General features: G+C 48.1%; 14 protein-coding genes and 1 pseudogene across 35 annotated transcripts in view; 10 read left to right on the plus strand and 5 right to left on the minus strand.

Moving 5' to 3' along the window:
• Window positions 1-987: 987 nt before the first annotated feature.
• LOC138818479 (kelch domain-containing protein 8B) lies at window positions 988-7,349 on the minus strand. 6 transcript variants are annotated; one of them, XM_070009381.1, is made up of 8 exons: window positions 7,190-7,349; window positions 6,848-6,926; window positions 6,238-6,310; window positions 5,086-5,600; window positions 3,755-3,919; window positions 2,956-3,180; window positions 2,688-2,789; window positions 988-1,850 (listed from the first exon to the last, which is right to left on the minus strand). In XM_070009381.1, exons 4-8 carry the CDS (start codon window positions 5,468-5,470, stop codon window positions 1,654-1,656), a joined length of 1,074 nt encoding a protein of 357 aa, XP_069865482.1. In that variant the 5' UTR covers window positions 5,471-5,600; window positions 6,238-6,310; window positions 6,848-6,926; window positions 7,190-7,349; the 3' UTR covers window positions 988-1,653. The 6 variants fall into 6 exon arrangements, with proteins under 6 accessions (XP_069865482.1, XP_069865485.1, XP_069865486.1 ...); XM_070009384.1 differs by having other exon boundaries at window positions 6,848-6,944; XM_070009385.1 differs by lacking the exon at window positions 6,848-6,926.
• A 5,919-nt stretch (window positions 7,350-13,268) lies between these two features.
• LOC138818502 (coiled-coil domain-containing protein 71-like) lies at window positions 13,269-19,900 on the plus strand. 2 transcript variants are annotated; one of them, XM_070009427.1, is made up of 2 exons: window positions 13,269-13,332; window positions 17,241-19,900. In XM_070009427.1, exon 2 carries the CDS (start codon window positions 17,293-17,295, stop codon window positions 18,898-18,900), a length of 1,608 nt encoding a protein of 535 aa, XP_069865528.1. In that variant the 5' UTR covers window positions 13,269-13,332; window positions 17,241-17,292; the 3' UTR covers window positions 18,901-19,900. The 2 variants fall into 2 exon arrangements, with proteins under 2 accessions (XP_069865528.1, XP_069865529.1); XM_070009428.1 differs by having other exon boundaries at window positions 13,286-13,332; window positions 17,248-19,900.
• Window positions 19,901-23,489: 3,589 nt separating this feature from the next.
• Window positions 23,490-36,096, plus strand: LOC138818489 (laminin subunit beta-2-like). Its single transcript, XM_070009409.1, has 33 exons — window positions 23,490-23,590; window positions 23,669-23,754; window positions 23,907-24,079; window positions 24,166-24,301; window positions 24,387-24,460; window positions 24,835-25,023; window positions 25,140-25,203; window positions 25,418-25,620; window positions 25,711-25,831; window positions 26,599-26,787; window positions 26,984-27,163; window positions 27,282-27,394; window positions 27,692-27,771; window positions 27,854-27,986; window positions 28,158-28,316; window positions 28,394-28,521; window positions 29,934-30,063; window positions 30,941-31,133; window positions 31,211-31,354; window positions 31,734-31,965; window positions 32,051-32,214; window positions 32,315-32,539; window positions 32,630-32,847; window positions 32,943-33,039; window positions 33,133-33,505; window positions 33,602-33,786; window positions 33,867-34,108; window positions 34,189-34,537; window positions 34,823-35,030; window positions 35,114-35,255; window positions 35,338-35,514; window positions 35,600-35,759; window positions 35,848-36,096. Exons 2-33 carry the CDS (start codon window positions 23,670-23,672, stop codon window positions 35,982-35,984), a joined length of 5,403 nt encoding a protein of 1,800 aa, XP_069865510.1. The 5' UTR covers window positions 23,490-23,590; window position 23,669; the 3' UTR covers window positions 35,985-36,096.
• A 346-nt stretch (window positions 36,097-36,442) lies between these two features.
• LOC138818486 (ubiquitin carboxyl-terminal hydrolase 19) lies at window positions 36,443-48,992 on the plus strand. 8 transcript variants are annotated; one of them, XM_070009402.1, is made up of 27 exons: window positions 36,443-36,533; window positions 38,557-38,816; window positions 39,089-39,127; window positions 39,246-39,374; window positions 39,462-39,595; window positions 39,677-39,979; window positions 40,096-40,312; window positions 40,442-40,598; window positions 40,702-40,773; window positions 40,895-41,010; window positions 41,113-41,333; window positions 41,412-41,607; window positions 41,700-41,833; window positions 41,981-42,139; window positions 42,230-42,340; window positions 42,960-43,070; window positions 43,154-43,255; window positions 44,295-44,435; window positions 44,524-44,642; window positions 44,870-45,007; window positions 45,102-45,415; window positions 45,569-45,679; window positions 45,775-45,991; window positions 46,076-46,228; window positions 46,314-46,474; window positions 46,558-46,736; window positions 48,507-48,992. In XM_070009402.1, the coding sequence occupies exons 2-27, from the start codon at window positions 38,693-38,695 to the stop codon at window positions 48,621-48,623; spliced, it is 3,975 nt and encodes a 1,324-aa protein (XP_069865503.1). In that variant the 5' UTR covers window positions 36,443-36,533; window positions 38,557-38,692; the 3' UTR covers window positions 48,624-48,992. The 8 variants fall into 8 exon arrangements, with proteins under 8 accessions (XP_069865503.1, XP_069865505.1, XP_069865504.1 ...); XM_070009404.1 differs by having other exon boundaries at window positions 41,119-41,333; XM_070009403.1 differs by having other exon boundaries at window positions 39,680-39,979.
• Window positions 48,993-52,483: 3,491 nt separating this feature from the next.
• LOC138818482 (glutamine--tRNA ligase) lies at window positions 52,484-61,924 on the plus strand. Its single transcript, XM_070009395.1, has 24 exons — window positions 52,484-52,633; window positions 52,742-52,889; window positions 53,222-53,331; window positions 53,485-53,560; window positions 53,760-53,824; window positions 54,338-54,391; window positions 54,515-54,572; window positions 55,453-55,524; window positions 55,653-55,738; window positions 55,892-55,978; window positions 57,583-57,682; window positions 57,802-57,880; window positions 57,969-58,077; window positions 58,175-58,305; window positions 58,416-58,508; window positions 58,628-58,765; window positions 59,416-59,503; window positions 59,594-59,737; window positions 59,957-60,061; window positions 60,254-60,346; window positions 60,461-60,588; window positions 60,692-60,758; window positions 60,874-60,999; window positions 61,777-61,924. The coding sequence occupies exons 1-24, from the start codon at window positions 52,517-52,519 to the stop codon at window positions 61,825-61,827; spliced, it is 2,325 nt and encodes a 774-aa protein (XP_069865496.1). The 5' UTR covers window positions 52,484-52,516; the 3' UTR covers window positions 61,828-61,924.
• Window positions 61,925-63,063: 1,139 nt separating this feature from the next.
• On the plus strand, window positions 63,064-96,310 carry LOC138818481 (transcriptional regulator QRICH1). 4 transcript variants are annotated; one of them, XM_070009392.1, is made up of 11 exons: window positions 63,064-63,230; window positions 65,032-65,092; window positions 75,298-75,627; window positions 80,977-82,011; window positions 88,335-88,512; window positions 89,047-89,201; window positions 90,013-90,127; window positions 91,925-92,033; window positions 92,621-92,772; window positions 93,061-93,151; window positions 95,350-96,310. In XM_070009392.1, the coding sequence occupies exons 3-11, from the start codon at window positions 75,319-75,321 to the stop codon at window positions 95,540-95,542; spliced, it is 2,337 nt and encodes a 778-aa protein (XP_069865493.1). In that variant the 5' UTR covers window positions 63,064-63,230; window positions 65,032-65,092; window positions 75,298-75,318; the 3' UTR covers window positions 95,543-96,310. The 4 variants fall into 4 exon arrangements, with proteins under 4 accessions (XP_069865493.1, XP_069865491.1, XP_069865494.1 ...); XM_070009393.1 differs by lacking the exon at window positions 63,064-63,230 and adding an exon at window positions 63,982-64,152; XM_070009391.1 differs by lacking the exon at window positions 63,064-63,230 and adding an exon at window positions 63,982-64,144.
• A 288-nt stretch (window positions 96,311-96,598) lies between these two features.
• Window positions 96,599-101,736, plus strand: LOC138818500 (inosine-5'-monophosphate dehydrogenase 2). Of its 2 annotated transcripts, XM_070009423.1 has the most exons (15): window positions 96,599-96,776; window positions 97,185-97,233; window positions 97,453-97,554; window positions 97,687-97,761; window positions 98,078-98,284; window positions 98,666-98,753; window positions 99,025-99,224; window positions 99,532-99,622; window positions 99,714-99,809; window positions 100,031-100,102; window positions 100,770-100,913; window positions 100,997-101,141; window positions 101,252-101,395; window positions 101,486-101,569; window positions 101,660-101,736. In XM_070009423.1, the coding sequence occupies exons 1-15, from the start codon at window positions 96,679-96,681 to the stop codon at window positions 101,679-101,681; spliced, it is 1,617 nt and encodes a 538-aa protein (XP_069865524.1). In that variant the 5' UTR covers window positions 96,599-96,678; the 3' UTR covers window positions 101,682-101,736. The 2 variants fall into 2 exon arrangements, with proteins under 2 accessions (XP_069865524.1, XP_069865525.1); XM_070009424.1 differs by lacking the exon at window positions 100,031-100,102.
• A 1,033-nt stretch (window positions 101,737-102,769) lies between these two features.
• Window positions 102,770-103,840, minus strand: LOC138818495 (NADH dehydrogenase [ubiquinone] 1 alpha subcomplex assembly factor 3-like). The gene is made up of 5 exons (XM_070009418.1): window positions 103,724-103,840; window positions 103,442-103,634; window positions 103,265-103,331; window positions 103,073-103,173; window positions 102,770-102,994 (listed from the first exon to the last, which is right to left on the minus strand). Exons 1-5 carry the CDS (start codon window positions 103,810-103,812, stop codon window positions 102,878-102,880), a joined length of 567 nt encoding a protein of 188 aa, XP_069865519.1. The 5' UTR covers window positions 103,813-103,840; the 3' UTR covers window positions 102,770-102,877.
• Window positions 103,841-106,889: 3,049 nt separating this feature from the next.
• LOC138818493 (DALR anticodon-binding domain-containing protein 3-like) lies at window positions 106,890-110,171 on the plus strand. Of its 2 annotated transcripts, none has more exons than XM_070009415.1 (12): window positions 106,890-107,055; window positions 107,132-107,421; window positions 107,503-107,762; window positions 107,863-107,942; window positions 108,022-108,156; window positions 108,366-108,439; window positions 108,760-108,821; window positions 108,938-109,020; window positions 109,311-109,487; window positions 109,567-109,680; window positions 109,783-109,851; window positions 109,940-110,171. In XM_070009415.1, exons 1-12 carry the CDS (start codon window positions 106,891-106,893, stop codon window positions 110,057-110,059), a joined length of 1,629 nt encoding a protein of 542 aa, XP_069865516.1. In that variant the 5' UTR covers window position 106,890; the 3' UTR covers window positions 110,060-110,171. The 2 variants fall into 2 exon arrangements, with proteins under 2 accessions (XP_069865516.1, XP_069865517.1); XM_070009416.1 differs by having other exon boundaries at window positions 108,025-108,156.
• LOC138818492 (tRNA (34-2'-O)-methyltransferase regulator WDR6-like) lies at window positions 109,701-119,227 on the minus strand. Its single transcript, XM_070009413.1, has 6 exons — window positions 118,957-119,227; window positions 111,764-114,224; window positions 111,570-111,653; window positions 111,375-111,491; window positions 111,163-111,260; window positions 109,701-110,847 (listed from the first exon to the last, which is right to left on the minus strand). Exons 1-6 carry the CDS (start codon window positions 119,054-119,056, stop codon window positions 110,378-110,380), a joined length of 3,330 nt encoding a protein of 1,109 aa, XP_069865514.1. The 5' UTR covers window positions 119,057-119,227; the 3' UTR covers window positions 109,701-110,377.
• A 167-nt stretch (window positions 119,228-119,394) lies between these two features.
• On the minus strand, window positions 119,395-138,799 carry LOC138818478 (transmembrane prolyl 4-hydroxylase). The gene is made up of 9 exons (XM_070009380.1): window positions 138,407-138,799; window positions 138,082-138,163; window positions 124,295-124,485; window positions 123,430-123,526; window positions 122,237-122,399; window positions 121,348-121,533; window positions 120,558-120,648; window positions 120,249-120,372; window positions 119,395-119,780 (listed from the first exon to the last, which is right to left on the minus strand). The coding sequence occupies exons 1-9, from the start codon at window positions 138,782-138,784 to the stop codon at window positions 119,560-119,562; spliced, it is 1,533 nt and encodes a 510-aa protein (XP_069865481.1). The 5' UTR covers window positions 138,785-138,799; the 3' UTR covers window positions 119,395-119,559.
• Window positions 129,941-130,425, plus strand: LOC138818483 (large ribosomal subunit protein eL21-like; annotated as a pseudogene). The gene has a single exon (XR_011369150.1). The product of XR_011369150.1 is annotated as a large ribosomal subunit protein eL21-like (transcript).
• Window positions 138,800-141,588: 2,789 nt separating the features above from the next.
• Window positions 141,589-193,027, minus strand: LOC138818491 (E3 ubiquitin-protein ligase ARIH2). Of its 3 annotated transcripts, none has more exons than XM_070009410.1 (16): window positions 192,824-193,027; window positions 187,905-187,969; window positions 186,057-186,438; window positions 161,635-161,702; window positions 157,254-157,317; window positions 155,082-155,232; window positions 153,157-153,278; window positions 152,481-152,590; window positions 150,921-151,038; window positions 149,807-149,857; window positions 149,692-149,713; window positions 147,827-147,978; window positions 147,326-147,469; window positions 145,633-145,701; window positions 144,069-144,152; window positions 141,589-143,868 (listed from the first exon to the last, which is right to left on the minus strand). In XM_070009410.1, exons 3-16 carry the CDS (start codon window positions 186,309-186,311, stop codon window positions 143,797-143,799), a joined length of 1,482 nt encoding a protein of 493 aa, XP_069865511.1. In that variant the 5' UTR covers window positions 186,312-186,438; window positions 187,905-187,969; window positions 192,824-193,027; the 3' UTR covers window positions 141,589-143,796. The 3 variants fall into 3 exon arrangements, with proteins under 3 accessions (XP_069865511.1, XP_069865512.1, XP_069865513.1); XM_070009411.1 differs by lacking the exon at window positions 192,824-193,027 and adding an exon at window positions 192,530-192,624; XM_070009412.1 differs by lacking the exons at window positions 187,905-187,969; window positions 192,824-193,027 and adding an exon at window positions 172,748-172,793 and having other exon boundaries at window positions 186,057-186,145.
• Window positions 193,028-196,160: 3,133 nt separating this feature from the next.
• Window positions 196,161-221,739, plus strand: LOC138818501 (mitochondrial carnitine/acylcarnitine carrier protein). Its single transcript, XM_070009425.1, has 9 exons — window positions 196,161-196,388; window positions 202,290-202,382; window positions 203,782-203,909; window positions 207,118-207,208; window positions 215,192-215,309; window positions 217,600-217,672; window positions 218,019-218,128; window positions 219,704-219,828; window positions 220,904-221,739. The coding sequence occupies exons 1-9, from the start codon at window positions 196,284-196,286 to the stop codon at window positions 220,964-220,966; spliced, it is 906 nt and encodes a 301-aa protein (XP_069865526.1). The 5' UTR covers window positions 196,161-196,283; the 3' UTR covers window positions 220,967-221,739.
• A 9,721-nt stretch (window positions 221,740-231,460) lies between these two features.
• LOC138818487 (cAMP-dependent protein kinase type II-alpha regulatory subunit) overlaps window positions 231,461-276,058 on the plus strand; it is a 46,638-nt gene continuing 2,040 nt past the window's right edge. The window contains exons 1-11 of the mRNA XM_070009406.1: window positions 231,461-232,101; window positions 247,335-247,370; window positions 254,915-254,967; window positions 258,786-258,869; window positions 262,964-263,070; window positions 266,531-266,684; window positions 268,779-268,880; window positions 268,992-269,066; window positions 271,571-271,636; window positions 273,335-273,476; window positions 274,024-276,058. The exon at window positions 274,024-276,058 is cut by the window's right edge and continues 2,040 nt beyond it. Coding sequence (XP_069865507.1) covers window positions 231,849-232,101; window positions 247,335-247,370; window positions 254,915-254,967; window positions 258,786-258,869; window positions 262,964-263,070; window positions 266,531-266,684; window positions 268,779-268,880; window positions 268,992-269,066; window positions 271,571-271,636; window positions 273,335-273,476; window positions 274,024-274,157 — 1,206 coding nt within the window. The 5' untranslated portion in view covers window positions 231,461-231,848 and the 3' untranslated portion in view covers window positions 274,158-276,058. The remainder of the gene's footprint in view (window positions 232,102-247,334; window positions 247,371-254,914; window positions 254,968-258,785; window positions 258,870-262,963; window positions 263,071-266,530; window positions 266,685-268,778; window positions 268,881-268,991; window positions 269,067-271,570; window positions 271,637-273,334; window positions 273,477-274,023) is intronic.

Below are 276,058 nucleotides of genomic sequence, written 5' to 3' on the forward strand. Positions count from 1 at the left end.
CAGGACTGGCAAAAAAAAAATTCTATGGATGGCATTCAGGAGGCTGATTTCCAGTAAGCTAGGTGCCAGTGGAGCACACCTGTAATTCCAGAGTATGATTTCACATCTGTAATCTTAGCATGTAATCACAGGAGGCTAAGATCTGAGGATCATGGTTCAAAGCCAGCCCAAGCAGTAAAGTCCATGAGACTCGTATCTCTAATTAACTACCAAGTTGGAAATGAGGCTGTGGCTCAAAGTAATACAGTGCTAGCCTTGAGCACAAAAGCTCATGGACAGTGCCCAGGTTCTGAGTTCAAGACCCCAGCAAAACAAAACAAAAAATTAAGGCTGAAGCCAGGCCCTGGTGGCTCATGTCTATAATGGTCCAGAGGCTGAGATCTGAGGATTGTGGTTTAAAGGTCAGCCTGGGAAGGGAAGTCTATAAGACACTTTATTTCCAAGGAACCACCAAAAAAAAAGCCAGAAGTAGTGCTGGGGTAGAGTACTAGCATTGAGCAAAAAATCTCAGGGACTGTGCCTAAGACCTGAGTTCAAGCCCCAGGACAGGCATACACCACACACACACACACACACACACACACACACACACACACACACACACACACACACACACACACACACACACACACACACACACACACACACACACACACACACACACACACACACACACACACACAATGGGACCGAGACACCAAGTCAGCAGAAGGTAGATCCAAGAGAGTCCTTTGAGACTCTAAAGGAAAGCAGGGTTTTTTTGGTTGGCGTGGGGCCTGAACTCTGGGCCTGGGCACTATCCCTCAGCTCTTTAGCTCAAGGCTAGCGCTCTGCCACTTAAGCCACAGCCACTTCCTGCTTTTTCTGCTTCTGTGGTGCTGAGGAATCGAACCTAGGGCCTCATGCATGCAAGGCAAGCACTCTACCACTGAGCCACCTTCCCAGCCCCAAGTAGGGGTTTTTGAGAGCAACATAGAGGAGTCCACATCAGATTTTAGCAGTATTTTTACTTCTACATCCAAACTCCCTGGTTCCTCACAACAGCCCCGTGAGGTAGGTAGGGCAGGAAGGTTTCAGAGATCCCCATTTATAAAGATGAGGACACTGAGGCACAGAATGACTTGCCCCAAAGTCATACAAAGCATCAGTGTGGAAGGTCTCAAAGCCAGCATTCCCCTGGCCCTCTGGTAGTTTCCCACATTCTGTCTTCCATTCACCTCTGTCCCCCACTACTCTGAACACTCGTTGGATCTACTAAGACCCTCGAGGCGGGTCAACAGTTGAAAATTTTTCAGGAATGGCCACTGGGGTAGGCCTCATCAACTGTATGATTAAGGTGTTGGGGGAGGGGGGAATAGGGTTTAAGGCCAGCTTTCCTCTCACTTCCCAGTTGGATAGAGGGTCTAAGAAGTTTCTAGGACAACAGCTGAGCTAGGTATGGTTCATGACTAGACGGTGGTAAAGGGAGTGTGAGTAGACAGTATGCTAATGACAAAGGCTCTCCAGCCCCAATCACGGAAGGCTGTGTGCCTCAGTGCCTACCTCTAGTGCTTCCTGCACCCCCACACAGCCACAGAGCGCTCCCTCTGCTACAAAAGGAGTCAGACACCTGCTTCCCCTGAGCTGCTCCAATGAACCAGTCCCACCAGTCCTTCAGACTCCATCTCGCAGACATAGTGCTTCTACAGCTTGGCTGGGACCCTGGGCCACACCGCCAATCACAAACAGCCTGGACCCAGCCTGGAGGCTAGAACAGGAGCAGCGGGCTGTGGGCATAGCAGGCAGTGCCTCCCAGCGCCTTCGGGCAAGACTGAAGCTCTCTGCAGAGCCCAGAGGGCATGGCTGATTCCCTGCAGGAAGAGAGAGGGATGATTGTAAGGTGCCCCAGGCCTTTTTGCTCCCTGAAAGCCAGTGCATGATCCAATAGTTATCATTGCAAGATAGGCTAAGTGCTTTGCTCCTCATTGGCTCATGCATGCATTCATTCATACTCTGATCTGTCCACTAGGTCACACATTCAGTGATCATTTATTCTCTGTGTCCTTGGCCTCTATACTGTCCCCCCCCCCTCACACACACACACACACACACACACGTCCCTATTTAAGTACTAGGGGACACCCTAAGAATTGGGCCAGACAGAGTACACCCTGACTGTTTTATGAACAGGGAAAGTCCTGATCCTTGGAGACACAGAAAATAGAAGGGAGGGAGAGTCCTGATCCCTAGAGACCACAGAAATGGGGAGGGGAGGGGTTCAATTGGTAGGAGCTACTCTTTCCTGTTTTGTTTTGTTTTTCCTTTTGCCAGTCCTGGGGCTTGAACTCTGGGCCTGAGCACTATCCCTGAGCCACTGTTGTTCAAGGATAGCATTCGACCACTTGAGCCACAGTGCCACTTCCAGCTTTTTCTGTGATTAATTGGAGATAAGAGCCTCAGGAACTTTCCTGCCAGGGCTGGCTTCAAACCATGATCCTCAGATCTTAGCCTCCAGAGTAGCTAGGATTCCTTGAGCTGAAGAGCTCAGGGACAGCGCCCAGGCCCAGAGTTCAAGCCCCATGACCGACCGAAATAAATAAAATAAACAGGACATCAGAGTAGCTAGGATGACAGTAGCTGGTGAGCCACCAGCACCCAAATCTTTCCTGTCTTATGTTCCTTTCTTCTCCCTTGTCCCAGAGACTTACCAAGGCCCCCAATAGCCACGATGTGGCCCCCAAGGGAGCCAACCACAAAATCAGCTCTCTTATCCCTCATGCGTAGACTACGGGGAAGTTTGGTCCAGGATCCTGCAGGAGAGAAGATATCAAACCTAAATACACATAAACACAGACACAGACACACAGACACACACAGACACAGACACAGACACACACACACACACACACACACACACACACACAATGCCCCTCCCTCCCACAGAGAATAAGACCATCCAACATAGCCACTGCTTACCATGCTCCAGATCAAACATCTCCACAGTGTTGACAAAATGTGGGCGAGAGTAGAAATTGTGGGGCCCGGGCTGCTGCAGACCCCCCAAGCTGAACACATTGTCTTCAGCCATGGCACAGCCAGCGAAGGCCCGGCGGCTGGGCAGGCTTGGATGTCGGGTCCAGGTACGGGCCTCCAAATCAAAAGCTTCAAAAGCAGTCACTGGGAGCTTGCCCTGGCGGCCTCCTGGCAAAGGAAATGGAGCAGTTGGGTGGGAGCTGAGTGGGTTTGGTGAGATATTCATTTATTGGGTAACTGATCTGTCTCCCCTGAGCTTCCCATACCCAGTGGTATTGCACAGTGACCCCCACAAGACCCCTAGGCATTGGGTTTGATTTTTGTTGTTGTTGTTGGTTTTGGGGCTTGAACTCTGGGCCTGAGCACAGTCCCTGAGCATTTCAGCTCAAGGTGAGCGCTCTACCACTTGAGCCACTGCACCACTTCTGATTTTCTGAATGGTTTATTGGAGATAAGAGTCTCACAGACTTTCCTGCCTGGGCTGGCTTTGAACTGTGATCCTCAGATCTCAGCCTCTTGAGGAGCTAGGATGGCAGGCGTGAGCCACCAGCACCTGGCTGGGTTTGATTTTTCCAACCCCAGCAGGTCAAGAGAGGTTAGAACTTTACAGTAGGCCTGGATTATCCTCTTCCCCACCTCCTTCGAAGTTTTTCCACACTCATCCTCATCCTGATCCCTACTCCAGCCAGAAGTCTCCAGGATGGAGACTTTGAAATGTCTTCACACATCCCCTAGCCCTTACCCAGGACATAGATCTTGTTCCCATGCAGGAAGGTAGAGGCCCCGTAGCAGGGAGTGGGCATGGAGGGGAGCGAAAGCCAGCAGTCTCGGCGGGGTTCATAGACTCGTACCTGGGCCTGGGGAGCTGTGTCAGGGCCCATTCCCCCTAGAGCATACACCAAACCATCTGTGTAGAAAAGAACACATTAGGCTGTACCCCAACCTGGCTAGGGCATCCCACACTGACAAGTTTGCCCTGGTCAGGCCCCTGGGGCTGATGGGAGTGGATAGAGACCCAGATATTTATTTGAAACCTTTCTGGAGTGGTAACTTAAAAAGAGCTGGGATCCCTCCTCTGGCCAGGGGACCCTCCAAGTGACGAGCAGGAGGCAGCTGATCTAATTATAATCCAGCTCCGTCTCCCTGGAGACGCTATGGCAACTAAGTCTGGCATCTAAGCAGGCTGGCCTGGACCTGATGGTCAGACCAGAGGCCACAAGGTAGAGACTCCCCTGGGGGCAGGAGAGGGGGTGGCATATGGGGGAAAGGAGAAGGAGGATCAGCCCAGCTTAATCTCGAAATCAGACTCTGGGGATCCATTGGGAGCTGAGGTATAGGCTAGAAGAGAGGTTTGGACTACAAGCTTTTAACCCCAATCATCCAGCCAGCACCACTACATCACAGCCTTACCTTACCCTAGAGAAGATTCTTGCCTTATTTTAGGCCTTAGTAAAGGTTAGTTCATAGTGTGTTTTTGCGGCCTTGGAATGATGGACAAGTCAGCTGGGGGCTTCCATGGCAACCATCCCCAGGTCGGCTCCAGCCTCTGCCTATGTCAAAATCGTGTGTGTGTGTGTGTGTGTGTGTGTGTGTGTGTGTGTGTGTGTGTGTGTGTGTGTGTGTGTGTGTGTGTTGGGAGGGGGATAGTCTAAGCACTTAAGCACTTGCTGGGCTCTAAGCCAAGGCCTTGCTCCCCTCCTCCACCCTGACTATTTATAACCAGGAGAGTCATTAGGCCACACCCCCTAATGTCTCTGAGAAATGAAGAATGGGGCAAGATGGTGGCTGGAGGTGGGGGGATGGGGGACGGAGGGAGGGGGGAGGGTCTCCCATCCTTCTGGAGGCCAGCTTGGGCTATATGTTCCCCATCTCATAGCCAGAAAAGACAGCTCAACTGCAGGCTACTGTGACTCTAGGTAGGACTAGATTTGAAGGGGCTCAGCCATATCCTGGGCATCTCTTGTCCTGTCTTGGAGAGTAAAGGACCAAGACAGGAAAGAACAGAATGGAGGATGTCTGAGTACCTAATGGATCTTTTTTTTTTTTTTTTTCATTTTAGGGGGGGTCACTCACCTCTCTCCACAGTGGCCACTCCCATGGCTGCTTGAGGCAGAGTAGCCCGACGCTCCCAGCGGCCTTCATCAGCCAGGTAGGCTTCTACCGCAGCTACTGGGCTCTGGAGCTCATCCACCCCGCCCACCATGAGCACCTGCTTCCCCAGAACCACAGCGGCTGCACCAGCCCGGGCAGTGGGCAGGGGTGCCAACGCCAGCCACGTGTGTGAGGCCATGTCCAAAGTCTCGGCAGTGTCCAGAGGTAATCCAGCCCGGCCACAGCCCCCCAACACCAACAGGTGTCCATCTTGGTGGGCCACTGTACCATAGACACGGCAAGTAGGCATGGGAGGGAATACCTGCCAAGCAAAGGCCCGGCCACCACCCGCAGCCATGTTGCTCATGGCCAGTGGCAAGCCATGCTCTCTTCTCAGGCGACGAACCTCACTAGGAGAATGTGATGGGGCCACATTTTGATTCTACTAGGGCTGCAGGGAGTATGTAACCGTTAGTCCACGACTGTGGCTTCTTCACCTGCAGGAAAGAGGGGAAAGGGTCAGGACTAATGCTTAGTTCTTCAGGAAACAGATGAGCAACTCAGAGTGGAGGACAGGGGAAGCCCCAAATCCCTGATGAGAAAAGACCTCCCCTCTTTGCCTAGCATACCACTGGGGAGACCCCACTGGAGTGGGAAGACAAACTCAACACGCAGGTAGATTCCTCTCTGGCTATAGGATTAAGAGGGCTTTTCTTCAACCCCTGCTCTAACAACCAGGACCTACTGGATCAAACCCGATCTAAGGGGGAAGTAAGGTGACTAGATGAGGATTCTTCATCCTAGTATCCTTCCCCCCCCCATACAAGTGAGGGGACCCTTCCCCCAAGTGCTATCAAGAACTAAACTCCATGCCCGGTGCTGGTGTCATATCCCTGTCATCCTAGCTACTCAGGAGGCTGAGATCTGAGGATCCTGGTTCAAAGCCAGCCTGGGCAGGAGAAGTCTGTGAGACTCCTATCTCCAAAGAACCACCAGAAAACTGGAAGTGGCACTTGAGCTGAAGCGCTCAGGGACAGTGCCCAGGCCCAGAGTTCAAGCCCCAAGACGAACAAAAAAAAAAAAGAACTAAACTCCTCCTCTGGGGACCATTTCACAGGGTTCATCCACACTCACCAGCAAAAGACCAAGGCCAGCGGGGCCCCTGGTGGCTCACGCCTGTAATCCTAGCTGCTCAGGAGGCTCAGATCTGAGGACCGTAGTTCAAAATCAGTTAACTACTGGGAAAAGGTCAGAAGTGGCCCTGTGGCTCAAGAGCTAGAGAGCTAGCTTTGAGCCAAAGAAGCTCAAGGAGATTGCCCTGGCTCTGAGTTCAAGCCCCAGGACTGACACACACACACACACACACACACACACACACACACACACACACACACACACACACACACACACACACACACACACACACACACACACACACACACACACACACACACACACACACACACTGACCAAGATCTAAGGCCTAGCCCTCAGGATTCCAATCTTTTTTTTTTTTTTTTCCAGTCACGGGGCCTGAACTCTGCACCTAGGCGCTGTACCTCAGCTCTTCAGCTCAAGGCAAGTGTTCTACCCCTTGAGCCACAGGGCCACTTCCAGTTTTTTCTGCTTCTATGGTGCTGAGGAATCGAACCCAGGGCCTCATGCATGCAAGGCAAACCACTTCCACTAAGCCACTAACCACCTTCCCAGCCCCTCCACTCTACTCTTGACATTTCAGGCTCACGGGTTTGCCCAGGCCAGCAGGTTGGATCCAGAGGGGAAACTGATTTAATGAAGGGTCCCAAGAGGGTCCAGGGCATTTTCTGTAAGACAAAAAGCAGCTGGGATTTCTGAGCACGTTAGGATCAATCAGTTTCTTCAAGTGTTTCCCCCCCCTCCAAGCCTCCCCTTTTTCAATGGAGACTCCACTACTAAGCACCCCTGGACCTGACAAAAGAGGGCCCCAAACTTGGCAGCTGGAAGAAGGGGTGGGGGCGGGGTCTGGCTAGAGTAGACTTGGGGCGCTATGCCTCACACCCCCCAAACTCTTCCCCTGAGCGCGGGTTCCCACGGGGGACTCACTCACCCTACGGGGTGGGGGGTGGTCTCTGTTGTCACCAAGGCACTGGGTGGATGGGGAGACAGTGGGGGGGTGGGGGGCGGTCCAGCCCGTTCCACCTCCGCTGACGCCCCGGCTCCGGTTAGGGATTGAAGCTGGGATCTGGCGGGGGCTCCGCACCGGCTCCGGCGTGGGGCGGGGCTGCACCGGGTCCGCCCCTTGCTTCTTCCCCCTCCCCCCCCCTCTCCCCTCCGATTCAGGGTGGGGGGGCGGGAGTGGGGGGGGAGAGGAACCCTCCTCCCGCCTTAACTCTGCACACGCCACAGCTGGAGCAGGGCGCGCGGCCACACACGGACCTACAGGCTTCTTGGATAGACACTTGGGCCTGCAAGGATTTAGGGTGCGATCGAGGGGGGCGCCTTGGTAAGCTGTTATGCTGGGAGGGTGTCTGGGGTTGGGGAGGATCGTTCTGAGCTGGAACCAAGAGGCCGGAGCACCCCTCACCCCCACCCCACCCCCGCCCCATCTCAGCTGAGCTCTGAGATCTCCAACCACGGGCTCGACGACGGCGCCCTCTGGAGGCCACTTGCGGCCTAGCCTGGGCCGCCTTGTCTGATGGGAAGCATTGAGTTGGATTGCACCAACCCAGGCAACAAAGAAGGGCACAATATTAGACTCTGTACATCTCCTGGGGACCAATGGGGAGGGAAGAAATGGACCCTGGTGGGAGCAGGGCTTGACAGGCCCTTTTTGACAGGCCTAGATGGGGGAAATTCTTGGGTTAACTGGGCAGAGGAATGGACTAGAAAAGTCAAGAGACAAGTCAGAAGTCTAGGGCCTCTGGTCACTCTGGTCTCTTACTCTAAGATCTGAGACTAGAGCTGGGAAGGTGGCTTAGTGGTAGAGTGTTTGCCTAGTATGCATGAAGCCCTGAGTTCGATTCCTCAGTATCACATACACAGAAATAGCTAGAAGTGGCACTGGGGTTCAGGTGGCAGAGTGCTAGCTTTGAGCCAAAGAAGCTCAGGGACAGTGCCTAGGCAGCCTTGAGTTCAAGCCCCAGGACTGGCAAAAAGGAAAAAAGAAAAAAGATCTAGGACTGGTACTACTCTGTGTTCCAAAGTGACTGTCTGTGGTCCTGATATAGAGCCTGCCTCTAGCCAACTATGGGATCAAATAAGAACAAATTGGTGCGGAGAGGACTCACTTACTTCAGAGTCAAACGCCAGCCCAGTTTATGCTTTTTGAGTATTCAGACTATAGCTGACTTTTTGTTGTTGATGGTGACTGTAGAATTTGAACTCAGGGCCTGGGCGCTGTCCCTGAGCTCTTCAGCTCAAGGCTAGCACTCTTACCACTTTGAGCCATAACACCACTTCCAGTGGTTCATTGGAGATAAGAGTCTCACTGACTTTCCTGCACAGGCTGGCTTTGAACCATGATCCTCAGATCTCAGCCTCCTGAGTAGCTAGGATGAGAGGCATGAGCCACCAGCGCCCAGCTTATTAGCTGATTTTCCTAGCTGGGGACCCACTTGTACAGGGCAGCAGTCATTTGTCTTTGTCTTTGTCTTTTTTTTTTTTTTTTTTGTCGGTCGTGGGGCTTGAACTCTGGGCCTGAGTGCTGTCTCTCAGCTCTTCAGCTCAAGGCGAGCACTCTACCACTTGAGCTACAGCGCCACTTCCGGTTTTCTGGTGGTTTATTGGAGATAGGAGTCTCATGGTCTTTCCTGCCCGGGCTGGCTTTGAACCGTGATCCTCAGATCTCAGCCTCCTGAGTAGCTAGGATTACAGGCGTGAGCCACCAGCACCCGGCTTGTCTTTGTCTGCTTACTGCTTTGTCCCTCTTTCATGTGTAGTGATTGTTTTAGTGTTGCCCAAAGCAGACATGGAGACAAAGATAAAAGTGCAGAAGTTAGTGTGGGAGGTGAAGCCAGAAAGAACCAGCAGAGGAGTAGCAAGTAGGCAGCCAATTAGAGAGGTGTCATCAAGCATGTTATCACTATGGGAAAATGGAATCAGATCCTGCAGAGGATTCTGGGAACCAGTGTAGAACTGAGCCTTACATTATGACTGCCCCCGAAGAGCAAGGGGGAACTAAGGAAAATTAAGTTTGATAACTAAACTCATTGTCAAATTCCTATCCATTGGCTGGGAAGGTGGCTCAGTGGTAGAGTGCATGCCTAGCGTGCATGAAGCCCTGGGTTCCATTCCTCAGTACCACATACACAGAAAAGGCAGAATGATGCTGTGGCTCAAATGGTAAAGTGCTAGCTTGAGCACAAAGAGGCTCAGGGAGAGTGTCCAGGCCCTGAGTTCAAGCCCCAGGACTGGCAAAAAACAAAGAGCAGGAGAATCCTCATGCCTGTGGCTCATGCCTGTAATCCTATCTATTAACGAGGCTGAGATCTGAGGATGGTGGTTCAAAGCCAGTTGGGGCAGAAAAGTGGGTGAGATTCTTATCTCTTGTAAATCACTAGAGTCTTGTCAATTAAGGCCCACCCCTGTGTCCCTGTTTACAACAATCTGTTAAGTTGGGCTGGGAATGTGGCTTAGTGGTAGAGTGCTTGCCTAGCATGCATGAAGCCCTGGGTTTGATTCCTCAGTACCAGAAAAAAGCCAGAAGTGGCGTTTTGGCTCAAGTGGTAGAGCACAAGACTTCAGCAAAAGAAGCTCAGGGACAGTGCCCAGGACCAGAATTCAAACCCCACAACTGACAAAAAAAAAAAGACTTTAGCCCATATTAGTTGCTTGCCTCTCATTTCTTACATGCGTGCGCATGCGTGCGTATACACACACACACACACACACACACACACACACACACACACACACACAGAGAGAAGTGGTTCTGTGACTCAGACTGCTAAAGCACTAGTCTTGAGCAAAAATATTCAGGGACAATGCCCAGGTCCTGAGTTCAAGCCTCACAACAGAGAGAGAGACAGAGACAGAGACAGAGAGAGACACAGAGACAGAGAGAGAGACAGAGACACAGAGAGACAGAGAGAAGACAGATTTTGTGGTTTCTGCTAGACACCTTGGCTATGCTTGAAGGCATTAAGGACCATCAGTTCTGAGTCCTCAAGAAGCTAAAGGACAGACTGCAATGTAGCTCAGTGGAAAAGCTTAACTAGTTAAGGCAAGCTTAACTAGTGCAACATCATGGTAAGGCTGGGAAGGTGGCTCAGTGGTAGAGTGCTTGCCTTGCATGCATGAGGCCCTGGGTTCGATTCCTCAGCACCACATTAGCAGAAAAAGCCGGATGTGTGCTGTGGCTCAAGTGGTAGGGTGCTAGCCTTGAACTGAAGAGCTGAGGGACAGCGCCCAGACCCAGAGTTCAGGCTCTACGACGGACAAAAAAAAAAAAAAAAAAAAAATCATGGGTTTGACCCCCAGTATCAAGAAAGAAAAGACAAAAAAGAAGAAGAAGAGGCAGAAGGGGAGGAAGAAGAAGAAGCTGCTAAGCCACATCAGTTAAGGCCTAGGGCATGGCCAAGTGGAACAGTCATTTGTCTTTAGGGGTGCCTGGGCCTCGCTGTATAAGCAAAGAAATTGAGGACTCTGGGCTCATAGAGAAGAAAGACTCTAAATGAAGCAAGCAACCATCTTTTATTACCCATCACCAACTACTAAACACGCCACCATGTTGAGGACTAGAGTATAAGAATTGTACTCTAGGCAGTTTTCTGCTTTCTGGTTTATGATCTGACGTTTTACTTCATACCAGGATCCCATACTGGTTTGCAACTTGTATTGGGATCTCCTGACCTGTGGGATCTTTGGTTAAAGCTTTGGAGACCATCTAGATTTCCTTTGCCCCCCCCCCATGTTAATTTTGACTATGCCATCTAATTTGGTGCTGCTCTAGTAGAAGAACCTATAACCCCTTTGCAGGCTAAAGAGCATAGGTGGAAAGATTGAGGTCCTAGACTTATAGGTCAAAAGACAGGTACCTTGGGAGGTATAGGCTGGGAAAGTGGCTCAGTGGTAGAGTGCTTGCCTTGCATGCATGAGGCCCTGGGTTCAATTCCTCAGCACCACATAAGCAGAAAAAGCCAGACATGATGCTGTGGCTCAAGTGGAGGTAGGACTGTGTGTCATTGAGAGGCTGAGGGTGAGCCAGGATCTTACCATCACATGTGTGCACCCATGCCTGGGCAAGTGTGCAAGTGTGCAAGGCCCACTCTGGTATAATGTGGCTCACAGATTACATATATGCACAGCTCGACCCAGAGCCTGGGGTTCTGTGTAGCACAGAATCTAAGGTGTATGCTCACAGGTGCACACCAGCTTTTCATTTGGTGTGTTGTGGGACACCTTCTAAGGAAGAGAGGAGGAGTTCTTGCCCGAAGAGGTACCTTAGCAGCAAAACAAAGAAAAGATGTCTTGAGATACTTCCTGTTAGAAGAGAATCAGTCAGTCTCCATACATGTATGATGGAGAATGGCCTGGAGTTTTCCAGGAACCAGTTTCAGCTGTCACTGTAAAATAGGGAGTTAGGGTCTGGACCCCCCCTCCCACCCCCTACTTCCCTAACCCTCCCCTCCATCTTGGTCATGTGTTGGATGGTAGAATGTGAAGCCCCTCCCCTTCAGGTAATAGGTGTGCCTGAATCCCTGAAGGCAGGGGCAGGGACTTGGCTGATAGGTTACTAAACCTGTCAGTCCAGTGCCAGGGACTGGGAGTTTCTTGTGATTCTGCCCACTGACCTGACCCTATTTAGGCCCAAACCAGCTCAAACTCCACTAGGCCAGGCCACCTGTCTCTGTGTTCCTGTCCTGTCTTCTGTCTCCTGTCTTTTTTCTCATCACCATAGCATCCTAATTCAGTTCTCCATTTGAGAGCTGAATTTGTTTGATGATTGTTTTCTTTTTTTCTTCTCTAGCCTTCATGGCTCGGTTTCCTAACAGTGTTAAGTGTATTTGTGGGCTGCTGGTTTGCAAGACAGGAGTCCATCATGAAGCCTATTTTTCCCCCCAGTCCTAAGGCTTGAACTCAAGGCCTGGGCACTGTCCCTGAACTTCTTTTGTTCAAGGCTAGCAATCTGCCACTTTATGTGGTACTGAGGAATCGAATTCAGGGTTTCATGCATACTAGGCAAGCACTCTACCACTAAGCCACCTTCCCTGCCCCTGTCACTGGCCTTTTAATAAAGACTCCAAGATTCGACCTCTCAAAATGTGGCTTCCTGTTTTCTCACCTAACAACTGCACTATCTGATTCTCCTTGGAAAGGGTGTGTTAGCGAAATGAGCTCCCCTCCCATAGTTCAGTACACTCTTTCCCCTCTCCACAGCTTAGCCTGCTCCCTTCCTAGGCAACACGAGGTTCATGTAGTAAAGGCAGTCAGTAATCAGCCTCCAGCCCCCCTTTATCTTGGGATGGTACTTCTCTGGGGCAGCTACCGCCTTATAAGGCAGCAAGAGCCCCACAGAGTGACCTTCAGGTCTGGGACCCCTTATCTACTATCTGAGCAGCAGCCATAAATCCTAGTCTGCCATGATGAAGCCCCTGGCTCACATGCCCACACCAGGATCTCCTCCTCCTAGTCCCTTCTAAACCTCCTAGGTTATATAGATCTCCTTCTCCTAGCCCCTTCTAGCCCCTCCTAAACCACCTAGGTTATATAGGTCACCTCAGACAATAGCCGGGCCTCCTCCTCACTTCTCCCTTGTGAGAAGGGGTCTTGCTGGACCCTCTCCCAGCAACAGACCTTCCTTTGTTCTCTGTACTCGGATATCTGCCTGTATTCCTGGCAAAAGTCTAATTTACCCTATCAGGGTGTCAGATACCGCCCCCCGGCCTCCCCCCCCCAATCCTAGCTGAGTCCTAGTTGAGTCTAACCTGAGGATGAGTTCAGGAAACATCTGCTCAGATTCCCACACTGGACCAGATGGGTCAGAGCAACTTTCCTTCCATAACCACTCTCTCCAGGTAACCCTCCTTAGTACATCCCCAGATTTGGAATCTGGGGGTGTCTGTGTGTGTGTGTGTGGGGGGGTGATGGTGGAAATGGGGTCTTGAAGGCAGGGAGAAGTCAAGGGCCAGCAGGGCGGGCCAGAATCCCGGAAACGGAAGTCCCGCGCGCACTTCCGGTGGCAGTGGGCGGCCATGTTGGAGCGGCGGAGGCGGCGCAGCAGCGCATCCTGGGGTCCCCGCGGCGGCGCCGGTAGGTTGGAGCCGCAGGCCTGACCGTGCTGCGGAGGGGCGGTCAGTGAGGCGGCGGGGCAGAGAGTCTGGGTGGTGGCCCGCTCTTCTCGGACCCGCATTCTCCGCCGGCCGGGCCGTGCCCCCCCCCCGCTCCCCGCCCACCCGGCGACCCCACCCGGGGGGGGTGGGGGGGGAGCGTCGCCGGACCCGAGCCCGGCGGGCACCGCCCCGCGGCTGGCAGCTCCTTACCGCCCTGACCCCCCCCACACCCCTCCTTCCTTCTGCCGTTGGGGAGAGAGGGGTGGGGGCCGACGGATCCGCCTTCCCTCCCCCTCCCTCCCTCCCCAATCCCGCCCCCACCCCGAACCCACTGCGCCCCTGAAATCTTACTTTTTCCTCTGTCCCCACCCCCCCACCCAAATCTTTGGTCAACTTTCTTTGCTGGCCCCTTTCAAAGTAAGGTGTGAATCGATGGATCCGGCTGGTGTCTCCCAAAGCTTTTTTTTTTTCTTCCCCCCCCTCCTTTTTTTTGGGGGGGGCGGGCGGGCATCAAAATGACCCCAGCCCAAGACAGCCTGGGTCAAAGAATTCCCCGGATCACACCGGCCTGCCCCCCCACCCAATTATCTCTGGCAAAGGTTTGAGGGTGGGAAGTATTATTAGGCCCCCTCCTTTCTTTTTTTTCCTCTCTTTTTTATTTATTTTTTATTTTTTTTATTTTGCCAGTCCTAGGCTGAACTTGGGGCCCAGGTACCGTCCCCTCAGTTTCTTTTCCTCAAAGCCAACACATTACCACTTGAGCCACAGCGGCACTTCCAGCCTTTTCTGTGGATGAGGTACTGAGGGATCGAAGCCCGGGCTTCATGCATGCTAGGCAAGTAACCATATATCACTGAGGCCACAGACCTTTCCAACCCAGGGCCCTCCTTCATTCTACAATTCACACACTATATCCACCTCAGCCATGTTGTCCCCCTCCCCTCCCCCCAAAAAGAAAATAAATTTTAAAAAACCCTGAAGTCTTGTGCAAGGATTATGCCTGGAAAGCATCCTCTGGGGGTTGAAAAATGCCTTTTGACACCTGAGGATCCAAGAATGTTTTCAAACAAAGAGCCCCAAGGGAATTTTTTTTTTCCTCTGGGGATTCTCAAGACTACAACCAGAATCCTACATCGGCTCCATTAGGGCTTTGGAAAGAAGCTATGTACACAAGGGCCTCCAAACCCCAGGGATTTACCTGATTCTCAATTGATCTTTTAATGCTCTGCCTTTTCCTGGGTTGGGTGCTGGGTGAGAGTTGTCATTGGTGGCTATAACTTTGTAAACAAATCTGGGTGTTTCCAAACTCTCTTATCTGGGCTGTACTGAAGTCTGTATCTCTCTAAACTCTTGCTTAGGAAAGCTTAGACCACTAATAGAGACTTGGTTGACCATTTCACTTCCAGTGGTTCATTGTCTCTCTGATATGCCTAGCCCCCAGCTGTCTACATGCTCCTTATCAGTTGTTTTCGTTTCTGTCTAGAAAGCTTTCTCTTCTAGCACTTGGGAGGCTGAGTTAGGCAAATCTGTAGTTCCAGGCCAGGTTGAGTTAAATAGGAGTGTACGCACTTGCACGCGCGTGCGCACGCGCGCACACACACACACACACACACTCTCACATGTGTGCAGACTTCTGGATCCTTATCTGAGGTAATTGGTCTCCATAACTTTAGAGCCAGGAATTGACCACTTGGGTGGTATATCTAGGGTCTCTGAAAGCAGAACATCCCACCCAATCCCCTCCATTTAAAAACTACAAGCTGGAAAGCCAGGCGCTTGTGGTTCATGCCTGTAATCCTAGCTACTCAGGAGGCTGAGATCTGAGGATCACAGTTCAAAGCTAGCCCAGGCAGGAAAAGCTGTGAAACTATCTTCAATAAACTACCAGAAAACCGGAAGTGGCGCTGTGGCTCAGGTGGTAGAGCACTAGCGTTGAGTTGAAGAGCTCAGGGACAGTGCTCAGGCCCAGAGTTCAAGCCCAATGACTGACAAAAACAAAAACAAAACGTTTCATGGACTTTTCCTGTCTGGGATGGCTTTGAACTGGGATCCTCAGATCTCAGGCTCCTGAGTAGCTAGGATTACAGGCGTGAGCTTCCAGCCCCAAGCAAGCTTGAACTCTGAACCACCTTTGGATCGTCAGATCTCAGCCTCTTGAGTACCTAAGATGGGCATCAGCCATCAGTGCCTGGCAAGATAATCTTGTCAGTTTGTGTGTGTGTGTGCGTGTGTGCATGTGTGCATGTGTGTGCATGTGTGCCAGTACTGGGGCATGAACTCAGGACCTTGAGCTCTTGGATTTTTTTGCTGAAGGCTGGAGTTCTACCACTTGAGCCAGACTTATACTCAAGAATGTTAATGATGGATTTGCCTTGCCTTAGAACTGGACTCCTGGGCTGGGAATTTGGCTCAGTGGTAGAGTGCTTGCCTACCATGCATGAGGCCCTGGGTTCGATTCCTCAGCACCACATACACAGAAAAAAAACAAAAGTGGCACTATGGCTCAAAAACTCAGGGACAGTGCCTATGCTCTGAGTTCAAACATCAGGACTGGGGAAAAAAAAAAAAAAAAAACTAGGCTCTTTTAGAACAGGGATGTTTGCCTGTGTTCCTAGGACAGAATCTAGGTTTTGGGCATCAGAAAATAGTTGCAGTAGAGCTGGGAAGATGTCTTAGTGGTAGTGTTTGCCTAGCATGCATGAAGCCCTGGGTTCAATTCCTCAGCACCACATACACAGAAAAGGCCAGAAGTGGCACTGTGGTTCAAGTGGTAGAGCACTAGCCTTAAGTAAAAAGAAGCTTAGGGACAATGTCCAGGCCGTGAGTTCAAGGCTCAGCATTGGCACACACAAAAAAAAGAACGGCCAGATGCCAGTGGCTCACAGCTGTAATCCTAGCTACTCAGGAGGCTGAGATCTGAGGATCAAGGTTCAAAGCCAGCCCGGACAGGAAAGTCCTTGAGACTCTTATCTCAAATAAACCTCCAGAAAACCTGAAGTGGCGCTGTGGCTCAAGTGGTAGACCACTCACCTTTAGCTAAAGAGCTGAGGAACAGTGCCCCAGGCCCATTGTTCAAGCTCTGCAACTGACAGAAAGAAAGAAAGACAGAAAGAGAAAAGGAAAATAGTCACAGCATGGGACTTGGCAGACAGGAGTGGGAGGATTGCTTGAGCCTATGAATTCAAGACCTGCTTGAACAACATAGTGAAATTTTAGCTAAAACAAAACACAGGATTTAACTAGACATAATAGCATATGCTAATATCAGAAGTGGAGATCCTGAGACAGGAGGATTATGTAGGTGGGTGCCAGTGGCTCACACCTGTAATCCTCGCTACTCAGGAGGCTGAGAAATCTGAGGATCACGGTTCAAAACCAGCCCAGGCAGGAAAGTCTGTGAGACTCTTATGTCCAATGAACCACCAGAAAACCCAAAGTGGCGCCGTGGCTCAAAGTGATAGAGCGCTAGCCTTGAGCTGAAGAGCTCAGGGACAGTGCCCGGGTCCAGAATTCAAGCCCCATGACTCACGAAAGTTGAAGGGATCTGGTTCAGTGATGGAATATTTATCTAGCATGCCTAAGACCCAAGGTTTGATCCCTTTGGCATTGCCAAAAAGAAATGAGTAGAACTGAATTCAAATGAGCTAGGCTTAAACCTTTCTAGAAAGCCCAGGAACAAGTTGCTTGGCTCTGGGGTGCTTGCTAAGTGTATCCAGAAGAAAATGCCAGATCTAATCTTAGCCCAATATGGTAGAGATCAGAAAAAGAGGGTTTTACCCCCAGCATTCTATCCAGGCTGTGCCATTGGGGTGGGGAGAGGAGATTGGCCTGTCTAGCTCCATATATTTCGGTGTCATTCTTACTGATTGTTTTCTTCTTGCCTTGGAGGTGCCAGGCGCTAGTTTGTGGATACCCAGAGAGATCTGCAGTGCCTAATGCCATGAGCGTGGTGGCGCAGCATGTGGAAGAAAAAGCTGTCCACTCCTGGTCACGCATCTCCACAGCAGGGAAGAAGGTGCTGGAAGAGGCATTGCTTGTCTTTAATCCCATGAGCCAGGATCTCTGTGCCACCGAAGCCCAACTTGTGGCTTTTCTGCAGGGCCTGCGAGATGATGGCTTCCAGCCAACCATTCTGCGCAGCGGTGATGTCTATGGCTATAGTTCGTGCACAGCCTCTCCCCCAAGCCAGACGAAACCACAAGCTTGTGCCAACTCAACTTCCACATCCCCTCCTGCAGCCAGTGCTCCCCAAACGGCCATGCCGTTATCCACAAGCCCAACCACACTATTCCCTATGTCACTGTCTGGCAGGCTGGCCAAAGAATCCACACCAGCTCTTGCCAAGCATACTACCACCAACCTGCTGCTGAGCTCCCTGAAGCAGTCAAGTGCCAGCCACACCAGTGGCAAAACTGTGGGCTTCCCTGCCCACCTTTATCCAGGTGTTTACCCTGCCATGCAGCTCTCTGTTGTCCTTGAGGCCCTGGTTCCATTCAAGACTCACCTGCCTTGCTTGGATGCTAAGCACAAGGCCCGATCACTGCAGCTGTCACTTGCAGACTGTCCTCTAAAGCTGCGGAAAGGTTTGGGAAAAGGTCCAGGGAACGCTGTACCCAAAGCCCCCAGAAAAAACACAACAAGCAAGGGCCTCAAATGTCTGACTCACAAAGGCCAGGGGACTGGACCCCGACAAGGCACTGGGCCCCAGAACAAGACCTCTAGAGCCACTGGGTCCCACAATAGCATGCAAATGAAAAAGAGCTCTGCCCTAGGTACCAAGATGAAGGCAGCTGGAACTCTGATCAAAGCTGCCCAGGCTCTTGTCAGTGTAGCTCAAACACAAGCCAAGGCAGCACTGGCCAGGGGCAAAACAGCCCTGGTCAGAGGCAAGAAGGTACTGGCCAGAGGCAAAACAGCACTGGTCAGGGGCAAAACAGCACTGGTCAGGGGCAAAACAGCACTGGCCAGGGGCAAAACAGCACTGGTCAGGGGCAAAACAGTACTGGCCAGGGGCAAAACAGCACTGGTCAGGGGGAAAACAGCACTGGTCAGGGGCAAAAGAGCACAGGTCAAGGCTCAGAAAGCACTGCCTAAGGGAAAATCAGCACTTCCCAGAGGTAAGACAGCACTCGCCAAGAGCAAAACAGCACAGGCCAAGGCAAAAGTCGTGGTCACACAAGCCAAGGCTAAAGCAAAGGCAATAGATGCCAAAGCCAAGGTGGCTCAGACCAAACCCAGAGGCAGGCCAAAAGGAACTGTTCAGATCAGGACTGCAAGGAAGACCCAGAGAAACCAGTCTGAGACTGTGGGACAGAAGAGGAAAAAGGCTGAGGAGGCAAAGGATCTTCTTCCCAAGAAGAGGACACGGCTTGGACTCCAATCTAAGGCTTGGCTGGGGCCTGCTACAGCCAAACTTAAGGCCCGTGCTATAAAGGTAGATAAGCAGTCCTCTGATGATGAAGTTCTGAAGTGGGCCCAGCGAATCTTCCGGGTGAATCTATCTCCTATAATACGGCTTCAGCCATTGCTGCCATACTCAACATCCTGATTCATAAGAATGTTTAGAAGAGCTCTGCAACAGTGAGGACGCTTGAGTACCTCTCTAGGGCCCTGGTGGGCCAGTCAGCCTCCTCTCAAAAACTGGAGGATTTGGGGTAGGGTGGGAAGTGGGAGGGGTGTTATGGCACAATGCACTGTGACTTGTTCTTTGAGTTGTATGTTCCCTGTTAGCTTCTATCACATTTTATACCTTTCCACCTTTTAGTCTCCCTGCTCATCGTGTGTGTGTGTGTGTGTGTGTGTGTGTGTGTGTGTGTGTGTCTGCGTGTCTGCGTGTCTGCGTGTCTGCTGGCAGGCCAGCTTGAACCTGGAGAAATTAGATAAAAGAAAGAAAGAAACCTGGGGAAATTAGATAAAAGAAAGAGGATCTTGGTAGCCTGGGTGTAGATAGTTAATTTGAGTAACAAGAGTGGGCAAGGCTTCAAGCCTCTTAGAAAAAGTGAGGCGTAGTTCAGGTGTTTAGCTACTTTTGAGTATGTGAGAGGGACCTCCCCCCCCTTTTTTTTTTTGTTGATTGTGGATTTGAACTCTGGGCCTGGGTGCTGTCCCTCAGTTCTTCACTCAAGGCTAGCACTCTACTACTTGAGCCACAGTATCACTTCCAGTTTTTCTAGTGGTTAATTGGAGATAAGAGTCTCACGGACTTTCCTGCCCGGGCTGGCTTTGAACCGTGATCCTCAGATCTCAGCCTCTTGAGTAGCTAGGATTATAGGTGTGCGTCACTGGTGCCTGGCTTTTAACAAAGGTTTTTCTTTTTTTTTGCCAGTCCTGTGGTTTGAACTCAGGGCCTGTCCCTGAACTTCTTTTGCTAAAGGCTAGCATTCTGCCACTTGAGCCACAGTACTACTTCCAGCTTTTTCTGTGTATGTAGTACTGAGGAATCAAACCCAGGGCTTCATGCATGCTAGGCAAGCACTCTACCACTAAGCCACATTTCCAACCCCAACGTTTCTAATAGGCAATAAAGGACTGGTTCTACTCTGTTCTCAGCACTGTCTCCCAAGCAGGATGTGCCAACTCTCAAACATACAACCCCATGTTAAAGAGGACAAAATGTGGTCAGACCTGGGAGTAGAGAAAGTGATCAGAATGCACTCTGATTGCACCTGTGGCTCCCTCCTGTAATCCTAGCTACTGAAAAGGCTGAGATCTGATGATCATGGTTCAAAGCTATCTGGGGCACGAAAGTCTGTGAAAAACCACCAGAAAACCAGAAGTGGTGCTGTGGCTCAAGTGATAGAGCACTAGCCTTGAGCTGAAGAGCTGAGGGACAGCGCCCAGGCTCAGAGTTCAAGCCCCATGACCAACCAAAAGTGGAGCTGTGGCTCAAGTGTTAGAGCACTAGCTTTGTGTTTAAAACAAAACAAAACTCAGGGACAGCACCCAAGTCCTGAGTTCAAGCCCCAAGGCCAGTACACACACCAAGTCCTGAGTTCAAGCCCCAGGGCCAGTACACACACACACACACACACACACACACACACACACACACACGGTGCTAATAAGGTAACACACACACACACACATGGTGCTAATAAGGTAAAATAGGAGCCCTTCCGGTTCTACTATCACCTTATCCAACCAAGGAAAAAATTGGCAGTTGTGCTGTTCAGAATTAACCTGTAGCCACCATAGCCAGAAGCCTGTCTGTCAGCTGCAAGTGGGGAAGAGGTTGAGGACTCTTGAAAGGCTGTTTTTGGTTTGTGGAGATGATATGGGTTGTCCTGGACAGGATGAATCCTATAGAGTTCTGAGTCTACCAGAGGCTCAAGTGTGTTAGGAAATTTTGGAGTGAAAAGGTAACATATATCTACTGTCTGTCTTGGGCCTTTTCCCAAGATTGCTTCAGTGAATCTTTTTTTTTTTTTTTTTTTTTTTTTTTGTCGGTCGTGGGGCTTGAACTCTGGGCCTGGGCGCTGTCCCTCAGCTCTTCAGCTCAAGGCTAGCGCTCTACCACTTGAGCTACAGCGCCACTTCCGGTTTTCTGGTGGTTTATTGGAGATAGGAGTCTCATGGTCTCTCCTGCCCGGGCTGGCTTTGAACCGTGATCCTCAGATCTCAGCCTCCTGAGTAGCTAGGATTACAGGCGTGAGCCACCAGCGCCCGGCTGCTTCGGTGAATCTTGGGACTAGCAAGGCCATGGCATTGAACATTGTTCTCCCAGATTAATCATGGCAGTCACAAGACATGCTGGCAGGCAGAGAACGGTAAGAATGTCAACTTGCCTATGTGTAAGAATCTCAGATCATGGCCTGGTTACGGACTAGCCTTTAGAGCTACAGATGAGAAGGTCACAATCTGGGCCTTGCCCACTTCATTGAATCTTTCACCGTGATCCAGTCCCCCAGACTGCAGGTTTGCTCTATAAGTGCTATTCCTACCAGTTAGTCTTTCCCCTGATGCTAGAACTCACTCTTGGGCCCCAGACATTCCAGTTCTGCTTCCTGAAAACTCAATAGACCACATCCATTCCTTGTATATGTACTAGTACTTCGCCTGCAACTGCTCAGGCTGCTTCCTCCTGCCCCTCACCACGGATCAGTGATCTCATCTGTGACCACTCTTATAAGAAGCAAGACCCTATCTCAAAAATAACCCAGAGGAGCTGGGCTCCGATGGCTCATGCCTGTCATCCTAGCTACTCAGGAGGCTGAGATCTGAGGATCATGGTTCAAAGCCAGCCCAGGCAGAAAAGTCTGTGAGACACTTATCTCCCATAAACCACTAGAAAACCGGAAGTGGTGCTGTGGTTCAAGTGGTAGAGCGCTGGCTTTGAGCTGAAGAGCTGAGGGACAGAGCCCAAGCCCAGAGTTTAAGCCCCACAACTGACAAAAAAAAAAAAAAAAAAAACCTACGGGATAACAAGTCTGAGTTCAGTGGCCCTGAGTTCAAGCCCCATACTGACAAAAAGAAAATAGGCCAGGCTGGGAAGGTGGCCCAGTGGTGGTAGAGTGCTTGCCTTGCATGCATGAGGCCCTGGGTTCAATTCCTCACCACCATATAAGCAGAAAAAAAAGCCAGAAGTGGTGCTGTGGCTCAAGTAAAGTGCTAGCCTTGAACTGAAGGGCTGAAGGACAGTGGCCAGACCCAGAGTTCAAGCCCCACAACTGGCAAAAAAACAGGCACCCCAGCTGGGCACTAGTGGCAGAGATCGAGAGAATTATTGTTGGAAGCCAGTCCAGGCAAAAAATTCATGAGAACCCATCTCAAAAGAAAAAGCTGGTAGACATAAGAGTTTAGGGGCAGGGGCAGAGTCTGGCTCAGATGAACTGATCTCCTGATCATCTCAGATGAACAGGCCCTGGAGCAGTAGACAGCAGAACTGTATGAGCATATGACTTGGCACACCCAATCCTCTGATGTGTGTGTGTGTGTGTTTGTGTGTGTTGTGCAACGGTCCTGAATTCAGGGGTTTGGGCACTGTCTCTGAGCATTTGTGTTCAAGGCTAGTGCTCTACCACTTGGAGCCACAGCTCTACTTCTGGCTTTCTGGGCATTTATTAGAGATTAAAAAAAAAAAATCTCCTGGACTTTTCGGCCTGGGCTGGTTTTGAACCACAATCTTCAGATCTCTGCCTACTAAGCAGGTAAGATTATAGACATGAGCCACCCAGTTGATCTAACATTTTAACCCCAGAGGACCGCCCCCCCCCCTCAGATGACCCTGGAACCCTCCCCCTCCCCCAGACACCTATTCCAATGAAGGGACAGTCCACAGGACTGAACTGCCCATCCCCATGTTCCTTTGTAAAGCAGGGTGTGTTCCCCTTCAGGAACTCCCAGCATACTTCTGCCATCCTGCAGCTCCCAGTATTCTGCCTGGCCCCAAACAAAGCCTTTCTATCTGTAGCAGCCCAGAGCAAGCTTGATCCACTGAAGACCAGCGACTCTTCCCGCTGGAGTCCCAGGGGTTTGGGCGGGGCAGGAGCATTCCAACCCTGGGCACCAGGGCTCCCAGAGATCTGGAAGGTCCGGAGTGGATAGAACACAAGATTGGGATTCTCTTGCCACTGATCTGCTCCAGTCCATTTTCCTGTGTGGGAACAAGGCATCTCTGCCCCCAGCCTGCTTTGCTGTAGGGTCTAGGAGAGAGGTCCCTGGAACTGTGCTTCAGGCACAGTGGGGGCTTTCCCATCCTTCCTGTCTTTTGAGCTGGGTTAAAGTTCCCCGGAGTTCTGAATAGAGGAACTTACCTGCTCTATTTGCATCCTCCCACTTCCCTGAGATATTGGAGCCGGAGGATCACAGCTGTGTGTGCAGTGATTTCCTCAGGGGTGACAGGGACTATGTTTGGCCCTGTATGGAAGATCGCAAAGATTAGAAACCTTTCATTTACTTCTGACATGTTTCCAACTTTGTGAGCTCTGCTCCTAGGGTGGCCTAAACACATCAGATTCCTTATTTTCCCCTGCTCTTGACTTGGGGGCCCAAATGAAGATAAGTGGGTGAAATGATCAGTGTCTGGTTTCTGGGATGAGGGCGGGAGCGGAGTGGCTTCTGTTCTGTGGAATGTTCCTGTCTCTGATCCGCTCCAGAGTTTCTTTTTTGCCTTGCTTCCCAACTTTGCTCAAACTCTCCTAACTCTGAGCTTCAGTGGAGGGATTGCTGCCCTGCTGAACAAACCCTGGGACCTTCTGAAGGCTGGGAGAGAAACCAGCCCAGGACCCCACACCATCAGGGTCAGCTTGAGACCCTAAGGGGAGGGGGATGGGATCGAGCCCCAAACCCTTCATCTCCCTTCTTTCCTTTTTCTTCAGGATGCAGTGGGCCTCGGGGGAACGAGGGAGGGGCTGGCGATCTTATTCTGTGCCTTGGGAGCTTGGACTGGGCCTGCTTCTAAGTGGTAAGGGAGGGCAGGAGGGGGGGGGGACAGCTAGGATTGTGGAATGTGATGTGGTGGTATGTCGTGGGGGTAGCCACCACTGGGGAACATGGGATAGGACCATCTGATGGAAACAACTGGAGAACTGGCTGACCCACTATCTTCCTACCCAGTGTTGGCTGCCATACTGGCCCAGGCCCAGGCCTTGGATGTGCCTGGTTGTTCACGAGGAAGCTGTTACCCAGCCACGGGAGACCTGTTGGTGGGCCGTGCAGACAGACTGACTGCCTCATCTACCTGTGGCCTGCACGGCCCCCAGCCCTACTGCATCGTTAGTCACCTACAGGTACTGATGGGGCCTGGATGGAAGGCAGCATCAGAATGGGGCTAGATCTGGTGAAGGCCTTTGATCGTAACCTTGACCCAATCCAGGATGAGAAGAAGTGCTTCTTGTGTGACTCCCGACGCCCCTTCTCTGCCCGAGATAACCCGCACAGCCATCGCATCCAGAATGTAGTTACTAGCTTTGCACCGCAGCGCCGGACAGCCTGGTGGCAATCAGAGAATGGTGAGGCTGTTGGCGTGGGTTCTGGAATGAGCAAGGCTGCGCACCTGTAGCCTCGTGGCCTTGACCTCTTTAACTTCTGCTCCAGGTATCTCCAAGGTCACCATCCAGCTGGACTTGGAGGCTGAGTTCCATTTCACACACCTCATTATGACCTTCAAGGTGCCTGCATGTTTGGGAGCCTAGCTAAATTACCCCCTTAGCTCCCCATTACCTACCCGTCTCCTGCTGATCCTCCCCACACCCCCTATTTTTCAACCCCAATCTCTCTGAGTTCATAATGTGAATGGTACATGCCTTCCCATAAACCATTCATCTCCAGATCTTTGCACACACAGTTTTTCTGCCCCAATCCTGAATCACAGCCCACCCAATAGAGATGTCTTCCTTCCTGGGACATTGTTTGGTTTCTATGATCACCCTTACCTCTCTGTGAGAAATCTGAAGGGTCATCTCAGGCTGAACATGGATCTCAATAGCCTGGTACTTTCTGATGAGCCATGTCCCCGCCCCCCTCCCCTTCCTCCGTCACTTAGACTTTTCGCCCTGCTGCCATGCTAGTGGAACGTTCTGCAGACTTCGGCCGTACCTGGCATGTGTACAGATATTTTTCCTATGACTGTGGGGCTGATTTCCCAGGAATCCCACTGGCACCCCCACGGCACTGGGATGATGTTGTGTGTGAGTCCCGCTACTCAGAAATTGAACCATCTACGGAAGGCGAGGTGAGGACTAGAATCTGCCCTGAGTCCAGAAAGCAGGCCGGGGAGGGCTGTGTGAGGTAGAGAGGGGGAAATAATGTACTTAAGGCAAGGTTTCTGTGGACTTCCTCCCTCCCTAGGTCATCTATCGGGTGTTGGACCCAGCCATTCCTATCCCAGATCCCTACAGCTCACGGATTCAGAGTGAGTATATCATCCTTTGCATCTGGCACCATCCCCAGTGTCCCCACTGGGGCCCCAGTGACTATTTTAGGTGCTTGCTAGGGCGGGTGCCAAGCTCAGTTTAGCAGGAGACAGGAGGCCTCTCAAGGTCACCTTGGCAGCTGCAGCCCCTGTGTGGGTATCAACCAGGGCTTGCCTGGTTAACTGAACTCACCCCTCACCCTTCTCCCCTCAGATCTGTTGAAGATCACCAACCTCCGGGTGAACCTGACTCGGCTTCATACACTCGGGGACAATCTACTAGACCCAAGAAGGGAGATCCGAGAGAAATACTATTATGCTCTCTATGAGCTGGTTGTACGTGGCAACTGCTTCTGCTATGGGCATGCTTCACAGTGTGCTCCTGCCCCAGGGGCACCGACCCACGCCGAGGGCATGGTGAGAGGGGTTCAGATGGGTGGGATAGGGATCAGGGCAGGGACAGGCGTGGCTGGGTAGTGCTGACCTCCTGCCCGCTCATTTCCTTAGGTGCACGGGGCCTGCATCTGCAAACATAACACGCGTGGCCTCAACTGTGAGCAGTGCCAAGATTTCTATCATGACCTGCCCTGGCGGCCAGCTGAGGATGGCTACAGTCATGCCTGCAGAAGTAAGATTCTGGCTTCCATCGCATCCAACTTTTAGCGCCTGTCAGGTTTTGGGCAGCCCTTAGAGCTATTTGGTTAATCCCTTAACACTACTTCAGGCTGGGTCCAATGGGTATCCAGGGAGTTGGAGGTGTGACTCACTTGGTAGAGTGCTAGCCAATGAGAGAAAGCATCAGGTACTGAATTTGCATCTCAGCCTCAGACCAAAAAAAGAAAAGGAACAAAGAGGGGCTGGGAAGGTGGCTTAGTGGTAGAGTGCTTGCCTACCATGCATGAAGTCCTGGGTTCGATTCCCCAGGATCATATAAACAGGAAAAAGCTGGAGCCGGGCACTGGTGGCTACTCAGGAGGCTGAGATTTGAGGATCAAGGGTCAAAGCCAGCCAGGCCAGGAAAGGCTGTGAGACTCTTGTCTCCAATTAACTATCAGAAAACCAAAGTGGCACTGTGGTTCAAGTGGTAGAGCACTCGCCTTGAGCAAAAGCAGCTCAGGGACAGTGCCCAGGCCCTGAGTTCAAGATCTATGACCAGCAAAAAGAAAAGAAAGAAAGAAAAGAAAAAGCCTGAAGTGGCACCACTCGGTGGTTCAACTGGTAGAGTGCTAGCCTTGAAACTCAGAGTCAGTGCCTAGGCCCGCGGACTGGCAGGGAAAAAAAAGTCACACACAAATTCTGGTCAGTGGGAAGACTCTAAAGCAACACTAGGCCTCCCCACACCCCTTACCCTCAAGACCTGGTCTGTGCCTCAAATACCCTCTGCTTACCCCATAGAATGTGAGTGCCATGGGCACAGCCACAGCTGTCACTTCGACATGGCCATGTACCTGGCATCTGGCAATGTAAGTGGAGGTGTGTGTGATGAATGTCAACATCACACGGCTGGACACCATTGTGAAGTCTGCCGGCCCTTCTTCTACCGGGACCCAACCAAGGACCTACGCGATCCAGCTGTGTGCCGCCGTAAGGCTGGGGCTAGGGGGTTGTTAAGGAGGGCAGAACAGCTGGACTGGAGCCAGAAATTGGGAAGTCATGGTGCTATTCAGGTTGCCTAGAACTGATGTGGTGGGAGTTTGGGAATTAGACTGGGAATGGAGAAGATTGATGCTTATTAGAGGGACTTTATGCCTCTTATTTGTTTTTCCCCTGTGTCTTTTAGCCTGTGATTGTGACCCTATGGGTTCCCAAGATGGTGGTCGCTGCGATTCCCATGACGATCCCACCCTAGGACTGGTATCAGGCCAATGTCGCTGCAAAGAACACGTGATGGGTACTCGTTGCCAGCAGTGCCGTGATGGCTTCTTCGGGCTCAGTGCCAGTGACCCTCAAGGCTGCCAGCGTATGTGCCTCTTGGGCTGACCTTTAACCCCTGACCTTTTCACTACTGTTAACTACACCTGAATCTGAACATTGCCTTAGCTACCCAAAGTGTTCAAGGGTCTTTTTTTTTCATGCAGGTTGTCAATGTAATGCACGGGGCACGGTGTCTGGGACTACCCCTTGTGACCCCCATAGTGGAACCTGTTTCTGCAAACGTCTAGTGACTGGACATGGCTGTGACCATTGCCTGGTATGACTGGAGGGAACTGGGGTCTAGGATCCTGAAAATGTTCTCTGATCTGAACCCATGGGGTTTTTTTTTCAGAGGGTGGGGAGGGGCGGTGGAGCAATGCCCATACTCCAATGTGAAGGGGTGCTGAAAATTAAAAAGCCCAGCCTTGGCTGATTAACAAGGGTTGAAGACCAGTGGTTTGGGAGACAGAAGCAGGGAATATGGTTGGATTCCCCGTTGGGAAGAAGAGGGGGCGGGGACAGGGGTGGGGGTGGGGAGGTCTATTTCTGACCCTTAGCAATCCCTTTCCTTTAGCCTGGCCACTGGGGCTTGAGCCATGATCTGCTGGGCTGCCGCCCTTGTGACTGCGATGTGGGTGGTGCCTTGGATCCTCAGTAAGTACTCTATAGGGGTGCTGGGGAGCCAGGCAGGGGACAGAAGAGGGGGTTCTTCTTGAGTAATCACAGTGTCCTTCAGATGTGATGAAGCCACCGGTCAGTGCCGCTGCCGCCAGCACATGATTGGGCGACGCTGTGAACAAGTACAGCCTGGGTACTTCCGGCCCTTTCTGGACCACTTAACTTGGGAGGCTGAAGATGCCCGAGGGCAGGTAAATGTGCCCGAGAGAAATGAGATAGGGATGTCTGAGAGGCTGGATGATGGGTAGGGCCTGGAGTGAGCTATACAGCGTTGGGTGAGATCTTGGCAGAACTGGGCTGGTTATGGCAGAAGAGATGGTGTCTTACCTGAACCTCTATCCCTGGTCGCATGATCTTCCCAGGGGCTTGATGTGGTGGAGCGCCTGATGACCAGCCAGGGGACTCCATCTTGGACTGGCCCAGGTTTTGTGCGGCTGCGGGAAGGTCAAGTGTTAGAGTTCCTGGTGACCTCTTTGCCGAAGGCCATGGACTATGACATTCTGCTACGCTTGGAGCCTCAGGTCAGCCCCTAGGAATTGTGACCTGGAGTGAAATCTCTGGCTGTGGAAGCAGCTCCTGGTTCATCTTCTTTTCTCAGGTCCCTGAGCAATGGGCAGAGATTGAGTTGATGGTGCAGCGGCCAGGGCCTGTGTCTGCCCATAGCCCATGTGGGCATGTGCTGCCTAAGGATGATCGTATCCAAGGGACTCTGCAACCAAACACCAGGTAAAGGCACTGATGGTTGTCATGATGAAGGGTTGCAGGGCCTAGTCTAGCCAGGCACCTGTAAGATCCCACTGCTTATTAATCTATTCTTTCCTTCAAGTACCTCTTCCTGGATCAGGATCCTAGCTCAAGTTGTACAGCATTAGCCCTGGCTTAGATCCTTAGTACTTGGGGGGGGGGCGCGGTGCAGGGGACAAGGAAAAGGAGGAAGCCAGATACTAATGGCTCACACCTGCCATCCTAGCTACAAAGGAGACTGAGATCTGAGGCTCCCAGTTCAAAACCAGCCCTGGCAGGAAATCCTGTGGAGACTCTTTATCTCCAGTTAACCACTAAAAAGCTAGAAGTAGAGCTGTGGCTAAATGGGTTAAACATAAGCTTGGAGCATAAAAGCTCAGGAACCATACCCAGTTCCTGAGTTCAAGACCTAGGACTGACAAAAACAAACAGAAACATCCTTGGTAAGCCTTTTTTGCTAAGCTGTGTTCAATATGGTTTATGGTCACAGGAAGGAAGGAAGCAAAACAAAGCCTGCTCTCTCAGGGGTCTAAGGTTAAGAGGCCAAAGCAAGAATTAATGGAAAGCAGACATTGTCACTACAGGAAGCAGGGTGGGGGAGGGAGGTGTGGGTAACATCAGAAGATTCTGAACAGGGATTTGACTGGTTAGGTTAATCTTTTGAACACAAGGGACAAGGGAACACTTTAGAGGATCTATAGTGGAGCTGACCCTCCCCCCCAAAAGGCTAAGGGTATGGCTCAAGGGGTAGCCTAGCAAGCACAAGGCATTGATATCGAACCCTAATGTTTTCAAAAAAGAAAGAAAGAACTGGGCTTACACCTGGAATCCAAGCTACTCAGGAGGCTGAGATATGAGGGTCACAGTTCAAAGCCAGCCCAGACTGGCTAACTCTTATCTCCAGTGAACCACCAGAAAACCAAAAGTGGCCCTGTGGATCCAAGTGGTAGAGTGCTAGCCTTGAGTGAAAGAACTCAGGAACAGAGTGCCCAGACCCTGAGCTTAAGCCCCACAGCTGCCAAAATTAAAAGAGAAAAAGAGACAGAGACAGAGAGACAGAGACTAAAAAAAAGAAAAAAGGAAAAGAAAGGAAAGGAAAAGAAAAATGAAAGAACTGGAAAGTTCCCATGTCAGTCTGTATGCTTCTAGTGATACTGGTCTTCACAGGGCGTATGATTCCAGAAACACATTATGCTAATATTCTGAGACAGATTCTCTGTAAGATACCCAGCAGCTTCTCTGTTGGCCTAGTGCCACTCCGCCCAGCCTGAATCAAGCAATAGTCTCTGCCTTGGCTAATTGGTTGCTCTGAGTAGGGTATAATAGACCCAGGATGATGGGCATAGGGACTCTGTATAACACCCACCTGCCCCTTACCCCCCACCCCATGCCAGGTACATGATGCTTCCCAGACCTGTCTGCCTTGAGCCTGGCATCTCCTATAAGCTGCATCTAAAGCTGGTGCGAACAGGAGGAAGTACCCAGCCTGCGATCTACTCTGGACCTGACCTGCTTGTTGATTCGGTGAACAATACCCTCCAATAAAAAATGGCAGAGACTAGGATCCTGGCAGGAAGGGGTCAATGGAAAAGGGGGCATGCCACGTGCTGGTGGCTCATGTTTGTCATCCTAGCTACCTCAGGAAGCTGAGATCTGAGGATCATAGCTCAAAGCCAGCTTGGGCAGGAAAGTCTATGAGACTCCTAACTCCAATGAGACACCAGAAAACCAGAAGTGAGGCTGTGGCTAAAGTGGTAGAACACTAGCCTTGAGTGAAAGAGCTTAGGGAGCTGGGCACTAGTTGCTCACGCCTATGATCCTAGCTACTCAGGAGACAGAGATCTGAGGATTTTAGTTCAAAGCCAGCCCAGGCAGGAAAGTCTGTGAGACTCTTATCCCCTATAAATCACTCAGAAAACAGGAAGTGGTGCTGTGGCTCAAGTGGTAGAGTGCTAGTCTTAAGCAGAAGAGCTGAGGGACAGTGCCCAGGCCCAGAATTCAAGCCCCACAATCGACAAAAAGAAAAATGTAAAAAAAAGAAAGAGGGCTGGGAATGTGGCTTTTAGTGGCAGAGTGTTTGCCTAGCATGCAGGAAAGCCCTGGCTTCAATTCCACAGTACCATATACACAGAAGAAGCCAGAAGTGGTGCTGTGGCTCAAGTGGTAGAGCGCTAGCCTGGAGCAAAAGAAGCTCAAGGACAGTGCCCAGGCCCTGAGTTCAAGCTCTAGGACTGGCAAAAAAAAAAAAAAAAAAAAAAAAAAAAAGGAAAGAAAGAGAAAAGGAAGGAAGGAAGGAAGGAAGGCAGGCAGGCAGACCCATGATAGGGCCAAGACCAAGTACTCTGGCAGTATCAATGTATTTCCCTCTTTGAGCTGCACTGTTCCTTGTTCATCCATCTAGTTGGTGCTACTGCCCCGCGTCCTGGTGCTAGAGATGTTTAGTGCAGGGGATGCTGTTGCTCTGGAGCGCCGTGCCACCTTTGAACACTATCGCTGCCATGAGGAAGGTCTGCTGCCCAGCAAGAATCCACCCTCGGAGGCCTGTGGCCCTCTTCTCATCAGCCTGTCCACTCTCATCTACAATGGCGCATTGCGTGAGTACTTCTGATGTGGATTGGCTGGGCAGAGAGGTGGAGGCTCAGGCTGATTTGGTTTCCTTTCATTCCTACAGCGTGTCAGTGTGACCCTCAAGGCTCACTGAGTTCTGAGTGCAACCCTCATGGTGGCCAATGCCTGTGTAAACCTGGAGTGGTTGGGCGCCGCTGTGATCTCTGTGCCACTGGCTACTATGGCTTTGGCCCTACAGGATGTCAAGGTATTTGCTTCTTCCTGACTTCTGGCCTCTTCCTTCCTTCCTTCCTTCCTTCCTTCCTTCCTTCCTTCCTTCCTTCCTTCCTTCCTTCCGTCCTTTCTCTCTCTCTCTCTCTTTCTTTCTTTTCTTTCATCGGTCATGGGGCTTGAACTCTGGGCTTGGGCACTGCCCCTGAGCTCTTCAGCTTAAGGCGAGCACTCTACCACTTGAGCCACAGTGCCACTTCCGATTTTCTGGTGGTTCATTGGAGATAAGAGTCTTACAGACTTTCCAGCCCTGGGCTGGCTTTGAACCACGATTCTCAGATCTCAGCCTCCTAAATAGCTAGAATGACAGGCGTGAGCCACTGGCACTGGCTCTAAATTTCTTCTTCTACCCCTAGCCTGTCAGTGCAGCCCTGAGGGGGCACTCAGTGGTTTATGTGAAGGAACTAGTGGACAATGTCCCTGCCGAACGGGTGCCTTTGGACTTCGCTGTGATCGCTGCCAACGTGGCCAGTGGGGATTTCCTAGTTGCCGGCCCTGTGTCTGCAATGGGCATGCGGACGAATGCGATTCTCACACGGGCATTTGCCTGAGCTGTCGTGATCACACCGGGGGTGAACACTGTGAAAGGTGAGCTTAGAGCAGCTTTGAGTGGGTTGATGGTTGGCCAGGCTGCCCGGGGATGCTTAGAACTCTTCCCTTTCTTCCCCTATAGGTGCCTTGCTGGTTTCCATGGAGACCCACGGCTGCCGTATGGCAATCAGTGTCGACCCTGTCCTTGTCCTGAAGGCCCTGGGAGCCAACGACACTTTGCCACATCTTGTCACCGGGATGGGTACTCTCAGCAGATCATGTGCCATTGCCGGGCAGGCTACACGGGTGAGTGGTTTATGGGGAGTGGGGGGCAGGGAGGCAGGCACTGAGATCAAGCTGAGCTGGCTGAGGTGAATACTTATGGCTTTCTCTTGATCATGGGCAGGGCCACGGTGTGAAACTTGCGCCCCTGGGCACTTTGGGGACCCCTCAAAGCCAGGTGGTAGGTGCCAACTGTGTGAATGCAGTGGGAATATTGATCCCAAGGACCCTGAGGCCTGTGACCCCCGCACGGGGCAATGCTTACGTTGCTTATACCACACGGAAGGCCCTGGCTGTGCTATCTGCAAGCCTGGCTTCCATGGGCAAGCTGCTCAACAGAGCTGCCATCGTGAGTATGGATACAGGATGGGATGGCTGGGGGGTGGGGGGGCTCCACCGACTGGGCTCTTGACTGTTGTCCTCATCTTTGTTGGCATAGGTTGCACCTGCAATCTGCTGGGCACAAGTTCCCAGCACTGCCCATCGGTTGACCGGTGCCACTGTGATCCAAACAGTGGGCAGTGCCCGTGTCTCCCCAATGTCCAGGGCCTTAGCTGTGACCGTTGTGCCCCCAACTTTTGGAATCTCACCAGTGGCCGTGGCTGCCAACCTTGTGCTTGCCACCCAACCCGGGCTAGAGGCCCCAGCTGTAATGAGGTATGGAATCCTGTAGCTCTCTGGATAGATGGTTGCCTAGCTGTCTGCTTCATTTTGAGAACTCAGTCTGAACCTTGGCTCTGTTCTCACTCTAGTTCACAGGGCAGTGCCACTGTCGTGCTGGCTTTGGTGGGCGGACTTGTTCTGAGTGCCAAGAGCTCCACTGGGGAGACCCTGGCTTGCAGTGCCGCGGTGAGGCAGCTGGGGAGACCGGGGTGGATGGAGGAGATTTGTTAGGAGGTCCCCAAGAGGCCCAAACTCTACAGTGTATGTCCTTTCCTGCAGCTTGTGATTGTGACCCTCGTGGAATAGACACTCCTCAGTGCCACCGAGCCACAGGCCACTGTAGCTGCCGCCCGGGTGTGTCTGGTGTGCGTTGTGATCAGTGTGCCCGAGGATTCTCCGGTGTCTTTCCTGCCTGCTACCCTTGCCATACGTGCTTTGGGGATTGGGACCGTGTGGTGCAAGACTTGTCTGCTCGTACCCGGCGCTTGGAGCAATGGGCCCAGGAGTTGCAACAGACGGGTGTGCTTGGTGCCTTTGAGAGCAACTTTCTGAAACTGCAAGAGAAGTTGGGCATGGTGCAGACCATCGTGGGTGCCCGCAATACCTCAGCTGCCTCCACGATGAAGTTGGTGGAGGCCACAGAGGAGCTGCGGTATGGAGGGGCCAGAAGAAACCTGATGGGATGGGGAACGGGCCCAATGGATGGAGGCTGCAGTCTCTCTAAACCTGCTCTCCCCTACTGATACAGGCGTGAAATCGGAAAGGCCACGGAGCACCTGACTCAGCTAGAGGCAGGACTGACAGACATACAGGATGAGAACTTCAATGCTAACCACGCACTCAGTGGTCTGGAGCGAGATGGGCTTGCACTAAATCTCACACTGAAGCAGCTTGATCAGCATCTGGACCTGCTCAAGCATTCAAATTTCCTTGGTAAGTGGTTGGCTACATAGGCAGGCAGATGGGCCCATGTTGATCTTCGGCTGACCATAGACCTCTGCCCCAACATTTAGGTGCCTTTGATAGCATCCGCCATGCCCACAGCCAGTCGGCAGAGGCAGAACGTCGTGCCAATACCTCTGCCCTGGCGGTACCCAGTCCTGTGAGCAACTCAGCAGATCTCCGGCGTCGCACTGAAAGGCTGATGGAAACTCAGAGGAAAGACTTTAATCGCAAACATCTGGCGAACCAGCAGGCACTGGGCAAGCTTTCAACCCATACTCAAGGCCTGAGTCTGACAGGCATAAATGAATTGGTGAGCTACAAGAGTGGGGTGGGATGGGGAGATGTGGGATGGTATTCTCACAGAGCTCTGACTTGTTCTGGGCCTGGCAGGTGTGTGGGGCCCCAGGGGATGCCCCGTGTGCTTCCAGCCCTTGTGGTGGTGCCGGCTGTCGGGATGAAGATGGGCAGCCCCGCTGTGGAGGCCTTGGCTGTAGTGGAGCAGCAGCCACAGCAGATCTAGCCCTAAGCCGGGCCCGGCATACACAAGCAGAGCTACAGCGGGCATTGGTAGACGGTGGAGGCATCCTCAGCCAAGTGGCTGAGACTCGTCGGCAGGCAGGCGAGGCCCAGCAGCGGGCCCAGGCAGCCTTGGACAAGGCTAATGCTACCAGAGGACAAGTGGAGCAGGCCAATCAGCAGCTTCGAGAACTCATCCAGAGTGTGAAGGACTTCCTCAGCCGTGAGCCTCCCACGTGGCCCCGGGGCCATGTGATTATTTCTCCTGTGTCTGTGTGTCTCTCCATTTCAGGACCTACAGTGGCTGAGCCCTGAGTCCTTGCTCCTATGTGACTCCTCTAACTTGTGTCTCTCACTTTGTGTCCCTTGTTATAATTTCCATCCCTATAGTGTATCCATATACCTATTAACAAACGCCTATCCCATGTCCTCCACCCCTCATGATGATTGTCCCCATACTCATGCTGGAGAATCTATCCTTAAGTTCTTTAACCTGTGTCCCCGATAGAGGAGGGGGCTGATCCTGATAGCATTGAGATGGTGGCCACACGGGTGCTGGAGCTGTCCATCCCAGCCTCACCTGAGCAGATCCAGAACCTGGCGAGTGCAATTGCAGAGCGAGTCCGAAGCTTGGCAGATGTGGACACCATCCTAGCACGGACGATGGGGGATGTGCGTCGGGCTGAGCAGCTACTTCAGGATGCACAGCGGGCAAGGTATGACCCAATCCAACCCTTACCCCTATCCTTGACAGCTGCCTGATCCTGATCTACAGGCTCTGATTCTCTCTTTTCTTCAGGAGCCGGGCTGAGAGTGAGAAACAGAAGGCAGAGATGGTACAGGTGGCACTGGAGGAGGCCCAGCGGGCACAGGGTGCTGCACAGGGGGCTATCCGAGCAGCAATGGTTGACACACAGGACACAGAGCAGACCCTGAACCAGGTGTGGTCTCTGTAGGACATCAGTGGGACAAGGTTATGGGCATGCCCATAGATCTGTTTAACCCTGGACTCATCCATGGCAGGTACAAGAGAAGATGGCTGGTGCTGAGCAGGCCCTTGGCTCTGCAGGTGAGCGGGCCCGGCAATTGGATGCTCTTTTGGAGGCTCTGAAACTGAAACGGGCAGCAAATAGCCTGGCAGCTTCTACTGCTGAAGAAACAGCAGATAGTGCCCAGAGCCGTGCCCGCGAGGCTGAGCAGGTAAGCTTGAGAGACAGCTGAAGGAGGTAATCATGGTTGAGTCTCTGCTGGGCTAGCATACTGACCCTGATCTCCACTTGCATAGCTATTGCAGGGAACAGTTGGCGACCAATACCAAACGGTAAGAACGCTGGCTGAACGCAAGGCCCAGGGTGTGCTGGCTGCGCAGAAGAGGGCAGAACGTCTGCGGGATGAGGCTCGCAACCTGTTACAGGAGGCTCAAGACAAGCTACGGAAGCTACAGGGTGAGAGGACTGTTTGGAGCAGAGGCCAGGAGGGGTGGGGATTATGGGAGAAGGACCCCCCCTGAAACTGATACTTGGCTCCTCCTAGAACTGGAGGGTGCCTATGAGGAAAACGAACGCGCACTGGAGGGGAAAGCAGCTCAGCTGGATGGTCTGGAAACCAAGATGCGCAGCGTGCTTCAAGCCATCAACCTGCAGGTGCAGATCTACAACACCTGCCAGTAACCCCTGCTCCAGGGCCTTCCCCCAAAGTCCCCAGCACTGCTGCGCACGCGCGTTGCCTACCCACATAGGAATGAGCCTGGCAGGGCTGGCAATAAACCAGTGTGAACCTCCACTATGTTGTCGGTCCTCTTTAATTTGGAACGTGTGCGTGTGCGTGTGCGTGTGTGTGTGATGAATGTCTCCGCTTCCAGACCTGGCCGGCCATCCTTGCCACCCACAGTACTAATAGCTCCAGCTAAGGCTCCAGCACCGGAAGTGCTCTTCTTCAGGGCTTGGGCCCGCCCAGGAGCTGTCCATCAACGCCAGCCCGCTCCCACCGGAAGTGCGTCACCAGCCCAGCGCTCGGCCTCCCCTCCGCCGTAACTAGAAGTGGAAACAAAACAAGCGGCTGTGGCGGCGGCGACGGCGGCGGCGGCAGCGGCGGCGGCGGTGCCGGGACGGGTGGGGGGGGAGGGGCGCGCCGGAACCGGAACCGACCTGACGCCGGAACCGGAATCGTGAGCGGGGTTGCCAGGGCCCGGAGAGGGCTGGCGGCGGCGGTCTCGCTCGGTGAGTGCGGCAGGCCGCAGTTCGCCGGTTCGGCCTCCGCGGGCAGGCCGCCGGGGGTGTGCTGGCTCCAGGGCGGCCTGTTTCAAGGTCACGGGCGGTACCAACCCCGACCCTTCCAAGTACCGCGTCGGGCCGGGCCTCACGGATGCCGAACGGAGCCGTTATTGCTCCCGACGCCCGTGGCCGGCCTTCCTCCAGAGAGGACTGGAGCGGCGTGCGAGATGGGGGGCGGCTTCCTGGAGGTGGTGGCTGGGCCCCGGGGGTTCGCCGGCCGGAGCTGTGCTCGGTCCGGGGTAACTGCGCAGCCTCTCTTCTGGCCAGCTCCAGTTTCTAATCACCCCCCCCCCCCTCAATGCTTCGACGTCCCTGGAGCAGATGAAGGGGGCCGGAGGGGAGGGAGGAGGGGAGGAGGAACACGACCTGTGACTGGAGGAGGGGGGGTCTGGATGTGTGAGGACAAGGCGGATGTGCTTCTCCCCTCCCCCCCCCCCCCGCCTCAATTCTGAACTGGCAACCCCCCCTCCCCATCCCCACCAGTATACCACCTCTGACCCACAGAAGGATATCTTATCTCCCTTCTAGAAGGAGAAACAAAACCAGCCCCTTAGGCGACTCCCTCCCGTCTCTCTCTTCCCGCCCCCCCCACCCCCCCATGAGAACCTGTAAGACTAGTCATTATCCGATTTAGCTGTACAAACCAGACTTGAGGCAGCCAAAGGGTTCCCTACCTAGATAGATCCAGGGGTTCATCTCTCACCCTTATCGTCAAGCTTTTGTTATGACAACTTTCGTTTTGGGATGGAGACACAGCTCGGAATCCACTAGCCCAGGCCCCGTGGAAACCCAAGAAGGTTCTCTGTGGCTCAGAGCTGGTCAGGGATTTGGGAAGGAAGGTAGTGCTTGTCTGTTCCAGTCTCAAGCTGAATGCCCACCGTCCTACCTTGACAGTGCCCCTCCTGTATCTTGGAACAGAGAAAGAAGGATCCCGAGAGGTAGTTGGTACATAGGAACATGTTGGTGTAATTGTAGCCTTATGGGACCAGCTCCAGTAGGAGCTGGCAAGGAAGCAGATGGATATCTTAGATCCAGGACCTTTTCCGGACAGTTACAACACCTGAGTTAGGCCTTGGTTTTTGGCCACAGAGCCTGGTTCTTGCTGTTTGATAGTCTCCACCTTTGCTGCCTTTCTCCTCCTTCCACTTGTCTGGTGGTGACTAAGCAGCCAGTGAGAGTGGAAGAAAAGGGAGCTCCCTGCTCAGCGCGTCAGCCCTGTGGGCTGGAGCTATGGCTTCTATCCAGAGGAGGATCCTGGTCCCAGGCCATGACTGATTTGACCTGGCACCTTCTCAAGGAGGCTTCCAGTATTGTGGCAGGTTTCTAGGAGGCTTGGCCTGAAGTGATTAATGCTACTTGCAGTACTTAGTCCCTCTGTAGAATAGCCTGATTAGGTGACTGGCACCTGTAGTACTAGGTACTGAGGATGAGCTCTGCAAATCAAGGTTCAAAGCCAGCCCCAAATCAGTCACGTTTGAAATAAGAGACTTTTTTTTTTTTTTTTCTAGTATGGGGCTTGAACTTAGGGCTTGGGTGCTGTCCCTTAGTATTTTTTCACTGAAGTTTGACACTAATTTGAGGCACAGCTCCACTTCTAGCTGTGGGGTGGTTAATCAGAGAAAAGAGGCTAATAGGTTTTCCTGCCTGGAAATGTCTTCAATCTGGCTAGGATCATATGAGCCACCAGTGCCTGGCCTGAGAGAGACTTATCTTCAAGGAACTAGCAAAAAGCTGGAAATGGAAGTGTGGCTCAAGTGGTAGATCACCAGCCTTAAGCAAAAAAGCTAAATAAGAGCTTGAAGCTGTGTGTTTAAACTCCAGTATTGGCACAATAAAAAAGTAACCTAACTTTCTGGGGCTTAGGTACTACCCTGCAGGGTTAGGAATGTTCTGGATTGTTAAGCCCTAACTGTAGTTAAGGAGCAAGTTGTTGGGCCTTGACAGTGATTACTGGTTATTTTTTCATTAGGCTGTTGGTTCCTTGCTAAAGAATTTGGCCACAAAGAATTGCCAAGATAGCTGGGCCAGGAAGAAAGCGCCGCAGCCCTGACCCAGACACTGTTGCCGACTCTGGGGCACTCTGGCTGTCAACCAAGCGGCTCAAGATGTCTGGCGGGGCCAGTGCCACAGGCTCAAGGAGAGGGCCACCAGGACTAGAGGAGGCCACGAGTAAGAAGAAGCAGAAGGATCGAGCAAACCAGGAGAGCAAGGAAGGAGATCCTCGGAGAGGTGCGGGTGATATTCCCAGGATACTCATGCCCTTTTCTCCTTTCCGTGTGCATGCAAATGGAGGATTTGAAGATGATTATTTCATTGTCCCTTTTGTCTTGGTTTGCGATTGGGAAGGAGACATGACAGCCTGGATAGAGTCTCAGCTTTGAGCCTGGGGTACTTGGCTGAAATACTGAGATGATGGTATTTTTGGAATGGTGGTGTTTTGGGAGACTGCTCCCCCCCCTTCCCTCTCCTCATCGCCTCCTCATTCTTTGCTTTGTTGTCAGGATCAATGCCCACTCCTCGAGAGGAGCAGACCAAAGAGGGTGAGTAATGGATGGGGAAGGGAAGGAGCAGTAGAGGGCAGTAGGGCTGGGTTTCTTGGACATATCCCTACCGATCGCTTGTAGAGACCCTTCTGATCTCTTTGCCCCTCCTTTACAGAGTTGTTGCTTGACTGGAGGCAGAGTGCAGATGAGGTGATTGTTAAGCTCCGAGTGGGAGCAAGTCCCGTGAGGCTAGAGGAGGTAGATGCTGCTTTCACTGACACCGACTGTGTGGTGAAGCTCCCAGGTGCGTCCATCTGCCCTGAGCCCAGCAGGACCTTTTAATTCTTTGATAACCGCCACTGAAGCTCACTGCTTCCACTCTCTCTCCCAGATGGTCGTCAGTGGGGTGGTGTTTTCTTTGCCGAAATAGAAAGTTCTTGCGCCAAAGTGCAAGCCCGCAAGGGTGGCTTTCTACAGCTAGCACTACCCAAAAAGGTTCCTCTTCTCACGTGGCCCTCTCTCCTGGTAAGTTTGAAGTGCAGGGTCGGGCGGTGTGATACCCTACCAGGACCCTAGGCAGTCCCCAACTGTTGTTGTCTTTGGCAGAAGAAGCCTCGAGGGACCCAGGAGCTGGCACTGGGGTTGCGGTGTCAGGAGAATGGGCAGGAATTGTCTCCCATTGCCCTGGAGCCAGGCCTTGAGCCCCGCCGGGCTAAGCAAGAGGCCCGCAATCAGAAGCGGGCTCAGGGCCGTGGTGAGGTAGGCTCAGGGGCTGGCCCTGGGGCCCAAGCAGGGCCTAGCGCCAAGAGGGCTGTGCATCTCCGCAGAGGGCCAGAGGGAGAAGGGTCCAGGGATGGCCCTGGACCCCGGGGTGATGCCCCATCCTTCCTGGCTGATCCAGTCACTCAGGTGAGAGTCAGTTGCCTGTTCGGGGTATTAGGATGTAGAGGGGAGGGACATGGACTAAAGTTGGGGCCCCCTGTCCTACGCAATACTGATTATGCCCACAATTTCACCACGACCAGGTTGAGGCTGAGGAACAGCTCCGTGTACCACCACTGAATCCCCAACCTTGTCTTCTTGGCTCAGAGAAGAATTTAGCCCTTTTGGCAGGCGAGAAAGCAGTGTCTCCCAGGAATGACCCAGTCTCTCCAGCCATGGCCCGGAGTAGAGACCCTGGGAAAGCTGACCATATCAAAGAGGAGATGGCAGTAGCAGCAGATGCTGCAACCTTGGTGGATGGTAAAAGTGGGGTTGGGCGTGGCCTGGCAGAGCCTAGGTTGGGTTACAGGGTTGGTGGGTAAGTAGGAAGTAGTAGAGCGGCCAATCAGAAGCCTGTCATGGGAGGTACTAAGCCATGTCTCAATGCAGACCCTGAGTCCATGGTGAACCTGGCATTTGTCAAGAATGACTCCTATGAGAAAGGGCCAGATTCTGTGGTGGTGCATGTGTACGTGAAAGAGATCCGCAGGGATACTTCTCGAGTCCTTTTCCGTGAACAGGACTTCACACTCATCTTCCAGACCAGGTGGGTGGAGAGGGGCTGAAGGGTACATGGTATGCCTCCAGTGGAATTGCATATGTGACATTCTTCCTTTTGTCCTTCCTCCTTCCCTGCTCTGCTTCTGCAGGGATGGGAACTTCCTGAAGCTGCATCAGGGCTGCGGGCCCCATACCATCTTCCGTTGGCAGGTGAAGCTCAGGTGGGTGGTGCCCAGCCCCATCACTGTGCCTGTCCCAGCTGGGGCTCCAGCTCTTCTCTCTGGGTCTGTGTCGCTTGACACCTGTTCGCCCTAAGTCTCTGACCTCAGCCTTTACCCACAGGAACCTGATTGAGCCCGAGCAATGCACTTTCTGCTACACGGCGTCTCGCATTGACATCTGCCTCCGGAAGCGGCAGAGTCAGCGCTGGGGGGGCCTGGAGGCCCCAGCTGCACGAGGTCTGCATACGAGCTCCCTTCATTGCCTGACCCTGCATGCTCAGGAGCCCCAGCCCTGCCACATGCTGCTAACCACCAGCCCCCTCATTCCCCCTTTTTAAGGTGCAGTGGGTGGTGCAAAGGTTGCCGTGCCGACAGGTCCAACCCCTCTGGATACAACCCCTCCAGGAGGTGCCCCCCACCCCCTGACAAGCCAAGAAGAAGCCCGGGCTGTGGAGAAGGATAAGCCTAAGGCTCGATCTGAGGACACAGGCCTGGATGGTGTGGCGGCCCGTACCCCCTTGGAACATGTAGCTCCAAAGCCAGAGCCACATCTGGCTTCGGTGAGGAACCTGGGCGAGGAGCAGATAGTGGATAGGAAACCTCAGGGCTACTCTCATACTGCCTCTGTTCCCATACAGCCCAAGCCCACATGTATGGTGCCTCCAATGCCCCATAGTCCCGTGAGTGGAGACAGCGTGGAGGAAGAGGAGGAGGAAGAGAAGAAGGTGTGTCTTCCTGGCTTCACTGGCCTTGTTAATTTAGGCAACACCTGCTTCATGAACAGCGTAATTCAGTCTCTGTCCAACACTCGGGAACTTCGCGACTTCTTCCATGGTGAGGGTCAGGGCCAGGGCCAAAAAAAATCTAGGGCCTGGGCAGAAGGGATATGTTTGCCCCTCACACCTTTGCTTGGCTGCTGTTTTTAGACCGATCCTTTGAGGCCGAGATCAACTACAACAACCCCTTGGGGACTGGTGGACGTCTGGCCATTGGCTTTGCAGTGCTGCTCCGGGCCCTGTGGAAGGGCACTCACCATGCCTTTCAGCCTTCCAAGTTAAAGGTGACCTGTGGCTGCTCCTAGCCTTGGCTAGAGGAGATGGGGGCGGAGGGTGGGGTGGGGGAGGTGGTAGTGGTGGGGCTTAGCTAATGGAGTGCCCGGCAAATGGATGCTAAGGTTTCTCTTTCACATTTTGATCCCTGAATCCAGGCTATTGTGGCGAGCAAGGCCAGCCAGTTCACAGGCTATGCACAGCATGATGCCCAAGAGTTCATGGCTTTTCTATTGGATGGGTTGCATGAGGATCTAAATCGAATCCAGAACAAGCCCTACACAGAGACTGTGGACTCAGATGGGCGGCCTGATGAGGTCAGGGTGGGGGTCACAGGGAGAGATGTCTCTTTTTTTTTTTTCCCCCTGGCCCTAGGCCTCCTTGCTTCTTATCACTCTCCTTCTCAGGTGGTGGCTGAGGAAGCATGGCAGAGGCACAAGATGAGGAACGACTCCTTCATCGTGGACCTGTTTCAGGGCCAGTATAAGTCGAAGCTAGTGTGCCCTGTGTGTGCCAAGGTATAGTGGGCTTCCCCTAGAAAGAGACCCCCTAGTTTGGCTCAGCTAGCCTGGGCAGATTAGGTTCAGAAGCAGCATTTTCAGGTGCTGTGGGACAAAATTGGAGCAACAAAGTTGGCTGCTCCTCTGTGGGCTGAAGTGGTCAGGCAGGGTAGGCTTTTCTGACCGATATCAAAGTGATGGCTTGGGCTGAGCGCTGGTGGCTGAGATCTGAGCTATGCTTCAAGTGGAAGAGCACTAGCTTTGGGCAAAAATGCTCATTTTCAGCACCTACCCCAGGACTGGCACCAGAAAAAAAAAAAAAAAAGTGAGCTCAAGTATAAAGGTATGATATATAGGGAAGGTTGGGGTAGCATTGTGGCTAAGATTGGAAAGGCATATCAGAAGTGAGAGAAATGGAACTGGGAAAGCAACTAAATTGCCAGAACATAAGATCTGTCTCAGAATGGGGGATTGCTCTCTCCTGGTAGGCCCTTGTGCTCCATCTGGTGTTCTTAGCCTAAGAGTTTAGTGATTGGTTTGGGCATTCTGAGAGCCATCAGAGCGTCTGGATTAGGCTTTCTGAGCCCAAGCATCTTGTTCCTGTGTGACCATACTAGTGGTGCTTCTGCCTCCACAGGTCTCCATCACTTTTGACCCATTTCTTTATCTGCCGGTGCCCTTGCCGCAAAAGCAAAAGGTTCTCCCCGTCTTTTATTTTGCTCGAGAGCCCCACAGCAAGCCCATCAAGGTGAGGAGCAAGTCCCTATGCTTTGGGCTATCCCAGAGAACCTGGTTCTGCCATCATATTAACTATACCTTGTATCACCTCAGTTCCTCGTAAGCGTAAGCAAGGAGAACTCCAGTGCAAGTGAAGTTTTGGATTCTCTATCTCAGAGTGTTCACGTGAAGCCTGAGAACTTGCGTCTGGCTGAGGTTTGTGTCTTTCCCCAGACTCTGACAAGGGTGGACCTGTCTCTCTGTGTGTGTGTGTACTTACACAAGTGTGGGAAACAAAAAGGTTGTATAGGGCCTATGAAATCATTTAGTATATGAAAGTACAGATGTGTATGCCCCTTGGCTGCTTTGTAGCCTGGCTGCCTGTATTCATATGACCCTTGAATGGTGTTATAAATATCCAAATTGGTCCCGGGCAGAAAAAAAGCCTCCCTAGATAGTCATTGGCATCTGTACAAAGATATATGTGACTGTCCATGGACAGCAAAAATGCAGGCAGTATGCTCTTTTTTTGAGGCACTGTTGAAGCCAGGCACTGGGCTGTGCAAAAGAGATGCCTTAGTCTCCAGCTGTCGTCATTGGTGGTAGGCCCTGACTGCCTTGCCTTTTTGGGATGAGGAACTTAGGACTGTCCATCACTTGCTATAGTGATTCTTCCCTCTTGCTGTTTCTCTCATGTCTGCATGCTGGCTCTCCCTGAGAGCTTGAGTTCATTTGTCTCAGAGAATTAGGGAAGAGGGTACTGGTGACTCACGCTTGTCATCCTAGCTACTTAGGAGGCTGAGATCTTGAGGATCGTGGTTCAAAGCCAGCTTGGGCAGGAAAGGCTGTGAGACTTTTATCTCCAATTAACCACCGGAAAACCAGAAGTGGTGCTGTGGCTCAAAGTGGTAGAGTGCTAACCTTGAGCAAAAGAATAGTTCAGGGTCAGCACCCAGGCTGTGTTCAAACCCCATGGCTGCCCCCCTCCCCCCCAAAAAATTAGGAAGAGGCTCTTCAAATGTGACCTTTCTCTGATAATATGTTGTAGTCCTATACATTAGGGCTCTACCCAGTCTTTATCATTCAGACAGCCTTATGTATCTTGTGCAATTGGGTGTTGAGACTGGTGCCTATGCAAGCATGTTCCTCTTTTGGTCCACAAATTCTATCCCTGACCCCACAGACCCCAAGGCAAGGTCCAGCTTTCCTTGTGTTTTGTGATCAGGTGGCTTATTCTTGTGTTCTTTGTTCCCAGGTAATTAAGAATCGCTTCCACCGTATGTTTCTGCCCTCCCACTCGCTGGACACTGTGTCCCCATCTGATATGCTCCTCTGCTTTGAGCTGCTATCCCCAGAGCTGGCCAAGGAGCGGGTAGTGGTGCTCGAGGTGCAGCAGGTGAGCGGGAGCCAACCTGATGCTGAGACATCCTGGTTGGGAGGGTTCACTCCTACCTGGCCTTGCTGAGCCAGACGACCCACCCTAGCGCCCCCAGGTACTCAGCGTTCCTATCTCCAAGTGTGCAGCCTGCCAGAGGAAGCAGCAGTCGGAGGATGAAAAACTGAAGCGCTGTACCCGGTGCTACCGTGTGGGCTACTGCAACCAGTGAGGACCCCTATGGTTTCCCTCTCCCGTCTTCACCTTCCACTTGCTACTACCCCTTCCTCACAAAAGCCCATATGCTTTACACCCTTTAGCTCTACTACCAGGCTCTGGGGGAGGCAGGGCTGATATACCTAGTTCCCAGGGTCTCAGCCTCGACCACACCCCCTCCACCCAGTATGTAGTCAAAGGAAATGAGGCTAAGGCTCTCTTCTTTCCCTTCCCTCCAGAATCTGCCAAAAAACCCACTGGCCTGACCATAAGGGTCTCTGCCGCCCTGAAAATATTGGCTACCCCTTCCTGGTCAGTGTACCCGCCTCACGCCTCACTTACGCCCGTCTTGCTCAGCTGCTAGAAGGTTACGCCCGGTAAGTGCCCAGCAGCGGGGCTAGGGTGTGATAGATGGAGAGCAGAGGTGATGAATGGGTTGGTCACAGCTTATTACTTTGTTTTCTTTTCCAGATACTCTGTGAGTGTATTCCAGCCACCTTTTCAGCCTGGCCGCATGTCCTTGGAGTCCCAGAACTCTGGCTGCACCACATTGCTCTCTACTAGCTCCCTGGAGGCTGGGGACAGTGAGAGGGACCCCATTCAACCTCCCGAGCTCCAGTTAGTGACCCCTGTGGATGAAGGGGACACAGGGCTTCCCCGGATGTGGGTGGCCCCCGATCGAGGCCCTTTGCCTAGCACCAGTGGAATGGCTTCCGAGATGCTGGCCAGTGGGCCTAATGAGGGTGACACCTTACCTGCTAGTGAGAGGGTGTCCCGGCCTGAAGGTAAGATCTGGTGAAAGGCTCTGGGAGCTGGGGGCCGGGGGGGGGGGGATGGGGGGGGAAAGGGCGGATAGAAGGGGGGAGGTAGGAAAGATTGAGGGGAAGTCCTTTAGACCCTGGTTTGACAGGAGTTCTGATCATCATGTTTTCTCATAGCTGCTGTGCCTGGGTACCAACACCCTAGCGAAGCCATGAATGCCCACACCCCCCAGTTTTATATCTATAAAATTGATGCATCCAATCGGGAGCAGCGGCTTGAGGACAAAGGTGTCTGAGGCCGTGGGAGGATGGGAGCCAGGAGGTGGGTTGGGCTTGGCTGCTTTCCCACAAGTATGTCACAACGGGCCCCTGCTCATTTCCAGGGGAAACCCCACTGGAGCTGGGTGATGACTGTAGCCTGGCTCTGGTATGGCGGAATAACGAACGCCTCCAGGAGTTCGTCTTGGTAGCCTCCAAAGAACTGGAATGTGCTGAGGATCCAGGCTCTGCTGGTGAGGCCGCCCGTGCTGGTCACTTCACCCTGGACCAGTGCCTCAACCTCTTCACTCGGCCTGAGGTGCTGGCACCTGAGGAAGCCTGGTGAGGAGGACACGGCAGTAGGGCAAGCAGTAGGGCAGGGTGAAGCGGACACTCTCTGGTCCTGACCCTTCTGTCCTGTGCCAGGTACTGTCCCCAGTGCAAACAGCACCGTGAGGCCTCCAAACAGCTGTTGCTATGGCGCCTGCCGAATGTGCTCATTGTGCAGCTCAAGCGCTTCTCCTTCCGTAGTTTCATCTGGCGCGACAAGATCAATGACCTGGTGGAGTTCCCTGTTCGGTAAGAAGTGGACCCTGGTGACTGTGTGGGCAGTGCATTGGGCCCCAAGGCTCCGGCTGACTGTCTCACCCGTCCCCAATTCTAGGAACCTGGATCTGAGCAAGTTCTGCATTGGCCAGAAAGAGGAGCAACTGCCTAGCTACGACCTGTATGCTGTCATCAACCACTATGGAGGCATGATTGGTGGCCACTATACTGCCTGTGCACGCCTGCCCAATGACCGCAGCAGCCAGCGCAGTGACGTGGGTGAGGGCACACACAGCCAGCAGGATAGTTGGTAGGGGTGGTGGTGTAAGCTATGTTCACACTCTTCCCACCCTGCTATATAGGCTGGCGCTTGTTTGATGACAGCACGGTGACGACAGTAGACGAGAGCCAGGTCGTGACGCGTTATGCCTATGTACTCTTCTACCGCCGGCGGAACTCTCCTGTGGAGAGGCCCCCTATGGCAGGTCATTCTGAGCATCACCCAGACCTAGGCCCTGCAGCTGAGGCTGCTGCCAGCCAGGTGAGGCATGGGGAGGCTTTATAGACTAGTGGGGACCAACTCAGATTGGGGGACAAGGTTGGGGACACATGGTTCCCTAACACTAAAGCTCACTGGGCGCCATCTTGGTGCCTTCAGACTACTCAGAAAGAGGTGTGTGTACACCAAAACACTACCACTAATGTGCACAAAGGCTTGGGTCAGGCAGCTTCTCCATAAGATGAACATCCTATACTTGACGTCTCAACTTTTCCCTATGCGTTCCCCATGTGCTAGCTATAGACCCTCACTCGTGTTCCTGTGTGTACTTAGGATAGGGCCTGTCAGGAGTAGCCACAGCCTTCTCTGGCTGTCACATGCAGAGGTAAGTGACTTTCCACACTGAGTCTTTAGGGACCTCTCTATCTCCTTTATTGACATGATGTGCCAAAGGCCCATTTAGTGGGCCCCGTGCCACCTCTTTGTATTACTGTCAGTCCTGGGGCTTGACCTGGGCCTGGGCGCTGTCCCTCAGCTCTTCAGCTCAAGGCAAGCGCTCTACCGCTTGAGCCACAGCACCACTTCCAATTTTCTGGTGGTTTATTGGAGATAGGAGTCTCACGGCTTTGAAAAACCATTGATCCTCAGATCTCCTCGAGGATTAAAGGCATGAGCCACTGGCGCCTGGCCCCATCACTTTTCTTGACTGCTTCCTTTACTTCCCCTCTGGTTCCTTGAGCCCTCCAAGTCAGGCTCAGAGAGATTCCTCAGGAGACAGTGATCAGGATCTGGCTATGGGAGAGCCCATGTGGTTTGTCATGGGGTTGGCAGGCCTATCTTCCATGGCCAGTCCCCTGTATGGAATGTCTAGACTAAAAATTTATCCAGATGAAATACCCCCCCCCCCCATCTTTCCCCAGGGGAAGGTACACGTGGATTGGAACAATAGCTTGAGGCCAAAATCTGCACGGATTCTCACACACTGATGATCTTAGTCTAGGCAACCCTGAAATTAGCCACCTGTCCACCTCCCTGCTGTCTGACCTGTCATGCAAGGGCTTAGCTCTCGTCACCCAGGGCAGGAGTCATGTCTAGGGGTCTCTGGGACACTGGGACCTCCCCAACCCTCTGGGTGCTGATGGCCATTTCCACATGCTATAGGCTTCGCGGATTTGGCAGGAACTCGAGGCTGAGGAGGAGCTGGTGCCTGAGGGCCCTGGGACCCTGGGTCCCTGGGGGCCCCAAGACTGGGTGGGCCCTCCACCGCGTGGCCCTACCACAACAGATGAGGGCTGCCTCCGGTACTTTGTCCTGGGCACCGTGGCAGCCTTGGTAGCCCTTGTGCTCAACGTGTTCTATCCTCTGGTGTCCCAGAGTCGCTGGAGATGAGCTTACCTGCAGGCAGCTGCTATGAGCTGATCCGCCTGCCTGCCTGCCTGCCAGGCCATGCCTGCCTTTGTGCTGGGGAAGGAACTACTCTGGGCTTGGGGCCTCGGTGTATGCATCTGGTGGGAGAGTGTCGGGGACTGTGGCCTCTGCAGGGGCAGAGCATCCGAGGGTGGATACCCATCCAGCTGTCTGTTCATTCCTCCTGCTGCTCTGACCCTTGGCCTAGGGCTGAGCCCAGCTGGAGCTACTTCCTGTATTTAAAGTGTTAATAAAGTGAGACTATTCAGGCCCAATCTTGTCTCTCTGTCTCAATGCTGCTATCTGCGCCTGCCTTGGGGCCCTCCCTTGGGTGCCAGGGCTCTGAACCAGCACCCCCGGGAAGCCAGGCAGCATGCTGACCCCTGTCCTCATATTCTGTTGCAGGGACTAGGCCCTGGCCAGGCCCCCGAGGTGGCCCCCACGCGGACAGCCCCTGAGCGCTTCGCCCCCCCTGTGGACCGCCCAGCCCCCACCTACAGCAACATGGAGGAGGTCGATTAGCAGGTCCCTGGCTGATGGAGGGACTGGGTTCGGGGTTTCCCTGAAGAGGGCCATTTCTTTGTTACTTCTTCTCTAACCCAGGAGACATTGGCTCCATCAGTGGGAAGTTGGGAGGGGGGGGAACGATTTGGGACTGGGGACCTCACAAGTTGTGATCCTTTAGCTTGGTCCCCTGACCAGTGGGTCTTGTCTTCTCCAGCTGCCTCCAGAGCTGCGTCATTTGATTCTCAGTTGTATCTTCAATTCTTTCTGACTCGCATTATAAACGTTATAATTTTATTCTAAAAATTGTAATTTTTTTTGCATTTTGGAAGTGATTGCTGCTGTTTAAATATATTTTAAAAAATAAATAATAAATAAGCAGACTTAGTGACTGATCCACCACATCCTACCTTCCCTCCCTCTCCATCATCTAGTGTTTGTGTATCTCTGTGTTAAAGGCCTCAAGAGTGCTTGAGTCTGAGAGAAAATGGCAGTCACAGTTCATCCCCTGGAGTCAGGATGCCCCTGGTGTCATCAGCTCTCCCGAGCCTGCCTACTGCCCTATTATCTCAATGATTTTGGGTACCACATGAAGGTAGTAGTTGGAGGTTGGTATCACTATGAAGATCTTAGGCTATCCCAGGGATGTCTCACTACCTTCACTTTTCCTCCCTTCCTCTCTGCAACTGTAGGCATGGGGTGAAAGGTTCAGGCTACTGGAGTAGTCTGGGGCTGACAGCAGATCAGGGAGGACTTGATGGGGGATAAGAAGGTGCTCATATAGGAAGCCTCCCTTTGGATAGGCTGTTCCCTCTCCTTTTCAATTGTTTGCTAGTAATGTGGGCATCTTTAACTGGTCAGAGCTAAGAGAACACTGATCAGTGTTGACTTGCTCTAGTAAGGACAACAACATTGAAGCCAGGTGGAGTTGTTGGCTGAGGAAATGGGCTTGGAGAACTGGGGTGGTGGGATCTTGCATAAATGGACATACCTATGTGCTGATGCTGGTGGCCGTGACTGATGTACTGCCTGCTAGGGATGGGCTGTAACAGGACTGTGCTGGGTCTTTTGTGTATGCAGCCCCCTCCTTGGGTGTATGTGGGGGGGAGAGTTTAGTGGAGATAAGAGTCTCATGAATCTGCCTGCCTGGGCTGGCTTTGAACTGCAATCCTCAAATCTCAGCCTCCTGAGTAGGATTTACAGGTGTGACCCACCAGTACCCGATTTATGCAGTCCTCTTAATGCTAAGCCCATAACCTTATACCTTTCTGGGGCATCTGCATAAAGTTGCTGTGGCCTCTAGTACCATGGCCCTCTGCTGTCCCAGGGATTTGTCCATAGGTCTGACTATGGAATCCCACCCCATGCCAGAATGGGTCTTAGGGAGTTGGGTATCTATCAGTGGTTCACACCTACCCAGAGGGCTTAGATCTGAAGATCTCAGTTCAAAGCCAGCCTGGGCAGGAAAGTCCATGAGACTCTTAACCATCAAAAAGCTGGAAGTGTAAGCCGGGCGCCGGTGGCTCACGCCTGTAATCCTAGCTACTCAGGAGGCTGAGATCTGAGGATCGCGGTTCAAAGCCAGCCCGGGCAGGAGAGACCATGAGACTCCTATCTCCAATAAACCACCAGAAAACCGGAAGTGGCGCTGTAGCTCAAGTGGTAGAGCGCTCGCCTTGAGCTGAAGAGCTGAGGGACAGCACCCAGGCCCAGAGTTCAAGCCCCACAACCGCCAAAAAAAAAAAAAAAAAAAAAAAGCTGGAAGTGGGGCTGTGGCTCAGGTGATATAGCACCTGTCTTGGGCAAAAAGCTAAGGGACAGCCAGAGCCTGAGTTCAAGTCACAGTCTCAAAACACACAGGGGTGTGGGTCTTAATTGGCTTCTTTCCTTGGTCATTTTTTTTTGGGTGGGGGGGGTGTCTGGTCGTGGGGCCTGAACTCTGGGCCTGGGCGCTGTCCCTCAGCTCTTCAGCTCAAGGCTAGCGCTCTACCACCTGAGACACAGTGCCACTTTCGGCTTTTTTCTTTTTGCTTATGTGGTGCTGAGGAATTGAACCTAGGGCCTCAGGCATGCAAGGCAAGCACTCTACCACTGAGCCACCTTCCCAGCCCTCCTTGGTCATTTTCAAATAGGCTGAGTCTATAGAACTTCACACTTCTGCTCTGTGCAAGTCATATGGTTCCAGGGACTTCCTAGTCATCTACTGTTAATCTGCTACCACCACTAACGACTTGCTTGATGGCCCCAGTGGACGTACTGCAACTTCCTGTTACATGGAGCTCTAGGACCCACATGAGGGAACCAAGGAAGGGAGCACAGGCTCTGACCCCAGTGATAGAACCGTTGCCAGACTTGCAGGATTTAATGATGGTGGTGATCATGTTTCAATGAATCCTTGAAAGTGGCACCAGGTACTGAGGGATCAGTGGCAGTAGCAGGCACTTTGTATTGCTCCCTCTGCTCTTCATAGGCACATTGTGTTGGGCGAGGCCTCTGCAGCCACAATCGGCACAGGACTAGAACTGTGGCTCTGCTTCTTGGTACTGATACTACCATTACTCTGCATTTCCTACTCCTACACATAGCCTTTATAATCCAGTCCATTCTAGGACTGAGCATCAGGCTGGGACTATGGGCCAAAGAACACAGGATTGGATCTGGATACTTAATGTAGCATTTGGCTCTGGACAGAACCTAGCATGTATTCATAAGTGAGACCAGGTGTAAACCCATTTGAAACTTTGGTTGTTGTTGGAATGTGAGCACACAGAAGGATATAGGATATGGTTTAATGGCCTAATCAAACTCCTGTCCAATCCTTAAAGATCAAGAAGTATGGAGGATACAAAACTTTCTAGAAGGCTGGGTACTGGTGGCTCAAACTTGAAAGCCTGTAACCCTAGCTACTCAGGAGGCTGAGATCTGAAGATCTGAGGTTCAAACCAACCCAGGACAGGAAAGTCCCCATGAGACTCATCTCCAATTATCCATTCCAAAACAGGAGGTGGCACTGTGGCTCAAAGTGGTACATGGCTAGCCGTGAGGAAAAAAGATAAGGGACAACAAGTGTCTTAAGCCCTGAATTCAAGCCCCACAAACACACACACAAAAAAACAAAAAACCTACTTCCAGAGCCTGAGATCCAGTCCTGCATTTGACATTTGCTCACTGTCTCTCACCTTTGATTGAAAGAACAATGTTCCCTGTTAGCATGCATATTCTAGAAGTTCAGAAAAATTTAGGGGAGACATTTCTATCCCAACCTCCCAGTCTTCCTTCTAATTTGCCTTTTCTTTTTGGTGAGATCTGAATGCTTTGGCAATAATGGCAAACGTGGCACAAGATTTTATTTTTTTTTAATCACAAGGTATCACTAATGTTACCCAGGCTGGTTTCCAATCCACCACCCTCTGGCTTCAGCTTCTGGAATAGCTGCGATTAACAGGCACAACGGAGATCTCCCCGGGACTCAGTTCGCTTCCCCGTTTCCATGACAATTCAGAAGCTGTGACGTAAAAAAGGCGCGACTAGAATTTTAAATCTGCTGCTCCCCAACAGCCTCGGGTCAACGACACAACTCCAGGAGCCAAAGGCCACCTGCCACGTCTTCACCTGCCTCCTTACTGTTATTATTTTCTCTTTAGGTCCAAGACAAATCTATATTCCCAAAGAACCTATCCCTTTCATTACCCGAGACGGCGACCACGAAGACGGAAGAACACCACCTGGAAGGACTGGTTCTTCTGCTCTGTCCCTTAAATGGCGTCGACCAGCTGAGGGTCCCGCCCCCTTTCAGCAGAGGACGGTTACTATTGGCTCGCCCTGAAGGCTTCGTGTTCTGATTGGTCAGAGGGGCGAATCTCCTGGCGCAGCTTCAGTCAGGGCTTCTTTTGGTTTCCGGTGTTCCTGCCATGGCGGTCCCTGACTCTCTGACGCTTTTCACGGGCCTCGGCCTGAGCGAACACAAGGCTCGAGAGACACTCAAGAACACGGCTCTGAGCACGCAGCTGCGTGAGGCGGCGACCCAGGTGGGTGCGCCCCTGCCCTGGCCCTGGATGTTGGTTCTCTCCCCAAAGTAGCGTGGGGGGCCGGGTCCAGATGGCGACCTGCTCCCCTTCCGATCCCTTGGACTCCAGGCGCAGCAGACTTTGGGCTCTACCATCGACAAAGCTACCGGGACCCTACTGTACGGTTTGGCTTCCCGTCTCAAGGATACGCAGCGCCTTTCTTTTCTCGTGAACTACATAGCCAGTAAGAAGATCCACACAGAACTGCAGCTGAGCGGTAAGACCCCTGTCTAGAGGGCCAGTTCTACTTCCAGTCCATCCCTTCAGCCAAGACTTCCGTCTGCCTCCCCCCCACCCCCGCCCCAAGTCCTCCAGTTTCTTTCTGAACACCTAGTTCTGGATAAGCACGAAGACATGGTGGGGGGGGGGTGGCCTCTGTGAATATTCACGTTGAGCAGCCTCCCCTGGAAGCATTCGGACTTCTATCTAGTGGGCTTAATCTCCCTGGAGGCCAAACTGAATTTGAAGTTTGACTGGATTAGGACAACTAGTCTACCCCACCTCTTGGAGCTGAGATGCCCTAAAGTCCTTGCCTCTCTCCTTTCTTAGCTGCTCTGGAGTATGTACGAAGTCATCCTCTGGACCCCATCGACACTGTGGACTTCGAGCAGGAATGTGGTGTGGGTGTCATAGTGACCCCAGAGCAGATTGAAGAGGCTGTAAGTTTTTCCAGGCATCAGGTGTCCCTCTAAATTCTGGCCCTCGAAAGGAGTGGTTCAGCTTCTTTGTCCAGGAGGATTCCGGGTGAGGGTGTGGGTCCCTAGAATTTGTCTGAAAGGACTTCCTGAACCATGTGTTTTGGCTTTCCACAGGTGGAGGTCACCATAAATAGGCACCGGCCCCAGCTCCTAGCAGAGCGTTATCGGTTCAACATGGGGTTGCTGATGGGTGAGCAAATCTGGGGAAGGAAGATGTGTTCTCCTTGGTCATGAGTGAGAGTGAATAGGAGAATGAGCAGAAGCGCCTTAAAAGTATACTACCTGGGTATAGGCATGGATTCCTGTGGTCAGCTAGGACTTTTCCTTGGGGAGGAGGGGAAGGAGTGTCCTTTTTTGCCTTTTGCAGCTTCTTGTGCCCATGCTCCTAGGAGAGGCCCGGGCTGCGCTCAAGTGGGCAGATGGCAAAATGATCAAGAATGAAGTAGACATGCAGGTGGGCACCTCCCTGAGCGGAATCAGCTGGCAAAGACTTGGCATGGACAGAGCCTGGAATCTACTGCGGGATAAAGGGGGGAGGAAAGTCTGTTCTAATGGTCAAGGGGTCAACACCTGATTTGCACTGTAGGTTGATCCTAATTTGTGATGAATCACTTAACTGAGTCTCAATAGAATCATCCCCCAAACAGGGATGATATATATGGCCTTTATCTCAGGATAATAGACTTACTGGAGGATAATGGCTGAGGTAGATGCTTATCTTGATGTTAGGACCACAGTTCTCTGTAAATGACAGTTCTTGTTACTTGGGCACAATGTGGATCCTCAGAAAGGAGAAGCATTTGAGGCAGCAGCATGAGGAGTTGAGATAGGATGAGCTAGGTGGGTTATTCTGGATGCTGATAGGCCACAAAGTACTTGAGTGAGTGAGTGAGTGAGTAGAGGACCAATCAGGGAAATCCTCGGAGGAGGATAGTTCTATTCCTCCCTGACTCTTGTCTCTATGTAGGTCCTCCACCTTTTAGGTCCCAAGGTAGAGGCTGATTTGGAGAAGAAACCCAAGGTGAGGCTGGATATCACCCGAGTTGCTGGTGGTGAGGTGGGGCAGGATGAGACTTCAAACTGGGGAATGGAATGTCTGACCTTGTCCAGAGTGATACTGGTGTGATTTCACTGTTTCCTTTAGGTGGCAAAAACAAAGCCAGAAGAAACAGACAGGAGGAAAGCAAAAGATACGGAGAATGGTGAGAAGCCTAAGGCTTCTGTTGCATTCAGCTCTTGACTAATGGGGGTTCCCTTTGAAGGGGCCTTATAGCATAGTTTCCTAAAGTTCTTAGCTTATTCAACACCTTGCCTTCTGTCCCAAGATTGAGATTTTTTTCTTTGTGTTTTTACGGGGGGGGGGGCTTGAACTCAGGGACTGGCCCTGTCCCTGAGCTCTTTTCCTCAAGGCTAGCACTCCTACTACTTGAGCCACAGCTCTACTTCAGGTTTTCTGGTGGTTAATTGGAGACAAGAATCTTTACTTTCTTGGTTTGCTCGCTCAGTTGGCTTTACTACTTGAGCCATGTCTCTAGCCTTGCTTTTTTGGCTATTTTTGTTGTTGTTGGTCGTGGGACTTGAACTCTGGGCCTGGGCACTGTCCCTCAGCTCTTCAGCTCAAGGCTAGTGCTTTGCCACTTGAGCTACAGCGCCACTTCCTGTTTTCTGGTGGTTTATTGGAGATAAGAGTCTCATGGACTTTCCTGCCCAGGCTAACTTTGAACTATGACCCTCAGATCTCAGCCTCCTGAGTAGCTAGGATGACAGGCATGAGCCTGTCTGGTCTGGCATCAACCTACCATCCTCCTAATTTTAGCCTCTTGAGGTATGAGCCATTGGCATCAAGCACTAGAGTTTGTTTCATAATCTTTGGGCAAAAACCAGTCTAAGAGACCTGATAAATCCCATTCTATATTTCGTCTCTCTGGAATATAGAGAAAAGGAGCCTGTTTATATCTGTTCTGGATAGTTGAAGGAAACAAAAGGAAAGGATTGATGGATAGTAGCAATCGGTGCCTTTTTGAGCTGAATATGGGGTAGCTAAACCCAGAGCATAAATTTTTCTTGGTTTCTTCCCAAAAGGAGATGCTGTTGGCCAGACCCTGTCTCTGATGGAACAGCTCCGAGGGGAGGCCCTTAAGTTCCACAAGCCTGGTAAGTAGATACGTTGGATCCCTGTGGAGGACTGATTCATGGCAATGATTCCTGTAGCCAGGACCCTTGGGGTCAAGGACTTGGGCCACCACCTAGCCTCACTTCAGATTTTGTCCTGATGTTGGTAGGCGAGAACTACAAGACTCCAGGTTATGTGACCACCCCACATACCATGGATCTACTGAAGCAGCACCTGGAGATCACTGGAGGGCAGGTTTGTGGGAATATGGGCTGGCAAGCTAGTATTTGGGCCAGCTCCATACTGACATCTTATTCATGATTGTGGTCTCTCTGGGAGGGGGCATCTGTTTCTTTAAGATGATCTGAGCTCTGACATTATTTCTCTCTGCCCATGTCATGATCGCAGGTACGGACCCGGTTTCCCCCAGAACCCAATGGAATCCTGCACATTGGACATGCCAAAGCTATCAATTTCAACTTTGGTTATGCTAAGGTGAGTTTTCCAGGATGCTGGTAAGCAAGGTGACTTGGCTACTGCCATGACTGGCACTAGAAAGGAATCTTTACCTCTGATAATGTTCCTGATGGGTGGGCACAAGCCATAGGGGGAACCACACAGGTATGATTAATACCTACAAATACAATGGACTAGCTGAGAAAAACCTCTGGAAACCCTGGAAAGACTATGTTGTCTGTTCCAAGTTAGCTCTGTGTGTGTGTGTGTGTGTGTGTGTGTCTTTGTGTGTATGTGTGTGTGTGTGTGTCTTTGTGTGTATGTCTGTCTGTCTGCCTACCTGCCTACTGGTCCTGTGGTTTGAACTCTGGGCCTGAGTATTGTCCCCTGACCTTATTTGCTGTATTACTTTCTGACCTTTCTGGAGGTTAATTGGAGATAAGAGTCTCCCAGGCTGGTATCAAATCACAATCCTCAGATCTCAGCCTCCTGAGTAGCTAGGATACAGGCATGAGCTACCAGTTCCCAGCTTTGTTTTTGCATTTGAGACAGAGTCTTGCTGTTTCAGACTGGCCTCTTAACTTGCTACCTTCCAGCCTGAGCCTCCCAAATGCTGGGATTACAGGGGTGAACCACTTCTCCTGGCTCACCTGAGGAATTTAGATACAAGAAAATAGGAGATGTTTTTAGGCTGGGAAGGTGGCTTAGTGGTAGAGTGCTTGCCTAGCATGCATGAAGTCCTGTGTTTGATTCCTCAGTGCCACATAAACAGAAAAGGCCAGAAGTGGTGCTGTGGCTCAAGTGGTAGAGTGCTAGCTTTGAGCAAAAGAAGCTCAGGGACAGTGCTCAGGCCCTTTAAGCCCCAGGACTGGCCAAAAAAATAGGAGAGATGTTCTTGAAGGCATTTCAAGTACAACTTGTAAGTGGAACAGGAAGGAAAAACAGAGAGTGAGGAAAGGGTGACATTGTCCAAAAAGAAATGCACTCATTTACCTAACTTACGTAACTGCAACCCCTCTGTACATCACCTTTTTTTGGTCATTCATGGGGCATGAACTCTGGACCTGGGTGCTGTCCCTCAGCTCTTCAGCTCAAGGCGAGTGCTCTACCACTTGAGCCACAGTGCCACTTCCAGTTTTCTGGTGGTTTATTGGTGATAAGAGTCTCATGGACTTTCCTGCCCGGGCTGGCTTTGAACTGGATCCTCAGATCTCAGCCTCCTGAATAGCTAGGATTACAGGCCACTGGCCCCTGGCTATATCACCTTTATAATAATAATAAAAAAAGTTAAAAAACAACAACAACTGGGGGGCTGGGAAGGTGGCTCAGTGGTAGAATGCTTGCCTCACATGCATGAAGCCCTGTGTTGGATTCCTCAGCACCACATAAACAGAAAAGGCTGGAAGTGGCGTCATAATTCAAGTGGTGGAGTGCTAGTCTTGAGCTGAAGAGCTGAGGGACAGCGCCCAGGCTCAGAGTTCAAGCCCTACGACCAACAAAAAACTATTTGGTGCTGGGGATCAAAAAAATAAATAAATGAAAGCATGTTTAATTCTGACACAAGAGAGCTCCGATGAGCTAGACTGTAGGGGCTGATGGCTATGTAGGAACTCACAGACCCACAGATATTCCAACTCTCCTAGGCTAACAATGGTATCTGTTTTCTGCGCTTTGATGACACCAACCCTGAGAAGGAAGAAGCAAAGTTCTTCACTGCTATCTCTGACATGGTAGCCTGGCTGGGTAAGAACAAGATGATGCCTGGGCAGGGTCTGGTGATCAGTGCCTCTCCTTGGCTGATAGCTTTGCCATTGAGTGCTTTGTTGCTGATTGTTTACACTGTGTGTGTCATACGGTCCCAGGGTACACCCCTTACAAAGTGACGTATGCTTCTGACTATTTTGATCAGCTGTATGCCTGGGCTGTGGAGCTCATTCACAGGTAAGATCAGAGTCATAATAATGTTGATTCAAACAAGCTGCAGGTCAGGGACAGCCTGAGCACTGATAGACAACTCTTTTCTCCACAGGGGTCAGGCTTATGTGTGTCATCAGCGAGGAGAGGAACTCAAAGGTCATAACCCTCCTCCTTCCCCCTGGAGGGACAGACCCACTGAGGAATCACTGCTGCTCTTTGAGGTGGGATCCTGGAAGGGTCAGCTGGGTTTGGGTGGGCTTTACTAGGCATGAGGTTCCCCTTGTGGTTAGAGGCAGCCTGAGCCCTTGCTACCCTCAGGCCATGCGCAAGGGCAAGTTTTCCGAGGGGGAGGCCACACTTCGGATGAAGCTGGTGATGGAGGATGGCAAGATGGATCCTGTAGCCTATCGAGTCAAATATACCCCCCATCACCGCACAGGGGACAAATGGTGGGTATGGGCAAAGGCGTGGGATCAATGGAGCAGTGGAGCTGGTGGTGGTGGGCCATGAGTTAGGGCAGAGGAGTTAGATTGTAGGGCCCACCGCCTGTACCCCACAGGTGCATCTACCCCACTTACGACTACACACACTGCCTCTGTGACTCCATTGAACACATCACCCACTCACTCTGCACCAAGGAATTCCAGGCCCGGTGAGTTTGCTGGGACCATGGGATGTGGGTAGGGCCAATGCAATTCCAGCAGCCCTTCCTAGTCTCTTCTCTGGTCTCAGAGGTGGTTAGTTCTAGCTCTCCTCTTCCAACCACCCTAGACGATCTTCCTACTTCTGGCTATGTAATGCACTGGACGTCTATTGCCCTGTTCAGTGGGAGTATGGCCGCCTCAACCTCCACTATGCTGTTGTTTCTAAGAGGAAGATTCTCCAGCTCGTAGCAACTGGTGCTGTGCGGTAAGTGTAACTGGCAGGTTACACTAGCTGAGTGGCTCATGTCTGTAATCCTAGCTACTTAAGTGGCTGAGATCTGATGATCATAGTTTGAAGTTAGATCTAGTTAACTACCATAAAGCTAGTAGTAGTGGAGCCTCTAGCTCACTGGTAGAGTACTGGCCTTGAGCATAAAAAGCTGAAAGACAGCTGGGTGCTAATGGCTCATGCCTGTAATCCTAGCTACTCAGGAGGCTGAGATCTGATGATGGTAGCTTGAAGCTAGTCCTGGCAGAAAAGTCTCACAGAGACTCTTATCTCCTATTAACCCCTCAAAGACCGGACATAGTGCTGTGGCTCAAAATAGTACAGTGCTAGCCTTAAGTAAAAGTCTAGAAGGGTCTTGTCCAAGCCTTTCACATTTCACATCAATCTCCCCCCCCCCCCTTCACCCCCCCCTCCCCAATCTTGGGCTTGGACTCAGGGCCTAGGTGCTGTCCCTGAGCTACTTTTGTTTAAAGTGAGCACTCTACCACTTGAGCCACAGCACCACTTCTGGCTTTTTCTGGGTATGTAGTGCTGAGAAATCAAACCTAGGTCTTCATGCATGCTAGGCCAGCAATCTACCACTAAGCCACCTTCCCAGGCCTCCCATCACCTCTTTTTATCCACAGGGACTGGGATGATCCCCGGCTCTTCACACTCACAGCGCTGCGACGGCGTGGCTTTCCACCCGAGGCCATCAACAACTTCTGTGCCCGAGTACATAGCCCATGGGGCTGGGTGGGTAGATTAAACAAGTTCCTGTTACAGTTGTGATTGTAGTTGTGCATGCGGAACTTTTCTTGCCAGGTGGGGGTGACAGTGGCTCAGACCACAATGGAGCCACATCTTTTGGAAGCCTGTGTGCGTGACGTGCTCAATGACACAGCCCCACGAGCCATGGCTGTGCTGGAGTCCCTAAAGGTTGTCATCACCAACTTCCCTGCTGTCAAGGTGGGCCTGCCTCCACGTGTGTGTGTGTGTGTGTGTGTGTGTGTGTGTGTGTGTGTGTGTGTGTGTGTGTGTGTGTGTGTGTGTGTGTGTGTGTCTGTCTGTCTGTCTGTCTGTCTGTCTGTCTGTCTTTCTGTCTGTCTATCTGTCTCTGTCTGTCTGTCTGGGCATGGGGCTCCAAATGCCTGGTACAACTCAAGATATGTGTCTCCTGTTATATAGCCCTTGACCGTCCAGGTGCCCAACTTCCCAGCTGATGAGACCAAAGGCTTCCACCAGGTTCCTTTTGCATCCACTGTCTTCATTGAGAGGACTGACTTCAAGGAGGTGAATAGCAGTCCGAAGGTCCTGTTTTGCTGCTCTGTCTGGTCCCAGATTTTCTTTCATTTCCTCAGCCCTTCTGTCAGTCCACCTCCTCCCTGCTTCACGTGAACTGATCCTCCATCCACCATAGGAGAATGCCTCCCTGCTTGTCTACCCCTTCTAGCCTCCTGTGTTCCTTTCACTTCCTACCTCTAGGAGCCAGAACCAGGCTATAAGCGCCTAACCTGGGGCCAGCCCGTGGGCCTGAGACACACAGGCTATGTCGTTGAGCTGCAGCATGTTGTCAAGGTGAGAGGCAGCTACTGCCTTCCTGCCGCAGTGCCTGCTGGGGTTGTGATGCATCATTGCCCACCTTATTGGTGGGTGGCTCCCCAGTCTGATTGCAAGCTTCCCCACTCTCAGGGTCCCAATGGCTGTGTGGAGTGCCTAGAGGTCACCTGCAGACGGGCTGATACTGGAGAGAAGCCCAAGGCCTTTATTCACTGGGTGTCAGAGCCTCTGATGTGCGAGATTCGCCTCTATGAGCGATTGTGAGTGACCAGCCCTGGAGTAGTGGAAGGGCAGCCAGGAGATGGGCGTTGCCTGCTATGGCTGCCCAGCTGGGGAATTTGATTTTTCTCACTCTGACTGTAGATTCCAACACAAGAATCCGGAAGATCCTGCCGAGGTGCCTGGTGGATTCTTAAGTGATGTGAACCCGGTAGGCTCACTGTGTGTGTGCGTGTGCGTGCATGCGCGTGCACATGCGATCGGACTGGTGGGTGAGGGGAGGGGCCTTCCCTAGCTGGATAGTTGCCTGAATTCTCTGCCTACAGGCATCACTACAAGTGGTGAAGGCAGCGTTAGTGGACTGCTCTGTGGCCCTGGCAAAGCCTTTCGACAAGTTCCAGTTTGAGCGCCTTGGGTACTTCTCCGTGGATCCAGATAGCTGCCAAGGACAGGTACTGGATTTAGTACTCCCAATCCCTTCCCCCCTATTGCAACTGTAATGGTGGATGCTGTTTACTGTGCTAAGCATTCAGCTTACATCCATTTAATCATTACCAACCTCAGTGGGGAGGGGGCATTCACATTCTATTGATAAGGAAGTTTATTAAGAAGTTAAATCTATGCACAAAGCTTGCTTTTGGTTTTGGTGTTTTGTTAGTCATGGGGCTTGAATCTGAACTGGGGCCCTGTCCCTCAGCTCTTCAGCTCAAGGCTAGTGATCTACCACTTGAGCCACAGTGGGCCACTTCTGGTTTTCTGATAGTTAATTGGAGATAAGAGTCTCATGGACTTTTCTGCCATGGCTGGCTTTGAACTATGATCCTCAGATCTCAGCCTCCTGAGGATTACAGGTGTGAGCCACTAGTGCCCAGCTTGTGTGTTTTTTGTTTTTTGGTTTTTTTTTGCCAGTCCTGGGGCCTGGGCACTGTTCCTAAGCTGCTTTTGCTCAAGGCTAGCACTCTACCATTTGAGTCACAGTGCCACTTCTGGCTTTTTCTGGTTGTATGGTGCTGAGGAATCGAACCCAGGGCCTCATACATGCAAGGCAAGCACTACCACTGAACCACCTTCCCAACCTCACTTCTGGATTTTTCTGTTTATGTGGTACTAAGGAATTTACAACAACAACAAAAAAACCTCTATTAGCACTATATTAGTTGTACTGGAGGAGTTTCATTGTAACATTTCTATACATTTATACCATCAACCTTTCTTCTTTTGCCCTCCAGCTTGTCTTCAATCGAACTGTCACACTAAAGGAGGACCCAGGAAAGGTGTGAACTTGGAAGCGTTATGGATCTACCTCATCCTGGAGATTGGGGGTGCCATCATCACCCTCTCCTCCATGTCAATAAAGAATAGCTGAATGCCCCTGTGGTCTGTGTGTTGTCTGCCACTCTAGCATCTGTGGGCCCTGAACTCATGCTGGGGGAGAAATGGGGCTGCTTGTGAATCTATTGACTGAATGTGCTTAGAACAGATGGGCACTGACCCCTTTGAAATCACTGATGTATTTCTTGGTTCTCTAGAACAAGGGGCCTGGGTGGTGTTCCTGTTTTCTGTACCTTATCTGGAGGACCTGGGGGCCCTGGAGGTGTTGATTCCCCTTTGGCATCGAAAGATATAGGATGTTTGTGCCCATCTCCATGTCTGTGGTCCTCCAGCAGCACTGTCTAGTACGTGCCAGGCACCGAGAGATGAGGTATAAATAGAGTGTCTGAGGTGGTCCTTCAAAGTTCATGCAGAAACTGGGAGAGGTCTCCTTGGAAGAGGATCCTAACTCCGCATGGGCCTTAGCCTGGATTTGCTCTCAGGAAATGACTTGTGACACAATGGACAGTTTTGCCCAGACAAGAGGATCAAGTGGAAAGGCTCTAAGGGTCTCCAATAAGCTGCTGGTGGTTCTCTTAGGTAGTGTGTGGGCTGCAGGTGAGTGCCTGCAGCTTTAATGACTTCCACATTTTCCCTGTGTACAAACATCAGGCTGCCTGAGGCCCGCTTTAAGGTGGATCTGACTCTCCACAGCAGAGCTCAGGAGGCAGCAGATGGCGAACATCCCAGAGGTTGGGTTCTTGCAGGAGGTGAACGATCCAGGAGATTCCCAGGTGGGGGGGTACAGCTGGGACGGCTGGGACCAGGCTCAGGGGTTGTGGGGGGCCACCTTAAGCCTGAGATCGAACCGAGCCGGGCTCCGCCCCTCGTGAAGCAGTGCGACCAAAGGAGGCTCTAGCGGGCAGTGGAAGGTGGGTCTTGAAAGCTCAAGCCCTGCCAGGGGTTCCCCCCCCTTCGTCCCCCCACCCCTGCTAGGCTAAACTCCAGCTCTGGCTCCGCCCCGCCGGGGGGGGGGCGCCGGTGGGCGGGGCGTCCGGGCCGACACCGCCGGGGATCCGTCCTGCGCCCCAGCATCTCGAGGCGCGGCCTCCCCTCCCGGTCTCAAAGCGTTCCCTTTAAGCTTGGCCGGCAGGAAAGCCTCAGCTCTCGCGGGATCGGGTGCTGCTATTCTCGCGAGAGAAGTATCCGGCACTCATTGGCTGTGAGGGTTGAATGTAAGATGGCGCCTAGGGAGCTGTGAGGAGAAAATCCTGTCGGTCTTGGAGCGGCGGACGGCAGAACCGGGGCCCCCGGGGCGGTGCGGCGGGGCCGGCGGGTATAGCGGAGGCGGCGGCGGCGGTGACGTCGCCGGGTGAGGGCTCCGGTGGGGGACGGAGAAGGTGGTGAGGCTGCGGGGCCTGGGACAGCGGCCCACCCTACACAACGGCGGGCGGGCGGGCGGGCGGGGGCGGGCGGGCCGCGGCCGCTGGGCCCTGGAGACCTCGGGGCGGCTCCGCGGCGGAGAACGTCCCCGGGCCCGCGAGCGCCCGCCCCCGGGGTGGGGGAGGGGCGGGCCCGGGATTTGGGTGGGCGCGGCGCGCGCGTGCGCGTGCTCGTGCGCGCCCCCGAGCCGCGGCCGTGCGTGTATTTATATGTGTGTGTGTGTGTGTGTGCGCGTCTCGGTGGTGTTGGCTGGCGCGCGTGCGCGCGGGCAGGGGAGGGGCGCGCCGTACGGTCCTCAGGGTGCGCGTGCCCGCCGACGTGCGCGTGCCCGCGGCACGGGCACCGTAGTTCGGTTCTTTGGGGGGGAGGCTGGTGTGTGTGTGTGTGTGTGGCGCCCCCCCTCCCCCCCCCGCGTGGACGACTGACGGGAGCGGCGTCCGGGGCGCGTGCCCGCCTGCTCGCGCGCGCGCGATCTCTTCTCCCTCCCTCCCCACCTTTTTCCTCCTGTGTTTTGGGGGCGCGCGCGCGCCCCGCTGTTGGTTGGTGGTGCCGCCTCGAGAGCGCGCCGGACGCTTCTGAGACGAGGGGGGTGGCCGGCCGGCCGGCAGGCCGCTCGGGGCTGCGGGGCGGGGTGGGGGAGGGCGGGGGGGAGGGTGGGGAGGGAGGTGGAGGAGGGTTGGGCCCTTCCTGCTCTTGGTGACGTCCCCGGACAGCCGTGGCCTAGGCCTGCGGGAGAAACCCAGCGGCCTTGTGCTGTCTTGACCTGGCGGGCCAGGATTTGCACATTCTTCTTCTGGAGGAAAGGAAAAAACAAAAACAAAATGCGGTTACCCCGAGGCTCAAGTACGGGGGTGGGTGCTCGGGGAGGGTTCTCCTGGGTTTCAGAAACCCAGTCCTTATGGGCCCGATTGGCCACTGGGGGGGGCCCCCACCCCTACCCCCACCCCACATCGGGTGTCCTCACCTTGCATTGGTGCTTTGTGCCGGGTAGGGAAGGCTAACTTAAGGGGCTTTCACTCTAGTACTTGGCTTTCCTTCCATCAGAAACCAGTTCTTCCATAAGCGCAATTCATACACGTCACCTCTGTGCGCTCCGGAAGGAGATCCTCAGATGCGGATGATAGGAAAAACTCTGGGCTTTCAAATGCTACTTTAAATTCTTTTTTTTAAAAGAAAACGCGGCTTCTTCCTTTTTTTTTTTTTTTTTTTTTTTGATTGAGTGGATGGGAGTGGCCTTGTCAGTACCACTCAGGGCCTCATTGTTATCTCCGCCCAAAAGTTACCTAGAAACATTTGCTCAGCCTGAAAAATCAGCGTTTTGTCTTTTCTATCTATGTGTAGATACATAATTTGAAAAGTGTCTAGTGGAAGTTACAGAAATTCGCCTGTGTGGTCACTGTAAAAGCCCAAATGACTTAGATAATTTCCAGCTTTTTTTTTTTCTTCCTCTATGATTCCTGGGCCCACCGCTGTGATTTGGTGCCTGTGGAGTTCTAGGGTCTTCCTAGAGAAATAAGCACTTTTTTTTTCTTTTAAAGACAAAACATCCAATTTGTTTTACTTGCTTCATTAAGGTTGAGGAAGAGAAAGCTTTTAAAAAGGGTAAAATTAGCAATCCAATTTGATCACGATGGGGGTAATTTTTTATCGATTGTATTTTTTAAAAAACAAAGTTAAGTTTACTTAAGAGGCTGAGGATGGAAGGAACTTCTTTGTTCTATCTTCTTCAGAATGTTAGAAGTCTTGAGAACTCAGGACAAGCAAGCAGAAATACATGCAACATGGTGACTGGTGAGTCAATATCGTTCATATGCTGGAAGTATGTGTGCAGTTTTTTTTTTCCTGGTAATATTGAAACATTACAAATCCTGTCAGTCATTCTGGATGTAGTCTGCCAGAAAATGTTAGGTTAGCTTGTTGGAAAACTGAAGATGTGAGAGACTGCATTTTTTTTTTTTTTTGGTCGGTTGTGGGTCTTGAACTCTGGGCTTGGGCGCTGTCTCTGTGCTCTTCAGGCTCAAGGTGAGCGCTCTACCGCTTGAGCTACAGCACCACTTCGGGTTTTATAGAGGGGAGGTTATTGGAGATAAGAGTCTCACGAACTTTCCCGCCAGGCTTTGAACCGCGATCCTCCTCCTGAGTAGCTAGGATTACAGGCGTGAGCCACCAGCGCCTGGCTGAGACTGCATTTTTGAGTCCAGCCAAAGTTTATTGCTTGGACAGTGTTTTCTATAGAGTACGGTCAATGTAATAAGCAGATTTCTGTGTAGCAGAGCATCAACTAAGGACCTAACTGGTTCTCCCAAAAAGCATTTAGGTTTTTCTAGGACATATTTGTGCTGTTAGTCCTACTTGTTTTGATTGAGATCTTTTAATTTTTATTTAATTTTAATTTAATTTTGTGGTAGTACAGGGCTTGGACTCAGGGTCTGAGCACTTTCCCTGACCTTTTTCGATCAAGGCTGGTGCTCTACCATTTGATCCACAGCTCCAGTTCTAACTTTTTGGTGGGCTCATTGGATTTTTCACCCTGGGCTAGTTTTGAACCTTGATCCTCAGATGTCAGCCTCCCAATTAGCTAGGATTGCAAGTGTGCCCCGTCACCAGCAGTGCCCAGCTTAAATTGGCTTTTGTCAATTGCATTTTCATAAGCTCACCAAGATTTACCTTTTAGCTATCTTCTTGTCCTTTATGATGAATGTGTATACTTTGCCAAGAACGAATACAGTTCCATATCTCCTTACAAGCTTATGCTGCTATTTGAAACAAAAGATCAAATAGTAACTGACTTGTAAATTTGAATGTCTCTAGAAAGATAACCACAGTCAGAGTGAGATAGTCCTCCTTTCTGGGAGTTTAATAACCAGGGATGTCTTCCTTTAAACTTGCATGCTTTCTCTTCATTTAGTCAGTTGTGGTTTGTGCCCTGCTTGCTTGTCTGCTGTTAAATGGCTACCCTTTATCTGTGAGGGTCTTTTCATTTCAACCTTTGGCTTCAGAATGAGGTGTTACATAAACACCTGTTCTTCTCTTTTACTTTGTTGCCATGCATTATGTTCCAGATACTTTTCAGTCCTTTCCTTTAGGGTTCACACAAATGTTTTCCTTTGTTTGTTGGGTTGTTGTTTTTTCCTCCATAATGGTGGGCTGTGATTTCTCTGTGTGTGTGTGTTTATTTTCTGGTGTTGAGGACTAAACTTAAGGCCTAGTGTGCATGCTCAGCATGTGCTCTACCCCTGAGTTACTACCCAGCCCGGGATTGTGATTTCCCTTGTTAAGCCCAAGTGACTCCGTGAGAAAAGGATCTTTTTTTTTTTTCCTTTGCTGAAATGTTTGATCAAATGTTCCTTTGGTCTCACTGTTTAGGCCAGGGCAAAACAGGGCTTTTCTTTTTTTCTTTTTTGGCCAGTGCTGGGGCTTGAATTCAGGTCGTAGGCACTGTTCCTGAGCTTAATTTGCTCAAGGCTAGCATTCTACCTCTTGAGCCACAGTGCCACTTCCAGCTTTTTCTGTGTATGTGGTACTGAGGAATTGAACCCAGGGCTTCACACATGCTAGGCAAGCACTCTACCACTAAGCCACATTCCCAGCCCCTAATATTTATGTACATTATATTTGCAGCAATGATCTGTGTACAATTTAATGAAAAATTTAGAAGAAACTCAGTCTAACTACTTCTTTAAGAAATGGAATAACAAACCTATGCCATGAGTCTTTTATGAGTCCTTTTCTGGTCATAGCATGTCAGTCTCTAGAGGCAAATGCAACTTTTTTTTTGCCATTGCTGGGATTTGACTTTCGAGCATCATGCTTGCTTGTCTTCACTTGCTTTTGGTACTCTCACCACTTGAGCCATGCCTCCAGCTTTGCTTTTTGCTGGTTATTTTGGAGATAGAGTCTCTTGGACTTTTCTTCCCCTGGTTTTAAACCGAGATCCTTTGGATCTTAGCTTCCTGAGCAGCTAGGATTACAGGTGGGAGTTGTATGATAATCCCATCTCTCTCTGTTTATATGTACAGCCTTTGTGTCTTTAGAGGTACAGTTTTTATTTTTGTGTTTTATATAAGTAGAATCATGCTTTATTCCTTATAGCATGTTTTTGAAATTTGTGTGCAACTATAGTCAATTCCCACTTCTATGTCATATTGTTACATGAGACTATCATAATTTGTTTATTACTCAACAAGTGTTCTTCCATTGAGCTAAATACTGCTTTTCCACTGAGTTTGAACTCAGGGCCTAGGCACTGTCCCTGAGCTTTTTGCTCAAGGCTAGCTCTCTACCACTTGTGCCATAATGCCACTCCTGACTTTTTCTGTTTACTGACTTTTTCTGTTTACTGACTTTTTCTGTTTATGTGGTACCGAGGAATCGAACCCAGGGCTTCACAAATGCTAGGCAAGCACTCTACCACTAACCCACATTCCCAGCCCTGTTGTTTGTTTTTTATAAATTTGAAAATGTATTTTTCAAACCAGATTTAGTAAGCTATGAGGGACCATTGCTAAATAGATGCAAATCCTGTGCCTGAGGCCCAAAGAAGGACTCTGAAGCAGCTTGGGCTGCCTTCTCTTAGTCCATTACAAATCTACAACCTGTTTAGCAGGGCTGTAAAGGGAGTCTGGAAAAGAGGTATCAGAGATAAGTGACCCAAGAAAGTGATTCTGATGAGTACTTAGATCATTTTCCTTTAGAATGATCTCAATGAAAAAAAAAAAGAAAGAAAGGATTTGGCAAACATCTTTGGAAATAATTATTGTTTTAGAATGATTTTCCATGTTACCATCTTGTTCTAGTGATAAAATTATAGCTTAGATGGATTGCTTTGTCAGGCATTATGCCAGTAATAAAAGCTCTAATATAAAACCAAATACAGGACACACACCGGTGATCAGTTTGGGAATAGGAAAAAGTCCTCAGAAGCTGCTGATAGGTTAGTGATTTGTCTTTATTGTACTGCAAAAAGTAGCCTTACTCAATTTTTAGGAGAAAATACTTATTTACAGATGCCTACCCTCTATGAACGCTAGTGTTTTCCCCCCCAACCACTATTCTGTCTGACTCCCAGAAATTGGAAGTACCCAGTTATCCCCTCCCCCCTTTATATTTTCTAAAAGTAGCTTAATTTGTTTACTACACCTTGCCAAGTTTTTAAAAATCTTTTTGTCCCTTTGGAGGTTTTGGAAATCAATGTCATAAAGTTTCTTCTCTCCCCCTTATCAATTACCAAAGATGAGCCTTAGTGTCTTCTGAGCAGCATCATGAAGAAATTAACAATTTCATTATTATGTAAGTTTTTGGTGCTTAATGGTTTTGTTTATCTTAAAACTATTTCAGATTTTGTGGGGAAAAATCTAAGATCAACAAGGATTTGTTGTATGTCTTCTGTTATTGCAAAATAAACCTGTAGAAAAAAAAAGATGATGTTTTAGTTACAATTTGGGTTAATACAACTGTGGAAAATATAGGACAATATTAAACAGGGAAAAAAACCCCAATCCTCTGTGGTTTTAACTTTGCTAATTAATGTTAGCTTTGATACATTTGTTACCATTTTTTCCTTCCTAATACATAAACAGTTCAGAGTCATATAATAAAATTGTGTTGGTGTTGTTGCCCCCCCTTCTTTTATTATGTAGAATGTGTTTCTGTGTCATTAACTTTTTTTTTTTTTTCAAATCTCAAACTTTGTGTGTGGAATTGAAGTGAGAAATCTCTCCAAAAAGTCTAATAGGCATGTTAACATGCTTTTTAAAAGATGTGATGATAGAAGAATCATTAGAGTCACACTGGAAGAGCTTTCAAGCAGTCCTTATTTATAGTAATTTGGTGTATGATAGCAATGGCATTTAAATTTATAGCAAACAGTTTCAGTAACTCTTTTCTAAGGTACACTGAAAGCTGGGCATATTGGTACATTGTTATAATGCCAGCAATTAGGGAGGCTGAATCAGGAGTGAATGAAAATAAGAACCTTCTGGGCTGTGTAGTGAGTTCTAGCCAGTTTGAGCATTACAATGAGGCCTTACCTCAAAAAAAAAAAAAAGCATATGGAGTGTTTGAAGATGGAGTTCAGCTGTACAGTATATGCTAAACTGTAGGGCATATGTTAAGGCCTAAAAATTATTGATAAATGATCTGATCTTATGGTAGAGAGGACTTTTAAAAAGTGTGTTTGGAGTGCGGGGGACAGGTGCTATGGCTCAAGCCTGTAATCCTAGCTATTAAAGAGGCTGAGATCCAAGCATCATGGTTTGAAGCCAGCCTGAGCAGAAAAGTCTGTGACTCTTATCTCCAATTAAGCACCAAAAAAGATGGAAGTGGAGCGGTGGCTCACATGGCAGCGCACCAGCTCCTATATTTATATTTCTGGCCTTTATTGGTTAATTGTTGGGCTGGCTTTGAACTGTGATCCTCAGATCTTAGCTAGCTTCTTGAATAGCCAGAATTACAAGCATGAGCATAGCAAAATTCTTGGACTCTCCTCTAAGATCTACCTTATTTCCATCTCCCAAGTAGCTGGGATTACAGCCATAGGTCTTTATTATAAGAGATGCCTTCATTTTTGTATGTGCTGGTCCTAGGCCTTGAACCCAGGGCCTGCTGCTCTTACTTGGATTTTTTACTCATAGGCTTTTTTTTTTCCCCTGGCTATTTGGAGATACATTCTCAAGAACTTTTCTGTCCTAGCAGGCTTCAAACCTGATCTTCAGATCTCTACCATCTTACTAGGATTGCAGGCATAAGCCACCAGAGCCCAGATGGGGAATTGCCTTCTTAAGAAATTTCCTGGAGCCAGGCGCTGGTGGCTCACGCCTGTAATCCTAGCTACTCAGGAGGCTGAGATCTGAGGATCGCGGTTCAAAGCCAGCCAGGGCAAGAAAGACCATGAGACTCCTATCTCACCAGAAAACCGGAAGTGGCGCTGTAGCTCAAGTGGTAGAGCGCTCGCCTTGAGCTGAAGAGCTGAGGGACAGTGCCCAGGCCCAGAGTTCAAGCCCCACAACCGACAAAAAAAAAAAAAGAAATTTCCCGGCAGGGCACCAGTGGCTCCCAACTGTAATCCTAGCTACTCAGGAGGCTGAGATCTAAGGATCATGGTTCAAAGCCAGACCAGGCAGGAAAGTCCCTAAGACTTATCTCCAAATAACCACCCGGAAACTGGAAGTGGCACTATGGCTCAAGTGATAGAGCATTTGCCTTGAGCTGAAGAGTGCAGGGACAGCGCCCAAGCCCAGAGTTCAAGCCCCACAAAGGACAAAGAAAAGAAAGAAATTTCAGCCAGATGCAGATGACTTGTGCCTATAATCCTGGCTATTTAGGAGGCTAAGATCTGAAGGTATGGATTGAAGCCAGCCTGGGTAGGAAAGTTCATGAGATCCTTATCTCTAATTAACCAGCAAAAAGCTGGACAGAAGTAGGGCTATGTGGTTCAAATGGTAGAGGGCCAATCTTGAGTGAAAAAGCTGAGGGACAGTGCCTAAGCCCTGAGTTCAAACCCCAGTACTGGCACCAAGAAGGGAAAGAAGGGGGTGAGGGAGGAAGAAAAAAAGGAAAGAAATTTCTAGTCTTTATCCTGTTAACCAAGGAAAGCTTTGAAATATTGAGTCAAAAGTAAAAAACTTTGGCTCATTAAATGGATCTCTGGCTCCTGAGTAGCTAGGATTATAAGCATGAGTCATCATACCTGACCTTGTATTCTTCTTTAAGAAGACATTCACTATATTAGATACATTGTTATAAAAGATTATTGATGGTTCTATTCTATGTGTGTGTGTGTGCATGTGCATGCATGTGTGGGGGGGTTGGTTGGTACAGGGGCTTTGAATTCAGGCTTTGTGTTTTTTTTTCATCTATAGCTAACTCTCTACCACTTGAATCATGGCTCCACTTCTGGCTTTGTGCTGGTTAATTGGAGATAAGAGTCTCTTAGATATGTCTGCCTGGGTTGACTTCAGATCTGGAATCTCAGATCTCAGCTTATGAGTACCTAGGATTATAGCATGAGCTACCAGTGCCTGACAAATATATCCTTTTATTTTTGACACATATTCTTTAAATTTTTTCTTAATATTGTCTTTAAGTAGCTGCATAAATTCAGATCTAGTTTTAAAAAGCATCTGAGTTTATGTACTATACTTTAGTATGCCATAAAAATAGTACCAATGTCAATTAGGTAATGCGTAATGACTGCATTTAAAAAATTTGGTTTCATGTCACATGGTTGTTTAGGTTTTTCCTCTCCCAAGATAATGTGCTAACCATTTAAAAGAGAAGAGTAGTACACATCTTTTCCACACATTTTTTCCACAGCATATACAATTAGATGGTACCATTTATTATTGTAAGTTTTAGGTATTACAGGAAAATGGAATCATAGTTCTTCCTGTTTGACACTGAATTCTAAATGCAACAGATATGTAAGAAGCACATGCTGTATGTGAACTAAGGATTAGCACATGGTCTACCAAGTGGATGAAAAGAAATGATTATTTATATACCTGAAATCTCTAACATGCTACAGAGCATCTGGACTGTGAAAAGGAGACTAGTATTTCTATTTCTAACTGTGTGGCTCAGAGAAAAATAATTACTTTTCCTGACATTGGAGATAGACTGAAATACTTGGATCAAGAAGCTTCACTTGGCGCCAGGCGCTGGTGGCTCACGCCTGTAATCCTAGCTACTCAGGAGGCTGAGATATGAGGATCTCGGTTCAAAGCCAGCCCGGGCAGGAGAGACCGTGAGACTCCTATCTCCAATAAACCACCAGAAAACCGGAAGTGGCGTTGTAGCTCAAGTGGTAGAGCGCTCGCCTTGAGCTGAAGAGCTGAGGGACAGCGCTCAGGCCCAGAGTTCAAGCCCCACGACCGACCAAAAAAAAAAAAAAAAAAAAAGCTTCACTTGGTCTGTGTTATTCTCTGATCTGTTCCTACTTTTATTCTGGCAGTGGTACTGGGCAAAGGAGAATAGTACAGATATTGTTAATAGTTCCTCAGTATCCATAGGTTGCAGAGTCATCCCTAGATAATTAAAAGTTACTATCTTTGGTTGGTTGGTTAGTTGGTTTGTTTTGTTTTGTTTTTGCTGGTCATGGGGCCTGAGGCGCTGTTCCTGAGCTCTTCAGCTCAATGCTAGCACTCTACCACTTGAGCCACAGCACCACTTCCAGCTTTTTCTGCGTATGTGGTGCTGAGGAATCGAACCCAGAGCCTCATGCATGCAAGGTAAGCACTCTACCACTGAGCCACCTTCCCAGCCCAAGGTTGGTTTTTGAGATAATCTTGCCCAGGCTAGCCTCAGTCTTGTGATTCCTCCTGCCTCAGCTTGGGTGCTGGGATTACAGGTGCACCTGCAATTGACTTCTGCATCTTAGTAGTGACTTAGTTACTTAAGGCATTGTGTGCTGATACTGGGACTTGAACTCAGGGCCTAGTGCACTGAGGTTTTTTTCACTCACAGTGGGCAATCTACCACTTGAGCCACACTTCCACTTTTCCATCAATTGTTTTAATAAAATTAGTTAATACATAATGTAGAGCTGTTTTTTTTTCTTTTCTTTTTTTTGGGTACGGTCGTGGTGTCTGAACTCTGGTCCTGGGCGCTGTCGCTCAGCTCTTCAGCTCAAGACTAGCGCTCTACCACTTGAGCCACAGTGCCATTTCCAGCTTTTTTCTTTTTGCTTATGTGGTGCTGAGGAATCGAACCCAGGGCCTCAGACATGCAAGGCAAGCGCTCTACCACTGAGTCACCTTTTCAGCCCGTTTTTTTTTTTTTTTCTTTTCATTTGGACTCAAGTATTTTTCTAAGTGTCTTATACATTGGTACTTATATTAACTCAGTTAAGTTAACTGACTTGTCTTAACACAGTTAAGATCAAGTTGAGGTTTGAACCCAGGCGTGTTTTTCCAGTGTGCTAGTAAGTCAAGGTACAAAAGGATGAGCTGGGAAGGTGGCTCAGTGGTAGAGCATGCCTGAGGCCCTGGGTTCGATTCCTCAGCACCACATAAGCAAAAAGAAAAAAGCCGGAAGTGGTGCTGTGGCTCAAGTGGTAGAGCACTAGCCTTGAGCTGAAGAGCTGAGGGACAGTGCCCAAGCCCAGAGTTCAGGCCCCACGACCAGACCCAAAGAAATAAAAAAAAAAAAAGGATGAGCCCCATTATATGGCAAAATGAAAATATTCCTTCTTTCCTTCCTTCCTTCTTCCTTCCTTCCTTCCTTCCTTCCTTCCTTCCTTCCTTCTTTTTTTCTTCCTTTCTCTCTCTCTCTCTCTCTCTCTTTTTTTTTTTTTTTTTGGTTGATTGAACACAGAGCCTTGGCACTGTCCCTAAACCTCTTTGTGCTCAAGGCTTGTGCTTTACCACTTGAGCCACAATGCTACTTCCAGTTGTTGTTTTTTTTTCTTGGGCTGGTCATGGCTCCTACCACTTGAGCCATAGCGCCACTTCTGGCTCTTTCTGCTTATGTGGTGCTGAGGAATCGAACCCAAGGCCTCAAGCATGCAAGGCAAGTACTCTACCACTGAGCCACCTTCCCAGCCTGCTACTTCCAGTTTTTGAGTGGTTCATTGGAGAAAAGAGACTTACAAGGACTTTTGTGTTACAGGCATGAGCCACCAGCACCTGGCTCGTGTGTGTGTGTGTGTGTGTGTGTGTGTGTGTGTGTGTGTGTGTGTGTGTGTGTGTGTGTGTGTGTGTGTGTGTGTGTGTGTGTGTGTGTGTGTGTGTGTGTGTGTGTGTGTGTGTGTGTGTGTGTGTGTGTGTGTGTGTGTGTGTGTGTGTGTGTGTCCCCTTCCTTCAGTTTGAACTCATGGCCTGGCACTGTCTCTGAGATTTTCTTTTTTTTTTTTTTTTTTTTTGTTGGTCGTGGGGCTTGAACTCTGGGCTTGGGCGCTGTCCCTCAGCTCTTCAGCTCAAGGCGAGCGCTCTACCACTTGAGCTACAGCGCCACTTCCGGTTTTCTGGTGGTTTATTGGAGATAGGAGTCTCACGGTCTCTCCTGCCCGGGCTGGCTTTGAACCGTGATCCTCAGATCTCAGCCTCCTGAGTAGCTAGGATTACAGGCGTGAGCCACCAGCGCCCGGCTTGTCTCTGAGATTTTCTGCGAGCGTGTGTGCGTGCGTGCGTGTGTGTGTGTGTGTGTGTCTCCTTCCTTCAGTTTGAACTCATGGCCTGGGCACTGTCTCTGAGATTTTCTGCCCAAGGCTAGCATTCTACCCCTTGAGCCATATATCCACTTGGCTTTTTTGGAGACAAGAATCTTCTAGGCTTTCCTGCCTTTGCTGGCTTCGTTCTGCAATCCTCAGACCTCAACCTCCTGAATAGCTAGGTGTGAGTCACCAGTGTGCATTACTATGCCTGACTTTTGTTTCGTTTTTGAGGTCAGACTAGCCTCAAACTTGATCCTCATGCCTCAGCCTTCTGACTTCTAGGATTACAGATGTGTATCACCAAACTCTGAAAATTTTTGGTGTTTCTGATGAAAGAGAAAAAACAAATCTGTTTCTTGGAGGGATCTTGCCATAGCTCTGTAGCATACTTGTCTTTACAATATAAGCCGTAGTTGACAGTTTAGAAAACCCAGTTGGAATCTTTGCTCCTGGCCTGCTCCTCCTTGCTTTGTAGTCCTCTCTGTGATGATCAGAGAGCAGTTTTGCATGTGACATTTACTGTCCTGTGCTTGGCTCTGCAGAGATGTGATTGGTCTAAACGCTAGATGGGGAGTGTGTTTCAGCGTGTTTATCTAGTACTGTGAAGCATGCTTTTGTTTTTTGGTTTCAATGTGATATAGTTTGGTTTAAGAAGTGTTCATGAAAACAGTTTTCAAATACTTATCAACTGGTTAAAAAAAAAGTGCCATAATAGAACTATTTTGGATTCCAGATCTGTTCAGCTACCCTGAATACCCAATAGTGATGCCAGGGGGGTTGCTTCTTTGCACTTTTAGCATGTGAAAAACAGTAGCATAATTTTGACTACCATCTATTTTATTTCTAGGAACCCTAAGGACTCTGCAATATGAATAATTCTCTGGAGAACACCATCTCTTTTGAAGAGTATATCCGAGTGAAGGCTCGGTCTGTTCCACAACACAGGATGAAGGAATTTCTGGACTCACTGGCCTCTAAGGGTCCTGAAGCTCTTCAGGAGTTCCAGCAGACGGCTACCACCACCATGGTGTACCAACAGGGAGGGAACTGCATTTACACAGACAGCACTGAAGTGGCTGGGTCACTGCTTGAACTTGCATGTCCAGTCACCACCAGTGTTCAGCCACAAACCCAGCAAGAACAGCAGATCCAGGTTCAGCAGCCACAGCAGGTTCAGGTAAGAGCAGAATGTTTAGGTGTAGCCTGTTTGCTTGTTTGTTTGTTTTGGTCGGTTGTGGGGCTTGAACTTGGCCTGGGCACTGTCCCTCAGCTCTTTTTTTTTTTTTTTTTTTTTTTTTTTTTTGGGTCCGGTCATGGGGCCTGAACTCTGGGCCTGGGCGCTGTCCCTCAGCTCTTCAGCTCAAGGCTAGCCCTCTACCACTTGCCACAACGCCACTTCCAGCTTTTTTCTTTTTGCTTATGTGGTGCTGAGGAATCAAACCCAGGGCCTCAGGCATGCAAGGCAAGCACTCTACCCCTGAGCCACCTTCCCAGCCCCAGTCCCTCAGCTTTTTTTTTTTTTTTTTTTTTGTCGGTCGTGGGGCTTGAACTCTGGGCCTGGGCGCTGTCCCTCAGCTCTTCAGCTCAAGGCGAGCGCTCTACCACTTGAGCTACAGCGCCACTTCCGGTTTTCTGGTGATTTATTGGAGATAGGAGTCTCACGGTCTCTCCTGCCCGGGCTGGCTTTGAACCGCGATCCTCAGATCTCAGCCTCCTGAGTAGCTAGGATTACAGGCGTGAGCCACCAGCGCCCGGCTTCCCTCAGCTTTTGAGCTTAAGGCTAGGGCTCTACCACTTGAGCCACAGCCCCACTTCCGGTTTCCTGGTGGTTTATTGGAGATAAGTGTCTCATGACCTTTCCTGCCCAGGCTGGCTTTGAACCTCAATCCTCAGATCTCAGCCTCATGAGTAGCTAGGATGACAGGCATGAGCCACAGTACCCCCTGGCTGTTTAATGCATTTTATTTGCTGTCAGGGTTTTGGTTAGGGAGGCATGTTATATGTATACTCTATGCAGATGCTAGGGATTAGTTTCTTTCTTTCTTTTGCCATTCCTGGAGCTTGAACTCAGGGCCTGGGCACTGTCCCTGAGCTGCTTTTGCTCAGATGAGCACTCTACCATTTGAGAATCACTACTAGCTTTCTTTTTTATTGAGGAATGGAACCCAGGTCTTAGTGTATGCCAGGCAGACACCCTACCACTAAGCCACATTCCCAGTCGCTAGGGATTGTTTTCAACATGAGGAAGCTTGGATTTGGTGGGGTGGTACTGAGGTTTGAACTCAGGATTTTTGTGCTTAGCTCTGAAACTTCCTTGAAAACCGATGATGTCATAGTTAGTGTGGATACTATTTTTAGCCACTGAACTGAAAAGATCATAGAGTCTTGATATTTTCTTCAGATAACTGAACATTATAGAAAATAGAGGTCTGTCTTGGATTGGGTTTGTATATGTGACTGAGGCTTCCCTTCTGCCTGCCAATCTGAACAGAGACCATAACAAAGCTAATTTTGTCTCATTAATGAAGATAATGTGTAGAATTTGTTTTAAAATAAAAGGACTCGAGTCTGGGAAGGTAGCTCAGTGGTAGAGCACTTGCCTTGCATGCATGAGGCCCTGGGTTTGTTCCTCAGCACCACATAAGCAGAAAAAAGCCAGAAGTGTGGTGCTCAAGTGGTAGAGCGCTAGCCTTGAACTGAAGAACTGAAGAGCTGAAGGTCAAGTTCAGGCCTCACAACTGACCAAAAAAAAAAAAAATAGATAAAAGGATTGTTGCTGAACACTGGTGGCTCATGTCTAAAATCCTAACAGGAGACTGGAATTTGAAGATTGGAGTTTGATGCCAGCCTGGTCAGAAAAATCTATGACATTCTGTTTTATTTTGGTTGGTTGTAGGGCTTGAACTCTGGGCCTGGGTACTGTCCCTCAGCTCTTCAGCTCAAGGCGAGCGCTCTACCACCTGCCACAGTGCCACTTTGGGTTTCCTTGTGGTTTATTGGAGATAGTCTCACGGCCTTTCCTGCCCTGGCTAGCTTTGAACCGCAATCCTCAGATCTCAGCCTCCTGAGTAGCTAGGATTACAGGTGTGAGCCACCAGCACCCAGCTTCCATGAGATTCTCACAGCTGCAATTATCCAGCAAAAATCCTAGACTGGAGGTGTGGCTCAAGTGGTAGAGTACAAAGCATGAGCAAAAAGCCAATTGAGAATAAAGCACCACGTTCGCCCTGTACTGGCACAAAAAGATGGTGGTAGACTGGAGGGGGTATTTTAGTAATCTTCATGTAGTTGTTAGGTTACATAACTCAGTCTATAGCTTTCTCATTTGGTAGTTATTGTTTATAAACTCTTGGTTTTTTTTTTTTTTGGGGGGGGAGGGATCCAGTCGTGGGGCCTGAACTCTGGGCTTGGGCGCTATCCCTCAACTCTTCATCTCAAGACTAGCGCTCTACCACTTGAACCACAGCGCCACTTCTGGCTTTTTTCTTTTTTTCTTATGTGGTGCTGAGGAATCGAACCCAGGGCCTCATGCATGCAAGGCAAGCGCTCTACCACTGAGCCACCTCCCCAGCCCCTATTTATAAACTCTTAAGTTCAACAATAATGCAATCAATGGCAAGAAACAGTATTTGTAGATGGAAGAGACTATTGTTTCACATAAAGATTCACACTCTACCACCCGTGTGTGTGTGTGTGTGTGTGTGTGTGTGTGTGTGTGTGTGTGTGTGTGCGTGTGCGTGCGTGCGCGTGCGTGCGTGCGTGCGTGCGTGCGTGCACGCATGCTACTCCTGGAGCTTAACTCAGGATATGGGTACTATCCTTGAGCTTTGATGCTCATGGGTAGTACTCTACCATTTGATCTACAGTTCTACTTCTGGCCTTTTGGTATTTAATTGGAGAGAAAATAGTCTCACAACAGACTTCCTTGCCCAGACTGACTTTGAACTGTAATACTCAGATCTTAGCCTCCTGGGTAGCTAGGATTACAGACTTGAGCATCAGTGTCTGGCTTCATCGTGTGTGTGTGGTGTGTGTGTGTGTGTGTGTGTGTGTGTGTGTGTGTGTGTGTGTGTGTGTGTGTGTGTGTGTGTGTGTGTGTGTGTGTGTGTGTGTGTGTGTGTGTGTGTGTGTGTGTGTGTGTGTGTGTGTGTGTGTGTGTGTGTGTGTTTAGACAGAATCTTGCTATGTAGCCTCACTGATCTCCAAACGCAGCATCTGCCTGTGGGAAAATCACCAGTGCTAGATTTGCAGATGTGAAACGTTGCACCATACCTAGTCCAACTTCATTCTTTTGCATCTCGTTGTCCTAGCATCATCTTTGATTATATTTTGTTAATGTCTTTCCACTATTGGTTAGAGATAAACCCTCTTCCTTATTTTACTTTTTTTTTTTTTTTTTTTTTTTTTGTCCTGGGTCTTGAACTCTGGGCCTAGGCGCTGTCCCTCAATCTTCAGCTCAAGTCCACACCTCTCTACTACTTGAACCACAGCACCACTTCCAGTTTTATGGTGGTTAATTGGAGATAAGAGTCTCATAGACTTTCTTGCCTGGGCTGGCTTTACACCATCATCCTCAGATCTCAGCCTTCTGATTAGCTAGGATTACTGGCGTGAGCCACTGGCGCCCAGCTCTCTTTTATACATATAGTTTTTAACTGTTCCTTTCCTACTTTGGTAATTCTTAACCTGTGGTTTGGGTTGTTTTGGTATGTATAGTTGATGGAAAACTTCTATTGCACACTATATGTAATTTCAGGTGCTTTTGCGTACTGAAATAAAAATAATAAGATATAAACCACATTGTTACCAGAGATGTTTAATCCAGAATTGAGTAATGTTGTTTAGATAAACATCTGGTTTTTGTTTTTTGGGTTTTTTTTTTTTTTTTTTTTTTTGTCGTTCATGAGGCCTGAACTCTGGGTCTGGGCACTGTCCCTCGGCTCTTCAGCTCAAGGCTAGCACTCTACCACTTGAGCCACAGCACCACTTCCAGTTTTGTGGAGATAAGAGTCTCATGGGCTTTCCTGCGCCTGCTGACTGGTCTTTCCTGCCTAGGCTGATTTTGGACCACCATCCTCAGATCTAAATCTTCTGAGTTCTTAGGATTACTGTTGTGAGCCACTGGCGCCAAGCTATTATTAATTTTTATTTATATATTTATTTATTTTTGTCAGTCACGGGGCTTGAACTCTGGGCCTGGGCGCTGTCCCTGAACTCTTCAGCTGAAGTGGAGCGCTCTATACCACTTGAGCCACACAGCCACTCTCAGTTTTCTGGTGGTTAATTGGAGATAAGAGTCTCATGGACTTTCCTACCTTGGCTGGCTTTGAACCATGATCCTCAGATCTTAGCCTACTGAGTAGCTAGAATTACAGGGGTGAGTCATCGGCTCCTAGCTAGTATCTGCATTTTATGTTTTTTGTTTTTGTTTTTGTTCTTGTTTTTTTTTTGGGTCCAGTCGTGGGGCCTGAACTCTGGGCCTGGGCGCTGTCCCTCAGCTCTTCAGCTCAAGGCTAGTGCTCTACCACTTGAGTCACAGTGTCACTTCCGGCTTTTTTCTTTTTGCTTATGTGGTGCTGAGGAATCAAACCCAGGGCCTCAGGCATGCAAGGCAAGTGCTCTACCACTGAGCCACCTTCCCAGCCCCAGTATCTGCATTTTAAATAATGAAGTTAGTACTGTCTGTTGAGATTCTGGGATCTTTACCATATTTTCTACTAACTGCTCAATTTTTTTTCTACTAATTGCTCATGGTAGAAGATAGATTTGAGGAAGTGGCGCTGTGGCTCAAGTGGTAGAGCACTCTCCTTGAGCTGAAGAGCTGAGGGACAGTGCCCAAGCCCAGAGTTCAAGCCCCACGACCAACCAAAAAAAAAAAAAAAAGAAAAGAAAGAAAGAAGATAGATTTGATCCTGAGTGTGTTGTATTTGACTTTACACAAATAGATAATTAATTTCAGATACTACATATAAATATGTTTATGGGTTATATAATTGAGCTTCTGTATCAATATACAAAAAACAAAAGATGTTCATTTTCAAAGAAGTTAGAAATGAGCAATATGTTACGATATGTCCTACTTAGTTGACTAGTTTTCCTTGGTCTGTGGACTAGATATGTTTCACTGAATGCAATGTGATTTGGTTAATTTTTCATATGTTTTGGGGGATTGTGGCCTCCTTAGTAGCCTTCGCTATGGCAGCTTTTTTTTTTTTTCCCCCTAGTCCTGGGGCTTGAACTCAGGGCCTGCGCACTGTCCCTGAGCTGCTTTTGCTCAAGGCTAGCACTCTACCACTTGAGCCATGGTGCCACTGCCAGCTTTTTTCTGTGTATGTGGTACTGAGGAATTGAACCCAGGGCTTCCTGCATGCTAGGCAAGCACTCTACCACTAAGCCACATTCTCCGCCCTTTTTGCAGCTTTTTTTCCCCCTCACATTGCATAATGCCCTAAAATTTCTTCATCTCTTGAGCATCTGAATTCTCATTCCTTCCTGCCTTACTCACTGGTGAATCTCGTTGCTTCAGGTACAGGTTCAGGTACAGCAGTCTCCGCAGCAAGTCTCCACTCAGCAACTCTCCCCTCAGTTCACCGTTCACCAGCCTGCGGAGCAACCCATCCAGGTCCAGGTGCAGATCCAGGGCCAGGCACCACAGTCAGCAGCCCCCTCCATCCAGACCCCGTCTCTGCAGAGCCCCAGCCCCTCACAGCTACAAGCAGCCCAGATCCAGGTGCAGCATGTGCAGGCGGCCCAGCAGATCCAGGCTACAGAAATCCCAGAGGAGCATATCCCACATCAGCAGATCCAGGCTCAACTGGTGGCTGGCCAGTCTCTCGCCGGGGGTCAGCAGATCCAAATCCAGACCGTGGGTGCCCTTTCCCCACCACCATCCCAGCAAGGCTCACCCCGGGAAGGGGAGCGGCGGGTTGGTGGCACAGCCAGTGTCCTCCAACCAGTGAAGAAACGCAAAGTGGACATGCCCATCACTGTGTCCTACGCCATCTCAGGGCAGCCAGTGGCCACCGTTCTGGCTATTCCACAGGGCCAGCAGCAGAGTTATGTGTCTTTGAGGCCAGACTTACTGACAGTAGACAGTGCCCACTTGTACAGTGCCACTGGGACCATTACTAGCCCTACAGGAGAAACTTGGACCATCCCGGTTTATTCTGCCCAGCCCCGGGGGGACCCTCAGCAGCAGAGCATTACACACATTGCCATTCCCCAGGAAGCCTACAATGCCGTTCATGTCAGTGGCTCACCCACAGCCCTGGCAGCTGTAAAGCTGGAGGATGACAAGGAGAAGATGGTGGGCACCACGTCTGTAGTGAAAAACTCCCATGAAGAAGTAGTGCAGACCCTTGCAAACTCTCTCTTTCCAGCACAGTTCATGAATGGCAACATCCACATTCCAGTGGCTGTGCAGGCTGTGGCGGGCACATACCAGAATACAGCTCAGACTGTTCATATATGGGACCCCCAGCAACAGCCACAGCAGCAAACCCCTCAAGAACAGACGCCGCCGCCGCCACCACAGCAGCAGCAGCTCCAGGTCACTTGCTCAGTAAGTGAACTTAACCTGTACTGTACGACACTTTTGCTTCCTTAGGGCCTGGTGTAGCACAGAACTTATCATCGGTAGCCTCTGATTTGTTGAATGCTTTGATTTTAGTCTTAGCAGTGAATAGAATCCTATTTGGGGGAAGGAGGAAAAGCAGACGATGAGGTTAAAACAACAGGCAGGGGGGTTATCCTAGTACCTGGAGATCAATTAAATGACCAATAACTGTTCCTGAAGTGTTTCGTGGTTGTTGCTTTGTTTGGTGTTTTGCTAGTTTGGTTTGACGTAATTGTTTCTTGAGATTTCTTGGCTCTGCCTCCTGAATGGCTGGGGTAATAGTTGTATACCATATTTACCAGGGGTCAGAGGTATAGATAGATTTGTCTATTTAGGCTATTCATCGACTTGCCAGTTTATCCAAAAAGGATATAGAACAGAAACTCTGTATCTCAATAGATGGGATACAAAATCGTTAGAATGGATACAGTATCTAGTCTCCTGGGACTGCTAAAGGTAGCAAGCCTCAGTTGGGATTCAGGCCAGGGAACTTATACAAATAAGTGAGATAAGGGGCTATTCAACTCAGTTTTTAAATGGTTTATTAAAAAGTGACCAGGCCTGGAAAGGTGGTTCAGTGGTAGAGTGCTTGCCTCGTGTGCATGACTCCCTGGGTTCAATTCCTCAGCACCACATAAACAGAAAAGGCCAGAAGTGGTGCTGTGGCTCAAATGCTAGAGCATTAGCCTTGAGCTGTAGAGCACAGGGACAGCACCCAGGCCCAGAGTTCAAGCCCCATGCCCAAGGGTGGCGGGGGGAGGGAGTGACCAATTGGTTTCTCTACAAAATTTAGATGACTTTGTGAAGGACCTACTAAATGTCTAGCTATTAGATCAACAAGTAAACAAAAGTACTTGTTCCATGTAGCTTGGAATCTACTTGTAAGAGTAAGAATTTAGGATTTCTATTCCTTGAAATAATAAGATAGCAAAATCAAGAATGACTTTGATGCTAGTTATCAGTTGCTCACCCTATAATCCTAGCTACTCAAGAGGGTGAGATCTAAGCATCTTGATTCATGGTTCCAAGTCTGCCCTGTCAGGCCTTTATTAGAGATAAAAGTCTAGAGATAAGAGTCTGTGAGACTCATCTCCATTTAACCAGCAAAAAGCCAGAAGTGTAGGTTGGTCTTGAATAAAAAAGCCAAGCAAATGCTGGGCACTGGTGGCGCATGCCTGTAATCCTAGCTACTCAGGAGGCTAAGATCTGAGGATCGTGGTTCACAGCCAGTCAGGGCAGGAAAGTCTGTGAGACTCTTATCTCCAATAAGCGACTCAGAAAATTGGAAGTGGTACTGTGGCTCAAGAGCTCAGGGACAGCACCTAGGTCCAGAGTTCAAGACCCACAACTGACGGGGGGGGGGGGGGGGGAAGGGGCATGGAACATGCTAAAAAGCTAATCCAGAAGCAATACACCACATGCTGCAGTCTCTGCCTATGTGTGCTATCAGCTAGCAGACCCTTACTTCCCAGCATGGGTATATATGTGTACCATTGAGCAAAGTATCCAGAGGACTCTGGATAACAATTTTGAGCAGGGAAGATGATGAGTTGTCAGTATTTTGGGTACTGCTGGGCTTTGAACTTGGCCTCGCACTTGCTAGGTAGGTGCTCTACCAGGGTTTTCTCTTTAGATTGTGTTTGTGAAGGATATGACATATTGGAGGTATATAGAAACCACTGGTTATTATTTAAAGGGATGTCTCACTTGGAGATGGACTCCACAAATGTGGAAATCCATTCTGGAACATGGCTGAGACTTAGCTGGGAAAATGTGTAGAGGAAATGAAAAGTATGTATGCAGTGCTGAACCAAGGTTGACAATCATTTGAGTGCTTTACAGAGTGAAGCCCAAGGCAGATAGAGAAATGTGTGCTTTATATCCTGGGGACGTTCAAGAGAATAGGATATCAGGAAGCTGAGCAGAATATAAAACAGTTATATCATTGTTAGATACTAGAAAGATTCAGTAGTTTAAGGACCAAAGCACCATTATATGTGAGCTTTTCAGTATAGAATTATTATTATATTATTATTATTATTATTATTATTATTATTATTATTATTATTGGTGCAGTTCCTAACAGGACCTGGGTGTTGTCCCTGAACTTTCTTTTTTTTTTTTTTTTTTTTTTGTCAGTCGTGGGGCTTGAACTCTGGGCCTGGGCCTTATCTCTGAGCTCTTCAGCTCAAGGCGCATGCTCTACCACTTGAGCCACAGCCCCACTTTCCAGTTTTCTGGTGGTTAATTGGAGATTTTCCTGCCCAGGCTGGCTTTAAACCTCGATCCTCTGATCTCAGCCTCTTGGGTAGCTAGGATTACAGGCGTGAGCTACCAGCTCCTGGTTCATTACAGTAATTTTTTAGACAGAGATCAGGTGCAGGCTGGAAGGTGATAATGACAGTTGTAACAATGGTGGTAACTAACAAGGTAACCAAGATTCATTTCTCTTGATAGTCAAAATGGATTTGAGCTGGGCACTGAATGACAGGCTCAGGCCTGTCATTAGGCCTAGCTACTAAGAATGATGAGATCTGGACCATCATCAAGGGTTAAATCTAGCACAAGCAGGAAATTCCAGGAGACTCATTCCATCGCTAGTTAACCAACAAAAAGCCAGGCTGGTTGTGTTGCCCAAGCAACAAGCAAGTCAAGAGAGTATGAGCCCTGAATTCAAACTCTGGTACCAACAAATAAAACAAAAAGTAGCGATTGGAACCCTGACGGTAGCATAGTGAACCATAGGTCCATCAAACTCAAAAGTTGGTGAGTTGGTGTAAGGTACTGGTGATATATATATATGTATATGTATATCTCTCAGCTACTCATGCAGCTGAGATCAGAGAATCAAAGCCAACCCAGGCAGAAAAATGAATGTGACTCCACTTCTGGCTTTATGATAGTTACTTGGAGATAAGAATCTTCTAACTGCTTCTAACTGTACTCCTCAAATCTTGGCTTCAAATCTCAGCCTCCTGAGTAGCTAGAACTACAGGCATGAGCCACCGGCACTTGGCCCAGTTTTTTTATTTTTATTTTGTCAGTTGTGGAGTTTGAACTCTGGGCCTGGGCACTGTCCCTCAGCAATTCAGCTCAAGGGGAATGCTCTACCCCTTGAGCCACAGCTCCACTTAGGTTTTCTGGTGGTTAATTGGAGATAAAAGTCTCATGGCCTTTCCTGCCTGGGCTGGCTTTAAACCATGATCCTCAGATCTCAGCCTCCTGAATAGCTAGGATTACAGGTGTGAGCCAGCAGCACCTGGCTATTTTTTTTTAATTTAATTTTTTTTTTTTGGGGGGGGGGTTCGGTCATGGGGCCTGAACTCAAAAAACATGCCCAAGAAATGTGCCAGTCCTGGGGCTTGAACTCAGGGCCTGGGCACTGTCCCTAAGCTTCTTTGGCTCAAGGGTAATACTTTACCATTTGAGCTACTGCACCGCTTCTGGCTTTTTCTGTTTATGTGGGACTGAGGAATTGAACTAAGGGCTTCATGCATGGGCAAGCACTTTACCACTGAGACACATTTCCCAGTCCTTTCTTTTCTTTTTTGAGGTGCTGGCCCAAACATGCCACCAAGGTATGTTCCCAGCCCAATTATAGTTGAACTAAATGGGAGAACATGTTTCTTTACTTGAGTGTATACTTATGGAGCATTTTTGTGTCTTATTTAAACATGTAGGTAAAAATATGTTAAAATGTTTCTTGGTTAACATGTTTAGTGTCTGCTTTATAGTCTATTTGGATGGATGTAGTATAATTTGTTCTCTAAACAGTCCCCTTTAGTTGAATGTTTGGGTTTTTCTGATATACATACACACATATGCAATGTGTGATAAATGTATAATATGTATAATATTTATGCATATACATATGTATATTATATATAATAACTTTTATTCTAGTGCTGGAGATTGAACCCAATGTTTTGTGCATGTTAGACAATCACTTTATCACAGAGCTATACCTATTGAAACTTCTGCAAGTTTTTATTTTATTTTTTGCCAGACTTGGGGCTTGAACTCAGGGCCTAGGCACCATCCCTGAGCTTCTTTTGCTCAAGGCTAGCACTCTACCACTTGAACCACAGCTCCATTTCCGGCTTTTTCTGTTTATGTGGTACTGAGGAATCACACTCAGTGCTTCATATATGGTAGGCAAGCACTCTTCCACTAAGCCAACTATTTTTTTTTCTTTTGATACAATGGTTTCCTTATAGTTTAGGGCAAAACATTTTTTGAGACCTAGTGCTTAATGCCCAAAATACTATGTTGCTTTATCTCTGTTTAATGGTATCAAAGCTAATAAGACTATATGTGACAATCCTATCTATTCAGGAGACTGAGATCCAAGGATTATGGTTTGAAGACAGCCCAAGTAGGAACATCCATAAGACTTTTTTTGTTTGTTCTTTGGTCCAGTGGTGGGGCCTGAACTCTGGGCCTGGGTGCTGTCCCTCAGCTCTTCAGCTCAAGGCTAGCGCTCTACCACTTGAGCCACAGCTCCACTTCTGGCTTTTTTCTTTTTGCTTATGTGGTACTGAGGAATCAAACCCAGGGCCTCAGGCATGCAAGGCAAGCGCTCTACCACTGAGCCACCCTCCCAGCCCTCCAGGAGACTTGTCTCCAGTGAACTACCAAGAAAGCCTGGGAATGGAGCTGTGACTCAAGTGGTAGAGCACTAGCCTTGAGCCAGAAAAGCTCTTAGGCCCAATGTGCCCAGGCTGTGAATTCAAGTCCAGGATCAGTGCAAGAAAAACACAACAAAATATAATACTTAATTTTTTATAGTGAGAAAATTGAAGTGCAGATAAGTTTAAGAATCACTGCTATGGTCATTTGGCACCAAAAATGTGGATTTGTAGACTTAACTCCTAACCTAACTTGAGAGCTTGTTAGACATATGGAATCCCAGGTCTAGCTCCATGCTCCATACCTTTTCAACCAGTGTGTGCATTTCAATAAAATCCTCAACTCAAGCTGCTATTGGTCATGCTTGTAATCCTAGTTACTGAGAAAGCTGAGTTCTAAGGGTTGCAGTTTGATGCCAACCCGGGAGACAAACTCAAAAGACTTTTTTTTTTTTTTGGTCAGTCGTTGGGCTTGAACCTCTGGGCTTGGGCGCTGTCCCTCAGCTCTTCAGCTCAAGGCAGTCGCTCTACCCCTTGAGCCACAGGGTCACTTCCGGTTTTCTAGTGGTTTATTGGAGATAAGAGTCTCACCGACTTTCCTGCCTGGGCTGGCTTTGAATCATGATCCTTAGATCTCAGCCTCCTGAGTAGCTAGGATTACAGGCGTGAGTCACAGCACCTGGCTCAAAAGACTCTTATTTCCAATTAAACACCAAGAAGCTGGAGGTTTGGCTCAAGTGGTAGAACACCAGCCTTGAGAAAAAAAATTAAACAGCTGGGCACCAGTGGCTCACGAACGAACACACACACACACACACACACACACTCTCTCTCTCTCTCTCTCTCTCTCTCTCTCTTTCTCTCTCTTTCTCTCTCTCTCTCTCTCTCTCTCTCTCCCTCTCTCTCTCCCTAGTTGATTTATTTGCAAGTCTGGGAAGCGGTGCATTCAGCCAGTAGTTTCAGAGGTTTAAAGAGACTGATAACTGATCTCTACCCTAGTGAGAGATTTCAGGGCAAACCTCCATATTGGTGTTCTTAAATAAGGGTCAAATTGCAGGCAGGGCTCAGCACTAGCTGAGTTTATAGCACTAGCTACCTTTGCTGTCCCTACAGTAAAAGTAGAATTCCAAAACCTCTTGAAAGTAGAATAGCAAGAAGAGATTGTGTTTGTGTGTGTGTTGTTTTAAACTCAGGGCCTGGGGTCAGTCCCTGTGTTTTGTGCTCAAGGCTTATGCTCTACCACTTGAGCCAAAGCTCCCTGTCTGGCTTTTTGTTTTGTTAATTTCCTGCCAGCCTGGGCAGGAAAGTTGTAAGACTCCTCTCTCCAGTTAACCACCAAAAAGTGAGAAGTGTAGCTGAGCTCAAGTGGTAGAGTACTATCTATCCTTGAGCACAAAACACGGGGACAGCACCCAGGCCCTGAGTTCAAGTCCCAAGGCCTACACAGACTAGCATCAAACCATGAGCCTCAAATCTCAGCCTCCTGAGGAGCTAGGATTACAGGAGTGAGCCACAATCTCCTGGCTTCAAGAAGACATTTTTTAAAACTAAATGAACTGTAAGTAACATTCTTGTGGCAGTTGTGCCAAAGGATCTAATGCGGAACAGTATTGATACATTCTTATGGTTTCTCTCTCGTAGGCTCAAACTGTTCAGGTTGCTGAAGTCGAACCACAATCACAGCCACAGCCTTCCCCAGAGCTTCTGCTTCCAAATTCTTTGAAGCCAGAAGAAGGGCTTGAAGTATGGAAAAACTGGGCCCAAACCAAGAATGCTGAACTAGAGAAGGATGCTCAGAACAGATTGGCACCCATTGGGAGTGAGTGTTTGGGAAGTAGTGGTGGATGGTATGTGTCTAAAATATCGGTAACAAGAGAGGAAAGTCATTTCCCCGGTGCTGAGAAATACAGAAATACACTTTGTGTAATCTGTTGTACTACTTTCTAGTGTTCACCTAGGAGACCAGGGAAGACTGACTTCCGGGAAGAAATAGGAATCAATAGTGTGTTTATGGCCTTTCTTTCCTAGCTCATAACTTGCTCATGTTACAACGAGGTTTCTCTTTGATTACAAAGGGGTTTCTGTTTGATTGGTTGTTTTTTTGCTTCTAGGCCCCAGTACTAACTTTTACGATATATAGGCAAGATGGGTTATAGAAATGAAACACATGCAGTAGGATAGATGATCACTGCCTTAGTAGGCCAGTACTGATCACAGATAGAAGTGGCCACTTCTATTCCAGCACCATGATGGATAATATCTGCTCTGAGGCCTCCTTTCAGGAATATGAACAAATCAGTACACAGACAGTTGCAGTCAGGACCATCATTCACCCTTGGGACTTGTGTCATAGGGCGCCAGTTGCTGCGGTTCCAGGAAGATCTCATCTCCTCTGCTGTGGCTGAGTTGAATTATGGGCTCTGTCTAATGACACGGGAAGCTCGAAATGGAGAAGGTGAACCTTATGACCCAGATGTACTCTACTATATTTTCCTGTGTATTCAGAAGGTAGGAAACAGATCCTCACAGGAACAGCTTCGGAGCTGGGCTCCCATTGGGTGTTTGCTGGCTAGTCAAGTTAGGAAAATGACAAGAGGCAGCCCTCTTTGAACTATATATTGAATTTTAAAGTAAATTTTATTTTCTTTTAATTGCAAATATCTATGCCCTTCAGGAAACAGGCAAACATCTTTCTTTTATTTTCCTTCCTTTCTTACCTTTCCTTCCCCTCCTCTTTCTTTCTCTTTTCTTTCTCTTTTTCTTTTTCCTCTCTCTCTCTCTCTTGTTCTTTTTCTTGTTCCCTCCCTCCCTTCCTACCTTTTTTTCTGTCTTTTTTTCCTCTCCCTTCCTTGCCCCTCCATCCCTCCCTCCCTCCCATTATCCCTTCCTTCCTTTCTTCCATCCCTCCCTCCCTCCCCCAACCCAGGAACCATGTGAGGTACTCTACATGCTGTCTCTTGCTCTTTTCTGTCCTAGAAGACAAATACAGTAGTGTTCATTTACAGACAAGGAAACTGAGCCACCAGTGTTTTAAAGACTTGGGTATGCATGTGTTACAGAATACCCTAGTAAAAGGCTAACCTGAGACCCCATTCGTGATTTTGGCTGTCACATGATGATGCCTTGCGAAGCTTGAGGAAATAGCCTTAGCGCTCAACAATGTTGTAGGAATCAGTGACTTGAAATGCCATGTACCTGGTACCTTACTTTGTTGAGGGGAGAATAGGTAGGACTAGGTGCTTGTGGGAAGATGTTTATTTCTCCTCTAAGCCTTACTCAAGAGTCTTAACGATAACTTTGGTGAATTGTTTTTCCTTAGTATCTTTTTGAAAATGGAAGGGTAGATGACATCTTCTCTGATCTTTATTATGTTCGATTCACGGAGTGGCTACACGAGGTTCTGAAGGATGTTCAACCCCGTGTCACACCACTTGGTAAGAGTCCCAGTGACATTTGGATTCTTTTCTACTTAGATTTTGGTTGGTTGGTTGGTTGGCTGGCTGGCTGGCTGGTTGGTTGTGGGTCGGTTGTGGGTCGTGGGGCTTGAATCCTGGGCCTAGGCACTCCTTAGATTTTTATTTTTATTTTTTTATTTTTTTGGTGTCTGGTCGTGGGGCCTGAGCGCTGTCCCTCAGTTCTTCAGCTCAAGGCTAGCGCTCTACCACTTGAGCCATAGTGCCACTTCCGGTTTTTTTTTTTTCTTCTGCTTATGTGGTGCTGAGGAATCGAACCCAGGGCCTCATGCATGCAAGGCAAGTGCTCTACCACTGAGCCACCTTCCCAGCCCCCCTTAGATTTTTAAACGGTGGACAGCTTCTGAAACTGTGATTATAATGTGTGGGTTCGCTTTATTTTTCATTTCATTTGTGTTTCTTTTTTTGTGGGCTTATTGTAATTTATGGGGTTAAGAAAAGAATAAAGTTCGGGAAAGCTAACCTGCCAGAGAGGAGGCAGGTGGGCAGAGTGAAACCATGTCCAAGTGTTAATGAAATTGCTCTAGGAGCTGACTTTCCCAGAGGAAGGCTGTCTAGTGCTTTCATTCTGTGTCTTGGGTTCTTCAAAGAATTAATCCAAGAACAGAAAAGGGCTTCCCGTTGCTGCTGTGCCACAAAATAGCTAATGCATGCACAAGGATAAAGCCAGAGTTGCCATAAAGAGATGTAAGTAACACTAAGTCACAAAATTGGCAGCTTTGGCAAGAATAGAAAAGAGAAGGAGAATTGAGCAGAATGTTCTCTTTCCTCCTTCCATGAAGTTTTACCTTCACTGAACCCCTGCCTGTTGGTCTGTCCCATAGCTCCAGGCCCATTAGTTCATTGAGTCTGTGAAAGGGACTCAGACCAAATAGTATTTTGGTGCAGTCTTGACTGCCCAAGGGCCTTGTTCAAACCATTGGCCTTGCCTCTGCTTATCTCTAGGTTTGCTGATAGAACTAGGGTTTTAAGTAACAGCTGTCCTGTTAGAAGAAACTTTGTCTCAAGAAGGACTTGCTAGCCGGGCGCTGGTGGCTCACGCCTGTAATCCTAGCTACTCAGGAGGCTGAGATCTGAGGATCGCAGTTCAAAGCCAGCCCGGGCAGGAGAGACCGTGAGACTCCTATCTCCAGTAAACCACCAGAAAACCGGAAGTGGCGCTGTAGCTCAAGTGGTAGAGCGCTCGCCTTGAGCTGAAGAGCTGAGGGACAGCGCCCAGGCCCAGAGTTCAAGCAGCCCCACGACCGACCAAAAAAAAAAGGACTTGCTTTCCAGAGTTGGTACACAGGAGAGAGCATTTAATAAATGTAAAGAGGCATACTACGTATACCATGTCTTTGGCTCTGGACATCCTGACAATTGGAAAGCTCTCTTGGAGTCAGTATGCATATTTAGACTTTGGTTTCCAATGTTATGTATTTCATTGTTCCTGAGGGGAGGCCTTTGCCCTGTGTTAGCCTTGGATCAGGACAAAAGTTTGTCAGGAAACAGCAGTCATTTAAGGCATTTGGTTCTCAAAGTGTAGTTCCCTAGAGTAAGCAGTGATAATGGTGTATCACCTTGAACTTCTTAGATGTAACTGCTCATTTTCAGATTCCAGCCCAGGAACTTGGGCTGAGGCCTGGCGTCTGTGTTTTCCACCAGCTTTCCAAATTATTTTGCCACACCCCAGGGAGACTTCTGTGATAGAACTTGGGCTTCTCAGGCCTCACCCCCTGGGACTCCCCAGTTGTTGTAGCAGTGCTTTATTCCTCCTAGGGTATGTTCTGCCCAGCCACGTGACTGAAGAGATGCTGTGGGAGTGTAAACAACTTGGGGCACACTCCCCTTCCACCCTGCTGACCACTCTGATGTTCTTTAATACCAAGTAAGTGTTCTAGAAGCACCACGCTTAGCCACTGCTAGTGTCTGCCCGGTGAAGATGAAAATTCAAGAAGGGCTTCTGAGTTCTTCTGACACATATTTGAGAACCTTTGAGCCCCACTTGGGCCTATTTTGTGTGTTACCCAGATCCTTGCCATCCATCTTCTTTTAGCTTTTATTATTTTTTGAAAATTTTTGTGCTGGTCCTTGGTCTTGAACCTCAGGGCTTGGGTACTGCCTCTGAGCTTTTTTTGCTTCTCAAAAGTAGTGCTCTACCACTTGAACCACAGCTGTACTTCCAGATTTTTGCTAATTGGAGATAAGAATAGCATAGATTTTCCTACCCAGGCTGGCTTCAAACCATGATCCTCTGATCTCAGCCTCCTGAGTAGCTAGGATTAAAGGTGTGAGCCACTAGTTCCTGGGCCCCCTCCACCTAGACGTGGATCTTTGTCTGGACAGTGCTTGGATATAGGCCTGCCCAGATCCTGGGAATGTAGGAGTGGCTCCTCTGAGACGTAATGGGTAGAGGGCCAGTCCTTTTACCCTCCTGGCACCCCTCCCTCTCCCTTGCTTTCACTTGTGGTCCAGGTACTTCCTGTTGAAAACAGTGGACCAGCACATGAAGCTGGCTTTCTCGAAGGTCTTGCGACAGACAAAGAAGAACCCCTCTAATCCCAAGGATAAAAGCACGAGCATCCGGTACCTGAAGGCCCTTGGGATACACCAGACTGGCCAGAAAGGTAGGGGAAGGAAGCAGGGATGGAAGCCAGCGGTGTGTGAAGTTTGGGGTTTGTTGGATAGAAATTCTCCACTCCCTTCTCCCCCGCCCCAAACTTTAAACTTCTTTCCTAGAAACTGGGAAACCTCAGAGAAGATAGCCTCTTCTTAGTCACTTCATCCTTCCTTCCTTCCTTGCCACCAAGAATTTCCTACTTGGGGTGGCTAAATGCCAAAGGTTCCTGATCTGGGCCTGAGCTAAGACCTGGTGCCAGGTCTGTGGTGTATGTGTGTGGGGGCTTGTTTTGTAGTTACAGATGACATGTATGCTGAGCAGACAGAGAATCCAGAGAATCCACTGAGGTGTCCCATCAAGCTCTACGATTTCTACCTCTTCAAATGGTGAGGAAGATAAATGGCATTGACGAAACACGCGTGTATGTTTGTGTGCATGCTTCCTTGAGTGCATATACATTCTCTAGTCCCAATGAGACTACAATTGCCCTTAAAAGTCTAAATATAGAAGCAACTTTACTGGTGTTTCCGAAATGTGTGATACGCCATGCATTGTGATCTAAAAGGAGGTCCCTGAAACCTGCTGGTTCATCTTTCATGGACAAGGAATAAAGATGCAGAGACCACTTTGACTCACATCCTGTATCATGCTGGCCCTGACCTCCTGTCAGTGCCACCCTCAACCAGGTTGAGGTATACCCATCAGCTTTTGCTTGCTTTTGCGCCTGCAGGTTAGCATGGCATCTTCACAGCAGTGCCAGGAGGATCTTTTCTTGGTTGCAAAATCCTCCTTTACAAAGTAATCCTTACATGATAGCCAAGGCTGCCTTCTCCCCTTGTTAGCCTCCTATCTGTGCTGCTCTCTAGCCATACCCTGGCTTCCATTTAAGGACATCATCTTACTCTTCTGAAATTAACACTAGTCTTATGATTAAGCATTTCTAGATTCCCTACCCTTTTTTTTTTTTTTTTTTTTTTTTGGTTGTGAGGCTTGAACTCTGGCCTTGTCTCTCAGATCTTCAGCTCAAGGCGAGCACTCTACTGCTTGAGCCACAGCACCACTTCCTGTTTTCTAGTGGTTTAATGGAGATAAGAGTCTCACAGACTTTCCTGCCCGGGCTGGCTTTGAACCACGATCCTCAGATCTCAGCCTCCTGAATAACTAGGATTACAGGCGTGAGCCACTGGTGCCCGGCGATTCCCTACCTTTTCTAAACTCTGCAGCACTTAATCATCATTTTGCTGTTTGTTTGTTTGTTTAACTAATTACTTGTCTGTCTTCCCTCTTAATTTGTATGCTTCTTGAGATAAAAGTACTTACTGTTCCTGTTCATTTCTGTAACATCCACTAGTAGAGACTTAGCATATAGTAGCCCTTCAATATGTTTTGAATGGATCCATCAAATGATGAGTCTGCTAAGTACTTAATAGAGGTATAGCACCATATAGTAGAAGGCAGTCAGCTTAGATAAAGACTTCAGTACCAGGATCAGTATTAAAAGTATAGAAAACAGCTGGGCGAAGATGGCTGTAATCCTAGCTACTCTGGAGGCTGAGACCTGAGGATAGTGATTCAAAGCCAGCCCGGGTAAGAAAGTTCATGAAATTCTTATCTCCAATTAACCATCAGAAAATTGGAAGTCGAGCTGTGGCTCAAAGTGGTAGAGCACTAGCCTTGAGAGGGGTTGGGGGGGACACTTAGGGACAGGGCCCAGGCCCTGAGTACAAGCCCCATGACTAGACAAAAAAAGACTAGAGAAAATTAGCTGGGTGCTGGTGGCTCACACCTGTAATCCTATCAATTCAGGAGGCTGAGATCTAAGGATAATGGTTATAAGCCAGTCTTGGCAGGAAAGTTCTTGAGATTCTTATCTCCAGTTAAACTACTAAAAAGCCAGAAGTGGATCTGTGGCTCAAGTAGTAGAGTACTAGCCTTGAACAAAAAAGCTCAGGCCTTGAGTTCAAGTCCCACAACCTGCACAAAAACTTCAAGAGAGAGAGAAAGAGAGACTATAATATGAGCAAACACGTTGATTTTCTGATCATTGTCTCCAAGCCAGGCACTAGTGGCTCAGTGTTGTAATCCTAGCTACTCAGGAGGTGGAGATTTGAGGTTTACCAGCCCAGGCAGGAAAGCCAGTGAGACTCTTTTATCTCCAATTGACCACCAAAAAGCTGGAGGTGGAGCTATGGCTCATGTGGTAGAGCACTAGCCTTGAGTTTAAATGCTCAGGGACAGTGCCCAGGCCCCGAGTTCAAGCCCTCACACACACACACTCACACGCTGCAAGTGGGTATAGACACCTGTTTGTCAAACCCATGGGTTCCCTAGGCAAGTGCAATTTAGGGATTGATCACAGCTGTGAAGGAGGGGCAGAAAGAACTTGTTACTGCCCTTTACAGAAGCTCCAATAGCTATCCTGGAGGAGTTACATGGTGGCTGCATAGAATTCTATAACTATGCTACCACACCTTCCAAGTTGGTGCTTTACCAACCTTTGCAGATTGAATCTGTCTGGGAAGTCCCCGCTGGGAGGGCTGACATTATAATGTTGTCATCCAGCTTTTACTGACATATTCTTCAGCCCTCAGAGTGTGAAAGGCCGGAATGACACCTTTTACCTGACACCCGAGCCAGTGGTGGCCCCCAACAGCCCAATCTGGTACTCAGTCCAGCCTATCAGCAGAGAACAGATGGGACAAATGCTGACCCGGATCCTGGTGATACGAGAAATTCAGGAGGCCATTGCAGTGGCCAATGCAAGCACCATGCACTGAGATGCTTCCGTGGTGGTCCAAGGAAAAAAACAGCCAGGAAAAAATGGACAGACTTTTACACTAAAGAAGAGGCCTCCATTTTTTCTTTTTTTTTTTCTTTTTTACTCGTGTAGTTACAAAGCTTTTCAGGCTACTTCTGTTAAAAATGTAAAAGAACACTTTGCCCCCTTTGCATCTTCATAGATCTACAACAGACTCCAGCTCATGGGGGCTCCTGGGTTTCCTGAGAGCCAGATGTCCTACAAAGTTGCTGGTTGACATTTTTTTTTTCTTCCCCGCTGCGGCTTGGGGAAAGGGCTTGGACTGTCTAGGAGAAATGTGGCCCCTTCCCCTTCCTCAAGAAAGATGGAATTAATGATGGATCGACCCTCCAGGGAATCTCCTCAGCTGGCTTTCAATCTGGACTGGCCGACTTCACTGACCACAGAGGAGCCCGGTTCTTCCCTTCACGCTCAGACATAAATTCAGCCTCCTACTGGAAGAAAATGAGGGGAACTTCAATTATGATTTATTAAAGACAATTTCTATGACACCCCCCTTTATGACAAGTGACATTTTAGATGTTAAAACAAAAAGTAAAAATTTTACCATGCCTTTTTTTTTTTTTTTTTTTTTTCCTGGCCGAACTTGAGGCCTTAAACCTGAGGCTCCTGTGCCTGGTGGGATTCTTGTAACATACACTTGTGTATCATATAAAGATACCACTCTGTTTCTCTTATGTATTCTTACTCTAGTTGTTTATTAAGAATGACAAGCACGTCTTTTCAACACGCTAGTGAACAGTGCGTCTTTATTTGGGGAGGAATCGGGAGGGGGGACAGTGGAAAACAAAAGCCACGCTGCTGAATCCCGCAGCTCCTCAGGGGCGGGGCTTGGGGTGGGTGGGAGGGACGGGAAACAGCCCGAGTTGCCCCTGGTTACGGCCGGGCGGATGAGGAGAGCATGCGCGGGCTTTTCAGCCAACGCTTCCCTCAGCCGCGGCACGTTATTGGCTCCGCCCGTGCGCCGTGCGCCTTGACGTCAGCGGCGCGCGCGGCGCAGTGACGAAATCCTCTGGTTTATATTGGCGCGGCCCAGACCGCTGAGGCCTCTGCGGCGCGGTCCTCGGAGACACGCGGTGGCGGTCCGCGGTAGCCATGGCGGACTACCTGATCAGCGGCGGCACGTCATACGTGCCCGACGACGGACTCACGGCACAGCAGCTCTTCAACTGCGGGGATGGACTCACCTACAAGTGCGGACCTTCGGGGATTCACCTGGGCAGCGAGAGGGAGCGGCACGTTGGGCAGGGAGAACGGACCGGGCTTCAAAGCAGCCTGCGTGGGGGCCAGGATCTGGGACTTAGCTGTCTCCTTGGCTCGTTTTGATCCTTCTTGAGCAGGCTTGGGTCTTGGGGGAGCCATTTCGACAATACTTGGGGTTTCAGGGCTTGTCAGGGTGCCAGGCAGACGGATGACAGCTCAGTGGGAAGAAAGCCCCTTGTCTTAATTCACACCCCGTGGTCCGTCTTGCTGGTGACACACAGGCCATGAACGCCTCTCCCTGCTCTGATGCCTTATGGGATGATAGATGGATTTAGAGTTCCTCGGTAACAGAAGCCTGAGAGTCATACTCCCAATTCGTTCCCCTCCCTCCCCTACAGCGATTTTCTCATTCTTCCTGGATATATCGACTTCACCGCAGACCAAGTGGTGAGTATAATAAGAAGGTCACATCAAGATGTGACCCGCTTTTGGCTACTGCACCGGGTTGCACTTGTGGGTGGTCGCCTATGGATTATGGATTATTTCTGACCAGCATGCCAGCCCTACAGAGACTGTGTTTTGGGAGTACATGGGAGGAACAAGGAAGAAGTATTTCTGGCCCCTTCGCCCACCCCACCCCCATCCGTGAGCCTTTCTCTTCCTCAGGACCTGACTTCTGCCCTTACCAAGAAGATTACATTGAAGACTCCACTGGTTTCCTCACCCATGGACACAGTTACAGAGGCCGGGATGGCCATTGCCATGGCGGTGAGCCCAACGGGATGTGGGAAGACAAGGCAGGAGTTCCATATGGCTTCCTCTTAGACGGGCAGTTGTGAGCTTTGCTGATTGGTCTCATTGTCATTTAATTTCGTCTTCTGTCTGTTCGTGCTATAATAGCTTACTGGCGGTATTGGTTTCATCCACCACAACTGTACACCAGAATTCCAGGCCAATGAAGTTCGGAAAGTGAAGGTCAGAAGGGAAAGGATCATGACCAAGAGCTCCTTTGAAATTGTGCTGAATTGGGGCTGGGGGCCGGAGGCTGGCGGGGGAAGGGGGGGATTATTATTTCTTCCTTAAGGAAACGGGTCTGAAACCCTTTTCCTTAAGCTAGCAGAAGAACACCCAGGGTTACAGTATTTCTAGCCCACCCTTACTTGTCCTATGTTAGTTTGATTTGGTCTCATGACACTGACATAGACAGTTTGGCAAAGACGCCACACTTTAGACCAAACATTTCACAAAAGTAGTGTAGAGATGCAATGTCCTTTCTCACCATACCTTCCAGAAATATGAGCAGGGATTCATCACAGACCCTGTGGTCCTCAGCCCTAAGGATCGTGTGCGGGATGTTTTTGAAGCCAAGGCCCGGCATGGCTTCTGTGGTATCCCCATCACAGATACAGGCCGGATGGGAAGTCGGTTGGTAGGCATCATTTCCTCGAGGGACATTGATTTTCTCAAGGAAGAGGAACATGACCGTCTTTTGGAAGAGGTAGGTGCCACTGATAAATGACATTGCCAAGTTCTTACAATCCACACAGAAGACAGGAGGCTTCTGTTACCTGTGTGACGTCACTGAGGACGTCTGTCTAGAAGAAACAAATGCCCAGCCACGTTTCTGACTGCTATATGGGGTTCATGCATCCTCTCTTTCCATAGTCCTCTTAACTGCCAGTACATGTGCTTTTATTCACACTTCGTTCTTAGTGCTCCCTTCTTTACTGTTTCAGTGATTGTAAGAACTAGGGGCCGGGAGGGATGGTGGTTTGGGTCCAGGTATGTCAACGTATTTGGAGTCCTCCCCCGAGGTGGGGCCTGATTCTGTGGGGAGGCCTAATTTGACTAGACCAACCTCCTGACTTCTCCCTCCTAGATCATGACAAAGAGGGAAGACTTGGTGGTGGCTCCCGCAGGTATCACATTGAAAGAGGCAAATGAAATTCTGCAGCGCAGCAAGAAAGGTGAGTCCTTGAGGGAGGAAGAGGCTTAGAAATAACACTTTGAATGATGGCACCAGTGGCTCATGCCTGTAATCCTAGCTACTCAGGAGGCTGCAAGCTGAGGATGGTGGTTCAAAGCCATTCTGGGCAGGAAAGTCTCTGAGAATCTTTTATTGAACCACCAGAAAAACTGAAATTGACACTGGTTCAAAATGGTGGAGAGCACTAGCTTTGATTGATACAGCTTAGGGATAGCGTCCAGGTCCTGATTCGTGTCTTGCTGTGGTTTCAGGGAAGTTACCCATTGTAAATGAAGATGATGAGCTGGTAGCCATCATTGCTCGAACAGACCTGAAGAAGAATCGCGATTACCCACTGGCCTCCAAAGATGCCAAGAAGCAGCTGCTGTGTGGAGCAGCCATTGGAACTCATGAAGATGACAAGTATAGGCTGGACTTGCTAGCTCAGGCTGGTGTGGATGTGGTAGTTTTGGTGAGCTACTACTGCTTTGTTTTGTTTTGGTTTGGGGTTTTTGTTGGTCATGGGGCCTGACCTCTGGGCCTGGGCGCTGTCCCTCATCTCTTCAGCTCAAGGCTAGTGCTCTACTACTTGAGCCACAGCACCACTTCTGGCTTTTTTCTGCTTATGTGGTGCTGAGGAATCAAACCCAGGACCTCATGCATGCAAGGCAAGCGCTCTACCACTGAGCCACCTTCCCAGCCTACTACTGCATTAGTAGAGTGGGACAGGGACAAATGCCCCATCAGTCTAATAGGGCCCTCCTTCCTTCCTGTCCCAGGACTCTTCCCAGGGAAATTCCATCTTCCAAATCAATATGATCAAGTACATCAAAGAGAAATACCCCAATCTCCAAGTCATCGGAGGCAACGGTAAGAAGAGCTTAGGCCCTGGTGGGATTGGGAGTGGACAGGAGGGTCACCTGGACCCCTCAAGTAAGCCATACCCTCTCCCTCACTATAGTGGTTACTGCTGCTCAGGCCAAGAACCTCATTGACGCCGGCGTGGATGCCCTTCGGGTCGGCATGGGAAGCGGTTCCATCTGCATCACTCAGGAAGGTAAGAGTAGGGGGGGGTTGGGGCCGAGCACTCTTCCGGAAGCGATAATGAGTCCTCCAACATGGGCAAATGTAGGGCCCAACAGGCCTTTTGGATGGGTGAACATGGCTGGAAGCAAGACAAGTTCTTGTCAACCCTCACCTACCACTTCCCCGCCTAGCCTGGCCTCCTTGCTCCTGCTCTGCTCCCTCTCTAAACTCTGGTCTGTTTGTTTTATTTAGTGGCTCCCAAGATCCCTCCAGACTTAAAGTCCCACAGTCCCAAATGCCCTTCTACTGTCACGGGCTGCTATAGTAAGTCCAGCCCGGCCCACTGGCCCGGCCCAGCTGCCCACTGCCCAGCTGCTTGGTTGACTGTAGCTGTAGCTCCCGGGGTTTGTGGTGCTCACGGGTGGGCAGGGCCAAGAGACGTTACAGACCATTGTTTTAGGGTAGCTTAAGATCACAGCTCCTTCCTGGGTGCACACACAGCAAGACCTCTTTCTGCAGGCAGTCCCTGGCTCTGCACACATACTCCACAGTAGGTATGGTTCCAGGAACCTTTCTGGAGCCTGCTTCTCCTTCCACATTTACCACGTGGCCGGATCTTGCCAGGGCTGCCCACGGTGCAGGGAGGAGGAGCTGGGCCTGACTTGGTACCTCCGGTTACTAACTTGCACGGTGACTCCGCCCCCCATCTGATAACCAGGTGGGCGGGGCTTCCCCAGCTGCTAAGACTTGCATGTGCCTGAGGCTGCCCTGGGCCCTGCACACATGCACGCGCACAAGCAGGGGTGAAGCCAGCAGAACCATGTCGTGTACTGTTCAAAGGCAGGTGGGTAGCAGCTGCCCCAGATCGATCGATCGATCTAGCCAAGATGCCGTCTTGGTGCAAGCGTAGCCAAGAGCTCCTGGAGTACTGGGTGTCTCCCCTTTCCTATCCTTGCCAACACTACCCACCTGTCTCTTGGTGTCTCAACAGTGTTGGCCTGTGGGCGGCCCCAAGCAACAGCTGTATACAAGGTTTCAGAGTACGCCCGGCGCTTTGGTGTTCCTGTCATTGCTGATGGAGGAATCCAAAATGTGGGCCATATTGCCAAAGCCTTGGCCCTTGGGGCCTCCACAGGTAAGGCCTGGCACTCAAAGCACCATGAAAACCCCTTCTCTGTACCATTCAAACTGTGCTCCAAATACATCGTCTGTTCACAGTGATGATGGGTTCCCTCCTGGCCGCCACCACGGAGGCCCCTGGAGAGTACTTCTTCTCTGATGGGATCCGGCTAAAGAAATACCGGGGCATGGGTTCCCTCGATGCCATGGACAAGCATCTCAGCAGCCAGAACCGATACTTCAGGTGAGTCAGGCTGAGAAATCAATGATCACCACCACCACCACCATCCCCTGCAACCTTGCATTTGAGACTACTCCTTGTGATCTCGCCCGTTTCTCTGCCCTTTTCTCCAGTGAAGCAGACAAAATCAAAGTGGCCCAGGGGGTGTCGGGGGCTGTGCAAGACAAAGGGTCCATCCACAAGTTTGTCCCTTACTTGATCGCTGGCATCCAGCACTCCTGCCAAGATATCGGTGCCAAGAGCTTGACTCAAGTCCGGTGAGCTTGCTTAGCTAAGCTGGGCCGTGGGTTAAAGAGGGGCTGCATTTCTCTAGAATGGTCACCTCTTGACATGTGTTCCTCCTTCAGAGCCATGATGTACTCTGGGGAACTTAAGTTCGAGAAGAGAACATCTTCAGCTCAGGTGGAAGGGGGAGTTCACAGCCTCCATTCGTAAGCAAATCCTGTCCCTGGGTGGGGAGCGTCTTCCTCATCACCCCTCCTTCCTCCTGCCCTGAATTCACAGGTGTTCTCTGTTTACAGGTATGAGAAACGGCTTTTCTGAAAAAGGATCCAGTATCTCCCCCCATCCCTGTTTTTCAATAAAAGTTTAAAAACAAGTGGTGATGTCTGATCTGTTAGCAGAAGCCTAGAGCTCTTCAGCCACCGCCACGCCCTAAGGCCTAGAGATTAAGGTGTTCTGTGGGCTAGTGCTTCGAGTCTATAATCCTAACATGCTGTTCTCAAATCTACTTTGCCTCCTGGGGAGGTCCTTGGAGAAAAACTTTTTCTGTCAATGTGTTGCTTAAAGTGGCCTAAGATGGGCCAAAGCCAGTGGCTCACGCCTGTCATCCTAGCTACTCAGGAGGCTGAGATCTGAGGATCATGGTTCAAAGCCAGCACTGGCAGAAAAGCCTGAGACTCCAATAAACCACCAGAAAACCGGAAGTGATGTTGTGGCTCAAGTGGTAGAGCGTTAGTTTTGAGCTGAAGGAAGTGCCCAGGCCCAAGTGGACTAAACATGAAAGAGGAACTGCTCTGTGATAGGGATTTTTGAAATGTGAGGGTTTTTACTTAACTGGTTTTTCCAAGATGGAATTAAGACACACCTTAGGAGACAAACCTCAAGAGTGCTCAAGAAATGGAGAGGGTGGATGTATTTTGAGCTTACTTGAGTATAGGTAATCAAGTTTCAGCTACCTTAAGGGAATACATCTTGTCCTATTCAAATTAGCCAATTATGAACCTGTGCTCAGCCAATCTGAGCAGAGGGGCGGGGCCTGCTGCATTAGGAATAATTAGGGAAGCAGCCTGCTGCTCTGTGCTTGCCATATTTTTGGCTGATGGTGCTGCATCCTCCTGCTAATTTTGCCTTGCTGAGACAATTCTCTATTTTCATGTCTTATGACTCCAGTGGTTCTTGGAAATTACAACATAGTCTTGGCATCCAAACAGCTTGGCTACATGAGACTACCTAGGTCACAACATACACTCTTCCTAACTTGAGAATGAGAATTGAAGGCCTCAGATCTGCAAAAGTGAACGGGGATATAAACTGCCTTCTGGAAAGTAATGAAACTGCCCCTTCGACTTGCATATCACCACCCTAAGCCCAGTGACCCAGCCACACACCCCATACAAACTAGAAGAGGCTTATGATTTTACAATCTCAAGTGTTATTAAAGTGCTGAGAATGAAAGGGTAATGAAATGAGAATGCCCTCTGCTCTCTGCTCTCCCAGACAGCGGCTCAGTTGCTGGATCATGCTGCACTTGGGCCCAGATGTGTGAGTGAACTGTGTCCAGGTGGAGGGATCAGAGCAGCTCCTGTCACTCGGCCTTCGTGACACAGGAAGTTAAAGGTGGCACAAGCATTGGGCTGAAATGAAAAGACAAACTGGTCATCCGTCAGCCTAGGGTTGAGCCAGAATGACCCACAAAGAACCTCCGAACCTACCGTGTCCTGCACTTCCACAGCGATGCCCCGTTTCCTCATCGCCTGGAGCACTTGGGGGTGCAGACGCTCAATCTTGTTTCCAGTGCCTACCACCACAATCTCTAGAAAAAGGAGGGGCAGCTAGTCAGTCTGTTGAGGGTATTAACGGGGCAGAAATGCCCTAAGTACCCCCTTCCCCAAGATCCCCTATACCTATCCTGGGCTCCAGCATCCAGAAGAGGGAGAAGCTGTCTTCAGTGATATCCTGGTGAGACCCCACCTGTATTGGGGGGGGAGATTCCTCTTTCAACTTGTCAATCAAATTAACACCCCCCCTTCTTTCCCCCTCCACCGTGTGCGCCTCGGGGCCAGTTCGACGGGGCGGCTCACGTTCCACTGCACCATCGAGTTGGGGAGCAGGGCGCAGGGCCCGAACACGCGGTTCCCGTTGATCACGAAGCCGCGGCTGTTGTAGCTGTCGATGTACATGGCGGGAGAGGCCTCGTGCTGCAGCAGGGAGATGCGCGTCCGCTGGTACATCTCGTCGTCCGCGGGGGAGAGCCGGTGCCCGCGCCGCGGGACCCTGGCGGGGGCGGGAGGCGGGGGTTAGAGAGCGGGCTCGAGGGGCCAGGAGGGGAGATCGGCCGTGGGGGGGGGGGGGGTCCGTCTCACCATGGCAGCTCCGCGCGCGGGCGGCACGACGCGGGGCGCGCCCGGGAGAGGCAGCGCCAGGCCGCAGCGGCGGCGGCGGCGGCGGCCATGGTCGGGGCCCTGGGCCTAGCCGGTCGCACCGCGGCCCGGGCCGCCTCCCGGCGTGGCCGCAGCGCCGCCCTGCGGCCCGGAGGGCGCCGCGCACGCTACTTCCCGCCGCGGCGGCGGCGGCGGCGTCCATGACAGCTGGGGCGCCCCCCTCCCCCCGGGGCGGCTCCGGTGTCCCGCGCACCTGTCGCTCTCCCCGCCCCCCCCCCCCCCGCGCCGGCCATCCCGGGGGACGGGAGGAGCCGGGGAGGGGCGGGGGGAGGACACCTGGCAGCGCGATCGCCCTGCAGGGCTCGGCCCGGCCCCCAGGCCCCGGCCTGGGCCCCTCCGCCGCGACGCGGGGCGCACGGGGCGGGGCCGCCGCGCACCTGTTCCCCTCCGCACACCTGGTCAAGGTGCGGGGGGGGGGGCGGGGGGCCCCCGAGCCTCCCGGACCCGCCTTTCCCCACCCCACCCCACCCACCGCCACACTGAATCCCCCGGATCTGGGGGGGAAGGGGAGGGGCCGGGCCCCGGGGGCGGGGCGGCGCGGCTCAGGTTTCCCCGGCGGGTCTGGGAAGGACGGCCCGCCCCTAACCGTCACTCGCGCGACCGTTGGCGGGCCCGGGAGGCGGGGGCGTGGCCGCGTCGGCGTCGCGCGCCTCGTGGGGGCGTGGCCGCGTGCGGATTGGTTCGGGCGGGCGCGAGGGGGCGTGGCCTAGCGGTTTCGCCTTAAAATGGCTCCAACTCTGCGGGCCAGCCCTAGAGCCAGCGGAAGGGCACGCCGGAAGAAGTGTTGACGGAGCTGTTCAATGGGGACGGGCCTGGGCCGGACCGGACCGGACCGGAGCCGAGTCGGACGTGCCACCCACACCTACGACCCCGGCGCCCGGAGCCAGCAGCCTGCCCTCGCTCGTACGGCTCGCGCCTCGCGAGAGTCTCCCGCCGCCCCCCCCCCCCCCCGGCTGGATCCGAATCCAGGGCCTAGTGGCGCCAGAGTCGCCGGCGCCGCGCGGGGTTCGGGCACCGCGGCCCTGTCCCGGCCTCGGGAGCGGGGCGGGGGGGGGGGGGCGGAACATTGCGTCCGCTCTCTGGCCAGGGCCGTGCGGGCGGGAAAGCCTGGCGACGTCGGGGCCCGTGACCTGTCGTCCGTGGGTTTCGGGGTGTCGGTCGCTGCGGTGTGCTGGGCCCGCTCGGTTCTAGGCGCCGCTGGCAGCGTCACGGGACAAAAGGCCCCAAAGCGACAGGGGTGGCGGCGGCGGGGTGGGGAGGGTGTGGGGGGGGTGGGGGTCCCCCCAAAAGTGGCCGCGCGGGGTGACTTCCTCCCAGGTTCCCACCACCACCACCGCGGACGGCGCTTTCTTTCCTCTGGGCCGATTTCGAAGCCTTGCGTTTCCCCCACCCCCTTACCCCCCCTTCTTAAACCGTCCCGGGCCCAGTGGCTCGGGCTGCATGGGGACCCACAGGGCTAATCCAGCCGCCCTTGGGATCTAATCCGGATCGGGACCTGGTCCCAGGAGAGGCCACCCGCCTTCCCTCCTATTGTTGTGGGGCTCAGGTGAGCGCCTCACTTCTCACCCGACTAGGTTACACTTGCCTACTCCCGGCCTGCCCCACCCCCACCCCCGGGGGACGGGATGGACGGGTTGTGGGTCTGGCCCCAGGGCCAGTGACCTAGGGCCAGGAGCCCCCCCCCCCACCCGCACCCCTCCAGCGGCTGGACAGCGGGCAACGGAATCCCAAAAGCAGCTGTTGTCTCCAGAGCATTCCAGCTGCGCTTGGATTTCGTTCCCTGCTCTCCTGCCTGAGCAGCACTCTGGTGGCCCACCGTGGGGGTGGCTCCTGACCCCCAGGCACCCGCCCCTGAGCCTCTCCAGTCTCTGTCCCTCTCTCAGGTGCTTGCCTTCAGGCTGGAAGTTGCAGGCATAGCCGTCGAAGAGCTGGGGCTGGTGAAACTCTGGAACCCCCTGGGAGCACTGTAGAGAGAGGTCCTGGCTGCAATGGTGGAGTCCCACAGAGGCGCCCCAGCTAAAGATAGCCCTTCACTTCCTGGGGGGGAAAAAAAACCACCCTAACCGTCTTCGTGGACCGAGGGTAGTAGCTGAAGTCAATCAGCTTGCTGGTGGGCGCCCAGCCCTGCTAACAGTTGTCTCCAGGTCTTGAGCATGTGGCATAGAAAGTGCTTTGGAATGACACGATCACTCCCGTTGAGTGGGCAAGCCAAGAAGCCATCGGGAATGTCGTGTCCGCCCAGTGCTCTTTCGGCGCTTCTCAGCAGGGCCTCGCAGCCCTGACCCCGAGAGAGGCCTTGCCAAACTTCCTGCCCCCTGCATTTCCCTCCTCTCTTGGAGCTTTGGGCACTCCCAAAGCACAGATCAGCAGGCGAGCTCAATCTTGATCGAAAGTGGGGAAAGGGGGAAAAAAAGTGCTTGTAAACTTTCGAAATAGTCGAGATCTCTCTTGAAGACGTTGCAGAGAGGTTTCCATACGATACTGAGAATTGAGAACGCTCATGGTCACAAAGTTTAGTTGGCGCCAACTGGCTCTTTCGCCAGAACAGGAGGACTTGGATGATCGCTTGTGATCTACGCAGGTCACGGGAGGAACATTAAAAGCTAGCAATTCTGATCGTGATGGTTCTAAATCTTTAGATTTCAAGAAAACGGGCCGTTCTATCAGACTGGGCGTTTCCTCAGTAATAAAGACACCTGTATCTCAAAAGCAGGTTTGCAAAGAACTTGAAACCGTAGAACACAGAAGTGCCTCCCGTGTGCCTACAACTTGAGGTTTTGCTCACTGGCGTTTATTCTGACATTGAGTCACATTTAAAATGAGAAAAAGTGAAACATGAAGTACAAAGATGTGGGGTGGCTCCTGTGGTGGACATGAGCCCCAGGGGCGTGGCGATCCTCTCCCCAGGTGAGGAGAGGACCCCGCGATGTCTAACCTGGGGTCCGTAAGTGCGGCAGGGGCCACAGGTCAAACAGCCTAGCGGACCGGCCCGGGCGCTCGCTTGTCCACTTAGTGGGGTGAGGGCGCTTGCCGGATCCCCGCCCCTTCCCGGAAGCGCTACAATCATAGTGCTTCCGGTTCCGCTCACCATGGAGACCGAGCGTCTCGGGGTGGGCCAGACTCTGGGGGCCCTCAACGCGGCCCTCGGGCCGGGGGGCCCCGTGTGGTTCAAGGAGACGCACGCCCGGCACCTGCGGGTCCGAGACTTCCTGGCGCCGCGCCGCGCGCTCCAGGCGCGCTTCCGGGACGGGCAGGTGGGCGCGCGCGGGGCGGGGCGGGGCGGGGCCGCGGGGGCAGCGGCGGCCGGGCCTCACGCGCGTCTGTCCGCAGGTGCCCGAGCGCGTGTTCCACGCGGTCGCCGGTGTGCAGGGCCCCGGCGTGGCGCCGGTGCTGCGCTGCGAGCCGACGCCCGCGGGCTTGTCGCTGCGGCTGCAGAGGCCCGCGGTGTTCGGGCGCGTGCTGGGCGCCGTGGCCGCCTACGCCGCGCCCGCCGCGCCGCGCACGCGCACGCGCGTCCTGCTGCACTGCCCGGCGCTGCGCGGCCCCGCGGCGCTCCGCCTGAGCCAGCTGCGCGCCGTGCTCGTGGCCGATCACCTCGCGCGCGCGCTGCGCGCCCAAGGGTAAGTGCGGGTCCCAGGGAGGGGCGTCGCGGTGCCCCGCCCCCGAGGTGCAAAACTGGGAGCGCTGCCCTTGTGTCGCAGGGTGTGCGTGCGCCTGGCGCCCGCCCTGCGGGACCCGCACATGCAGAACTTACTAGAGAAACTAAAGGTTGACTGGCCCACTGCCCCGGAGACTGCCTCCTCCATCCCCACCTTGAGGAGTCGCCTGCTTGCCCAGCTCAAGCCCGCTCAGGACGGGGCGCCCCTGCCCCGCGGCGCCTTGGGACGACTGTCCCTAAAGGATGTGGCGAACGAGCCAGGCCACAGAGCCGGCTATGATCCTCACGTGGACAACTGTCTGGGTAGGATCTGAAGCCCTGCTGGCTCTTAAAAAGAAAAAAAAAAAAGGGGGGGGGACCCTCTGCAATCCTGGCCAGTCTCAGCACCCGTCTGTTCTTGCAGTCACTGAGGATCTGCTAGCCGTGCTGTCTGAGCTGCAGGAGGCTGTGCGCCATTGGCCGGAGGGCCGCTCCCCAGATGCGGTCAGTGGCTCCCAAGACCAGAGGCCTCTGGAGAACCGGGTGTCATCCACCTTGGGAGTAAACTCTCCTCTTCCCTCAGAAGGCTGGGGCTCCCGTGTCTGGGGCTGAGGATGGCTGCGTGGCCGTCCACGTGGTGAGCTGTGAGGAGGAGTTCCAGCAACAAAAGTTGGACCTACTCTGGTGGAAGTTGGATGAGCAGGCGCCCGTCACCCAGGTGGGTTAGTGGATTTAGTGAATTATTGGGTTAGTGGAATTCGGGGGTGGGGGGGCAATGCTAGTCATGGGGGCCCCCTGAGTTGAAGGCCTGGTAGTTGACTTTAGCAGAGATTGAGTTATTGAGCAGGCCTGTGCATTGTGGTGGTTACAGGTGGGAGGAGTCAGACTTGTGCTCAGCCAAGCTAAGCCTGTGTCATCTTTCCACAGAAACACCTGGTCTGTGGCCCAGTGAAAGTAGCAGGTGCACCTGACAATCAGATGACTGCCTCTGAGTACTATAAGTAAGGCCAGGAAAAAAAAGCTCCCCTGAAGGGGCTGGGAAGGTGGCTCAGTGGTAGAGCGCATGCCTTGCATGCCTGAGGCCCTGGGTTCGATTCCTCAGCACCACATAAGCAAAAAGAATAAAAGCCGGAAGTGGTGCTGTGGCTCAAGTGGTAGGGCACTAGCCTTGAGCTGAAGAGCTGAGGGACAGCGCCCAGGCCCCAGAGTTCAGACCCACAACCGCCCCCCCCCCCCAAAAAAAAGCTACCCTGAGGTGGGGGGGAGTTGGGGGGGGTTTACTAGGATGCTGTCTACCACCTCTCCCGTCTTCAAAATACAGGCTCCGGCATGCCCAGGTGTGCAAGGCCTCAGCACTGAAGCACGGTGCGGATGTGACCAAAGGTGGGGCCCTAGAGACCCTGGCTGAGCCCTGGGGTAGGAGCAGGCCATTTGTTGCCTCTGTCCTTGTTCCTCATCTGCAGACTTAACTGACTGACCAGATCTCTCTACTCTTCCAGACCCAAACTGGACAGAGATCTTCGGGGTTCTGTGTGCTGCCACAATCAAGTTTGAGATGCTAAGCACAGGCCCTCAGAGTCAGGTAAGCCTGGTGGCTAGGGAGGACATCTGTGTTGATGAACATTTCTTTGTTGTTGTTTTTGCTGGTTGTGGGCCTTGAACTCTCTGGGTCTGGGCGCTGTCTGTCCCTCAGCTTCAGGCTAGCACTCTACCATTTGAGCCACAGTACCACTTCCGGCTTTTTCTGCTTATGTGGTGCTGAGGAATCGAACCCAGGGCCTCATGCATTCAAGGCAAACACTCTACCACTGAGCCACCTGCCCAGCCCATTGATGACCATTTCTGCAGCTTGTGTTCGTCCCCACTCCCCAGCTCCTCCTGGCCGACAGCAGCACCTCCACAAAGAGCACGAAGAGTGGCGTCTTCGTCATGTACAACTGTGCCCGACTTGCCACACTTTTTGAAGGGTATGAGCGCAGTGTAGAGCAAGGCCTGTACCCCCCTTTCCCACCAGTGAGCAGCCTGGACTTCTCATTGCTACACGACGAGGTAAGCACCCTTTGAAGTGAGCTAGCCACCGACGACAGGCTCGGCTTTTCTCTCCCAGCACCACTGTTGTTCCCCACAGGGCGAGTGGCTGCTGCTCTTCAATGGTGTCCTGCCCTTCGCCGACCTGCTGAGCCAGGCTGCAGCCCTGACCTGCGCAGCCCCGGGGCTGCACGTCACTGCGCGCACAGAGCTGGTGAGACGCGCGAGACCAGACACTACTACACACACGACGCTTTATTGCGGGACTGGGACACAAAAGCAAAACACAGAGCAGTGACTCGGGTTCTGTCTCTAGGTGTGCAAGTTCCTGGTCCAGCTGAGCATGGACTTCAGTTCCTACTACAACAGGGTACACGTCCTAGGGGTGAGCACACAGGAAGAGGGCGTGTGTGGGGGTACGGGGAAGGCAAGGGAGACAAGCAGAGGATGAGACCACCAGTTCCCTTCTCTAGGAGCCTCGGCCACACCTCTTTGGTCAGATGTTTGCTCGCCTACAGCTGCTGAGGGCGGTGCGGGAGGTGCTGCACGCAGGCCTGGCTATGCTGGGCCTCCCTCCGCTCACCCACATCTGAGGCCGCAGGAGCACCCCAACAGCTGGGGATATTTACAGTTCCACGGGGGAAACCAAAACTAAAAGTCACAGATGTTAAGGAGCTTGGGCCAAAATAAACTGTTTCCGTTCCAGACTCTTGTCCTGGTCTGGGAAGTTGGGGGATTCCATCCAGGCAGCACTCCACTCACCTTTAACTCCAGCTCTGGACTCGAACCTGCGGCTGCCACCTCCTCTTCCTGGAGGTGTGCTGGGCATGGGCACAGACAGGCGATCCCCACTTCCACGTCCTGCAAGACCCCCCCCCCCCCTTGCCCAGCAGGCAGGCGCCCTACTTGTCTCAGTCATACCAGTTGTACACCTCGAGCCCCTGGCCCCCAAGAGCACAGCGGTGACCAAACTCGGGGCTCACGAGCCAGCAGTCCATGTCCGCCACGTCTGGCACGTGGTACACAGCGCTGTTCATGAAGGTGGGCTCGCCGTGTCCTAGCCGCCAGAAGGTCAGCCGCTGGTCGATGGAGGCCGAGACCATGAGGCTGGGGCTCAGGAGCTTAAGGCCAGTCACGTGGGCCGCATGCGCACAAGGGACCGAGTACTCCTCCAGGGCGCACAGCCGGGGCACCGGCTGGGCCTCGTCCTTGGTCTCAGTCTCCCCCGGCTCTGGCATCTCCACAGCAAGCACAAAGATGTGGAGAGAGCCATCCTCACTGCCACTGGCCACGAGATGGCGACCGTCAGGCGTAGGCAGTGTGTGCAGGCTGTTGACCCCGCTGCTGTGGGCCTGGACAGTGAGGCAGGGCGCGCCAAGGTCTGGGAGAGAATGCAGCAGTGAGGATGGAGCGCAGGGCAGGGCAGGGCAGGGCAGGGAGGGGCGGGGCCGCATCACTAATCACCATATGGGAGGGCGGGGCTGAGGGGGCAGGACCACTCACTACATAGGAGGGCGGGGCTGAGGGGGGCAGGACCACTCACTACATAGGGGGGCGGGGCTGAGGGGGCAGGACCACTCACTACATAGGGGGGCGGGGCTGAGGGGGGCAGGACCACTCACTACATAGGGGGGCGGGGCTGAGGGGGCAGGACCACTCTAGGGGGCGGGGCTGGGGGCGGGGCAGGACCACTCACCGAAGGGCAGGGCAGGCTGCCCCTGGGGCTCCAGCACAGTGGTGAGGTCCCAGAAGGCCAGGCCGCCATCGGTAGCTGCGCTGCACAGGAGCAGCCGCCTGGAAGCCAGGGATGGGCAGCTGCGTTAGTGAAAGGGACGTGGGGGGGGGGGGTCCCCGCGGGGCATGAACCAGCCCCTCCCAGGCCGGCCGGGCTGCCCGCCCCCGGCTCACCGCCGCTGGTCTGGCGCCTCGTGCGTGAACGAGTGGACCTTGAGGACGCATCGCTTATGGTGGAACGTTTCAGCCAGGAGCTGCAGAATTCGCCCAGAGTCCTGCAGGAGGAAGAGTCTGGGGGCGGGGGGGGGGGGGGGTGTCAGAGCCCTGGATCAGGACCCCCCCACCCCCCCTTCCAAGATCCGCGCTCACCTCACCGCCCCGTCGCTGCAAGCCGCGGCCACGAGCGGCCCCATGCCAGGCTTATCGACTTCACAGATGGCCAGGGACATGTACCTGGAGGGAGGGGGCGCACGGCCGCGGGGTGGGCGGGCTTGCCCCCACCCCTCACCCCCCCACCCCACCGCGCGGGGCAGCCTGGGAGCGCGCGTGCGCGCGCACAGTACCTGGTCTCCGGGTCCACCTTGATCATCCGATGGCGGTTGCGCTGCCGGTCCCAGTACTCGTCCAGCCGGTGGGAGGAGAGGTGCATGACGTGGCAGGCCAGGCGGCTCGGGGTGCTGGGGTCGGGGGTGACCATGATGCTGAAGCAGTGCATCTCCGCGCGGCCCCCCGCCGACACCACGTGGGCGGTGAGCCCGGGCCGGGCGCGGCCGGCGCCGCCGGGGCTGCCCAGGCCCCACACGGCCAGCGCGCGCACCGAGGAGATGTGGTTGCAGACGGACGTGAGCGCGTGCGCGGAGCCGGTGGTGGTGGGCAGCGCCAGCACGCAGACGGTGGTGTCCTCGCTGCAGGTGACCACGATGTCGATGGGCCCCGGCCCCTCGCGCCCCGGCTCCAGGTCGTCCGGCGGCTCCAGGCCGGGCACCTCGAACTCGGGCCCCAGGGTGACGGTGCCCACCCGCCGGACGCACGTGATCTCCCGGCCGTGCAGGCCCTCGCGCAGGATCACGTGCGGCCGCGTGCAGCCGCCCAGCGCCCGGTACAGCATCACGTCCCCGTCCTTGAGGAAGGCGAAGGCCATGGCCGCCTCGGTGTCGGAGAAGGCCCAGGAGCGGTGGCCGCCGCCGCAGTTGACGATGTGCAGCTTCTCGTGCGACCGCGGGCTCCACACCACGAACTCGTTGGCGTGGAAGCCCAGGACGACCGTGCTGCCGTCCGACACCATGCGCAGCCCCGCCACCCAGTTCATGCCCCGGCACGCCTTCTGCCGCAGCACCGGCTGCAGCTTGCCGCCCTGCACGAACAGCTGGTAGTAGGCGCCGTCGCGGCCCGTGGTGTACACGTAGCCGCCGTGGCAGGTGACCGAGGTCACCCCCTGCTTCCCGTGCAGCGAGTGCAGCGTGGACACGGGGCCGTACCCGGCCGCCGCGAGCTGGCCGCCCGCGCCCGGCGCCCCGGGCCCGGCCCCACCGCCCCCCGGCGGGTCCTGGGGCAGCCCCGGCCGCGCGGGGAACAGCAGCACGGAGCCCCGGCGGTCCCCGCACACCAGGAAGTCCCCGGGCGGCAGGAAGGCGCTGCACGTGTGCCAGCGCTGCTTGCTCGGGGGCAGCTGGTACCGGCAGCGCTCCTTGACGTAGATGGTCTTGCCCGACGGCGCGGCGGAGATCTCCAGGCAGGCCACCGCCCCGCCGGGGCCCGAGGCCAGCAGCAGCAGCTCCTCGTAGCCTCGGAGGGCCCAGCTCAGGCTGTGGACCTTCCCGCGGAACAGGGTCCGGTCCACGGCGGCGGTCGGGGTGTTGATGGGGACCACCTTGACGCGGCCCTCCCCGTTGGCCATGGCGCACAGGCCGAAGCCCTCGGGCCCGGGCGCCGCCTCCAGGAGGCAGTAAGACTGGAAGTTGGGATCCTCCAGCAGCTGCTCCCAGCACTTGACCTCCAGGTCGTAGAGATACAGGGCTCCTTGGTCAGTCACGGCCAGCAGTCGCCAGGAGCCGGCCAGGGTGACGGCTTTGAGGACGCCCGGCCTGCTGGGAGACTTGAAGGAGAGCGCCGAGACGCCCAGGCCTGGGTACCCGCGCCCCACCAGGTGCCAGAGGCGGATGCCGGAGTCGTCGCCCCCGGTGATCACCCACGCCTGCCTCTCGTGCGCGGCGATGGCTCGGATGCCGCGGCCCTGGTGGCCCCGAAAGGCCTGGAGGATCTCCCCTTCGTGGCTCCACACCAGGCACACACAGTCCTCCCCGGCGCTGATGAGGTAATTCTCCAAGAGCCTGACTTGCCACACGCGCGCGCTGTGGCCGAAGCAGTGGCCGATGTTCTGCACCCGCCCCCCGGGCACGCGCAGGTCACCCACCTTCCAGATCCGGACGCTGCGGTCTTCCGAGGCCGTGGCCAGCAGGCCCTTGCTTGGCAAGTAGGACATGCTGAAGATCACCCCCACGTGGCCGCTCACCCGCCGGTCGGGCGCCACTGGCTTGTCATCCGTGAGGGCGGTGGCTGGGTACCACACCAGGAGCTGGTTGGAGACGGCCCCGGCGACGATGGTCAGCTCCATCCAGGTGTCCCCGATCAGGCAGGCTGACGACAGCGTGCACCGGTCGGTGCAGGCCACATCCTGGAGCATGCATCCTATCACCGGGTCGTAGAGCACCACGGAGTTGTGGCCCAGCGCCAAGGCCACGTTGCCTTCGAGCCAGCGGACGTCCCAGATCCAGTCGGACATGGTCCACAAGCCCGAGCGCCAGAGCTCCCGGAAGCGGCTCTCACCCCAGCTGAGCTTCACGATGCGGAGCCCCTTGCTCCCAAACACGGCGATCATGGCCTCCGAGTCAGTGTCTCCTTTGGGCTCGGGCCGCACGCGGAAGCCGTGGATCAGATAGTGGCCCAGCAGGTTCTGCACTCGCTTCATCATCCGCAGGTGACCGCCCAAGTCCAGGCTGTACACCAGCACATCAGGGCCTTCGCCTAGACAGAGGCGGAGAGCCACGTCAGAATCACTCACCTGACGGATGGCTCCGGGAGAGGAGGGGGAGTGGGGGGGAACATCGCAGCATGCACCCCAAGAATACACCAATCTTGGTAAATCACGAAGCTTAGCTTCAGCTGGACTTTTTTTTCTTGGTCCGGTCGTGAGGCCTGAACTCTGGGCCTGGGCGCTGTCCCTCAGCTCTTCAGCTCAAGGCTAGCGCTCTACCACTTGAACCACAGCTCCACTTCCGGCTTTTTTCTGCTTATGTGGTGCTGAGGAATCGAACCCAGGGCTTCATGCATGCAAGGCAAGCGCTCTACCACTGAGCCACCTTCCCAGCCCTTCAACTGGGCTTCTAGGGCAATGGTCGCTCCCCTCATTAATCACGGTTTGACAGCTTTGTGTCTTATTGACACAATTCTGCTATCCCAGGCTAGCCTTGAACTCTCCCAGCTTTTCTACCTCTACCTTTCAAGAGTTCAGATCTCATCCATCACTCTTTGGGGCATTTCTTTTGGTGATAATGGGGCTTGAATTTAGGATCCTGTGCTTGCTAGGCAGGTACTCATCATTTGAAACAAATATCAAGGTGTTTTAGGCTTTCTTTCTCTTTTTGTAGGTCATGGGTCTTGAACTCAGGACCTAGACACTGTCCCTGAGTTTTTCTGCTCAAGGCTAGCACTCTACCACTTTTTTTTTTTTTTTTTTTTTTTTTGTCGGTCGTGGGGCTTGAACTCTGGGCCTGGGCGCTGTCCCTCAGCTCTTCAGCTCAAGGCAAGCGCTCTACCACTTGAGCTACAGCGCCACTTCCGGTTTTCTGGTGGTTTATTGGAGATAGGAGTCTCACGGTCTTTCTTGCCCGGACTGGCTTTGAACCGCGATCCTCAGATCTCAGCCTCCTGAGTAGCTAGGATTTACAGGCGTGAGCCACCAGCGCCCGGCTTACCACTTTTTTTTTAATTGTGAAAATAATATACAGAGGGGTTACAATTACATGGGCAAGATAGTGAGTACATTTCTTATCAAGCACTGTTGCCACCCCCTTTGTTTCCCCTCCCCATCCTTTCCCATCTCCCCTCCCCCCCAACTCTAGCACTTTTGAGCTCTACTTCCAGTTTTCTGGTGGTTAATTGGAAATAAGCTTTCCTAATTGGGCTGGCTTCAAACATCCATCCTCAGATCTCAGCCTCCTGAGTATTTAGGATTACAGGTGTGAGCCACTAACACCCACCTTAGGTTATTTTTTCAGATAGGATCTTTCTTGTTGTTGTTGTTTTTTTGGGGGGAGGGAGTTTGGGGACAGCCTGAGATTAAAATCCTCCTTTGCCTCATTTATAGCTGTCTGTCTGATCTGTTTTGCTGAGATGAAAATCTGCCTAATTTTTGTTTTTGTTTTTTGTCCTGACTAATTATCAAACTAAATACACACACACAAAAGCCCAGCTGGAATCGCTGGTGTAAGTCGTAAGGCCCAGACTCAACAATTGTTCTCGTTTAATCACACAAATGAACTGCATCATTATAATTTTGGTAACTTCCAGGAAATAACTGGTTGTTGTTGTTTTTTTTTTGGGGGGGGGTGTAGGGGTTACTAGGGCTTGAATTCATGGCCTCATACTCTTTTTTTTTTTTGGTCGGTCGTGGGGCTTGAACTCTGGGCTTGGGCGCTGTCTCTCAGCTCTTCAGCTCAAGGTGAGTGCTCTACCGCTTGAGCCACAGCGCCACTTCCTGGCCTCATACTCTCACTTAGCTTTTATCATGGCTCTAGCACTCTACCACTTGATTCACACCTCCACTCCCTGATTTTTGCTGGTTAATCAGATATACAGAATCTTGCAAATGTATCTGTCTGGGCTGGCTCAGATCTCAGCCTGCTGAGTAACAAGGAGTACAGCATCTGGATACAAATAAATAATAAGTAAAATGAGCCAGATATGCTGGTCAATCTCTATAATTTTAACTACTCAGGAGGCCAAGATAGGAAAATCAAGAGTTGGCGGCTACCCAGGACTACATGGTAAGACTATCTCAAAAATAAATAAATAAAAATCACAATTTATTCCTAGGATTCATTAGGCCCAGGTTTCAAGTCCCCCTCCTCCGCACCCCTTCCCCCACAGACACAAGCAATAAGCCAGAGAAAGGCCTTGGAATGCAGGAGAAAACAGGGCTGGGAATTCAGATAAAGGGCGCACACGGATGGGATTTAGGAACTGTAGCTATGGGTTGCAATTGTAGTTCAGTAGCACAGCGTGTGCTACATGAAGCCCTAGGAGTTGGCTAGATCCCCAGCGCAGAGGAACAGGGGAGGAAAAGTTGAAAGAAAACATCTGTACTTCTACAAGGAGGGATAAATTCACTTGGAGTGCTCTCTTGCCTGTACTTCACGAGGTTAGACCCTTATATGGTGCCAGATTGCTGAAAATGGAGCCAAGACAAAACACAAATAGGAAAGAAGCCAAAATCTGGGGGAATGCGGAGTCCTGTTTGACTCAATGAGCCGGAGTCAGCCATTCTTTTGCATTGCTTGGGATGGAACTCAGGCCCTCAGGTTTGGGAGTGAAGCGACCACCTCAGCTTTACTGCAAGTGCTGGAAATGAAATCCAGGACTTTGCACGTTAGATAAGCACTCTACCACAGAACTATACTTCCAAGCTGGGCGCTGGTGGCTCACGCCTGTAATCCTAGCTACTCAGGAGGCTGAGATCTGAGGATCGCAGTTCAAAGCCAGCCGGGGCAGGCAGGAGAGACCGTGAGACTCCTATCTCCAATAAACCACCAGAAAACCGGAAGTGGCGCTGTAGCTCAAGTGGTAGAGCGCTCGCCTTGAGCTGAAGAGCTGAGGGACAGCGCCCAGGCCCAGAGTTCAAGCCCCATGACCAACAAAAAAAAAAAAAAAAAAAAAAAAAAAAAAAAGAACTATACTTCCAGTACTACTCCTGATTTTTAAAATGAAAGAAGCAACCATTTGGAGGGAGAAGGGGGAGGAGGAGGAGGAGTTTCTCTTTAAAAAAAAAAAAAGAGAAATAGCAAAAAAAAAAAAAAAAAAGCAAGCAAGAACATGAGGAATTGAGTTCAAGCCCCAGTATTTTTTTGTACACATGCGAAACACACACACACATACACACACACAAAAGCCTAGCTGGGTGCCAGTGGTTCACACCTGTTACACTACTCAAGAGGCTGAGATATGGAAGATGGCTGTTCAAGGACACCCAGGGAGAAAAATTCACTATACTCTTGCCTATAAAATAACCAGCAAAAAGATGGGCTTGGAGGCATGGCTGAAATGGTAAGGGTACCTGTTGAACAAGCAGAGGCCTGGAGCCAAATTACTAGACGAGGGGGAATAGGGGGATCCTGGGAAATGGAGCTCCATGGTAGAGACCAGGTTTGCCTAGCACAAGAGGCCTTGAGTTTGAACTCCAGTAACATAAAAAAAAAAAAAAAGAAAAGAAAAGAAAAGCCAAGCGCTAGTGGCTCACGCCTGTCATCCTAGCTATTCAGGAGGCGCAGATCTGAAGATCACAGTTCAAAGCCAACCAGGGAAGGAAAGTCCATGTGACTCTTATCTCCAACAAACCACTCAGAAAACCGGAAGTAGCGCTGGGGCTCAAGTGGTAGAGCACTTGCCTTGAGCTGAAGAGCTGAGGGACAGCGCCCAGGCCCAGAGTTCAAGCCCCACGACTGACAAATAAATAAAATAATAAAATGCGGAATGGGTGTTTCTTGATGATGTTAGGGATGAAGGCAGATCAAGAGTTAAAACAATCTAGCATCTCCACAGGATTTCCCTCTTTTTCTCCAAAATAATTCAAGGCCTTGGGACCCTTACCAGCTTCACAGCAGCAGCCTGGGTTACTAGTGGCTTCGACTCAGGCCTTACTGCTTGTTCCCAGCTCTGACAGCTGCAGGTTGGTCTTCTGCAGCCAGATACACTGTCGTCCCCCCCCAGCCTCCCCCCACCCGGTGCTTAGAAGGGGGAGGGGCTTAACCCTCCCGTTTGGGGGAGGGGCACTGTCCTACTCAGAAAAGTCTAATGCACAATTTGGGGTGACACCCCCTACATATCTTCCAGGGATCTTAACAGCCCCCCCCCCCCCGCCTTTTCTGTTTCCAGGTTAGTCTGGAACTAATAAGCTCCTCCTGAGCACGGGTTACAGGTGTAAGCCACACACCCCGGCCACACCCGCTCGGGTCACCCCGTTCTGCCCCCCCCCGCCCTCCCAAGCTTCCTCGCGGAGTGGGGGTGGAGTGGGGGGCACAGCCCCCCCTCTTCCACCGAACGCTGCCGCGGCGGCTCTTTGTCTCTCGAGCCCCGTCTCCCTCGGGTCCGCCCCCCGTTCCCGCCATTTCCCGGGCCCCTGCGCGCCCTCCCCGCACACCCCCGACCCCGCCAACCCCCGTCCCCGGGCCCCTGCGCGCCCTCCCCGCACGCCCCCGTCCCCGCACACCCCCGTCCCCGCACACCCCCGTCCCCGGGTCCGCGCACACCCCCGTCCCCGGGTCCCCGCACACCCCCGTCCCCGCACACCCCCGTCCCCGGGTCCCCGCACACCCCCGTCCCCGGGTCCCCGCACACCCCCGTCCCCGGGTCCCCGCACACCCCCGTCCCCGGGTCCCCGCACACCCCCGTCCTCGCCCCGCGCGGCCCTTTGTCCCCGCGGGCCCCGCCCGGGCGGGAGATTACTTTTGCTTCGCCCACCCGCTTGCAGCACGAGCCTCACCCGCCAGCAGCCGGTCCCCCACGCACTCCAGGCCCGTGACCGGCAGGAGGATGAGCTCCGACGTGGCCCTCGGCCACACACAGTCCTCCAGGGCGTCCATGACGGCTCCGCTCTCCGCCGCCGCGGCTGCACCTCCGAGCCCGGCAGCTGCGCTCTCGCGAGAACGAGCCCTCCGCGCGCGCCCGCGCGGCCGACGACCCGCCGGCTCCCTCAGCTACAGGTAGCCGAAGCCCCGGCGGCCGGGCTGTGGTCGTCCAATGACGACCCTGCGCCCCACGCAATCCGGCCCCTGATTGGCTGAGCCTGCGAAGAGGTGGGGGCGTGGCTTCGCCCCCTCCTCTCCCTCACGTGACTCCGGCGGAGTGCTCGAAGCCCGGGCCGCGCATCCCCGCGGGGTCTCCCGCTCCCCGCCGGCGCCGCGGTATTGTCTGCCCGGTGACCGGTCGCCCAGCCTGGTGGTTTTTATTTGCCCGGGTAGCGTGGGGGTGGGGTCTGGACGCCATAAATACCAGGGAATCTAGGGGGTGCCCGCGGCGGCGGCGGGGCGGGGTGGGACGTCGCAGGGGGTGGGGTACAGCGGGCTTCCTCGTCGCCCCCCTCCCCTTAAAGCTCCACGCGTGCATCGCGGTAGGCCCGGTCCAGGGCCCACTCTGGCTGGGAGTCGCCGCCCCCTTCGCGGGCCAGGCGCGCCATCTCTTGCTGGAACAGGGCTTGCCGCGCCCGGCTGGGATCCACGTTGATCCAGTTGTTGGCGATCCACTTGGTGCCTCGTGTTACCAGGCAGCCCCCGTGCAACGAGTAGTCGTCCACGTCACCCACCCAACCTAAAGGAGGGCGGTGGGGACAAGGGACAAGGTTGAGAAGGGACCCCCTAGCAGGCTGGATGTGGGCATGCGTGAGCTCAGGGGGGATGGGACAAAGTGGAGGCAGGCCCAACAGTGACCTATTCATGTCTTGGGGAGCCCATGTCCAAGCCTAAGGCTTCCTTGAGGGCCCATCATTTGGTTCACTAACATGATCAGCATCACTGGCCCTGTGAAACCAGCCTTGGCTGGTGAGAGATAGGTATGCCCCCCCAAAGCAGGAACATGAAGGCATCAGAGTGGCAAGGGCCAAGCTAACCCAAGAGGTTGCACAGGTGCTGGGGTAGCTTACTGAAATCACTAAAAGGATGTTGTTTGGAAAGGCACCAAGGTCAAGAAGCCCATCTGGGAGGGCGTTGAGAAACAGCCCTCCAAAATGGCAGGGGGGGACGGGTAAGGGAAACCTGTTGGCCTGGCCATGGCCCTCACCTTGCCCATCAGGCAGGTAGTTGTACCAGAAGACTGCCGTTCCCTGCCGGGGCTTGACACGCAGATTCCCCTTGTCACAGTGCCTCCGAGTGTCCCGGAGATCAACGTTATCCTGAATTAGACTCTGCGGGAAAGTGGATGGAGTGTTTGAAAGCCTCCCTTCTCATCGTGTGGCCAAGGCGGCCTGAGGGAAAACAGCTAGACCGGCCCAGGGGACCACTTGGGTCCTCCTCCCAGGTGTGGAAGAGGTGGACACCCTACACTCGCCCAGGGCCCTGCCAGCCCACAAGAGGAAGAGTTGGCCCTTACCATTTCATCGTAGGTTCTGTTGTCTGCTACTGGGAAGACAGTCTCGCCCCCACCGGTGACGTTATTCAAATAAAACAGCACGGTCATGTAGCTGTAAGACAGGGGATCTGCTGAGCAGGTCCCCAACTGTTGGCTGTTTCCAGGGGCTTACTTGTAAGCAACATAAAATGCCCAGGTTTCCAGGGACCAAAGGGTTAAGATGACTGACAATGGGGTAGACTACCGTCCAGTGTTCCCCTAAACCCTCCTTCCCACTAATCCTGTCTCTTTGTGTGTGTGTGTGTGTGTGTGTGTGTGTGTGTGTGTGTGTGTGTGTGTGTGTGTGTGTGTGTGTGTGTGTGTGGATTTTGTTTGTTTATTTGATGGCTTGATTTTTGTCTTATGATCATACTGAGCTAAATTACTGACCAAAGCCCAGGCTGGGAGAGGTAGGCTTGGACAATCAGCAAGATTATGCAAAAGATCTCCTGGGGAACAAGAAGGGGGCTGAGCTGAAACAGCTAGATGCAAAGGAGATGCTTAACTTTCGGAGAGAAATTCTGAGAATTCTGGCAATGGAGTCAAGATCAAATCTTGGGGGAAGGGTGGCAAAAGATCTGACGGCCCAGCTGGAGGCCTCATTTCAGTGCAATTATCTCCGTCTACACTGCCTTGAGACAGAATGGCTAGCAGTCACTCAGCAGAGATTTGAGGGAGAATTAGGGACCTCATTGACTAACAGTGGTCCAATGATTATGCCCCGCCTGCTAGCCTGGCAATGGAAGCCCGCCCCCTGGTGGGAAGTACTTGCCGACAGGAGGTCTCGAAGGGTACAGACTCATTGGCTACCAGCTTGGTATGGGAGCAGATGGTCTCTGGGTACACAGGCCCGCTGTCCACATGGGCATGGTAGTGGCCTCCCTCACCGTATCGCACAACCTGCAGTGGCTCACTGAGCTCCACGATCTCTGGTGATAAGCGAGTGAGGCGCAGCACCCTGGTGAGCAGTGGACATTCAGTCTCCCAGGGAAGAAGGGCTTCCTCATGAATGCCAAGCATAGGGGGAGGCACTGCATTGGATAAACTGAGATTTCCACTAAACTGGGAGGAGGAGGAGGAGGGAGAGGTGAGGCCTTCCTCTCAAGGTGATTTTTTTTTTTTTTTGCCAGTCCTGGGGCTTGGACTCAAGGCCTAGACACTGTCCCTAGGCTTCTTTTTGCTCAGAGCTAGCCTTCTACCACTTGAGCCACAGCGCCACTTCTGGCTTTTTCTGTGGATGTGGTACTGAGGAATCAAACCCAGGGCTTCATGCATGCTAGGCGAGCGCTCTACCACTGAGCCACCTGCCCAGCCCTCAGGGTGATTTTTGTGTATTTCCATTCTGGGGCTTCAACTTAGAGCCTGGGGTCTGTCCTTTAGCTTTTTCGCTCAAGGCTGGTATACTCTACCACTTGGAGCCACAGCTCTATTATTTCTGGCTTTTCGGTGGTTCACTGGAGCTAAGAGTCTCATGGCCTTTCCTACCTGGATTGGCTTTAAACCATGACCCTCACACCTCAGCTCAGATCCTCAGAGCTCAGATCTCCTGAGTGGCTGGAATTCCAGGCACTGGCACCTGGCTTCAATTTTTTTTAGAATGTGTAACTAAAAGGACTTCTGCAGAAGGCCCTGCCCCAGGGAAGAGAGCTCCGGGTGCTCACCTCTGGCGGATGGAGCGCATGACGTGGTGGGCGCCCTCACCCTGGTACAGCCACGTGTGGTGGCTGTTTCGCACCAGCTCACTCGACTCGGCTTTATGGTTCCTCATGTATTTGTGGAAGTCTCGAAGGTCCACACTGGAAAACTCCTGCAGACTCAGCATTCCTGGACAGAGCATGCGTCATCAGTGCCCGTCAGGCCCAAGGAGGGAAACCATAGTGGCAGGCAGTACCTCCCTACCTACCCCAAAGGCAGCAGCAGCCCCTGGCCTCAGGCACTGGGGGGCCATGTGCACTTGTCCCCACCTGGACTCTTGGGTCAGATGAACCTGGTTTCTGTCACATCGGGCCCTAAGGGAAGACCCAGAGAAGTTTGTTTTCTGTTTAAGCCTTGACTTGGTCCCCAGAAGGAAGAAACCCAAACCCCTACTGAGCAAGTGCGAAAAGGGGCTCCAAAAGGAGGCGGAGCTACCTGGCCAGGGCCCTAGGCTCTAGGAGTGTGGTGGCCACGCCCCTAAGCTGTAGAGAGTGGGAAAGACAGAGCAGTGAGTGCTGGCTCTCCTTCCAGGACCTTCCACACTGTATAGAGTGAAAGTTGGGCTAGATCCTAGAGGGACTCTTCATGAGTGGAACTCACTTAGCCAGTCCTTCCTGATGGGTTGCCACCCACCCTAGCAAATAAATCCTACCTAGAGCCCCCCCACCCCCAGCAAGGAAGTACTCATGCTCCGGTCCTATAACAAAGCAAGGGATCCACCCTTTGAGGGTTCTAGGAGAGAGCCGGGAAGTTTGTTCTATGTTCTTCAGGCTGAGTCACCATCTACCTAGCTTCCTGAGCTACTGAGCATTCAAAAGCTGCAGCAGCTCTGTTTTGGTGGCAGTATGACAGCCCCCTAACCACAGGCCACAAGCCAAATTCTTCCATCTAGCTTCATTCACCTCTGTCAGAGGAGGGCAAAAGGTCTCCGGGAATTGCCCCCCTAGATTGTCACCAAGGAGCCTGGGTAGGGGCTGGCTGACTGCCTACGTCCTGAAGGTGCAGGGCAAAAAACACCCCTTCACCTCCTGTATCTGGCCACTATGGAAAGGGGCGCGTGAGGTTCTCTACTGTTCAGGTAAGGGCTTAAGCTTCCCAGAGGGGAATAGATAGGAGGCGTGGCTCCCAGGGTCAGAGGTGTGAAGGGGCGCGAGCTCACCATCACCATCAGGATCAGCCTTGATTGCTGAGTACATCTCCTGAATGCTCTCCGGAGTCATCCACCATCCGTTTCCCAGACGAGTCTGAGCCAGAACCTAAAGCACAAGAGGGTCGGTCCCTCAGTGGGATGAGCCCAGGGGTGGAGGCCTCGGAGCACAGATGGCTGAGTTCTTGCTGGAGAGCCAAGGGTTCAGTGATGGGACATAGGTGGGGACACAGGCCAGAGCCCAAGGCCCCTTAGGCTGATAGGAGGTTCAACAGAGGTTATCTGTGAAGGCCAGAAAGAGGGTGGACAAGAGGCCTGAGGGCGATCCACAGTCCCAGTCCTGTTGGAATGTTTCTGGCTCAAGGGAGAGTGGATAGACCATGTACTTCAGGTGAGGATTGGGGGACAGGCCAGGGCCTGGCTATCCCAGAAAAAATAGGCACTAATGGGAGGCCTGTCCAGGACATGGCCATAAGGACCTCCACAAAGACCAAGCTCAAGCTGGGTATCGGTGGTTCACCCTGTAATCCTAGCTACTTAGGAAGCTGAGATCTGAGGATCACAGTTCACAGCCAGCCCGGGCAGGAAACTCTTATCTCCAGTAAACTACTCAGAAAACTGGAAGTGGCTCTGTGGCTCAAGTGGTAGAGCGCTAGCTTTGAAGAAAAGCAGCTCAGAGACAGTGCCCTGGCCCTGAGTCCAAGTCCCAGGATAGGCACCAACCAACCAAAATAAAACAGGATGACCCTGAACCTGTGCAAATAGATCTAGAATGGCATCTGACTGCGGTGTGAACTTGACTGAGTGACGTGACCAATGGGGAGGTAAAGCTAGGTACTCCCTCTCCCAGTGCCTACTGAGGGCCCAAGATCCCAACCTCTCGGAGTTGCAGGTGACCATCGTGGTTCTGGTCCAACAACCGGAAGAGGTCCAGCTGGCTGACCTGCAGAGTGCTCATTGCTTCCTCATACTCTTCAGTGGGTAGGATCTGGCTGCGCTGTAAGCCCTTCATCTGGGCCAGGTGGATGATGAGGCGACACTCCTCATCGCTCAAGAAGCCAGGGATTTCTGCGGAAGAAGGAGTGGGTGAGGCAGAGGATGGAATCAGAGCACTGTCCATACTGCATCTTTCTCCTGGATCCCTGCAGGACTTTTGGGATGTGAGAGCCGCCATATGTGTGGAGGGCTTTCCAGAACACATTTGCTCTGCCCTGCAGTCTGACTTGCTTGAGTTGTCCTGCAAGTGTTGGCCAGTGTGTAGAAGTACGGATGACAATCTACATTGTTCAGAAAGTTCCTGGAACAAGTTCAGTCTGCTTGGAGCAGGACTGAAAGCCAAAGGACGGGCTTGCCTCTTTTTAATGTGCATATAAGTTTATAATAGAGAGATGGTAGGTGACCCTTGCTAGCTTTTTTGGTTTTTTTTTTTTTTTTTGCCTTTTAGCATGATTCAAATTAAAATGAAGGGTGGGAGCTGGGACTGTGGCTTAATGGTAGAGTGCTTGCCCAGTATGCATGAAGCCCTGGGTTCGATTCCTCAGTACCACATACACAGAAAAAGCCAGAACTGGTGTTGTGACTTGAGCAAAAAGAAGCTCAGGGACAGTGCCCGGGCCCTGAGTTCAAGCCCCAAGACTGACAAAAAGAAGAAGAAAAAAAAAAAAAGAAGGGTGGGAGAGGTATGATTCAAGTGGTAGAATTCCAGCCATGAGGGACAAAGCTGAGTGAGAGCAAGAAAAAGGCTGAGTTCAAGCCCCACTACAGGCAAGACCAAAGCACAAGAACCAAAAGCTGTAGGCCAGTTCAAGGGCCTTGGCCTCCATGTTCCTGAATAACTGGGTGCTGATCATCTCACTGTGGCTATGTTCTCATACAAATGTTAAGAAGTGCTTTAAAGCTGCTCTTGCTGAGCCAATGAATTAATCAGGAGCAGGGCTGGCAAGGTGGCTCAGTGGTAGAGTGCTTGCCTTGCATGCATGAGGCCCTGGGTTCAATTCCTTAGTACCACATAAGCAGAAAAAGCCAGAAGTGGCACTGTGGCTAAAGTGATAGAGCACTAGCCTTGAGCTGAAGAGATGAGAGACAGCGCCCTGGCCCAGAGTTCAGGCCCCACGACCGACAAAAACAAAACAAAAAACCTGATCACAGCAGATCATTCTGGGATGGCAGAGATTCTGACCAAAGGCATCTCCACTCCCCTTGGCAATCCATGAGGATCCACCAACACAAGCAAGTTTGGTAATTTGCCCAGGGCCACCCAGGCTGTTGTACCCAGAACTGAAGCACGTGACCAGACCCAGCTGCCGGAGCTAGGTGACATGGTCCCAGATATTTTGACACTAAAAATGAGACAAAGGGCCTGTACCTCCAACCCTCAAACTTACCCAGCGGGCATGTGAGATAGCAGTATCAAATGTCACCTTTCGGTATTTGTATATAACATTAAAAAAGCAAGCCAGAAAAGGAAAAGCAAACACAGACCCAGTTTTGTTTTTTCCAGTTTATTAGGTATTAGGTGCCATCTCTTCAATGCCCTCTACACCTCCCCGCCCAGACCCCCATGTGCTGATCAAAAGCTCAGTCAGCAAGCCAGGTACCAGTGGCTCATACCTGTCATCCTAGCTACACAGGGAGCAGAGATCTGAGGACCATGGCAGGAAAATCTGTGAGACTCTTTTTTGTTGTTGGTGGAGGGGGAGTGGGGGGGCTTGACCCCTGGGCCTGGGTGCTGTCCCTCAGCTCTTCAGCTCAAGGGGAATGCTCTACCACTTGAGCCATAGCGCCACTTCCGGTTTTCTGGTGGTTAGATGAAGATAAGAGTCTCATAGACTTTCCTGCCCAGGCTGGCTCTGAACCATGATCCTCAGATCTCAGCCTCCTGAGTAGCTAGGATGTCAGGCTTGAGCCACTGGCTCCAGACTCTTATCTCCAATTAAGCACCAAAAAACTGAAAGTGGAGCTGTGGCTTAAGCCATAGGGTGCTAGCCTTGAGCAAAAAAGTTCAGGGACAATAGTGCTCAGGCCCTGACTTCAAGCCCTAGGGCTGGCAGAAAGCAAAAACAAAAACAAAAGCCCAGTCAGTTTAAGTAGCTTCCAATGGGTACCTGTTAGACCTCCTTTCCTAGAAAACCCTGGACCTTACCTTGTGAAACCCAGGGCAGAAGAAACAGGTAATGAAGGGAGTGTGCTAAGCCAGTGCTGGTGGCTCATGCCTATCATCCATCCTAGCTACTCAGGAGGCTGAGAGCTGAGGATCACGATTCAAAGCCAGCCTGGGCAGGAAAGTCTGTGAGACTCTTATCTCCAGTGAACCATCTGGAAGGGGTGCACTCAGAGTGGTAGTGTGTTAGCCTTGAGCAAAAGAGCTCCGGGACAGCAGCCTAGGCCCTCAGTTCAAGCCCCATGACCAAGAAAGAAAAGAAAAGAAAAGAAAAGAAAAGAAAAGAAAAGAAAAGAAAAGAAAAGGAAAGGAAAGGAAAGGAAAGAAGGAAGGAAGAAAGAAAGAAAGAAAGAAAGAAAGAAAGAAAGAAAGAAAGAAAGAAAGAAAGAAAGAAAGAAAGAAAGAAAGGAAGGGGGGGGTAAGGGAGGAAGGGGGAGGGAGGGAGGGAGGATGGATCTTTCCTGCCTCTGCTGGCCTCAAGCCTGGATCCTAAGATCTCAGCCTCCTGAGTAGTTGGGATTATAGGCATGAGCTCTGGTGCCTGGCTGAAGAGTAATTTTATTAGTATTCCTGGCAGAAGGATGCAGGTGCCCATGGGACAGAGATACCAAAGTCAGGGGACCCACCAATAGTGAGCATGTGGGTATGGGCCCTTGGTCTGTTCAGTCCCCAGTTCAGGCTGGGGACCAGAGCCATCTTTACAGCCAGGTGTGGAAACTCTAGCTGCTCAAGAGATGTCAAGAGATAGAACTAAGGCCCATCTAGTGGCCTTTTCTCCCAGAGCTGAGCCACAAGGCTCACGGCCCTCCCTCAGCCGAACCTACCCTGTCAACAGCAGTCCCTCAGTGCCTGGGCAGAGCCAGCCCATCCCAGAGCATCTGGGTGACTATCTGTAGCAGTAATGAGCTCTTTCTGAACTCAAGGACCAGGGCTGGAGGTGTGGCTTAGTGGTAGAGTGCTTGCCTAGCATGCATGAAGCCCTGGGTTCCATTCCTTAGTAGCATAGACACAGAAAAAGCCAGACGTGCTGCTGTGGGTCTACGAGTAGAGCACTAGCCTTGAGCAAAAGAAGGTCAGGGACAGTGCCAAGGTCCTGAGTTCAAGCCTCAGGACTGTACTCCTGTGCCAGCCTGGACAGAGACTGAAATGTCCTGGAAGCTTTTCAGGCCCCAGAGGGCCCTCCCTTTGAGATGGGGGGTGAAGGCAGCCAGATGGAGGGTGATGTGCACTGGAAAGCTAGGAAGAAACCTGTGTGATTGGGGAGAAGAGAGGAGAGATGAGGGAAGAAGAAGGGCTTAAATATGAGATGTGGCGGCCCAAGCTAGTGGCAGGGCTGTTGCTAGGTGACCAAAGTGTCATTGCCTAGCAACCGCCAAGCATTCCAAGCCACAAGGCAATGCTAAGAGCACAGAAAAGAGTCATTTCCATCCTCCCCCCACCACTGAACCTCCCCCCCATCATCCACCCCATATGGCAGCACCTGTGTGAAGCTATACAGGCCAATTGCATGGCCTCTTATGGCTACGCCTGGTCAACCATGTGAATCTTGGCACATCTGTTATAAGTCTTCACCACCACCCTACTCCTTTCAAACCATTAAGGTGAAACAGCCGGGCACTGGTGGCTCATGCCTGTCATCCTAGCTACTCAGGAGGCTGAGATCTGAGGATCACGGTTCAAAGCCAGCCTGGGCAGCAAAGTCCATGAGACTTTTTTTTTTTTCTGGTTTTGAGGCCTGAACTCTGGGCCTGAGAGCTCTTCAGCTCAAGGCTAGCACTCTACCACTTGAGCCACAGCGCCACTTCCGGCTTTCTCTGCTTATGTGGGGCTGAGGAATTGAACCCAGGGCTTCATGCATGCAAGGCAAGCACTCTACCACTGAGCCACCTTCCCAACCCTCCATGAGATTCTTATCTCCAGAAAACTGGAAGTGGCGCCGTGGCTCAGGTGGTCTACCACCTCACCTTGAGCTGAAGAGCCCAGGGACAATGCCCAAGCCCAGAGTTCAAGCCCCATGACCGACCAAAAAGAAAAAAATTCCAGTTGGGTACCAGTGGATCATATCTAGCTAGCTACTCAAGAGGCTGAGATCTGAGGATCATAGTTTGAAGCCAGCCTGGGCAGGAAAGTCCATGAGACTCTTTGTTTTTTGTTTCTTTGTTTTACAAGTCCTGGGGCTTAAACTCAGGGCCTGGGCATTGTCCCTGAGCCTCTCTGTGCTCAAGGCTAGCACCCTATTACTTCAGCCACATTTCCCCTTCTGGCTTTTTCTATTTATGCAGTCCTGAGGAATCAAACCCAATGCTTCATGCATGGTAGGCAAGTACTCTACCACTAAGCCACATTCCTAGCCTCCATGAGACTCTTATCGCCAATGAAGCAGCAAAAAACTAGAAGTAAAGCTGTGGCTCAAGTGGTAGAGCACCATCCTTGAGCAAAAAAAAGACAAACAAGAGTACAAGGTCTGGAGTTTAAACTCTCAGCACTGGTGCAGGCATGTGCGCGCACACACACACACACACACACACACACACACACACACACACACACACACACACACACACACACACACACACACACACACACACACACACACACACACACACACACACACACACACACACACGAGAGACATGTTAAAAGCCAGATCACAGCACCCACACAGAATTGGTATCCATTCTGGACTGCAGTTGTTTGTCCCCTGTATGTACATTCTCCTGTATACCCAAAGCCACCTGATCCAATACAGCTGGTACCTGGTACCAGGGCCATGGAAATCCACAGTTGGCTGAATACAAGTGACCCCATCACCAGTGCCAAGAACTAGAACTACAGGGGCTGGGGCTTTTCTTTCTTCCCTTCCTTCCATTCCTCCCTCCTTCCCTCTCCCCCCTCCTCTGTCTTTTTCTTTTTTCTTTTGGCCAGTTCTGGGGCTTGAACTCAGGGCCTGGGCATTGTCCCTGAGCTTCTTTTACTCAAGGCTAGCACTCTACCACTTGTGCCACAGCACCACTTCCTCTGTGTGTGTGTGTGTCTGTCTGTCTGTCTGTCTGTCTGTCTGTCTGTCTGTCTGTGTCTGTATGTGTGTCTGTGTATGGTACTGAGGAATCAAACCCAGGGCTTCATGCATGCTAAGCAAGCACTCTACCACTAAGCCACATTCCCAGCCCCTCTTCCTTTCTTTTCTTTTTTTTCTTGTTGGTTGTGGGAGTTGAAGTCAGGGCTTGGGCACTGTCTCAAGGCTAGCACTCTACCACTTTGAGCCATAGTACCACTTCTGGTTTTCTGGCGGTTCACTGGAGATAAGAGTCTCTCTTAAGCCTTTTGGCCAGAACCACCATCTTCCAGTAATTTGCCAAAATAATGAACACAAAGGGAAAGAGGAGAGGTACTTGATACATGTTCTCTAGGCCCTTCAGGAAACATGGAGTTGTTCCTTTGGCCACATACATGAGAATCTACAAGAAGGGCGATATTGTAGACATCAAGGGAATGGGTACTGTTCAAAAAGGAATGCCCCACCAATGTTACCATGGCAAAACTGGAAGGGTCTCTAATGTTACCCAGCATGCATGCTTTTGGCACTGCTGTGAACAATCAAGTTAAGGGCAAGATCCTTGCCAAGAGGATTAATGTGCGTAGTGAGTGTATTAAACACTGTTAAGAGCCGAGATAGCTTCCTGAAACGAATGCAGGAAAATGACCAGAAAAAGAAGGAAGCCAGAGAGAAAGGAACCTGGGTTCAACTGAAGCTCCAGCCTGCTCCACCCAGAGAAGCACATTGTGTGAGAACCAATGGAAAGGAGCCTGAGCTACTGGAACCGATTCCCTATAAATTCATGGTCTAAGAGATGTAAAAAAATAAAAGACTGCTGGACTATTAAAAAAACAACAACAACAAAAAAAAGAGTCTTTCTTGAACTTTCTTACCCTGGCAGGCTTTCAATATCGCTCCTCAGATCTCAGCCTCCTGAGTAGCTAGGATGAGAGGTGCAAGATCACAAGCCAAAATGGCCCAAGATTCAACTAGGGCAGAATATGTCCTGTACTTCAGAGCTCTTCCTGAGTAAGCAGGGGGGCGGGGGTAACAAGGCAGGTTAGACTATCTGGCAGCTATGTGTACAGGGCAGGAAAGACTATTGCTTTATGTCTTTTACAAGTCCGTGATGACAGCCTAGCCATTGTCTTGCAACTGCTCATATGCTCCAATACCCTAAATTGAGTCTCAGGGTAAACAAACAGCTTCAAACAATGGTTGGGCAGGGTTTAGCTGGTTGAGCTTCAGACAGACCCATACATACCTGCTTGTCCTTTACTGAGTCGATGGCTCTGACAAGCAGCTACCCAAGGGGGGGGGGGTGGTGGTGGTAAGCAGCTACGGGGGGGGGGTGGTGGTGGGGTGGGGGGTGGTGTGTGTGTGTGTGTGTGTGTGTGTGTGTGTGTGTGTGTGTGTGTGACGCAGACCATGCAGGAAACGACATTCATTTGCTCAAAGTTGCACTGATATATACATTAGAACTTTCTCTACACTGAGCCTCCTGTGTTTGTTGTGGGCCCAGAGATCTGATACAGCTGGGTGTTTGTTTTTCTTAAACTGTAAAAGAATACCTTTGGGCTAGGCAGGGTGACTCATGAGTGTAATCCCAGCTACTGTGGAGCTGGAGATCAGGGGGATTAAGGCCAGGCCAGGCAATAAATAAATAGTGAGACCTCCCCCCATACTCATAAGCTGGGCATAGCAGTGTACATTCATCAAGGTATTGGTTAAAAAACCAGAAGACCCTACCTGAAAAATTACTAAAGCAAAAAAGGGGTGGGGGCATGGCTCAAGAGGTAGAGGACCTGCTTAGCAAGCACAAGGACCATAGTTCAAAGCCTAGAAATCCAACACAGACACACACACACACACAAATTAGCTCTCAAAATCCTATTTGGGTACCAGTAGCAATGACTCATTTACCTTAAATAGTTAAGGAAAATGGATTCAAACTTGTGCTGGCTCAGCGGAGGGGCCCCAGCTGCCTTTGGAGAGAGTACCAAGTTAGAAGGGGTAATGGTGGTTATAGACAGGAAGACAGACAGCACCCAGACCACCCATTGACCCAACGATGATCAGGAGACATAACTCTATAGACACACCACCAGCACCAATGAAAGCAACCTGAAAAAGCAACTGACCTTTAGAGACAGAGACACAAATAAGCCCAGGAAAAGCCTACTATCCCTTCCTATAGCTCACATCTGGGGCTTTCTTCCCCTCCTTGAGATGTAGCATCTGGGGTCTGACAGGTTTGGAGTCAAGAACTCTAGGGCAGAGCAGGAAGAAGTTACATTCTGCCTCCTCCCTCCTTATTTATTTTTGGTCTGTCTTGGGGCTTGAACTTGTAAGGTCCGCTCCTGGATGGCGAGCAGACTCCACCCTCCTCGCAGCGAAGTCTCCACCCAGTACCTGCGTTACCTAGGCAACTGGGATACCTGGAAGAGGTCACGTCCGCATCTGCTGAGGTCACATCCTAACCTGATGTGGCCACACCTTTCTCCCACCTGATCCCACTTCCCCTTACCTGGCCACACCTTTCCCCGCCCATACCCTAGATAAGGGCTAGCCCAGGCCCAGACCTCTCTCTCTTTTTCTCTCTCTCCTCTCTTTTTTCTCTCTGTTCGTTTCTAGCTCTTGCTGCTCTTTTCTTGCTCTCTTGCTCTCTCTCTTTCCCAGCCACGTGGAGTGCCAACCTTGCCTGGTCCCAGCAGATCTACCCCTTACCTGAATACCACGTGAGTGCTACTGTTCTTACCCCTCTCTCTGCTCTTTTCTCTCTCTTTCCTCTCTTCCCAGCTCTCTCTCATTCCCAGGCCTTTCCCAGCCACGTGGAGTGCCACCCTTGCCTGGTCCAAGCAGGTCTACTAAATAAACCTACCCCTTATCTGAATACCACGTGCGTGCTGGTGCTGTTCTAACTCGGTTACCTCTTTTTAAAAACCTAACATAAATGGTGCCGTGACTCGGATAAAGGCTTAAAGTCAGGATAGCTGGGATTTCTCTGTTTTTTTTTTTTCCCTCGTTTTTCTTTTTTCTTTTTTTTGTTCTTCCCTTTTTGCTCTGAGGAATACCCGCAGTTCTGACGGCCTTTTGCGAACCAGTCTGTCTGCGGTGGAATCAACGCATCGATACCATTGCTGCCTTCACATCCACGTCCACACTTCTCTACTCTGGTGAGTGAAACTACTCTACGGCTCTCTGTTACTCAGTCTCTGTCCAGACGTGGCGCTACGCCCGAGAGCTCCTACGGCCTTTAGCTGAAAGGCGGTCACCTCTGAAGCCGAGGACGCTTGGCTTTGGGGGCTTGGCCATTTCTCTCTAGAGGGCTCTGGGGGAAGTCGGGACGCCGCTTCTGCCTGGTCAGCTCTCCTTCACTCACCAGACTGACTCTCCTACTCATTTAATGGGGTGCTACGAATCACGCCTGAGCCGTGAAACCCCTTTGAAATGTCTCCCGCGCTCCCTGGAAAGCCAGAGAGCCTCATTTTTATGCCATTCTCAGAAGCACAGTTTTTGCTACTGCAATGGTAAATGGTCAGAAGTTTAATTTCAGGCTTTTTGCTCTCTCTCTGCCATTCATGGGCAACTTTCTACCCTTTTTTTCTACAACTTTTTGGCTTGTGCCTTGAAGAGTGTGACGCAGGCTGGGTCCCAGGGACCCCCCTCTAGGTTCCCTCTCAAAGGCTAGCCAATGTAGGCTTAATCTATTCAGGCTTTCTTTGCATTCTTTCAGAAATTCGCCATCTTGAATCCGCCATCTTGGCCACGTGGTGGGTTAAGGGTTTGGCCCCATCTGACCCTTAACCTTCCACTAAGTTTACTACTCCATCTATTCTAAGGTGCCTTGCTAACAAGTTGCTGTTTTCACAGGCCCTAGTAACTGAGGCCCAACCATCTGATGTGCTTTGTTAGCAAAGATGTCTAAATGTTGTCAAAATTTTAGGTTTTGAGTTTTGCCTTTTTTGTTTTGTGTTGTGTATTCTACTACTGACTACATGGTTCTAAAATACTGGGCATATCTATGCTAAAATTTTCATCACATCTAATGAGTTTTGTCATTTCAGAATATTTGTTGGCAATTCTTGATAAGAACCAGGTAAGCTCTACTTATTCTACTTGATCTCCTTGTTGCTTTAATTGAAAATAATAAAGGGCTTTTGTGGCAAAGATTTCAGTTCAAAGCCAGCTCGGGCTAAAAAATCCCTAAGACTCCGTCTCCCAGCTAAACTCTGCAAGTGGTACTATAACTCAGTGTGGTAGAGTGGTAGCCTTGAGCAGAAGTGCTCAGGGACAGTGCCCAGGCCTTGAGTTCAAACCTCCTTAAATACTAGTGGTACTATAACTCAAAGTGGTTCAGTGCTAGCCTTGAGCGGAAGCGCTCAGGAACAGTGCCCAGGCCTTGAGTTCAAATCTTGAATACCAACTGGGACAAGCCATCCCAGCAACGAGCACCTAGACTCAGCCAGTCTGGGGAACAAGGGAACGTGGAAAGGAGTAAGAGGAGATGATGTCACATCAGCTACTTTGTGCCTGCCCTTTCAAAATTAACCTGAGCCGGGAGGTCAGTAGAAGTAAGAAGCCTGCCCATCCAATGTCTATACCTGTCTACCTATTAACTAAACAGGGATTTATATTCTTGCCTTTGTCACCTGAATTCTCTACCTAGTTGCCAGATGTCAGAAGTAACTAGGGACATTTCTACCAACATTTTCAGCCCCAAGTCCTTCCTCTTGCCATTTATTTGCTCTCTAGTATTTTTTTTTCCAGCCCCTCAATGCTCATGAGACTTCTCCAGATTTCATCTAAGGACTCAAGCAACCAAGGGACAGCTGCTGTTCACTGCCTTCTCTGGGAGGAGACCAAATTCCAGCCTTTTACCCCTATTGTCGACGCCCCTTGTCAGCAGGAAGTAGCCAGAGAGAATCCTCGCCCTATTTCATGATTATTAAAAGGCTGGAATGTAAGGTCCGCTCCTGGATGGCGAGCAGACTCCACCCTCCTCGCAGCGAAGTCTCCACCCAGTACCTGCGTTACCTAGGCAACTGGGATACCTGGAAGAGGTCACGTCCGCATCTGCTGAGGTCACATCCTAACCTGATGTGGCCACACCTTTCTCCCACCTGATCCCACTTCCCCTTACCTGGCCACACCTTTCCCCGCCCATACCCTAGATAAGGGCTAGCCCAGGCCCAGACCTCTCTCTCTTTTTCTCTCTCTCCTCTCTTTTTTCTCTCTGTTCGTTTCTAGCTCTTGCTGCTCTTTTCTTGCTCTCTTGCTCTCTCTCTTTCCCAGCCACGTGGAGTGCCAACCTTGCCTGGTCCCAGCAGATCTACCCCTTACCTGAATACCACGTGAGTGCTACTGTTCTTACCCCTCTCTCTGCTCTTTTCTCTCTCTTTCCTCTCTTCCCAGCTCTCTCTCATTCCCAGGCCTTTCCCAGCCACGTGGAGTGCCACCCTTGCCTGGTCCAAGCAGGTCTACTAAATAAACCTACCCCTTATCTGAATACCACGTGCGTGCTGGTGCTGTTCTAACTCGGTTACCTCTTTTTAAAAACCTAACAGAACTCAGGGCCTGGGTGCTGTCCCTGAACTCTTTTGCTCAAGGTTAGCACTCTACCACATTTATTTATTTATTTAGTTAGTTATCTATTTATTTATTTATTTATTTTTGCCAGTTCTGGGACGTGAACCACTTGAGCCACAGCACCACTTCTGGCCTTTTCTGTTTATGTGGTACTGAGGAATCGAACCCAGGGCTTCATGCATAGTAGGCAAACACTCTACCACTAAGCCACATTCCCAGCTCCATGCACCAGCACCTGTAATCCTAGCTACTCAGGAGGCTGAGATCTGAGGATCGCGGTTCAAAGCCAGCCCGGGCAGGAGAGACCGTGAGACTCCTATCTCCAATAAACCACCAGAAAACCGGAAGTGGCGCTGTAGCTCAAGTGGTAGAGCGCTCGCCTTGAGCTGAAGAGCTGAGGGACAGCGCCCAGGCCCAGAGTTCAAGCCCCACGACCGACAAAAAAAAAAAAAAAAAAATATTTTCCTCAGGAAGGCTCACCTCACTTACCTATTAAGAGTTTTATCACCACCCCCTCAGGTAAAATTCTGCCTTGTCTACAATTAATTGTCTCACTTCCTAACATGGCTACACCACAGAGAGTTAATTATTTGTTTATCATGTTGCCTTTCCCTTCCTTTGTCAGTGTTTAGGCTGTAGTGAACAAGGGTGTGTTCCAAGTACCTAAAACAGTACTTGACATAGGTTTTATAGTTAATCAGCAGCAAGAGTACTGAGGAATTGAACCTAGGGCTTCATGCATGCTAGGCAAGTACTCTACCACTAAGCCACACACCACAGCCCCTGATGAGTTTTTGTTTTTGCCAGTCCTGGGTCTTGAACTCAGGGCCTGGGCACTGTCCCTGAGCTTCTTTTGCTCAAGGCTGGCACTCTACCACTTGAGCCACAGCACTACTGCTGGCTTTTTCTGTGTATGTGGTACTGAGGAATGGAACCCAGGGCTTCATGCCTGCTAGGCAAGCACTCTACCACTAAGCCACATGTCCTGGTCCCCTGATTGGGTTTGAATCCATTTCATCACTGAACTAACCACTGCTGCCTCACTTTACCCATTGGCCCGAGAGAAAATGCGAGTTGCATTCACATTACAGGGGTGTGTTAGGAACGAATGGAAATAGCATGGTGCTGGGGGTTCATGCCTGTCATCCTAGCTACCCAGACGGCTAAGATCTGAAGATCCTACTTTGAAGCCAGCCCAGGCAGAAAAGTCCATGAGTCTCTTTTTTTTTTTTTTTTTTTTTTTGGGTCCGGTCGTGGGGCCTGAACTCTGGGCCTGGGCGCTGTCCCTCAGCTCTTCAGCTCAAGGCTAGCGCTCTACCACTTGAGTCACAGCGCCACTTCTGGCTTTTTACTTATGTGGTGCTGAGGAATCTTACCCAGGGCCTCGAGCATGCAAGGCAAGTGCTCTACCACTGAGCCACCTTCCCAGCCCCTCCATGAGTCTCTTATCTCCAATGAACACCAAAAGCTGGAAGTACAACTATGGCTCAAGTGGTAGACTGTCAGCCTTGAAGAAAAAAATAAATTTTTTTTTTTTTTTTTTGTCGGTCGTGGGGCTTGAACTCTGGGCCTGGGCGCTGTCCCTCAGCTCTTCAGCTCAAGGCGAGCGCTCTACCACTTGAGCTACAGCGCCACTTCCGGTTTTCTGGTGGTTTATTGGAGATAGGAGTCTCACGGTCTCTCCTGCCCGGGCTGGCTTTGAACCGCGATCCTCAGATCTCAGCCTCCTGAGTAGCTAGGATTACAGGCATGAGCCACCAGCGCCGGCAAAAATAAAAATTTTAAAAAAGCTCAGGGACAGTGCCCAAGCCCTGAGTTCAAGCACCAGTATTGGTGTACACGCATGTGTGTGTCTGTGTGCACACACGTACCTACACCCAAATGAAATAATCACATGAAGCCTATTATGTAATAAAAATCTCAGAAAACAGAAACTATGATATGGTTCTAAATGAGGTCACCCTGAACAAATTCTGCCAGCCATAGATAATAGAAAGAATCTGTGGAATGGTGGAGTGCTGGGAGCAAATGGTCAAGCTCTCTGGTAGGCTTGGGGGCACACTCCCATTTGTCATCAGATCCCAAAGTCTACTTTGGAAGTATGATTTCCCCAGAGGCCCTGAGACCAGTTGGCAGCTGGTTATCAGTCTCCAGCCCTCTCCTCCTTCTAGGTAACAGGACTAGTAGGGGTAGAAAATGTTTGAAGACAATTTAAAAAAAGAAATCAAGTTTAGCAGGGTGCTGGTGGCTCACACCTATAATCCCAGCTACTCAGGAGGCTGAGATCTGAGGATTAGGGTTGAAAGCCAGCTTCAGCAGGAAAGACTCATCTTCTAGGAACCACCACCAAAGAACTGGACGTGGAGCTGTGGCTCAAAGTGGTTGAGCACTAACCTTGAGCAGAAAAGCTCAGGGACAGTGCCCAGGCTGAGTTCAAGCCCCACAAGAGACAGAAAAATAGATAGATAGACAGACAGACAGACAGATATCTATATAGATATCTATAGATAGTTGTATATATATGTATATATACATATATATATATATATATATATATATATATATATATATATATATATATATATGTTCTCAGGGTCACATTGCCTAGCTTTGTAATGGAGGAATCTGCTGCCAGGATGTATTGAGGGGGCGGTGGGGGTTTGGGGAGAGGAGTAAAAAGGTCATCCCTTCACCCCATTAAGATACAGGAAGCCCTACTTCACTTGGACAATCCCTCTGGATAGATAAAAGGGAGGGAGGGAGGGTTCATTTTCAAAACAGAAAGCACGCTGCCAAACAGGAACCACCCTGCACTGCTGTCACCCACTCACCCACCCACCCACCCACCCACCGTCTCAGGACGGTACTACAGACTTACCAAACAGCAGCGGCTTCAGACTGAGGGTTCGGATGAAGTGATCTTTGTCTGTGACCAGCTGGACTTTGCGTTCGTACCCCACCTACAAGGAAAGGCACACAGCGGGTGGGTAGAGCTGGGGTGCCAGGTGGCACTGGGTGGTAGCAACATCTGGCTGCAGATGCGCGCGCATGGGGCTGACCCCCCTCCCCCCAGTCAGTCAGGTGCAGAAGGGGTGGAGGGGTAAGAATAGGGATGGGGAGGGCAGGAGGAGGGACAGGGGTGAGCGACCTTCCCCTCGGGTTGGGCCTTGGAGAGCAATAGGGGTGCTGGGGGGGGTCCTCACCTTGATGCCCTCCAGCCGAGGGAGGGGGCTCAGAGCGGGGGCCGGGGGAGGGTCTTCCCGGGCACGAGGCTGGGGTCCCGGGTCGGTGGTCTCGTCGCCGTTACTGTAGTGCACGAACAGCAAGAGCGCCAGCACGTTGCCCAGGTACAGGTGCACGAACACCATGAGCACCAGGAAGTAGGCGCGGGAGCAGATGCCCCGCGGTTTGCACAGGGGCCGCACCGGCGCGTCGCCCTCAGCGGCGGCGGCGGCGGCGTCGCCGAGGCCCGAGGCCACGCCAGCTGCGCGGGGCTCCGGAGACGCCCAGGCCACACCCGCAGTCAAGGCCTCGGGCCTCGGGCCTGGGCTCGTCGTCGTCGTCGTCGCCGCCGCCGCCATGGCAGCTAGGTCGCGGCCCGCGCGCGTCCGCGCGCCTCGGGGGAGGAGGGGCCGCCGCAGGGTCCGGGGTGGAGGTGGGGGGGGGGGGGAGGACTCGCGCTGCGCGGCTGCGCAGTAGCGGAGACGCGAGACGCCCCGCCCGCGCGCACGCAGCGCCGTTGCTAGGCGACGGTTGCTGGGAGACCTGGAGGGAGGGGCGGGGAAGAGCTCGGAAGAGATGCTGAGCCTCCAGGGTGGAGATCTGCCGTTTCTCTGGACTCCCGGGGAGTGTCCCAGGGAGGAAGGGAAGGAGGAGGAGGAGGAGGAGGCAGGTGACTCAGTACTGCGAGGGGGGGTCCAAAAGCTGAGAGCGCGCGAGGAGGAAGCAGATCCATGCCCTGATCTTGGGGGGTTGGAGTTTCTTAAAGGTTCCACCTCTGTCATCAGACCGACCCCCTCCAGTCGTGGGCAGAGAGGAATCCTGGTGTGCACGGGTCGCACAGGACGGTGGGTTTGGAGCCTGAGGTAGAGAGGAATGCTGCAGGAAATCATTCCGGGCGTTAGCAGGTGCTGAGTGCATACGAATTATGGCTCAAAACTGGCACATGCAAAGAAGAGAAGGGGTGGGCTGGGAAGGTGGCTCAGTGGTAGAGTGTTTGCCTCGCATGCATGAGGCCCTGGGTTCGATTCCTCAGTACCACACAAGCAGAAAAGGCCGAAAGTGGTGCTATGGCTCAAGTGGTAGAAGGCTAGCCTTGAGCCAAAGAAGCTCAAGAAGCTCAGGGACAGTCCCCAAGGCCTTTGACTGGCAAAGAAGAAAGAAGGAAGAGGAAGAAGAGGGGGGGGAAGGAGGTGGTAGCGGAAGAAGAGAGAAGGGAGAAGAGGAAGTCAGAATCTGGTTGCTCATGCCTGTAATCCTAGCTATTCAGGAGACTGAGATCTGAGGATCATGGTTCAAAGCCAGCCTGAGCAGAAACATCTGTGAGACTCATCTCCAATTAATTACCAGAAAGTTGGAAGTGGCGCTGTGGCTCAAGTGGTAGAGTGCTAGCCTTGAAGTGAAGGGACAGTGTCCAGGCCAAAAATTCAACCCCATGACAGACAAAATCAAAAAACAAAAACAAATAGCACTGGGTTTGATTCCTTAGTACCACATGAACAGAAAAGGCCAGCAGTGGTGCTGTGGCTCAAGTGGTAGAGTGCTAGCTTTGAGCAGAAAAAGCTCACCAACAGTGCCCAGGCCCTGAGTTCAAGCCCCAAGACTGCAATAAAAAGGAGGAGGAAGAGGAGGGGTTTGTCTACAGCTCAGAAACACACCCATCACACCCAAGGAAAATTAAACTTGGATTCACACACACACACACACACACACACACACACACACAAATGGGATATGAGGACATAGTGGTCAGATGCCAATATATTTTTTTTTTCTCTTGCAGTCCTAGGTCTTGACTCAGGGCCTAGGTGCTGTCCCTGAGCTCTTCAGCTCAACGCGGGCTCACTACCACTGGAGTCACAGCACTTCTGGCTTTTTCTATGTATGTGGTACTAAGGAATTGAACCTGGGGCTTCATACATACTAGGCAAGCACTCTACCACTAAGTCACATTCTCAGCCCTGATTGACTTTATATCCAGTGCCCAAAATGCAGCCTGGCATAAAACATGGCATTCAAATGTACATGGGAAATCTAGTTGTTGTCTCCTCATTTGGAAGATCTTCAAGAGTATAGCACAAATGTCCTGACCTGTCTGACCACTCATCTGTCCAGATGGCTTTATTCCTGGGTGCTTCTGTTGCTGGTCTTGCTATCCAGTAAAAATATTTATTAGTAGCCTGTTGCTGGTGGCACATGCCTATAATCCTAGCTCCTCAAGAGGCTGAGATCTAAGAATCATGGTTCAAGCCACCACAAAATGGAAAAGTCTGTGAGACTTTCTTCTTCAGTGAACCACCAGAAAAACCAGAAGTGGTGCTGTGGCTCAAGTAGTAGAGTGCTAGCCTTGAGTAAAGGAGTTCAGGCACAGCACCCAAGCCTTGAGTTCAAGCCCCATGACCAAATAAAAAAAGTACTCATCCCTCAAGGGCTAAAGGCTCCTGAAGGGTAGACCCTGTCCTTGTTTATAAGCACAAGACATGTTACACCTGAGGAATTAAAGCAGGGTGTGAAATTTCTAGCTAGCTTCAGTTGCACAATATCTACCATTTTGGAGTTTTCACAGTACCCCCAAGCTTCTTACCACTAAAGTTGCTGACATCGCTGACAACACAAATCAGAACCCAAACCCTTTAAGTGCTTAGACTATTGATAGACCATCTATATTTAGACCACCTAACCACCTAGATTTAGACCATCTATACTTCTGTCCCAGGTTGTGTCTTTATAACCCTCAGGCCCCCTAGGGTGTTATGGCCCCCTCCTATTTATCCCCATGTCTGGGTAGAGGGACTCGAGGCCTTTTTTCTTTTGCCAGTTCTGGGGCTTGAACTCAGGGCCTGGGCACTGTCCCCGAGCTTTTGTTCAAGGCTAGCGCTCTATCATTTAAGCCACAGAGCCAATTCTAGCTTTTTCTGTGTAGGTAGTACTGAGGAATTGAACCCAGGGCTTCATGCATGCTAGGTAAGCACTCTACCACTAAGCCACATTCCCAGCCTGGAACCCAAAAGGCAGTGAAGAATTCAGCCTGCACCCAAGGAGAGTTGATACTTCTTTCACAGCTCCCCAGAAGGCAAAGATGACAACAAGAGGGCTCTCACTGGCCAGACCATTTTGGGGGCTCAGAGGGGTACCTGGGACTATTTGAAAGAAAACTATACACATCTTTATAATCAGAAATTTAAGTTTATTTTGAATAAACCACTCAACTTGGAGCAGATGACATTGCCTCAATTCACTTTTCTTGGAAGAAAAACAAAAGAGATTGGATAAATTCATAAAACACTTGTGTTTTTCTTCTACCCTTGGCAGGGCAAAAAAAAAAAAAAAAAGTAGTTCGGCTTGATCTTCCCATTTTCCTGATGATGTTAACAAAGGACAGCCACTGGGGGGCGACAGAAGCAGATCTCCACAGGCTACAGGCTGCAGCTCTGGGCTCAGTTTCCCGCAACTCCCAATAGTCAACTTCACAGCTTGATGGAAGTACGGAAGATGGCAGTTGGGCAGTCCAGAAAATGCCCAAAGGTGACTTACGATGCAGAGCTGTAACTAGGGTCCTGGGTCACGCTGGAGCCACAGAAAGGACTTCATGGGAGAGGCCCAAGGCCAAAAAGTCCAGGTGTTGACATAGCACTATTTCCCTCTGGACCTTGTGGCAGGCACTCTGTTCACAAGAGACACCCCCATAGTCTCCCGCCCCCCACACTTTTGGGTTTGTTTGCTACCCTTCTAACTTGTTCTCCCAATCTACCCCACAGTCTTTCCCTTTGCTGGGGGATGACACGAAGAGACAAAAACCTGAGGAGAAAGGGAATGTGCGGCTGGCCATAAACACCGCCACAACTGTCCTCTGCCTTGGAGAATGACTTTGTTGTACAGCTCACGTGGTACCTGGCAAATGGTTGACTGGAGGTGAAAAGTGTTATGAATATCAAAGAATCGCAACGATAATATTCACAGATTTCCCTATAGGCTCTCCTCGAAGGGGAAGGAGACCCTGTCAAGTATAGACTGCTGGGCCAGTCTCAGAGGGAGAGGCACGAAACAAAGCCATGGAAACCGCAGAGATCACAGATCTAACTTTTCCAAGGCCCAGAGGACCAGGTTCAAGACAGGACGGGCCCACCAGGCAAGCTGTTTCGTTCTTCTGCACATGACTTGTGTACAAGCGATCCCTTATCCTCAGGCCAGTTCCTTTGAGTAAGGAGGTACTGGGATTACAAAACAAGGACTCTCCTGATCTTTCAAAGACTCCAGACTCTAAAGGTTGGGTCTTCTGACAGCTGGAACCAAGTAAGGCGGGGAACATACCGCCACCCTAGCTCCAAGCAGCATGAAAACAAATTGGGCAATCCTAGCTCTAGAGCCAGGAAGGTCAAGGCCCCTAAGAGGGTTATGCCACACTCTGACCCCTTATGTGACCCATGGTCAGAGTTTCACCCCTTGAATACTGGCACAAAAGGAGGGACCCAAGGTAAAGCCAATTTCCTTTGGGCCAACCAAGAACAAAGGAAGCACCTTGCTAAACCTGTGTCCTCTACCATGGGGAGGCCACAGAGCCCACTTATGTTCTTCCATGGCTTCTGGCCTCAGCCAAACTCAGGTAAACTTTACTTTCCAAGAATAGAGATGAGCCCATTAGAAGAAAATCCTGTTCCTGTGTTGTCTCCTCGCTGCTCAGGCCAAGACACGAAGCACAATGTGACTCCATGCTTCATGCCTATTTATACAGGCCAACTCAATTCCTCGCTAGGCCACCCAGGTTTTTCCCACAGAACTTCCAGCTTGGGGGCCAAAGGCTGGAAAGCAGAGGCCACCAGGGATGCCCCTGGCAGGCTAGACATTCTGACATATGGTGGGTGGGCAGCCTATAATAACATTCTAAGGAAAATAGCTAGAGGGTAAAACACTCCAATGCCAATTTAATTTATTTTTAAAAAGGGCTCTGTTATCCTATGCTTTGCCTTTGTGTGTGTATGTGTGTGTGTGTGTGTGTGTGTGTATAATTAATTGTATAACCTTTGAAAATTACATAAGTTGTAATGATCTAATACTATGAGTAGCCATTCAGAAAACAAACATTCCCTCCCTCCCAACAATCAATCATCCAAGGAGGATGTAAAAGTCCTGAGGGGGGGAAAAAAAAAAAAAGAGGCAAAGTCAACATGACCTCGACCCTGGTAGAAACTAAAAGCAAAAAAGATGAGAAAACAAAATTGACTAAAGGAGGTGTGGTTGCCAGTGTCTCTCAGGAGTTGGGGCCCTGGCTGTCTTCTTTCCTGGGGTTGTGAAAGGCAGAGCCTGCAGCATGCAGTAATGGCGGCTGGGAGACCTCACACCTACATCTTGCTCACCCCGGCAGGTCATGCCCAGCTTAGGTATCATGGAAATCCTTCAGCAGGGTTCTCCTCCGCTGCTCTGCTATGTGCATCTGGTTCTCCAGGTCCTGCAGAAAGGAGGTGACAGGAGGGTTTGCATGGTCCCAGGACCCACAGCAGCAGCAGCAGCAGCAAGGAAGTAAAGCCACACCCACCAGGTCTGAAGCTCCTCCCACCCTCCTGAGCATTTAGCTTCCCGTACACATGCCAATACCCTGTGTCACCAGCTGCCACACCAGTTACCTGCGAGAGGCCAGCAGGTACTTACCCCTCTGTCATAGCTGTCTGCACGCTCCACTTTCCATGACAGGTTTTCGATCTCAGCTTCCAGCTGAGCCTGCTGGTATTCAAACTGTATGGGTAGAGCAGGAGTGTCAAAAGGAGAGGGGGCTGTAGCCGGGCAGGGCCTGCAGATGGAGGGGCACATGCAGCACCTCAGGCTCGCATGAGCTAGCCACAGTCCTCACACTGTCTCAGTACACACTATGCAGTCCACACAAAAGTCTTACCAAGGGGGGGGAGGGCAAGGTCACGTTTGCCCTCTACCCCCCAAAGGTAAAAGAACTTAACAGCCAAGGGAAAGAAATGCTCCACCTAGCCAGGCATCAATGGCTCATGCCTGTGATCCTAGCTACTCAGGAAGCTGAGATCTGAGGATTGTGGTTCAAAGCCAGGCCAGGCAAGAAAGTCCATGAGACTCTTATCTCCAATTAAACACCAGAAAACTCAAGTGGTAGAGCGCTTGCCTTGAGGTGAAGAGTTGAGGGATAGCACCCAGGCCCAGAGTTCCCATGACTGAGTCTCACAGAGACTTTCCTGCCCTTGCCAGCTTTGAACTGTGATCCTCAGATCTCAGCCTCCAGAGTAGCTAGGATTATAGGTGTGAGCCACCAGTGCCTGAATCATTTTTCTTTGTTTTTAAAACCCTTCTACAAATCAAGAGCCTTTGAAATCAAACCATTTGACAGTAATTATGCAGCTAAAGGAGAAAAGCTTTTATGCACAAAGGTTTTCCTCAAGGTTTCTTACAACCGTGAATACCAGAAACAACAAATGAATGATACTATAACAATTATAATGGATCATTTATGCAACCATTAAAAAAAAACAAAAACGACCATTTACCAGTCAGGTAAATAGCAAATGATGAAATAATCACAAAAAACAAAACAAAAAAATCCTGTTCCAACAATAAAATACTGAACGTGCATATATCTTTCATGACATGTGTACACACACACACACACACACACACACACACACACACACACACACACACACACCACACAAACACACACACACACACACACACAAACCAGTTGGTTTTGCTTTTTGTTTATATTTGTTTTTTTCTTGTTGGTCATGGGGCTTGAACTCTGGGTCTGGGAGCTATCCCTCAGCTCTTCAGCTCAAAGCTAGTGCTCTACCACTTGAGCCACAGCACCACTTCCAGTTTTCTGGTGGTTTTTTGGAGATAAGTCTCACAGAGACTTTCCTGCCCAGGGTGGCTTTGAACCTCCATCCTCAGATCTCAGCCTCCTCAGTAGCTAGGATTACAGACATGAGCCACCAGCGCTGCTGCCACCACCACCACCACCACCACTAAAACAGGTAGCTTCAAGAGGTAAATGTGGAACATTTCCCCAAAGGCAGGGAGGGCTGTGGTCATAGATCTTTTCAAAAAGCCAATTCGTAGCTCACTGAGATAGACACTGCGTATGTCCAGAGTACAAATGAAATTTTGCTACTAGGCAGTTTTGTTTTCCCCTCTCCCCTGCTAGTAAGGGCACTCTGAAGCTGTCAGACAGAATGGACAGATTACATTGACTTACCAGCTTCTTCCTGGGGCCAGATTCCATGTAGTATGCATATGGGTAGGTGTACTGCAGGGTGTATCGGCACTGCAAATAGGAGAGAAGAAAAGGAACTTGTGACTGTGATTCTAACTGACCTGCATTTCAGGTGGCTCTTAGAATTCTTAACCTCACCATGCAAAATTGACCTGGATCTAGATATGGGCCTTAAAGAAATGAGCGCAACGGGGCTGGGAAGGTGGCTTTGTGGTAGAGTGCTTGCCTAGCATGCAGGAAGTCCTGGGTTTGATTCCTGAGAACCACATAAACAGAAAAAGCCAGAAGTGGTGGTTGGCTCAAGTGGTAGAGCGCTAGCCTTGAGCAAAAGAGGCTCAGGGACAGAGCCCAGGCCTGAGTTCCAGCCCCCCCACCCCCCCGACTGACAAAAAGAAAGAAAGAGAAAGAAATGAGAGCAAACTAAAGAAAGGGTAAGCTAGAAGAGGATATGGGGGGAAAAAAATGGTCACAGAACATACTCCATTCCTTTTTTTTGGGGGGGGGAAAGGGAGGGAGGCCTTGAATTAAGGGCCTGGGCGCTGTCCTTGAGCTCTTTTTACTCAAGGCTAATGCTATATACCATTTTGACCCATTGTGTCACTACTGGTTTTCTAGGGGAAAGAGTCTCATGGCCTTTCCTGCCTGGGCTGGCTTCGAACCATGATCCTCAGATCTGAGCCTCCTGAGAAGCTAGGGTTATAGGTATGAGCCACTGATGCCTGGCTCCTTGTTCCTTTTTTAAACTGACTTTTTACCAGCAGCTACCTCATGATTTTCCCCTCTAGAGGTGGACATCGGAGTCTACATATCTATCTCACCATGTGCCCCAAGACAAGTAATCCAGAAAGGGAACAAGAGAAAAACGCTCTAGTTTTTCCTACGGTCAGACAATGGGACATTCTTCTTAGAAATCCCACTGGGAGGAAGTGGTGCTGTGGCTCAAGTGGTAGAGTGCTCGCCTTGAGCTGAAGAGCTGATGGACAGCATCTAGGCCCAGAGTTCAAGCCCCACGACCGACAAAAAAAAAAAAAAAAAAAGAAAGAAAGAAAGAAAGGGGCTGGGAAGGTGGCTCAGTGGTAGAGCGCTTGCCTTGTATGCCTGAGGCCCTGGGTTTGATTCCTCAGCACCACATAAGCAAAAAGAAAAAAGCCAGAAGTGGCTGTGGCTCAAGTGGTAGAGGGGTAGCCTTGAGCCAAAGAGCTAAGGGACAGTGCCCAGGCCCAGAGTTCAGGCCCCACAACCGGACCCAAAAAAAGAAAAAGAAATCCTACTGGGAGCTGGGTACTGGTGGCTTACACGTGTAATCCTAGCTGCTCAGGAGGCTGAGATCTAACAATCGTAGTTCAATGCCAGCCAAGGCAGGAAAGGTCTGTGAGCTTCCAATCTCCAATTAACCACTACAAAACCAGAAGTGAAGCTGTGGGTCAAAGTGGTAGAATGCTAACCTTGAGGCAAAAGCGCTCAGGGACAGGGACCAGGTTCTGAGTTCAAGCCCCATGACCGACCAATAATACAAAAATAGAAAGAAATATCCCTGGGCTGGGTCCTCTAGTAAACCCACACAGGGAAATGTGGATCCATGAACAGAAGCATGCAGGGCTATGTAGAATGCCAAATTCCCCCACCTATCAGAGATGGGGTCTCTCACCCTAGAGGTCAGCAGGGTAGATGATACCTTGGCCAAGAGCTTGGCAGCATTCTGTAGGTACTGCCAGTCGATCCAAGTTCCCAGATTGTTCATGACCCTTTCCTGAATCTTCTCATGAATCCGCTGGTATGTCTGTGCCTCTAGTTGCAAGCTTTTATTATGGTTTTCCCACTACAAGGCAATGAAGGAAGGAAACATACAGAGATCTACACTGGAGTTCAAGACAGACACCTTGGTTGGCAGGGCGTGACCAGAGACTGCCCTAATGATGGGAAAGTCTATTGGCCCTTCATTGTCCTTCAATTCATCATTCGAATACCAGGTTCTTCCCCATCTGCTGTGGTTGCCCTAAAGAGCCTGAAAGTCCCATGCATACTGGAAGCAACCACGGGCATTGTGGGAGTTCTACTCATTGACAATCATGTGTATGGGTTGGCTTTGGCTACCAGTTAACACTAGTCATCCTATCTCAGCTGGCCAACAGGAAGACTATATTGGAGGGGCAGGCATAGAAGAGGGCACACCTACCCTCTCAAAATAGAACAAGTACTTCTTGAGGGCTTCCCTGGCCTGGGCTTGCTGGCTCTGGTTGACAATGTCAGGATTCTCTTTGTACCGACTGCACTCATAGTACTCGCTGCCATGCGTCTTCCAGTCCCCTAGACACATCCAGCAGAAGTCTGTAGAGAACAGAAGATGAGTCATTTACCCTACCAAGACAATCCCAGCCTGGTGCTGGTGACTTACACCTGTAATCCTAGCTACTCAGGAGGCTGAGATCTGAGGATTGACATTTGAAGCCAGCTGGGACAGAAAAGGCCATGAGATTCCTATTTCCAAATGAACCACCCCAAAAAGCCAGAAGAGGAGCTGTGGCTCAAATGATGGAGTGCTAAACTTGATCAAAAGCAGCTAAGGGACAGCACTCAGGCCCTGAGTTCAAGGCCCACTATTGGCATTAAAAAAAAAAAAAAAAGGCAATCCCATGCTTTTCTGAAGCACAGGCAAAGCAGTGGGATGAAGACACCCCACTTGAGAACTTCTCAAGGGTACCATTTTGCAGATGGAGTATATAACAACTCTCAATCCTGTCATACCTTACGATCCCTACAGCCTATTGTTGACTGGAAGCCAGTGACCCTTGGGTTCTTTTCATTCCATTGAGTACACTGACACATAGTGACTGTAAAAAAGTCACTAGTCTGTTAAGTCAATGCCATTATGAAAAACAGAAACTTGTTCAAGGGCTGGGATGCAGCTCAGTGGCAAAGTGCTTGCCTAGCAAGTCCAATGCCCGAAGTTCCTAGCATTAAAAAGGAAAAAAAAAAAGCCAGGTGCCGATAGCTCACACCTATAATCCTACCTACTCAGGAGACTGAGATCTGAGGATTCCCGTTCAAAAGCCAGCCCTGGCAGCAAAGGCCATGAGACTCCTATCTCCAATTACTGACCAGGAAACAGGAAGTGGCGCTGTAGCTTAAGTGGTAGAGCACCTGCCTTGAGCTGAAGAGCTGAGACAGCACCTAGACCCAGAGTTCAAGCCCCATGACCAACCAAAAAAAAAAAAAAAAGGAAAAAAAAGGAGGAGAGGACTTTGTTCAAATGAGGTTCACTTGGCCATCTAGAATACATATGCCGTCCACAGATTACTCTCCTGTCACCTTCCATCCTTCCACTAGTTGTTTATCATTACTAGGAAGATTTTTATGCATGAAGCTGGGAACAGATTTTTCTTTTTTTAAAGGGGAGAAGGGGAAATCTCTCTCGAAATATATACGTATGTTCCATATATACATTATATATGGTGCTAGAACAGGGGCTTGAACTCTATACCTTGTGCTCTCAGCATTTTTTCCCTAGTCATCGCTGTAACTCTAGTACTTCAGCCATAGCTCTAGTTACAGCTTTTTGCTGGTTCATTGGATATAAGAGACTCTCAGGTTTGTTTGTTGGGACTAGCTTTGAACCTAGATCCTCAGATTCAGCCTGCTGAGTAGCTAGGATTATAGAGAGGCATGAGTTACCAATGTTATCTTTGTCTTTGAACTGTATCTGTGCCTACTGTACTATTCTATATTGTATATTACCCTCCCACACACAGACGATGGGACCTCAATGACGAAATATATCACGACCCTCACACTATCTTATTTCTGCCCCTATAGAGTCACTATTTTAGAACTGCCCAGAACCTTGCCACAAGCACTCTGATTACAAAGGATTACAGGCGTGAGCCACCTGCCGGGCTTCCAATGGTTATCTCGTTCCCCTTGGGACTTACCTGGCAAGAAGACCATAAAGCAACCAAGGCTCCCCTTTGGTTTTGGCCTTGTGCTAGAAAAGAATTCACTAAACAAGCAATCGGATCATACCCAGGCAGGCCTGGGACTTACCATGTTTACATTTGGAGCATTGCTGTCAGAGGGAAACAGAAGAGAACACGTTATGAGCATGCTGACCCAAGGCTTCATATGTCACACATGCAAAGCGCACAGGCTCCTTGCTCACCATGTGATTGCAGCCTCCGTTCTTCTCAATGCAAATGTTACACTTGGGACACTGAGGAGACAGAAGGGCGCCGTTAGGCTCACACACCATCAGGCCGCGGGCTCTAAGACACATTACACAAAGCTCTTGGCACCCATGCTCAGTAGCTCATCGTGTGAGCACTTCTGGGGAGGAACATCCCACTTAAATGTGGCAGGTCGCTGAGGCTGGAAGAGCAATTCAAGGAAATGAGGTCAGCATGTTTGGCTTTGAACTAATTCAAGCACCAGCTGAGCCCCACTAAGTCTTCCACCATATGTCCCTGCCATTTTAAGGCATTCAGATTAAACCCCAGCTGATTCAGCAGGAAAGCTTGCCTGCTGGGGAAGATGACTAGAAGAACCCAGAGCTGGGGCTGGGACAGTGGCTTAGTGGTAAGAGTGCTTGCCTAGCATGCAGGAAGCCCTGGGTTCAATTCCTCGGTACCACGTACACACAGAAAAAGCTGGTGCTGTGGCTCAAGTGGGAGAGCGCTAGCCTTGAGCAAAAGTAGCTCAGGGATAGTGCCCAAGCCCTGAGTTCAAACTCCAGGACTGGCCAAAAAAAAAAAGTACTACCACCATGGATTAAGTCCTGGTCAGCTTGCTTAGACTTTGGCCTCCGGAAGGGGGCATGGAAATGACTCCAAAGGCTCCTTTCTCTCATTTCAAAAAGGCCAGCTACTTACAGGCAGCAATGCAGATGCTATACAGAATGACATCATGGTCACAGCTGTGCTTGAGAGGGCACTGACTTGAGTGACTGGCACGGGGTACAATGGCAAGCTTCAAAACCGAACTGGGCAGGACTAGACTAGGCTTACATTACAGCATTACTACTCACGAGATATGGATATTAACCATTCTCTTCCCAGAGCTAAGGCCGATAGACAATAAATAAAAACTAGAGACACCCCCCTCCCCCCAACTCCCCGTTCCCACAATTAGCTCTCTCTTGGGTCAAAATATTTTACAATTTATTAAGATAAATGCACCCAAGGCAGTCTAGATGAATCGCCACTAATTGTGCCAAGTCTGTCCGAAGGCCCTGGGCAGCACTGAGGGCAGAACCATGGCAGGTAACATACAGTCCTTACATCTTTAGTGTGAGCACTGATGTAGTTTGCTGTTTCCGAATCATCTGCACACTTCGTGAGCCATTTGCGGATGGTAGCGCAGTCCGTGGGGGCGTGATACATCTGACGACACTTGAAACTTAAAATCAGAGAAGGAAAATATTCAACTAATAGTTAAGGCAGGGTCTTAATGTTTAATCATTTTCTTTCTAAGGGGAGGGGAATGGTGGCTTATTGGTAGAGTGCCTGCTAGCATGCATGAAGCCCTGGGTTCAATTTCTCAGTACCACATAAACAGAAAAAGCCAGAAGTGATGCTGTGGCTCAAGTGGTAGAACATGTGCCTTGAGCTGGAATGCTTAGGGACAGAGCCCAGGCCCAAAGTTCAAGCCCCATGACTGATAATAAATAAATAAATAATTTTGTGTTAGTCCTTAACTTTCGATGGACCACCAATTCCTTTGCCAAAGGGACTTGAAATGTAGGAAATATGTACACATACCCAAATTATCATAAAGGTTCTCTGAACTTCTAGCATGTGTGTTCTAGGAAGCACAATTAGAATAGATCAGGACATAAATAATGACTCTGCCATACTTCTCCTTACCTAGGATACCAAGATGATGACAGCCAATCACACACAATTTGGGATAATGCAGGGAAAGTGATTCAGAAGTACCTGCCACCTGGTAATCCTTTGATAAATTTTAGCCATGCCCATAATATTCAATGAATGGAGAAAACCTCAAGTAATATAATTCACTTGTGAATTTCGTAAAAATTAGCCAAGGGGAGTGGGGGAAGTCAAGCACTGAGGGCTTCATGACTCTAATTCTAGCAACTCTGAAGGGTTGAGATCTGGAGGACTGAGATCCAAAGCCAGGCAGAGCAGAAAAGTCCAAGAGATTCTATCTCCAAAATAACCAGCAGAAAGCTAGGATGGAGGTATAATTCAAGTAGGAGAGCAAATGAGGCTAAATTCATACCCCAGTACCAAAAACAAACAACAACAAAAAAGTTTAAAAAAAAAAAAAAAAGCCAGGCACTGGCTACTCAGTAATCCTAGCTACTCACGAGGCTGAGAGCTGAGGATCTTGGTTCAAAGCCAGCCCAGGTAGGAAATTCTGTGAGACTCTTATCTCCAATTAACCACTAGAAAACTGCAAGTGGTGCTGTGGCTCAAACTGGTAGCGCACTTGACTTGAGTTGAAGAGCTGAGGGACAGCACCCAAGCCCAGAACTCAAGTCCCAAGACTGACAAAAACAAAAACAAAAACAAAAAAATTCAAGTTCAAACATAGTGACTTGTGTGTGGATTAATAGGCATAGTGATTCTATCAAACCAGTAGGCCATGAATAATATAAACAGTCTCCAAGAACTGTACAATTCCTTCTCTCCAGACACAGAAATGAGCACACACTGTGTGGAACATGAAATGCGGGTCACCAACTTTCCCACTTGGAACAGAATGCTCTTGGGAGACTGAGACTCCATCTCTCTCAGCTCTGCCTTCAAGCAGAATACCAAGGTGCTTTGTAGGACAGGGCACGGGCTCAAAGACTGCTCAAGACTCATTCTTACCAGAAGACCTCGTTGCACCGATTACACTGCACTCGACGAGCTCTAGGTTCCTGTACCCGGATGACCATGGGGCAGTCTGCACCAGGGCACAGCTGGAGCTGGTAGTGACTCTGTGAATACACCAAGGAGAAACAGTAAAGAGAACTCCTAACTGTGGCTTCCCAGCAGACTTCTTCCTTGAGTGCTTAAATACCTTCTGCTCATCCAGCTGATAACTTCTATCAAAGGACCAGGTGGGGTCTGAGAACGTGGCCTAGAGGTAGAATGCATGCCTTGTATGCATGAAGCCCTGGGTTCGATTCCTCAGTGCCTCATACACAGAAAAAGCCAGAATCAACACTGTGGCTCAAGTGGTAAAGCACTAGCCTTGAGCCAAAGCAGCTTGGGGACAGGCCCAGGCCCTGAATTCAAGTACCAGGACTGGCAAAAAAAAAAAAAAAAAAATCTGCTCATTCTAGAGAAGAAAACCCAAGACTGAGAAAGGTAAATTAATGAGTTAATGGTCACACACCAAAGGAGCAATGGATCTGTGATTTAAACAGTGGTTTGTCTGACTCCAAGGTCTACTATATTCTTCACTGACTTATAGCCTTGGCTAGAAAGTAAGCAATATAGTGACCATCGATAGAAGGTAGGCCCAGGAAGACAGAGGGCAGAAAAACGTGGCTGGTCATACCTCCACATAGTCCCTGAAGAGGTAGCGCCTGTATTTGTCTCTCAATTCTTCATTGGGAAGTAACGGAAACACAAAGTCTTCTGGTGTACGGAGGGGACAATCCTGAGCCATACAAGAGACTCCTGTTGAACAGAAACAAGTGGATGGCTAATGGTATTGTAGAAAATACAACACAATATGATTGCCTACCAGATTCAGCTAACAAACAGGTTCCATACAGGACAATCTTGAAGCAACAAAATATAGTCAGAGAGGAGAAAAATTAACATATTTTCATAACAATACCATAAAAGATATTGGTCCAAAAATATATACACATGTGTGTGTGTGTGTGTGTGTAAAATACACAATCACCGGGCGCTGGTGGCTCACGCCTGTAATCCTAGCTACTCAGGAGGCTGAGATCTGAGGATCGCGGTTCAAAGCCAGCCCGGGCAGGAGAGACCGTGAGACTCCTATCTCCAATAAACCACCAGAAAACCGGAAGTGGCGAGGTAGCTCAAGTGGTAGACCGCTTGCCTTGAGCTGAAGAGCTGAGGGACAGTGCCCAAGCCCAGAGTTCACGCCCCACGACCGATAAAAAAAAAAAAAAAAACCACAATCAATTAAATAACAAAATCATTTCTACAGGGTATTATTGTTTGCATACTGCTGGGATTTAAACCCAGAGCCTTCCGCATGCTTATGTGCTCTATTACTGAGCTATATCTCCAGGCATATAAAGCATTCTTGACTGACAACCTAATTTTGTGATATCTAATGTCATATGCATATGAACATCATTAGCACACTGAGATTTTGCAGCTACCAATTAATTTCAATATCATTCAAGTCATACTGTAAGAAATATTGTCATTGTTCATCATCAAATTTGATTTATGCTACAATTGCTTAAACAGAAGAAAATACTCTCGGGGATTTTGAAGGTATGGCTGCCAAGTGTGGAATCAACACACGCCACACAGATTAAAAGGCAGTTAGTTCTCTGGGGGCTGGGAAGGTGGCTCAGTGGTAGAGTGCTTGCCTTGCGTGCATGAAGCTCTGGGTTCCATTCCTCAGCACCACATACACAGAAAAAGCCAGAAGTGGTGCTGTGGTTCAAGTGATGGAGTGCTAGCTAGCCTTGGGCAAAAAAGAAGCTCAAGGACAGCACTCAGTCCCTGAGTTCAAGTCCCAGGACTCACCAAAAAAAAAAAAAAAAAAAAAAGTGAGCGAAGATAGCCTTTACTCACACTAGTATTTGTAAGAGCTTTAACCGTCACAATTTGCTAAGGACTGGGGAAAACTCTGCCCCTATGTGGACTGATGTATTTGGGAACCACTAGTTTCAACAAGAAAAACCTTTCTCTTTAAAGAAAATATTTAGTTTACTTGAGTACACGGCAAGGCAGAGTTGAAGACAAACACTTTATGTCAGCCTTTTAAAAGTTCAGTGTTGGGGCTGGGCATGTGTCTTAGAGGTAGAGTGTTTGCCTCGCCTGCATGAAGCCCTGGGTTTGATTCCTTAGTACCACATAAACAGAAAAACCCAGAAGTGGCTCTGCGGCTCAAGTGGTAGAGTATTAGCCTTGAGCAAAAGAAGCTTAGGAACAGTGCCCAGGCCCTGAGTTCAAGCCCCGGGATAGCAAAATTAATTAATTAGTTAATTTTAAAAATTTCAGTGTCAGCCAGGTGCTGGTGCCTCAGCCTTTTCATCCTAGCTACTCAGGAGGCTCAGATCCGAAAACCATGGTTCAATGCTAGCCTGGGCAGGAAAGTCTGAGACTCCATCTTCAATGACCCACCAGAAAACCAGAAGTAGAGCTGTGGCTCCAACGGGTAGAACACCAGCCTTAAGCAAAAAAACTCAGGGACAGTACCCAGGCCCTGAGGAGTTCAAGCCCCATGACCAACAACAACAAAAAATAGTTCAGGGTCAGACTCACCTACACCCACGCCATCTTTGACAAGTACTGAGCAGTGCTGCTCCCAGCAGCTGCGGCAAAACTGGTGCTGACAAGCCAGAGAGAGGAGGTTTTCCTTCCGTACAAACTGCATACACACTGCGCAGTGGTGAGGGGGATGGGCTGCGGGGACCTGGAAAGAAAGGCACAACCATAAACCTATACATTGGACTGGGAAGGTGGCTTAGTGTTAGAGTGCTTGCCTAGCATGCAGGAAGCCCTGGGTTCAATTCCTCAGTACCACATACACAGAAAAAGCCGAAAGTGGTGCTGTGGCTCAAGTGGTAGGGCGGCTAGCTTTGAGCAAAAGAAGCTCAGGAACAATGCCTAGACCCTGAGTTCAAGCCCCAGTATTGGCAAAAACAAAAACAAAAAAAAAACAGAAAAAAAAAACCCAAAGAATTATAAACCCAGCCTCAGTACTTAGAGGCCAGGTCTACACTGCTGTTTTATTTGTCATACAGTGGTTTTTTGCATCAATATACCCAAACGACAAAGTATTATTATAGTTCTTACCAAAGAGATGTCCCATATAATGAACTTGGAAGGAAAAGGAAGGAAATTGTATAGGATGTGAACTGCAAACCTTGAATTCCAAAATCTACATCATGCTACAGAGACTGGTAGACAAAGACAATCTGGGGACTTGAGCCAAAATTACAAGCCAGTGCTGGGATGTAGCTCAGTGGCAAGTGCTTGCATAGCAAGTGCAACGTCCTGGGTTCAATCCCCAGTACCAAAAAAGAAAAGACAAAACAAAATTACAAGCCAATGGAAAAACGCCATGTAATAAATTTACTTCAGCTGTGTTTTGACTTACTAGAAAAACAAGTTGAGGACAATGACTGTACTCTCTTGTTTACATAGTATGCGTTTAGAAACTTTTCTCCTAAGGGTGCAGAACTTATTTGGTGATCTAAGCCCCATTTCACAATCATAAGAGCACTTATCATATATCCTCATTCAAAATTATTCAAACAATGTTCATCTCCTAAGTACAAAGGGAATTGCTCTGTATTATCAGAATATAATTCCTATGGTAGTCAAGAGAAGAACAGGTGGCTCATGCCTGTGATCCTAGCTATTCAGGAGGCTGAGATCTGAGAATTGTGGTTCAAAGCCAGCCAGGGCAGGAAAAATCTGTGAGCCTCTTATCTCTAACTTCCAAAAAGCCAGAAATGGTGCTGTGGCTCAATAAGCTGGAGCACTAGCTTTGAGTACAAAAGCTCAGGACAGCATCCAAGTCCTGAGTTCAAGTCCCAGGATTGGCATGAACGAAAGAAAGAAAAGAAAGAAAGAAAGAAAGAAAGAAGGAAAGAGAAAGAAAGAGAGAAAAAAAGAATGAATGAAAGAAAGAGACAAAGAAAGAGAAAAATGAAAAAGAAAGAAAGAAAAAGGAAGGAAGGAAGGAAGGAAGGAAGGAAGGAAGGAAGGAAGGAAGGAAGGAAGGAAGGAAAAAGGAAATTAAATAAGTAAGTAAATACAGGAATAAATAGAACACACATGTAAAAGGACAGAAGAGGGCCAGGCACTGGTGTTTCACGCCTGTAATCCTACTACTCAGAAGGCTGAGATCTGAGGATCACAGTTCAAAGCCAGCCTGGGCAAAAAAGCCCATGAGACCCTTATCTCCAGTGAACTACCAGAAAACTGGAAGTGGTGCTGTGACTCAAAGTGGTAGAGTGTTAGACATGAATGACAGAGCTCAGAGTGCCCAGGCCCTGAGTTCAAGCCCCATGACTGACCCCCCCCTCCGCCCCCCCAAAAAAAGGAGTTTTAGAGGAAAGTGGTCACAGAAAATGGGCTTTGTAAAAACCATGACTTAGATTTGAGTCTTTTAAGGTAACTTTCATTCTTAGAAGCAAAAATGGAGGACAGAGTCTAAGCATTCTAGGCACAAGCAGAGTTGAAATTCTTTCCCCCCAGTGCTGAGACTTGAACCCAGAGTCTCATGCACATTAAGCAAGTGCACTATCACAGAGCAACATCCCTAATCTAAAACTTCTAGTTATAATAGAAAAGGCAGATTGATGCCTGCAACAAGTATGTGGAGGCATCCTAGACAGCAGAGTGAAGATGGTGCTCATGACATAGGGAGCCACAGCAAACGCACATGCACAACCAAAGGAGTCTCTCAAATAGGACAACACTCACATGTTTCGACGGGTTAGGCTGAACTCGAGCCTCAACGAGCAGTTGAGCAGAATTGGACTTGAATCTACAAAACAAAAAGCAGAAATAAAGGGAACTAGAAAGTAAAGACATTGTTACTTCTAAACAGCAACATGATAAAACACCATAGGATGTGATCGCATGAAAGTATCTTTACCTCGGGCTGGGAAGGTGGCTCAGTGGTAGAGCGCTTGCCTTGCATGCATGAGGCCCTGGGTTTGATTCCTCAGCACCACATAAGCAGAAAATAAAAAAGCTGGAAGTGATGCTATGGCTCAATTGGTAGAGCGCTAGCCTTGAAGGGACAGCGCCCAGGCCCAGGGTTCAAGCTCCATGACCGGACCCCCCAAAAAAAATTAAAAAAAAAAATCTTTACCTCTTCACAGAGCTTTTATCTGAGTACAAAGAATTTTTTCAATTTTTTTTAGCTACCAATTGGTTAGAGACAAGTAACTCTTATACCTGAGTCTTGGTAAGCTCATATCTTGAGGAGACCAAGAGCTGGAGGATCGCAAACTCAGCTCAGGCAGAAAAGTTCCCCTATTTAATTAGCAAAAAGCCAGGCTGGAGCCATTGCTCCCAGTAATAGAACACCAGCTGTGAGCAAGAAAGCTGATCAAATGCAAGGCCCTGAGTTCAAGGCACTGAAAGAAAAGCAACATTGCTTTAAAGGTACTAGGATTACAGGGCCAAATCTGCTTAAAATCTAGTTTTGAAAATATAGGTAATATCTCTCTATATCTTCAAAACAAAGGAGGCATCTTTAAGATCCAGCAAATGGAAAATACAAAATTATGCTCCATTTAAGTACTTAAACTTATTCAAAGACATTAGTAAGTGAAAAACTATGTTATAAACTAGATGATAATTGTGTGTGTCCCTATGTACAAACTGGCAAAGGATTAGTGTTCTATTTATTTATTTATTTATTCTTGAACTCAGGGCCTAGACACTGTCCTTGAGCTTTCATGATCAAGGCTGGTGCTTTACCACTTGAGCCACAGCTCCACTTCTGGCCTTTGAGTGGTTGACTGGAAATAAGAGTCTCACAGACTTTCTGGCCTGGGCTGGCTTTGAACCTTGATCCTCAGATCTCAGCCTCTTGAGTAGCTAGGATTACAGGCACGAGCTACCAGGGCCCAGCTTTAAGAACAAACAAGCAAAAACAAAAAAACCACAAACAAACAAAAAACCCTCTAATCAGACATTCCTCTGGTAATTTTTTTTTTTTTTTTGGTCGCTCGTGGGGCTTGAACTCAGGGCCTGGGCGCTACCCCTCAGCTCTTCAGCTCAAGGCTAGCACTCTACCACTTGAGCCACAGTACCACTTCTGGTTTTCTGAGTGGTTTATTGAAGATAAGAGTCTGCCCCAACTGGCTTTGAACTGTGATCCTCAGATCTCAGCTTCCTGAGCAGCTAGATGAAAGGGGTGAGCCACGGGCACCCACTAGTCCCACTTTTTGGATAGTTCTTTTGTTGTTGTTGGTCATTGGGCTTGACCTCAAGGGCTGGGTGCTGCTGTCCCTGAGCAATTTTGCTCAAGGCTAGTACTCTACCACTTTGAGCCACAGTGCTACCTCTGGTTTTCTGGTGGTTCACTGGAGAATAAGAGTCTCATGGACTTTCCTGCCTAGGCTGGCTCTGAACCATGATCCTAAGATTTCAGCCTCTTGGGTAGCTCGGATTACCAGCATGAGCCACTTTATCTTTTTTTAGGCACCTGCTGTATTTATCTAGTTGTCAAACACACATTCCAAATACCATTGCTATTCAAGGGGCTAGGAAGGTGGCTCAGTGTTAGAGCACTTGCCTTGCATGCATGAGGCCCTGGGTTCGATTCCTCAGCACCACATAAGCAGAAAAAAAAAGCCGGAAGTGGCACTGTGGCTCAAGTGGTAGAGTGCTAGCCTTGAGCTGAAGAGCCCAGAGTTCAGGCCCCACAACTGGACCCAACCCCCTACCCCGAAAAAAATATCATTGCTATTCAAATCTCTATTCTTACATAATGTTAAGAGAGTTTTGATGGTCAAAAATACCCTATTGTGGTTCTAGAGTTTTGGACAGTTTGGGAAGTTCATCTGCAATTCTATTCAAATGCAGTCAGTTCCTGAGTGCAGAATTTTGAAATGTAGTCAAACCAGAAAATTATTTTCCCTTTATTAATTTTGTAGAGCAGCTGGTATGGCCAACTCAGTTGTGTTTAGTCTAAAGAAGAAACAGTAACACCTTCCTCTGTGGAAAAATGAAATGATACCACACAGAGAATGGGCAGAAATGGTAACTAGAACAGATTTACTTGCTAGTTTTGTACCCCAAACTCTGTGTGTGTGTGTGTGTGTGTGTGTGTGTGTGTGTGTGTGTGTGTGTGTGTGTGTGTGTGTGTGTGTGTGTGTGTGTGTGTGTGTGTGTGTGTGTGTGTGTGTGTGTGTGTGTGTGTGTGTGTGTGTGTGTGTGTGTGTGTGTGTGTGTGTGTGTGTGTGTGTGTGTGTGTGTGTGTGTACCACAGTGCCACTTCTGATTTTCTAGTGATTCATTGGAGATAAAGAGTCTCATGTGGGGGGCTGGGAAGGTGGCTCAGTGGTAGAGCGCTTGCCTTGCATGCCTGAGGCCTTGGGTTCGATTCCTCAGCACCACATAAGCAAAAAGAAAAAAGCCGGAAGTGGCACTGTGGCTCAAGTGGTAGAGCGATAGCCTTGAGCTGAAGAGCTGAGAGACAATGCCCAGGCCCAGAGTTCAGGCCCCACAACCGGACCCAAAAAAAAAAAAGTCTCATGTGGACTTTTCTGCCCACACTGACTTCTAACTGCGATCCTCAGGTCTCAGCCTTCTGAGTAGCTGTTTTATCTAACACATACCATCTGAAGACAATTTTTATTGTCAAGGACTTGGGGGCTGGTTATTATTACTTCTAGTAGGTGGAGCCCAGGGCTGCCAAACTTCACAGAGCAGCCCCCTAAAGATTTATCCATTCCCAAATGTTAAATAGTTGCAGATGAGAAACACTGAGCTAGACAGTCATCTGCCTCTGAGTATATACAGCCTTTGAGCATACACACACACACACACACACACAGACACACAGACACACAGACACACACACACACAACACACACACATTTTAGATAGACAGATAGACAGACAGACAGACAGACAGATAACAGACAGATTTTTTTGGGGGTGGGGGGTGGGGATCCAGTCATGGGGCCTGAACTCTGGGCCTGGGTGCTGTCCCTCAGCTCTTCAGCTCAAGGCTAGCACTCTACTACTTGAGCCACAGCAACACTTCCAGCTTTTTCTGCTTATGTAGTAGTAAGGAATCAAACCCAGGGCTTCATGCATGCTAGGCAAGCACTCTACCACTAAGCCACATTCCCAGCCCCTCTGAGGATATTAATACCAGCAATCGCTCCAGAGGATGCAAGAGAAGGAAGAAGCTCTCTTTCTGAGAATTTTCCAAAACATATTGGGACTAAAATCATCTTGTTCAATAGTGCTGTTTCTGCCAGATGCTGGTGGCTCACGCCTGTAATCCCAGCTACTCAGGAAGCTGAGATCTGAGGATCCTACTCTGAAGCCAGCCTGGGTAGAAAAGTTCCTGTGAGACTTATCAACAATGAACCACTCAAAAACTGGAAGTGGCGCTGTAGCTCCAGTGGAAGAGCATTAGCCTTGAGCACAGAGAGGCTCAGGGACAGCACCCAAGCCCCAGGTTTCAGCCCTACAAAAATAAAAAGAATGCTGGTTCTGGAAGAGGTGTGAGAGATACTCAAATCCTCTACTGGCAGAGAAGTGGTAGAGGTAAACTGACCAGCCTTCTCTAAAGGTGATATTTCACATACCAATCGTGACACAATTTTCAAATTTCCAAAAGAAATGAGTGGAGATATTGGTAAAAATTATCTACAAGGGCACAGATTAAAATCTAGCCATGGAGGGGCTGGGAAGTGGCTCAGTGGTAGAGCGCTTGCCTTGCATGCCTGAAGCCCTGGATTTGATTCCTCAGCCCCACATAAGCAAAAAGAAAAAAGCCGGAAGTGGCGCTGTGGCTCAATTGGTAGAGTGCTAGCCTTGAGCTGAAGAGCTGAGGGACAGCGTCCAGGCCCAGAGTTCAGGCCCCATGACCGAACCCCCCCCCCCCCCCGCCCAAAAAAATCTAGCTATGGCAAAGAAGAGCTGAATGAGTTTTGCTTTCCAACAAGTGGTATGAAGAAAGTATAGAAAGTCACACATGAAAAAATAGTAGTCTTTTGCAAATGTAATAATGCAGACTGGAAGAAGATATTCCAAAATGTAAATAATAATCAGTAGTGGGTGGGCAAACAGAAAGGGTTCTCAGCAATCACCTTTATTCTAAGCACCTTACCTGTCCAATATCTCTGAGACTTGCCAGTGGAAATTAACTAATATAAGTTTTGCAACTGAATGAGATACCTGGAAAAAGAAAAAAAAAACCAAATTATAAATGTAATTCTTCATAGAGTGCTCCAATGGAAGAAAAATACATATATCCACATCTTTGCCAGGCCCAAGCTTGATTTCCAAATTCTTTCTCTTGGTTTCTCAAGTAAGTTCACATTCTTACAATCTTAGTGGATTTTATGGATCACTTTATTTTCATTAAATGACCATTCCGTGACAATTAAGAAACTTCCAATGGGAATTTATGCAAAACCACCATTTCTACAATAAGTGACAAGCTGGTACCCTGTTTAAGCAAAGTGTGCCTTTAGTTTAAGGTCTTGTACTTAGAAGAAGTCTCTCAGCTTTGCAATCCTTGTAAAAAGTACACGTATGTGTACACACACACACACACACACACACACACACACACACACACACACACACACACACACACAAATAAAAAGTCTATGAAAAAAAAAAGCCATGAATTCTGCTGGGCCATGCATGCCTATAATCCTAGCTACTCAGGATGCTGAGATCTGAGGATCATGGCTCAAAGCCAGCAGCAGCAAGAAAGCCCATAAGAACACCTGTTATCTCCAATTAACTACCAAAAAAGCAGGAAGTGGAGCTGTAGTTCAAGTGGTAGAGTGCTAGTCAACAAATTCTAATTGAAAGTTAAAAATTTGTGGACAACCTTTGACCATATTTACAGCACATGGTACTGATTATTAAAGAAAATTAAAAGGTGCTTTATGCAACCCATTCTATCTCTGTATATTCCTCCTGAGGAAATGATAGAGGACAAATATACCACCAGGTTATATGTATTAGTAAAATATTAGAGATAAATGTTCAACAAAAAACGAGAGCTTGAAATGAAATTAGGTTAAAGAAGAAGCATGTAGCAAACTAGGCATGGTGACACATGCCCGTAATTCAAGCTACGGAGATCAGGAGGATTGTAGGTTCAAAGTCGGCCTGGGCCTTCACACCCCTTCTCCTGCATCTCAACAGAATAAACCAGGCATGGTGGAACACTCGTGGCATCATAGCCACAAGGGAGGCATAAGCAAGTAGAAGAGCCATGGACCAGGCCAGCCCTTGGCAAGAAGTGAGAAGATATCTGAAAAACAACTAAAAGCAAAAAAGCATTAGGGAAGTGGCTCAAGTGGTAAGGAATCTCCCTAGCAAGCACAACGACCTAAATTTAAACCATATTACTGCTATTATTACTACCAGAATACATAAATTAAGGGCCAGGTACCTGTGTCTCATCCTGTAATATAGCTACTCAGGAAAGATGCAATCTGATTATCGTAGTTCAACTCCAGCTCAGGCAGAAAAGTCCCCAGGAGACTGTTACCTCCAATTAACAACTCAAAAACCGGAAGTGGCACTGAGGCTCAAGTGGTAGAGTACTAGCCTTGAGCACAGGGAGGCTCAGGGACAGAGCCTAGGCCTGAGTTCAAGCCGTAGGACCAGTAAAAATACATACATACATACATACATACATACATACATACATACATACATACATACGTAAGACAGCTTATAGCACTTGGGGCATGAGTTTCTATTTCTCTCCTATAAAAGGTTTCATGTATATTGCTGAAGTTTTTTTTGTTTTTGTTTTTGTTTTTGGTCGGGCATGGGGCTTGAACTCTTGGCCCGGGCGCTACCCCTCAGCTCTTCAGCTCAAGGGGAGCGCTCTACCACTTGAGCCACAGCACCACTTCCGGTTTTCTAGTGGTTTATTGGAAATAAGAGTCTCATGGACTTTCCTGCCCCAGCTGGCTTTGAACTGTGATCCTCAGAACTCAGCCTCCTGAGTAGCTAGGATGATAGGTGTGAGCCACCAGCACCCGGCTGAAGTATTTTCTTAGTTATGGCCCATGAATACTTTAGGCCTAAGTTTCCTTAATTATAGCACTCAATTCATCCCAATAGACCATTATCACAAAATGAAAAAAGAAAAAGACAAAGAAAAAAAGGAGACCAGACATTTGGCTTAAATAACTGTTGAAATGTTCCTTTGGGTTACAAAGTCTTTTTGAAAACATGACAGTGATAATGGTATTGGATGAACTTGATAGAACCTTTTTGTCTTTTATAAACTCAGTGGGGCTCAATCTTAAAATCAGTGCTTGCCAGGCACTGGTGACTCATGCCTGTCATCCTAGCTATTTAGGAGGCTGAGATCTGAGAAATCGTGGTTCAAAGCCAGCCCGGGCAGGAAAGTCTGTGAGACTCCCATCTTCACTGAACCACCAGAAAACCAGAAGTGGCATTATAGCTCAAGTGGTAGAGCACTAGCCTTGAGCTGAAGAGCTGAGGGACAGAGCCCAGAGTTCAAGTCCCACGACCGACCAAAAAAAAAAAAAAAAAAAAAATATATATATATATATAAGTACATTAGTTGACTAAAGTTCAGGGATTGTCCATTTCCGTATTCCTTCTCTCCTTCCCTCCCTCCTTTTCTCCTCTCTCTCTCTCTTTCTTTTCCTTCTTTCTTTTTTGGTCAGTTATAGAGCTTGAACTTGGGGCTTGGGTGCTATCCCTAAGCTCTTTTTGCTTAAGGCTAATGCTCTACCACTTTGAGCCACAGTTTTTGGCCAGTTTTCTGGTGGTTCATTGGAGATAAGAATCTCATGGTCTTTCCTGCCCAGGTTGCCTTTGAACCACGAGCCTCAGATCTCAGCCTCAGACAGGCATGACAGGCACGAGCGAGCCACCAGTGCCTGGCTCATTGCGATATTTCCACACACGTGTACAATGTGGCCCATCAACCTCACTTCTTTAAGCATCTTGTTATGAAGCCCTGATTGCCCTCAAGCTTACAATCTTGCTGCCTTGTTCTCCTGATTGATTACACACACACACACACACACACACACACACACACACACACACACACACACACACGGGCAGCAACACCCAGCAATACACACACACACACACACACACACACACACACACACGGGCAGCAACACCCAGCAATACACACACACACACACACACACACACACGGGCAGCAACACCCAGCAATACACACACACACACACACACACGGGCAGCAACACCCAGCAATACACACACACACACACACACGGGCAGCAACACCCAGCAATACACACACACACACACACACACACACGGGCAGCAACACCCAGCAATACACACACACACACACACACACACACACACACACGGGCAGCAACACCCAGCAATACACACACACACACACACACACACACGGGCAGCAACACCCAGCAATACACACACACACACACACACACACACACGGGCAGCAACACCCAGCAATACACACACACACGGGGAGCAACACCCAGCAACACACACACACACACACACACACACACACACACACACACACGGGCAGCAACACCCAGCAATACCCACTGCTTTCTGTCTTGGCTTCTAAAAAGACTGTAGCAGAGACATTGGATGGTTCTAGAAACACAAAGTCTCTGCCATGTCTGGCACTTACTTCCCCCTATTACCATAGATAGCTTAGGTGGAGCTTATGAGCTAAGAACAGGAATCAGGTTTCCTCTGTCAGATCCACAGAGCCCAGAGCTGAACTAGACACAGGGCGGCTCCTCAGTAATAATGATTTCTTCTTCTTCTTCTTCTTCTTATTATTATTATTATTATATTATTATTATTATTATTATTATTACAAGTCCTGAGACATTATTATTATTATTATTACAAATCCTGAGACTTGAACTCAGGGCCTGGGCACTGTCTCTGAGCTTCTTTTGCTCAAGGTTAGAGCTCTACCACTTGAGCTACAGCACCATTTCCAGCTTTTTCTGTTTATGTGGTACTGAGGAATCAAACCCCGGGCTTCATGCATGCGAAGCGTGAGCCCCCTTCCCAGCCCCCAGCCCTTAATATTATGTTGTCAAATAATGGACTTACAAAATAAATTCTGCCATGAAATTTGGTACTGTACTTAGTCTAATTCCTTGATCTTAACAGTGCTCATATAAAAAAAAAAAAATCACACCTACAGATAATATGACTTTGTTGCAGCCAGAAGTTTACTGATACATACAAATCTACTAACAATGAATTTTGAATATCCCAGTGGAGAGCTGGGCATGGGAGGCTCACACCTATAATTCTAGTTACTCAGGAGAATGAGGATTGCAGTTCAAAGCCAGCCTGAGCAGGAAAGTCTGTGAAACTCCACTAAATTGTCAACAAAGCCAGAAGTAGAGCTGTGGCTCAAATGTAGAGCACTAGATGAGTAAAAAGGTCAGAGGGCTGGGAAGGTGGCTCAGTGGTAGAGCGCTTGCCTTGCATGCCTGAGGCCCTGGGTTCGATTCTCCAGCACCACATAAGCAAAAAGAAAAAAAGCTGGAAGTGGCGCTGTGGCTCAAGTGGTAGAGCGCTAGCCTTGAGCTGAAGAGCTAAGAGACAGCACCCAGGCCCAGAGTTCAGGCCCCACGACCGGACCCAAAAAAAAAAAGAAGGTCAGGGGCTGGGAATGTGGCTTACTGGTAGAATGCATGAAGCCCCGGGTTGGATGGATTCCTCAGTATCACATACACAGAAAAAGCCAGAAGTAGTGCTATAGCTCAAGTGGTAGAGCTCTAACCTTGAGTAAAAAGAAACTCAGGGACAGTGCCCAGACCCTGAGTTCAAGCCCCAAGACTGGCAAAAAAAAAGTCAGGGACAGAGCCTGGTCCCTGAGTTCAAGACCCAGGGACACAAAAATACACACACAAAAATAATAGCCCAGTGGAACTGAGTTCTAGTGAGAAGAGAGAATGATGTGTCAGAATGATGTGGCAAAATGATGTGACTTTATTCTCTAAGTGCCAACTGAACTTCAATATACTCTAGAAAGCAGTACATTAAAAAAAAAAATGTCAGTTTAGCTGGGTGTTGGCGGCTCATGCCTATAATTCTAGCTACTTAGGAGGCTGAGATCTGAGGATCACAATTCAAAGCCAGCCCCAGCAGGAAAGTCCATGAGACTCTTTTTTTTTTTTTTTTGGGGGGGGGGTCGTCTGATCGTGGGGCCTGAACTCTGGGCCTGGGCGCTGTCCCTCAGCTCTTCAGCTCAAGGCCAGCGCTCTACCACTTGAGCTACAGCGCCACTCCAGCTTTTTTCCTTATGTGGTGCTGAGGAATCGAACCCAGGGCCTCATGCATGCAAGACAAGTGCTCTACCACTGAACCACCTTCCCAGTCCCATCTATGAGACTCTTATCTCCAATAAACCACTAGAAAACTGGAGGTAGCGCTATGGCTCAAGTGGTAGAGCGCTAGCCTTGAGCTGAGAGAGAGCACCGAAGCCCAGAGTTCGAGCCCCATGACGGAAAAACAATCAGCTTATGTGCCTCCCAGTAGCCTTTGACAGGAGGTGCTGCTATCATTTCCAAGTCACAGATAGGGGTGAGAGAATTGCCCATATCATATCTATAATGTCCATAAGTTCATAGACGATCAGGTGTACTTTTCCTTAATAACCCCCTATAAATCCGATGGAATTGATATCATGAATTCAAGCAAAATGTGGTATGACTAGACCCTCTCCCAGTTAGAGGAAGGATCTATAGGAAAACCATGTTCCAAAAATGGGCTCCTGAACAAAAGAAGCGCTGGGATGGGAGACTATGAGGAACTCCAGAAGAATATATTCTACAAAAGCATTCACCCTGCTGGGTGCTGGTGGCTCATACCTGGAATCCCAGCTACTCAGGAGGCTGAGATCTGCGGATCACAGTTCAGAGCCAGCCAGGGCAGGAAAGTCCCTGAGACACGTATCTCCAATGAACCACCAGAAAACCAAAAGTGGCTCAAGTGGTACAGTGCTAGTCTTGAGCTGAAGGGCTGAGGGACAGCACCCAAGCCTAGAGTTCAAGCCCCATGACCAACAGAAGTAAAATAAAATGAAATAAAATAAAAAACAAAATAAAAAAACAAAAACCAGAAAACATTCACCTCATTATTTACCCATCAATTTTTTCCATAGTAAATGATGGTTTCCTGGTTAGGACAAGGACAAACCTGATGAATGCCATTAAGCTACATTTGATAAAAATCAATTTTTTTTTTTTTTTTTTTTTTGCCAGTCATGGTGCCTGAACTCTGGGCCTGGGCACTGTCCCTCAGCTCTTCAGCTCAAGGCTAGTGCTCTACCACTTGAGCCACAGCACCACTTCCAGCTTTTTCTGCTTATGTGGTGCTGAGGAATCGAACCCAGGGCCTCATGCATGCAAGGCAAGCACTCTACCACTGAGCCACCTTCCCAGCCCCGATAAAAATCAATTTTAATACAGATGAGCTTTCTCAGAAAAAAACAAACAAACATTATTCACACTACTGCTTCTTAATACTTGAAAGAGCTCAGCAATCACATCCAAATCTATTAGCACCAACATGCCTACAACAGCACCTTTTGATATTCACTTATGGAAAGGAAGCATTCAACAAAACCAAGAAGATCTCTTGCTAGGATTTTATAATCAACAAACAATATTTCAGTAGTCAAGATTAAGTTTTAAGCTAGGCACCAGTAGCTCATGCCTGTAATACTAGCTATTCAGGAGGCTGCTATCTGAGGATTGCAATGTGAAGCTAGTCTAGGCAGGGAAGACTGTCAGACTCTTAGGTCTAACGAACTACCAAAAAAAGCCGGAAGAACAGCGGTGTCTCAAGTGGTAAGAGTGCTAGCCTTGAGCAAAAGAAGCTCAGGAACAGCAGCTAGGCCCTGAGCTCTACCCCAAGACACACAGACTCACACAGACACACACACAGACACACAGACACACACAGAGACACACACAGACACACACAGAGACACACACACACAGAGACACACACACAGAGACACACACAGACACAGACACAGACACACACACACACACACACACACACACACACACACACACACACACACACACACACACACACACACACACACACACACACACACACACACACACACACACACACACACACCCTTGGGTAGGAAGAAAGAAATATAACTGTTCCTGGATAAAATGACTTTATGTAGAAAATCCTAAGGAAATATACAAAACTATACAAAACCTCTATTTGAACCAATGAATGAATTTGGTTAAGGGAATAACAAAATACAATACAATATTTTATGTGGCTCCAACAAAAAATAAATTTTAGTATTTCAACCCAATACACCTAAAATATTGTTTCAATATGTAATTCAAAAGATAACATCAAGCCAGGCACCGGTGGCTCATGCCTGTAATCCTAGCTACTAAGGAGGCTGAGATCTGAGAATCATGGTTCAAAGCCAGAGCAGGCAGGAAAAGCTTATCTCCAATGAATCACCAGAAAACCAGAAGTGGCACTATGGCTCAAGTGGTAGAGTGCTAGCCTTGAGCTGAAGAGCTCAGGGACAGTGCCCAGGCCCAGAGTTCAAGCCTCATGACCATGACCACCACCACCACCACCACCACCACCAACAACAACAACAAAATAACATAATCAATAAGCTATTTTTGTTCCTATCCCTTTTAAAACTCTAAATTCAACAGGTATTTTAGACTTAGCACATCTGAACTACAGGATCACAGCTACCATACTGGTGGCTATAACTATAGCTTACACAGAACAATTAAAACTAAAATCAAGCTGAGCACTAGTGGCTCACGCCTATAATCCTAACTACTCAGGGGAATTGAGAATTGTAATCCTAGCCTGAGGTTTGGAGCCAGCCCAGGCAGAAAAGTCCCTGTCAGACTCTTATCTCCAATTAACCATCAGAAAACCAGAAGTGGAACTGTGGCTCCAAGTAAGCAAAAAAAAAAAAACTTAGGGACAGTGTTCCGGCCCCAAGTGCAAGCCCCATAACTAAAAACAACAACAAAGAATCTCATGAAGTTTTCTGCCTGGTTTGGTGATGCTGATCCACAGACTTAAGCTTCCTGAGTAGACATGTCACTACAGACATGAACCACCAGTGCCTGATGAACCTGTGTTCTTTTTTTTTTTGTCGGTCGTGGGGCTTGAACTCTGGGCCTGGGCGCTGTACCTCAGCTCTTCAGCTCAAGGTGAGCGCTCTACCACTTGAGCTACAGCGCCACTTCCGGTTTTCTGGTGGTTTATTGGAGATAGGAGTCTCACGGTTTTTCCTGCCCGGGCTGGCTTTGAACCGCGATCCTCAGATCTCAGCCTCCTGAGTAGCTAGGATTACAGGCGTGAGCCACCAGCGCCCGGCTTGAACCTGTGTTCTTTACATGCGCACATCTAAAAAAAATCCCAAGAAAAATTACAGCAGACTTTTTTTCAACATATTAATAGTGGATATGAAGAATCCAGAAGACTGAAAGCAATCTTCAAAGAGAAAATAAAAGAAGAATTATGCCTATGGGATTTCAAGACAAAGTAGGGCTGGGAAGGTGGCTCAGTGGTAGAGTGTTTGCCTTGCATTCATGAGGCCCTGGGTTCAATTCCTCAGCACCACATAAGCAGAAAAAGCCAGAAGTAGCACTGTGGTTCAAGTGGTAGAGTGCTAGCCTTGAGCTGAAGAGCTGAGGGACAGCGCCCAGGCCCAGAGTTCAGGCCCCATGACAAAAAAAAAAGACAAAAGTAATCAAGAAATTGGGGATACTAGATACTAGACATAGACTGTATCACAAAACAAAACACCATTCAGAGGTATGGTCAATTTCCAATGAAAATTGTCAATGAAGTTTAAAGCAGAAAGGACACTTTACAACAAATGATTCTCAAATAATTTCATAGTTTATATAAAACATAAATTTTGCTGGGTGCTGGTGGCTCACACCTGTAACCCTAGCTACTCAGGAGGTTGAGATCTGAGGATCACGGTTCAAAACCAGCCCAGGCAGGAAAGTCCCTGAGACTCCTATCTCCAATTAACCACCAGAAAACGGTAAGTGGCACTGTGGCTCAAGTGGTAGAGCACAGATGAAGGGCTGAGGGACAACTCCCAGGCCCAGAGTTCAAGCCCCACAATCTACCAAAAAAAAAAAAGGAAAAAGAAAAACACCAAAATCCCACAAACTGTGACTCTTACTTCATTTAACACAATTAACTAAAAATAGTTAATATATCTAAATGTAAAACCTGAAATTATAAAACTAAAAAGTGCCAAGTGTTCATGGTTTTATGTCTGTAATCCTAGCTACTCAGGAGACTGAAATGAGGATCAGTTCAAAATCAGAGGGTGAATAGTAAATAAATATTAGGAGAAATCATTAAATAATCACTGGGAAATGCATATTACAGCTACAAGACATCAGTTTACTGATGAGAAACGATTACAATCCCAAAGACTGACAATCCCAAAGTAAACTATTAGCAAGGATATAAAAACCTGAACCCTTAGAGAATGATAGTGGGCAAGTAAAATACTAAAGCTATCTTGGAATAGTTTCCTTTCTTTCTTTCTTTTTTGCCAGTCATGGGGCTTGAACTCAGGGCCTGGGCACTATCCCTGAGCTTCTTTTGCTCAAGGCTAGTACTTTACTACTTCAGCCACAGCGCCACTTCCAGCCTTTTCTGTGTATGTGGTACTGAGGAATTGAACCCAGGGCCTCAAGCATGCTAGGCAAGCACTGTACCATTAAGCCACAATCCTAGTCCCAGAATAGTTTTCTTAAAAGTTAAAATCCTTACCATGTGACCTAGCAATTCGACTCCTAGATATCTATACAGGAGAAATGAAAACATATATTCACATTAAGCCCTGGTCTGGATAGTGATAGGCAGCTTTATTTCATAGGAGTCAAAAAGTGGAAACAACTGATGAATGAATACATAAACAAACTGTGTATACAATGGAAAAATCATTATTCGGCATAAAAACGAATATACTACTGAGAAATGAGAAGGATGTGGAAATGATGTGGATAAACCTCAAAAAACATCGACAGAAGGAATCGGGCATCAAAGAATTATTTTCACATAAATGGAAATTTCTGGGATGGTGAAGCTATAAAAAGATAGAAGATCAGTAGGTGCTAGGGGCTAAGAGTGAGAATTGACTGAAGACAGGCACAAGAGAACTTTCCGGGTGATAGAAATGTTTCAAAACTGGATTTACTAAATAAAACAGGTAATGACATATTTTAAAATGAACTTAGAGGGTACCGGTGGCTCATACCTGTCTAGCTACTTGGGAGGCTGAGATCTAAGGATCACAGTTCAAAGCCAGCCTGGGCATGAAAGTCCATGACACTTTATCTCCAACTAAACACCAAATAGCCAGAAGAGGTGGTAGGCTCAAGTGGCAGAACACCATTCTTGACTGAAAAAGCTAGGGGACAATGCCCAGGCCCCTGAGTTCAAGTCCTAGTACCAGCATACAAGATCATGGTGATTTGCTGCCTTAGACAACTTAATTTAATGTGTATTTTCTCCACTAGATTCCTAAGCAGAAAGCAGATTGTGGTGAAATCTTTTTTTTTTTTTTTTCCCAAATCACAAGTCTCAAATCCACCTGCAATTGTTTTAAATGATAACCACAAATTTCTAGTTTCCACCAAAACCTCTCTCTCCTTACAAGAACACTCAAGACAAACCTCTATCAAAATTGGATTCATTATTGGGGCCAACATTTGACCCCGTGTTCACAAAGAATAGGAAGCTATATCCTGATGCTGAAGGAAACCAATGGATTTTGACAGTCAAGATGCTTTCTAATATGAAGCTAATTACTGATCTTTAGGATGAGTGTGTTAAAGAGTTTCAGGAAATTTAACAGTTATTACTTGACATGCCCAGATCACACAGACAGCATATGCTTATGATTCAAAGGAATACACAGAACATACTAATTTTATATAAAGCTCAAGGTACCGAATAGCTCTCACTCCTGACCCAAAAAAAAAAAAAAAGTTTCCCAAGAAAATCCATGAACATAAATTGCCTCATCTTTTTAAGTTTCCTATAGCTGGTTGAGGCTGCCCAACCCTCAGGATCAAGTTCATACAACTTGCAAATGGATTGTTGTTTTTTTTTTTTTCCCCCAAAAAGGATAAAACCAGCAGCCCACCAAAATGGTCACCAGCCCTTCCCACACTTACCAGTGCCATAGGGACGATGCAGCCGATGGCAGTGAGCATCAACGGCCTGAAAAAATACAGGTGGTAGTTTCAATTTTTATTTCGAATTCTTACTTGCCAACTGCCTGAAATCTTTTAAGGCTAAATGAATGGGTCTTAGTGACTGGGTTAAGCCATGTTTCAATTACATTTGTTAACAAACACCAGGAGCCATTCACTGAAAAAGATGAAGAAAGGGAGGAAAACGAGGGGCCAGTTTTCCAGCCTGGGGTATAGCAAGGGACATGTGATAGGGAAAAACTGGCCTAAAGAGATCAAGATGAATGGATTTGGTCTAGGGGACTGAAGGGAATGTGGGAGATTTAAAAAAAAAAGGGGGGGGGGTACTAAGAGAATCATTTTAAAAAGAGACAAGATTAAGGCACAGGAGAAGGTAAATTCCAGCCTAGAGTAGGGGCAAAATCAGCATAGGTGATGGTGGCAGGAGGGAATGTTCCAGTAGGTTCTGAATGTAGGCAACGATCATCTCCAAAGTCTAACAATTTAAGTGGTAGGATTTCTCTTCTCCCATGCTTCACATCTATATATTCTCCACCTCTAAAATGTCAGTGGCCATGCACCTCATTCTAATTCTGCCCTTCACAGGTCAATGACTCATAACTGAAGCACCCATACATCATACATGCTTTCTAAATGTGATTCCAAAATTGTGATGACTAAATTTGAAGATTTCTAACCAGTCTAGATAGAATTCCTTCCTAACGGCCATGGCTTGATCATTAAAATCAAAGAAGATCCCAAACATCTCACTCAATAAAAGACTGCGAGTATAATACTGCAAAAATAGGACAGCTATTCCTTGGCAATTTTATTTAAACTCTCAAACCTCTACAAAAGTGAAGAAAACAATGAAAGCCATGTACCTAGCTTCAACATCATCTGTGATCCCATCTACTGGGCCTCTATTCCAACCTTGCTCATACTCTGGAGATTACTGTGATGCAAATCCTAGACAGCACATTTGTTGTGGTGTGCATTTAATAGAACCTGCTTCGGGAAGTACTTGAGACAAAAAAGTTGGTGTTTACAGCACTGTATAATGTTCTAATATATTTTCTACAGGATGCCACATAGACCATTTCTGTAAATGCAGGTCACGCCTAGCAACCACCATGGAAAGGAAATGCAGGTGGATGTTGGTAGAAAAATGCACTACACAAAATAGGATTAATTCAAGCTGAGTCTCCACTCCTGTGACCACAGGCCCATCCTGCAAAAAAGGGTTTCAACAATTTCCTTCTAGCTAGGCCTAAGAGAGGGACTATCAGATAACAACTAGACGGTATCTCTTCCCTTAGAGGGCTTAAGACACCTCAGGGCCAATACATCTTAATGTCAAAGCCAGTAAGAAAACCCTATTTTTATGAACTTTCTATTTATGTAAAACTCCATACAGAAAGGAAAAGGGATGGATGCTCCTCAAGGGCAGAGAGTATTTTGAACTGTTTCTTCTTCTGCCAATATCCAGGCACCCAGGACAATGTCTGTGCAAGTTCTAGATCTCGTGTACCAAAACCATCCTGTCTCTGGTAGTCTAGTCACTACAAACTCCCACCCATACCATCCCTAGGGCATGCAGGTCTCAAAAGCCTGAACCCTCAGGGATGCTTGACTTAAGGGCAGAGACTAAATATGGTTTCTCTGAGGAAGGTAAGAAAGATCAAAAGTGCTGAGATCGCCTGAAGGATTGCATGATAGGTGAGAAAGCTGATAGGTGGTTTGAAGGGGCAGAAATACGTACATATAGGATAAAGAGAGGAACAATACAATAGTTATTCAGGCTAGTCTGGGACAGCTGCTATTTTTAGTTTTTCAACAAGAGTAAAAGTAGTGAGACCCTTGTCTCCAATCTATCACACTGTGCCAGAAGTGGCTCAAGTGGTAGAGCCCTAGCCTTGAGAGAAAGCAGCTCAGGGACAGCACCCCAGCCCAGAGTTCAAGTCCCAGGATCGGCAATAAAAAAAATCATTAAAAAAAAAAAGACAGAAAATAGCCTGGCACTAGTGGCTCATGCCTATAATCCTAGCTACTCAGGCCTGTAATTCTAACTACTCAGGAGGCTTAGATCTAAGGATCATGATTAAGCCAGTGGAAGTGGTACTGTGGCTCAAGAGGTAGAGTGCTATCCTTGAGCAAAAGAAGGGACAGAACCCAGGACCTGAGTACAAGCCCCAGGATGGCACCCCTCTCAAAAAAAAAAGGGGGGGGTTGAGGTTGGGGGTAGAGAAAAGGGACAGAAAATAAAAGGCAGAAAATTTTTTTACTTCAAGTTAAAGCCTCCACTATCCCTTTTCTCAGCTTCTAAGAAATTCAGGGAGCACTTGTTTTCTTGGGAAACAACTCTTAATCTACACCAATTATCAACAAGCAAAGAAAATCAAATGGCTCATAAAATGTACTTTAATGAAAAGGACAAAGCTACACTACCACCTCATTCCCGTCCACCACGACCGCATTCCTGCCATCTGTCTAGCTTCTGCTGGGTGCCACCAACATCACCTGCCCATAACTCTACTAGACATTCAATAACAAATGTTTTCAATATTTCAATAATATATATTTTTTAAGTTCCTCTACGGGTTACTTTAACAACTTTTAGATAATAACTCAAAGGACCAGAATTGTGTCCAATATCACCAGCTTTGGGGCCACTCACACAATGTTCATATACTAGGCAAAATAAATTTTTAGCACTTAATTCATTATATTCCTGTCCCCACATAAATGGCTTTACTTGGATGATACTATTTTCTGTGGGTGCCACCAAGGACTGTGAATTCTGGCAGCTTTCTTTCATGAAAATTCTAATTTATTCTCCTGCCCCTTATAGAGTTCCATGGTTTCTTCACCATTTCCCAACCATCTTGCAGGTTCTTCATTCTATCTATTGCTCAGAATCCATCCATTTCTATCCTTGAAGGATCTCACCAAAATTAGTTTTAATCTGGGGTGAATATTTTTCAGGCCTACTTGTCCGTTGATAATCACATATTTTTTCATCATTGATGAATATATAGAATCATACATTATAAATATTATAATATGATATATATACACATAGGTATATATATATATACACACACATATATATATATATACATGGGGTTGAATTCAGGGCTTTGTGCTTACAAGACAGGAGCTCTTCCATTTGAGCTACTGCTCCTGCCCCTTTTCCTATGGGTTATTATCATTATTATTTTGATCGGTCATGGGGCTTGAACTCTGGGCCTGGGCACTGTCCCTCCACTCTTCAGCTCAAGGCTAACATTCTACCACTTGAGCCACAGCACCACTTCAGTTTACTGGTAGTTTATTGGAGATAAAAATCTCATGGACTTTCCTTCCAGGGCTAGCTCTGAAGTGTGATCCTCAGATCTCAGCCTCCTGAGTAGGATTACAGGCATGAGCCACTGGCATCCAGCTCCACGCCAGTCATGGATCTTGAATTCAGGGCCTAGGCACTGTCCTTGATCTTCTTTTGTTCAAAGCTAGCACTCTACCACTTGAGCCACTGCACCACTTCCGGCTTTTTCTGTTTATGTGGTACTGAGAAATTGAACCCAGGGCTTCACGCATGCTAGGCAAGCACTCTACCACTGAGCGACCTTCTTTGCCCCCTAGGTTATTTTTTAAGATAGATTCTCTATTTATGTCCAGGCCAAACTGGGCTATAATCCTCCTACATATACTTTCTGTGCCACAGTGCCCAGCCATTGTGCTCCGTAGTAATAGCTGGGGCAACAGGTTAACACTACCACACCTAGCCATTGTTGAAATGGAAATTTCACAGAGTTTGTGCCCAGAGTGTTCTTGAACTAAGATCCCCATTATCTCTACTTCCCTAGTAGCTAGGACTACAGGTGTGCGCCACCAGTACCTAGCTAACTCATTTCTTTTATAATTTTTTTCCTTGCCCTCTTTAGTCCCTCAGGCAACTAATTGTTGACTGATTTTCCTTCACAATAGACTAACTTACATTTCCTAGAATTTTTTTTTCTTTTCTTTTCTTTTTTTTTTTTGCCATCCCTGGGGCTTGAACTCACTGTCCCTGAGCTTCTTTTGTTCAAGGCTAGCACTCTACCATTTGAGCCACAGCGCCACTTCTTGGCTTTTCCTGTGTATGTGGTACTGAGGAATGGAACCCAGGGCTTCAGGCATGCTAGGCAAGCACTCTACCACTAAGCCACCTTCCCAGTCCCATTTCTTATCATTTTCGATCACTGATAACATTCTTCTTTTTTTTTCTTCTAGGTTCCCAATTTATTTTGAAGCGTATCAATTCTGCTTATATGAGTAATCCATTCCTTTCATATCACAAAGAGGCATCTGCTTTTTTGAGACTGCGTTTCACTATGTGGTCTAAGCTGGCCTCGAACTCACAATCCCCTTGTCCTAGCCTCCTGAGTGCTAGGATGACAAGTGTGCATTGTCATGCCTGATGACTGACCCCCCCACACACACCCCGACCCTTTATTTTGTCAAGTATGATGTCCTACAAGTTTGCCATTACAAGTTGAATATCCCTTAGCCAAACTGTGTGGGACCAAGATGCTTCAGATTTCAGAGTTTGGGGGATGCAAGAGCATTTACAAAGACTGCCATTTGAGCATACAACACTCAAAAAGGTTCAGATTTCAGAGTTTTGAGTGAAGGATGACATTTAGGCTGCTTCCAGTCAGGGACTAGTGCCAATAAATCTGCTATAGGCATCTGAATACCCAAACAAACAAACAGGCAAAAAAACAAACTAAGGAAAACCATCTGAGAACAGCCAATCACCTTGAAGGAGAAGACAGTGTTAATAACTTTATAAGAAAAGGTCTGGCATGCTTTACTATGGTTCTCATAAAATTCAAAACTTTTAAACCCTGTAGTTACTGACTGCAGGTACCATTTATTGTCTATTCACTATTAAGGCAATAAGAATGCTATTTTGATAATCAAAGAATTACAAAGTTATATTTAGGTATCAAAACAAGCAGTCGTCTCTCCTCACTTCAGTGATCTAAATCATTTCACCATTTTCAAAATGCTTTCACATACTTTTTTTTTAGTGGAGCTTGAACTCTGGGCCTGTGCGCTGTCCCTGAGCTCTTCAGCTCAAGGCTAGCACTCTACCACTTGAGCTACAGCACCACTTCTGGTTTTCTGGTGGTTAATTGGAGATAAGAGTCTCACAGAGGCTGGGAAGGTGGCTCAGTGGTAGAGTGCTTGCCTTGCATGCATGAGGCCCTGGGTTCAATTCTTCAACACCACATAAGCAGATAAAAGCCAGAAGTGGCACTATGGTTCAAGTGGTAGAGTACAAGCCTTGGGTGAAAGAGTTCAAGGATAGTACCAATGCCCAGAGTTCAAGCCTTAGTACTGGAAAAAGAACTGTGATACTGGGGAGAAAAAAAAACAACAACAACACCTAAAGCAAACCAAAAGAACAACCTAAGCTCCATGCTTTGTTTTTTGACAGTTGATGTAAGCTTAAGGAATAAAGTCAAGGAAGACATATTTCAACAGAAGCAAAATGAGAGGCTTACCAAGTATTCAACCTGCCATCCTTTTCAAATCTTCCCTACAGTGCTTCCATCTTTTGTGCAGACAACTCTTTAATTTTTCAGATTTTTCCTAGAGCCAAGACAAAGTTAAAGGGGTCCTCAATAACATGGACCTCCCGCCTCCCAAATCTACTATTAAGCCCTTCATTGAGTAACTGTCAGCAAGAGAACAAGAGCAAACGTTACAGTCAACCAGAAATGCAGTAATAGACAGGTTCTCTTTCCCGATAGCCTTCCCTGGTCCCTATTCAAAATTAATTCTGCTTTTACTTTTCTTATTGGTGGGACCCATGAGGACACCAGAGGCTCCAACCAGAAATCCAAAGTATATGACCCAATATCATATATACGGTCAGAAGCACCCAATTACAAATACGGGCTCAGACCCTTCAATGAGACACACACCTCCCTTATAACCCAAGACACACAATCCTGAGAATTCATTTGGAAGGAACAAACATGAAAACATTTCCATTGTTCCACTCTTGCGCCTCTACTATGACCAAGCAACTCATGGACCAAGTATTTTATATGCTTCATTATCAAATTTAATGCAGTGAAGGGCTGGGAAGGTGACTCAGTGATAAAGCACTTGCCTTGCAAGCATGAGGTCCTGGGTTTGCTACCTCAGCACCACATAAGCAAAAAAAAGTTGGAAGTGGTGAAGTTGCTCAAGTGGTAGAGTGCTAGCCTCGAGCTGAACAACTGAGGGACAGAGTTCAAGCCCCAGGCCCAGAGTTCAAGCCCCACAACCAACAACAACAACAAAAATTAATGCAGTGAAAGAGGTATTATTACTTTATAGATGAGGAAATAAAAGCTTAGAAGCTGGGTGCTAGTGGCTCATGCCTCTAATCTAGCTACCCAAGCTACTACAGGTATGAGACACCAGTGCTTGGCAAGCTACTTGAAGTCCTATATTAAATGGCTGAAAAGGGACTAGAACCTGAGCAGCTGATCACTTATTCAAGCTGTGGAACAAAGCCAAAAAGACACAAGATCGCATCAATAATGATGCTCACAGCAACACAACCTGTCCCCAATAGTAGTAGCACATAAGAACTCACTTAAACAAATGCCCAATGAGGAAAACTAGAGCAAATTATAGTTCAAGACAAGATAGTGTGCTATCAAGCCATTTAAAGTAACTTCTGAGGACAAAAGTAAAAATGCAAGAAAATAATTAATAAATACATGAACAACACCAGAATAAATATATGTGTACAGTGATACTTGTATATCTACCAGTTAAGGGATATTTATGCTTTGTTCACAGAGCTATCTTTCTAGTGTCTGCCATATAGTGTATGCCCAATAAATATTCATACGTATGCATATAGACACGATCTAAGGAATAGTAAGCAAGGAAGAAAACTTTAATTGTAGGCTAACGGAGCCATGAATGATATGAATACTGTAGCTAACACCTAAAAACAAATTTAAGACCAAGAAACAAATGTCAAATTATCTCTTGACTATATTCCATTTCCATAGTTCCTAAAGTAATTTGAAAATACAAGACAAGAATGAAAATTGGCCTGGAATCTGATGAAGAGTTTTCTAAAAGGTGGTAAGCAGGTACACAGAGATGACAACAACCTTTTTAAGTTGCCAAGACAGGGCCAACCTTGCACTAGTTGTTCTTAAGGCAAATGTCAATGTCACTCTAGACAGTTTCTCATTTCCCCTTTAAAAATAAATTTATGTATCTGTAAGACACACACCAGACTTAGAGCTTAAAACATTGTGAAATATGGCCACTCATATGCACTTATATAAAACATGGGAATTTAATGTGGATTCTACTTAGATACAAGCATGCAAAGAAACTCTGAGGTCAGATCATAAAAATAGATACCAGACAGTTGCCCAGCATAGAAACAGCTTGAAAATACTTTCCCATGAATAGTAGTTACAAAAAAAGAAAAAGTACTTGATTAATAAATGTATAAATAATAAAGGTAAAAATGCTCCTACAATTTAGCAGGAAGGACAGAAGAAAGTCAACGTAGTAATTAAAATTAAAGTCTTCACCAACTATGACACATATTTTTAGTGCTGAGAACATTAATTGATCATTTTACAAATTACCAAAGGCATAGAAATTGGGTTGTTTTGAACACAAAAGTATAAAGACTTTGGTACAGAGTCAGAAACTCTGAAAACTCATGATTTTCTATCCATATTTTGTATAAGAGCAAACACTAGATTCTAAAACAAATTCAAGCAAGGAGAAGGCAGCAATAAAGTATTCCTAGGAAACATTCCTAGGAAATTACTACTACCATTAGTACAGAAATTCATAAAGCAAAAACTGTACTAAAAATATTCATAATAATTGGCTTATTTCTCCAATCTACTAGACTTGAGAAGCAGTGGAGTTCACTATGCCAATTCAAGTATTACTGTACCAAGAGTTTATTCCTTTCCTCCAACACTAAAGATTCTTCAGGCTATATGCATGATAAGTCTACATTTTATTCACTTCTACCTATATGTCTTAAATCTCTCATTAGAACCGACACATTCCAAGGCTTACCACTCTGTGAGAATCTCTAATTGCACTGCCTTTCAATCCTCAAGTTCAAGGTTCTACTGCCTCACCACACAGTGCTCAGGCAACTCAATACAGATTCTAGACTAGAGCCAACCTGATCAGAAAGGTCCCAGACAGTCTATCCCCCAAACAACCAGCAAAAAGCTGGCTGGAGGTATGGTTCAAGTGGTAGAGCACCAACTAAGCAATTTCAAGGACCTGAGTTCAAATCTCTATATATAGAGAGGGGACTTCTTATAAGTTTCAAATGAACATCCTGTGTAACAAAGGAGACTTTCATTTATTGTTTTATATGTATTTCCCCCTCCGACTACACAAATGCAGTATCTCAATGCTAACAACTATCCTATTTGTATAGGATAATAGCTGTTTTGCCACTATTTGAGTAATTAGTTTTCTCCAATGACATGCATTTTCTTTATTTCTTATTCTGTTGGCCTGGGTTTTTTTGTTTTTGGCCAGTCCTGGGGCTTGAACTCAGGCCCTGGCCACTGTCCCTGAGCCTCTTTGTGCTCAAGACTAGTGCTCTACCACTTGAACCACAGCACCACTTCCAGCTTTTTCTGTTTATGTGGTACTGAGGAACTGAACCCAGGGCTTCAAGCATGCTAGGCAAGTACTCTACCACTGAATCACCTTCCTAGCCCCTGTTGGTCTGATTTTCCAGGGGCTTCTCTTCCTTATTTTTTTTTTTTGTCGGTCGTGGGGCTTGAACTCTGGGCTTGGGCGCTGTCCCTCAGCTCTTCAGCTCAAGGCGAGCACTCTACCACTTGAGCTACAGCGCCACTTCCGGTTTTCTGGTGGTTTATTGGAGATAGGAGTCTCACGGTCTCTCCTGCCCGGGCTGGCTTTGAACCGCGATCCTCAGATCTCAGCCTCCTGAGTAGCTAGGATTACAGGCGTGAGCCACCAGTGCCCGGCCCTTATTTGTTTTACTTGGTGCAGTACAAGACTTCAAAGCCAGAGCTTTGTATGTGAGGCAAGCACTGATATTGAGTTACAACCCCAACACTTGTTTTTGTGTTTGTGCCTCTCCTGGAGCTTGAACTCAGGGCCTGGACCCTGTCCATGAGCTTCTGTGTTCAAGAAAGGCTCTACTACTTAAGCCATAGTTCCACTTGAACCATTTTGGTAGTTAATTAGAGATAAGAATCTCACGGATGGGGCTGGGAATATGACTTAGTAGTAGAGTGCTTGCCTAACATGCATGAAGCCTTGGGCTCAATTCCTCAGTACCACATAAACAGAAAATGCCAGGAGTGGCGCTGTGCCCAAGTGGTAGAAAGCTGGCCTTGAGCAAAAGCAGCAGCTCAAGGACAGTGCCTCAGAACTGGAAAAAAAAAAAAAAACAACAACAACAAAGAGTTTCATGGATTTTCCTGCCAGGGCTGGCTTCGAACTAGGATCCTCAGATCTCAGCCTCCTAAGAAATTAGGCTAATACCTGGTTTGGTTTTTTTGTTGTTGTTGTTGATGTTGTTGTTGTTTTGAGACAAGGTCTCATTAAACAGACTAATTGGCCCCCAAACTCTCTCTTGACCCTCTTTCCTCAGCCAGTCCAGTATTATTAGTACTCCATACTCAATTCCACCTTCCTTTTTCAGCTCAAAACAATGCAGAACCCAACCACTGTGTCCTAATAAGAGCTCTCAAGGACAACTAGCAGAGCAAACATATAAAATAGTAAATTGGTTTTTTTGCTAGCACCAGTTTCAACTTAAGGCCTCACATTTGCTTGGCTGGCACTCTACCACTTGAGTCATACTTTCAGCCTTGCTTTTTGCTATTTTTTGCCCAGGCTGGCCTTGACCATGATCCTCTGGGTCTCAGCCTTATGAACAGCTAAAATTAAAAGGATGAGCTATCAGCATCTGACAAACTGGTAACTTTTTGTTACATGTAGTTTGCCACCTCCCCTTTCTCACACACAAAAAGCAACTGCAGGGATGGGTGCATGTGCCTCTCACCTGTCTCAATATGGCAGAAAAGTAGTTAGGGAATGTGACACAGCTAGAATTTCTGGGCCTAAATGGGACCATCCTTAAAGACCTTGATTAAGTAACACTGTTCAGTGCACATCAACAGACCTGAGAATTCCTTTCCTAACTTAAAAACCAACACTATTCCAGGCGCTGGTGGCTCACACCTGTCATCCTAGCTACTCAGGAGGCTGAGATCTGAGGATCATGGTTCAAAGACAGCCTGGGAAGGAAAAGGCGTGAAACTCTTAACTCCAATAAACCACCAGAAAACTGGAAGTGGTGCTCTGGCCCAAGTGATAGAGCACTAGGCTTGAGCTGAAGAGCTCAGGGACAGCGCTCAGATCCAGAGTTCAAGCCCCATGACTAACAAAAACAACAACAAAAACAACAACACTATGGCCAGGCACCAGTGGCCCTTACACAGGAGGCTGAGATCTGAGGATTGCAGTTCAAAAAGTCCCTGTGAGCCGGGCACTGGTGGCTCACGCCTGTAATCCTAGCCACTCAGGAGGCTGAGATCTGAGGATCGCGGTTCAAAGCCAGCCCGGGCAGGTTCGAAACCAACCAAGGCAGACATATCCTTAAGAATCTTATTCCCAATTAACTAGAAAAAAAGCCTCAAGTGGTAGAGGGCTAGCCATGCGCAGAAAATACTAATCAAGCTGGGAAGGTGGCTCAGTGGTAGAGCACTTGCCTTGCAATGCCTGAGGCCCTGGGTTCGATTCCTCAGCACCACATAAGCAAAAAGAAAAAGGACGGAAGTGGTGTTGTGGCTCAAGTGGTAGAGCACTAGCCTTGAGCTGAAGAGCTGAGGGACAGCGCCCAGGCCCAGAGTTCAGGCCCCAAGACCGGACCCCCCCCCCCAAAAAAAAAGAAAGAAAATACTGATCAAGAGCTTAGAGCCAAGTTCAAATCCTGTCAGTATCAGTACAGGAAACAACCACAAAACAAAACAAAAAACCCAACACTGTATGTACAACCTGATAATATAGCTAAAAGCAAATGAAACTAGTAGACCAGAAAGGAAGTATGTATAGTAAAAAAAGGAAAGAGATCTGATGCCTTTCTACCAGGAAAATGTCTTCCATAAATATGGGTCCCAACAAGTTTCCGATAGCCATGGGACAGTAATTCCAAATCCAGAGGATCTATGCATTCCTATTCTTCAATTTTCTGTTCTGTACGAGAGAAGATATAATCATTTCTAGAAATAAGTCACACACACACAAAAAAGGTTTGGCTATTAGCTACTAGCCAGTTGCTACTAAAGCCATGGTTATTTAGGTCTAAGGTATTTAGCTGTTGCTGACCATCTAGCAAGAAAAAAAAAAAAAATCCAAGACAAAGTACCTGCGAGGCGCTGATGGCTCACACCTGTCACTCTAGCTACTCAGAAGGCTGAGCTCTGAGGATCACAGTTCAAAGCAAGCCAGGGCAGAAAAGTCAGTGAGATTCTTATCTCCAATAAACTACTCAGAAAAAGCCCGAAGTGGTGCTGTGGCTCAAGTAGTAGAGCATTAGCCTGTGCAAAAAGCTCAGGGACAAAGCCCTTAGCCAAGTTCAAGTCCCAGGACCAGCAAAAACAAAACAACAACAACAACAAAAAGAAATCATACATGACATGCCTTAGCTATTTCCATGTAAGTACCAACAAGAAACTTTATTTTGGTTGAGAGTATCACCATGAGCACTTCTAACCTTAATTTAATCAGACAACAAAATCCAAGTAATAGTTTACAAAGGATGAATGAACAGCAAAAGCAATACAGTAAGATAAATATTCCCATTTTCACACTATAGCTTACACCAGACAAGGAAATATTCAGAAAAACTTCCAAAGGTATGCTAGTTTAAGTGTTAAGAAACTAAGATCTTTGCTGGAATAATCAGCTCTGTTCATGCTTTAAAATTCCCACACTAATGCCTCCCAAAATCAATTAAATACAAGCTAGGAGAACTTAAAAGAATTACTGCTGAAATCTCTTTCAATATTAAACAGCAGTTATCTGTATAAGAAACTAAAGAAGTTCAGTAGCCCAAAGACACTGATTATTCAGGACAAACCAGGGGAATGTGAATACATTTATCAAACAAGGTTGTACATAAGATGGTGATAATGGTAACTTACCTATTTTATGAAGATTCCTAAGACACTTTATGAAACAAGGTTAAATCTGAGCAATTCTACTACTACATATTTCTGATCTATCTTCCATGAATCTACTCTACTCCGCCTTTCTAACTCTTAGTAATATGGCAATCTGAGGGCTTTAGACATGTATAGATCACAAAACAAGCAAATTTGACAAAATATCCAAGAGATACAACATATAATCAAATTTGGCTTCAGGCTACAAGGCTATTTTAACAGGCTACAAGAAGCATTAGTTAACAGCTCATCCTTAGATTTCATTTTATTTATGTTGGTTGTGGGGTTTAAACTCAAGGCCTAGGCACTGTTCCTAAGCCTTTTTGTGCTCAAGGTTAGTGCCCTACCACTTGAGCCACAGGGCCACTTGTTTTTGAGTTAATTGGAGATAGGAGGACTTTTCTGCCCTGGCTGGCTTTGGACTGAGATCCTCAGATTTCAGCCTCTTGAGTAGCTGGAATTATAGGCGTGAGCTACCAACGCCCATCTTTCTTATTTTGGTTTTTTTGGTTGGTTGTGGGGCTTTAACTCTGGGCCTGAGCGCTGTCCCTCAGTTCTTCAGCTCCAAATTATTGCTCTACCACTTGAACCACAGCACCACTTCCAGTTTTCTGGTGGTTTATTAGAAATAAAGAGTCTCAAGGGCTTTCCTGCCAGGGCTGGCTTTGAACCTAGATCCTCAGATCTCGGTCTCCTAAGTAGCTAGGATTACAGGTGTGAGCCACCAGCACCCAGCTTATTTTTATTTTTTGATGTCAGTCCTGGGGATTGAACTCAGGGCCTGGACACTGTAGTTAAGCTTCTTTTGCTCAAGGCTAGCACTCTACCACTTTGAGTCATGGCTCCATTTCTGGCTTTTTTGGGAATTTAGTAGAGATAAGCATCTCACAGACTGTCCTGCTTGGGCTGGTTTCAAACCTCAATCCTCAGACCTCAACCTCCTGAGTGGCTCAGATGATAGGCGTGAGCCACTAGCACCCAGCATCATCCTTTTAATTGGGGAGATCATAGTTGGAACCAGCAACACTACTCACCTTTAGTACAGAGGCTAGGCTGGTCATGTGTTCATTGAGGGCACCCTCAGACTCCTTATAGGTTAAGCAGGTGAACTGGTACTCCTCAGGATCAAAGGCATCAGCTCCCTGTTGCTCCACATCGCTGGCTACTCCCACGTAATAGTCCTCTATGTCCCCAGGGTCCTCGTCCTCTTCTTCTTCTTCCTCCTCACAATTTGGATCATAATCCTCTTCATTGCTGTCAGACCCCTGGCTATTCATGTCCACGGACATCTTAGCATCCAGCCAGGTTGCGGATCAGAAAAGCAGGTGCTTCCCCCCCCTCCCCCCAATCTTTACTGCTTTATCAAATGCATTAGTGTTGTTTTTTTTGTTGTTGTTATTGTTGCTTTTCTGTCTTCTAAAGGAGGAAAGAAAAGAAAAAGTGTTACTCCCCTCCTCCATGACAGACTATCACAAACAATTCAAGAATCAAAATGGGGGCTGGATATGTGGCTTAGTGGTAGAGTGACTGCCTAGCATGAGTGAAGCCCAGGGTTCGATTCCTCAGTACTACATAAACAGAAAAAGCAGGAAGTAGTGCTGAGGCTCAAGTGGTACAGCACTAGCCTTGAGCAGAGGAAGCTCAGAGACAGTGCTCAGGCCCTGAGTTCAAACCCTAGAACTGTCCCCCCCCAAAAAAAAAAAATCAAACTGGCACATCCTTGGTCTTATTCCCATTTATAGCCTCATATAAAGAAGCTCACCATTATCTCCCAGACCCAGGCTTATCAAAAGGAAACTTCCTTGCCTGAATCCCTCAGAAGCACATCTAGAGCTGGGACTATAGTGTTTATCTAACATGCATGAAGCCCTGAGTTCGATTCCTCAGTACCAAATACACAGAAAAAGCCAGAAGTGGTGCTGTGGCTCAAGTGGTAGAGTGCTGTTCTTGGGCAAAAGAAGCTCGGACACTGCCCAGGACACTCAGTTCAAGCCCCAGGACTGACAAAACAAAAAAAAGGAGGGAGGAGGGCATGGTTCAACTGGCTTTCGAGCACTTCCCATGCAAGCAGGATTCCGATATAAACCCTGAGTAACACACACACACAAAAAAAAAGGAGGAAAAAAAACATAGGTAAGTACTTAGAAAAAGCCGGGAGTGGTGCTGTGGCTCAAGTGGTATAGAGTCTAGCCTTGAGTAAAAAGAAGCTCAGGGACAGTGCCCAGGCTTTGAATTCAAGTCCCAGGACCTGAAAAAAAAATCTACAACAAAAATTAGGGAGCTGGAGATGGGCGCCAGTGGCTCATGCCTATAATCCTAGCTACTCAGGAGGCTGAGATCTAAGGATCACAGTTCAAAGCCAACCCAGGCAGGAGAGTTTGTGAGACTCTTATCTTCAATTAGCCACCATAAAACCAGAAGTGGCGCTGTGGCTCAAGTGGTAGAGCACTCGCCTTGAGCTGAAGAGTGCAGGAACAGCGCCCAGGCCCAGAGTTCAAGCCCCAGGACCAAATAAACAAACAAATAAATTAGGGAGCTGGAGAATGATTATTTAGTGGTAGAATACTTACTAGCAAGTATGAGGCTGTGTTCAGATATCAGCAATGCCTAATCAGTAATTAATATATTAATATATTAATATATGGAACCATTAAAACAATTATGGATGCAGAAAAAAAAGATACACTGAATACATGCAGTCAGTGTAAAGGATTACACAGCCACTTTTTATGGTGTTATAAAAAATGCTAATAAGTCTAAATTAAGTATAAGACAACAAAATGATGTTTGTAATTCAACATGTAAGAGATTTTGTTTAGTAGAACCACCTAACCACAGCTGAACTCATTAAAGGGAAAAGTTCATCTTTAAGTTAAAAATACCTGTTATCTTTGAAGGTCTTCCAAGCAGACGTCGTCACCCAAAAAGCCTGTCATATGATTTCCATCTACAATGAAATGAGAGAATATATTTTTAAAATAGGTACCCTTTTTTCCAAATTTACTTTTTTTTTTTTCCCCCTTGTCCTGGGACTTGAATTCTAGGCCTGGGCACTGTCCCTGAGTTCTTTTTGCTCAAGGCTAACAACACTCTACTACTTGAGCCACATTGCCACTTCCAGCTTTTTCTATTTATGTGGAACTGAGGAATTGGAACCCAGAGTTTCGTACATGCTAGGCAAGCCCTCCAAGTTTACTTATTTTCCTTCTTATTTTGACAGATGCAAGATTTCAATCAGGACTGTTACTGTTAAGACAAAGTCTAGCTACATGAAGACTAGCTTCAAACTCCTGGTCATTGTTTTCCTTTCTAGATATACATTAGCAGGCTTACTATTGTTAGTTTTTGGTGGTAATAGGCCTCATGCTCACTCAGCTTTGCTTGCTCCAATTGGTCCTCTATATTTGAACTACACCTAATCCTTTTTTCTTTTTTGTGCTGGGCCTGGGGCTTGAACTCATGGCCTGACTGATATAAACATATTTTATATGTTTTTATGCTCAAGGCTAATGTTTTATTACTTGAGCCACAGCTCCATTTCTGGCCTTTTGATAATTATCTGGAGATAAGAGTCTCATGCACGGGGCTGAGAAGGTGGCTCAGTGGTAGAGCGCTTGCCTTGAACGCATGAGGCCCTGGGTTCAATTCCTCAGCACCACATAAGCAAAAAGCCGGAAGTGGTGCTGTGGCTCAAGTGGTAGAGCGCTAGCCTTGAGCTGAAGAGCTGAGGGACAGCGCCCAAGCCCAGAGTTCAGGCCCCAAGACTGGACCCAAAAAAAAAAAACAAAAAAACAAGAGTCTCATGCACTTTCCTGCCTGGGCTGGCTTTGAACTTCCATCTTCAGATCTCAGACACCACCTAAGTTGCTAAGATTACAGGCATAAGTCTCTGGTCCCTTGAATTTTTGCTGGTTATTTTTGGAGACAGTCTCACTCAAACTTTCCTGTCAGGGCTAGCTTCAAACTAGGATCTTCCAGGTCACAGCCTCCTGAGTAGCTGGGATTACAGGCACTCAGCTGAGTTTTATTATTTATTTTTTTGCCAGTCCTGGGGTTTGAACTCAGGGCCTGGGCACTGTCCCAGGCTAGCACTCAAGGCTAGCTCTCTACCACTTGAGCCACAGCACTACTTCTGGCCTTTTCTGTTTATGTGGTACTAAGGAATCAAACCCAGAGCTTCATGCATGCTAGGCAAACACTATCACTAAGCCACTTTTCCAGCCTCTTAAGTTTTTTTATTAAGCAAAAAGTTTAAAAGTAACATGGGACTAGAATAATTGATTTTAAGGTCAATTTAAGGTCAGATTCATCCTCATTTCATCTTCATAGAAATTACTGCCACCTTCTTATGAATAGGGAAGCTGCAGTTTATAAAGGTTAAGTAACTTCCCCAGGATCATACAAATGCAACCAACATGAGGCAGGCATGTATTCTTCTCAATTGTTATTCACAGCCATCTGTCAGTGTTGATTTCTGTGTATATGTCCATGTTGGTTCTGGAGTTTGAACTCAAGACCTGGCCACTGTTCTTGAGCTTTTTTACTCAAGGCATATGCTCTATTATTTTGAGCCACAGTGCCATTTCCAGCTTTTTGGTAGTTAACTGGAGATAAGACTCTCATTGAATTTCCTGGCTGAGCTGGCTTTGAACTGTGATCTTCAATCAGCCTCCTGAGTAGCTAGGATAGGTGTAGGCAACTACACCTGTTGGTATTGATAATTTTGTATGGCTCACAACTGAAGTTCTAAATGTTCAAATGGCTCCTGGCATAAAAAACAAGTTTCCCATCCCTGGACGGGGATTCATAACTAACCTAAATTGCCTAACACAAAGCTATGCAAAGACTATCTAGAATTATTTTCAGCTAGACAATGGTGGCTCACATCTGTTATCCTAGCTACTTAGGAACGGCTGAGACCTGAGGGTCAAGGCTTAAAACCAGACAAGTCAGACAAACCCATGAGACTTCTATCTCCAACTTAAAAAAAAAAAAAAAAGCTCCATTACCAGCACTCATGCCCAGAGTTCAAAGCCTAGGACTGACGAAGAAAAAAAAAAGTGAGAGCAAGAAGCTTGTAGATCCAGATTCAAATAAAAACTTAATGGGATGTAACTTTTGCCCAAGTGAACTACAATGATATACACCACCACACCCAACTAAAACTCGTCGAGGAAGAGAAGCTCAGGGGAAGCACCCACGCCCTGAGTTCAAGCCAGCCAAAAAATAAAGTCCTGGCCTTAATCCTTAGTGCTACCCTAAATAAGTCGGGCTATATGCTTCGTTAAAAACAATTTATAGCAATTCTTGGGGGGGATTCTGTTTGAGCCAGAGTCAGCTGGGCTCTGGGTTCAATTCCTCAGCACGACATAAGCAGAAAAAAGCTGGAAGTGGTGCTATGGTTCAAGTGGTAGAGTGCTAGCCTTGAGCTGAAGAGCTAGGGGACAGCGCCCAGCCCCAGAATTCTGGCCCCATGACCAACTGAAAAAAAAAAAAAAAAAAAAAGAAATACAGCCACAAATAAATCCAATTTCAAACAAAAGCCAAGTTCTGGGTATATACTGGTATTAAGTTTCCTACAGCAATCGTCTCAGGGTCAAGAGCAATGGGCCTAGCCTTAAGGCCTAGTCTCATTAGGAACACACTCAGAATCCCTTATCAAAGGGAGAAGCATTAGAGGGGCTGGGAAGGTGGCTCAGTGGTAGAGTGCTTCTCTTGCATGCATGAGGCCCTGGGTTCGATTCCTCAGCACCACATAAGCAGAAAAATCCTCAAGTGGCACTGTGGCTCACAGTGGTAGAATGGTAGAGCACCAGACTTAAGCAAAAGGAGCTCAGGGGCAGCACTGAGTTCAAGCCCCAGGAATGGCAAAAAAAAAAAAAGTTGACATAAATAAACAAAACAAAGATACTGGACAAGAATGTCAGATGTTTACTCCAAATATGATATTTAGCAGCAAGTGATATATTATTTACCAACTACATCAGCAAAGATAACTACTTGACACCAAGATATGAATCAACTCAAGAATTTTAAAACAGGCACCAGTGGCTCATACCTATAATCCTAGCTACTCAGGAGGTTGAGATCTGAGGATCTTGGTTCAAAGCCAGCTCAGGCAAGAGAGTCCATGAGACTCTATCTCCAATAAATCACTCAGAAAACCCACAGTGGCGCTGTGGCTCAGGTGGAAGAGCTCAGGAAGAGCACCCAGGCCCAGAGTTCAAGCCCCATGACCAACCAAAAAAAAAAAAAAGTGTTAAAACTCTAACTCTTCATTTGGTTTTAATACAGTCACCCACTAACCACTAACCACCTGTTTAAACCTAACCTGAAAACTAAGAAAGAACCTGGGCCCCTGATGGTTCACGTCTGCAATCCCAGCTACTCAGGAGGTTGAGATCAGAGGATAGTAGTTCAAAGCCAACCCTACTAGTAAACTCCTAATTACTTCCAAAGAGCCAGAAGTGGTAGAGGGCCAGCCAGCCTTGAGGCAAAAACAAAAACAAAAACAAATTCTGGGACAGAACCCTCTTAGAGCCTCAGTCCAAGCCCCAGGATTGGCACAGGAAAATAAGAAAAAGAAAAGTGGGAGGGAGAGAGAGGAAAGTAGGAAGGAAGGAGGGCCTGGGAATGTGGCTTAGTCGTAGAGAGCTTGCCTAGCATGCCTGAAGCCCTGGGTTCGATTCCTCAGTACCACTTAAACAGAAAAAGTCAGAAGTGGTGCTGTGGTGAAGTGGTATAGAGTGCTGGCCTTTCAGTGCCCAGGCCCTGAGTTCAAGCCCCAGGACACGAGAGACAGAGACATAGAGAAACCGAGAGAGACAGAAAGACAGAGAGACAGAGAGAGAGAGACAGAGAAAGACAGAGAGACAGAGAGAGAGGAGGAAGATAATTATTCAGTTTTTCAATCACTTTTGCCACAGGTCAAATACTTTAATGGCTACTTGTGAATAGTGTGGCTACCATACCCAACAGCAGAACACGTTCATGGGGACTGCCCGCCCGAGAAACTTCGCTTGGGACAAGAGCAACAAATCCAAAGTAAGGTGAAAGTCATGGGGGAAACACTACTGCCTCTTCTGGAGGCTCAGACAGACAGACAGACAGACAGACAGCCAAAGCGTCCGGGCTCGGGCGAGGCCGCACGTTCCTGGTAGGGGAGGGGGGGGGGGACACCGCGGATGGTCCGCGCGGACGTGGGCATCCACGCGCCGGGAGAGACCACCTCTCCCCTCCCTCCCTCCCTCCCTTCACCCGAACGGACGTTAGTTAACAAATCGGGGGGGAGGGAAGGCCAGCGATGCTGGGCCAGAGGCTCCCCGAACAGGAAGATTCGAGACGATCGCGTTCCCACCTTCCCTCCCTCCCCCCCCCACCCGCCCCGCTTCACCTCCACCCCCCCCCAGCCACCCGCCCCGGAGAACGAGGAAGGGGAGGGCCGGTTAAAGGCAATGGGGCCTCTCCGATCTCCCCCCCACACACACCCCCTACCCCCCCACCTCACCTCGGTGAAACTGAGGAAGGGGCGAGAGGAGACCCTCAACTCTCCCCTCGCCCCTCCCAGACAGTGACCGACGCTGCAGGAGGGGGGTGGGGAGAGGGGAGGGGAGCGGTGGGGAGGGGGAGGGGGGCCCACGGCGGCTCAGGCGAGGCGCCCCGCCGGGCCCGGGCCCCGGGGGGGGGGTGAGGGAGACGTCCGTGTGTGTGTGTGCGCGCACGCGCGCGCGGGGAGCCCCCCCCACCCCCACCCCCGGCCAGTCAGGGTAAACAAGGCCCCGGACTCGCTCCGCACACTTACCGGGAGCCGCGGCCCCCCAGGCCGCACAGCCCCGGTGAACCAGACCAAGGTGAGGCCGGTCAGGCGACCCAAGTCGGATGGGGAGGGGGGGGTGAAGCGGGAGGGGAGGGGGGGCCGTGCGGGGAAGGGCGGGGAAGGGCTACAGCGGGCGACGGCGCAGGCGGCTCGGCGGACGCCGGTGCGGGCCCCCGCGCTGCTTCCTCCCGACGGAGCCCCGTCCCCCCCGCAGCTCCCGGAAGTGCTCGGGAGCTCGACGTCACTTCCGGCCGGGGTCGGCTCGCGGTCGCCCCGGGTCGTTAAACCAGCTCCTGGGTCCGGAGGAGGACGCCTGGGAGCTAGCGGCTGCTCGGCCGGGACTCAGTTTCCCTTCCTCCGGGGAGTGCGGCCGTGTCCGCCCCAGCGGAGAGCAACGGGGAGGGAGCCGAGGCTGGTGAAGCAATGCTGTGGACCTCCGTTGCTGCATTCGTTCACCAGCGCCTCAAGCTGCCCGCAAAATAACCATCCTATCAGTTTTGGAGGTGGGGGGGGGTGGAGTGGAGCGGGTACCAATCCTGGGACTTGAACTCGGGGTCTGCTGAGCTTTTTTTTTTTTTTTTTTAAATTGTTATTTGGGCTGGGACTCTTGAGGCTTCCGCTCATTGGCTGATTCTCTACCACCTGAGCCTCGCCTCCAACCATTGGGTGAGCTTCCCCTCCTCCCGCCCCCTGCCCCCAAGGCTTGAGCCACGACCCGACTTCTGGCATTTTAAGGGAAGGGGGGGGGTGCTTAAATTGGGGATGAATCTTCTTTTTTTTTTTTTTTTTTTCTTTTTCCCCAAGCTGGCTTCCAACCGCGATCCTCCGATCTCAAGCCTCCCTGAGTAGCTAGGATAAAATAGGTGTAACCTCTGTGTGTGTGTGTGTGTGTGTGAGTGATCGGTTCCTCTCCTGTGTTTATTATACTCGGTTCTGAGGCACTGAGGAGACATCCAAGGAATCCGTGGAGTGGATAAACGACCATGGTTTCCTAGCAACCATTTGGTCGGAGGGGTACCGGAACCGGAGAATCTTAACCTACTTTTCGGAGTAAGTTGCCAACCGGCCCCAAGAACTTCAAGATGGCAACAGGCTTTGGCTCCCCCTGACATGGCCCGTGACCCTCAACCATATAAGATTGTGCCTTAACTGCCTGTGCAGCTCTCGTTTCTTGTCACAACATATGAACTGCCCAATGGGTTTCGGTAGGTTCTAGGACCGATCGTCAGGTGTTGGGGGGATAGTTCAGCTGCAAGTTTGGTGCCCTCCACCGTGGAAATACCAGAGAAGCTGGTGAACCTCCTAGTCTGTGCAATTCCTACCCATGCTCAAGTTGTGTATACACTTCTGTGCAACGGGCTCTTGCGTAGTTCTTGCAAAATTATACGTGGCTTCCAGTCTAATCAAATACCGAAAACTCCCAAATTAACTTGGAGTGAAAAGTTATAGTTGGGCTGGAAAATTGGCTCAGCGGTAGAGTGCTTACCTTGCATGCATGAGGCCCTGAGTTCGATTCCTCAGCACCACATAAGCAGGAAAAAAAAGCCGGAAGTGGCGCTGTGGCTCAAGTGGTAGAGCTCTAGCCTTGAGCTGAAGGACAGCGACCAGGCCCAGAGTTCAGCCCCCACGACCAACCCCCCCCTCCCAAAAAAAAGTAATGAGTAACCTATGGTATGGGTGTGAGTTTTGTGTATCAGTAACACAAAATCCTCCTATACACCTGTGTATTTGTTTGGTTTATCTTAACAAAATTATGATGATGCTAAGAAAGAACCCAAGATACGTTTTCTGCAAATAAAATTATATCTCTTAGGGCTGGGAAGGTGGCTCAGTGGTAGAGTGCTTGCCTTGCATGCATGAGGCCCTGGGTTCGATTCCTCAGCACCACATAAGCAAAAAGAAAAAAGCCGGAAGTGGTGCTGTGGCTCAAGTGGTAGAGCGCTAGCCTTGAGCTGAAGAGCTGAGGGACAGCGCCCAGGCCCAGAGTTAAGGCCCACGACCGGACCCCCCCCCCAAAAAAAAATCATATCTCTTACTTTTAGATCAGTGGTACTAAATCCACTCCAGGGTCAAGAGAAATAGTCTTTCTGAAGGTTAATTTTGCACCTGTGAAATACAGAATGAGGCTGAATGTCTGTGGTTCATGCCTGTAAGACTCATGCCTGTAATCCTAGCTACTCCAGGGACTGAGATCACAGTTCAAAGTCAGCCTGGGCAGAAAAACTGGTGAGACTCCATCTCCAAAATAGCTGACAGTAAACTGGGCTGAAGAGTCAGGTGCTAGTGGCTCATGCCTGTAATCCTAGCTACTCAGGAGGCTGAGATGTAAGGATCACGGTTCATACCCAGCCCAGGCAGGAAAGTATGTGTCTCTGACAAAAAAAAAACAAACACAACAGTAAGTGCTGAAAGCATAGCTCAAGTGGTAGAGTCTAAGCCAAGCAACCTGAGCAAGAACAAGTCCTTGAATTCAAATTCCAGTACAGGAAAAATAAAGATATGCATAATATGTGTACTTTGGAACATTGGTGCTATTATGTGCATTATCCCAAATATCCAAAAATAAGGGTTCTACTAAAATACATAATAAAACCATTAATATTTCCTGTACCTAATAGATTCCTCATCCTGGGGCTGGGAATGTGGCTTTAGTGGTAGAGTGCTTGCCTAGTATGCATAAAGCATGTACCACATACACAGAAAAAGCCAGAAGTGGTGTTTGTGGCTCAAGTGGTAGAGAACTAGCCTTGAGCAAAAGATGCTCAGGGACAGTGCCCAGGGCCCTGAGTTCAAGCCTCAGGACTGGCAAAACAAAAAACAAAAAACTCATCTTCTTTCCCATTTATGGGAGTTACTATTTCACCTCAGACCTCCCATACAGTGCATCTTAATAGATTCTCCCATTCACGAAATTAAAATTGCAAATCATTTGTTGCACATACTCTCCAGTTCTTTTTCTTCAGAGCAGTTAACTATTTCATACACTGCATTTTCTTTTTTTCCATGTATCATAGTTATGGTCTATGAGCTGTATTTCCAAAGTGGGCCTACAGCACTTAGAAAGGCGCCTGGGAGACAACGGGGTGCGACTGACCTCTGTGGAGTGCACGGGAGCATAGGAAACCCCAAGAGAGAAACATTTAAACTGCAAGATGATCTCCTGCAGGAGGAGGACTTCAATCCTCAGGCCCTGGCACATGCGAACCCCGCCCTCACAGGGAGGGATGGCTGGCCACGCCCATCGGGGCGGGGCCGAGGCCGGAAGCGGCTCCCGCGGCGGAAGCCCGGGCTGGGCGGACTATTAGGTACCTCCTCCCGACCTGCCCCGGGCTTATGGCCCCGCCTACCCTAAAGTAGGCGAAAGGTCGGCGGTGCCAGAGGTGCTGCTGGGCACCCGAGCAAGACCGCCCGGGAACTGACAGGCCGACTGTCAAGACGACAGACCATGGCAAAGGAGCCGAAACCCATCAGCCCGCTCAAGAACCTGTTGGCCGGCGGCTTTGGCGGCGTGTGCCTGGTGTTCGTGGGGCACCCTCTGGACACGGTCAAGGTGCGCTAGGGTGTGGGATGCGGGCTCGGGGAGGAGGCCCGGAAATCAGGGTCCTTCCTGCCAGACGTGGGCTCTGGACAGAATGGGGGGGGAGGGCGGGGAAGTAAGGGAGGGGGGGTATATAAGATTCGATAAGAAACCTAAGGAGTGTTGGGAGAGTGTATAACACACATGAGCACGGAGTCTGGATTCGAGTTACCCCTGGATCACAAATAAAAAAAACCAATCTAGACAGTCACTCAAGGATGTGGGTAGAAGCTGTCGCTGGCGCCTCAAAAAGCCACCCAGTGCCAAGTGGGGGAGTCCTTAAACCACCACATCAAAGCTCCTATTGCTGTGGCCCACAGTCAGGGGAAAGGAAATGTGTCTCTCCCCAGAGCTCTGATTCCGGCTGATTCCTAACATTTTACCCTAAAGGTTGAAAGCGGCCCCCAGTAAAAACTTGCCCCAGGAAGACAAAGGCAGAGATGACATAATCTGAGATACTTGTCTGGGACCAATATCTCATTGCCAACTTTCTCTCTCTCTCTCTCTCTCCCTCCCTCCTTCCCCTCCTCCCTCTCTCCCTCTTCCCTCCCTCTCTCCCTCCCTCTCTCTCTCTGTCTCCCTCTCCCTCTCCTTTCCCTGTCCAAGGCACTTGGCCATTTTCAGCCTAGATCACCCCATGGTAGCCTGAAAAGTCTATTACATACAGGATCCCTGGATGAAGCAAAAATATCCTTAGGGACTGGACTGAGTTATTTCCAAGAAAAGCAGATGCCCAGCTTTACCTGAGGCCAGCCTCATGTTCACAACTCCCAGATGAAGTCTCCCAGGGTCAAACCTCTCTATGGGAGAGAGGAAATTCAACAGGGCTCTTTCCTTGATCTTTCTTACCTCACTCCTCCACTCTTCTCCTCAAAACACTTTCAGCCACAGCTTGCTGGAGACCAAAGTCCATGTCCTCTGACTTTGCATTTGATGCTTCGTTATAGATTTCTATCCTGTCTCTAGATACAGACTTGAAAAAATACATAAGATACTGGATCCAGTTGCTCTGCAGAAAAATAGTTTCATAGTTTTTTTTTTTTTCCTCTTGGCAGGCTTGGGCAACAGTCTCCTTTGATGCCTTTCATTTAAGGGAGAAAATGCCTTGAGGTAGAACTCACACTGGGTTCATTCTATAGCAAGAGCAAGGATTAAAGCACCTGGGTCAGGACATTGGGCAACATGCAATCAGTGTTTTGCAGATGGTAAATGCTATGTGTATATTAGTGCTTCTAGTAAAGAGCAAATAACCTCTATTTCTGCCCTCCGTCCATAGAGGTAGAGATCTCGTTAGAGCTCAGCATCTGAGGCTTTAAAAAAGAAAGAAATGAAAACCAAAGCCCCTTATTTGAGAATTTGTATGTGTGTATATGTATTTTTTGTTGTTGTTTATGTGGTACTCAGGAATTGAATCCAGGGCCTCATGCATGCTAGGCAAACACTCTACCACTAAGCCACATTCCCAGCCCCTTATTTGAGCCTTACATAAATTGTGCTCCTACTTTTATATCCTCTTGTCCTTGGTTTTATCCTCAGGAAAGGCCCAGTGACCTGTGTACCAAATTATAAATGACTGAAAATATCTGCTGGCATTGTGACAACTCAGAGTAGTCTACACCAAAACTGAAGATTACTGACTGCAGCCCTTTTGACCTCAGGAAACTAGGCAGGCCCCCAAATAAAGTCTGACCTTGAAGATACTTTTCAAAAGTTCAAGGCACGGGGCTGGGAAGGTGGCTCAGTGGTAGAGGGCAAGAGGCCCCGGGTTCGATTTCTCAGCACCACCTAAGCAGAAAAGGCCAGAAGTAGTACTGTGGCTCAAGTGGTAGAGTGCTAGCCTTGAGCTGAAGAGCTCAGGGACAGAGCCTAGGCCCAGAGTTCAAGCCCCACGACTGACAAAAAAAAAGAAAGAAAGAAAAGAAGTTCAAGGCAAAGGAGCTGTGGTCCTGAAACACTACAGAATTGGGAACTTGAGGGGCAGAACCTTATGGTAGGTGACATTAGGCAGGAATTGAAGGGGTGGTTGAATTCTGAATAGAAGAATAAGATTTACACAGTTTGGCATGTGCTGCTATTACAGAATGCCTGAAACTGGTAGGTGATGAACGTAGATTTATTTTTTTATAGTTCTAGAGGTTTGGAAAGTCCAAAGTCCATAGGCCTATATCTAGCCAGACCCATCCTGCTGTGTCATCTTATGGTGAAAGATGAAAGAGCAAGAGATCAAACTCAAATCTTAAGCCTTTTTATAACTGGTATTAACTCATTTATGAAGGCAGAACCCTTATGAACTAAACACCTCCAATAAAGCTCACCTCCCAACACTGTTATACCTAAAGATTAAGTCTCTTAACACATGATTAATTGGAGTCAGAACAAGTATGGGCTGGCAAGTACAGAATCAGAATATGAAATAAGACCAGCTTGGGGAAGGGGGAGGAAGGTGGGAATGTAGCTTAGTGGTAGAGTGCTTGCCTAGTATGCATGAAGCCCTGAGTTCTATTCTTCAGTACCACCTACACAGAAAAAGCCAGAAGTGGCGCTCTGGCTCAAGTGGTAGAGTGTTAGACTTGAGCAAAAAGAAGCTCAGGCCCAGAGTTCAAGTCCCAGGACTGACAAAAAAAAAAAAAGGGAGGGTGGGGAGGTGGGGGCAAGGATAATGATGTAACTCTGTAGTTCCAACACTTGAGAGGCTCAGCCAGGGAGATCATGAGTTTGAGGCCAACATCAGCTGCATAGTAAAACTCTGTCTCAAAAAATAATCAAACATGGGCTGGAAAGGTGGCTCAGTGGTAGAATGCTTGCCTTGCATTCATGAGGCTCTGGGTTCAATTCCTCAGTACCATATAAGCAGAAAAAGCCGGAAGTGGCACTGTGGCGCAAGTGATAGAGGGCTAGCCTTGAGCTGAAGAGCTGAGGGACAGTGCCCAGGCCCAGAGTTCAGGCCCCATGACCGACAAAATCATCATGATCATCATCATCATCAGACAGAGGGGCTGGGAAGGTGGCTCAGTGGTAGAGCGCTTGCCTTGCATGCCTGAGGTCCTTGGTTCAATTCCTCAGCACCACATAAGCAAAAAGAAAAAAGCCGGAACTGGCGTTGTCGCTCAAGTGGTAGAGCGCTAGCCTTGAGCTGAAGAGCTGAGGGACAGTGCCCAGGCCCAGAGTTGAGGCCCCACGACCAGACCCAAAAAAAATAAAGTCTCAGACAGAGCCAGGTACCAGTGGCTTATACCTGTAATCCTAGCTATTCAGGAGACTGAGATATGAGGATCAAGGTTCAAAGCCAGGCTGGACACCAAGCTCCACAAAACCCTTTATATCCAATTTATCACCAAAAAGCCAGACGTGGAGATGTGGCTCTAATGGTAGAACCCTAACTTTGAGCAAAAAGGCTAAGGGACAGTACCCAAGCGCTGAGTTCAAGCCCCAGGACCAGAAAATAAAGGAACAATGTATTGAAAAAGGTGTTTTGGAAAAGTTAGTATAATAGCAATCTTCAGAAAGATTTGAAGCTGAAGAACAGGATGCAGGAAATACATCCAGGAAAATATTGTAGAAGAAAAAACTTCACATCAGTTATCAATTACAATATAACAATTTTCCCTAAGACTTGGTGGGTTAAAACAAGAAACATTCATTAACTCTCACAATCTTTTTTTTTTTTTTACTCTCACAATCTTTTTGAGTCAAGTTTTAGGAAACACCTTGAATGTATGATCTGGTTCAGAATCTTGCATGAGATTATATTTAATAAATTAACTGGCATCTAGAAGATATAAAAAAAATACAAGGGCTGGGAAGGTGGCTCAGTGGCAAAGTGCTTGCCTCCCATGCATGAGGCCCTGGGTTCGATTCCTCAGCACCACATAAGCAGAAAAAGCCGGAAGAGGCGCTGTGGCTCAAGTGGTAGAGCACTAACTTTCTGCTGAAGAGCTGAGGGACAGCACCCAGGCCCAGAATTCAGGCCCTACAACTGACAAAAAAAAAAAAAAAAAAAAAAAAAAAAACTCAGTAACAAAGGATCTAAATAGAACTTTCTCTAAAGAAGATATACAGGCTGGGAAGTTGGCTTACTGGTAGAGTGTTTACTTAGCATGCATGAAGCCCTGGGTTCAATTCCTTAGCACCACATAAACAGAAAAAGCCGGAAGTGGTGCTGTGGCTCAAGTGGTAGCATACTAGCCTTGAGCAAATGAAGCTCAGGGACAGTGCCCAGGCTATGAGTTCAAGCCCAAGGACTGACAAAAAAAAAAAAAGGGGGGGCTAGGAAGGTGGTTCAATGGTAGAGTGTTTGCCTTGCATGCATGAGGCCCTGGGTTTGATTCCTCAGGACCACATAAGCAGAAAAAGCCAGAAGTGGCGCTGTGGCTCAAGTGGTAGAGCCCTAGTCTTGAACTAAAGAGCTGAGGGACAGCTCCCAGGCCCTACAACCAACAAAAAGAAGAAGAAGAGGAGGAGGAGGAAGAGGAGGAGGAGGAGGAAAATACAAATGAGCACATGAGCCAGGTGCTGTGGCTCACACCTAAAATCCTAGCTTCTCAGGAGGCTGAGATCTGAGGATCATGGTTCAAAGCCAGCCCAGGCAGGAAAGTCCCTGAGACTTTCCAATAAAAGCCACTAGAAAACCGGAAATGCTTGAGCTGAAGAGCACAGGGACAGTGCCCAAGCCCCATGACCAACAGGGAAAAAAAAAAATGAGCACATGAAACAATATTCAACCAGGTAGCCATGGCTCCTGCCTGTAATACTAGCTACTCATGGGGCTTAGATCTAAGGATTGCCATTCTGAGCCAGGCCAGGCAGGAAACTCCATGAGACTCTTCTCTTCAGTACACTACTCAAAAGAAAAACAAAATCCAGAAGTGGTGCTGTGGCTCAAGTAGTAGAGCACTTGCCTTGAGCAAAAAAAGCTTAGGGACTGTGCCCAGTTCCAGAGGTTCAAGCCCCAGGACTTTCAAAAAAAGCAGTTTAGAATTGACATTTTAGTTGCCATTTAGCATTACCTGTGACACTTAGCTTTATATGTCAAATATTTGAATCAGTGGAAGCTTACTTAAAACCTATTGGACCTGTATAGACTGGTATAGAAGCAAAGGCTGACATTCCTTAGACTTATAAGGGAACTTGTCCTACCTTCCTGTTAAAACTAAAATATCAGTCTCTTTTTTGTGTGCCTTAAACTGAACTTAGCTCTTTTATGGTCTTTTAGATTGCTGACTGCAGATCTTGGGATTTCTCATCTTCCATACTTCCCATGAGCTGATTTTTTTTTTTTTTTTTTTTTTTTTGTCGGTCGTGGAACTTGAACTCTGGGCCTGGGCGCTGTCCCTCAGCTCTTCAGCTCAAGGCAAGCGCTCTACCACTTGAGCTACAGCGCCACTTCCTGTTTTCTGGTGGTTTATTGGAGATAGTAGTCTCAAGGTCTCTCCTGCCCGGGCTGGCTTTGAACCGAGATCCTCAGATCTCAGCCTCCTGAGTAGCTACGATTACAGGCGTGAGCCACCAGTGCCCGGCTTGATTTTTTTTTTAACCAGTCCTGGCTTGAACCCAGAGCCTCATGCATGCAAGGCAAGCACTCTACCATTGAGCCATCTTCCCAGCCCGAAGATACATATTTTCTACTGATTCAGTTCCTCCTGAAATCACCGTGTGATCATGATCAACTGATACATAGATATACAAAATATAGTGTACAAGGGGATATTATTTATCAATTAAAAAAAAGGAATGAAGTACCAGTACCAGTGAGCTAAGTCTAAATCTATAAGCTTAAAGGTACAAAATTTCCCGTTTAATTTGACAGACAGATGGACTATTACTAGCAGTTCTGAGTCTATAAGCTGATTCATTTTAACTTCTTTCTGGTTTCAGGTCCGGCTGCAGACACAACCACCAAGTTTACCTGGACAGCCTCCCATGTACTCTGGCACCTTTGACTGTTTCCGAAAGACTCTTATAAAAGAGGTATGGTATCTAGGGGCTGGGAATGTGGCTTAGTAGTAGACTGCTTGCCTAATATGCATGAAGCTCAATTCCTCAGTACCACATAAACAGAAAAAGCTGGAAGTGGCACTGTGGAGCAAGTAGTAAAAGAGTGTTCATCTTGAGCAAAAGAAGTTCAGGGACAGTGCCCAGGTCCTGAGTTCAAGTCCCAGGACTGGCAAAAGAAAAAAAGTAGAGGTATTGTATCTAGTGAATCTTACTCAGAGGACCATATTCAGGGGTTTTATTTACTATGCTTACTCCCAAGGGATATGACAATTTTGTGTAAATCTGCTGGGGTTTTAGCTTTTCTACAGGGTACTCACTGCTACCCTGTATCTTTCTATCGCTATCTGTCCTAGAGTTTGATAATTCTAGCTACTGATTTGTTTATTTGTTTTAGTACTGAGGATGGAATCCAGAGACTCTGCTGTGCTAGGCAAGTGCTCTACCACTTGAGCCAATCCTTTTTTTCTTCTTCTTTTTTTTTTTGGTTGGTCATGGGGCTTGAACTCTGGGCCTGGACGCTCTCCCTCAGCTCTTCAGCTCAAAGCAAGAGCTCTACCACTTTGAACCACAGTGCCACTTGCGGTTTTCTGGTGGTTAATTGGAGATAAGAGTCTCATAGACTTTTCCTGCCTGGGCTGGCTTTGAACCGTGATCCTCAGATCTCAGCCTCCTGAGGAGCTAGGATTACAGGCATGAGCCACCAGTGCCCGGCTATAAGACCAATTCTTGTTTTTGTTTTTGTTTTTGTTGGTCATGAGGCTTGAACTCTGGGCTTAGGCACTATCCCTGTGCTCTTCAGCTCAAGGGGAGTGCTCTACTGCTCGAGCCACAGTGGCACTTCTGGTTTTCTGGTGGTTGATTGGAGATCAGAATCTCACAGACTTTCCTGCCCAGGCTGGCTTTGAACCAAGATCCTCAGATCTCAGCCTCCTGAGTAGTTAGGATTACAGGCATGAGCCACCTGCACCCGGCTTCCCACTTCTTAAAACGGGTACAGTGACACATGTTTGTAGCCCTAGTGTCTTAGGAAGCTAAAGCCTGATTATCCTTAAGCCCATGAGTTCAATCCTAATCTGAGATCTGAGGATCATGGTTCGAAACCACTCTTGGCAGTCAAGTCCCTGAGCCTTTTTATCTCCAGTTAATCACCAACAAAGCTAGAAGTGAAGCTCTGCTAGAGGTAGACTGCTAGCCTTGAGAAAAAAGGCTCAGGGACAGTGCCCAGGCCTTGAGTTCAAGGCCTGGAAGCACCAGCACATACACACATACACACACACACACACACACACATACACACACACACACACACACACACACACCATTAAGGGTGGTGGTGGTTGTATATAGATTCTGCTTTTATGGTTTCTTACAGGGCATCACAGGACTCTACCGGGGTATGGCTGCACCCATCATTGGGGTCACACCCATGTTTGCTGTGTGCTTCTTTGGGTTTGGTTTGGGGAAGAGACTGCAGCAGAAATCCCCAGAAGATGTGCTCAAGTGAGTATTCATCGGCCTGGGGCACCCAGTGCTGTTCTCTTTGGTGTTATGACATAGTTAAAGGGAAATAACATTGACAAACTGGCAGTAAAAGTGCCTTTGGCCCCTAGAGCTGAGTTTCACATGAAAGAAGTATCTTACTTGGGGCTGGGAATGTGGCTCAGTGGTAAGAGTGCTTGTCTAGCAGGCATGAAGCACTGGGTTTGATTCCTCAGTACCATACACAGAAAAAGCCAGAAATTATGCTATGGCTCAAGTGGTAGACTTGAGCAAATGAAGCTCAAGCCCCAGGACCAGCACCAAAAAAAAGGAAAAAGTATCTTAGTTTCCTTCAGAACACCCAGAGAAACCACCCAAAAATGGGGGTGAAGAGCAGTAGAATAGGATGGTATATGGTACACATTCCAAAAAAAAAAGTCTCTAGTGCTCAGTACTGGTGGCTCACGCCTGTTATCATAGCTATTCAAAAGGCTAAGATCTGAGGATCACAGTTCAATTAACCACTCAAAAACCAGAAGTAGGGGCTGTGAAGGTGGCTCAGTGGTAGAGTGCTTGCCTTGCATGCATGAGGCCCTGAGTTCGATTGCTCAGCATCACATAAGCAGAAAAAGCTGGAAGTGGTGCTGTGGCTCAAGTGGTAGAGCACTAGCCTTGAGCTGAAGAGCTGAGGGACAGCGCCCAGGCCCAGAGTTCAGGCCCCAAGACTGGAAAAAAATAACAACAACAACACAGAAGTGGTGCTGTGATTCAAGTCATTGAGTGCTACTCTTGAGCACAAAGAGACTCAGGGACAGCACCCAGGCCCTGAGTTGAAGCTACACAACTGACCCCCCCCCCAAAAAAAAAAAATCTCCAGTCCCAGAACTTTAAATGTGCCCAACCTAAGGTTAGACATCCTGGCAAGAAGAGCACTTATTGGTTTCATAGGGGTCAATTCAGCTGTTGAGAAGACTCCTTTTGGGGATAAGCAGTGTGAAGCTGGCTGTGTATGAAATCAAATGTCTTGATTATTTAATAGTCAGCCTATGTAACTGAGATAGCTAGTGTTCCCTCCTTGGGAAGAGTGCAGGGGGGGCTGAGATTGTGGCTTAGTGGTAGAGTGCTTGCTCAGCATGCATGAAACCCTGGGCTCAATTCCTCAGTACCACATACACAGAAAAAGCCAGAAGTGGCACTGTGGTTCAAGTTCTAACCTTGAACAGAAGCAGCTCAGTGATAGTGCCCAGGCACTGAGTTCAAGCCCCAGGACTGGCAAAAAAAAAAAAAAAACAACCCACAAAACTGGTGTTCTCTGGCCAGGCACCAGTGGCCCATGCCTATAATCCTAGCCACTCCATAGACTGAGATCTGAAGATCGTTGTTCAAAGCCAACCCAGGCAGGAAAGTCCATGAGACTCTTATCCCCAAATTACCACCAGAAGTGGCACTGGGACTCCTAAGTGCTAGACCAGTAGCCTTGAGCAAAAGAGCTCAGGGACAACACCCTCAGTTCAAGACCTATGACTGACCCCCCCCCAAAAAAAAGAAATGCTGGAATTGGTACCATGGTTCAAGTGGTAGAATGCTAGGCCTTGAACCAAATAAGTTCAAGGACATTCTCTAGGCCCTGAGTTTAAGTCACAAAAACAAAACAAAACAAAAATCCTGGTGTCCTAGCTAAAGCAAAGAAACAATGACGACATTCCATACATCTATTTGGCAACTTTGACCTTTGTATATTGGACTCCTTTTGGATGAGTCTGGCTTGAAGACTTAGTTTTCAGAGTCCTCACACATCCAAACCAGTTTGTGAGGTTTGTCAACTCTATTTGCTAAGTCATAGGGATCTGATTGAAATAATGAATACAAGGGCTGGGAATGTGGCTTCGTGGTAGAGTGCTTGCCTAGCATGCATGAACCCTGGGTTTGATTCCTCAGTACCACATCAGTAGAAAAAGCTAGAAGTAGCACCAAGGCTCAAGTGGTAGTGTGTTAGCCTTAAGCAAAAGAAGCTCAGGGACAGTGCCTAGGCTCTGTATCAAGACCCAGGACTGGCAAAAAAAAAAAAAAAAAAAAGTTTGACAGGATTTCCTGCCTAGGCTAGCTTTGAATCACACTACTCAGATCTCAGTCTCCTGAGTATCTAGGATTTACACATGTGAGCCACTGGTGTCTGGCTTTTTCTCAGCATTATAAGGCATAGTCCTTGCAAGTAGCAACCAGCCTCTGCCCATAGAGATGGCTGACCTTGAAGCTGTCCTGCTTGAGTCTTGGCTGAGAATGTTCTCAGGCCCATGGTAGAGCAAGAGAAGTTAGATTGGAGGGGAACTCATTCAAGATCTTAGGTTACTGGCTTTCCCCCAGTAACCTAGCATTCTGCAGATAAACAAGGCTCTTAGAAGGATAACAACTTGTTCATAATGATGGAATACAGCAGGCTCAGGGGGGAAAAACCATGTCTTACTCTAATGTTTCTCCTTTATTTATTTATTTATTTATTTATTTATTTATTTACTTTTTGTTGATCATGGATCCTGGGCCTGGGCGCTGTCCCCTAGCTCTTCAGCTCAAGGCTAGTGCTCTACCACTTGAGCCACAGCATCACATCTGGCTTTTTCTGTTTATGTGACGCTGAGGAATCAAACCCAGGGTCCCATGCATGTAAAGCAAGCACTCTACCACTGAGCCACCTTCCCAGCCCATCTAATGCTTCTCCTTTTGATAAGGGATTCTGAGTGTGTTCCTAATGAGACTAGGCCTCAAGGCTAGGCTCCTATTGCTCTTGACACTGAGACAATTGCTATAGGAAACTTAATACCAGTATATACCCAGAACTTGGCTTTTGTTTGAAATTGGATTTATTTGTGGCTGTATTTCTCTTTTCTTTTTCTTTTCTTTTCTTTCTTTCTTTCTTTCTTTTTTTTTTTTTTTTTTGGTCGGTCTTGGGGCCAGAATTCTGAGGCTGGGTGCTGTCCCTCAGCTCTTCAGCTAGCACTGTACCACTGAAGCCACAGCGCCACTTCTGGCCTTTTCTGCTTATGTAGTGCTGAGGAATCGGACCCAGGGCCTCATGCATGCAAGCCAAGTACTCTACCACTGAACCACCTTCCCAGCCCTATATTTCTTTTCAATCCAAGTCCAAAATCATCTCTGCTGGAATTACCTCTGTCCTTGGTGAATAATCACAATATTTGTTTTTGTGTATATGTGTGTGTGTGTTTTCATGCAGCTATCCCCAGCTGTTTGCAGCTGGAATGTTATCTGGTGTGTTTACCACAGGAATCATGACCCCTGGAGAACGAATCAAGTGCTTATTACAGGTAAGGGTGGGATTGGGAAGAGGAAGCAAGCTTTTTCTATTCAGTATAGAATTTTGTATGTATTTTAATGACCTTTCAACCCTTAATACTGGCTTTAGGTTAGTTAGTGTTGTACAAAACAAGGGTTTCAGGAACACAGAAGCAATAGCAATATAATCAAGAAATATCATAGTGGGCTGGGAATGTGGCTTAGTGGTAGAATGAAGCTTTGGGTTCGATTCCTCAGTACCACATAAACAGAAAAGGCCAGAAGTGGTGCTGTGACTCAAGTGGTAGAGTGCTTGCCTTGAGCCAAAGAAGCTCAGGGACAGTGCCCCAGGCCCTGAGTTCAAACCCCAGTACTGGCAAATAAATAAATAAATAATATATATATATATGTAATATATATATGTAATATGTATATATGTAATATATATATATATATGTAATAGTGTAGCAAATTAACAAACTATCATGAGGCATCAGCCCAGATCTATCCATTAATTACTTTGTAAACTAAAAGGTGAGTCATGTTTCATCAGAGGTGTGGGAGGCTGCTCATGCCTGAGTTTGGCATATCCCTAGCAATTGTCTGAAAGCCTAATGCCTTTGTAATATATTCCATTCTATAATTTTGCCATTTCAAGAATATTTAAATGACTAGGTACTGATAGCTTCATGCCTGTGATCCTAACTACTCAGGAGGCTGAGATCTGAGGATCACAGTTCAAAGCCAGCCAGGGCAGGAAAGTGCCTAAGACTCTTATTTCCAATAAAGCATCAGAAAACCAAAAGTGGAGCTGTGGCTCAAAGTAGTAGAGTGCTAGCCTTGAGTCAAAAAGCTAAGAGAAAGGACCCAGACTCCAATGTGGAAACTTTCAGATTGCCTTTTTATTTTTTTTTTTGTCGGCCGTGGGGCTTGAACTCTGGGCCTGGGCGCTGTCCCTCAGCTCTTCAGCTCAAGGCGAGCACTCTACCACTTGAGCTACAGCACCACTTCCAGTTTTCTGGTGGTTTATTGGAGATAGGAGTCTCACGGTCTCTCCTGCCCGGGCTGGCTTTGAACCGTGATCCTCAGATCTCAGCCTCCTGAGTAGCTAGGATTACAGGCGTGAGCCACCGGCGCCCGGCATGCCTTTTTTTTTAACAGCCTAATTTTCTGGAGATTTCATTCAGATTGATGCATATATGAGTAGTTCATTCATTTTTGTTTTCCTGCTGAGTTGTATTTGTGGCTTGGATGTACTGCATTTTAACCATTTATTGTTTGAAGGACATCTGTGTTCTTTTTAGTTTGAGTTATTATGAATAAAGATGTTATAAATATTCAGAGATTTATGTAAGAGAATGTCATTTTTTTCTGAGGTAATTGCCTAATAATATGGTTGCTAGGCAGAATAGTAGTTGCATTCTTAACGTTGATTTTGTTTTTGTTTTTGCTGGTCCTGGGGCTTAAACTCTAGGCCTGGATGCTAGCTACTCTACCATATGAACCACATGACTTCTGGCTTTTTCTCAGTAGTTTATTGTGATAAGAGTCTCATGGACTTTCCTGCCTGGGCTAGCTTCAAACTATGATCTTCACATGTCAGCTTCCTGAATAGTTAGGAATATAGGCACTTGGTTTTAATATTGATTGATTGATTGATTGCCAGTCCTAGGGCTTGAACTCAGGGCCTGGGCACTGTCCCTGAGCTTTTTTTCTCAAGGCTAGCACTCTACCACTTGAGCCACCATGCCACTTTTGGCCTTTTTTTTTTTTTTTTTTCTGTTTATGTGGTACTGAGGAATCGAACCTAGGGCTTCATGCATGCTAGGCAAGAACTCTACCACTAAGCCACATTCCCAGCCTCTTTGTTTTTATTTTTGCTCAAGGCTAGTGCTCTACCTCTTGACCCACAGCTCCACTTCTATCTTTTTTCTGGTTAATTGTATATAAGCATCTCCTGGACTTTTCTGCCTAGGATGGCTTTGAACTTTGATGCTTGAGATCTAAGCCTCCTGAGTAGCTAATATTTACAGGCATGTTAGAAACAGCTCAGGATGTTAGGGTATTGTTTAGAAATAAGGAAACCATCTTGAAAGGGACTCAGCAAGGCAAAGTTTACTTCTGTGAAGGGTGACCGTCAGCCAAAAATCTGACAAGCAAGCACACAGAACAGTTAGGCAGCTCCCTTCTGATCCCTAACACAACAGGCCCTGCCCCTCTGTTCATATTGGCTGAGCTCAGGTTCATAATGTGCTCATGATTGGCTAGTTTCTAGGATGCATTTATTAAAAGTCTTTGAGAACCAGCGCTGGTGGCTGACACCTGTAATCCTAACTACTCTGGAGGCTGACCTGAGGATTGAGAGATTGAGGTTGGAAGCCAGCCCAGGAAGGAAAGTCCAAGAGACCCTTATCTCTAATTAACTACTGTAAAACTGGAAGTAGACCTGTAGTTCAAGGTGGTAGAGCACTAGCCTTGAGAGGGATAGGGGGGGACTCAAGGGCAGCTCCCAGGTCCTGAGTTCAAGCCCTATCTCTGACAAAAAGAAAAAGCATTTGAGATAATCCTAGCTACTTAGGAGGCTGAGATCTGAAGAACATGGTGGTTCAAAGCCAGCCCATGCACAGAAGTGGCTCTGTGGCTCAAGTGGTAGAGCACTCGCCTTGAGCTGAAGAGCTGAGGGACAGCGCTCAGGCCCAGAGTTCAAGCCCCAAGACCAACAAAAAAAGAAAGAAAAGAAAAAGAAAAAAGAAAGTAGCAGAGGGTGTATGTTTTTTTGTTTTATTAATTGTGGGGCTTTGGCTCTGGGCCTGGGCACTGTCTCTGAGCTCTTCACCTCCAAGCAAGTGCTCTACCACTCTAGCCACAGTGCTACTTCTGGTTTTCTGGTGGTTCATTGGAGATAATAATCTCATGGGCTTTCCTGCCTGAGATGGCTGGCTTTGAACCGTGATCCTCAGATCTCAGCCTCCTCAGTAGTTAGGATTATAGGTAGGAGCCAGCAAAGTGCAGATGTTACTTTCTTGAACAACTTGAGACATGTCTTAATTCTTCTGCCATGTTGAAACAACCAGTTGAGACAAAAATGTTACATTTCAAAAACTCTTCTTTATCACAAAGCATTTCCTCTTTCCCTTCCTTATTTGCAGATACTAGCTTAAGAAAATAAGCCACAAGAGCCTAACCACCAGGCCAAAGCAGGAACTTTTAAACAACCAATTTTGATAGAAAAGAAGTTTTTAGCCTGGTGCTCGTGGCTCATGCCTGTAATCCTAGCTATTCAGGAGGTTGAGATCTGAAGATTGCGATTCAAAGCCAACGGGGGCAGGAAAGTCCATGAGACTCTTATCTCCAATTAATCATAGAATAGGTTGGAAGTGACCCTTGGCTCAAGTAGTAGAGCTAAAGAAGCTCAGGGACAGTGCCTAGGCCCAGAATGCAAACCCTAAGACCAGCAAAAAAAGAAAAGAAAAGAAAAGAAGCCTTTTCTCATAGGTTGGAGCCACTGGCACCTAGCTTGGTTCTTCTCTGCATAGTGTTTCCATTGCTTGTCTTTTTTCATTGTTCAGTTTGAAATCTTCCTGGTTTTGAGTATAAGTGATATTAGAATCCTTCACGACCATCCCAGGGGACCATGCAAAGGCAGGCAGGCACAGGAGAAAGATTATTGTAAGGCTTATTTGAAGGGCCATATCTCCCCGGGAGAGAGAGAGCATGGAGTCTGCCCTTATCCAGGTGGAAGGTAGGTCTGGAGGAGGAAGTGAGGGCAGAAGTAAGAGTATGCAAGGTAGATGTGGGTGGAGAGAGGGAATGGCCAGCTATATGGCAGGAACTCTAGGGCAGGGAGGAGCTCAGGTTAGGTGAAGCTGAGGACCCAAGGTGGGGATAATACTAACCAGTGAGCTGGGCACTGGTGGCTCAGGCCTGTAATCATAGCTGCTCAGGAGGCTGAGATCTGAGGATCACAATTCAAAGCCAGCCCAGGCAGGAAAGGCCATGGGACTCTTATATCCAATTCATACCAGAAAACCAGAAGTAGTGCTGTGGCTCAAGTGGTAGAGTGCTGGCCTTGAGCTAAAGAGCTCAGGGACAGTGCCCAGGCCCAGAGTTCAAGCCCAATGATTGACCAAAAAAAAAAACAAACTAGTGATATTTCCATTTAAACCCAAATATTTGCATATTCTGTTGAACTCTGTACTTTATTTAAACTTCCTGTTTCTCTGACAGTATGGAAGCAGGAAAGAAAAGGATGTGGTCTCATTACTGTTAGGTGGTGGGAGAGATCTAGGTTCTCCATGTTGACACGTGAGGGTGGGGCACTTTTACTGCTGGGTGAGGGAGTGAGGGCTGGTGTCTCCACCGAGATCACAGGGTAGGAAAATGCTGGCTTCCAACTCTTAGGGATGAAAGTCCTAGTAGGCCTAAACCAATTCAACCTCTACAGCAGGTTGTATGCCGCATTACAACCTTATTAGAGTGCAAGTCTTGGGCTGGGAAGATGGTTTAGTGGTAGAGTGCTTGCCTAGCATGCATGAAGCCCTGGGTTCGATTCCTCAGTACCACATAAACAGAAAAAGCCAAAGTGGCACCGGAAGTGGTGCTGTGGCTCAAGTGGTAGAGCGCTAGCCTTGAGCTGAAGAGCTGAGGGACAGCGCCCAGGCCCACCGTTCAGGCCCATGACCGGACCCAAAAAAAAAAAAAAAGTTTTCTTGTCCTAGACTCCATTGGCTCATACCTTTAATCCTAGCTACTTAGAAGCTCAGATCTAAGGATCATAGTTCGAAGTCAGCCTGGGCAAGAAAGTCTGTGAGACTCTTGCTTCCAATTAACTACCAAAAAGATGGAAATGGCACCATGGTTCAAAGTGGTAGAGTGGTAGCCTTGAGCACAAAAGTTCAGGGCCAGTACGCAGAGCCTGAGTTCTAGCCCAAGGACCTCTGTGTGTGTGTGTGTGTGTGTGTGTGTGTGTGTGTGTGTGTGTGTGTGTGTGTGTGTGTGTGTGTGTGTGTGTGTGTGTGTGTGTGTGTGTGGTCTTGAACTGTGGGCTTGGGCGCTGTGTGTGTGTGTGTGTGTGTGTGTGTGTGTGTGTGTGGTCTTGAACTGTGGGCTTGGGCGCTGTGTGTGTGTGTGTGTGTGTGTGTGTGTGTGTGTGTGTGGTCTTGAACTGTGGGCTTGGGCGCTGTGTGTGTGTATGTGTGTGTGAGTGTGTGTGTGTGTGTGTGTGTGTGTGTGTGGTCTTGAACTGTGGGCTTGTGCGCTGTGTGTGTGTATGTGTGTGTGTGTGTGTGTGTGTGTTGAGTCTTGAACTCTGGGCTTGGGCACTGTCCCTCAGCTCTTCAGCTCAAGGCTAGCACTCTACCACTTTAGCCACAGCGCCTCTTCCAGCTTTTTTCTGCTTATGTGGTGCTGAGGAATCGAACCCAGGGCCTCATGCATGCGAGGCAAGCACTCTACCACTAAGCCAACTTCCTAGCCCCCCAATTTTTTTTTTAAACAGTTTTCTTTTTCTTGTTGGGCACTGGTGGCTCATGCCTGTAATCCTAGCTACTCAGGAGACTAAGATCTGATCATTGCAGTTCAAATCCAGCTTGGGTAGGAAAGATTCTGTGAGAGTCTTATCTCTGATTAACCAGCCAAAAACTGGCAGTGAGAGTATGGTTCAAGTGGTAGAGTGTTATCCTTGAGTGAAAAAACTAGGGGACAATACCTTAGATCATAGTACAAGCCACTACCTTCACAAAGAAACACACACACACACACACACACACACACACACACACACACACACACATACGAACACAGGTCTAAAATAAAGTAGCAAGTTTCCTTTTTTTTGGTTGGTCATGGGGCTTGAACTCAGGCCTGAGCACTATCCCTCAGCACTTCAGCTCAAGGCTAGCTCTCTACCACTTGAGCTACAGTGCCACTTCCAGTTTTCTGGTGGTTTATTGGAGATAAGAGTTTCACAGCCTGGGGGCTGGGAAGGTGGCTCAGTGGTAGAGGGCTTGCCTTGCATGCCTGAGGCCCTGGGTTCGATTCCTCAGCACCACATAAGCAAAAAGAAAAAAGCCGGAAGTGGCGCTGTGGCTCAAGTGGTAGAGCGCTAGCCTTGAGCTGAAGAGCTGAGGGACAGCGCCCAGGCCCAGAGTTCAGGCCCCACGACTGGACCAAAAAAAAAAAAAAAAAAAAAGAGTTTCACAGCCTTTCTGAGGCTTTTTTGAACCTCGATCCTCAGATCTCAGCCTCCTGAGTAGCTAGGATTACAGGAGTGATTACTGGCAGCAAGTTTCTTTTTTTTGCAGACACCACCTGTGTGCTGCCAGGATACAGTATCTTCCTTCTCCATTTCAGCTAGGCAAGTGTATCTGTTTCATCTATTGGCTGCCTGTCAAATTGGAATCTGATTGGACTTGCTGACAAACTCTGCCATTCACAATGAGCTTTCCTTAGTTTACTAAGCAGTGTATACTGCTGCTGCTGCTGCTGCTGCCGCTGCTGCTGCTTCTTTTTTTTTTTTTTTGTCAGTCATGGGGCTTGAACTTGGGGCTTGAGAGCTAGCCCTTAGCTCTCCAGCTCAAGGTGAGCACTCTACCACTTGAGCCACAGCACCACTTCCCATTTTCTGGAAGTTTATTGGAAGATAAAGAACTTCATGGCCTTTCCTGCCTGGGCTGGCTTTGAACTACAATCTTCAGATCTCAGCCTCCTGAGTAGCTAGGATTACAAGCATGAATCACTGGTGCCTGACTCAGTGCATCTTTTTTTTTTTTTTTGCCAGTCATAGGGCTTGAACTCTGGGCCTGGGCACTGTCCCTCAGCTCTACCACTTGAGCTACAGCACCACTTCTGGTTTTCTAGTGGTTTTTATTGGAGATAGGATTCTCAAAGTCTTTCCTGCCTGAGCTGGCTTTGAACTGAGATCCTCAGATCTCAGTCTCCTGAGTAGCTAGGATTACAGGCGTGAGCCACCGGCACCTGGCTTCAGTGTATGCTTCTTAAGCTTCAATTACATGCCAGAATCATCCTGCCCCACCACCTTCAAATTAATGAGATTGTTCTCAGTCTTCACTCCTTCCTTGAGCCTTTCAAGATCCCTGGCAAGTGCTGAAGTCTCCTTGGCTGCCACTTCACATAAAAAGGTACCACCAAGCTGGGCACTGGTGGCTCACACTTGTAATCCTAGCTATTCAGGAGGCTAAGATCTGAGGATCGTAGTTTGAAGCCAGCCAGGCAGGAAAGGCCAGTTAACCCTCAGAAAACAGGAAGGAGTCTTACCCATGATCCTCAGATCTCAGCCTCCTGAGTAGCTAGGATTACAGATGTGAGCCACCAGTTCCTAGCTATGACTCTCTTTTTAATACTTCTTTTATGTTCCTCAAAAATACTTTTGAGTTTTATATATGCAAAGCCTGTTGTTTTATGCACTTGTATCAGATCAGTTTGTTTTGTTTTATTTTGTTTTGCCAGCCCTGGATTTTGCCAGTCCTACAGGCATGAGACTCAGGTGCCGGGCTTCATATTGTTATTCCCCCCCCCTCCCCCCAGTCCTGGGGCTTGAACTTAGGGTCTGGGTTCTGTTCCTGAGCCTCTCTGTGCTCAAGGCTAGCCCTCTACCACTTGTGCCCCAGCACCACTTCCATTTTTTTCTGTGTATGTGGTACTGAGGAATCGAACCCAGGGCTTCATGCACCCTAGGCAAGCACTCTACCACTAAGTCACATTCCCCACTCCCATTATTGTTATTTTAAATAAAATGTTTTTACTTTTTTCTATTTTAATGCTGGTCCTTGGGCTTGAACTCAAAGCCTGCATGCTGTCCCTGAACTCTTTTTACTCTTGGCTAGCACTGTACCACTTTTTGGTGGTTAATCAGAGATAAGAGTCTCAAGGACTTTCCTGCCCAGGCTGGCTTCGAATTGCAATCCTCAGATCTCAGCCTCCTGAGAAGGAGGTTGTGAGGCACTGACACCTGGCTCAGTGTTGTTTCTAATTTCATGTTCTTCCATCCATTCCAGATTCAGGCATCTTCAGGGGAAAACAAGTATACTGGCACGATGGACTGTGCAAAGAAACTGTATCAGGAGTTTGGGATCCGAGGCTTTTACAAAGGAACTGTGCTCACTCTAATGAGAGGTAATCCTTGAGGCTTTCTAATTGTGGTCACCTGAGGAGAATCTGCCACTAAAAGGTCTTTTACTGGGTTACCCAATTCACATCAGCACATGGCAAAGCTCTGGTAATACCAGCAATGTATATCCTGGTACTTGGAGTATATCCATGGGCTGCTTGAGTAGATATATCATGGGTGACTACATGTAGGAAGCTATTTTTAATTAGTCATGGGACTTGAATTTAGAGCCTGAGTGCTGTCCCTGAGCTCTTTCACTCAAGCCTAGCACTCTACCACTTTGAGTCACAGCATCATTTCTTGTTTTCTAGTGGTTCACTGGAGATAAGAATCTCACAGACTTTCCTGCCTGGGCTGCCTTTGAACCACCATGCTCAGATCTCAGCCTCCTGAGTAGCTAGGATTACAGACATGAACCACCATGGTCTGGCTTGTGCAGTGGATTTTTAAAGATGAAATGATATCACATGCTTTTTATACTTATGCCGATTTTTTGAGCAGTGTGTGATAGCTGCAAAGTCATTATTACAAAGAAGATGTGACTGCTGGACCTTCTCAGGATCTTTGAATGATCTTGTGCCAAGATGAGCTCTTCTAAGTACAAGAAGTCTGAGGGAAGCCAGGCGCTGGTGGCTCACGCCTGTAATCCTAGCTACTCAGGCGGCTGAGATCTGAGGATCGCCGTTCAAAGCCAGCCCAGGCAGGAGAGACCGTGAGACTCCTATCTCCAATAAACCACCAGAAAACCGGAAGTGGCGCTGTAGCTCAAGTGGTAGAGCACTCGCCTTGAGCTGAAGAGCTGAGGGACAGTGCCCAGGCCCAGAGTTCAAGCCCCACGACCGACAAAAAAAAAAAAAAAAAGAAGTCTGAGGGGCTACCAGTAGATCATGCCTGTAATCCTAGCTATTCCAGAAGTTGAGATCTGAGGATGGTTCCAAGTCTATAGGCAGAAAAGTCTCTGAGATTCTTCTTCTTCTTCTTCTTCTTCTTCTTCTTCTTCTTCTTCTTCTTCTTCTCCTCCTCCTCCTCCTCCTCCTCCTCCTCCTCCTCCTCCTCCTCCTCCTCCTCCTCCTCCCCCCCCTCCTCCTCCCCCTCCTCCTCCCCCTCCTCCTCCCCCTCCTCCTCCTCCTCCTTCTTCTTCTTCTTCTTTTTTGGTTGAACTCTTCTTTACCACTTGAGCCACAGCACCACTTCTAGCTTTTTCTGCTTATATGGTGCTGAGGAATTGAACCCAGGGCCTCATGCATGCAAGGTAAGCACTCTACCACTGAGCCACCTTCCAGCCCCTCTGAGATTCTTTTTTTTTTTTTTTTTTTGCTGGTCGTAGGGTCTGAACTCTGGGCCTGGGCACTGTCCCTCAGCTCTTCAGCTCAAGGCTAGTGCTCTACCACTTGAGCCACAGCACCACTTCCAGCTTTTTCTGCTTATGTGGTGCTGAGGAATTGAACCCAGGGCCACATTCATGCAAGGTAAGCACTCTACCACTGAACCACCTTCCAGCCCCTCTGAGATTCTTATCTCCAATTAACCACCAAAAAACTAGAAGTGAAAAAGAAATAAACTAGAAGTAGAGCTACGGCTCAAGTGGTAGAGTCCCAGTTTTGAGCAAAGAAGTTAAGAGACAGTGCCCAGGCCCTGAATTCAAGCTCCAGTACCAGCACACAGAAATAAATAGAAAGTGGAGCTGGGCACCAGTGGCTCATGCCTGTAATCCTAGCTACTCAGGAGGCTCAGATCTGAGGATATTGGTTCAAAGCCAGCCTGAGCAGGAAAGTCCATGAAAATCTTATCTCCAATAAACCACCAGAAAACCAGAAGTGGCACTGTAGCTCAAAGTGGTAGAGTGCTCACCTTGAGCTGAAGTTCTGAAGGGACAGCGCTTAGGCCCAGAGTTCAAGCCCCATGACCGACAAGAAAAAAAAAAAAGAAAGAAAAAGAAAATGGAACTGTGGCTCAAGTGATAGAGTGGTAACCTTGAGCACAAAAACATCGGGGACAGCAACTAGCACAAAAATGAATGAATGAGGGCTGGGAATGTGGCTTAGTGGTAGAGTGCTTGCCTAGCATGCATAAAGCCCTGGGTTCGGTTCCTCAGTACCACATACACAGAAAAGCCAGGAGTGGCGCTGTGGCTCAAGTGGTAGAGCACTAGCCTTGAGAAAAAGAAGCTCAGGGACAGTATCCAGGCCCCGAGTTCAAGCCCCAGGACTGGCAAAAAAAAAAAAGAGTGAATGAAAGAAAGAAATTGGTGTGGCTTTTATAAATTTTTAATTCCCCTCTTTCTTGCTTCAACAGATGTTCCTGCCAGTGGGATGTATTTCATGACCTATGAATGGCTGAAAAATATCTTTACCCCAGAAGGGAAGAGGTGAGCTCACCAGTAGAACTTTAGAAGCCGATTTCCCCACTCACGGGAGGGTGGGCCTTTCCTCTGAGTAGATCTTATTCCTTGCTCCATTTTACACTTTCCTCTTGCAGTTGCTGAGGTCCACCTTACTCTGTGCCTCGCCCAGCAGAGCGAGTATTTGAAATAGGTGCAATGATACCTCCTCCAAAGAGCAGCAGCTACCATGTCAATGGAGCCTTGCCCTTGGACCTCCTCCTTCCAGCCAGTTTCTCCCTCTAAGTGACCTTCCCATCTGCTACGGATGGGATGGTCTGAAGGCCACTTATACAGCCTTTGTCTTACTGGGGCTGTGGTTGGTGTTCTGCAGTGTCAGTGAGCTCAGTGTACCTCGTATCCTGGTGGCTGGAGGTGTTGCAGGAATCTTCAACTGGGTTGTGGCAATTCCCCCAGATGTACTCAAGTCTCGCTTCCAGACGGGTGAGTTTGTTGTTGTTGTTGTTTTCGTTCTGTTTTTTGTTTTGCCAGTCCTGGGGCTTGAACTCAGGGCTTGGGCATTGTCTCTGAGATTCTTTGGCTCAACGCTAGCACTCTATCACTTGAGCCACAGCACCACTTCCGGCCTTTTCTGTGTATGTGGTACCTGAGGAATGGAACCCAGGGCTTCATGCATGCTAGGCAAGCACTCTACCACTAAGCCACATTTCCAGCCCCCGGAACAGAGCTCTTCACATCCTGAAGAATACATACTCTCCATGGCAAAATCTAACCTATGTCTCCCTCACAGTTTTAATCTGTGTTCTAGGAACCCCTAAGTTTTGTTTTTATATCACTGTAAACACAAAATAAGTCATAGAAGAAATCAAATGTGGCTGGGCACAGGTGACTCATGCTTGTCATCCTAGCTATTCAGGAGGCTGAGATTTTAGGATTGTGATTTGAAGCCAACCCAGGCAGGAAAGTCTGTAAGACTCTCAGCTCCACTAAACTACCAAAAAGGCTAGAAGTAGAGCTGTAGCTCAAATGGTAGAGCCACTAGTTTTGAGTAAAAAGAATCTCAGGGACAGAGCCCTGGCCCTAAGTTCAGCCCCAAGACTGGCAAAAATAAATCAATCAATGGGGCTGGGAAGGTGGCTCAGTGGTAGAGCGCTTGCCTTGCATGCATGAGGCACCACATAAGCAAAAAGAAAAAAGCCGGAAGTGGCACTGTGGCTCAAGTGGTAGAGCGCTAGCCTTGAGCTGAAGAGCTGAGGGACAGCGCCCAGGCCCAGAGTTCAAGCCCCACGACCCCCCCCCCAAAAAAAAAAAATCTCTTGTAGCCAGGACCAGTGGTTCATGCCTGTAATCTAGCTACTCAGGAAGCTGAGATCTGAGGATTGCAGTTTGAAGCCAGCCCAAGCAAAAAAGTCAGTGAGACTCTGACTCAGAAAAAGCCAGAAGTTGGGCTGGGAAGGTGGCTCAGTGGTAGAGTGCTTGCGTTGCATGCCTGAGGCCCTAGGTTCTATTCCTCAGCACCACATAAGCAAAAAGAAAAAAAGCCGGAAGTGGCGCTGTGGCTCAAGTAGTAGAGCGCTAGCCTTGAGCTGAAGAGCTGAGGGACAGCACCCAGGCCCAGAGTTTAGGCCCCATGACTGGACTCCCCCTCCACCCCCCCCCCCCCGCCAAAAAAAAAAAAAAAGAAAAAGCCAGAAGTGTCACTGTGACTCAAGTGATAGAGTGCTGACCTGAGCACAAAGAGGCTCAGGAATAGAGCTCGGTCCCTGGGTTCAAGCCCCAGGACTCGCTTTAAAAAAAAAAAAAGAAACTTTTATATTCATCTGCTCAGGCTGGCTTCAAACCTCAGTTCTCAGATCTCAGCTTCCTTAATAGCTAGGATTATAGATGTGAGCTATTGGTTTCTGCTATGAACTACTTCTTCACCTTAGGGTATTCTCTTTCTGGTGCATCCCCCCTCTCACCCTAAAGGCAGACAAACTATTAAGTTGTTCCTATGTAGGTTTCCATGGTCAGGTTAGAAGCTTCTGGAAGCCTTCAAAATTCGCTTCTGCTTTGCAGCACCTCCTGGAAAATATCCTAATGGTTTCCGAGATGTGCTCAGAGAGTTGATCCGGGATGAAGGAATCACATCCTTGTACAAAGGGTTCAATGCAGTGATGATCCGAGCCTTCCCAGCCAATGCAGTGAGTATCTGGCAAGCAGGGTATTTTCCCTTCTGGACTCAGAGTAAGTGCACGATTTTGCTTGCTACTGGCATAGCATTGGGGATTCATACTCAGACTCAGCCAGAGCTGTATCATGTGCTTGCTTTCCTGAAGTTGTCAGAAGGATTGCTTTTGGAGGGGCTCTGAGATCTGGAACTTTGATTTCTTTTTTTTTCCCCCCTCCTCCCACCTGGGACTTAGATTTTTTTTTTTTGACCTGGACATCAGAAATGGGCAGTTGTAGGACATGTATTTTCTTCCCATTAAGAATGAGAGAGAGGGGCTGGGAAGGTGGCATAGTGGTAGAGTGCTTGCCTCGCATGCATGAAGCCCTGAGTTCAATTCCTCAGCACCACATAAACAGAAAAAGCTGGAAGTGGTGCTGTGGCTCAAGTGGTGGAGTGCTAGCTAGGCTTGAGCAAAAGCAGCTCAGGGACAGTGCCAATGTGCAGGAAAGTCTGGGAGACTCTTATCTCCAAAAAACTATCCAAAAAGCCCCAAGTACAACTCAAGTGTAGAGCACTAGCCTTGAACAAAAGCAGCTCAGGGACAGCACCCTGGGCCGAGTTCAAGCCCCAGGAGCAGAGAAAAAAAAAAGTATAACTTGCTTTTTTTTTCATGGGTTTTTTTTATTTGTTTTGTTTTTTGCCAATCCTGGGTCTTGAACTCAGCTTTTTCTGTGTATGTGGTCCTAAGGAATTGAACCCAGGGCTTCATGCATGCTAGGCAAGCCCTCAAGCACTGAGCCACATTCCCAGCCCTTCCTCAGGGTTTTGGTTAAGAAAGGCTCTCACTAGGTAGCTCTGGCTTACCTGACACTACTGCAGCCCAGACTAGCCTTGAACTCAATATCCTCCTGCCTTTGCCTCTGAAATGCTGGGATTCCAGGTGTGTACCACCAGGCCCAACTTGCCTTGCTTCCTGGATGTGCATTGAGAATAGGGTTAGGAGGGGGATTCTGGTTCTAATATGACCAACCAGGCATGGTGCTTTGTAGTGGTGTCTTTCAAAAGGTCCCATTTCTGTTGGCTTCTCTCTTCTTCTCCACCCCTAGGCCTGCTTCCTTGGCTTTGAGGTTGCCATGAAGTTCCTTAATTGGATCACCCCCAACTTGTGAGGAAGAAGGTTGAGGCTTCTGCATGCTGGACACTGTCATGGAGGAGAAGCAGTGGGCAGGACTGGCAGTTCTGAAGGGGTGAGGGGAGGGAGAATGGTGGAATCAGAGCTCTATGCATGGACATGGTGAACCTATTGCCTTAAAGACATCCTCTACCTTGTATAACCACCTGGTAATGCCATTTGGAAACTTGAATTCACTCTTGTCACTCTAAGGGATCTCACGATGGAATACGTAGCTTCTAGACCAGCTAACCACCTGTGATCAGATGCTGGCTCTCGACTCTACCCAAAATCCTCCTCACCTAAAGAGGTGATTATCAGCCTGTCACTGAAGACGCCTTACAAATGCTTTTTCAACCAACTCATCAGATGCTGAGATCTTGTTTAAATCCGAACTGGGAACACTCAATTGATTTACAAGGTGTCATCTAATCCTGGGGTGTACATAAAAATATGGACTTGTGGACTTAAGGCCCACATCGTATTCATCCAAGAGGTCTGGGTAGATATGTCTTGGAAGAGATAGCTTGTTTAACCATTGAATTTTGATTATGTTTATGGCTAGCAAATAATCATACATAAAATTGGAGTAGCCTAATTTCCCCAGGAGAAGATGGGAGAATTTGTTTTTCTTCCCACACAATGAGGACATTCTGAGACTGCTAGGGTAAGTGTGAAAGCTCAAGGGTATAGGAATGCTTTTTGCACACTCTTTCCTCATGAGAGCACCCACATTTAACAGGGTACAATAAATACTGTTTCTAATTTTTGCATCGTGCCATATTTTTGTTTTCCTTTTGCTTCTGGGACATTTCATAAGGTAGCCTGTGGCCTTGGTAGAAGTTGTCACAGATCTAGTATCATCCCCCTCGGAGAACCCTAGGCCACTGTCCTAATGGGAAGGAGAAAGCCAGAGTTTACTGGCTGCCCCAGCTGTTCAAGGGAGGTAAGTTAAACAGGGTGACTTGATTGGTAACTCTTCACATAGCCTTATGTGGCAATCAGACAGGCTGGCCTCCATAAGGCTGTGTGTGTGTGTGTGTGTGTGTGTGTGTGTGTGTGTGTGTGTGTGTGTGTGTGTGTGTGTGTGTGTGTGTGTGTGTGTGTGTGTGTGTGTGTGTGTGTGTGTGTGTGTGTGTGTGTGTGTGTGTGTGTGTGTGTCCCCTCCATAAGGCTGTGTGTGTGTGTGTGTGTGTGTTCTGTCCCTGAGCTTTTTTGCTCAGGGCTAACACTCTACCACTTGAACCACAGTTCCACTTCTGGCTTTTTTTGTTAGGTGGCAATGTCTCATGGACTTTCCTGCCCAAATTAGCTTCACACCTCAATCCTCAGATCTTAGCTAGGATTACAGGCATGAAGCCATCAGTAACCAATCCTTTTATTCATTTCTCTCCCTTGTCCAGAGCCACGTGGTTATCTGACAGATGGAAAAGTCGGTTGTTCTAAGCAGACAAAAGCAATCCTGGCTTTAATGTTACTGTGCTTTCTGACCCAGCCTGGCTTTACTAAGTATGGCCAGAAACAGGTTGGAGGAAGTTGGAGAGTCATACACTGGGCTGTCCTTGTCTGCTCCAGGGAAGAACCAGCCAAAGCTATGGGAGCTGAGCTTTTCTGGCACTGTCTGATCTGGCAGTCACAATTAGTTCCTCTGGCACTTCCTTGCCCCATTGCAGCTCCACAGAGAGCCTTGGACTTTGGCTTGAGAACGATCACTGTGAGAGGACAGACCCACCCCAATCTGGGAGTGGGGGGATGGGGCCAAGCTGGCTGAAAGCTGAAGATTTCCCTACTTAAGCAGGTTGATTCTTGGGAAGCTATTTCTAGTTGATCAGATAATGATGGTCAAGAAGAAAATAATGTTTTCTTTTTTTCAGTCTTGGTGCTTGAACTCAGGGCCTTGGCCCTGACTTTGAGCTCTTTTTACTCAAGGCTAATGCTCTACCACTTGAGCCACAGCACCACTTCTGGTTTTCTGGTGGTTTCTTGGAGATAAGGGTCTCATAGACTTTCCTGCACAAGCTGGCTTTGAACCATGATCCCCAGATCTCAGCCTCCTGAGTAGCCAGGATTACAGATGTGAGCCACTGGCGGCCAGCATGAAAACGACATTTTTAAAAGATGAAGATATTTGAGAAAAACAAGGGGCTGGGCAGGTGGCTCAGTGGTGGAGTGCTTGCCTTGCATACATGAGGCCCTGGGTTCAATTCCTCAGCATCACATAAATCAGAAAAAGCCAGAAGTGATGCTGTGGTTCAGGTGGTAGAGTGCTAGCCTTGAGCTGAAGAGCTGAGGGACAGTGTCCAGGCCCAGAGTTCAGGCCCCAAGACCGACCAAAAAAAAAAAGAAAAACTCCCTCTGCTGAGAAGGTCAAATACTCCTCTCATGTCTATCTATCTCACTGACTTGGAAATGGCGATCTAAGTCCTAGGGCTTGAACTCACAGCCTGAGCTGTCGAACTTCTTTGGTTCAAAGTTAGCACTCCAACACTTGAGCGACAGCTTTTTCTGTGGATGTGGTACTGAGGATTTGAACCCAGAACTTCATGCATACTAGGCAAGCACTGTACCACTAAGCTACATTTCTAGCCCCTGAAGATCTTAATATCTAGTGAGACCTGAAATCTCAGCTTTTGCCTAGAAGCTCTTAGAAGTCTATTTGCATACTAGCAAAGCCATTCCCCATAGCTTAAGATTACTTTTATAGTCTTTTGCTGCTGGTTAATTTGCCCTTTGAAACTCCTCCCATTTTAATTCCTTAGTATTTGTGGGTAGATTCTTTTACTCCTTTGGGTGTTCAGTTGATGTTAAGTCAAACAGGGAAGCCCCTGGAGGCATATTTGTGAAAGGAACCAAGCAGATGGTGAGTGACTCCCTTCTGGATCATACTTCCATTTATGATGCACTTTGAAATGCCACCTGTTCCTAAGATATATCTTCTTTCCCTGATGGCTTGGGGGATGGGGACAGAGAAGGGAATTGGGGCCCTCCCCAGTAATTTCTCTGCCTGTCCCATATAGTCAAGTAGAAACTAGACAGTGATTGCCAAAACAACCAGTTGGTGATAAGGGTCTTGCTTAAGCACAAAGAAAGTTATAACTGGGCCAAAGGTGTGGGACATAGGGCAGTTGTTGCAATAGTGACTCTCAGAAGCATGGTAACACAGTTTTTGCTATAAGGCCATACTGTAAATACCCTACATTTCATTCCCTACAGCCTACCCCCTCTTTTTTTTTTTTTTTTTTTCTTTTGCATGACAAGTTCTCCTGATGTGGCCTTACACTGTAGCTGAGGCAGGCTTCGGACTCAGGATATTCCTGCCTAAGTGCTCAGAACTACCATGCCAAGCTCTTACAACCTTTTGAAGCTGAAATCCTGTATATATTTTCCATTCTCTTCATTTTCTTTTCCCTTTTTAAAAGCTAAGGATTAAACCCCTAGAGCCTTAGGCATACTAGGCAAGTACTCTACCACTAAAATAAAACCTTGTCCCCCCCCTTTTTTCTTTTCCAGTCCTGAGGCTTGAACTCAGGGCCTGGGCACTGTCCCAGGATCTTGAGCTCCTTTGGCTCAAGGCTAGCACTCTACCACTGGAGCCCCAAAGCCACTTCCAGTTTTCTGGTGGTTTATTGGAGATAAGAGTCTCACAGCTTTCCTGCCTGGGCTGGCTTTGAACAGTGATCCTCAGATCTCAGTAGCTAGGATTACAGGCATGGGCCACCAGAACCTGGCTATTGGCTTTTCCTTTTTATGTGGTACTAAAGAATCAAACCTAGGGCTTCATGCATGCATTCTAGGCAAGCACTCTGCCACTAAGCCATATTCCCAGCCCCAAGATTTTTTTTTTTTTTACCCTGACTTTTAGAGGTGGAACTTAAACTCAGACGGGGGAAAGAAAATGATCTGCAGAGGTCAGGGCAAGTTGGATAATAGAATAGAGTCTGGGTGTCTAAATGTCCTAGTGACAGACTGGAGATGCTATCAGAAACTGCCCTGAGGCTACTTGACTAATGATACTAAAGACCTTTCTGTACTTCTGGGTCAAAAGCCCAGGTTTCTGCTGGGCTCTGGTGCCTCATGCCTGTAATCCTAGCTACTCAGGAGACTGAGATCTAAGGATTTGGATTCAAAACCAGCCTGGGCAGAAAAGTCCCAGAGACTCTTATCTCCAATGAACCACCAGAAAACCGGAAGGGGCGCGCTGTGGCTCAAGAGCTAAAGAGCCCAGGGATAGCATCCAGGCCCAGAGTTCAAGCCCTGACTCAGACAAAACAAAACAAAACAAAAAAACCAGGTTCCTAACCTCAAATCAGGATAAGAGTTATCCTAGATCTCAAATGCCCCAAAGCACGGTATGCCCTGCAGGCTCCTTTTTCTGCTTTTTCTCTGTTATGGTAAGCAGGAAAAGCAGTAATTGTCTAGCTAGACGCCCCTGTGCCTCTCAGGCTCTTTACCTGAGGTATCTTCAGATCCTGAGTCCCCTGCTGCCTCACACTTTGTGGGGACACTGTGTCCTGGAGAAGAGGTTGGCTCTCAGGTACAGAAACAGGTGCTCTGGGAATTAACTGCTCCCTGGAGCATGGATGTCTGTTAAAATAGCTCAGACCTTTTGGATCAAAAGCCACAGCCTCTCTAGGGGGAAGAATGATAAAGACAGGACAGCTTGGGTGAGGGGCAAAGGAAATACAGCCCACTTCCTCAATCCCTCTTGCCAGCTGGAGCTTAGGAACACTTCTGTCAAAAAGACACTGGTGGGCTAAGTGAATTGGGAAGATTGAATCAGAGAGAGCCTGTCATTGCAGAAGTGGTCAAATGACCAGCAAGTTCCAGGAAATAGGCAAGGGACTAGCATGGCATAGAGAATTCAAGTAAGAGAGGAATGTTTCTGTTACCTCCCCAGGAGGTAAAAGCCATAAAGAATATAAACTAGGCCGAGCACCTGTGGACGACTCATGCCTGTAATCCTAACTGCTCAGGAGGCTGAGATCTGAGGATTGTGGTTCCAAGTCACCCCAGGCAGGAAAGACTATGAAACTTTTTTTTTTTTTTTGGTAGTGGGGCTTAATCTCTGGGCTTGGGCACTGTCCCTCAGCTCTTCAGCTCAAGACGAGTGCTCTACCACTTGAGCCACAACACCACTTCAGATTTTCTAGTGGTTTAATGGAGATAAGAGTCTCACAGAGTTTCCTGCCCTAGCTGGCTTTGAACAGCGATCCTCAGATCTCAGCCTCCTGAGTAGCTAGGATTTACAGGCGTAAGCCACCAGTGCCTACCGACTGTGAGACTCTTATCTCTAATAAACCACCAGAAAAAAAAAATGGAAGTGGCACTGTGGCTCAAGTGGTAGAGCACTAGCCTTGAGCTGAAGAGGTGGGGGACAGCACCCAGGCCCAGAGTTCAAGCCCCACAACCGACAAAAAAAAAAAAAGTGTGTGATGGTCTGGGAATGTGGCTCAGTGGTAGAGCATTTGCCTAGCATGCATGTGCATGAAGCCTTGGGTTCGATTCCTCAGTACCACATAAACAGAAAAAGTCAGAAGTGGCGCTGTGGCTCAAATGAGCAGAAAGAACTCAGGGACAGTATCCCAGGCCCTGAGTTCAAGCCCCAGGACTGGCAGGGAAAAAAAAAAAAAGTACATGAAGCCCGGTACCAGTGGCTCACGCCTGCAATTCTAGCTACTCAGAAGGCTGAGATCTAAGGATCAGGGTTCAAAGCCAGCCCTGGTAGGAAAGAGAATCTTATCTAACAACGTGAAAACTGGAAGTGGCACTGTGGTTCAAAGTGGCAGACTGCTAGACTTGAGCCAAAGCAGCTCAGGGACAGTGCACAGGCCCTGAGTTCAAGCCCCTTGAGTGGGAAAAACAAATACATGAAATTCACTATTTCACTAAAGCAGTTAGCATCCTCTCCATGTTCATTTTTCTCCAGGACCTGCTGTTGTTAGGCTAAACAATGTGTTCTACCTCTGTGCTATGCTGCATCCATTGTTGTAAACATCTCTGAGAACTGATCTCATTTTGTCCAAGTCTCTGCCTGGGGCTGTTGGGTGGTGGTGGATGAAAGATATTGACTGGATAAGCTGTAGATCCCCTAGGAGTTTGAAGTCTCTTCCTCTGTATTTCTCTTGCTTCAGAGGGTCTCTCTGCTCTTGGCCTTTTTCACATACTGTTACTTGTTCTTGGCAGCTGTTTTCCAGTTACTGGCTGCCTGTGGGTTTGGTTGCTATGGTAACCTCCAGAGGTACAGCTGGACATGCTTGAATGCAAGCAGGATGGAGCCAGGGATAAAGGTGGAAGACGCAGAGTTCAGGCTCTGGTTCTCTTCTAGTACCGGGTCCCTCATCTTTGGTCAAATGGCCATTCATGAAACCCAGTTACTCCATTGGTCACTCAGATTACCCAGAAGGGGCAGAGAAAAGACCCTTGCTTTGGGGACCAAACGATGATAATAGCCAGGTTGGGCCTAGAAGCTGGCTTTTTTTTTTCTTTTTCAATTGGTCATGGTGCTTGAATTCAGGGCTCAGGCCCTGCCCCTGAGCTCTTTTGCTCAAGGCTAACGCTCTACCACTTTGAGCCATAGTGCCACTTCTGGTTTTCTAGTGGTTCATTGGAGATGAGTCTCAAGGGCTTCCCTGCCTGGGCTGGCTTTTAAGGCTGGCTTGTTAAACTTACCCTGAGATTGTGTAAGGTGAGAAATAGGTATAGGACTGCTGATTTCTCTGATCTTCATTGCTTCTAAGATATATGGGTGGCTGGGCACCCATGGCTTATGCCTGCAATCCAAGTACTCAGGAGGCTGAGATCTGAGGATCACAGTTCAGGCCAGGCAGGAATATCCATGAGACTTTTTTTTTGTCGGTCATGGGGCTTGAACTCTGGGCCTGGGCACTGTCCCTCAGCTCTTCAGCTCAAGGTGAGCACTCTACCGCTTGAGCCACAGCACCACTTCCAGTTTTCTAGTGTTTTACTAGAGATGATTCTCACAGACTTTCCTGCCTGGGCTGGCTTTGAACCATGATCCTCAGATCTCAGCCTCCTGAGTAGCTAGGATTATAGGTGTGAGCCACTGGTGCCCAGCCTGTGAGAGTCATCTCCAGTGAACCACCAGAAAACCAGAAGTGAAAATGTACTTCAAAGTGGTAGAGCACTAACCTTAAGCACAAAAGCTCAGAGTCAGTGCCCAGGCCCTGAGTTCAAGCCCCATGACCCACAAAACAAAATCTCATGTCCTAAAGTGATCTTCCCACTTCATTCTCCTGAATAGCAGGGATTATAGGTAATTGCTTCCATATCTGGCTGGGATACCCTTTACTTATTTTGAGTGGTACTGGGATTTGCTCACTCAGTTTGCTTGATCACAACTGGTGCTCTACCATATGTGCCACGCTTCCACCCCAACTTTTATTTTGGAGGTCTATAGTCTTGCAGACTTTGTTCCCTAGGCTGGCTTTGAACTGTGAGCCTCTCGATCTTAGCTTTCAAAGTAACTACAATTCTAGGTGTGTGCCACCAGCACCCAGCCAGGTTGCCTTAAGTGTGTGTGTGTGTGTGTGTGTGTGTGTGTGTGTGTGTGTGTGTGTGTGTGTGTGCATGCGCCAGTCCTGGGGCTTGAACTACAGCAATGTCCCAGACTTCTTTTGCTCAAGGCTAACACTCTACCACTTGAGCCACAGCACCACCTCTGGCTTTTCTAAGTACTTTTCTGGAGATGAGAGTCTCATGGACTTTTCTGTCTGGGGTGGCTTCCAACCATGGTCCTCAGATTTCAGCCTCCTGTCTGTGTAGCTAGGATTATAGGCATGAACCACAAGTGCCCGGCTCCTAGATTGTCTTCCCCCTTGTTTGCCAGTCCTAGGGCTTGAACTCAGGACCTGGGAACTGTCCTGAGTTTTGCTCAAGGCTTGTGCCAATTCTTGCTTTTTCTGTGTATGTGGTACTGAGGAATTGAACCCAGGGCCTCATGTATGCAAGGAAAGTACTCTACCACTATGCCACCTTCCTAGCCTGGGTTGCCTTTTGAGTGCTGTTTGCTTAATGGGTGAAAGACTGCGCAGTGGGGCACTTTACAAAAGTCAATGGGAATCAGTTGCACTGAAGAACCTGCCCACCTCCGCCTTTGTCAATCGCCCTGGAGTAGCTTTTCTGTTTTATAATTGATGTCAGAATCCTAATTACTCAGCTGCCTACCCCACCCCCATCTAAAACTTGAAAAATCTGACAACATGGGAAAACTAAGGAGTCATGAATTTGCCTTCTTCAATCAGTAAACCTTCTCCAAATTGTGTGCAAATACTAATACACTCCATCTCCATTCTGCCTCTCCCCTCACAAAATTAATGGTCCCAAACTCTCTCCCATCAAAGAACTTGTCTCAAGAGACACTATTTATAATCACAGGCCTATTTAGCCTAGAGCCTGGTCTTGCTTCTGAACCAGAGACAATGAGGTGCTCCTGCTACTAGCAGCTCAGTTCCCAGCAGCACTGAGCTCCGGGGGTGTGCCAAACCCATATGAGAGACACTAGTGAAGATTTTAATTAATACTGAGTAATTACCAGGTGGTGCTTAACTATTCCAAATGTCCTTTAGGTTCCCAGGCCTATATCCAATCATATTGCTGGCAGGGGAAAAAGAGAACTGGATTCTGTGCCCCATTGGGTCTTTGGCACTTAAGCTATCATTTGTTCTTCCCAGGAAGATTCTTACCTACCCCATTCCATTCCTATTTGGTGAGAAAAAGTGGAGCTATAGCTCCAGTGGTAGAGAACCCGCCTTGAGCAGAATAAACCAAATGAGAGCAAGTTTGAGTTCAAGCCACAATACTGGGTGCTCACACGTTGCACGCATGCGCACACACACACACAAAAGAGGGGACATCCAATCTGGTAAGGGGAGGGGAGGGAGTTTGGGATTAGCCTGGTTTCTCCAGTTCACCTATGTCCTTTCCCGAGGCAAAGGATAATAGCGCCTTATGGTCTGTTCATCCAGCAGTGCTGGCTCAGAGCCCAGGGTAGAAAGTGGGGGAGAAGAAGGGATGTTCTGGTCTAGACCTTGTGATCCTGGCAGGAGTAAAAGGAGGATCAGACAATAATAAACGTTTCTACTCTGGACAGCATGCCCATTTACCAGTGTATGCACATTTGGTTCCGGGTGCTTGGTCTTTCAAGGTTATTGTTCTCCAAACTCCTAAATTACCATCTTGTTGATGCTTAAAGCTAGCGCTCTACCACTTGAGCTACAGCACCACTTCTGGTTTTCTAGTGGTTTATTGGAGATGTCTTACTTTCTTGCCTGGCCAGCTTTGAATCGCAATCCTCAGATCTCAGCCTCCTGAGTAGCTTTGGCTCTTTTTTTTTTTTTGGGGGGGGTCCGGTCGTGGGGCCTGAACTCTGGGCCTGGGCACTGTCCCTCAGCTGTTCAGCTCAAGGCTAGCGCTCTACCACTTGAGTCACAGCGCCACTTCCAGCTTTTTTCTTTTTGCTTATGTGGTACTGAGGAATCGAACCCAGGGCCTCTGGCATGCAAGGCAAGCGCTCTACCACTGAGCCACCTTCCCAGCCCTAGCTTTGGCTCTTGCAGTGATGCTTTCTTCTAGTCTGGGCAGGTCCTGAATTTGGGGATCCTTTAACTGAGCAGGAACCATAGTTCCTATGGAGATCTTATGTTTCTGTCTCCCTGGTGTTCTGTGTTTTGAAAGAACATGTGAAGCCAAACACTGGGTAATCGTAACTACTCAAGAGGCTGAGATCTGAGGATCGTGGTTCAAAGCCACCCTTGGCAAGAAAGGCTGTGGGACTCATCTTCAATTAACCACTAGAAAGTGAGAAGGTGAGCTGTGGCTCACGTGGTAGAGCGCTAGCCTTGAGCAAAAGAAGCTCAGGGACAGCGCTCAGGCCCTGAGTTCAAGCCCCAGGGCCGACAAAAAAAAAAAAAAGGGCCAGGCTCTGGTGGCTCAATCCTCTAATCCTAGCTATTCAGGAGGCTGAGCTTTGAGGATCAAGGTTCAAAGCCAGCCTGAATAGGAAAGTCCCTGAGACTCTTATCTCCAGTAAACCACCAGAAAACCGGAAGTGGCGCAGTGGTTCAAGTGGTAGAGCACCGGCCTTGAGCTGAAGAGCTGAGGGACAGCGCCCAGGCCCAGAGTTCAAGACCCACGACTGACAAGAAAGAAAAGACAGACAGACAGACAGACAGACAGACAGACAGACGTGGCCAGGCAAGAAGAAGGCAGGTTGGCCACTCATTTGTAATACCCCCTGGTCCACGAAGAAGAGCCAGAGGACAACGCGCTAGGAGGCGCGCGCTCAGCGCGGCGGCGCACGCGCACTGGAGGCCGGTGAACCGACGGGGACGCGCACGCCCGCGGCCGCGTGCGTCACAACCCAGGCGCCCGCGCCCCGCCCGTCCAGCTTCGCCTGCCCGTGGGTCCCCGCGGCGGCGGCGGCGGCGGCGGCGGCGGCAGCGGTGGCGGCGGGCGGCGGGCGGCGGTGGCGGCAGCGGCGGCGGCCGGGTGACAGCAGTGGCGGCGCCAAGCTGGCCGTGATAGTTTAAACGGAAACACAAGACCACCACTCTCCCGCCACTCCCCAATCCCCCCCCCCTCCACCCCACCCCGGGCTCTCAAGACCGACGCTCCACGCGAAGAAGGCCGAAGCCGGGCTGCGCGCGCACCCGCGTTCGCGCGGCCGCGCGCGCGCGCGCGTGTGTGTGTGTGAGGAGAGGAAAAAAAAAAAAAGAAAAAAAAAAAACTCGCGGGCGGGCGCCAAGTGAGAAGAGGCCGGGCGGGCGTGAGGGAGACGCCGGGGAGCCCGGACCCCACCCACCTACCCACCTACCTACCCGCCGGTCTTTTCTTCTCCCACCACCACCACCGCCGCCGCCGGGATGAGCCATATTCACATCCCGCCGGGGCTCACGGAGCTGCTGCAGGGCTACACCGTGGAGGTGCTGCGGAAGCAGCCGCCCGACCTGGTGGACTTCGCCGTGGACTACTTCACCCGCCTGCGCGAGGCCCGCGCGCAGACTTGCGTCCCGCTCACCGCCACCGCCTTGGGTCTGCAGACGCCCGAGCCCGAGTCCTCCCCGGCCGCCGACGAGAACGGGGAGAGTGAATCGGAGGACGACGAGATCTTGGACGGTAAGAGGTTGGCCGACCAGCCGGCCTGGGGGGTGGGGGGGTGGGGGGGGCGAAGGGGGCGGGTAATGGGGGGGGTATGGGTATATATGTATGTGGGGAGGGGGGGGGAGAGCGGATCAGCGATCAACTATGGAGACCAAAGGGGTCTCGGGGTGCTGAGCTACCAGGGATGTGGGGATCCCCCCCCACCTCCTTCCGGGGATCGTGTCACAGGCCCTGCTGTGAGCTCCCTTGGCAGAGTTTGTGGGGTTTCCACTTAAGAGCCCCCCCCCCCGGTAGATGCCATTTCCAAATGGAGCACAGAGATTCCCCCCCCTCCCCACCTAACCCCTCACCCCGCCAAGCCCGGGAGTGCATGCACCCCAATGGTCTGTGTGGGGTTCATCCTCTTGATTGGCATGGTAGTGCAGAGGGGGGGGTGCTGAGAGGTGTTTAGGTCACCCTAAACACTGTTAAGATTCCCTTGTCCTTCTCCACCACTAGATAGATCCCTTGTTCACCACTCCTATATAGATCCCTTGTCCCCTTTCCCTGGCTTTCCTTCCCCAAGGACCAGAACATTCGCGTACAAATGACTTGCTAACTTTGGTGGGAAAGGAATTCATGGTTTGGAGGGAAGGGGGGAGTTTTTTTTTTTTTTTTTGAAAGTGTGAAAAACTTCAAAGCAGAGACCAAATGATGAAGACAAACCCTGTCTGCTGTCACCTACATTCAACAGTTGTCAATATTAGGCATAAATGGCTCATCTCTATTCTTTTCCTCCCCTTTGGCCTGAAGTATTTCAAAGTGTATTGCAGTCAGATCACTTCTATGCCTACTTAGGTTGGTTTCTTAAAATATGGTTCCTGGGAATGAATAGCAATGAACAGCTCTCATCAGCGTATATAGTGATTATATATGTATATGTGTGTATATGAGATAGTATATATATATATATATATATATATATGAGACAGTAGATATACACATATATATGAGATAGTATATATATAGGTGATAGATTTATATATGAATAGTATATATAATATATATGCTAATGATAGCTATTCATAAATTTGGTTAAGTCAGTGGAATCAAATTAGGTGAAGATAAGTGCTATCTTGCGTAGTGTGTGGGTTGCAAGTAAAAAAACAGCACTTTATACATCTGATTTAAGCAAGGATATGAGCTCGGTGCTCGGTGGCTCATCACCGTAATCGTAGCTACTCAGGAGGCTAAGATAGGAAGATCAGGGTTTGAAGCTAGCTCAGGCAGGAAAGTCCTAGAGACTTTTTTTTTTTTTTTTTTGGTTGGTCGTGGGGCTTGAACTCTTTGAACTCTGGGCTTGGGCTCTGTCCCTGTGCTCTTCAGCTCAAGGCGAGCGCTCTACCACTTGAGCCACAGCGTAATTTCTGGTTTTCTGGTGGTTTATTGGAGATAAGAATCTCAAGGACTTTCCTTCCCGGGCTGGCTTTGAACCACAATCCTCAGATCTCAGCCTCCTGAGTAGCTAGGATTACAGGCATGAGCCACTGGCGCCCAGCAAGTCCTAGAGACTCTTATTGCCAATTAGCCACCAAAAAGCCAAAAGTGGAGCTGTGACTCAAGTGGTAGAGCATTAGCCTTGAGCATAAAAGGGAAAGGACAGTGCTCAGGTCTTGAGTTACAGCCCCAGTACTACACACACACTCTCTCTCTCTCTCTCTCTCTCTCTCTCTCTCTCTCTCTGTCTCTCTCTGTCTCTCTACCCTGCCCCTGCCCCCCCCCCCCCAGCAAGGATGTGGAGAAGCAATTTCATTTTCTTTTGTTTTCTTTTTTTGTCAGTCCTGGGGCCTGTGCACTGTCCATGAGCTGCTTTTGTTCAAGGCTAGTGTTCTAGTTAGTACTTGAGCCACAGAGCCACTTTACAGCTTTTTCTCTTTATGTGATACTGAGGAATGCTAGGGCTTCATGCATGCTAGGCAAGTACTCTACCACAAAGCACATTCTTAGCCAGCAATTTCATTTTCTTGATCACTTCCTCATATACTTGTCAATTCAACAATTGGAGAATTTTCTTTATTTTTTATTTTTTGTCAGACCTGGGGTTTAAAATATGAGCCTGGGTGCTGTCCCTGAGCTCTTCAGCCAAGGATAGTGCTCTGCCACTTGAGCCACAGCATCACTTCTGGTTTTCTGGTGGTTAATTGGAGATGAGTCTCTCAGAAGCCGGGTGCTGGTGGCCCACACCTGTAATCCTAGCTCCTCAGGAAGCTGAGATCTGAGGATCAAGGTTCAAAGCCAGCCCGAACAGGAAAGTCCCTGAGACTCTTATCTCCAATAAATCACCAGAAAACAGGAAGTGGCACTGTGGCTCAAGTGGTAGAGCACTGGCCTTGAGCTGAAGAGCGCAGGGACAGTGCCCAAGCCCAGAGTTCAAGCCCCATGACCAACAACAACAACAAAAAGTCTCTTGGACTTTCCTGCCTGGGCTGGCTTTGAACAGCAATCCTCAGATCTTAGCCTCTTGAGTTGCTAGGATTATAGGTATGAGCCACTGGCACCTGGCTAAGAATTTTCTTTTTCTTTTTCTTCTTCTTTTTTTTTTTGCCAGTCCTGGGGCTTGAACTCAGAGCCTGGACACTGTCCCTGAGCTGCTTTTGCTCAAGGCTAGCACTTTATCACTTGAGCCACAGCACCACTTCCTACTTATTCTGTGTATATGGTACTGAGGAATTGAATCCTGGGCTTCATGCATGCTAGGCAAGCATTCTACCACTAAGCCACATTCTTAGCCAAGAATTTTCTTATTCTTTTTTTTTTTTTTTTGTCGGTTGTGGGGCTTGAACTCTGGGCTTGGGCGCTATCCCTGCACTCTTCAGCTCAAGGGGAGCGCTCTACCACTTAAGCCACAGCACCACTTCCAGTTTTCTAGTGTTTAATTGGAGATGAATCTCACAGACTTTTCTGCCTGGGCTGGCTTTGAACCTTGATCCTCAAATCTCAGCCTCCTGAGTAGCTAGGTTTACAGGTGTGAGCCACCGGCGCCCGGCAAGAATTTTCTTTTTTTCTTTTTTTAATTGTGAAAATACCGTACAGAGGGGTTACAATTACATGGGCAAGGTAATGAGTACATTTCTTATCAAGCATTGTTGCCTCCTCCTTTGTTTCCCCTTCCTATTCCTTCCCATCTCCCACCCCCACCCCCACCCAAATTTTCTTATTCTTAAAGAGCCAAAATTTACAATAGCAATGAGAACACAAGAGAGACAATGCTTGAGTCTCAATATTACTAGCTCATAATTAAGAAAAAAACTAAACAAACATTCTGAGTTAAACGTGGTCTGGCCTCAACAGCTGAGGAGGAGTTAATATGCCAGACAGTGTTTCTAAGTTTATGGGGGCCTGGGAAGGTGGCTCAGTGGTAGAGCGCATGCCTTGCATGCCAGAGGCCCTGGGTTCGATTCCTCAGCACCACATAAGCAAAAAGAAAAAAGCCGGAAGTGGCACTGTGGCTCAAGTGGTAGAACGCTAGCCTTGAGCTGAAGAGCTGAGGGACAGTGCCCAGGCCCAGAGTTCAGGCCCCATGACCGAACCCAAAAAAACAAACAAAAACAAACAAAAGTTTATGCATGCTAAGACAGAAATTGCTCTTTTGTTTCCCACAACTTATTATATGTAATATTATTAGTTTGGAAGAAATTAGGAGTTATTTCCTAGATCTCTGCCACAGTTTTGCTTTGTGGTCAAGGACAGGTTGTCAAACCTGTTTGATTTCAGATTTTCTTATCTTTCAAATGAGAACAATAACAGCTGTCTCCCAGGGATAATCATGTTTTTAAAAAGCTTTATTTCAAGAACTCTACCACTGGGTGCTGGTGGCTCTCCTGCCTGTGATCCTAGCTCCTCAGGAGGCTGAGATCTGAGCATCAAGGTTCAAAGCCAGTCCTGGCAGGAAAGTCCATGAGACTCTTATCTACAATTAACCACCAGAAAACGGAAGTGGTGCTGTGGAGCACTAGCCTTGAGCTGGAGAGCTGAGGGACAGCGCCCAGGCCCCAAGTTTAAGTCCTGCAACTGACAAAACACACAAAACAATAACAACAACAAAAAGAACTAGGATGTGAAGAAATTGAATCCCTTGTACATTGCTCCTGGGAATGTAAAATGTCTAGCAATTGTGGAAAAGAATTTAGTTGTTCCTGAAAAAGTTAAACATAGAATTACTATGGTGGAAAAATTGGCATTCCTAAGTACATTCCGAAAAAAAGTGGAAGGAGGGAGTCAGGGACTTGTATAACAATGTTATTGAAGCAACATTGACAAGAACCAAAAAGATGGAAACAATCCAAGTACTAGGCAGCCACTACCACTTGTCCTAGGAATGGAATTCCAACACAGACTCCAACATAGATGATGTTTTAACACTGAGAATATGCTAAATGAAACAAGTCAGACACAAAAGACAAATACAAATGATTTTATTTAGAGGATACCTAAAATAGCAAATTCATAAGGTCAGAAAGCAGAAGCAATTATAAGGGTTAAGGGAAGTCAATAATAGGGCATTTTTGTTTCTTCATTGCTATTTTTTTTTTTTTTTGTCGGTCGTGGGGCTTGAACTCTGGGCTTGGGCACTGTCCCTCAGCTCTTCAGCTCAAGGCGAGCGCTCTACCACTTGAGCTACAGCACCACTTCCGGTTTTCTGGTGGTTTATTGGAGATAGGAGTCTCATGGTCTTTCTTGCCCGGGCTGGCTTTGAACTGCGATCCTCAGATCTCAGCCTCCTGAGTAGCTAGGATTACAGGCGTGAGCCACCAGCACCCGGCTATTTTTTTTTTTTTTTTTGGCCAGTCTTGGGGCTTTAACTCAGGGCACTGTCCCTGAGCTTCTTTTGTTCAAGGCTAGCAACTCCACCACTTGAACTACAATGCCACTTCTGGTTTGGTTTTGTTTTGTTTTGTTTTTTTTCTGTTGATGTGGTACTGAGGAAATTGAACCCAGTACTTCATGCATGCTAGACAAGCACTCTACCACTAAGCCACCATCCCAGCCCAAGCTAATTATTTATTTATTTATTTTGTCGGTCGTAGGGCTTGAACTCTGGGCCTGGGCGCTGTCCCTCAGCTCTTCAGCTCAAGGCGAGCGCTCTACCACTTGAGATACAGCGCCACTTCCGGTTTTCTGGTGGTTTATTGGAGATAGGAGTCTCACGGTCTCTTCTGCCCGGGCTGGCTTTGAACCGCGATCCTCAGATCTCAGCCTCCTGAGTAGCTAGGATTACAGGTGTGAGCCACTAGCGCCCGGCTTCAAGCTAATTTTTTTTTATGGTATTAGAAATTAAACCAGGGCATTTTAGACAGGTACCCCAATACAGAGCTACATTCCTAGTCCCCAGGGCATTTTGGCATTTTTGGCTGTGTGTGTGTGTGTGTGTGTGTGTGTGTGTGTGTGTGTGTGTGTGTGTGTGTGTGTGTGTGTGTGTGTGTGTGTGTGTGTGTGTGTGTGTGTGTGTGTGTGTGTGTGTGTGTGTGTGTGTGTGTGTGTCCTGGTACTTGAACCATAGGCTTTGGCACTGTCCCTGAGCTTTTTTGCTGAAGGCTAGCCATCTACCACTTGGGCCAAGTTCTATGCCTGGCTTTTTTTTTTTTTTTTTGTGGTTAACTAGATAAGATAGAGAAAAGAAAAAGATTGGGGAAAAAGTTACATCTATACTGAACATCTGAAAAAGTGAAAAACATTGCTACTAATACCTTAAACAATACAACTATTTTCCTAGTGTTTTAAAATAGGAAAGGAGGGTTGGGAATGTGGCTTAGTAGTAGAATGCTTGCCTAGCATGCATCAGGCCCTGGGTTGGATTCCTTCATACTACATAAGCCAAATGTAAATAAAATAGGAAAGGAAGCCAGGTACTGGTAGCTCTCCCCTGTAATCCTAGCTACTCAGGAGGCTGAGATCTGAAGATCATGGTTCAAAGCCAGGCCAAGAAGGAAAGTCTGTGAAACTCTTATCTCCAGTAAACTACTCAGAAAAAGCTAGAAGTGATGCTGTGGCTCAAGTAGTAGCCTTGAGCACAAAGAGGCTCAGGGACAGTGCCCAGGCCTGGAGTTCAACCCCAGGAACGGCAAAAAATAAATAAATTTTTAAAAATAGGAAAGAAACATTTGATTTTCTCAATACCTGTCATAGAAATATTACCTTATCAGGAAGTTACTAATGCTTCCCCAAAGAGGTGGACAAAAGAAGTAACCACTATGTCAAAGGCTGCCTTAGGAGTTAACTCGGCAAGGTGGTGAGAAGTACCTGCTAGAAGACTTTGAAATGACATGGAACAAGAAAAAGGCCAGAGGGATTGGAGGCATGGTTCAATTGGTAGCGCACCTGCCAATGAATGAAAGCATCAGATACCAAGTTCAAGTTTTAGACCTCCAAAAATAAGGCCAGAATGACTAGTCCAATACAGAGATGATGGAGGAGAACATGATAGTTTTGTCACTATCCTCATAAAACTTGGGACAAAGTTACTGAATTTGTTGTTGTTGTTGTTACATGGTTGGTTGTGGGGCTTGAACTCTGGGCCTGGGCACTGTCCCTCAGCTCTTCAGCTCAAGGCCAGTGCTCTACCACTCGAGCCACAGAGCCAATTCCAGTTTTCTGGTGGTTAATTGGAGATTAAGAGTCTTACAGACTTTCCTGTCCAGGGTGGCTTTGAACCTTGATCCTCAGATCAGCCTCCTGAGTAGCTAGGATTCCAGGCATGAGCCACCAGCACTTAGCCAAGAATTTTAAACTTTAGGATGTAGAATGATGAGATCTGATTAGAAAGATCACTTTTGCAGATTGTAGGGAAAGGGTTAGAGAAAGCCTAGAGATGGTATAGGTAACCAATCAATTAAGAGGCTGTTGTTGGGGTTGGGAAGGTGGCTTAGTGGTAGAGTGCTTGCCTAGAATGCATGAAGCCCTTGGTTTGATTCCTCAGTACCACATACACAGAAAAAGCCAGGAGTGAGTGCTGTGGCTCAAGTTGGTAGAGTGCTAGCCTTGTGCAAAAGAAGCTCAGGGACAGTGCCCAGGTCCTGAGTTCAAGCCCCAGGACTTGTGGGGAGAGGCTGTTGTTTCTGTAAGGTTTGAAATAATGTTTGCATGGGTTGGGGGAGAAGATATCCAAAATGGATTGAGGACAGGTAGAGAAGGTACAGTTGGATAAAGGGATGTGTAGGAGACTAGAGTCAAAGAGGAAATTTGCATTTCAGGCCTGTGCTTTTGGATTGACAGCTGTTTGAAAACACTAAAGAAGTTTAGTGACATAGGAAGCTTTTAGCTTGAGGAAGGATGGAGAAGATCATGAATTTGGTTTCAGACATGGGGGTTTGAGGTCTCTGAGATGAGAGTTTGCAAGCAGGAAATTAAACTTTCCTGTCTATTTCTCTTCACAGGAAAGGTCTAGGTGAGAAGTATTAAGGAGAGTGAGAGATAATATGGGTAGGATTGAAATCTTCCAGGGAAAGAATAGAGTGAGAAGCAAAGGGTCTACAGATGACGTACATGACACCTCGTTTTAAAGTATGTCATGGGTTGGGAATGTGACTTAGTGGTAGAGTGCTTGCCTAGTGTGCTTGAAGCCCTGGGTTCAATTCCTCAGTATTACATAAACAGAAAAAAAAAAAAAAGCTGGAAGTGGCAGTGTGGCTCAACTGGTAGAATGCTAGCCTCGAGCAAAAGAAGCTCAGGGACAGTGCCCAGGCCCTGAGTTCAAGCCCCAGGACTGCTAAAATAATAAATAAATAAATAAATAAATAAATTCAGAACATGAACCTGGAAAGATTAGACAGAACCCAGGCACATGTTGTAAATGATTAAAAGCATGAGAAAGACATTCAAATTTTGTTTTTCCTGGTAGTCATTAGCAACATTGTATTTGAGGTTTCAGTTTTTCTGATAGTGAATGATCTTTCCCTCCCCTCCCCCAGTACATTTTGTGATCTTTAACAGTCTCTTCTTTGCATTGTTGTTCTTTTTTTTTTTTTTTCTTTCAGTCCTGGGGCTTGAACTCAGGGGCCTGGGCACTGTCCCTGAGCTTGTTTTGCTCAAGGCTAGCACTCTACTACTTGAGCCACAGCTCTTCTTCTGGCTTTTTCTTTTTTTTTTTTTTGCCAGTCATGGGGCCTGAGCTCTGGGCCTGGGTGCTGTCCCTCAGCTCTTCAGTTCAAGGCTAGCACTCTACCACTTGAGCCACAGTGCCACTTCTGGCTTTTTCTGCTTATGTGGTGCTGAGGAATTGAACCCAGGGCCTCTTGCATGCAAGGCAATCACTCTACCACTGAGCCACCTTCCCAGCCCTCTTCTGGCTTTTTCTGTGTATGTGGTACTGAGGAATCGAACCCAGGGTTTTTCATGCATGCTAGACAAGCACTCTACCACTAGGCCACATTCCCAGCCCTGCATTGTTCTTCATAGACCTTACCTGTTCTTTTTATTTTTATTTTTATTTTTTTGTGCAGGTCCTGGGTTTTGAACTCAGGGCCTAGGCACTGTCCCTGAGCAAAAGCATAAAAATGCTCAAGGCTAGTGTACTACTACGTAAGCCATGCCACAGCTCTCCTTCCATCTTTTTGATAATTAATTAGAGATAAGAGTCTCACAGACTTTCCTGCCCAGGCCAACTTCAAACTGGGATCCTCAGCTCTCAGCCTCCTGAGTAGCTAGCTAGGAATTACAGGCATGAACTACTAGCACTTGTCTTATTTGTCTCATTACTGATGAGGATAACTCTGATCGTTTAGTTAAGACTCTGTCTGCCTGGTTTCTCTAAAGTACTATTACAATAGCTGGTCACAGGTGGCTCACACCTGTCATCCTAGCTACTCAGGAGGCTGAGATCTGAGGATTGTGGTGCAAAGCCAGCCTGGACAGAAAAGTCCTTGTGAGACTCTTATCTCCAGTTAACCACCAGACAACTGAAAGTGGATTACTGGTCCAAAGTGGTAGAGCACAAGCCTTGAGCAAAAGAGCTCAGGCACCGTGCGCAGACCCTGAGATCAAGCCCTACAACCAACTCCCCCAACCAAAAAAAAAAAAAAAAAAGATACTATGTAATCAGTAGATTATTTTGCAGGTTAATTCCATTAGTAGTAATATTTATTAGATACCATGAAATTCCTGTTTCTCTTCATACTAATTGTGGTGCCTGCTGGTGATTCTTGCCTTAAACAATTACTTATTCACTGTAATATTTGACAAAGAGTAATTTTTTTTTTGTCAGTACAGGGAACTCAAGCCAGGAACTTTAATATGCTAGACAATGAACCACATACTGTCCCTTTTTTGTTTTAGTTACTTTTTGCTTTTTTGCCTTAGCTGGTCTCAGATTCTCATCCTTCTAACCATATCTTCTACACATCTGGGATTACAAGTGTGTACCACTACACCCATCTTGTTGTTTGAGACAGGTTCTCACTACATTTTCCCCATGCAGGCCTTACATGAGACCCTACTATCAGCTCCCCTCCCCACACAAGTAGCTGGGATTATAGGCATGAGTTGCCACTCTGACACCAAATAGTAATTTTCAAAATTCCAGCACTTCGTATTTATTGGCTGAAAGTCTATTGTAAGGAAGAGCTTTCTTTTCTTACCTACATATCGATTCTGTTACATATATATAAGTACATTTATGTATTAGTATGTATCATTAATATCTAATATATAGTATATATCTATAATGTATTGCTATTTGTAAATATATATTAGTATGAACTCATGAATTTTTACTTATGAATTATAATTAACCCATAAGTATCATGATTTAGGTTGTTGAATGTCAGTTGTATTTCTGTTTTTGCTGTCTAACTCAGTTCACAACCCAAAGAAATAGCTGGAGTTGCACATGCTCATTCAGAGACCCAGGTTTCTTAAATCTCTCAGTATACATAGCTTATCTTAAGTGAAAGTCCAAGAAAACAAATCCTAATTCCCTAAGACATCAGCTATATATGTTAGCTTCGGACCCTATTTGAAAAATAACAAGACGCAAAAAGGGCTGGGGTCATGGCTAACATAGTAGAGCACCTCCCTACTAGCAAGCACAAGGCCTAGTAAACAGAAGGCCCTGAGTTCAAAATGCCAGTTCCATCCCCCAAAGAACTAATTGGGGGCTGGGAAGGTAGCTCAGTGGTAGAGAGCTTGCCTTGCATGCATAAAGCCCTGGATTCGATTCCTCAGCACCACATAAGCAAAAAGAAAAAAGCCAGAAGTGGCACTGTGACTCAAGTGGTAGAGTGCTAGCCTTGAGCTGAAGAGCTGAGGGACAGCGCCCAGGCCCAGAGTTCAGGCCCCACGACTGGACCCCCCCCCCAAAAAAAAAAGAACTAATTGGCTTAATACCTATAAAGTGTTTACATCAGGTCCTGGCACATACATTTTATTATTATTGTATTTTTATCTCCACAATTAACTGTTCTTTGCTATCTTGATAGAGTTTGCTATTGATTTATTAAGCTTTAGGTAAGGCCTAAAGGCACTAGAGGCTCATGCCTGTAATCCTAGCTTCTTCGGAAGCCGTGATCCAGGGGATCGAAGTTCAAAAATAACCAGCAAAAAGCTAAGGCTTACCCCAGTGGCTCACACCTATAATCCTAGCTATTCAGGAGGATGAGATCTGAGGATTGCAGTTTGAAACCAACATGGTCAGGAAAGTATATGAGAAGATTCTCTTAAGTCCATAAGATTTAACCACTAAAAAGCTTGAAGTAGAGCTGTGGCTCAGGTGCTAGCCTTGAACAGAAAAGCTCAGGGACAGCGTCCAGAGCCTGAGTTCAAGCCCAGGAATGGCACAAAAAAAGAAAGCCAAGCTGGAGACATGACTCAAGGATTAGAGCACCAGTCTAGCAAGCAAGCCAAGCAAGCTTGAAGTCCTGAGTTTAAGTCCTGGTATTTGGGGGGAGGAGGTTAAATGTGTGACAGAAAATTCTAAATAATAGTCCTTTAAAGTAAGCCTGTGGAGGGTTTAGCAGTGGAGGGTCAGTAGGAAAAGGAGTTTCATGACATTGTCAAACAGGAGATATAGGTGGGAGGAGGATCACAGTTTGAGGCTAGCCTGGACAGAAGTTTGAAAGACTTCTCAACTACTAAAGCTAGGTGTGATGGTTTACACCTGACATTTCAGCTGCATGGGAAGTGTAAATAGGTGGATCAAGTACCAGGCTGGCCATAGGCAAAAAGTGTGAGATACTATTCAAAAAATAAGCAAAAGGGCTGGAAGCATGGCTCAAGTTGTAGAGTACCTTCCCAGAAAATGCAAGGCCCTGAGTTCAATTCCCTGTACCACCGGAAAAAAAAAATATTTGTAGCTTTTTAACTGATAGCAGCTTTCAGATACCAGTGTATCTCGAAGGTCATTCCCATATCAGTTTCTATAGGTTTATGGCATTCTGTTTTTGTTTTTGTTTTTGTTTTTGGTGGTGGGCAGGGAGAGGGCAGACATTACAGTGGCTTGAACTCAGTGCCTCATGCTTGCTAGGCAAGTGCTCTACTATTGAGCCATTCTTCCAATTTTTTTTGTCGGTTGTGGGACCTGAACTCTGCGCCTGGGCACTGTCCCTGAGCTCTTCAGCTCAAGGCTAGTACTCTACCACTGAGCCACCTTCTCCCCGCCTGCACTGATTATTATTTTTTGGGGGGGGTCCGGTCATGGGGCCTGAACTCTGGGCCTGGGCGCTGTCCCTCAGCCCTTCAGCTCAAGGCTAGCACTCTACCACTTGAGCCACAGCGCCACTTCCGGCTTTTTTCTTTTTGCTTATGTGGTGCTGAGGAATCAAACCCAGGGCCTCATGCATGCAAGCCCAGTGCACTGATTATTTTGACATAGACTTTTTCTTTTTGCTTAAGCTCCCATCTGGACTGTAATCTTCTTATGCTTTCTGTAATAGCTAAGTTGATGGGTACACACCACCACACTTTCCTTATAGTATTGAGATGGAGTCTACAAACTGTTTTTCTTTCTTTCTTTTTTTTTTTTTTTGGGGGGGGGGTCCGGTCGTGGGGCCTGAACTCTGGGCCTGGGCACTGACCCTACCACTTGAGCCACAGCGCCACTCTTCTACTTCTGGCTTTTTTTCTTTCTTTCTTTCTTTCTTTTTTTTTTTGCTTATGTGGTGCTGAGGAATTGAACCCAGGGCCTCAGGCATGCAAGGCAAGCGCTCTACCACTGAGCCACATTCCCAGCCCCCAAACTGTTTTTCTTCTTTTTTTTCTTTTTCAAACTGTTTTTCTTTTTTTTTTTTTTTTTTTTTTTTTTTTTGTCGGTCGTGGGGCTTGAACTCTGGGCCTGGGCGCTGTCCCTCAGCTCTTCAGCTCAAGGCGAGCGCTCTACCACTTGAGCTACAGCGCCACTTCCGGTTTTCTGGGGGTTTATCGGAGATAGGAGTCTCACAGTCTTTCCTGCCCGGGCTGGCTTTGAACCGTGATCCTCAGATCTCAGCCTCCTGAGTAGCTAGGATTACAGGCGTGAGCCACCAGCGCCCGGCTCAAACTGTTTTTCTTAAACTGACCTAGAACCACAATCTTCCTGGGCTCAACTCTCTCAGTAGTTAGGATTACTGATGTGAGCCAGTCATCCAGCTTACTGTATCCATTTTAATGGCTGCATAGATGTGTACAATCTAGCTGCACCAACTTTTTTTTTGGAGGGGGGGTGTCAGGGAGCTTGAACTCAGGGCCTGGGCACTGGCTCTAAGCATCCTTTGCTCAAGGCCTGTGTTCTACCAGTTTGAGCCACAGCTCCACTTCCAGTTTTCTGGTTGTTAATTGGAGATAAGAGTCTCATGGACTTTCCTGCCTGAGCTGGCTTTGAACCAGGATCTGCAGATCTCAGCCTCCTGAGTAGCTAGGTATTCCTATAGTCATGACCACTAGTACCCAACTGGACCAACATTCTTTAATTTATTCTAGACAATTTTTGTTAAGCTTTTTTGCTATTCCATACAATATGTTAGCAATCATGGTAGATATACATTTACCTAAGTATACATTTTTATATGTATAGTGATAGTACACGTACATAGCCATATATATATGTATGTATGTGTGTGTGTGTTTCTTTCAGTGTGTGTATATGTGAATATACACATGTGAGTTTTGCTTAGCACGTATTCCTAGAAGTAAAATTATTCCTGGGTTAAAGGCAGTTAATACTTAGAAATTTTGACAGAAAGCTGGGTGCCAGTGGTTCACACCTGTAATCCTAGCTACTCAGGAGGCTGAGATCTGAGGATCTCGGTTCAAAGCCAGCCCGGGCAGGAAAGTCTGTGAAACTCTTATCTCCAATAAACCACCAGAAAACTGAAAGTGCCCTGTAGCTCAAGTGGTAGAGCACTCGCCTTGTGCTGAAGAGCTGAGGGACAGCACTCAGGCCCAGAGTTCAAGCTCTATGATCGACAAAAAAAAAAAAAAAAGAAAAAGAAAAGAGAAAGAGAAAAGCAAAGAAAAGAAAAATTTTGACAGAGACTGTCAAATTGTCCTCTTAAATGCTAAGATTACTCTGATGACTATAGATTATTGTAGGGCAAGATTGGCAGTGGGAAGACTGGCAAAAAATGATGTGCTTCTGACTAGACTAACAATAGAGAATGGAGGAAGATAGATTCAAGAGGAAGTGGGAGGGAGAGCAGATGGATTTGTTAATGAAGTAGATGTAAGTAGTGAAAGATGAGTCCAGGATGAGTCAGGTGGACTGGTGACATCAGTTAGAGCTGCCATGTGAATGGAGGCCTGCTTGCTACATAGCCAGACTGGATGACTTCATAGATACTTTGTAATGCTGACATTTTATAATTTTAGAACCTATGACAAAACCTTTATTTATAGATTGAATGAGGTCTCTTTTGAATATTGTGTCTTTTAAAATTACCATTTCAAGCTGGGCACTGGCTCACACCTGTAATCTAGCTACTCAGGAGGCTAAGATCTGAGGATTACCAGCTCTGGCAGGAAAGTCTGTGAGACTCTTATCTTCAGTTAACCACCAGGAAACCAGAAGTAAAGCTGTGGCTCACAGTGGTAGAGAACTAGCCTTGAGTAAAAAAGCTTAGGGATAACACTCAGGTCCTGAGTTCAAACCCCACAACAGATTAAAAAAAAATGAGAGAGAGGTAAGAAATTATTTTCCAACATAAAGATCAGTGGTAAGTTTATTTGATACATATATTGACCAAGACTGGAGAAAACCCACCCATATCTGAGAAAGTAAAAATGATTATTTTTAATCTTACTGAGTTAATACTCATTAAATTACTATCAAATAGAAGTGATGATAGATGCTAAAGAAATTTTTTGTTGTTGGTGGTCATGGGGCTTGAACTCTGGGCCTGGGCACTGTCTCTGAGCTCATCTGCTCAAGGCTACCCCTCTACCACTTGAGCCACATCACCATTTCCATTTTTCTGGTGGTTTGTTTTTTAGAGATGAGTCTCATAGACTTTCCTAATTGAGCTGGCTTTAAACCATGATCCTCAGGTCTCAGACTTCTGTGTAGCTAGGATTACAGGTGTGAGCCACTGGCACCCAGCTTAAAGAGAAATTTTTTATTACTTGATATTATAGTAAACTTGGAACACTTCTTATTCATTTGGAATTTTACAAATTAGAACATGAAGTAAAGTTAACCCAACTTAAGTACATTAAAATTATAAGGTTTTTAAAAAATGAATTTTACAACAGTGCTGGTAGCTCACACCTGTAATCCTAGTTACTCAAGAGGTTGAGATCTGAGGATTATGGTTCAAAGCCAGCTTGATTAGGAAAGTCTGTGAGACTCTCAGCTCCAATTAACTACTCAAAAAAGGCTGAAGTGGTGGTGTGGCTCAAGTGGTAGAGTGCTTGCCTTGAGTAAAAGAAGCTCAAGAACAGTGCCCAGGGCTGGGAAGGTGGCTCAGTGGTAGAGTACTTGCCTTGTATGAGGCCCTGGGTTCGATTCCTCAGCACCACATAAGCAAAAAGAAAAAAGCCAGAAGTGGCACTGTGGCTCAAGTGGTAGAGTGCTAGCCTTGAGCTGAAGAGCTGACGGACAGTGCCCAGGCCCAGAGTTCAAGCCCCACGACTGGACCCCCCCCTCCAGAAAAAAAAAAATAAAGGTAGTATATTTAAAAAAAAAAAAAAGAACAGTGCCCAGGCCCTGAGTTTAAGCCCCAGGATTGGCAAATAAAAAAAGAGGGTGGTGGTGGTGGAATTGTGATTTAATAATGACTAAATGTTGCCTTTTTTTTTTCTTTTTGCAGTTCCAATTCCTACCAGATTTAATAGACGAGTATCAGGTATGTTTTCTCTTTTATAACATACAGCTTTTAAGCTATTTTACAATAAGAAATTTTAAGTGAAAATAAACTCATCTCAAAAAATAGTATTATCGGTCTTGTGCTAAAAGGAAAATCACCTGTGATTTCTTCATTTTGTTTTCATTTTAAGTTTGGAGAATATCTGTACAAAGTTTATATTATACATAAAGTCTTTGCTTTTCCACTTGTCATTATTATTAATGTTTAAAATTATAAAATTTCCTCTGAAAGCAATTTTTTTTTTTTGCCCAGAACTCAGGGCCCAGATACTGTCCCTGAGCTTCTTTTGCTCAAGACTAACATTCTACCACTTGAGCCACAGACTATTTATGGCTTTTTCTGTGTATGTGGTACTGAGGAATCGAACCCAGAGCTTCATGCTAGGCAAGCACTCTACCACTAAGCCACATTCCCAGCCATGAAAGCAATTTTTAAAATAATTTTTTTAATTAAGTGATTATATAAATTTCACAGTATTGTGGGATAGTGATACTTAAAGTCACAAACACATTTTAACCTCACACGGCAAATGAAAGCAATTTTTTTGTATTTTTTTTTTTTTTTTTGTCGGCCGTGGGGCTTGAACTGTGGGCCTGGGCACTGTCTCTCAGCTCTTCAGCTCAAGGCGAGCGCTCTACCACTTGAGCTACAGCGCCACTTCCGGTTTTCTGGTGGTTTATTGGAGATAGGAGTCTCACGGTCTCTCCTGCCCGGGCTGGCTTTGAACCGCAATCCTCAGATCTCAGCCTCCTGAGTAGCTAGGATTACAGGCGTGAGCCACCAGCGCCCGGCTGTAAGTATTTTTGATATTTGAAATTATGCTGCATTAGCTTCTCTGCCATTTAAAGCCATTTGAATTGTTTCCTCAGTTATATAGTGGTAATACTGGCATTCTCTGGTCAGACTGAATATTACTTCAGCTTGTTCTATGTCTCGCTTTAGAGATCATCTTAGACAAGGCTGTCAGAAGAAAAGTACCCTATGAATGCCTCTCTCGCACGACACGGTTAAAGTAGTAGAGCATTAGCCTTGAGCAAAAAAATGATTAAAGACACTGGACTACTCAGAAGGCTGAGAGCTGAGGATTGTGGTTGGAAGCCAGCCCAGGTAGCAAAGTCTTGTGAGACTCTTAACTCCAATAAGCTGCTCAGAAAAAGCTGAAAGTGGCACTGTGTGTGTCTCAAGTGATAAAGGGTAAAGTACTAGCCTTGAGCACAAAGAGGTGCAGGGACAGTGCCCAGGCCCCATGACTGGGGGCGGGGGGAGGGGAGGAAAGAAGGTGAAATGAAAATAGAGAAGAGTGGGGCTGGGAATGTGGCTTAGTGGTAGAGTGCTTACCTAGCATGCGTGAAGCCCTGTGTTCAGTTCCTCAGAGCTAACCTTGAGCAAAAGAAGCTCAGAGATAGCGCCCAGGCCCTGAGTTTAAGCCCAAGGACTGGGGGGGAAAAAAAAAAAAAAAAAGGAAGAATGGAGGTCTTAATGCAATTAGGACTACTGTCCTTAAAGAGATAGCAAAATGTGAGGACACAGAAAGCAAGCTAGTTTTTGCTAGCTCCTGGAAACACCAAAACCTGTTGGTTTTTTAATTGTGGACTATCAGCCCCAGAACTGTGAATAAGTGAATTTCTTATCTTCATGTCAACTGATCTGTGGTATTTTGTTTAGGCACCCTTAGCTGACTAATGGATCCAAGCTGTGTCTGCTGTCTGTGGGGGCTGGTAGAATAGCACAGGGCTTCAGGACCTGACCAAGATCTGTGCTCATTTATTTGTAGAAATGAGTAAAGTGTAATGATTCACATTTCTGTATAAAAGTATCTCCAAATATCAATTAAATTTTTGGAAGCAGCCAGGCACAGGTGGCTCATGCCTGTAATCCTAGCTACTCACTAGCTACTCAGATCTGAGGATCCAGCCCAGGCAGAAAAATGTGTGACACTCTTATTTCCAAAAAAAAAAATAAAAATAAAGCTGGGTGCCAGTGGCTCACGCCTGTAATCCTAGCTACTCAGGAAGCTGAGATCTGAGGATCAAGGTTCAAAGCCAGCCCAGGCAGGAAAGTCCATGGGACTCTTATCTCCAATAAACCGCTAGAAAACCTGAAGTGGCGGTTGAGCTGAAGAGCACAGGGATAGCACCCAAGCCCAGAGTTCAAGCCCCACAACCGACCAAAAAAAAAAAAAAAAGCTGCAAGTTGGAAATGGAGCTGTGGCTCAAATGGTAGAGCACTAGCCTTGAGCACAAAACCCTAGGGACAGAAGGCCTGAGTTCAAGTCCCAGGACCAATGCATGTGCTCATGCACCCCACACACACAGAGGAAGAAATTGTGCCAGATAACCTGTTGTCCTTTTGTATGATACGACATTGCTCCCTAGTGACATCTGCTGGAGGAAAAAGCAAAATAACTTTCCTTAAGGCACCGTGTTGCTTGCTTAAATCTTCATTTTCAGTAGGTCTTGAGTATCTTAAGATGGCGCAATTTTTTTTTTTTTTTTTTTTTTTTTTTGTCGGTCGTGGGGTTTGAACTCTGGGCTTGGGCGCTGTCCCTCAGCTCTTCAGCTCAAGGCGAGCGCTCTACCACTTGAGCTACAGCGCCACTTCCGGTTTTCTGGTGGTTTATTGGAGATAGGAGTCTCACGGTCTCTCCTGCCCGGGCTGGCTTTGAACCGCGATCCTCAGATCTCAGCCTCCTGAGTAGCTAGGATTACAGGCGTGAGCCACCAGCGCCCGGCGAATTTTTTTTTTTTTTAGAAGATTTTTAACTTTTGGAGCCAGATTCTCTCTTTGTAGCATATGTTGGCCTGAACTCATGCTCCTCCTGCCTCAGCCTCCCAAGTCCTGTCATTACAGGTATGTACCACCATGCCTGGAATTTCTTGAGGTCTTTAGAGGATCATTTAGCCCTTCTTCAGGTAATATCTACAGAGACAAGAGTGCAGAATTATTGGGGCAAGAATCAAGTAGGCACTTAAAAAATAGGTTTGGGGGCTGGGAATTTGGCTTAGTGATAGAGTGCTTGCCTAGCATGCATGAAGTTATTGGTTTGATTCCTCAGTACCATATGAATAGAAAAGGCCAGAAGTGATAGTATGGCTCAAGTGGTAGAGCGCTAGCCTTGAGCAAAAGAAGCTCAGGGACAGTGCCCAGGCCCTGAGTTCAAGCCCCAGGACTGGCAAAAAAGAAAAAAAAAGGATTTGGGGGGCTAGGAATGTGGCTTAGTGGTAGAGTGCTTGCCTAGAATGCATGAAACCCTGGGTTCGATTTCCCAGTATCCCATGAACAGAAAAAGCTGGAACAGGTACTGTGGCTCAAGTGGTAGAGTGCTAGCCTTAAGCAAAAGAAACTCAGGGACAGTGCCCAGGCCCTGAGTTCAAGCTCCAGGACTGGCAAAAAAAAAAAAAAATTAAAAAAAGAGATTTGTAGCTACAAAAGTAGCTTAATTGTCAAATAAGCTAGCATGCGTGAGGTGCTGGGTTCAGTCTCCAACATTAAAAAAGAAAGGAAAGAAAATGAGGGAAGTAATTGGGACCAGGACCAAGAGGAAGTAGATAAGTTGGGTGGGAACAGAGGAGGAGGACAGAAGGAAGTGAGAAAGTTCAAAAAAGGTTAGGGTTAAAAGGACATTAAACTAAATGAAATAAAGCCTGTGACAGGACAAATTTACATTTGTGTGGGGTCTCTATAAACAGTCAAGGGACTGGGGTTATAGTTCCATGCTAAAACATTTGCTTTTGTGTACAGTCTCCTGGGTTTGATCCCCAGCACTGCAAAAACCAAGTAACTAAAATAGTCAAACTCATAGAGTTAGGAGAGTAGAATGGTGGTTGCTAGGGACTGGTGGGAAGGGAAATTGGGGAGTGGCTGTTCAGCAGGTATAAAGTTTCGGTTATGCAAGAAGAACAATACAGTACTGTGTTAGGAAGTAATGAAGGTGGAGCTCATATTAAGTGTTATTACCATAAGGGAAAAAAAGAGAAAGAACTAGAAAAGAGAAGTAAATTCAGAACCATTTTTGGAAGAGAATTAAGGCATAATGTCTTTCCAAAAATATAAACTTTTTTTTTTTTTTGGTTGGTCGCAGGGCCTGAACTCTGGGCCTGGGTGCTGTCCCTCAGCTCTTCAGCTCAAGGCGAGCGCTCTACCACTTGAGCCACAGCACCACTTGTGGCTGCTTATGTGGAATCGGACCCAGAGCCTCATGCATGCAAGGCAAGCGCTCTACCACTGAGCCACCTTACCAGCCCCACAAGCTTTTTTTAAAATTTGGAACTGGGGTTTGAAATCAGGACCTTGAGCTTGTTAGGCTCATTCTACAACTGAGATATACTTCTAGTCCCAATAATTTGTAGTTGTTGTTGTTGGTTGTGGGAGTTGAACTCTGGGCCTGACTTCTATCCCTCAGCTCTCCAGCTCAAGGCTAGTGCTCTACCACTTGAGCCACTGCATCCCTTCCTGTTTTCTGAGTGATTTATTGGAGATAAGAATCTCATGGACTTGCCTGCACAGGCTGGCTTTGAACTGCAATCCTCAGATCTCAGCCTCCTGAGTAGCTAGGATTAAAGGCTAAGCCACTGGTGCCTGGCTCTTAATAAATGTTTTAATACCTTTTTTGAGACATAGTTTCATGAGATACAGTCCAGCCTAGTCCCAATCTCATGATCCTACTGGTTCAGCCACCGCACATGGCTCCATGTTAATGATTTTAATAAAAATAACTACTGTTGGGCTGGGAATGTAGCTTAGTGGTAGAGTGCTTGCTTAGCATGCCTGAAGCCCTGGGTTCAATTCCTCAGTACCACATACACAGAAAAAACCAGAAGTGGCACTGTGGCTCAAGAGATACAGTGCTGGCCTTGAGCAAAAGAAGCCCAGGACTGTCCAAAAAAACAAAAACAAAAAATTACTTTCATTTTGTGTGTGTGTGTGGGGGGGGGTGGTACTGGATATCAAACCCAAGAGCACTCTCTCTCTCTCTTTTTTTTTTTTTTTTGGTCGGTTGTCAGGCTTGAACTGAGGGCCTGGGTGCTATCCTTGAGCTTTTTCCACTCAAGGATAGTGTTCTACCACTTGAGCCACAGTTCTACTTCTGGTTTTCTGGTGGTTAATTGGAGATAGGTCAGAGTGTCATGGAATTTCCTACTCAGGCTGGCTTTGAACCACAATCCTCAGATCTCAGCTTCCCCAATACCTAGGATTATAAGCATGAGCCACCAGCACCCACCATAAGATTTTATTCAATTTTATTTATTTATTTATTTTTGTCAGTTGTGGGGCTTGAACTCTGGGCCTAGGTGCTGTCTCTGCTCTCTTCATTTCAAGGCAAGCACTCTACCACTTGGGCCACAGTGCCACTTCTGGTTTTCTTGCAGTTAATTGGAGATAAGAGGCTCACAGACTTTCCTGCCCAGGCTGGTTTTGAACCGTGATCTTCAGATCTCAGCCTCCTGATTAGCTAGGTTTACAGGTGTGAGCTACTGGCGCTCAGCTAAGCTTTAATTTTTTTAACCTTTTTTTTTTTTTTTTTTTTTTTTAGTGATATTAGTGTTTGAATTCTGGACCTTGTACTTTCTAGGCACTTTACCACTACCCATACTGCCAGCTAATTTTCAGCCTTTTAAATTTTCAACCTTTTAAACCAAGGTAGACAAAGTATAATACTCATGTACCCATCTATTTCTATTTCCTGGAAGTTTTTGTGTTGTTTTTTTTTTTTTGCCAGCCCTGGGCTTGAACTCAGGGCCTGGGTGCTATTACTGAGCCTCTTTTGCTCAAGGCTAGCACCCTACCACTTGGGCCACAGTACCACTTCCAGTTTTATCTGTTTAGTTGGTACTGAGGAATCGAACCCAGTGCTTCCTGCATTCTAGGCAAGCACTATACCACTAAGCCACATTCCCAGCCCTTGTTTTAAAATTCTTAGCTACCACTGAGCAGCTAAGAATTAGTCTAGCTACGCTGAAGGTTTAGGATTGCTTAAGCTCATGAGTTAGAGGCCAGCCTGAACAAGATAGTAAGACTCCCAATCTCTTTTTTTTTAAAGTTGTGTACATAATGTCTTTGAACTATTTTAATGGATTATTATTTTTTGGGGTGGTTCTGGTCGTGGGGCCTGAACTCTGGGCCTGGGCGCTGTCCCTCAGCTCTTCAGCTCAAGGCTAGCGCTCTACCACTTGAGCCACAGTGCCACTTCCAGCGTTTTTTTTTCTGCTTATGTGGTGCTGAGGAATGGAACCCAGGGCCTCATGCATACAAGGCAAGTGCTCTACCACTGAGCCACCTTCCCAGCTCTTTTAATGGATTATTTTGGTAACTACCTCCATATCTCTTGTATATGCATTTTAATATATATATATATATATATATACAAATATATTTATTACTACATGATTGTTTACTCCTTCTTCATAACTCATCAGAGGCAGGATAATGTTACGTTTGTATTTGCCACTACCATAGAACTTAGTAGTTGATATCTTTGTTTCCTATTTAGGATCACCAATCTTTATTTATTTATTTATTTATTTATTTATTTATTTATTTTATTTATTTTTTTTTGTTGGTCGTGGGGCTTGAACTCTGGGCCTGGGCGCTGTCCCTCAGCTCTCCAGCTCAAGGCGAGCGCTCTACCACTTGAGCTACAGCGCCACTTTCGGTTTTCTGGTGGTTTATTGGAGATAGGAGTCTCACAGACTTTTGTGCCCAGGCTGGCTTTGAACCGCGATCCTCAGATCTCAGCCTCCTGAGTAGCTAGGATTACAGGCGTGAGCCACCAGCGCCCGGCTGGATCACCAATCTTTAAAGAGATGGTTCTTCTGTGCCTCATGAGAATGCCTTCGAAATAAGAAATTTTAAAAAGATCCAACTTACAACTCCAGCCCCCAGAAGACAGAGGACAGGGGCTGGGAAGGTGGCTCAGTGGTAGAGCACTTGCCTTGCATGCATGAGGCCCTGGGTTCAATTCCCCAGCACCACATAAGCAAAAAAAGAAAAAAAAAAGCTGGAAGTGGTGCTGTGGCTCAATTGGTAGAGTGGTAGCCTTGAGCTGAAAAGCTGAGGGACAGCGCCCATGCCCAGAGTTCAGGCCCCACAACCGGACCCAAAAAAACAAAAACAAAAGAAGACAGAGGACAGAGAGTTATAGTTGGAGGCAAATATGAGCTTCATAGCGATGTTTCAAAATACAACCATTCTAACTTCAGAGAACAATACATAGCCAGGTGCCGGTGGCTCATGCCTATAATCCTAGTTACTCAGGAGTTTGAGATCTAAGGATCATGGTTCAAAGCTAGCCTGGGCAGGAAATTCTGTGAGACTCTTATCTCCAATAAACCACCAGAAAGCCGGAAGTGGTACAGTGGCTCAAGTGGTAGAGTGCACGCATTGAGCTGAAGAGCTGAGAGACAGTGCCCAGGCCGAGTTTAAGCCCCACGAACGACCAAAAAGAAAGTGTTTGCTTCCTGTTTTTCCTAAAACCATACATTTGGTAAACTCATATTTTTCTTTTTTTTCCCCCCTCTTTTTAGTCTGTGCAGAGACCTATAACCCTGATGAAGAAGAGGAAGATAATGATCCAAGGGTAAGAACTAAAAGCAAAAGTATTATTTAGAATCATGGCACATAAGAATCCATTAACTTCCTTCCTCTATATATTTAGATATTGTACTGATAGTTAAATATGAATGAAAATTTCAGTGAGATGCCATTTTTTGTTGTTGTTGTTGTTGCTGGTGATGGTAGTAGTAATGGTCAGGGGCTTGGACTCAGAGCCTGAGTGCTGTCCCTAAGCTGTTTTGCTCAAGGGCTAGTGTTCTATCACTTTAAGCCACAACTCCACTTCCATTTTTTGAGTGGTTATTTGGAGATAAGAGTCTCACAGGGGTCTGGGAATGTGGCTTAGTTGTAAAGTGCTTGCCTAACATGCATGAAGCCCTGGGTTTGACTCCTCAATACAACATAAACAGAAAAAAACAGAAGTGGCGCTGTGGCTTAAGTGATAGAATGCTAGCTGTGAGCAAAAGAAACTCAGGGACTGTGCCCAGGCCCTGAGTTCAAGCCTCAGGCCTGGCACAAAACAAACAAACAAAAAGAGTCTCACAGGGACTTTTCTGCCCATGCTGTCTTCAAACCACAATCCTCTGGTTTCAGCCTCCTGAGTAGCTAGGATTACAGGTGTGAACCACTGGCCCTGGCATAAAATGCCATTTTTTTAATCTAATAGATTGAAAGCAAGAATGGTTGAAGGTATGGTGAAGCTGCAGAACCCTTAAACATAGTGGAGCCAACTGACACAGCAATTACCTAAAGGAAAATCTTACCCTAATAAACAGTTGGGTCCTTTCCAAGGATGTACAAATGGAGATCATGGCCATGTTGTAATAATGAAAAATGGAAACAACCTAAAATGACCCTGAATAAGGGATTCCCTAGGGCTAAATTGGGTTACATTGAAATCAAGAGAATCTGCAGCCATTGAAAGTGATCATAACATAGTTCACTCCTATAATCCTGGCTACTCTGGAGGCTGAAATCTGAGGATCTGGCTATTTGGTGTTTAATTGGAGATTGGTCTCACAGACTCTCCTGCCTGGCCTGGTTTCGAACCACAATCCTTAGATCTCAGCCTCCTGCGTAGCTAGGATTATAAGTGTGAACTGCCAGCACCTGGCTTTGATTATTTCCTTTTAAATACTGTTTTCCACCTCATAGTCATTCCCAGCTTTCTTCATGACAATTCCATGGTTAAGTTATATGTACCCATAATTTTGAGGTCACCCTGAACACTATGTTTTTCATATCTTCATTCAATTTTCTAATGTATTTAATGGGTCCTGTCTTTGATGTATTTCCAGAAATCTGTATTTGTCAACACCTTCATGGTGTCATCTGGCCCTGAGATGATCAGCATAGCTTCTTGCTTATCTCTAGTCTGTTCTTTACTTGTTAGCAACTATATATTCCTTTTAAAAAAAAAATCAGGCCAGGCTGACTCACACCTGTCATCCTAGCTACTTACGTAGTTAAGATTCAAGGATTGCAGTACAAACGCAGCCTAGGCAGGGAAGTCTGTGTGGGACTTGAATTCAGGGCGTGGGCACTGTCCCTGAGCTTGTTTTGCTCAAGACTAGTACTCTACCACTTGAGCCACAGCACTACTTCAGCCTTTTCTATTTATATGGTACTGAGGAATCAAACCCAAGGCTTCATTTCATGCTAGGCAAGCACTCTACCACTAAGCCACATTCCCAGCCCTCCATGAGACTCTTTATTTCCAATCAGCCACCAAAAAGCTGGAAGTAGAGCTGTGGCCCAAGTGGTAGAGTGCTATCTTTGAGCGTAAAAGCTCAGGAACAGTGCCTTGGGCCTGAGTTCAATCCCCAGAACTAGCAGAAAAACAACACAAAAACATCAGTCACATCTTTTTTTTTTTTTTTAATCTTTAAGTAGTTGTACAAAGAAGTTCTCATTCCACAAAACAGTATATGAGTACAAAGTGTCTGACAACACCCATCTCTCTTTTTTTTTTTAATTTAAAATTTTATTTTATTTTATTTGAGAACATACTGTACAGAGGGGTTACAATTACATGGGCAGGATAATGCATACATTTCTTACCAAGCATTGCAGCCTCCTCCTTTGTTTACCCTTCACCTCCCTTCCCAGCCACCCCCCTCCCCCCCACCCAATCATACCCCCCCCCACACCGACATTGTAAAGCTGGTTTTGACATGACATTTTGTACTTCTCATTGTTGCAACAGGTCCACCTGAATCCTTAAACGACTTGTTTGTCCCCATCTCCTCCACATGTTATACTGACATCAAATATAGTGAAAGCGGGGGACACCCATCTCTCTTAACCTATCCCTTCTCTCACCTTTTTTACACCTTGTCTTTGGTCATTAGTGTGAAATATATGCCCCATATTGCTAGAAGAAAGTTCCAGTTCTTTCACCTATAATACTTTCTGTGATTTGGGCATCCTTCTCCCCCAATTAGCCCAGTCACCTAACATCCCCCCCACCTCTCTTTTTGTCAGTCATGGGGCCTGAACTCTGGGCCTGGGTGCTGTCCCTCAGCTCTTCAGCTCAAGGCTAGTGCTCTACCACTTGAGCCACAGCACCACTTCTGGCCTTTTTTGCTTATGTGGTGCTGGGGAATCAAATCAAACCCAGGGCCTCATGCATGCCATGCAAGCACTCTACCACTGAGCCACCTTCCCAGCCCCTCTTTCTTTCTTTCTTTCTTTCTTTTTTTTTTTTTTTTTTTTGTCTGAGATTGGGACTCAGACTTGGTATCTGACACTTTCACTATTTGGCTGGCACACCACCACCTGCACTACACCTCCAGCCCATCCATCTCATTCCGAATCAGTCACTCTGTCTCCTCGTTACTCACTCTCCCACAAGAAAGCCTCGTTTTCACTTGCTCTTCCCACAGAGATCTGATCTACATGACTCACTCCCTCAGGTTGTACTCACTTCCTTGGGATCTTAACACATCTGCCACGAGGCCTCACCTGGCCACACTCATTGACACACACTCATAGTTCCTCTCAGTATGAGTATCAGTCTCTACCTACCTTCATGTACTTATCGAATGGGGAAGCAAGTATTTTTGTCTATGTGTTCACTGCTCTATCCCTAGAGCTGAGCTAGTACTTGGTACTGAGTGGGTGTCAATGTTTGTTGAAGGAATAGTTAGGGACTTTTTGAGGCTCCCTTGGGATAGCAGATGTGCTGCCAGCCTTGCAGCCAGTAGGTGGCACCATAGTAGCACTTTTCACGCCTCTTAACGTTTTTTTTTTTTTTTGCCTCTACACATTCACCATGTTATTTGTATATAATTAAATCTATAGAAAACAGACTCTTGATTTCTTTTATAAATTCTTCAGAAGGAAGAAATTTTTTTAAGTGGATGATTTGCCAGGCACCAGTGGCTCATGCCTGTAATCCTTGCTACTTAGGAGACTGAGATCTAAGAATCATGGTTCAAAGAAAACCCAGGCAGAAAGGTCTCCGTGAAACTCTTATCTCCAGTTAACCACTCAAAAACTGGAAGTGGTGCTTTGGCTCAAGTGATAGAGCACTGACCTTGAGTACAAAGTGGCTCAGGGACAGCACCCTGGCCCTGAGTTCAAGCCCCACAACCCACCAAAAAAAAAAAAAAAGTGGATGATTTGATTTTTTTTTTTTTTTTTTTTTGGTCAGTTGTTGGTCTATCACTTGAGCCACAGCACCACTTCCGGCTTTTTCTGCTTATGTGGTTCTGGGGAATAGAACTCAGGGCCTCATGCATGCAAGGCAAGCACTCTACCACTGAGCCACTTTCCCAGCCCCAAAATGGATGATTTTTAAGTGGAATAAGAACTTTTCCCTGACTTTGTTTGGATCGACAGGTGGTTCATCCTAAAACTGATGAGCAGAGATGCAGACTTCAGGACGCTTGCAAAGATATTCTCCTTTTCAAAAACCTTGATCAGGTAACAGTTTAGAAAATATCTTTGTTATAATGGTCTTATAGCTTTTTTTCTATGCATTGTTTAGACAGTTTCTAAGTACCTTAGCCACAGTAATATGAAGCATGAAACCTTAGGTTAATTAATGAATACTTTTAAGGTATGGATCTCTATAATCTGGATCTGACTTTTCACATATTTCAATTTGCTTTGGCACTTCTTGCAAGAGAATGCTACTGACTTGACAACCATGCAGTTTACACTGCCAGGAACTGGCTCAGGTTTGTATGACTGGTATCGTTTGGAAGATCGGATTTTAGACTGCTATGTAATCCTTGTTATCTCCCTGGAAGTATGTGATTGTGTCACATACCTCATGTATGGTCTGCTTCTTGTCAGGGCTTCTCAGTATACACTTAAGATATTGGCGGCTTCTTGCAAGTAGAAGGCTACTGCCTAAGCAGAGGTGCCACTATCACAAAATACCATAAACTGGGTGACTTATAAACAGAAATTTAGTTCTCACAGTGATGAAGATAGAGAACTTTAAAATAAAAGTGCTAGCAGATTGGTACATGGTGAGAGGTCTGGTTTGTAGATGTCTGTTTTCTCTTTGTGTTTTCTTATGGCGGGAGGAAGAATGAAAGAAGGAAGCTTTCTCTAGGGTCTCATATGAGGACATTAATCTCATCCATGCGGCACTACTCTCATGATCTAATCACTTCCCAAAGACCCTATATCCTGATACCATTTCCAGTTAGAGTTTTGTCTGTATCTGTGTGTGTGTGTGTGTGTCTGTATCTGTGTGTGTATGCGTGTGTGTGTGTGTGTGTGTGTGTGTGTGTGTGTCAGAGACAGATAGACAAACACAGACACAGTCAGTCAGTCCGTGCTAGGGCTTAAATCCAGGGCCTAAGTGCTTTCTCTGAGCTTCTTTGCTCATGGCCAGAACTCTACCACTTGAACCACAGCTCTACTTCTGACTTTTTTTTGGAAATTAATTGGAGATAAGAGTCTCTTGAGTTTTTCTGCCTGGGCTGGCTTCGAATCATGATCCTCTGATCTTGCCCTCCTGAGTTGCTAAAATTATAGACATGAGCCTCCAGTGCCTGGTTAGAATTGGGTTTCCTTCCTTCCTCCCTTGCTTGCTTGCTTGCTTGCTTGTTTGAACTCAGGGCCTGGGCACTGTCCCTGAGCTTCTTTTGTTTAAGACTAGCACTCTACCACTTGAGCCACAGCACCACTTTGGGATTTTTTTCTTTTTACATATTGAGGAATCAAACCTAGAGCAAGCACTCTACCACTAAGCCATATTCCCAGCATGGGAATTAGGTTTCTACATAAGAATTTCACAGGAATATAAATATTTTGTTTGCAATAATAGGGAATCTTCAGAGTTTCTATTTGTCCTTACTTTGAAGGCTAGGTACTAAAGCCACAAGATTGACCAAGGTGGGCTGGGAAGGTGGCTCAGTGGTAGAGTGCTTGCCTTGCATGTATGAGGCCCTGGGTTCAATTCCTAAGCACCACATAAACAGATAAAAGCTGGAAGTGGCACTGTGGCTCAAGTGGTAGGGCTGAGGGACCAGCGCCCAGGCCCAGAGTTCAGCCCCCACGACAAAAAAAAAAAAAAAAAAAAAAAGATTGACTAAGGTGGTGGGCCTATTGTTTGGAATTTCAGAATGTGCAAAGACAGAAAGATGGAGATTAGAATCCCCTCACTACCCAGCTCCTATGAAAGACTGCTGATTCTGACATCGCTTCAACCCTTCCTGGGAATTTGGCTAGTCAGACATGAGCTCATGATGGATCAGCTAAAGACAATCAACCATCCTGGTGTCTGTAAACCAGTCTGGTAGCTGGCTGCCTAGTTTACGGGAATAGCTAAAGCGTACTCAGTTTGTTAGTCTGAGAACTGAGTAAAATAAAGCTAATGAGCTCAAAGAAAAGGGGGGTTGTGTGTCAGCAGTTTTCCCAGGATGATTCATCCATATAAAGGGAAAAGGGGACACCCTTCTTTATTGTGAATAAAGCTCTTAATTTTCTATGGCCAAACTTGTTGGAAGGGAGTTTCTGTGTCACTCTAACATTTTCCTTGTGTTGAGAATTCCATTTCAAAAACTATTGCCAAATTTTTAGATGAGGGATACTGGCTTCAGGCTGAGATAACTGTTTTATTAGAATTTAATAGTGTCTTTGTTTTGTTTCCATTATAATTATATCATCATAGTTACCTTCTGGTGATATTAAGTCATTTTATGTGTTATGTAATAAATGAAGGCACTATTCAACAATAGATCCTTTTGCCGCTGGTGGCTCATGCCTGTACTCCTATCTACTCAGGAGGCTGAGATCTAAGGATCATGGTTCAAAGCTAGCCCGGGCAGGAAGGTCCATGAGACTCTTATCTCCAATAAACCACACTAGAAAACCAGAAGTGGTGCTGTGGCTCAAGTGGTAGAGTGCTAGCCTTAGCTGAAGAGCGCAGGGATAGCACCCAGGCCCAGTGTTCAAGTCCCATGATTGACCCCCCCCCCCAAAAAAAAGATCCCTTTTGCTGAGTGCCTCTGTATGGTACTTTCCTTAGATTTTTTCCATTTTAGTCATAAAAATTGATGAACTACCCAGGCACTAGTGGCTCACTCAGCTCACTCCTATAATCCTAGCTACTCAGGAGGCTGAGATCTGAGAATCACTGTTCAAAACCAGTCTGGGCAGAAAAGTCAGTGAGACTCTTTTTTCTTTTTTTTTCTCTTTGGTTGTGGGGCTTGAACTCTGGGCCTGGGCACTGACCCTGAGCTCTTTGGCTCAAGGTGAGTGCTCTGCCATTTGAGCCAAAGCGCCACTTCTGGTTTTCTGGTGGTTCATTAGAGATGAGTCTCACAGACTTTACTGCCCTGGCTGGCTTTGAACCATGATCTTCAGATCTCAGCCTCCTGAGTAGCTAGGATTATAGGCATGAGCCACCAGCACCCAGCTTGATATCGTAACATGATGATCTTCAGTTTCGTCCATTTTCCTGCAAAAGGAATAATTTCATTTGCCTTCATTCATTCATCTATTAATAGGCACTTAGGCTATTTACATATCTTGGCTGTTGTGTATAGTACCATAATAAACATGAACATATAGGTATCATTTTAGATTTCTTTTGGATAAATACCCAGGTGATATAGCTCAGTTATATGGTAGTTCTAGTTTTAGTGTTTGGAGTACCTTCCATACTAGTTTCCATATTGGCTGTGCTAATTTACATTCTTATCAACAGTATATAAGGGTTCCTTTTGTCCAGCATTCATTATTTTCTGGTGTTTTGATAATAGAATCTCAATGTCATTTTCATTTCTTTTTAAATTTTTTTATTGTCAAGGTGATGTACAGAGGGGTTACGTTTAGGTAATGAGTACATTTCTTGTCAAACTTGTTACCCCTTCCCTTAGTTACCCTTTCTCCTTAGTTTTCATTTCTTTATCTAGTCTTATCAAATAAAATGTGGAAAGCCTTTTCAAAACAATACTGTTTTAGAAGACTTGGAAAAATAGGCATGGTGATGGATATAGGTAATTCCAGACTGTAATTCTGTCTCAGAAGCCTGAGCATAAGTTTGAGGCCACCTTGAGGTATATCGTGAGACCTTGTTTCAAAAAAGCAAAGAGCCAGGTGCTAGTGGCTCACGCCTATAATCCTAGCTGTTCAGGAGGCAGAGATCTGAGGATCACAGTTCAAAGCCAGTCTAGGCAGAAAGAATGTGAGACTCTTATCTCCAATAAACCACCAGAAAACCAGAAGTGGCATTGTAGCTCAAGTGGTATAAAGCACTAACCTTAAGCAGAAGAGCTAGAGACAGTGTCCATGCCCTGAATACAAGCCCCACTACCGACAACAACACACACGCACGCACGCACGCATGCACGCACGCACGCGCACACACAACAAGACTTGAAGTTGTGCCAGTTAGCATTCATGTCAGACTGGCCTTAGGCTTCTGCTTAAATATCAGGAACAGTCTGATATAGAAACTTCAATTATTTAATCACAAATGAAGAGAAATAGAGACATGCTGTTTTTTTTTTTTCCAACAAGTGTAAAAGCCCTTCATTGTTCTTTGTGCCCTCTAGGAACAGCTTTCTCAAGTTCTCGATGCCATGTTTGAAAGGTTAGTCAAAGTGGACGAGCATGTCATTGACCAAGGAGATGATGGAGACAACTTTTATGTCATAGAACGGTAAGAGAGTTTCTTAACTGTGTGGTCATACTCAGATTCATGATTTCTGGCTTTACTCTATGCTGTGTTCAGCCCAGAAAGGCATGGGGTCAGGTGACAGACTTCTTAAAGCCACCTCTCTCTTTGCTGCTGTCCTAATCCTTAGTATAATCCTGTGTGTGTGTGTGTGTGTGTGTGTGTGTGTGTGTGTGTGTGTGTGTGTGTGTGTGTGTGTGTGTGTGTGTGTGTGTGTGTGTGTGTGTGTGTGTGTGTGTGTGTGTGTGTGTGTGTGTGTGTGTGTGTGTGTGTGTGTGTGTGTGTGTGTGTGTGTGTGTGTGTGTGTGTTGGGTTTTTTTGGCCAGTCCTGAGGCTTGAAACCAGGTGCCATCCCTGAGCTTCTTTTGCTCAAGGCTAACACAATATCACTTGAGCCACAGCACCACTTTCTGTTTATATAGTACTAAGGAATGGAACCCAGGGCTTCATGCATGCTAGGCAACCACTCTATTACATTTCCAGCCCAGTATAATCCATATTGGAAGAGCTATCATTTCAAGTAGAAAGTCTCTTTTATAATTAAGTGAACATTGTGGCATGTGCTTTTTGGCTCTGTTCCAGGTATAAACCATATTGGGAGAAATTAAAAATTTGGGTAAATACTTGCTTGGTTTTAGCCTCTCATTTTTTAAATTTTATTTTATTTTGCCAGTCTTGGGACTTGAACTCAGGGCCTGGGCTTCTTTTGTTCAAGGCTAGTACTTTACTACTTGAGCTATAGCGCTACTTCTGGCTTTTTCTGTTTATGTGGTACTGGGGAATTGAACCCAGGGCTTCATGCATGCTAGGCAAGCACTCTATCACTAAGTCACATTCCCAGTCCATCTTATTTTCTTGTTTTTCAGTGTTAGAGATTGAATCTATGGACTAGTGTTATGGACTTGTGCTACACTACTTGGAGCTGCACTTCAGCTCTTTTGTTTTCTTCTTTCTTTCTTTTTCTTTTTCTTCTTTTTTTTTTTTTTTTTTTTTTGGTTGGTCGTGGGGTTTGAACTCTAGGTCTGGGCTCTGTCCTTCAGCTCAAGGCTAGTGCTTTACCACTTGAGCCACAATGCCACTTCCAGCCTTTTCTGCTTATGTGGTGCTGAGGAATTGAACCCAGGGCCTTATGCATGCGAGGCAAGCACTCTACTGCTGAGCCACCTTCCCAGCCTCTTCATTTTGTTTTAAATGAGACTCTGGCCAGATGCCAGTGGCTTACACCTGTAATCCTAGGATTATGGTTCAAAGCCAGCCTAGGCAGGAAAGTCTGTGAGCTTCTTACTTTCGATTAGGCATCATGAAAGCCAAAAATGGAGCTGTGGCTCAAGTGGTAGAGTGCTAGGCTTGAGTGAAAAAACCTCAGGTATAGTGCACGGTCCTGAGTTCAAGCCCCAGGACTGGTACCAAAAAAAGAAAAAATATATAAGGTCTCAATAACTTTATTCAATCTGGCCTCAAATTCATAGTTGACCAGCTTTTGTACCCTAAGTAACTGGAAGTACATGCCCTGCAAAATTTCTTAAACCTCTAATTTTTTTTTTCTTCAGTAAGTTTATTTACAATGCAGCTGGACAAAAAGCTCACTAGTTTCTGAAGATAACTTCTGGTGTATAAACCACAATTTTTTTCATTATTGAAAATAAGCAGCTTTATTTTCAGATTTGCTAGACACCATTCTGGTAAGCAAAAAAAAAAAAAAAAGAAAAGAAAAGAGCTCTAATCTAATACTGTAACTAGTATTCTCTTGGAATGCATTGGGGCTCCTTTTGACTTTTTTTTTTTTGGCTTGTTCTGGGGCTTAAACTCAGGGCCTGGGCACTGTCCCTGACCCTCGCCATACTCAAGGCTAGTGCTCTACTGCTCCAGCCACAGTGCCACTACTGGCTTTTTCTGTTTATATGGTACTGAAGAATCAAACCCAAAGCTTTATGCTAGGCAAGCACTATACTGCTAAGCCACATTTCTAGCCCATCCTTTTGACTTTTTCTCAATCCTAAATGGAGCAATCTTAATCAGAGCAATGTTATTTCACTCAATATTATCTATTACTATTATTATATATATACATGTTTTTTTCTTTTTTTTTTTCTTTTTTTTTTGTCGGCCGTGGGGCTTGAACTCTGGGCCTGAGCACTGTCCCTCAGCTCTTCAGCTCAAGGCGAGCGCTCTACCACTTGAGCTACAGCGCCACTTCCGGTTTTCTGGTGGTTTATTGGAGATAGGAGTCTCACGGTCTCTCCTGCCCGGGCTGGCTTTGAACCGCGATCCTCAGATCTCAGCCTCCTGAGTAGCTAGGATTACAGGCGTGAGCCACCAGCGCCTGGCTTTTTTCTTTTCTTTTTTGTTGGTTGTGGGGCTTGAACTCTGGGCCTGGGTTCTGTCCCTGAGCTCTTCAGCTCAAGGTGAGCACTGTACCACTTGTCACAGTACCACTTCCAGTTTTCTGGTGGTTAATTGGAAATAGTCTCACAGACATTCCTGCCTGGGCTGGCTTTGAACCACAATCCTCAGATCTTGGACTCCTGTATAGGATTATGGGTGTGAGCCACCGCACCTGGATCTTTTCTTTTGGCCAGTCCTGGGGGTTGAACTCAAGGCCTGGGCACTATCTTTGAGTTTCCTTTGTTCAAGCAAGCACTCTACTACTTGAGTCACAGTGCCACATCTGGCTTTTTCTGTTGATGTAGTACTGAAGAATTGAATCCAGAGCTTCTTGCATGCTAGGCAAGCACTCTACCTCTAAGCCATATTCCCAGTCCTCATTTTCTGTTTTTTTAATTGCTTTTCTTTTGAAGTAATTTCAAAGTTAACAGAAAACTTGCACAAATAGTACTGAAACGTCTCATAAACCAATGTTCTGAGGTGGCAGTGGTGGCTTACATGTGAAATCCTAAGGAGGCTGAGATCTGAGGATTGTAGTTTGAAGACAGCCCAGGCAGGAAAGTCCACGAGACTATAATCTCCAATAAACTTCCAAAAAGTTGGAAGTAAGGCTCTGGTTCAAGTGATAGAATGCTAGCCTTGAGCTAGCTCAAGGACAGCACCCAGGCCCTGAGTTCAAGTATACACACACACACACACACACACACACAAATACAAATCCTTACTATATCCATAACAAGTGAGGTTAGCAAGGTCCTAGAATACAAGATCAAGATGCAAAAATCAATCCCCTGTGATTTTTTTTTCCCATTCCGGGAACTTGAACTCAGGGCCTGGACATTGTCCCTGAGTTTCTTTTGCTCGAGGCTAGCACTGTACCACTTGAGCCACAGTGCCACTTCTGGCCTTTTCTGTTTATGTGGTACTCAGGGCTTCAAGCATGCTAGGCAAGCACTCTACCACTAAGCCACCTTCCCAGCCCCCCTGTGATGTTTTATATGTACAAGCCAGTTCTTAAATGATCAAATGTAATTAAATTGTTTCTTTTTCTTCCTTGTAGGGGAACCTATGACATTTTAGTAACAAAAGATAACCAGACACGATCTGTTGGTCAGTATGACAACCGTGGCAGTTTTGGCGAACTGGCTCTGATGTACAATACCCCAAGGGCAGCTACCATTGTTGCCACCTCAGAAGGCTCCCTTTGGGGATTGGTGAGTGAGAGAAATGGTTCCTCTTGCATACACACTTTTAATTCTCCTTACTTCTGGGCCTCTGATCTTGGGCTGTTGGTTCACATTATCTGTTCTACATAGTTACCTACACAGTATCATGAAAAGTTCCATGCAACGATATCTTCCCATTCATTCCAAATGATTTATCAACAACTCATTTACTAGAAGTTACAAAGACGTGACTATATCTTCTGACCTTGTAGGAATATACAGCTTTTACTGTATGTTCTATTTTGATCAGACAAGGGTAGAAAGAGGAGAATAACACTCCATACCAGAAGCAGCGTGGAAACCTATATGGCTAGCCACAGCTGTAATCCCAGCACCTGGAAAGGTGCAGAAATAGAATTATGAATTCAGGGCTAACCTGGGCTACATAGTGAGATTTGTCTCAAGAAAAGAAGCAGTAGCCTAGAAAAACAAATGTTTTAGAAAGATCTACTAATAGCACTTTCCTTTTACCTGGTGGTGGGGGGAGGAGTTGAGGGGCTTGAACTCTAGGCCTGGGTGCTATCTCAGCTCTTCAGCTCAAGGCAAGCACTCTGTCACTTGAGCCACAATGTCTCTTCCAGTTTTCTGGTGTTCATTGGAGATTGAGAGACTCACAGTCTTTCCTGCCTGGGCTGGCTTTGAACTGTGATTCTCAGATGTCAGCCTCCTGAGTAGCTGGAATTATAGGCATGAGCCCCCAGCACCTGGCAGCATTTTCCATTTTTAAATGTCCCAGTACTAACTTGTCTCTAAATTTACCATCTACCTGTTCACTGTTCATGTCAATATTCAATAGATTTAGATGGTGTACTTTAAGAAGGCTGATGGGCATAGCCTACAAAATCTGTAAATATCTTAGGCAAAACATTACTTTGATCCCCGTATCCTATTATGCACGACCCACATTGTTTCTGCCAGCATCAAGATTTATATCTCCAAGTTTTGTTTTGTTTTATTTTTGCTGGTTCTAGGTTTGAACTCAAAGCCTGGGCCCTGTCCCTCAGCTCTTTGACTCAAGGCTAGCACTCTACCACTGGAGCCACAGCACTGCTTCTGACTTCTTCTGTGATTAATTGAGATAAGAGTCTCATAGATGCCGGGTGCTGGTGGCTCAAGCCTGTAATCCTAGCTACTCAGGAGGCTGAGATCTGAGGATTGAGGTTCCAAGCCAGCCTAGGCAGGAAAGGCCGTGAAATTCTTATCTCCAATAAACTACCAGAAAACCAGAAGTGGTGCTGTGGTTCAGTGGTAGGATGCTAGCCTTGAGATGAAGTGCTGAGAGACAGCGCTCATGTCCAGAGTTCAAGCCTCATAACTGACCCAAAGGAAAAAAAAAAAAAGTCTCACAGACTTTCCTACCCAAGCTGGCTTCGAACTGTGATTCTTAGATTTCAGCCTCCTGAGGAGCTAGTATTACAGGTGTGAGCCACCAGCACCTAGTTATATCCAAAATTTGTAACTCTTCTTAAAATCTCCTCTTGTACAAATTCCACATTTTACTTTAATGTTAAAATCTACAGTAGCTTGCTTCTGTTTTATCTTAAAGGTAGAATTAAATGTGTACTATAAAATTAACTACATATTTCCTCAATGAAGATACATGTAAAAAGACATGAAAGAGCATTTTACTGTGACATACTAATATTGGAAATAGTGTTCCTGAAAAATAAGGGAAGGAGAGATACAGTGGCTTTAAAATAGACTATATGGGCTGGGAATGTGGCTTAGTGGTAGAGTGCTTGCCTAGCATGCATGAAGCCTTGGGTTTGATTCCTCAGTACCACATAAGCAGAAAAAGCCGGAAATGGTACTGTGGCTCAAGTGGTACAGTGCCAGCCTTGGGCAAAAGAAGCTCAGGGACAGTGCCCAGGCCCTGAGTTCAAGCCCCAGGACTGGCCAAAAAAGAATAGATCACACAAGTCAGGCACCAGTGGCTCACACCTGTAATCCTAGTTAAGCAGGAGGCTGAGACTAGGTTATCCGTATTCAGCCTCCTGGATAGCTAGGATTATAGGGATGATCCATGAGTGCCTGGCTCCAGGCTGTTTTTTCACACAAGCATGTCCATTTCCTCTCTTGTAGGATCGGGTAACTTTCAGAAGAATCATAGTTAAAAACAATGCAAAAAAGAGGAAGATGTTTGAATCATTTATTGAGTCTGTGCCACTCCTTAAATCACTAGAGGTAATTCTAAGTAAAAAAATCTGTTAAAACTATTCTTTCTGTATTGTGTAGATATTATGAAATTCAGCTAAGTTCTTTTCCTTATAATCTGTGAGTGTCTCTATTGTTTAGGTGTCAGAAAGAATGAAGATTGTGGATGTAATAGGAGAAAAGGCTTATAAGGATGGAGAGCGCATAATTGCTCAGGTAAGAAGGGCCTTTGCATTGTTCCCCTCCTAGAAGTCACCATGTGAAGAACTAGTGCATTACTTCTCTTATAAGATGAATGAGAACTAGATCTGTTGGCCTGTAATCCCAGCATTTGAGAGGCCAAGGCAAAGAGGTCCTGAGTTTGAGGCCAGCCTGGACTGTGGAGTGAGCCACCACCATGTCTTCCATTGTTGGGAGCTCATTGCAAGGGAATAAGTCACAGTGCCTGCGCAGTCCTTTGGTGTACAGCCCATTGGTGTGCATCTCACTGAGATATTCAGACCTCTTGCTTCCACTCACCTGCCTTGGGCTTTTAATTTCTGTTCTTTTAGGTATTTGAAGATCACCTTGAGCAATCTTCATTCCTTACTGTTAAAACCTGAATAAGATTGGAAATTGGTGCCCTCTACCTTCTCTGTGTTTGATATGAAGACATCCTGTTGTCTAGCAACACAAACCAGAGTTCTTAGATTTCTGTAATTAACTAGCCTAATGTCTTTTCTGTTTCCTCTGTGCCTGTTTCTCGTGTTATTTTTTGATTCTGAAAGAAACACCAGCCTAATCTATTGTAATTAATTCTTTGTAACCATAGAAGCGGCTCATATCTGTAATTCTACTCAAGACGCAAAGGTGCCGGCTGCCAATGGCTCACACCTGTAACCCTAGCTACTCAGGAGACTGAGATCTGAGGATCACAGTTTAAAGCCAGCCCAGGCAGGAAAAGTCCATGAGACTCTTACCCCCAATAAACAACTAGAAACCAGAAATGGCACTGTGGCTCAAGTGGTAGAGCTCTTGCCTTGAGCTGAAGAACTCAGGGACAGGCCCTGAGTTCAAGGTGCAGGACTGGCCCCCCAAAAACAAAAATTCCCATTAGTGCTGGGTACCAGTAGCAGACACCTATAATCCTAGCTACTCAGAAAGCTGAGATCTCAAGATCACAGTTCGCAGCCAGCCCAGACTCTTATCTCTACTAAACTACCCAAAAAGCCAGAAATTAAATTGTGGCCCAAGTGGTAGAACATTAGCCTTGAGCAAAAGCAGCTCAAGGACAGTACCCAGGCCCTGATTTCAAGCCCCAGGACTGGGGGGAAAAAATCCAACTGGAACTAATAAAAATGGTGTCTAAATGACATCTCAAAATGTTCTGTTAATTCTTTTAAATTTGCCTCAGCTTCCCTGTGTAATCCTGGCACTTAGAAAGCTGAGGCAAGGTGATTAAAAATTCAAAGCCAACCTAGGCACATACCAAGATCCTGCCTGTCTCAAAAATAAATGAATAAATAATAAGCTGGATGCTGGTAGCTAACACCTGTAGTCCTAGCTGAGATTTGGGGATCATAATTTGAAGCCAGCTTGGGCAAGAAAGTTCATGAGACTTATTTCCTGTTAGCTACCATAAAGGCAGAAGTGGAACTGTGGTTCAAATAGTAGATCGTCAGATCTTTAGCAGAAAATATCTCTGGGCGCTGGTGGCTCACACCTGTAATCCTAGCTACTCTGAAGGCTGAGATCTGAGGATCAAGGTTCAAAGCCAGCCCAGGCAGGAAAGTCTGTGAAACTCTTATGTCCAGTAAACCACCAGAAAAGTGGAAGTGGCACTGTAGCTCAAGTGGTAGAGCGCTAGCTTTGAGCTGAAGAGCTAAGGGACAGCGCTCAAGCCCAGAGTTCAAGCCCCACGGCTGACCAAAAAAAAAAAAAAAAAAATCAAGTGAGTATGTGAGGCACAAGTTCAAGCCCAAGAACAGCACCAAAAAAAGAAAAAATATTATCTCTGAATCCCAATCTTCCAGAGTAGACACAGTCACACTTTTATTTTATTTTATTGTTAGTTGTGGATCTTTAACTCAGGGCCTGGGTGCTGTCTCTGAGTTCATTTTGCTCAGGGCTAGTGCTCTACTAATTTGAGCCACATCACTTCCAGTTTTCTGGTGGTTCATTGGAGCTAAGAGTCTCACAAACTTTCCTGCCTGGGCAGGCTTTGAACCACAATCTTCAGATCTCAGCCTCCTGAGTAGCTAGGATGACAGGTGTGAGCCACCAGCTCCCAGCTCACCTTACATTATTGAATAGCGGTCTTGGTTACTAGTCTTTGACTATCACAGGTTTCAATAGGAAACCAACCTGAGAGTCAGAACAGCAATGCTCTGAACAGTTGGTAGCCTGGGCGTATTCCAAGGAGAAGGTGAATACTTAAGATGTGTCAGTCATAGTTGGGTTCATGCTCTTAGTGATCAGAATTTTCAAGTTTTATTCTGATTTGTATTTTTCTTTTTTTTGGTCATGGGGCTTGAACTCTGAGTGCAGTCCCTGAGCTCTTCAGCTCAAGGCTAGTTCTACCACTTGAGCCACAGTGCCACACTTATTCTGAATTTGTTAGCCATTGATTCATTTGAAAGGTTTAGAAATAAATACAGATGAAGCACAGGCAGTGAAAAAGTTTATTTCTCTGGTTCTCTTCAGTGCTATGTATTGCTCTGACTTGACCTCTTTTCCTGCAGGGTGACAAGGCTGATAGTTTTTTCATCATAGAATCTGGTGAAGTGAGCATTTTAATAAGAAGCAAGGTGAGTTTTTGTGTGGTGATGTGAAGGTGGAGATTATTTACTTTAAATAATCTGAACTGTGTTTTGTTCTATCAAAACGTCATTAATATGTGACTGCCAGAGGCCCACCCATGTTTAAACCCATTCATTAATACAGATGTAGAATATTTAAAGCCTGGTACCAGTGGTTCATGCCTGTATTCCTAGCTGCTCAAGGGGCTGAGATATGAAGACGGATGTTTAAAGCCAGTCTGGGCAGGAAATTCCATGACTCTTTATCTCCAATCAACCAAAAAAATCCAGAAGTGGAGATGTGGCTCAAGTGGTAGAGCAGTAGCCTTTAGCACAAAAGTTCAAGCCCTACAACTGGCACAAGAAGAGAAATTTTGTCATCCGTTAGGAACGGTCAAGTGGTAGAATGTTTGCTTAGCACATGTAAGGCCCTGAGTTCAGTCCCTAGTACCATGAAAAAAAAATGTGTAAGACAGGTACAGTCTCAAAATGAGTCAAGGGCTGGGCACCGGTGGCTCACACCTGTAATCCTAGCTACTCAGGAGGCTGAGATCTGAAGATCATGGTTCAAAGCCAGTCCAGGCAGGAAAGTCCATGAGACTCTTATCTCCAATAAAACCACTAGAAAACTGGAAGTGGCGCTGTGGCTCAAGTGGTAGAGTGCTCGCCTTGAGCTGAAGAGCTGAGGGACAGAGCCCAGGCCCAGAGTTCAAGCCCCATGACGGACCCAAAAAAAAAAAGTCAAGGTTGTGGTTTGTAATATATGAGAAGATTGTCATTATTTAGAATTAGCAGAAGACTATGGTTTTTCTATTGCACCTCAGTAGTCGGCATCTCTAGAAGTATGTATAATTCTGGGAATGAGAATGTGGCTTAGTGGTAGAGTGCTTGCCTAGCATGCCTGAAACCCTGGGTTCCATTCTTCAGTACCATACACACAGAAAAAGCTGGAAGTGGCACAGTGGCTCAACTGGTAGAGTGCTAGCCTTGGGCAAAAAGAAACTCAGGCCCTGAGTTCAAGCTCCATAAAATAGCAAATAAATAAATAAATTAGAGCCAGGCATTGGTGGCTCACACCTATAATTCCAGCTATTAGGAGGCCAAGATCTGAGGATCGCAGTTCAAAGCTAGCCTTGGCAGGAAACTCAGTGAGACTCTTACCTCCAATAAACTACCCAGAAAACAAGAAGTGGCACTGTGCTCAAGTGGTAGAGTGCTCGCCTTTAGCTGAAGAGCTGAGGGACAGCACCCAGGCCTAGAGTTCAAGCCCCATGACCAACAAAATGAAAAGAAAAAGAAAAAAAAATAGTCTGTACCTTAGCTCTTGATGGGTATTCATTACCTAAAAGATGTTAAGAGGGCTGGGAAGGTGGTTCAGTGGTAGAGTGCTTGCCTTGCATGCTTGAGGCCCTGGGTTCGATTCCTCAGCACCACATAAGCAAAAAGAAAAAAGCTGGGAGTGGCGCTGTGGCTCAAGTGGTAGAGCGCTAGCCTTAAGCTGAAGAGCTGAGGGACTGCGCCCAGGCCCAGAGTTCAGGCCCCACGACCGGACCCAAAAAAAAAAAAAAAAAAAAAAAGATGTTAAGACCTGGAAGGAGCCCCAGGTAAAATCCATGGGGTTTCCATGGTAGAGTTTCTGAAAAATTTGAGTGCATGTAACTGGCCATGTCCAACTTTAATCCAGGTCATCTTCTCTTTCTGCTGTAGACGAAAACAAGCAAGGATGCTGGCAGCCAGGAGGTTGAGATTGCCCGCTGCCATAAGGGGCAGTACTTTGGAGAGCTTGCACTGGTCACCAACAAACCCAGAGCGGCTTCAGCATATGCAGTTGGAGATGTCAAATGCTTAGGTAAGAAAATTCTTTTCCTAATGTGCAGTGTTGTTTTCCTGTCAGTATCTTTAACTTACTCTGTCAGTTTTCACTGGTATCTAGGCCTGGGCAGTTTGACCAATCAGAAATGAATGTCTTTATTGTCAAGGTGATGTACAGAGGGGTTACAGGGCTGGGAAGGTGGCTTAGTGGTAGAGAGCTTGCCTAGCATGCATGAAATCCTGGGTTCAATTCCTCAGTACCACATAAGCAGAAAAAGCTGGAAGTGGCACTGTGGCTCAAGTGATAGAGTGCTAGCCTTGAGCAAAAGAAGCTCAGGGACAGTGCCCAGGCCTTGAGTTCAAGCCCCAGGACTGGCAAAAAAAAAAAAAAAAAAAGACATGCAAACAGGTGGCTTCTAGACTCATTGACCCTCAGATAACACAGACCTGCTGTGTTTATATAGAAACATCTCTCTTCCCACAATCTCCTACCACATGGGGATATGTACAACAAAGTCTCTATGAGGAAAATGACTCCAACTATTCATTTTATCTCTCCTTCATCTCTCCTCTTCACGATGCAGTTATGGATGTTCAAGCATTCGAGAGGCTTCTGGGGCCCTGCATGGACATCATGAAGAGGAACATCTCAAACTACGAGGAGCAGCTGGTGAAGATGTTTGGCTCCAACATGGATCTGGTTGACCCTGGAGAGTAGCCGTGCCACATTCCCAGAAGCCTTCTCAGTGTGACACCAACATCTTCTGGTCAGCCACAGAACACACACAGAAAAACAGACACGACAGAACTGTTCCTGCTGTTACCATGGCCGCTGCCATTGCTGTGGTTACGGGCATTTAGACAACTTGAAAGTCAGCACTAAAGGATGGACAAGAGGTTCCACCTACACCTCCACTTTGCTTCTGAAAGCCCATTAGACCACTTGTAATGATTACTCCAACCCAGTTTTCACATCTTTGGTTCAGAATGGCATGTCTCTCCAACAAATTTTAAGTGCCTGATAAAAAGTCCAAAGTGTAAAACATCCTCCTTTTCCTCTCTCGCTGCTACTATTGCTTTTTTGGAAGTTACTCACAGTTCTGCAGAAACCTGTTAAATAACTTTAGACACCTTCTTCTTCCCATCTTTCTTAAGGGAGGAACTGTTGTAGCTTTCAATCTCCTCATCTGTCTTTTGAGAAAGTCCCACAGTTGGTTCACCGTTGCTGCTTTTGGTTTTGTAATGGAAAAGGGCAGCACCTGTCGTGGAGGTCCATGGTCCAGCGTCGTTGTACTGTCTGCTGACAGCTGCACACCTAACAGCTGTCTGTCTCCAAGCCCTCAGTGATACTTAGCGAAAGACCCTGTTAGAGGGCCCTAGCAAGTCAGTACTCCAGAACAGATTAAAAAGTCACTAGGGCCCATGTTAGAGCAGTAAATTTGGAATCAGTGCATTGAGCCAGGAAAGGTTTTCTGGGTTTTGTATTTTTTTTTCTGTTGTGTTTTAAACAGATTTTTATTTTGTTTAATCTCCATGTAGTTTGCATGAACAGATGTCTGAGGAGCCAAGGGTACCAGTTAGCTCAACTGGCTAGAGAGCCAAGAAGCCAGGGTCTGGAGGTGTCAATGCTTTCTCTGACCTAAATACTTGGCTGAACAACTTCTGCCACTTCTCAGTTCCTATTGCTGCCTCTGGTTAAGGGCAGTACACTTAACAACAGGTTTTGCTACACAGAGAGCCCTTTCCTTCTACTTCTGAGTTCATTGTTGGATAGCTTGGCTATGGATCATCCATTTTTTCAACTCTTTAAGAAAGTTATTTTTAAAAAGAAACTATTGGTCTAGGGCATTCCCCTTGGACATATTAGTATATGTGGAGTTTATCAGCTGACTCAGGCATTCATTGTAAAAATTGATTTGTTTCAAGAAATTGGCTTCATTAGAGGTGTCTTACGATACATGTATCTCAGTGGTAGAGTGCTTTCCTAGCATGTGCAAGGCCCTGGGTTTGATCTCCAGCACTGAAAAACAAAAAGAAAACTCATTTACAGAATTACTGTGAAGTCCCTTCTAGTCAAAATGTTGGGATAGGTGGCGTTCTATCTGTTAATCCTCAAGGAACATAATTTAGATAGTATTTTAACTTTTTAAGCCTTTTAATTTATATTAAGTAGAATTCTAATCATTTTAATAGCTACAGTTTAGAATGAAAATTTTTTCCCTCAGAATGACAGGTTCAGAGGCTACAAGGGATCCTATAAATAATGTGAAATTTGCACAAATTCAAATATTGTAAGCCAAACTTATATTAGCTCAATAGACCCTCTCCACTATGATTCTTTTCTTGATAACATGTTCATTTCTCGGTAAATCCTTAAGCAATTATGTGCTGGAGCTTGAATCATTCCTGATATTGATAATGATGGAGTCCATTATAATACCATCATCATCCATGTAAGACTGTTTGCTTTTGCCATGGACACAGTTGCCAAGAGATTTCAGAGTGGGTAGCCCCCCCCCCCCCAACTTGGTAATTCCTCCTCCTTTCATGTGTTCCATGAAGTAAAAGCAAGACTCTTTCAGACTGCCTCCCTTGGAACTTTTAGAATCTTGAAAGGCT

The sequence above is a fragment of the Dipodomys merriami genome, unplaced genomic scaffold (genome assembly GCF_024711535.1).
Source record: "Dipodomys merriami isolate MVZ:Mamm:240054 unplaced genomic scaffold, mDipMer1.0.p SCAF_767, whole genome shotgun sequence".
In the NCBI taxonomy this organism is placed as follows: domain Eukaryota; kingdom Metazoa; phylum Chordata; class Mammalia; order Rodentia; family Heteromyidae; genus Dipodomys; species Dipodomys merriami.

Bases quoted from the DNA above. Each gene is read 5' to 3' on its own strand.
- LOC138818479 (XM_070009387.1), bottom strand. From the start codon at position 5,470: ATGAGCAACATGGCTGCGGGTGGTGGCCGGGCCTTTGCTTGGCAGGTA. The intron at 3,181-3,754 runs GTAAGGGCTAGG...TTCCTTTGCCAG, and splicing joins GAACAAGATCTATGTCCTGG to GAGGCCGCCAGGGCAAGCTC. The intron at 1,851-2,687 runs GTAAGTCTCTGG...CTCTTCCTGCAG, and splicing joins CGTGGCTATTGGGGGCCTTG to GGAATCAGCCATGCCCTCTG.
- LOC138818502 (XM_070009427.1), top strand. From the start codon at position 17,293: ATGAGCGTGGTGGCGCAGCATGTGGAAGAAAAAGCTGTCCACTCCTGG.
- LOC138818489 (XM_070009409.1), top strand. From the start codon at position 23,670: ATGCAGTGGGCCTCGGGGGAACGAGGGAGGGGCTGGCGATCTTATTCT. The intron at 25,621-25,710 runs GTGAGAGGGGTT...TCATTTCCTTAG, and splicing joins CGACCCACGCCGAGGGCATG to GTGCACGGGGCCTGCATCTG. The intron at 27,395-27,691 runs GTATGACTGGAG...CCTTTCCTTTAG, and splicing joins ATGGCTGTGACCATTGCCTG to CCTGGCCACTGGGGCTTGAG.
- LOC138818486 (XM_070009397.1), top strand. From the start codon at position 38,693: ATGTCTGGCGGGGCCAGTGCCACAGGCTCAAGGAGAGGGCCACCAGGA. The intron at 39,375-39,461 runs GTGCGTCCATCT...TCTCTCTCCCAG, and splicing joins CTGTGTGGTGAAGCTCCCAG to ATGGTCGTCAGTGGGGTGGT. The intron at 45,992-46,075 runs GTGAGGAGGACA...GTCCTGTGCCAG, and splicing joins CTGGCACCTGAGGAAGCCTG to GTACTGTCCCCAGTGCAAAC.
- LOC138818482 (XM_070009395.1), top strand. From the start codon at position 52,517: ATGGCGGTCCCTGACTCTCTGACGCTTTTCACGGGCCTCGGCCTGAGC. The intron at 52,890-53,221 runs GTAAGACCCCTG...CTCCTTTCTTAG, and splicing joins CACAGAACTGCAGCTGAGCG to CTGCTCTGGAGTATGTACGA. The intron at 57,683-57,801 runs GTAAGAACAAGA...ATACGGTCCCAG, and splicing joins TGACATGGTAGCCTGGCTGG to GGTACACCCCTTACAAAGTG.
- LOC138818481 (XM_070009392.1), top strand. From the start codon at position 75,319: ATGAATAATTCTCTGGAGAACACCATCTCTTTTGAAGAGTATATCCGA. The intron at 92,773-93,060 runs GTAGGGGAAGGA...CTTGTTTTGTAG, and splicing joins ACACCAGACTGGCCAGAAAG to TTACAGATGACATGTATGCT. The intron at 93,152-95,349 runs GTGAGGAAGATA...CATATTCTTCAG, and splicing joins GATTTCTACCTCTTCAAATG to CCCTCAGAGTGTGAAAGGCC.
- LOC138818500 (XM_070009423.1), top strand. From the start codon at position 96,679: ATGGCGGACTACCTGATCAGCGGCGGCACGTCATACGTGCCCGACGAC. The intron at 97,555-97,686 runs GTGAGCCCAACG...GTGCTATAATAG, and splicing joins GGATGGCCATTGCCATGGCG to CTTACTGGCGGTATTGGTTT. The intron at 100,914-100,996 runs GTAAGGCCTGGC...GTCTGTTCACAG, and splicing joins GGCCCTTGGGGCCTCCACAG to TGATGATGGGTTCCCTCCTG.
- LOC138818495 (XM_070009418.1), bottom strand. From the start codon at position 103,812: ATGGCCGCCGCCGCCGCCGCCGCTGCGGCCTGGCGCTGCCTCTCCCGG. The intron at 103,635-103,723 runs GTGAGACGGACC...CGCCCCCGCCAG, and splicing joins CCGCGCGCGGAGCTGCCATG to GGTCCCGCGGCGCGGGCACC. The intron at 103,174-103,264 runs GTATAGGGGATC...TCCTTTTTCTAG, and splicing joins GATGCTGGAGCCCAGGATAG to AGATTGTGGTGGTAGGCACT.
- LOC138818493 (XM_070009415.1), top strand. From the start codon at position 106,891: ATGGAGACCGAGCGTCTCGGGGTGGGCCAGACTCTGGGGGCCCTCAAC. The intron at 109,488-109,566 runs GTAAGCACCCTT...TGTTCCCCACAG, and splicing joins TCTCATTGCTACACGACGAG to GGCGAGTGGCTGCTGCTCTT. The intron at 109,681-109,782 runs GTGAGACGCGCG...TTCTGTCTCTAG, and splicing joins TCACTGCGCGCACAGAGCTG to GTGTGCAAGTTCCTGGTCCA.
- LOC138818492 (XM_070009413.1), bottom strand. From the start codon at position 119,056: ATGGACGCCCTGGAGGACTGTGTGTGGCCGAGGGCCACGTCGGAGCTC. The intron at 114,225-118,956 runs GTGAGGCTCGTG...GCCTCTGTCTAG, and splicing joins GGGGGACCGGCTGCTGGCGG to GCGAAGGCCCTGATGTGCTG. The intron at 111,492-111,569 runs GTGAGCGCGGAT...CCCCGCCCCCAG, and splicing joins TGCAGCGACGGGGCGGTGAG to ACTCTTCCTCCTGCAGGACT.
- LOC138818478 (XM_070009380.1), bottom strand. From the start codon at position 138,784: ATGGCGGCGGCGGCGACGACGACGACGACGAGCCCAGGCCCGAGGCCC. The intron at 120,649-121,347 runs GCAAGTACTTCC...CCTGTCTTACAG, and splicing joins CCCTTCGAGACCTCCTGTCG to CTACATGACCGTGCTGTTTT. The intron at 119,781-120,248 runs GTGAGGGCCATG...GCCCTCCTTTAG, and splicing joins CTACCTGCCTGATGGGCAAG to GTTGGGTGGGTGACGTGGAC.
- LOC138818491 (XM_070009410.1), bottom strand. From the start codon at position 186,311: ATGTCCGTGGACATGAATAGCCAGGGGTCTGACAGCAATGAAGAGGAT. The intron at 155,233-157,253 runs GTGAGTGTTGTC...CTTTCTTTCCAG, and splicing joins AGCCTAACCCGTCGAAACAT to GTCCCCGCAGCCCATCCCCC. The intron at 153,279-155,081 runs GTGAGTCTGACC...TCTGTTCAACAG, and splicing joins CAAAGATGGCGTGGGTGTAG to GAGTCTCTTGTATGGCTCAG.
- LOC138818501 (XM_070009425.1), top strand. From the start codon at position 196,284: ATGGCAAAGGAGCCGAAACCCATCAGCCCGCTCAAGAACCTGTTGGCC. The intron at 202,383-203,781 runs GTATGGTATCTA...GGTTTCTTACAG, and splicing joins GAAAGACTCTTATAAAAGAG to GGCATCACAGGACTCTACCG. The intron at 217,673-218,018 runs GTGAGCTCACCA...GGTGTTCTGCAG, and splicing joins TTTACCCCAGAAGGGAAGAG to TGTCAGTGAGCTCAGTGTAC.